Source organism: Periophthalmus magnuspinnatus, chromosome 6 (assembly GCF_009829125.3).
Source record: "Periophthalmus magnuspinnatus isolate fPerMag1 chromosome 6, fPerMag1.2.pri, whole genome shotgun sequence".
Lineage (NCBI taxonomy): Eukaryota > Metazoa > Chordata > Actinopteri > Gobiiformes > Gobiidae > Periophthalmus > Periophthalmus magnuspinnatus.
In genome coordinates, this window is record NC_047131.1 from 21516300 (window position 1) to 21804657 (window position 288358).

The 288358-nt window shown below is 39.0% G+C and overlaps 14 protein-coding genes and 1 long non-coding RNA gene across 35 annotated transcripts; 10 read left to right on the top strand and 5 right to left on the bottom strand.

Annotated features, from left to right (window-relative positions):
- Positions 1–1306: 1306 nt before the first annotated feature.
- LOC117372802 (shaker-related potassium channel tsha2-like) lies at positions 1307–3032 on the top strand. Its single transcript, XM_033968670.2, has one exon. The coding sequence runs from the start codon at positions 1550–1552 to the stop codon at positions 2984–2986; it is 1437 nt and encodes a 478-aa protein (XP_033824561.1). The 5' UTR covers positions 1307–1549; the 3' UTR covers positions 2987–3032.
- Positions 3033–5308: 2276 nt separating this feature from the next.
- LOC117372800 (potassium voltage-gated channel subfamily A member 1-like) lies at positions 5309–9455 on the top strand. The gene is made up of 2 exons (XM_033968668.2): positions 5309–5439; positions 5955–9455. The coding sequence occupies exon 2, from the start codon at positions 6154–6156 to the stop codon at positions 7627–7629; it is 1476 nt and encodes a 491-aa protein (XP_033824559.1). The 5' UTR covers positions 5309–5439; positions 5955–6153; the 3' UTR covers positions 7630–9455.
- An 8047-nt stretch (positions 9456–17502) lies between these two features.
- cnot4a (CCR4-NOT transcription complex, subunit 4a) lies at positions 17503–24308 on the bottom strand. Its single transcript, XM_033968647.2, has 13 exons — positions 24046–24308; positions 22688–22908; positions 22326–22523; positions 22110–22196; positions 21919–22020; positions 21674–21799; positions 21453–21574; positions 21161–21370; positions 20905–20962; positions 20567–20822; positions 19849–20343; positions 19492–19725; positions 17503–19323 (listed from the first exon to the last, which is right to left on the bottom strand). The coding sequence occupies exons 2-13, from the start codon at positions 22859–22861 to the stop codon at positions 19001–19003; spliced, it is 2385 nt and encodes a 794-aa protein (XP_033824538.1). The 5' UTR covers positions 22862–22908; positions 24046–24308; the 3' UTR covers positions 17503–19000.
- Positions 24309–24553: 245 nt separating this feature from the next.
- Positions 24554–29290, bottom strand: zgc:136858 (uncharacterized protein LOC678543 homolog). Its single transcript, XM_033968652.2, has 19 exons — positions 29083–29290; positions 28483–28575; positions 28292–28406; positions 27823–27997; positions 27645–27756; positions 27465–27571; positions 27253–27379; positions 27057–27177; positions 26879–26964; positions 26657–26784; positions 26528–26587; positions 26393–26456; positions 26204–26298; positions 25999–26127; positions 25795–25909; positions 25595–25732; positions 25304–25470; positions 25155–25237; positions 24554–24849 (listed from the first exon to the last, which is right to left on the bottom strand). Exons 2-19 carry the CDS (start codon positions 28553–28555, stop codon positions 24660–24662), a joined length of 2085 nt encoding a protein of 694 aa, XP_033824543.1. The 5' UTR covers positions 28556–28575; positions 29083–29290; the 3' UTR covers positions 24554–24659.
- A 141-nt stretch (positions 29291–29431) lies between these two features.
- Positions 29432–31306, bottom strand: LOC117371863 (interleukin-17 receptor A). The gene is made up of 7 exons (XM_055222214.1): positions 31192–31306; positions 31065–31112; positions 30845–31002; positions 30700–30765; positions 30557–30626; positions 30343–30456; positions 29432–30273 (listed from the first exon to the last, which is right to left on the bottom strand). Exons 1-7 carry the CDS (start codon positions 31304–31306, stop codon positions 29432–29434), a joined length of 1413 nt encoding a protein of 470 aa, XP_055078189.1.
- A 106-nt stretch (positions 31307–31412) lies between these two features.
- LOC129456329 (uncharacterized) lies at positions 31413–32202 on the bottom strand. Its single transcript, XR_008648718.1, has 3 exons — positions 32178–32202; positions 31571–31711; positions 31413–31498 (listed from the first exon to the last, which is right to left on the bottom strand). It is a non-coding gene; the product is annotated as an uncharacterized LOC129456329 (long non-coding RNA).
- A 698-nt stretch (positions 32203–32900) lies between these two features.
- On the top strand, positions 32901–35629 carry LOC117371864 (troponin I, slow skeletal muscle-like). The gene is made up of 7 exons (XM_033967542.2): positions 32901–33058; positions 33709–33741; positions 33919–33960; positions 34105–34236; positions 34304–34393; positions 34786–34962; positions 35062–35629. The coding sequence occupies exons 3-7, from the start codon at positions 33925–33927 to the stop codon at positions 35137–35139; spliced, it is 513 nt and encodes a 170-aa protein (XP_033823433.1). The 5' UTR covers positions 32901–33058; positions 33709–33741; positions 33919–33924; the 3' UTR covers positions 35140–35629.
- Positions 35630–36505: 876 nt separating this feature from the next.
- LOC117371865 (troponin I, slow skeletal muscle-like) lies at positions 36506–37497 on the top strand. The gene is made up of 5 exons (XM_033967543.2): positions 36506–36600; positions 36717–36848; positions 36959–37048; positions 37128–37301; positions 37411–37497. The coding sequence occupies exons 1-5, from the start codon at positions 36535–36537 to the stop codon at positions 37495–37497; spliced, it is 549 nt and encodes a 182-aa protein (XP_033823434.2). The 5' UTR covers positions 36506–36534.
- A 559-nt stretch (positions 37498–38056) lies between these two features.
- On the top strand, positions 38057–40730 carry bpgm (2,3-bisphosphoglycerate mutase). The gene is made up of 3 exons (XM_033968683.2): positions 38057–38139; positions 38607–39228; positions 39631–40730. The coding sequence occupies exons 2-3, from the start codon at positions 38628–38630 to the stop codon at positions 39804–39806; spliced, it is 777 nt and encodes a 258-aa protein (XP_033824574.1). The 5' UTR covers positions 38057–38139; positions 38607–38627; the 3' UTR covers positions 39807–40730.
- A 371-nt stretch (positions 40731–41101) lies between these two features.
- cald1b (caldesmon 1b) lies at positions 41102–52409 on the top strand. Of its 3 annotated transcripts, none has more exons than XM_055222686.1 (17): positions 41102–41171; positions 44187–44289; positions 45617–45745; positions 46120–46456; positions 46984–47028; positions 47103–47822; positions 47964–47999; positions 48079–48140; positions 48766–49015; positions 49320–49445; positions 49530–49573; positions 49661–49739; positions 49822–49956; positions 50034–50174; positions 51054–51125; positions 51288–51322; positions 52118–52409. In XM_055222686.1, the coding sequence occupies exons 2-16, from the start codon at positions 44216–44218 to the stop codon at positions 51312–51314; spliced, it is 2277 nt and encodes a 758-aa protein (XP_055078661.1). In that variant the 5' UTR covers positions 41102–41171; positions 44187–44215; the 3' UTR covers positions 51315–51322; positions 52118–52409. The 3 variants fall into 3 exon arrangements, with proteins under 3 accessions (XP_055078661.1, XP_055078664.1, XP_055078663.1); XM_055222689.1 differs by having other exon boundaries at positions 46987–47028; XM_055222688.1 differs by lacking the exon at positions 41102–41171 and adding an exon at positions 43667–43900.
- A 396-nt stretch (positions 52410–52805) lies between these two features.
- Positions 52806–55512, top strand: tnnt2d (troponin T2d, cardiac). Its single transcript, XM_033968690.2, has 12 exons — positions 52806–52896; positions 53436–53490; positions 53579–53589; positions 53689–53710; positions 53788–53845; positions 53914–54030; positions 54108–54185; positions 54689–54781; positions 54852–54964; positions 55037–55127; positions 55198–55235; positions 55310–55512. The coding sequence occupies exons 2-12, from the start codon at positions 53453–53455 to the stop codon at positions 55353–55355; spliced, it is 705 nt and encodes a 234-aa protein (XP_033824581.2). The 5' UTR covers positions 52806–52896; positions 53436–53452; the 3' UTR covers positions 55356–55512.
- Positions 55121–65470, bottom strand: dnm1l (dynamin 1-like). 5 transcript variants are annotated; one of them, XM_055222683.1, is made up of 21 exons: positions 65340–65470; positions 64760–64984; positions 64275–64672; positions 60542–60686; positions 59856–59902; positions 59424–59495; positions 59252–59338; positions 59001–59163; positions 58808–58928; positions 58592–58723; positions 58305–58511; positions 58070–58190; positions 57834–57989; positions 57669–57758; positions 57487–57579; positions 57344–57397; positions 57136–57201; positions 56514–56666; positions 56332–56441; positions 56095–56254; positions 55644–56002 (listed from the first exon to the last, which is right to left on the bottom strand). In XM_055222683.1, exons 2-21 carry the CDS (start codon positions 64974–64976, stop codon positions 55946–55948), a joined length of 2649 nt encoding a protein of 882 aa, XP_055078658.1. In that variant the 5' UTR covers positions 64977–64984; positions 65340–65470; the 3' UTR covers positions 55644–55945. The 5 variants fall into 5 exon arrangements, with proteins under 5 accessions (XP_055078657.1, XP_033824541.1, XP_055078658.1 ...); XM_055222682.1 differs by lacking the exon at positions 65340–65470 and having other exon boundaries at positions 55121–56002; XM_033968650.2 differs by lacking the exons at positions 64275–64672; positions 64760–64984; positions 65340–65470 and adding an exon at positions 61472–61691 and having other exon boundaries at positions 55121–56002.
- A 1960-nt stretch (positions 65471–67430) lies between these two features.
- LOC117372786 (calcium-independent phospholipase A2-gamma-like) lies at positions 67431–90298 on the top strand. 2 transcript variants are annotated; one of them, XM_033968644.2, is made up of 10 exons: positions 67431–67594; positions 67890–69144; positions 69527–69676; positions 71140–71291; positions 71377–71471; positions 72041–72212; positions 72553–72610; positions 73113–73307; positions 85728–85923; positions 88236–90298. In XM_033968644.2, the coding sequence occupies exons 2-10, from the start codon at positions 67954–67956 to the stop codon at positions 88508–88510; spliced, it is 2484 nt and encodes an 827-aa protein (XP_033824535.1). In that variant the 5' UTR covers positions 67431–67594; positions 67890–67953; the 3' UTR covers positions 88511–90298. The 2 variants fall into 2 exon arrangements, with proteins under 2 accessions (XP_033824535.1, XP_055078488.1); XM_055222513.1 differs by having other exon boundaries at positions 68070–69144.
- Positions 90299–94405: 4107 nt separating this feature from the next.
- LOC117372778 (neuronal cell adhesion molecule-like) lies at positions 94406–158611 on the top strand. Of its 12 annotated transcripts, XM_033968627.2 has the most exons (32): positions 94516–94663; positions 121712–121762; positions 137949–138105; positions 139072–139177; positions 139646–139839; positions 140592–140714; positions 141023–141193; positions 142001–142057; positions 143058–143169; positions 143263–143447; positions 144110–144244; positions 144433–144576; positions 144682–144793; positions 144872–145038; positions 145179–145326; positions 145403–145527; positions 145763–145792; positions 146715–146816; positions 147109–147306; positions 147390–147460; positions 147703–147928; positions 148018–148133; positions 148480–148684; positions 149010–149132; positions 149512–149685; positions 150139–150174; positions 150607–150666; positions 152355–152477; positions 153592–153750; positions 154469–154600; positions 155288–155366; positions 157285–158611. In XM_033968627.2, exons 3-32 carry the CDS (start codon positions 138024–138026, stop codon positions 157529–157531), a joined length of 3942 nt encoding a protein of 1313 aa, XP_033824518.1. In that variant the 5' UTR covers positions 94516–94663; positions 121712–121762; positions 137949–138023; the 3' UTR covers positions 157532–158611. The 12 variants fall into 12 exon arrangements, with proteins under 12 accessions (XP_055078329.1, XP_055078332.1, XP_033824518.1 ...); XM_055222354.1 differs by lacking the exons at positions 145763–145792; positions 150139–150174 and having other exon boundaries at positions 94406–94663; XM_033968629.2 differs by lacking the exons at positions 94516–94663; positions 145763–145792 and having other exon boundaries at positions 121713–121762.
- A 10426-nt stretch (positions 158612–169037) lies between these two features.
- Positions 169038–257222, top strand: LOC117372063 (contactin-1a-like). Of its 3 annotated transcripts, none has more exons than XM_033967791.2 (24): positions 169038–169133; positions 216989–217121; positions 218874–218906; positions 227593–227722; positions 229240–229415; positions 230515–230610; positions 232346–232552; positions 232666–232765; positions 233976–234157; positions 235381–235505; positions 235896–236013; positions 236725–236872; positions 238303–238430; positions 239293–239465; positions 242224–242347; positions 245798–245956; positions 246027–246176; positions 247213–247283; positions 249004–249238; positions 251217–251320; positions 251391–251580; positions 252483–252592; positions 252685–252841; positions 254735–257222. In XM_033967791.2, exons 2-24 carry the CDS (start codon positions 217067–217069, stop codon positions 254809–254811), a joined length of 3048 nt encoding a protein of 1015 aa, XP_033823682.1. In that variant the 5' UTR covers positions 169038–169133; positions 216989–217066; the 3' UTR covers positions 254812–257222. The 3 variants fall into 3 exon arrangements, with proteins under 3 accessions (XP_033823682.1, XP_055078479.1, XP_055078480.1); XM_055222504.1 differs by having other exon boundaries at positions 227596–227722; XM_055222505.1 differs by lacking the exons at positions 169038–169133; positions 216989–217121; positions 218874–218906; positions 227593–227722 and adding an exon at positions 229009–229044.
- Positions 257223–288358: the final 31136 nt, after the last annotated feature.

Here is a 288358-nt window from a genome sequence, read left to right on the forward strand (position 1 = left end):
CCACCTTATCAGGTTGCATGGGGTCTCCTCGATTCACAAGTTAAGCCATTAATAACTTGTGGTCCCTTGCTGTCATGCAGACACTTCTGTCATTACATGTAATCAGCCATATAAATAAATATGCATGTATAGAAGTGAGAAAACACACAGGCACACAACATCAGTCAGTAAAACTCAGGAGACCTGTAGATACTTTTAATATTTGTACATTTTATGTCTTTTCTGGCTTGTCTAACATATAAGACTCAGGTGTCAATTCCGCAGCTTGTTTGTTATTACTGTTTCCATAGATACAGTCAAGGAGCACGGTGCTTTAACCCGACAAGTCCATGGCTAGTTTGTACTGGAGCTGTATGCTAACACATTAGCAGCAATGTACTGACACTGACATTTGACTCTGAAATTTTAGCCTTTGTTCAGTAAAGACAAGGCCAAACTCTTGGATCCTCTGCTTGTTAACCTGGCTAAAAAAAATTAATTAAATCTCTTAGAAATTAAATTCTCTGAAAAAGGTTGTCATGGTATTTAATGGCTGTGAACAATTGCCTTCATCTATGTTATAATGCAAAGCATCCAGGTTGGTTTTTAGTAACAATGATTATCACCTCAGTGCTATTCTTATAGTTCACTGGGGTAACTGATACACCATTATGACTGAAATGAAAGTGGAAAAAACATGTCTAATTATAGGTTATATTCCTGGTGCACATATAACTAGGTCTCAGTGCCACGTCTTTACCATACAGAATAACTGCTCATATATTCAGAACGGTCTATCATCATCCTTCTGGAGATTTTACTTACAAGGATTTCATCTTTATTTAGATTTTTATTTTGGCTGTGATTTTTGGAGTAGGCCTAGTCATCTGAATGATTCATTGTATTGTATTTATTTGAAACAGTTGTTAATACTTACTGTGCTTTACAATCTTTTCTTGACCTATTTGTCGCCTTAATCCATGTTTCTAAAATGGTTGACTGTGACCCAAAGTAGCCATGGGCTGGGTCCTGGAGGTTCCCTTTGACAAGAATAGCCCTGTGATTTCATGAATGAGGGACCTGCTGGGTGACAAGCTGCACTTCTCTCCAGCCTCTGGGCAGAAAAGCTATCCTTTTTCTTCCCTTGAAACTTACTTTGGAACTATGGTTTTGTACTTTCCAAGCTGAATTCAAATTTTAACCAAGAAATCAGTGCAGAGCTGTGGCTAACGTGAGAGGGACAGCAACAGCAACAAGTGTCATCTGGTCTGCCAACGCGGGGAGGGCTTCGGAGTTTAAAATGGTGTGAATATGATAGCCACCACAAGTCATTTGTGTTGCTCATGCAAGTAGAGCCTGTGTGCTTTGCTGAAACTTAACAGAGCACTAATTTGACAAAAGGACTATTTGAAACAACAAGAACTGTTCTAGATTTGCTGCCTTACTTGCACTGGATCTCAGGGACATAACTGGATTTTACTTATATGCCTACATGAGAGGAGAAATTTGGAGGACATCTGCCCAAAGGGCGCTGAGGAAGTGAGCAACAGTTACCCTGTGAGTGGTAAAAATGACTGTTGTGTCCCAGGAGAATCACGACGACACTGTGGTCGTCACTCCTGTGTTGCAAGATGCAGTGGATTTGGAGGCAGCAGACCAAGAGTGTAGTGAGAGAGTGGTCATCAACATCTCAGGCATGCGTTTTGAAACACAACTGAAGACACTTTCTCGGTTTCCCACAACGCTTTTGGGAAACCCAAGTAAAAGGATTCGCTTTTTTGATCCACTTAGAAACGAGTACTTTTTTGACCGGAACAGGCCCAGCTTTGATGCCGTTCTCTACTATTACCAATCAGGAGGTAGATTACGGCGGCCTGTCAGTGTTCCAGTGGACATTTTCTTAGAAGAAATTAAGTTCTATGAACTTGAGCAAGAGGCAATAGAGATGTTTTGTGATGACGAGGGTCTGGCTAAAGAAGAAGAGCGACCACTGCCTACCAATGAGTTCCAGAAGCAATTATGGCTTTTGTTTGAATATCCCGAGAGTTCAGGACCTGCACGGATAATAGCTATTGTGTCTGTTATGGTTATTCTTATTTCTATTGTTATATTTTGCCTGGAGACTTTACCTGAGTTCAGAGAAGTCCCAGTGTTGCCAGAGAACAATGCCAGTGGCAGTGCACAGAGCAAAGTGCTAAATCCCTTCACAGACCCATTTTTCATGGTGGAGACACTTTGTATAGTGTGGTTCTCATTTGAATTTACAATGAGATTTCTCTCTTGTCCTAGTAAAGCAGCTTTTTTCAAAAACATTATGAACTTGATTGATGTAGTAGCCATAGCACCCTACTTTATTACACTGGGGCTTGACTTGGCGGAGCACCAAGGAAGCAGTCAGCAAGCAGCGTCCTTGGCCATCCTGAGAGTTATCCGTTTGGTGCGTGTCTTCAGGATTTTTAAACTCTCAAGACACTCTAAAGGTCTCCAGATCCTTGGGCAGACTCTACACGCAAGCCTACGTGAGCTGGGCCTGCTGATTTTTTTTCTGCTTATAGGAGTGGTTTTATTCTCCAGTTCGGTTTACTTTGCAGAGGTGGAGGACCCAAAGTCAGGATTTTCCAGTATACCTGATGCATTTTGGTGGGCAGTTGTGACTATGACAACAGTGGGTTATGGGGACATGTGCCCATCCACTATTGGGGGTAAATTTGTGGGCTCTTTATGCGCCATAGCGGGAGTCCTAACAATAGCACTACCTGTCCCAGTAATAGTGTCTAACTTCAATTATTTCTATCATCGAGAAAACGAAGAGGAAGAAAATGTCCAGTATGTGCATGTGACGTGTGGGCAACAGGAGCAGCCATCATTTGCGGATAGTGACTCTAATAAAAGCACACAGTCGCTTTCAAAGTCAGATTCCTACCACAACGAAGGAGACCTGGAGATATTAACGTGTCCAGCTTCAACCCCACAACAGACATACACAGGGAAACTGACTGTTGTTTGAGACACACTTTAATGTGATATAGGCCTTTGTGAAGACGCAAATATTACCTCAATTACCATTTGCTATCCTTATTTATTACTACGGGCTTATTGTGGAGCCTCATATAATAAACGTTTCAATGAAATACCTCGTAGCCTGATGCAACAGGTTTGGCTGCTTGACAGGCTATTCTAATCTCTTAATTAGTGCCAGTGACAGAAACCCACTATCAACTTTAGCAGAATTTCGGGTAGCTCTTTTATCACACAAGTCTACACGTTTATGTGAGAGAAATGTGCGCCATAAAGCTCGTGACGCGCACGCAGCGCAGGCGACGCAAAGTCAGACGGATATATACATTTGTTACCACTATTTATTATGTAATTTTCAAATTAGATATTCAAAGAAGCCTATGTGCGTATCAGAAACTGTACAGTAGATTTCACTGCCAGTAATGCCATAGAAATACATTGGGTTATCATTTCTGTGGAGTATGTGGAGCCTCTGAACATAGATGAGCTTTGAGCGCCTCTCTGTGGCACAAATTGTCCCTGCACGCTACAGTTTTGCTAAGGGCATAAACAACATCGGATTTTGCAGCTGCCAGACCCAGGAATGTTTTAAACTTGTGCCTCAGGATCATCCCGTTCCTTCAGAGCAATGGTTAAGTGTGAGAGCAGCACAAGCCGTCCACTTTTACCTCCCCAGTCCCAGCGCTTGTACAGAGGACTGCTGTTTGCAGGGCTCACCTGACCATCCCGTAGAAACAATCATCACGTGACACTGAATGTGCCCTCGTGCTGTTTGACTCGTTTTATAAAAGAGTTTAATCTTGGCCAATCACATTTTCAACATATTTAAGTTAAACCTAAATGTGTTCTTAATTTCACGCGTCACCTTTATAGTCTAATAAATCGTTTATCGATGGACTTTTTAAGAAGATCATTTGTCTGGTTCTTCTTAACTTGGGGGAAACCATTTAAAACTTTTCTTTGAAACGAAAAGAAATTCTTGTTTGTTTGTTTGTTTGTTTGTTAATTTTGTACGGTACGTTTGAGTATTGAAGTATGGAATGTGTAACCATTTTGTAAATTATAAATTATTATTTTGCTGCTGTAAATGTACAAAATGTAATTGTTCCTAATAACATTTATTGCAGTAATGTGTAGGCCTAGAGCAGCCTGTGTCACATAAGCATTGTCAAGCAAATGTAAATTATTTTTTTCTAAATGATACATGTCCTTATTTTTATATAAATATCTAAATACAACGGTGGAAAAGTCAATAAAGTCACCTTGTTTGATGTACGCGATATATATATATATATATATATATATATATATATATATATATATATATATGTTTGTGTCAAATGTTGATTTAGTTGTTTAACATATCGAGGCGTACTGGTGTCCGGGTGATGTGGAGCTTCTCTCCTTCGCTCTTCGCTGTCCCTGGTGCTGAAACTAAACCTTGTGCTTAGCTTTTTGGAGTGTAGCAATGGCTTATTAAAAGTTAAAGCCTGGGAACCAGACTGTATATTGTATCTATACAGAAGACTTCGCATATTCGTGAAGTATTGTGGAAGTATGTATTCTTGTCCGGCCGCAGGGGCAAGATAAAAGACAAATGTTACAACAATAATCATAATAATCATATGAAGCACTCAGACCTCGGCGGAATCATTGCATGAATATTTGCTACTTATAAACAGAAACAAAAAGAAGAAACGTTGTCACGCATAGGGGAACGTTTTGTTAAATAATCAGCCTGAGATTTATGTTGTGCATTTTGCCGGGATTGCGCCAGTGCTGGCACTCTGTGGAGATGTTTGTGTGGCGTGTGGAGAACTTGTGGCGGCGTGCTTTAGTACGGAGCCTGTCTGCATTGCGTCGAAAGCCTCCAACTCCTCCCCCTTCGACCCCCTCCTCTCTTCGCATCGCTTCCCCAAATCTCGCTCCATTCACTTCCTTGGACTCGTATGTTCAGTGCACATCAAAACATGTCTGACATTGCAGAGAAAACAGTTGGACATCCCGTTGGCTGCGCTCTACAGTCTCCCACACCCCAGATTTGTTGAGCTCTTCGCGGAAAGCCATGCTCTTCTCTCTGTTGTGGCAGCAGATTTCTGCTGATGCAGTGATGTCTGGAAATGTCAAGGGCTTGCTCATTGCCCCTTAATGTATCTCCCCCCTGAGTTGCAGAGCCGGAGTTGCTCCTGCGGCTGTCAGCGCGTGTTCGGACGCTGCGGTTCTCCCTTTGTTTTGTGCCGGGCTTTGCCTTGGACAGTCTCTTTACTCTCTCACGGTCCAGTGTGTCACGGACGCCGGGCAGGACCAGCATGATTGCCACAGCGGTGCATTTTCTACGGAGTGCAATGTGAAGTTTGCACATGACAGCAGCCGGACCCTGCGGTTGGATGGTTTTACTCGAGTATAAAAGACGCTATAAAGAGCCTCTAACATCAGCTACTGGTAAGAATTGCTGAACACTCACTTTTCTGTTTATGTTGCAGATAACATAACGTTATGCTACATTACGCTTATCTGCCAGAGTCTTTATGGAGAAACGTAGTTGTAAAAAATATATGCGTCACTTTAGAGTAGATTGTGGTACAGAACGGAGCAGTGTGGAGTACATCACAGTCACGTACTTTGAAGGCACTCAGTCCTCAGTACATTAAGTCTTTACAGCTGATGTATTTGACAAAAACCTTATCTAAGTAAGTGTGAAATAACTTAAAAGGGCAATACAGTTTAAAACTACATACAAACAAAACAGTTAAGGTGAACCATAATGGAGGATACTTCTCAGTGTTTCTTTTTCTAAACACTGTTAATTGTAGCAGAGAGAAGCCAGTTATTAAATAAATAAAGTATAGATAATGCTGAGGCAGCAGAAATCTTGCCTGTTTGATCCCATTATTTCTCACTCTCCCCTCCCTTCCTCTCTCCCTCTCTCCCTCCCTCTCTGTGTTACGGGCGAGCAGCGGCAGCAGATGCACTGGGGAGCAGCAATGGTCAAGTCAGCGAGAACTGCAGTGGAGCCGCACTGAGGCAGAGTAGCCAGCCCCTCTCATCAGGGGACTCTCCAACTATCTAAGTGCTATGGGAAGCTGAGGAGTGGAAAATCCACTTGCTCACTGAAAGACCTACCAGCTTCCCTGCTCAGCAACTCTTCTCCCCAAAATGACCGTGATAGCAGGAGACAACATGGATGAGACCTCGGCTGTCCCCGGTCACCCTCAGGACACTTATCCCCCAGACCACAATGACCATGAATGCTGCGAAAGGGTGGTCATCAACATAGCTGGTCTCCGCTTTGAAACCCAGTTGAAAACTCTTTCTCAATTCCCAGAAACATTACTTGGAAACCCCAAAAAGCGGATGCGATATTTTGATCCACTAAGAAATGAGTACTTCTTTGACAGGAACCGCCCAAGTTTTGACGCCATCCTCTATTACTATCAGTCTGGAGGTCGCCTTAGAAGACCAGTGAATGTCCCATTAGACATGTTCTCAGAAGAAATCAAATTTTATGAACTGGGTGTAGAAGCGATGGAGAAATTTCGTGAAGATGAAGGTTTTATCAAAGAGGAAGAGCGGCCTTTACCAGAGAAGGAGTTTCAGCGTCAGGTTTGGCTCTTGTTTGAACATCCTGAAAGCTCAAGCACCGCCAGAGGGATTGCCATTGTATCAGTCATGGTCATTCTCATTTCAATTGTTATTTTTTGTTTAGAAACATTACCACAGCTCAAAGAGGATCCAATGGGACGCATGGAGACTGTGGGGAACACTACAGTTTATTACAAGCCAAATATTCTCACAGACCCCTTCTTTGTCATTGAGACACTCTGTATTATCTGGTTCTCCTTTGAGTTGATAGTGCGCTTCCTGGCATGTCCAAGCAAGCCTGCCTTCTTCAAGAACATGATGAATACGATTGACATAGTGGCCATCATTCCCTACTTTATTACACTGGGCACTGAGTTGGCTGAAGACCCAGAAAAGGAGAGTGTGGGGGAGCAGGCCACATCTCTGGCCATTCTCCGAGTCATTCGTCTGGTCAGAGTGTTTAGGATCTTTAAGCTGTCCCGACACTCGAAAGGTCTGCAGATTTTGGGCCAGACTCTCAAGGCCAGTATGAGAGAGCTGGGGTTGTTGATCTTTTTTCTTTTCATTGGAGTCATCTTATTCTCCAGTGCTGTGTATTTTGCTGAGGCAGAGGAGGAAGGGTCCATGTTTGGCAGTATACCAGATGCCTTTTGGTGGGCTGTTGTGTCTATGACAACTGTGGGCTATGGGGACATGGTCCCTGTTACCATAGGAGGCAAGATTGTAGGTTCTTTGTGCGCCATTGCTGGAGTGTTAACAATTGCACTACCAGTCCCTGTCATTGTGTCTAACTTCAACTACTTCTACCACAGAGAAACAGAGGGAGAAGAGCAGGCCCAGCTACTTAAAGTTAGCAACCCCAATATCCCTTCTGAATCTAACTCAAGTCGCCGCAGTTCATCCACTGTCAGCAAATCAGAATACATGGAGATTGATGGAGACATTAATAATAGCATTGACAACTTTAGGGAGGCAAATCTAAGAACTGGTAATTGCACTATAGCCAACCAAAACTGTGTGAATAAAAGCAAGCTGCTTACAGACGTTTAGAAAAAGCATTAAAAAAAATATGAGAGCCAATTATTAACCTGCCCTGCACTCTGTGGCTCTAGGCCTACACTATGCTAAACTATGTAGAATGGAAGCAGAAAATCAGCAGTTGTTTAGATTACAGGTAGATAGAATAATTAATTCTAGAGATTCTCCATTTATAAATAATAAGAAAGCATATCCATCAACAGCGCCATAGAGGACTCAGAAACAACTTGTACTCTTCTATCAAACAAGAGATGAAATCTTATGCATGGAATCCATTTCTACAACATTGTAGCAGATAAATCTGCAGAGACACAGAACCATCTGCAGCCATCATGTATGCACAGGACATTGCGATGACGCCTCATCTTTCCTCACCTTTCCTCACTTTTCCCGACCTTCCAAGATCAACTACACAGCAAGCACCTTATAGGAGGAAGACTGGTCTCTCTGTGGATGTAATAGACTGAGTTCTACTTGCTTTTTTGGGACATCTGCAATGCTGCTGTTTTCAAGCAGATACCACAATTATGATATCACCAAGTGATTCAACGCCATGCCCTTTTGATGCATCACAGCACAATGATAAAAGTGAGCTTCCCACAAGCATGACCAGACTTTCCATTTTGATATTGCCATGCATGAAACATATTTCACACAATGGAAAGGATATTCCTTTGGATACCTGCGTCCACTTCTCATCTCTTTTCATACAGTATTGAGTGCACTGGAGTTTTTATTGAAGTCTGGCTTTACATGTAAAATTGAATGATAAATCTTAAGGAATCAGTACATAGATGAGATCATAGCATGACAAAATAATCTGCATTATGGTCTATCCACTAAGGTACTTTTGTATCCTGGTATATTTAATGCATGACATGAGTATACAGCTTGTTGCAGTTCAGGCACTTCAATGACCCTTTGTCAGGGAAAGGAAACTAAACTACCATTTCTGAATTGTGATTAATATATTTCAACAAATTCTGAGGATGCAGATTGTAGTTTAAAGTAGTCAAGATACAATGTATTAAATGCATATAATCACAATAGGCACCAAATACCAATATTATGTCAATAGTGCAGTGCATGAACATTCTTTAAACAGAAACATTACATACATTTAGTCATGAATTATTGTTGTTTTTTATTTTGAATTCTGTGGAGGAGGGTATTTTCTGAACTTCACAACAGATTTTTACATAAGTTGCTAGTGCCTTTATCCCTTTCACTAACAGGCCCAGTGTAAGTGCCTATTGTGTATATTGGTAGACACTGGTTGAAAAAAGTAATTTACTGTCTGTTTTAGCGGATTAAATAGATGTTCTAGAGACAGCTGAGAAAGTTTGACAGCAGGTGACTGTGGTCGGACAAGCATTGATCCATGACTATCATGCACTTAATTAATCCATGAGGGAGAAGCGTCTTGTACTTGCATGTTTATAAATTAGCAACACAAACAAATTCTATTTTATTTTATCAAAGCTTTTTACTTTGTTGCTGACATTGGTGTGTTACTTCAGGGTTTCTACCTCAGTGAGGTTATTGCAGTCTTGCTGCAGAGATGCAAGGTTTAGTGCATGCGCCTTCCTCTCCCATAATGCAAAATTGAACCAAAAGCGTAAACCGCAGTTGTGCAGCATTGAATGTGATCTTCCCAAAACTCATTTTTTACTCATAAGGTCTCATAGCCATTACCAGTCTCATTGCTACTTTCACAAAAAGCTTCGCACAATCAGAGTGTTAATTAGCAGTGCAGCACAGTTCCCTTTTAGTTAGTTTGTTTTAACACAACCTCTTTGTCTAATATGTCAGAGAGCTGTCCTATGGGCATTATTGTGTGTAATTGGGTGCGGCTAATCAATTTATTTTATTTTTTGATGAATTTTCAAGCATTTTCATTTACATAAAACTTTATGAGCTCACAGACTTTAAGCAAAACATGATAAGTACTTGAATAATCTGAGCTGCTGTACAGCTCCACTATACACTCCTTTCACATCTGCAGTGCTTCCTGAATGTCATAGTCTGTGATGCTCCTAAGGCCTTTGTGGTTCTAGCACAGACTGTGATCGGCGTTGTTGTGTTGTCTGGTGTTGTGGAGCTCAAGCCTACATTCTTGAGCTTGTCTCTATGTGTTTTGAATTGTGTGGCTGGGACACTAGTTTGAGGTGCTCGTTGGAGCTGATCTTTGTACTGTATTCTGCCTCAGGCAAGGTCACAGTTTAGGAACCTTGTTTCAAAGTCAGTATCTCTCTACAAGAGCAAAAAAGAACAGCAGATGGCCATCTGCTTCACCAACACTACATCATATTATACCACTATAGTTATAGTATAGTATAAGAATAACTTCATATTATCTATCTAAAAATGCAGCTATAAGAAAGCATGCTTTGATTATAGCCATAGACTGTATATTTATATATAATACTGCATATTCTTTATACAGTCTATAGTTATAGCCAGGCTCCTTGTTAAAGAATACTTAACTCTATTGGTGTGTCCTGTAAGACACAATTTAGAGTGAGGTGAGCTTGCTCCTAATGTTGTCAACGCATCTTTGGATGGTGCTATGCATAAACATTCAACATGCACTCTTATCAGCAATATGACAAAATGTGCACACATTTTTAGCTGCTTATAATTGATAATCTTTCTCTGATCAACGTAAACAAACACTAGTCACTGGATACTAGGTGTGAATTTTCTAGTAGCATAAGAGTTAACATTGAATTCAAATGTATGCAATAGTGGAGTAGAGCCTGTTTGAAGGGACGGTAAAAGAAGAATTAACTTTTATGAGACTACTGAACCACCAGCGGAAGAGGGTGCCTAAATGTGTGTTTAGGGTTTCATTATGCTTCTGCAAACAAGCACGAGGATGACTATTAAATAAACAAAGACTCAATGCCATTTAGCTTTAATAAGATAGGTTTAAGTTACCACAATATACTGTACTTTAACATGTATACATATGTTAATATGTATACTTTAAACACATATGAAATATAATAAACCAAATCAATTTGTTATTTGTCTTTTGTTATTTTTGCTTTTTGCTTTTTGCTTTTTTTTTTTTTTTTTTTTGTGAAACTCTAATAATGCAACTTTACATTTAGGAAGGCCATGCCATACAATAGGATTGATCAAAGACGATGCTTCTCGGGCAGCCCAGTATATTCCTTAGTATTCATTGAAAGTATAATGTACAATAATGTGATGTTTACATCTTGCCAACTTCTAAAGATGAATCTACTCTTCAAACTGCAAAACCTGCATGGTCAAGAGAAGACTGCATGAGCTTTAGCCTACCAAATGGTTGATCAACTACTACTATATGCCAGAAGAAACCCTTCTTTTCATGTGCACAGCCCTGTTCAGAGCTGGACCAGTGCCGACCTCCAGGTGTTAAGATGGCATTGGCTACAAGTTGTGTTGGGCTCTTGAATGTGGGCAAGGACATCAAGGGCTAGTTCCTCAAACAATATGTACTACTGGCTCGAAGCTCTCGGAACAGACTCTTTGTTTGACTGTAGTAATGTTGTATGTTGGAAAATGTCTAAAACGGAGCTCTTGAGTTTTTTGCCTGTGGAGAAGGCATGGATCACAGCTGAATATTGGGATAATGTGTGCCTCACTCACCACAAGCCTCGTTTGGACTATAAAACATAAAACAACCTCTCTGATTTGATTTATTTTTTGTTTACAAGATGTTTTAAGCTGCTTTAGTCAACGGACTGTCAAACTAACCAATTGCCATCAGTGTCATCTTAAGTTGTCTTTTTGTTTTTTGTTCAATAATGACATGGCATGGTCTGCAATCTATGCAAGGGTAACTATATTTTGTTCTATCCCATAATTTTTGATTTTACATTAACTTCAATAAATTTTTAAGGATCTGCTGGTGTGCACTCATTTTCAATTCTCATGATAGGTGAGTATATTTGTGTGTGTATGTGTGTGTGTATGTCTGGGCAGGTTTTAATCACTTTGTGGGGGCTAAAATCTGTATACAAACTCAACCATGTCTCCCTTATGTGGACAACAATCAGGTCCCCATGATGTAAAGCCATTATAATTATATGGTTCAAAGTTCAGACGTAAAGGTTTGGGTTAGGGTTGGAACTGGTCCCCAGGAAATGAATGTAAGTCAATGTAATGTCCCCAAGAAACATGGAAAGCCAACATGTGTGTGGATCGGCGGACTGGCATAAATCAAAGAGCCTTGTTGCAGAAGTGTCTGTAGTGCGCCGGCAGCGGAAAAGTGCTGCAGTGTGCCGTGTTATACCCAACTCACGGTCTCAATCCTAATGTGTCCTCTGCCTCATGCTATCCTTTCACCCAGCCCATTAGCAGTGATTCACAGAGCTAAGGTAATGGTCCCACACTAATCCGGACGTCCCAGGAGAGGAGGGGTTATACCACTGTCATGCATGTTGTTACACACCTCTCCAGGCTTCATGTCAGATCCACACTCTTAAACTGAGCTCCTAAATGAAGTATTTTTCTTCTGCAACCCTACATTATGTATTACGAGGAAAGTAATACACATGGAAATAAAAGCTATTTACTGTTTTACTATGTATCTGTCATCTGCAAATCAATTTTTCAATAACAATATTCTCACCACTTGTTTTCATTAATTATTATTCATTAATCTTGGTGTGTTTATTCTCATTAGGTGTTGCAGGTAATGGAGCCAGGTCAAATAAACTTGGGCCTTAGATACTACTTGCTCAGTGAACAGTTAGGGGCAGGTAATGCATATTTAATTTAATGTAAAAGTTAAACTACACTAAACTATCATAGCACTCTGTAATTAAGACGGTCACCTTCACCTTTTATATAGGTAGCCTTTAAGTTTGAGTGATAAACATATAGTAGTATTGCTATAAAGATTAACAATTCCAATCAAAATATCATATCTTCTGAATGTAAGTGGAAACAGTCAGCCTTCTTTAAAATGTCATGATGCAGTGTGAAACTTCAGGTATTCAAGGCCAGTACTGATACTCATTTATTAGTATACACAATTTTGTGGCTTAATGTGAGGACCATCACCTGTCCTTGTTTTCTGTAAGCAATGCGGTTGAAGTAGAAGTATACAAGTGTGTCTATATTGCTAATAACTATGTAACTAACATTGAAGGTCTTTCATGACTGCATTATACAGATTCATTATGGTAGAATCTAAAGTCCATTTATCTATTGTCCAACTCTGAGATATCCATGACCTTAGCAGAAGTGAACCTTATCTTGCTTGTCCTCTGCATTGCCCTCAGGAAATGCAGTACTTGTAGCTCTGCAGGCAGCAGTAAGGGTGGGGTGTGCTGGCGCCGGGCCCATCCACTCTCTCTCTCTCTGTGTGCCTCTCTCCCGAGGGCCGCACAGTGGACAGTAAAATCTCACACAAGGTGGTGGTTTGGTTAATTGTCCTATCAGCCAAAATGTATCACACCTCTATTTACTAGTTTTATTTTAGCCCTTTAAAGGGCTATCCTATTCTTCTCTATAGGATAGGATAGCAAAGTCAGGCTAATACAATATCTGAGCAGTATCTTTGACCAATAAAGTTGCATTATATACATTGCACATATTTCATCATTAAGAGTATTTATATACTGGATATTATTAATACTTAAACTATTATCACTAACCCTCAGTTGATTTTAAAATTGGCTACAACTTGTTAATTGTCTTCTGAGTCCCAGGTACCTTTCAAATCTATCCTTGAAATATTGCAAAATAAAAGTGAGATGATCCACATCAACTTGTGTGATATTCTTCTATGTTCCATGTGACTTTATGCTGGTGGCAGGTGTCTGTCTACTCTCACCCAGACAGGTGTAATTGAAAGTGTGGTTTAGACTCCTGTCGTGGTAATCCCAGATCAGCATGTCGGACTAGTTGAAGTGCTGTCGGTCAGTGATGCATTGGTCCTTTATTGAACTGAATGCTTTGGTGTTGGCTGTAGCTGCCATCTGAACACGTCCCATGATTAATGGTGTTTCTACAGCTGCTGTGCAGTCACTGTGCCCCATTCAAGGTGTGACTGACTGCAGCCATACTTGTGTTTAAATATGCATTGGCATGCATATATCACATACAAACAGCAGCTGATTCTCTGGAGTCAGAATTGCACTTGATATGCTATTATCAATGCCACGAGGACAGACTTATCCTATATCCTCTGAAAATACTGTTCCTGTCAACCTCATCGAAAACCTCTCCAGAGCTCAGGGCCGATCAGCTGGCCCTGCACAGTATCAGGTAGAGCCTGAGATCAAATCACAAGTGTCCCACTGCAGCTGCTCAGTCCAAAGTGTACCTGTGAAAGGCCCCATATCGGCTCGGACTGTTCACAATAGGAAAAATAGCTTTGGCAGCAGTATTGGATCCTAGTGCTGGAGCCAAGCCCTGGGCCCTCACTACACCCCACCCCCAGGTCCAAACCCACCCCCACGGCCTTCTCTGGCCCACTTCCTCTGCATTACCTCCATCAGGCCAGCTGCTGACACACTTGTTTAATAATTAAGGACATGTCCATAATTTTCTCGTCCTTGTGGAAGTCCACAAATGGTCTCTGTGAAACTCAGGCCAAATAAATGTACTTCTGCTTTAGCTGCTGACAGCTGTCTTCATAAACCAAGACAATAGAATACAATAGAGGCTGCCCTCGAGGCAGTCCAACAGCAGGAATAATGGTCTAACAACAGAAGCTTACTTTATTGCATTTATATGATTATTCTGTAACATTAATATTAAAGAGAACTAGTGTAATGTTTTTGGTTATGCTGATAGGATACACCATATGTGTGTATGGGGCTATGCCCAGTCATAAATAAAGTCATATATTTTATTGTATGTATTGCTATGCTCTCAGTGGAAAAAATATGAAAAATTACATGTTTAAAAGGTCAATACTTGAGTTTTTACAGTCAGGCGGATAGGAGTGAACTTCAACAGTGAACATATCATCATCTTGTTTAAACTCTCAGCTTTTTGTGTGATACAATATCTGAAAGTTGTAATATAAACACATTATAAATACTATAAACTATTATAATTTTAAATCTTAGACAAAATAATGTTTTTTAATCTAATCTTACTTAATGTAATCTTATGCAATTAATTTAACCATTGAGATTAATTTAACAGTTTCAAATTGCTGTTTTCAAATAGTATTTACTATAACAATGGTATAGTTTATTTGTCATTTAATAAACATATTATTTTAGTCCTTCTGGTCTGTCTGCCCTTGTGAATTGGTCTCATTTTACATGCTTCAACGCAGTGTGCAGTGTCAGCGGCCTTGTCCGAGGAGAAGGTCCAAACTTAACATCAACAAAAGCATCACAGTGACCTTCCCGCTTCAGTTACATCATGACTGAAAGGGCCTGGCAAATACAAAACCACAAAACGAATATAATCTTCACGTCATGTGCAGAGGTATTCACCAACTCAGCAACATTGTTCAGACTGCACGTTTCCAGCAAGGTCATTACAGCTGGTACCTTCAGGCTGAACCAGGATTGATGAAAAACATAAAATAATACACTAGTTTTTTATGTTTTAATATTTGAATCCAAATCAATACTTTTGGTCTCAGCCTGGATAAAATAAAGATCATCTGAAGTAAAACCTCAGCCTAATTGTAGTATTATCTTATGGAGGTGGGAATTTGTTTTCATAATCCATAAAGAAAAACACTGAAAGAAAATGAGAAAATGATGTAATTTATTTGCTTCAGTGTAGTTGTTGTAATAGCAAACATTCAGTGTTGCCTTATCTTATGTATCATATTCAAAATTATGATAACCTCATGTCATTTTTCCTGGCCTGTCTATAGGACACATTAACTGCTTCTTGGTGAAATGTACTGTAAAAGCTTCTGTAGAGAGAATTGTGAACACTGCAAAAATACCCATGGCACTGTAAATCCACCCATTGTTTTTCCAAATGGGAACACTGTGTTCTATAACAGTGATCAAGCAATCTGAATTACATCTGAATTACCAAATGTCTGATCTTAATATTATTGTTAAGTACTATAACTATAAGTGTATGGTTTTTATTTTATTTTATTTTTTACAGTGCAGCAGTGTTATAGGGAGGGCTGGAGTCTCCACTGGTGTAAGAGTGTCAGAAGCTGACAAATGGAGATAGTGCTTTCTGCTGAGAGCAGTCCCCACAAGTTTCCCATGTGTGCAAGCAGCAGGCATCAAAAAGCTTCTGAAATAGTGACTTATCATTGTGTTATCATAAAACACATGAAGATCAATCACACAGTATGTATAATGGGACATATAACTGGCATGTATCTAGATTATAGATAAACTACACACAGCCCAAGAAAGAGTGACTCATTGTCTTAATAGATAAATATTGTCATATTTGATGAAGCACCTCTTTGTCCAAGTGTGCAGCTCTCAGCAGCAGCAGCAGCAGCAGCAGCAGCAGCACTGCAGCGGCTGTGCCCTCTCCAGAAGCCCTCGGAGCTGCAGTCTTTGAAGGAAAGCAACATTTCAGCAGTTTACAACAACGAACCCCTGCAGTGGACAGCTCTTTTCACAATATGACCTAACAACAGTGTATAAATGTTCATATGCATGTTACTGATAATCCATTTGATCAAGTCATCAGTCTGCTTATGGACAAAGCATGAGTTAAAAAAACAGAACAAAACCTAAGTCATGTCAACTCTTTAGTTGTTTTTAATATAGAGTCAGAAGCAGATATCTGTAAATATTGTAGTTGCTCACTCATAGGAGTTTTCTCTTCATTTAGCAATTTTAAACAACTGTATACGCACAGAAAAGTAGAAAAAAAGCTTGATCATAGAGTATCTGCCTGGTTGGCCATTTGATTAAAATCAGCCTATACAGTTTCAGCAAATCGATACACCTGTCAATTAATTATGAGAACATTGTCACATAGCATAAATAATGATTTGGGGTGTACTTTAAGCCAGCATGGAGTTTCAGTAATGGAGAGCAATTCTCTTTACTTTCTCTGTGTTGGGGGTCCTCTACATATTGGCAGAATCACAAACCTTTTCTTTTTCTTGTCATGATTCACACTGAACTTAATTTTGAAACAAAAGCTGAATTGATGGTAGACAATAACACAACAGTGACAGCACAAGCATATTTCCAATGACCTTTACAACACTGTATAATACATAGAAATATAGTACTGTTGTTTATGCTGGTATCATATATATTGTCTGAGCTGACTGATGAACCATGATCAGATTTCTCTTGTATTAGCTGCTGCTGACTCATTGTCAGAGTCCCACATTCTGGTGATTTCTGCATCATTCGTACACTGACCTGCTGCTCATGCCTCCTCAAAGTCCTTCATTTATTGGACTGAACTATCTCTACACTGCCTCTTCATTTAGTTAGTATCCCTGTGACGAGAATGTGCACATTGATTTGTCGCTGCTGCCCATACAAGTCTTCATCGTGACAGAAAAAAACTTGGTGCAAGTGTCTGCTGCTGCTGCAATGAGTGGGGAGTGCAGAGCTGAACACTTTGTCCCAGCTGCACAACTGCTAGCTCAAGAAAAATGATAAAGCAATTACTGTACATCATGAACACAGGTCCTGTCAATATAGCAGAAAACGGGAACATGAGTCAGTTAAATACATATAGTGCAGTATGGAAGTTATAAATAACCTTGTGTTTAAGTGAAGTTTGACTGCAGAGCTTTGTCAGAGACTGTAAAATTATCTGCCCCCTAGTGAAGCCCACAAGAACTACAACAGTGCTCAAGGACAAAATTAGTACTATATTTAAATAAATCGTGTGATGAAAAAGTTATTTGTAGCGTATGGTGGAAATGGTTCAAAAGTTATGTGTACAAAAATCACAAAAGACTAAATATTATGTCAGAGTTTTCAGTTTTATTTAAGGTTCATTTTTCCAGACCTGCAGAGGACAGTTCACTTCCTTTAAGCGTCTCAATGTATTTTTTTCTTGTCACATCATTGTTAAAACCCACAGTATGACTCTGTGTTGATTTCTCCTGGATGAATTTGTTCATTTATGTGAATACTGTTAAACAGGGAACAGCAAAGGGGGCGGGGTAGAGCGAAGGGGACAGCAAACACAGATTTGAATTTAAGACTTCAAAAAGAAAAAGGCGGTGATTGTGGAGATCAATCTTAAATTCTAAAGGCTGAGAGGTCCATGGATCACTGCTGTGGTGCTCGGTAGTGTCTTGTTTAGCACCATCCTGTGCAGACACTCACATACAGCTGCTGAAGTCACATACAGTTTTGCATATTTTTCAGCAGTCACCAACACTAGACTCCCACCTCCAATCACTCAAGCTCCTCTCTCATCTGTCCAAGTTAAGGCCTCGTTTGACCCTCCTGGTGGAACACAGGGACCCGTTAACCCTACGCTCCCCTCAGTATTAGACATGCGATAAGCTCTCATCATGGTTCCGTTTGTTGGGTGGCCGTCTGTGACAGGGCTAACTACTGCAGCTACCACACAGTGGCACTGAGAGTACGAGTCTAACCCTAGTGCTCAGGATGCACAACCATCTCCCAAAGCCCTGGCTCCCTGCTGTAGGCAGTGCTCTATCCTCTGATACAGAGGTTCAGCAAATTCTCCCTTTCAGCGAGAAGGGGCCACGGGGCCTTCTACAGAAGGGAATATGGGCCAAGTGTCGGCCCTACCCTACAGGGAGCCCATGCACAGCCTGCACCCTCCACTACCCTGTGACATATGCATTCAATAACCAACTCTGCTCTTTTTACACTTCTTTGAAAACTATTCTTAAAAAGCCAATGCTGACCTCCCTTATCATTGTCTGATTGAAGGGATTTGCTATAAGGGCTAACCGTTTCACAGTCCCCTGTGACACCAGGGAGGGTGAGGGACTTTGGGGCAAAGCTTCTCGAGCAGATTCACAGCTTGCATTATTCCTTACAAACTAATCATGACAATTTCAACTTTCAAACACAAATGTTGCTCATGCTTTAGCATTAGTAACTTTTAAAAAAGACCTCTCTTAAGCTAATTTGTTTCACTGCTATTGGTGGAGTTAGACTTTTATTACCTGCACATTCTGGACATACTCTTGTGCTCTCCATTAACTGTAAGCTACACAATGGATCCCAAACATATTGCCCAGAACTAGGTCTAAGGAGTGGTGATGGTAGAAGACAAAGGGAACTTTGTGCCACAAACAAAAACATACAGGCCTTTGGAGTTGACAAAAAGGAAGGAGAAAAAGAAAGCATGTCTGTTACTTTGTTAATAATTTTATACTCTGCAGATTGGTGTGTATTGCGTTGGGACAGGGAAGAGGTACAGGATGAGTGGGTATAAAGTGGTAGTGGGGAAGAAATGGGTGTCTGCTGAAGTCTGTTCAGTGGCGGTCCACAGCGGTACTCTGTAGCAGCTCTGTGGCAGGCTGTCCCGGGGGTCTGAAGGCCGTCTGAAAGCCTGGGGGCGGGGAGTGAAACTGGCTAGGGTTTGCTGTGGGAGGGGGCAGGTAGGGAGCCCAGCCGCCGGCGGCTCTGTGCGGAATGGGAAGATGAGCGTCGAGGAGGCCACTGTGGAGGGGCGCGGGGGTGGGCATTACTGAACTGGCTGGGCCGTCCATTTCTGTGAGAGCCTGCAGTGACTTGAGCCAGTGAGGAGGGTTATCGTCCTGAAGACAGTCTAAACTGCTGCCTGAGGCTGGAATACCTTTGAGGAGAAGGAGAGAAACAATGAGAAAGACACAAGCACCAGCTTAATAGACACACAAAAATGTTCTTAAAATGTCAAATGTTTAGTTCAGTACAAAGTGTGTGCAACAAAAAGCTTTTTAACCAAAACATGTAATGACTAAAGAGGTGTGAAGTGGGATTCTACCTGTGATGATTGCAGGATCCATCCAGCTGGCTGTACCGTCCCAGCTGAGGCTATGGGAGAGACCTGCTGGCCCTGTCGGCCCACCAACGTGATTAACACTATTGGAGGAGGACGACGATGACGAGGACGATGAGTTTGGGAGACCACCAAAGTTGATATTGATGTTTGGTAAAAGGGCTCTCAGACCGTCCTGCCACTCTTTCACATTTAAGCCGTCTATAGAGCCACTGTTTTCTGTGGAAGACAAAACACTGTTTAGTCAGCAATCTGTTACATGACATAAAACTATAAGGTCCTGTGTAAAGTGTACACTCTGTGTTCTAAAGTGCCTCAGTGGCCCAGGTCACCCCATTGTACCTGATATCGGGATCCCTCCCAGGCCTGTGTTGTGCTGAGGGGGCAGATTCAGGTCCAGGAAATGACTATGTGAGGCAGCGCTGGCTGAGTGGTTCAAGTGTGCGAGGTTATTCCGTGTGGGGACACTCATCCACGGGTGTCTGGGAGAGGGCTGCTGTTGACTGGCTTGGTTTGGCTGACTTCCGGGAAAACTGAAGGAGTTGAATATGGCTCTGTGGTGGAGTTGGGGGTGGCGTGGCAGGCCGCTGGGGAAGTGGTGAGAGCTGCTAGGATTTAGAGGGAGCAGACCTGGGCCGTGGTTAGTCCCCTGAGAAAGGGGTCCTGGGGACGAAGGGCTCTGATCCTGAACAGACAGCTCCTTCTCAATCAGATCTGCCAAGGCCTTACGGGTGACGTCAAAAGGATCAAAGCCTAGGTCATCATCCTGCTGTTTGCTGGACGAGCCAAAGCCAAAGGCTGCCTGCCAGTCTGTGGAGGAAGACACTGGTATTGTGTCTAAAAAACAAAACAATTCAAAATAGTTATGTCATTATCATACCAACTATGATATCCCTAATTCTGATTGTACTGATACTTTTTCTCAGCATACCCTCTTGGAACTGAATTAAGTCAGAATGTCTGTCTGTAATGCAAGTGTTGCTTTAGTTTTATTTCTATAGTCCAGATGTTCTTTCAGAAGGAATCCAAGCAGACACAGACACTTTTCAGTGGCAGGTACCTGAGGTGAAGAGGCTCTGTGGTTCAGGCGTCATGGGCCAGTCTGAATTGCCGCGGGGGGAGCTGGGGAATGGAGCGAGGCCGGCGGGTAGAGGGTTTGGATGTCTGAAATTACTGTTGTCTGAAAACAGGGATTGGGACTCAGCAGCTGCCCCCTCAAAAGGAGAGCGGGCTGTGAGGTCTGAGACACTGATGGGCACCACCAAACTGGGCTTTGTTAAACCAGGAGGAGGGGAGGGGGAGTCACTGGTGGGCATCTACAAAGACAAGAATATTGTTACTCCTGGTTCTCCTCAACGGATTACTTTTTTTTATATGTAGAAAACAACATTATATTACCTGTGGTAAAGTCTCTCCATTAACCAAACCGATGGACTCTGGAGGTTTGTCACTGGGGCTAAGCAGTAAAAATATAATTAGAAAAATGATCCCAAAGTAAGTACTATGAACTTGAAAAATTATCCCTGATGTCTCTGATTTAACAACCACATTTCTGCAGCTAAACTAACTTTTCATCCCACTGTCTCTTGCTCAAACATTGGTTTTAGTTCAATAAAACAATGTTATCGATAAATTGTTAATAAACAACAATTACCTGTTACTGTCACAGTTTGAAGAAAAGGGGGACAGAGCGGTTCGCTGGACTGAAGTGAGCTCTGTGTCTAACCCATCTGAAGTGAGACCTTCTTGGTCTAGATAGTCTAGAAGTGGAGGGGACTTGCGATCTTCTGAAAGTCCATTAACCAGTTTATTATGCCCCGACGACAGTGTTGGCCACCCATCTTTCCCGTTGCTATTATTGGTTCTGGTGAGTATAGAAGCCTCAAGTGAGCTTCTTGGGGCCACATGGATAAGAATAATTGACAGAAAGTATGAAAAAAACAAACCTTTGTGTAGAGTTCGTTTTGCTCTTTGACTTCTCTGTTGCACATGTTGGGGGTTGTTGAAAACTAGGATTAATTTTACAAAGGTCTAGAAGTTTCTGCTCATATTCTTGATGTTTTCCAGCCTAAGAAAAAAATGTTGTTGCAAGTTATTAATTCACAAAATATTTAAAAAGTTGTTTTTGTGTTGTTATTTTTTGCCATCTTTTTGGGGGGATTTGTACCTGCATTTCTTCTTTTGTAAAACTAGCTGCTTCATCCCCCAGTTCATGTAGATACATACAATCAGGTTTGGGACACTGCATACTTTTGAGAAAGTAACTGCAGTATTTTGTTGTCCCCAAGGAAGCCTGATTAAAAGCAGAGAAATAGCACAGTTACTACAACAAAATAGCAACGGCTGATAATGAAGTACAAATACGTTCTGTTTTCAGTGTTTGTAAAACATATACTAATTTTATTGGCTCACCTTGAGTGTTCTGCCATCCACCACTACATTGTTTACACACTGTATTGCTCTAAGAGCATCCTCCGGGCGGATGTAGGTGACATAAGCGCTTGCACTGGGCCCCTTTTTAATAAGAGACACCGGTAAACATTGTCAGTGCTTTTATTGGTATAGTCAAAGCAAATGGACATATATGAACTATTGTGCCTCACCTGTGAACCTGCATAGGATGTGCTGTTGTTGATGACAACTTTGTGAATTTTGCCAAATTTCCCAAAATATTCAGGTCTTTTTAGAACCTGTGCAGAATACACACAACACTCTCAGAACTACTACATTTTGGGAAAACAAAATACCAACAATTTTAACACTACAGTGTCAGCAACAGCATAAATGAGTGAGCTTGTTAGTGTGAATGCTGTACTCACCTCTGGGTCAGCGAGGCGCTGTGAAAGACCAACCACAAACACCAGGTTTCTCTGCACCACGCGGACACTAGCCAGATGCTTGCGGTTCTCCGTCACCTTCTGCTTCTTTTCATTCTGTTTTTGCTTCTTTTCATTCTTTATCCTCTGAATCTCCTCCTGTGACAGGGGCTTGTAGACAGCGGGGTCCTCAGGGTACGGCTGCAACACAAGCAAAGAATGCCAAATATATTTACATAACAAGTATATTTTTAAAACTTTTTCAATTTTAATAACTGTACATTTAAGAAAAATTAAAAGTGTCTGCATAAAACAAAATAGAGCATCATTTGATTTGAAGCTGAGCAGCTTTACATGTTTCTGACCTTTCTGCAGGCAGGACAAAGGCCGTTCTCATCTGTGCGGATGCGGTGCCAACAGAAGCGGCAGATCTGGTAGCCGCAAGTGCAGGGGAAGAAGTTGACGTCATCTATCTCCAGTGGCTCCATGCACAGTGGACACTCCATGGGGTCGTCCTTCATTTCAGGGCTGTGGGACATCCTATGGCGCCGCAGGTGAGTGTTGAAGCTGGTCACAGAACACAAGACTAAAAATAGGACATTTCCTGATTAATAAATTATTTAAATATCAATTCATATATATTTCTCGAAAGAAACACTAAAAATGTACACAAAACATAACAATAGCTAGAATAAGCAAGAAAATGCAGTATAAAGGCGTATTTTTAATATCACAAAGCAAAGATTAAACCATATGCTGAGAGCACATTTCTCATGTTAAAAAAATAAACAGAACAAATGTACGACTCTGAAGCAAACAGCCCAATCATAATGCAAGCAATCATGAACAGCGTATTGTCACAGCTCGGCAAATTAAGTACAACTTCATTAAAAGACTGCACTTGTACTTCTTATCGGCTATTTTGAAAAATACAAGAACGAGGTCTCATTGTGACAACACCATTACACAAGGGGGAATTCAGAGACAAGCCCAGATTGATAAAGGCCGATAATGGAAGCCTACAATAAACACTAAAAGGGAAATGCCGACAGTATAAATGCTACATACGAGTAAGACGTACTAGGCATCACATTTGTTCACAGACGTGTAACTGTTTAGGAATACAAGTCAGCTGATTTAGAAGTCGTGATGTCTAGTGTCTGGTTAATAGCCACTAGCCACTAACTTCAGTCGCCGTCATCGGATTGTACAATATGACAGATGTTATTTGACCAACGCTAGGTTAGCCATCAGTAGCCATGGATTGGTGACAGAAAGCCGGTCTGCGGCGTATTCAAATGCAGAAGCAACTACATTGATAAAAACCTAATAAAGCCAGCACAACAATACTTCCTAATCCATATGTGACATTATTAGTAAGATGTCATACAATGGCACTTTCGCCTGTCTAATATCTGACAGCTTGCTTTGTGCTAAAGGTTAGCATATGTCGTGGCTAACATGCTACATTTTCATCACATCGTACGAGGCTTTTGGAGCCAAGCTTTTGACGCGGCCTACACAGGCTAACACCGAACCTTCAGTTAGTTACCGACAATGTCCTAACGACACAGCAATTCAACAGGCACCGATTTAAATATCTGTAAAATATTTCAGGTGTGAGGCATAAAGTCACAATTGACACATCTACAGTTTCTTTATTGAGTAAGGCTTGAATAGAGCTAGCCCTGTTAGCTACTTGGCTAACATTAGTGTTACTTACCCTGTCCGTATTTAGCTTAGATTCCACTTCAAGGGAGTCACACCAAATTGGGCGGGGACTGTAAGCCAATGTGTCTAAAATGTGAAATTCTGTGTAAACGGTCACTTAAGATAACCGCAGATGTGTTGTTCTGTTTCAGTGTAAAGGCTATAAAGGTGTTTTGCCCCTTTCTTGTCTTGGTATTGTAGAGACAATTTACGCTCAAACCACCATCTTAGCTAGCATTAAAATAGGGAGGAGGGACTTGGGCAAGTATTCACTACTACTGCGTCTGCGCATCTGTGCAGATGTATTGTGGGTAGTGAAGTCGATTCACACAACTTAGTCTCAATAGACATGGTCATAGACTGGGTGGTTCCTGTTATGATTTTCCAACATTTCATTTAAATGGTTAATTAACAATGGCAATGGTCATAATTATTAGTATTATTTTTTATCATTCTGAAACCCATGGACACAAGATATATTTTAGGTAACATCCACAGTAAAGATTGCTAGACTACATAATAATGAATTCATACATTTTATTGACAAGTAAGTACATTGCACATGCATATGCTATTGGCCACTAAAAGAAGTTACATACAGCATAAAGGCTGTAGAACAAAAACATATTAATTAATTTTTATAAAAGTTGGCCTGGTCCAATTCAGGTGTTTATTGGGATCTATGGCATCACTAGTCAAAAAGGGGGAAATGGGGTGTGCTGATGCTAATGATAGTCGTGCAGCCAAAAGCCCCATTCGGACACAACTGTCTGTATCTCTGCCCTGAAGTATCCCTGCAATCAGTGCACCTGCAAAGCTGAATAAGAAGTTAAGAGTTTGAGTGACAGGTATGAATGATGAAATTGTATTTTAAATTAGCTTGGGAAAAAAATAAAATAAAATAATTATATATATATATATATATATATATATATATATATATATATATATATATATATATATATATATATATATATATATATATATATATATATATATATATATATATATATATATATATATATATATATATATATATATATATATATATATATATATATATATATATATATATATATATATATATATATATATATATATATATATATATATATAAAATACCTATCTCCCGCTCCTGAGACATTCACAGTCTCCTCAGCTGTCACTTTCAGAGCAGGATAGAACAGTGCCCCCAGCTGTCTTTTCTGTGAAGACAAAAGCAAATTTACAATGCAAAAACAACCACTGAAGTTTATATAAAATAGACATACAGTTTTCCATTTTCTTGGCTGTAGGTAAATGGACCCAGCTTTATTTTCACCACATATTAGAACCCCACAAGCTCCCAGGGTCACTACCAGACAGTGAAAATGCTCCAGAAGGGGGCGTGAGAGAGCCATTGCAACATCCAACATTTCATCAAGAGTGTCTGGCAGTGCTGTTATGTCACAAAACGCATGACAAAACCACATTCTCAGTTTTAGCGCAGTTAGGGTAACACAAATATTTAGGAATATAGAAACAGAAATATAAAAGGATGGCATACTATAACCAATATTTACCTTGAGGTACTGGGAAGCCCAAAGTTTTATTCATGGTGCACAGCTCTGAGAAGTTTGGAGAGGCGTAGCACAGTGATTTCCAAGCCTCAGAGAGAAAGGGTTTGCTTGCCTTATCTGAGTCTGTTGGCTCATACCACACTGAAATACAATTAAAGTAAAATAGTTGCATTTTTCCACATATTCATTTTCACTGTACTTACCATTAATATTATGCTTTTCAACTAAAGAACAAACATAGTTTATAGTTGTGACTGGCAGGTTTCCATCAAGACACACGAGAGTGGAACCAGAGAGCTGATCTTCAAACTGTGACACCTAAAACAAACAAAAAAACAAACAACCAAAAAAAAAACATTAAGTGTGCTAATTTCTAAATACAGTGTTTGTGTAAAAGACGCACATACGTATTGCTCAGTTATTTGTTGGTGAATGTCCATGTCCCCCAGTCCAAGGCTCAGCTCTCCACTCGCAGTGATAACAGCACAGTATGTGGCTGTGCTCTTCTTCTTTAACTGTACCACACCACTGGTGTTCTGGCAAAAAGACAGACAATTTTTTTTTTACTTTTTATACTTAAAATAACATTAAGATCAATTGATAATGATTTACCATATGTTTGCAGTAACTGAAGACAGCTTCACTGTGGAAATCACTTCCAGTAGCTGAGATGAACAGAGGATTGTGGCCTAACCGACTTAATGCATCTTAATAGAACAAAAAAAAAAAAAAAGAAAAAGAAAATTGCTAATTATAAATTATTTTAATGTACAACTCTGGGTAAGGAAAACAGATACACACCAGCAATGTTTCGCCCAACACCACCAAATGACTGGCAGACACTTCCTGGGTTAGTTTGCCCAGACTGTGGGAGACACTATTTACAAATGGTTTCAAAGCATCATATGCCATTTTGCAAGTTACTTGTGTACTTACAAGCAATGTGTTTGTTTTTCCTTTAGCAATAAAATCCACATTTATGCCCCCAATTACAACCTGCAAAATGACAAATATTATTTTGGTGCAAATATTTATTTTCAAGTTATGTGTTGAGGAAGTACTTACAATATCCGATCCTTTGTTCAAGTTTCCATTCTGCCTAGTTGTGGTTATTGACTTCTCATTTTGTCTTTTTGACAGTGCACATGCTATCTGACTGCCAACTTTAGCATTGTTATGAATGAGAGCAATGTCTAACAACATGTCAGGTTAAGGATGGTGAAATAAAGCCATACATTTATTAGATTTTTTTTTTTTTTCCGTAAACATCAACACTGTGTAGGATACTGGCCTGTAGGGACTTTCCTTTTGTCAGTTCATTAACTTTCTGCAAAATAAATGGCGTCACATCTCTTCCTGTGACACATTTATCACTGACCAAATCAAACAGATAACATTTTCAAGAGTCAGCCATGTTACTCTTGTAACATGCAAATGCATTGAGTGTTAATTTGCTGATGACTACCTTGCCTCCTTCACGGCGGCTTGTATTGCCTCTTCTATCTCCTGTCCTGCTGCAGCTTGCTCCGCTGGGATGGGCACAGCAAATAGGATCCCACTTTGAAGACCCAGAGACAGAGCACTGGCTGAAGCAACACATCTGTTACATATATTTCTGCAACAACTTGATGCTATATAAATTGTTCTAAAACTTTGTTTACCTATAAGTGCTGCAGCCTCCTTTGGGTTGCAGACTTGGTGCGGAGAACTAAAACCACTTTGGGGAGAAAAGAAAGCTGGGAAATTTTTAGATGATCCATATGTGGCAACACATACTCCCTGAGTCTCCTACCCAATACAATATGAGAAATTAATAGTATAAAGTGAAGTACAAACCATGTGAATGATAATTGGCCACATTTAAATTACTTACAAGAAATTCAAGGGTTCGGCCAATGTCCAAGATGGACTTGATGCCAGCAGAGACCACAGCAATAGGGATTCTGCCCAACTCTGTCAAATCTGCACTAATGTCTAGACCTAAAGCAATATTTAATAAAAAAAAACAATATGATACATTTGTACAATCTATCTGCAGTGTACTTTGACTCACTGTTTTCTCCATCTCTGTGGACTCCTCCTATTCCCCCAGTCACAAACACTGGGATGCCTGCTCGATGTGCTGCTATCATTGTGGCTGACACAGTTGTCCCTCCAGACAGCCCCTAAAACACAAGGAAAACATTAATATTCCTTTATGTTTACGTATGACTTGTGCACTGCAACCTCACTTGGCTGATGACATAGGCCAGATCTCTTCGTGACACTTTCAGCGATGTCTTGCACTGAGATAGGAAATCTAGCTCCTCTGAAGACAGACCAACATGAACTTTACCCTCTATGACCCCAACAGTGGCGGGTGTTGCTCCTTCAGCCCGTATAATGGCCTCTACTTCTTTGGCTGTGCTGCACAAAACACCCAAAAACAGAATAAAATAAAATAGTGTTGTTGTTTTTTTTTCATTTTAGTTGCATCCTCACTCTGAATGGGCTTGCATCTCCACACACCTGACTCTTAATTGGTCTGGAGAAGGGCTTCCTATTGCTTCCATGGAAATACTGTTCCTTTAGCTATAATCTTCCAGAGTATGGTATAAAACTTACCTATGTATGGCTTTAACTTTCTATTTCTATAGAAACATGCAGGTGATGTGCCACCTTCAGAAAGTTACATACTACAGAAAATATATGTTTATTTACCTCAGATTGTGAGGATAGGGCATGCCATGGGTTATAATTGTGCTCTCTAGTGCCACCACAGGTCTATTTCCTGCCAATGCCTGTGACACAGATGGGTGGACTTGGAAGAGACTGTCTAAGAAACAAAAAATAGTTTACATATTATGGATAGTTAATATCAACATTTCATGAATCAAAATACCAGGTTTTACCATGTTTGCAAAGCCTGCTAGGATAGGTTGAAACCCCTCTTCTCAGGATTAGGGTGCAGGCTCTAGTTACCATCTTCAGCCCAAAGTGCAAGACTGAAACAATGTCAGCTTTTCTTTATCTGCTAATCAATCATCTTCTGACTATTTAAAATTCAGGACTACAACACACACACAAAGCTCTGTAGGTCCCCATGAAAATGTAAGATGACTCTTTTTGGAGCCAATTGCTCAAAACCGTGGTTACAATTTGTTAATGTCATTTCTAAATTCCTATTGTGCTTATATTGAAAGAATATAAAATAAAAATCAAAACATTTAACATTTGTTTCTATGTAAACAATAGGCTTAGAGATGCTTTACTGCTCTTGTCTGGGACACATTCCTCCACAGTCCCCTTTTGAGGCCACGCTGGGACATTGAAATTCCACAGCTCTGGGCAAGAAGTTCCTCTCATTGGCCTATTCAGATTCTAAAACTGCAGTGTCACTCAAGGGCAAAAGCACAAAAACAAAATCTATATGCATAAAATGATATAACAACAACCATACATACTTAAAAGCACATAAGTTACACGAATCTGCAAAAGACAGATATGCTTACCTTCTTCATGAACACAGAAAGGCTAAAACCAGTTGTTTTAGCTTTTCTCTTGGTCAAAGTTGAACTTTGACCGACAGAATGTTTACACAGCCCTGAAACATCAAGCCCAGATGTGGTGCTGCCTCAAAAACGTGTAGCTTCAGATATCAATAAAAGCGGTACAAAAACAGCATTAATTAATTAAAGGAAGGCCAAACACAAATAGAATTTCCAACTACAAAAGTCACATTATAACTAGAATCTAATCAATAATTAAGTTTAATAGTTAACAAGTACAACCAGAAGATGACCAACAACAGTGTTTATATCAAAGGAAAGAAAATATAAACAAAAATCTCACTGGTCTAAATCAAATCTTTACACTTAGATGCTCTTGCTGTTCACTTATAAGAAGCGTTGTTGCCTCGGGTGCTAAATTACTCACAATTTGGCTTGCCTCATTTTGACATAGAGAGACAAAATCACTGTCACTATCCATCTCTGCATTTTCAATCAACTCTTCTTCAAACCACTGTGGATGCTCCATTTGGTATGCATGGAAATCCTCAATGGCTTTTCTTAGAGCCCCCCCAGTGGGACAAAGGTGATAGTCTTCCTCTGATAGCCCCTTTATCCTATTAACTCGCCCCATCTCGTATTTTTCACTATCCAAAATTCTAAAAAACAACTCTTCAAACTGTTTCATCAGTTTGTACCGGACTGTCATGTTAAATGGTGATGGTACGTCATCTTCGGTGGAAACGCTATCAAAGTAGGCGACAATGTATTTCTCAAAAGATGGAGATTTAACAAATTCCGGCACCATGAGGCAGAGAGCAGGGATGAGCATATCCCCAACAGTCGAGTAAACATCCTCTCTTAGTTGGACCTCCTTGCCAGTGCACATGGCGCTCCATTTGGCTTGCACACCTCTTGAACAAAGAATTAGGATCTTATCTGAGGACTTTTCTATTTGTTGTTTATGCCACTCAAGCCACTGAAGGCCCCCAACCACGCCAAGTCGAGTGGAGTCCAGCATGTCCAGTACTACCTCAGTGCCACATTTAGCCATAAGAAAACTACAAAGCTTCAGGACTATGTTTTTGTACAAGGGATGGTCTAGGGAGTAGATGATCAGCAATCTTTTTTGCTTTGCCATTGGGGTACTTTCCGGGGTGCCGTTGTCAGCAGACTGTGGCATGGACTCTGATTCTAAAAAATAAATAACATAAATACAAAAATCTCAGTTATATTAAAAATTTGACTTTACTATGAAGTTACCTTGACTAATTGGATGAAAACATGTAGCACAGGTCCTCAACAGAAAATAAACCATACAAGCACCAGCCATGGCACATCCAAAAACCATTTTCGCAATCGATGTACGTGTATAAACTAAAAAAACAAAAAACAAAAAAAAAAACAAAAAACAAAACCTTAGTATAACCACTTCATTTGACCTATTTTATTTTTTTTAAAAGCCCAAATTACTCACAGAAGCAGTAATCAAAGGATTGCTCCGCAGACCAGCAGTCATTGTTGCATTGTTTGAAAAATGGTTGAATCTTTTAATTGAAAAATTTATGTTTTAAATATGCATCTAGATATAACATATAACACAATCAACGCAATGCATACCTTAATCACAATTTTACAGTGTGGTGCATGCAAACCAAATGTCACATTGATGAATGTTTGGTTTTCCTAATAAAACAACACATTTATCTTCAACATTTAAACATTTAGTTTTACTTTACTGCTGTGAAAGCAGATGGACCAATACCTTTAAGACTGTCTCTGAGGAGAAAACACCGGGGCTTTTTAGAGACACATCATATCTCTCTGAGTACTCAGATGTTTTAAAACTAACCACAATGAACAATAGTTTCTGAATCCTGTCCAAAGATGCATGACTACTCATCCCTGGCACCCATAGACTTCCTGTAAAATTTATAATAAGTAATAAGCACTTTGTAGTTGTTAGTCGACGTGCAAATGTTTACCATTTTCACGACACTTCTGGGAGTGTTTCATTATCTTGTCATGGCATCCTAGACAAAAACAACATTTAACTGTCATAGTTATAGAATTGTGTCCTAGTTATATTCTGTGCGTATCATCTAAAATTACCTGGAATGGCAATTTTCTTCACAATTCTATAATCTCCAACAGTGTGTTCAGGTATGTTATAAACAGACACCTCATATGTGTGCTCAGGCTGAACCACCAAACCAAGAGTAAACATCCACTAAGAAAACAACAATCATTACACATTTTAAAAAGTCACAAATAAATAATGATTAACAAAATGCTCTTACTGGGTCATGGTCTGGATTGTGGACTGAGGTTAAGTTGTAGAAATACTCCCAACACATGGCCACATTACTTTTTTCGTCACGAACAAGTATTTGTGATCCTTTAAGAACCAATATAGTACCTATGGAGAGAAAGTGTTATTAGATTACAAGGCATAGTACAATGATAAGAAATTCTAAAATGTGCTATGTACCAGTGGCTGCTATCCTCCATGACACATTTAAAATGGGTATAAATTGCTCTCTGTCCAGGACGACCCCCATCAGTGCACTACCCCACTCTGGCCCAGCTGGTGCCCGCTGGCTCTCTACTTTCAATGGCTCAGAACAGTTTCCTTATGACAAAGTTGATTTTATATTAATTAAATTTTAGCACAGAACAAGAATAATACATGTGAGGTTTGCCATGAGTCATACCATTTTTACATACTGACTATACACTAATTTCAGTGAATAAGTAAAAATATTAGTTTTAGACATGGTAATAACTGCTGGGTTTCAGATGACATCATTTAATCTATAAACCTATTAAATTGTGTCCTAATTTAAATTGTGTCCCAATTTAGTTGTAATATAGTTAAAGAGGTTCAATATGAGGTTCAAAATGTGTGCAATTTCCCTGTGAAAATACCACGTAATAACAGAAATATTAAGGTAATTGGGATAACTACCTACTAGTGTATTTTTTGCATTAAGAGTGATAGTATGCTATCATTTATGTATTTATTTACTCTGTGCAGTTGTAGTCATTTCTAAACAGTAAACAAACAAATATAATAATATCTGTAACGTTCTACTTACTTATTGTGCAGTTGTCAAGACCCTGGAACATAAAAGCACCATCAATATCATTGTTTTTATTGTACACCCATAATACTTCGACTATCCGACTACCACTGACCTGTTGAGTACAGTCATTGCGTTGGTTGAGAGTCCTGAGAGAAGAGGCAACTGTAAAAACAACCCAGAGGAAACAAACCTGGAACATTATGGCAAACATGAGAGAAGACTAAAGTAACTGTCTAAGTATTGACTGTCTTCCAACTGTTTAATCAGACCTTGGCATCTGAACACATTTCCTGTCAAGTCACACTTTGGTTTTATCTTGAGAGGAAAAAAAAAAACAACAGAAAAAGGTCAAAGATGAAAGTAATATGATACATATGATACAAACACATTTAATACGTATGTAATAAGGTATTTTAAACTTGGGACAAACCTAATCACACAAATAAGATATGGTACCTTTATGCATCATAGTGAATAATGCCTACCACTTTAAAACTGCCATTAGTCAGACATTTATATTCAGTTGAAATATGAGTAGAAAAGATGACAATGCAGTGGTTCAAGTACAAAGGGTATTTTAAACCCTATAGTAAATGTAAAGAAATGGAATCAAAGTTGTACTAAGGTCTATAAATATAACTGATTCGCAATCTTTGATAACAGGTGATGTGGCTGGCCATAACAATGCATTTTAAAAGCAGCACGCCACACACAGACAGCTGAGGGACAGCAGACTGGCACATTTCCTTTTGAGCAAAGGTTGTATTGAATGTGAGGTAGCCACAGGCAGGTGGATGTGGGTGTTTTTTTAGGGAGTCATTTGAACAAGGCATAACAAACATTTGACTAAAAGATTATTTTTATTGACACTGCTGGTTTGATTCTTCTAAAAGGTAAGTTTCCCCAAGGTTATAATGAAGATTGATTGTTCATGGATATTGTTGCTTCTGATATGTATGCACTAAGTTCAGCTAATTTATCAAGATATTTTCAAATGGGATCCTCCATTTGACAAGAGAACATTTATATTACAAATAAAATGTAATTTTATCTTTAAATATTGTGTTTCTAATCTATTGTGTATTTTCAATTTAGTATGAAAATGTATACAAAATACTGTGCTTTATATTATAGGAGTATATAATAAGGTATAGCTTAGTAATGGAATTAGCTGAACTGAAATGAACAATAAGTAACAGTTTAGAAAATTATGAAAACTTTTCACACAGTATTGTCTGAATGTAATGTCACTGACAAACAATTGTACATCTGGCTTGGCATCAACAAGCCGGCACCAGTGGTCAGGACACAGAAATATTGGCACAATGCAGCCAAATATAGCTCCACTCCAGCTTTAGAAACAATAGCAAAGATTACTTTGGATGTACAGGGCTATTGAAATCTGAAATCCACCTGAATGCTTCAGAGGCCTTTTAATGGATAACTGTATTAACACCTTAAAAAAACAACTTTTAATTAATTTTTCATTCTATCAAATACTTTATGCTACTACTACAAAAGCTATTTTCTTTATACCACATAGGTCCAGAAAACTGTTACCATGTCTGAGGGGTGAGTAAAATAGGGATTAAATAAAATCACAAATAATAATTCATAATTAATTTTATTTTTTTGTTATTTTCTTTGGATTTCCTGTTCAAGATCGGTATGTCAAAGAGAATTTGATATTTTTGGAAAAAAATGTGCATATTGTACAGTTGAAAATATATATATTTTTATATATTTTCTTTAGAAAAAGATGAAGTATTCAGCGACTCGCAGGCTGCTTTTGAAGGTAAGCATTTAGTAAGGAAAATTAATAGTAAGCATCTCAGCTCAGCTAATATGTATAAAATGTACCTCATGTTCAAATAAAGGTATATTTTGTTTTCTTTTGCTTGTATTTTGTTTGAATGAATAACCTAAATGTATCTTGCAGTCCAAATTGCTTAAAAAGGCTGCAGCGCTGCTGGTGACTGAAAGAGAGGAGCAGAAACGTGCTACAGAGCGGGCCGTGAATGAGAGATTCCCACCACTGCAGTTTTCAGGTCTGTCTGTCCAAGAACTGCAGGTATGAGCCCTGATCCACCTGGAACCACAGAAAGTCCACATTATATTTATCACTGCTGTGGTGACAGGAGCTGTGCAGAGATCTACACCATAAAATTGATGTTGTAGATGAAGCTCGGTATGACATGGAGGTCAGAGTGGCCAGGACTGATGAGGAGGTAAAGCCAAATCACAGATGGAAAGTAACAACATACTTTTACACTTACAGCGGACCTTGGGTTGGGCCATCCAGCCTGTCTCATCTTGGAAATCTGATTGGAATATTAACTTAAGGACAACCTCTGAGCCCCTTTGATCAGAAACATGATTTTAACATTAATTTTTATTCTTTAAATACTTAGATTCTATTCTTTTATCAAACCAGTATTTGTTTGCTCTCACCTTCACATGTTTCAACTGCCTGGTTCGTGCTGTCATTTTTAGAAAGTTACGTGAGGTTGCTGTGTATGTTTTTGTAAACAAACACTGGTCTAATAGAAGTTAACAAAGTATTACTTAGATCTAAATAAATGGTGATTGGTTTTAATTTGATAACATTGTTTCTCATCAGATCCAGTCCATGACACAGAGGGTGACTGAGCTAAAGGGTATAAAAAGACCAAACTTAAAAAGGGTGAAAAAAACGGCAGATGACATGTTGGGGGCCTACAATGACCCGTCTAAACTCATGAAGGCCGATTTCAAGGTTAACCTCAAGACAGTGGAAAGAAAGAAAGAGGATGAGAAGGTGGGGAGCTACAAAACACACACAAAATGTGTTTTTTATCAACTATTAGCATGCTCTGGTCAATCATAATGAAACATGTCTTGGGGTGTGCGTCTCCAGAGAGAAGAGGTGACTGACTGGCGTAAGAATGTGGAGGCAATGTCCGGAATGGAAGGCAGGAAGAAGCTATTTGAATAATCTTTGGGAAGCCCATTAAATTGTAGTAATTGCACAGTACAGCAGGAGGCACTCTTCATCTACAAAACAGTACATTTGTTAGTTGTTGACACATATACCTCTCTTCATATCTGTTGGGAGAATAATTTGTCAACTTATAACTATTTTAAAAATGTTACTTTTACATGAAACTGTCCTAACTTGATAAGCACAAATTAATGAAACCATTACTTCTTCCCTTTTGCACTGTGCCAGTTATGATTTCACTGAGAGCACGATTTAATCAAGACGAACACTGACACCTAGTGGCTCTCATGAAAATAACTTAAAATAACTTGAAAATTATTCAACATTCATGGCCCAGTACTGCCCTGCAGTACGACACATTAAATGTAGTTGAACCAAATCATTTAATTTAAACAGATATTTGTGCTCACCTGATTTGTGGATGATGACGTTTCATTGGCCTCCATCAAAGTCCAACTTGGAAAAAAATAAAACACTTAAACCCTTTTGTTTTTGCTTATTTGTATCTATTTGTGCAGTTGTACACACCAATCGTTTTTTAATAAACACAGTTGACTTCAGCTACACTTTATGCCCTGGAAAAATATGGTTTAAGCTTATATTTTTGGCAAAAAAATAATTAATAAAAAAAAACAAAAAACTTTTTTATTGCTATACAAGTACAATTTTATTTTGTATTAATCATATTATTTTTTTTACTATTTGTGAAATGATCACACAGTTTCTTGTGTTGTATTTGTAATAACCAATCCACACAAGTGTTCCATCCTGACTTTGTCTTTTGTGTCTACACGGTTGAAGGAGACCTGTCCTGATGGAGAATCCTACAGAAACATTCACACCTCAGACATGTGTGATGTGAGACACACAGCACAGGAATGGTGATGACAGACATAAGACTATTTTAGAGAACTGCTCACAACAGGAGCTCAATGTTTATATAGTGTCTACCACTGTCCATTCACCTCAGCTCAGCAGTGGAGCCAGAAGACATTGATCACTGTACAAGGTAAGGCTCGATAAAAGCGCTAAATCTCAGCCTGTGTGTATCAGTATGCAAAAATTAAGTCTGTAAAAGTTATTTATTGCAACATGGATAATGCAATACAATTCAAACTGTCTAAAATGTGTGAGGTTTTAGGTTTTGAACTTCTGAATAACCTTTACATGGTTTATTTTTTAATAAACATTAATAAGTGCTTTTGATCTATTCAGAAAGAAGAACAAACAATAATGTCTGATGTGTAAGTATTTCCTCATTAAGATAAGCCACTGTGATAAAATATGTAAACACACTGCTCTTGTCTTCCCAATTAACATTAACCGATCTGATCAGGGTAAGTTTCCTATGTTACACCATTTAATATCATAGTTAAACTTCAAAAATCAATGTACTGCATCCTTTTCCAGAAAACAAAGCCAAAGATTTCTGCATCTCGCAGACTCTACTTAAAGGTAAAACTATTGTTCATCATTTTATGCACATTTCTGAATATTAGTTTAAGACAGGCAATACTTTATTTGTCTAAAATACAACTTTAACTAAGTAACCTATTATGTCTTCTGTTCAGACTAAAATGCTAAAAAAGGCTGTGACCATGTGGGAAAATGAAAAGCAGATCAAAAAAGATGAGCGAGAGCGAGTCCTGAGTGAGAGAGTCCCAGCACTGCAAATCACAGGCTTCTCCTTAGAAGAGCTACAGGTACAAATTGTAGGCGTACACAGTATAGCCCATTCAATGTTTTTTGTATTACTGCTTAACATATGTATTGTCAAAATTGTGCCAGTAATTAAAAAAAAAATTATCTGCAGAATCTTTGCAAAGAGCTACATCGGAAAATTGATGTTGCTGATGAGGAGAGATATGACATAGCCGCCAAAGTGTCTATAAATAATCAAAAAGTAAGTAACGGTGTAAAAAGGAAAAAAAAAAAAAATCTCTAAATTCAAATTGTATATGTGTGCTTTGCCTTGAAAACAGGTACAGGACTTGTCTCAGAAGATATTTGAACTGAAAGGCAAAATGAAGAGGCCAAACCTGAAGAGAGTGCGAGTTTCTGCTGATGCCATGCTCGGAGCACTGTTGGGGGCAAAGGTCAAGGAGTCTGTGGACTTCAAAGCCAATCTGAAAACTGTAAAGAAGGAAGAGGAGAAAGTATGTTTAATAAATGCTCTCAAAAGCTGAAAATAAAGATACATTTAATAGAAAATGTGATTAAAAATGTAATTTGAATATCAATTTATTTATTTATTTCTTCCTACAGAAGGAGGAAGTGACTGATTGGCGTAAAAATGTGGATGCCATGTCTGGTATGGAGGGAAGGAAGAAGCTGTTTGATGCTGGACAATGAACAGTCTCTGATTTAATAAAACCTATATTGGTTGTGTGAACACATCAGAACCAAACTCAATATAAACATTGTGTAGAATCAAATTTTTGTTGTAAATTATGTATTTCTTTGTTTTGAAAGTTAGCATCTTTAGGTTACACGCTTTAAATTAATAGACAGAAGATTAATGATAAGTGTATCGATGAAATGTCAAAACACAATTTGCTAGTGTTGGATAACTGGCCTATCTCTAGACAGTTTTGATTGGCTAACTTGTGGATTTGGGTTTAAACGTAAAATATGTTGATCAGAAGAGGCCAAGCTTTTTTCCAGTATAAAGAAGCATAAAACTACTCTTCAAATATTTCACTTGTTATCCGGAGGCGTACGATGGGCTTACTATGAACCTAAAGGACTCCCTCTGCCCCATGCTTGTTCAGAGAGAGCCGCAAGTACAGCTCTTTTCAATATGGGCAAAATATAAGCCAATCACATCGCTCCTTTTTCAGACGCTCACTTGTTATTGGCTGAACGATGTGTCAATCATGTACGTCAACTGCTCAGTACCGCTCAGTGCTCTGTACATGGCCCGAAACAACAACATTGAAGGCTGTGTACCCGCTTTTTCTCTGCTCTTTTAAGTTTACCTAAAACCTAATACAGGTAAGACTGAATTCTTATTTTTATTTGTTATATTAATGAGTGTACATTGCGATTCTCTTGGATCTTATCGAAAACTACATTCAATGAAATAAGCAAGAAGCTAGGAAGCTCTAGCGGCCACTCACCATCATAGCCTTTCATCCCTCAAGCTAGCTGTAGTAGACACTTTTGGACTTTTATTCGGGTTAGTATATGCAGCTTATAATATCAGTACAAAATGTAATTAGTTTTACATTTTGAGTCTGTTCAGTTATATAATCATCGTGCTTTTCAGCGCTGTTTTTAGCTTGCCATTTGGGAGAACCTTTAACCTTTTGCAGACCCTGCCTGCAAGCATCTATATGCTTTTAAATAGTTGTTCTCAAGGCAAACTTTTTTCTAACCCCTCAAAGTATGTAAGCTTACTTCATTTATTATTCATTTATACATGTTTTTTATACATGTTTTTCTGTTTTTTCTTCCTGTAGGTTTTTGCATTGGCACTGCTGATGTCCAAGTACAAACTCTTCTTGTTGAGGCATGGAGAAGGTGCCTGGAACAAAGAGAACCGCTTCTGCAGTTGGGTCGACCAGAAACTGAGTGAGAATGGGGTCACAGAGGCCCGAGACTGTGGCAGACTGTTAAAGGAACAGGGGTACAAGTTTGACATTGTGTTCACGTCCATACTCAGTCGCTCCATTCAAACAGCATGGCTTGTTTTGGAGGCGATGGGCTTGGAGTGGATCCCGGTGGTCAAGTCATGGAGACTTAATGAAAGGCACTACGGTTCTCTGATCGGCCTAAACCGAGCAGAAATGGCTTTGCAACATGGAGAGGAGAAAGTAAAGCTTTGGAGAAGGAGTTATGATATCACACCACCACCCATTGATGAATCTCACCCATATTATCATGAAATCTACAGTGACCGCAGATACAATACCTGTGATGTGGCCAAAGATAAATTACCCCGAGCTGAGAGTCTGAAGGAAGTGCTGGACAGACTGCTGCCATATTGGGACAATATAGTAGTTCCAGAAATTAGGAAAGGCCACACGGTGCTCATATCAGCTCATGGGAACAGCTGCAGGGCCCTTCTGAAACACCTGGAAGGTACAGTGAGCTGTTTGCTTTTGATATTGGCATTCATTCATACATAGATACATATGTTTGTATTTTACAAGCAGAAATATACATACTTTTATATTTTACAAACAAGTTTTACAGGCAGAAATGCACACAGAATTTCAGTTCCTCAAACAACTTCACAAAAAGGCCACTCACAGAGTGAAAATTACTTTTAAGGTCAACTTTGACCTCTATGACTCACACTAATGTTACTAAGTATCCATATTATATTATATCCATATATATTAACATAATATTAATTATTATTTAAAAGTTATCAAAGCAAGGCTCATTAAATTTTGCAATACCCTATTTCAGGAGGTCCCAACTTATAACATTTAAACATGGCACGTGTGTAATAAAAATGTCTTTCTTATTGTTGAACAGGTATATCGGATGAGGATATTGCCAACGTTACTTTACCAACTGGGGTCCCTGTGCTGCTGGAGCTGGATGAAAACCTAAGGCCGGTCAAACCTCGTCAGCTTCTGGGAGACCAAGCCAAAATCCAGGCAGCTATTAAAAAGGTAGAAGACCAGGGAAAAGCTAATCCAGCAACTTGAATTACAATACTACTAGATTAGATAAAAAATAAAATAAAATAAATAAAGACGAAAGGGAAAATATTTAATAAGAGCATAGCTGTTACCGAGGTTACTGTAAAGGATGCCATGTTACTGTGAGTTTGTGTTGTGTTGTTAGGCCCTGATGTGTTTCAGGACTGAGGCAGGGAAATATTTTAGCTCTATTTAAGTAAAGCTATGGAAATTCATTTCTTTTATTGTACACCCACCCATCTCAGATTTGTGCCTTTTATATTGTTGGTTTCCAATAAGAAGGCTTTTGTTGTGAAAGTGGCCAATATTGTGCGCTGAAAATGTCCTATTAGTTTGCACTGTTTTTCATTTTTTTTACTTAAAATTTGTATTTATAGATCATAAAATATTGTATAGTCCACATTTTATTTATTATTTCGCCCTTCTATTAGCATCCTGCTGGTACATAACTACAGTAATGTAAACTGCTGCATAAGGTTACTTGAATTGATGGTACTGTATGTTATATGTCTTTGTCTACTACTGATCACTGCTGTTTTCTAAATGTATTTTGTTGCTTATTTTTCTCAGACGGTTCCATTGACAGTAAAAAGAATGCACAATGTGAAGCAGTTGGCTTTCATTGATTACCTGAAAGTCAAATAGTAAGCTTAGTATATGTTACAGTTGCCACTATTACTGTTTTGTTATGTTTAGTTTTTTAGGATGAATTGTAAGCAATGTGTGCCCTGTGTTACTCCTAAAGCACTACTAACCCCCACCCCCCTTTTCCTGATGATTAGCCCACTTTTTACTGTTTATTTACACTGCTAGTGTTGTTATGTGCTTTGTTAGGACTTTATAAGCACAAACTGAAAGACATGGCCTTGTGAAATGTGTCTTCCCAGTAGCCTGAATCATTCACTCAAATAAATTATAACTCAACAAAAATCTGTCTGAAGCTAATTCCTTTGCTAGTTTTAAAATGCATATTTATTATAATTGGACACAGGAAGAGGTATCAAATGCTGTATTGAGCCTTGTAATTTGCTATAAGATCTACTGATTTACATTTAGTTACTATCTTTTGATTGGCACAACATATCTGTCTCTTAGTATGCCATAAGTTATACAAGTTATGGCATATTTTTTTGAAAAGTATTGTGACTCCTTGAGGTTGGACTCTGCTATGGAAAAGGATAATTACTCAATGTCATGTTTCCCCATACTGTTTTTTGCAGACTTCCAAATGTAGCGTGAACATTAGTGTAAACCTCTTTGATTTGCAGCTCGGGCAGGCGGAGCTGTTTATGCTGTCTTATAAACGTCCTGTGTCTATCCCTGGACATATCTGTACAACTAAAACTGTGACAACTTTGCACCACTGGTCTGGTAAGTTCCTCTAATTATATTTTTTATTTATGATGTTTTCGAATTTTACTAATGTCAGCCTTGTATTTTGAATCAATTATATTATTTCTGGTATGTTCCAAGTTTCCCACAATAACTTTTTCAAACAATCAATACTTTTTTGTATTGTACAAGAATGCATTGACATTACATAAAAGTTTTTCTCCAGCCACCTTTACCTTAACACTTCTTAACCCTCCCTTCTCCCTAAGATTTACGAGCACTATAATTTGGCTTTTCTCACTTGTAAGCAGTCATGCTGCTTGCTGTGGTGGACATGCCAAGTTGGGCTCTGTATTCCTTAGATGGTATTGAAGATAAAGACTGAGGTGTAAGAGTTTGTGACCATAAACTTTGTTGTTAGGGAGAGTAAACATATGTAGCCTACTTCCTGATGAAATAAATAGAAGACATGGTATTGAGCAAAACGGCAATATTATTAGTGCAAAGTGCTGCCTATAAAGTTTGAACAACCTTAAAAATTGTACAAATGTATTTTTCACATTGCCAATTTGATTCTGTATTTTTACATGTCCTTCACCACTTTTGACCAGATTGATTACTTGTGGAGTCCAAGTTACTCAGGGGAAACAAAAATATTTTTACATTTCAGGAGGAGGAACTTTTTTGCCCATTTAATAGTCAGTAAAAGTGTACAACTCCATTCATTTAAATCTTGTTAAATTATTATTTCATCTATCTTTTCCCAGTTACATTTTCCACATGACGCATTTGATATTTATATCCATCCCTCTGGAAATAAGTTATTTTGGGGCTGCCACTCTTCGGCAGCAGGTATTTGTTAGAATAAACCATGTTGTGTGTCTTTGGCCTTGTACCTTGCCAAGCAGTGACACTTGGACTAACAGTGCGGCTCTCTTCCTTAAAAGGAGGACTCCACAACGGGATGCAGAGCGGGAGTGAACCATGCTGCATCGTTCTCCACTAAACAAACTCCAAGGGAAACTGTAACTTGTCTTGAGCATTACTGTAGTATCCTATCCGGTACTGTATGTAGTGCTGGTATAGACAGTCTGCCCTGTTGAGAAAATCATCAAATGTTCGCTGCTTTACAGACCAGAGTGGTATGCAGCTCCCTCCTGTCAGATCGCATAATTGTTTGGATGTAGGAATGCACTGTAAAAACAGGCTGTATCTGAACCGAACTGTGCACAAACTCCTTTAATTAGCCATAAAAAGACAGCTCTATGTTTTGGCTTGTAAATTGTGTGGAATCTATTTCCTGGTTAGGACTTTTACATATGTGACCATGTTTGGTCAAGTGGAGCAAGCAGTCACGGCTTCTAGATTGATGGCAATCATCTCTTTGGCCACTATTTATCTGAAAATGTGTTCATTACAAAAGTGCTTTCCCAATACTTTAAAAAAGACATGAGGCTTATAGCTGACCCCACTGGACATAGAACTGTTGTCTAAAAGCATAATGATGCATTATAGTTTTAGGAGGTATCCAGTTTGATGAACTAATCTTCATGAAGTTTATGAAATCCAGTCCCCTGACATGGAAATGTCACTGATGTCACAGGCCAGTCAACTTAATACAACACAAATACACATAAGCAGCAATGACACAAGTTGCATTAATGACATTAAACATGTTGACATGTTTGTTGTTTGTGGTCGTTCAGTGAGTGAAGTAGATGAATGATGAAGTACATATTATACTCTCAGGATAACATGACTAGAACCAGTAAGACCCAATGATGGAACCACAAGTTCCTCTGCTGTGTCTAATGAGAAAGGTTTCATCAAGTTTGAAATTTTGCATTTTATTTGGGCTATCTAAAAGATAATAAATTCATTTTTAAAAATGTAACTTCTACAAAGTATAGGAAATAATCATCAGAGTATAGTGACCATTGTAAAGCAGATTTTTAATTTATTTATTTTTTGTGGCTACGTTTGAAAATAGTAAAAATATTTTGTTTTATGCTGTCGGAGGATGTTTAAAACGGGCTGCACTCGGGCCATTATGTTGCCATCAAAGTGTGACTGTATATGGAGATGGTCACAGTGAAAACTAAACTGTTGCATATTTGTCATTGTTGGTGGGCTGTGTCAGATCTGAAGAAAGATACTAAAAGATAAGGTACAAGTGGGTCTCCGCTTAGAACCACCTCATCTAACCACCATGTTGGGTACCACACATTTACATAGGCCATTGTTTGTCTTATTATTTTTTTTAGACAATTTGCAGTAGAACTTTTCTGTTTCGCATTGCTACTGTAACTATTACTATTTCTAGCCTGTATTAACATGGCTTTAATTTCACTCCACTACATTTAAAATCAAACAGACCATTTTGAAATGTATAGTATTGTGTTAAATTATTATTATTTACTTTTGCCTGTAGGTCATGATTGGCCAGATTCAGCCTGCGGGCTACAAAATGTCTGCCCTTTGTTATAAAACAACCAATAACTAAAAGGAATGTAAGGTTTAGTTTTTAAGATGGTTAGAAACAGTGATGGCCAGTAGTGAGACTGAGCAGGAGACAGGCAGAGGAGGAGGAGGTTGAGGAAGAGACTAGAGGCAGCCTTTGCCTTTTCTGGTATAGTCCCATCCACAGAGAACCAGCAAGGACTCAGAGCGGCACAGGGCGAGATATAAGCCAGACAGTGCAGTGAGGCTGATATATGAACTTCAGGCTGACGCCACTGTCCATGGAGCACAGCTTGGACTCTTCTCAGGTATTTGAAATAATGTTCATGTGATCTGTTCAGTGAGTTTGATGGTGTGATGCTGTCATAAAATGTTTGAGTAACAGATAGGATATTGATCAACATCTTAAATCAGATTAGTTTGGTTTGCTTTATTATTGTGTGGGATCAGTAATCCTATGGACTTAATGAATACAGTGGCTCAGTTGGTTGTCAAAAGTTGTTGTTTCAAATTTCACTCTAGACATTTCAAACTTTATTATGATCTGTTAAGAAGATTGTGGCAGTGTTTTGTTTTGTTTTGTATGGTTGACAGTGAGAGTTTAAGTCTTTCATCGTGACATCATGGATGATGACTTTGACCGTCGTATGGAGCTGAGGAGGCAGAGGAGGGAGCAGATGCGGCAGGAGGCTGAAAAGTGAGTCTTCTGTGTATCTTCTGTGTATCTTTAAATGACACATGCTGACCACCGTGACCACTATTTACAGACATTCTAATTGAACACATGTTGTAATCAAGGTTAATAGACTAAAATTGAGTTTTTATTTATTTATTGATTGATTTCTATAAGGACTTCAGGAAAACATTTGAAATCTTGCATCAATCATTAGTAAGGACATTACTCATTATATATGGAACCCTTTACTGTTGTAACGAAAACACAATTGGACATTAAAGCACTATGTAACTTTTCTGGTGGCATGTCTGCCACATGCTTGTCTCCATGGCAATGTTGTTGGTTTGCATGGAATGTTTTACAGTATGGCATTACACTTGTGTAAATCATAGTAATCACAGTAAGAATGTTTTTGCATGGTATTTTTTGAGCAATAAAAACACACAAAACTGAATAAATGCTACAGTTTAATGCCAGGCAAACATCTCCATGGAGACAAGCAAGTAGTTACGTATAGTGCATTTAGAGGAACAAATGTTTTAGTGTTTTCACAACACATGTCTCCATAAACCACATGTGCAAAACATTGTGTTTAGCATTATTGGCCCTTCTACCATTAATCCATCAAATTACACATAACAAAAATTCCATTTGTTGACACTATTTTGTACAGTTTCCCCTCTAAAAAGACACCACTCCAGCCTTCTAAAACACCCACCACTCCACCTAGTGACCAGGAGAAATAGGTGCATTGTGGCAACAGAACCTTTAAAGTTCATGATTAAAATATTTCCAAAAAAAAAACAAAAAACCTTAGTAGTAAAAAACGCTTTCCCACACTGTAGCAGTTGTGTCTTGAACTTTGCCTCTCTCTCCTTGAGTGCCTTCCAAAAATATTGCTGACCCTGCTGGAATGCTTTTCACTCAGAATTTCACCTAATTTAGATTTAGTTTATTTTTTATTAAATACACATTACGGCAAACTGCAAAACATCACACTAACATTTCCCATGTTTTTTGTTTTTTTTTAAACTATCTAACATGTTCCCATGTTATCTTAGTAAATTTGATGGTAGAACTTTTAGATTGGGCTGGAAAACAGTCAATTATGTTATTGGATTTCCTGGTGACTTTTTTGTTTTATTGCTATTTGCCTTAGAGTTCTGTACATTTCTGTGCAATTATTATTTGATGAAGACCAATTGTAGTTTTGTGGTTTCTTCCTCATCTTTAAACTACAGCATCTGTGAATTATCTCTGCACTCAAAGTGCTTGTTTGCCAAGTGGTCAAAAGTGAATAACTCTTTTCAGTAGCTAAAATAAAAAAAATGAATTATGTTTGTTTCAGGACAGGAACAACAAATGAAGAGGAGGAAGAAGAAGCTCGTGAGCGGAGGAGACGAGCCAGAGAAGAGAGGAAGAAGATGAGAGAGACGGAGGACCCCGGAGCCAACGACCAAATCATTGACATCAATAGGTACAAGATCACACCACAGATATATCAGAACATATTATAGGAAATATTATATTTATTAAAATAGCAGTGATGCTAAGATGTTGAATGTTCTTATGACACATGTACAGCACATGTTATTTAGGTAGTTTCTTCTTTTACATTTTGGCTTCTTTACTTTCAGGCGAAGCCTTTGTTGTGTCAGTTGTAAATAAATACATTTTCTACCTCCTTAGCTTAGAACTAATAATAGAATAGAGGCAATCTTAAACTACTCCAAAACCTCCTGTTATTAGTTAAGTTAACCTTAATGGTGGAAAGGATTCACTAGTTAAAATAAAAGTGTAACAGCAGTTTGTTACTACCATTAATGAGTGCATTTGTTGTGCCTTCCACAGTGTGACAGAGACAGATTCCAGTAATGGCTCTAACCTCACCTCAGGAATGGATGATGATCAGGTGTTACTCGAGCGTTTGGCCCGGAGAGAGGAGCGCAGGCAGAAGAGGATGAAGGATGCTAGGGAGAGACAGAAGTCTGTAGAGCTAGAGCAGGCCACCCCTGTTGCCAACGGGGACGGGACAGACCATAAAGCAGAGGAAGAGCAGACTACAGCCCGCAGCAGCACAGAGGCCCAGGTTGAGGAAGAGGAGCCACAGGCACAAGAGAGACAAGCCCAGGAGGAAGAGGAGCTAAACTCAACTCACAAAGAGGAAGAGCAGTCAAAGGAGGAAGAGGTAATGATGAGAAAAACACATACATACATACATAACTGGTATGTTTTAGTAAAAATACAGTACAGTACAGACTGGACAAGGAAAAAAGAACTCATCTATATCAATTCATATAAGCTTTTTATGATACATGACTATTGTAAGCACACTGAGATATAAAGACAGACTTTTGCAATATCCTATCCTGTTGTAATGAGCTGGTTGAAAGGAGCTGGTCGTAGGGAGCTGGGTCAGAGGTTAAAAAATGGGATCATTGAGGATACACTGATGATCTGGCGTAGAAATGAGCGGGCTTTTTGTACTCCAGAGGTTGTAGCTTACTTGCTGATCGGCTGCAAGTGAGCAATGGGTGGTGCCAGAATCTCTGCCCAACACCAGTCGCATACACAGAAGGAAGGAGGGAAACAGCACAGAAACACAGGGAAAAACTCAGATCCTGACATAACCTTAAATACTGAAAATGTTTGTATTAAACAAATGATTTCTGAGACAAAATAGAGATTATTTGTCCATATTTACTTTGTTTACAGCAGCAACCCAAAGAAGACACAAGTGCCTCTGCCACTGTAAATCAGGTATGTTCAGTAATATGTATGAATTTCTGTTTTAATCGTGTTGAACTGACAAATTAATAAAAAATAAACAACAGGATGATGCAGAGGAAAACCCTGCAGAGACAGATGCAGGAGAAGAAGAACAGCCTCAGTCAAAAGATGTGGAGGAGGAAGTAACTCTCAGTGTTGGCCAAGATGAAGAAGAGAGAGAACAGGAGGAAGGAAGACAGAAAGAGGAAGTAGAGGAAGAGCCACAAAGAGAGGAAGAGGAGCAAAAAAGTCAGGAAGAAGAGGAAGAAAAAAAAACAGAGGAAGAGGAACAGAAAAGACGGGAAGAAGAGGATGAAAAAAGACGAGCACAAGAGGAAGAGAAGCAGAGGTGGAGAGAGGAGGAAGAACAAAGGAAAGAAGAGGAGAGAAAGAGACAAGAAGAGGAAGAAAGGATGAGAGAAGAAGAAGAGAGGTTAAAGAGGGAGGAAGAGGAGAGGAGACAAGAGGAGGAGCAGAGGAGGAGGGAGGAAGAGGAAAAACTAAAACGAGAAATGGAGGAGAAAAAAAAGAAAGAGGAGGAGGAGAGAAGGAAGAAGGAGCTGGAGGCGAAGAAGAAGAAGGAGGAAGAGGAGAGGTTAAAACGGCTAGAAGACGAGAAGAAGAAGAAAAAAGAGGAAGAGGAGCGACGGAAAAAGGAGCTAGAGGAGAAGAAGACGCGAGAGGAGGAAGAGAAGAAGAAAAGAGAAGCAGAGGACAAGAGGAAGAAGGAGGAAGATGAGAAACGTAAGAAGATGGAGCTGGAGGAGAAGAAGAAAAAAGAAGAGGTAAGTGCAGTAGACTTTTCATCTGTTATTTTTGTTTCTAATATAATTCTACTAAGTACTTCTAGTTACAATCAAATTCACTGAATATAATATACAGAAAAACATTACAACATATTAACCTATTATTTTTGCTGCACACAGGAAGAAAAATCTAAGAAATTTGGATTCAAGGAAAAGGTGAACTTCAAGTAATAATGATAACAAATCTTTGAAATCGTTAGAATATTCACTTATATTTATTTTTTCCTGGTTTTAGAATGAGCCTAAAAAGCTTCAATCCCCTTTTGAGAGTAAACTTAAGAAAACTGAAAAACCAAGGTAAGAAAATTGAGCACAAAGATGTGTGTACTGTATATTAGTAGTGTTTCAATTCATTCAATTTCAATTCAATTCATTTTATTTTTGTAACACCCAAAATCACAACAAAAGTTGCCTCGAAGGGCGTTCATGTTTTGGTTGATGGGGGAAACCGGAGTACCCGGAGGAAACCCATCCAGAAAACTCCACACAGAAAGGCCTGGGCGACCCGGGGATCGAACCAAACCTTCTTGCCGTGAGGCATGAGTGTTGCCACTCAGCCACCATGCTGTCTAATGTCAGTTTCAGAACTGACTGCACTCTAAACACTCTAAACTCTAAACAGTGGCAGTCAGTGGCAGTATTTAATAATAAAAAACAAAATTTAAACAACAAAAAGAAACAATTTTTGATTTTCAGTTATCATATTTCAACCTTTATTTAGAAAAAAATATCACAATGTAACAATAGAAATAATCATTTGACTGATCAACTAATCAAAAATGAATCAGTAAAATAATCGTTGCAACTCTCAATTTTTCACAATTAGCTTGTATTTATTTATTTATTATTATTTTTTTTATAATATACACGTACAGGTACTTTAAGCTTAAGCCAGTCACTTGTCAATGTGCCATACTTTTAGTTTCAGGGAAAATGTCCCATCCTCAAAGTCAGAGTCAGAGAAGAAGGAAGCAGAGAGGAAGCTGCAGGAGCTTAAACAGAAACGAAATGAAGCGGAGAGCGAAGAGATCGAGAAGATGAAGCAGAAGCAGCAGGGAGCTGAGGCCGAGCTGGAAGAGCTGAAGAAGAAGAGAGAGGAGAGGAGGAGGATCCTGGAGGAAGAGGAGAGGCAAAAGAGACAGGAGCTGGAGGACAAGAAGGCTAAAGAACAGGTCAGCAGACTATGGATTCTGCATACTCCAAATGATATGTGAATACAGGGGCAAACTAATATAAATATGCTAAAGACTGTTCAATGAGCCAGGCTTCTCTGAGCAACTTTTCAGAAACAGCTTCCAGGTGAGACAGTGATAGATATAGTTTAGGAAGAGGTGATAGTTTGATGCTTTCAATTGTGTCAATATATAAATAGGCTTTTGCAGTGTAATAAATATCCTTTTAACAGCATTTATTTAGTTTTCAAATAGCATGAAAAGATTTGCTGTACAATCGTATCACTTTTTTGATTGACTCTAGGAGGAGAGAAAGAGGATGAAGGAGGAAATAGAGAAAAGAAGAGCAGAAGCAGCAGAGAAGAAAAAACAGTTGGAAGGAGAGTCGAACAAACCTGCATTTGCCATCAGCCCCAAAGGCTCCTCCAAGGTGAGAATGCATAGGCCACATGACAGCTTTAAATGTTGTATTCCCTCTGCTTAATCTATAACCTTCACATTTACTTTTGGACAGATTGGGGAGAAGGCAGAATTCCTTAACAAATCAGCCCAGAAAACGTGAGCTCAAAAAAAAAAAAAAGATAAAAACATTTGTTTCCTGAAATACATGTTGTTAAGTATTTAATCTATTATGTTTGATTGCAGCACACCAAGCAGAATCTCCCATACCCCGATTGTTTCCAAGATTGGCAGTCGACTGGAACAGTTCAACTCTGCCATACAGGTATCACTGCAGTCCAATAACAGTATGATTTGATGTTAAATTTCTTAACAAGTTAAAATTATTAATACTTTGTCACAATTAGGGTCAGAAAGAAGTCAAGTCCCCCAAACCCACTGTGACAGACATTCCTACAGGAGGAGCTCGGAGCATCAAGAACATGTGGGAAAAAGGCAACATCAGTGGCAACGCTGAGTCCAGTCCAGCTCCTGCCAATAAAGTGCAATCATTAACTCTGAATGTTGTTAGTATATAAATCAATTATACTATAAGGTGCATTTTCCTGGTCTTTTTCAGGAGACCTCTGATAATAAAGTCAGTGTGCCCGGGCGTCTGAACAGTCGGATGTCAAAATCCGCTGAGCCAGAGAAGACAGTTCCCCCTGCAGCCGAAAAGGCAGCATCACCTCCACCCCAGACAACTCCAGCAAAGCCTGCAGTAAGCCTTTCAAATCCCAGTCTTGTACTCCCTATATGCAGCTATTGTAACACACTGGTGTTAGCTGGACCATCTAATCCCCTGATATTCTACACATGCTAAATGCTCATTTGCAAAGCAAAATGCCAATCCTTTGTTGGCTGCTGATGTGCTGTGCTGATGTGCTGTGCTGATGTGCTGTGCTGATGTGATGTGTAAAACTTGTCCAGGATACTATCTGGTGAGTAGCCAGTCACTTGTCAGTGTTTCATACTTTTACATGGAGACAGTTCACATAAAAGGAATAAACAATAAACTCAAGACAACTTGAGGCTATGGACATTTGTTGACCAAGTTCAATTCCAAGTGCAACTGGAGTATATACATATGATGCATTTTTCTACTGTGATAACAATGTTTGTTGAAGCTTTAGGTGTTAGATTTCAGACAGCTTAACAAGTTTATCTTTCAGCGACTCTGACCCTTACTGTACTGTGACTCTTTTAAGCCATGGCAAAGCAACTTGGACTAAATTCTAAATCAAAAAGTTTGATTAGACAGTAAACAGCTTCTTTTCTAACATTTTTTGTTACCAAAAAGATCTGACATTTAAATAAAATTAAAATTATAATGGTGAAGCTGTTACAGAATATAGCACTGTAGAAAGGATCGACTTTAAACTTGGCCTGTGGGGCACATTGTGTTCTTTTCTTAAAGTAGGACTGCACTTGTTAATCCCAGAGCACCTTCTGGAGACATTTAACGATGAGGTCACACTGCATGACAAATAGCATTGTTCTGACATTAGGTTTATGAGTGAAATATTTGAAGTGTCAAACACTGAGGTCAATCAATGTTAAAATGAAAAGAAAATAATGAAACATCGCATTGTCTTCGCAGGATGTTAAACCAAGTGAGAGTGCAAACAAACGTGGCATGTGGGAACCGAAGAAGCCCTCAACACCTGGCAAGGTAATAACTTGGCAAGGGCAATGGCAATGTAAAATTTAAAAATTAAGAAGTTATATATTGGGTAGTATACTGACACCTGTAAAAACACATAAAACCCATTCACTGTGTTGTGAATTTAATGTATTTTCTAAATGTTCCATTTCTCTATTATTTCTATTACAGTTGGGAGGAGGAGTTAAGAGATGGTGAGAATAAAGGTAAGTTTGCTGTCTATTGAATATAAGGTAATTACATAGTGACATTAAACTTGTTAGAATGCTTTTGACAGTGTAAGCTTTTTGTGAGGACATACCACATGAATAAGTCTTTAGTGATAAGTCCTGAGGGAAGAAGAGTTTAGGACAACAGCCTCTAACCTTCAGACAATGTTGTTGGGCTCTATCCTTCATTGCTAGTGGTCTGTAAATCAAACCTGCTGCTTGAGATTTTTGACTTGTGTCCCACCAAGATCTATATTTGAAAGACCCTGACCTCGTTTCCCGATATAAAAACCCTGAAGAAACATTCAAGTCATTCAATGTTGGTGGCTGGTAGGGATTCTCAACTGGAGCTGCATGATTTTCATATTACAACCAAGCACTCGTGAGGATTACTAAGAATGTAAGCATCAAACCAGGCTCAGTATTCAGTGTGATGGTTAGGTCCTGTCCTGTCTCTTTATGGAACACTGAATTGGGGTATTAGTGGCTCAGTAGAAGTAATATTTGTTTTCACGCTGCACTTGGGCCAGACAGTAACTGAACTAGGACTCTGTTCAAGTTTCAGTTGCAAGTTTATCATATTAAAAATAGACCTACAAGGCCAGATGCTAATTTGGAAATATATTCTATTTATAAATTATATATTATGTCCTTACTTAGTTTTCAAATTATTTGACAATTTAAAAAAATGTGTTCTTTCAAGAGTATAATGAGTGAGATACACAGCACATCAGCCTGTTGTTACTGTATTTACTTGCTTATATTAATTATGTGTTTGCCTCTTTTTGCAAGACCTACAATATGATTGATGTCATGAAGCATTTTATTCAAGACACCAGTCCAGTACAAAGATTGGGATCATGCAGTCTTGTCTGCTGCTTCTACTACATTGTCTTCCATCTATTCATCTATTGTTGAAATGTGTGTGTGTTTTTTATATAATTTACAGATGTGTTTAAGAGACATACATGTTACCATGCTTTTGCATTCATGAGCCAGTATCATCTGTTTTTAGAGATCACTGCTTTTGAGCACACTCTGGTTAAGGAGGGCTTTTTGAAATCGCTAGATTAAGCTACTGCTGTAAGCACATTCAGTAGGTACATTTCAGAGAAACTGTTATAAATCAGAATTTTCAGAAGTTTTCAAGTTATTTGAGTAATAAAGTATTAATAAACTAAAAACCTGAAGTATGTTTCACATTTTTCCAAATGTCTGCAATGACAGATCTACCTTTAAATACACTAAAACCTGTGTTTGCCTGCATTATTGCTTGATGAATAATAAAAAAATGCTTTTTATTAAGTCCTATTACTCACCATTTGTTTGCAAGATGTACGTTTTTGAAAATGTTTGAAATATGGACCACTGACACCTCAGGAGTGAAAGCCTCAACAGATTGATGTGTGTGCATGTGGGTGTGTGTAGCTCTAACAATAGATGTCTGATGGACCATAGGACATGATGGTCACATGACTCCGAGGGCTGGACTGGGGTCAGTGAGGATCCTTTATTATCCACCTTAAAGTCAACTTCAAGGAGCTGACACCACTCTGAGTTCACTCTGACAGGTAAGGACCAAATTTTAAATGGCTACTCATTATTGAGAAAATTACTTGATAAAAAATGGCATTATTATGACAAAAGTGTACAGCATTTTATGATGATTTATTACCAGTAACCGCATCTGTGGCATTCTGTAGAAAATGCTTTAAATTTAGCCTCTTTATGCCCAATAAAACATATATTGGATGTCATTATTGTGAACCATTTCATACTTAATCAATTTTGGTGGGTCTCAGATTACACCTTTCCACTGTCTAAGTAGAGACAGGGGTCAGGTACACTTAATGTGTACATTTTCAATACAGTGAGATCTAACTCAGTTTGTACTATGAATAATTTGGATGAATCAAGTGTAAAATTTAAAATGTCACAAAAAAGTCTTAAAACGACCTCTATGTACTTATTTAAACTTATGAATATTATCTCCGATAAAGAGGTCAATAAAGGTCCCTGTTATGCATTGTGCGAATAAATTGTGTAACTGTATCTGGCACTTCTTTTAATCCTTGTGTTATAATTAGACTATTATGAAACGATTTTACAGAGTCCATTCAACACAACATGTCTGACACAGAAGACGTTGTGGAGGAGGATGTTCAGTATGTAATTGCTTTGACATTAAGAGTGTATTATATTACTATAGAAGTGCATTTCCTCACAATGTAATTGCTTATTTGTCCATTACAGGGAGGAGGAAGGTAAGACAACATATTTCCTCCATTTAAAACAATTGCCATTATATCATTTCATTTAATAATTTGTTTTTAATAATTTATATAAACTTTACTTTTTCCTAGATGATTCAAAACCCAGGCCAAAGTATGTTTTCTTTTAGCGTATATCAACAGATTGGATGACACTGAAAAAACAAATCCCTAACAGTATTCTGTCTACAGGTTTATGACCAACATCTCAGTTCCCAAGATCCCAGATGGGGAGAAAGTGGACTTTGATGTAAGATGAACTTGTCTTCTTTATATTTTAGAAATGCTTGTTCATGAATATTTTCCCCACAAATTCAGGACATCCACAGAAAGCGCCAGGAGAAAGACCAGTCTGAGCTGCACTCTCTAATCGAGGCTCACTTCGTCCAGAGGAAGAAAGAGGAGGAGGAGCTTATTGCACTTGTCAACAGAATCGTAATTCATTCAGGAATTCAGGAAAAAAAGAAAAACTACTTTGATTTTTCCTGCTTCATGTTATTATGTTTTTGTAGGAGAAGCGTCGTACAGAGAGAGCAGACCAGCAAAGGGTTCGAGCTGAGAAGGAGAAGGAAAGGCAGATCAGACTAGCGGTAAGATAAAGTCCATAACAAATATTATGAAAACTGTATTGTTTAAGAACAGCAGTGGAGTAGTGAAGGTATGCCACTGCAGTGTAGCAACAGTGGATAGAAGTCTTAGTATTAAGTCATGCTAGCAAAAAAATACTGTATTTTCATTCATAAATGTCATGGAACTGAATACATTTAGATAATACTCTGTATCAGTATTTTGCAACTTGAAGGTTTCTCCTTGTGGATGTTATTACTTATCTCCATGGAGAATACTGTAAGAATACAAGTTTTCAAGGTATTTTTGAGCATTAAAAACATCTATTAAATAAAAAAAAATAATAATAATAACAATCAATAAATGCAAGATACACAAGTTTAATGCCCAACTGTGAAACATTTTTGGCAAACTTTTCCAATCTGTGCAGACAAGCAGGTGACTCCACACCAGGAATGTTACATAGTGGACCTTTAAATAATGCTATACATATTAGCAAATGTATTGGATTAAGTATAATTTGTAGGAGGAGAGGGAGCGCAAAGAGCAAGAGGAACAGCGCAAAAAGCAGGATGACGATGCCAAGAAGAAGAAAGTCCTAATCAACATGGGACCAAAGGTTTTTAAAAATTGCATGATCATTACGTTGGCACAACTACTGTCCACTGACTCAGGTTCCTTAAAAACAGACTGACAACAAGAAAGGTGGCAAGAAACAGACAGAGAGAGAGAAGAAAAAGAAAATCCTGGCAGAGCGCAGAAAGCCACTCAACATAGATCATTTGAATGAAGACAAACTCAAGTAACAGAGATACACACTACTTATTACAATCTAAAGGCAAAGTGGGTTTAACAATACTGTTTCATGTTTTAGGGACAAAGCAAATGAACTGTGGAAGTGGCTGATGGGACTTGAGTCAGAGAAATTCGACCTGACAGAAACACTGAAAAGGCAGAAATATGATGTAAGGAGTTGGCTATAAAGAATTACTTTTTTATAAACCAACTGAGGTTCCTTCTTAAATGTTTTTGCAGATCAACCTGTTACTGGCACGCGTCCATGATCATCAGTCGTAAGTAAACACACACTGCTAAATTACTGTATTTATAATTGTTGTTGTTGAATTTCTACGGTGTTTTCTTACAGTGCCAAAGGTCGTGTTAAGGGGAAGATGAGTGGCCGTTTGCGGTGAAAAATTGGACAAAATGTGGCAGAATCTAACAAAAGCACTTAGATTTTACGTTACACTATGTTTCTCCATGTTTGTGTGCATCTACAGTAACAAGTCTGATCTCAGTAAAAATCATGTCTATCTTATGTAGTGCATATTAATAAAGTCTCAATGTATGTGCAAATGTGTAAAATAGTACGGTCGTTTTTAATCACAAGTTTACATTTAAACTACATAATAACTTCCAATTCGATATTAGATTTAATATTATTCAGACTGCATAAAATATTAATTAAAAAGATCCTGTTTTTTCTTACTTTATTTAAATGTACAATAAAAACATAATCCAGCATAGCTTCATGTAGTTATGAATAACATTATCTAGTTATTGCATTATGTAATTATTGCTTCTAAAAATGTACAATTGCAAGGGAATTGACAGCTGGTGTTTACTGTACATTAAAACTACATTATAATACATTGTTGACAGCAGTGCATTGGAGGTTTCTGCATTGTGATTTCCAAGTTTTGGGCACAGCAGGTAGGTAATGATGGTCTGTCTGTAATATTGTATGTCCATTTGTTGTGGCGCTAAATTAACAACTCCAGCCTCACCAAAGATGTGTTTCTCTGATCTCTGCAATCACCTGGCTGGCTTTCTGCAAAGCCTAAATAAAAGAAATAATTGTCAGTTCACTTTACATTATGGTGTTATTGTTTGTTATTGTTTTGTTCGTTTTGTTGTAGGTATTGACCATACCTTTAGCATGTCTGCGGCCTCACTGCGTCTCTGAGCCATGTCCTCAGACTCTGTGAGCAGGTCTGTGAGCAGAGATGTTTTGTACAGCTGTCCCACCAGCTCACTCTGCAGACAGTCCTTCACGTGGTTCACCAGGAAGTGCATCACCGCCTTTGGGACACTGGTACCACGAACAGGGAAATATATGCTCAGTTATATCTTGTATTAGGGTATAAAGATAAATTTGATCGTCTTTACCTGTCCTGAATGTTTTTGCGCACAATAAGGAAGTATGACTTTATGAGGCGCTCAATCACTTCACAGTCTCGTTGTTCTCGGGCAGACAGTTTTCTGGATACAGGAACAGGCTGCCAATACAAAATATACTTTAATAATTAATTAAAGTAAGGAGAGAGAGATGACATTGCTAATGCCTGTACCACATCTAGCAGATTGACAGCATGGCCCTTCTGTGAACTTGCTGGAAGTGGAGCAGTAGTTCCCTCTTCTCTCTTTAACATCCCCCTCCAGCTGCCTGAGCTACCATCACTCTGCTCACTCACAGAGCTGCTCTGAGAACTGCTGGTGGCTGCCTGTTTGAAATAAAAAGTAATTTCCATGAACATGCAGGGTGAAGATGTGAGAAAACCAAGTATACAATAAAAACATTTATGTTGTATTCCAACATATACTACTAGTAAAAGGTTTGGATACACCCTCTCATTCAATGTTTTTTTTTTTCTTTTCTTTTTTACTGTCACAGCGGGGGGAAAAATATATATATATATATGTGTGTGTGTATATATGTATATATATATATATATATATATATAAACTTCAAACAACTTCAACAAATATGATGTTTGGGAAACATGGGAGTATTAGGAGACAATCTTTTCATTATTCTGATAAATTAATATGATTGAAAAATGCCCATATCACCAAACCCTTCAATCTTAAAGTTTTCATGCAACATATGCTAACTAACGTAAGACATTAATAGTCTTAATTAATAGTTAATATGCTTCAGGCATGAGCAGGCATTACACATAAAGCACAAACCTTGTAGGCCTCACTGTCAGAAGGCTCAGTGGGAGAGACAGACTGCCCACCAGGGCTTTTAAGAGACTACAACAGAGAATACCAGAGGAAACATGGAGGGATAGGACACAGACATAAGCTCTAGGTTCAAAAGACAGCGGGGGGAAAAGATCCCAACAGTGGTCAAATTATGACGTGATACTAAATGTGGAAGAAAATATGACTTTACCTTATCTCTGGGCACAGCAGAAGGCAGTTCTCTCATTCTGTTACGTCTTTGTTCCTACAAAATCATGCCAAAAATGTTTTGGTCGTAGAGTTAGACAGGCTACATTTTGATTTGTTTTTATTTAGGTTGTGCTTCATTCTTACTTCAATATTATTATTCATGAGTCCACAAGCATCAGCAAAATCTGGATGTTTGGTGTTGATGTACGCCAACTCAATACCAACCAAGTTATGAACCTAAACACAACACTGGTTAGACAAAACATGTCATATTTCTTTATTTCATGTTGATACAGTTGTAAGTTAAGTAAAGCAGCATTTCCAACCATTTCATTGGTGACAGGTAGTCTCTTCCTAAGGAGTGATGTGACCACCTCTACAATGGCATCATGGAGCTTTGGAAACCTCAGCAACTCCTGTAGCAATATATATAATTTATACAACATTCTCAGCCATTACAATGAAGACTTAAGATATGGTTTGGATGGGACCTGTGTGCTGTAGTTGCTGCAGTGCTGTATGATCCTCTGCATCTCCTCATGCACCAGCTCCACACAGCGCAGACTGGGCTCCTCCAGGCGCTTGATCTGCCTCTTCACAAGTAGCTCGAATGAGACTTCAGGCACAAACAGAGCAGGTCTTGGGCCCTGTCAAAACATAGTGAGTTGTTAAGTTTCTAATACAAATTTGATCAAGGACTATAAATAAAGAATGAACATAAACATACAGTTGCATTTCTGATTGCTGTGAGTACATCAATTGTGGTTAAACCGCCCAGAGGATCCACAGACTCTAGTGTTCGACCAAATGTCTCGTGGAAAATGTAACAGATTCTTGCTCCACCACATCTGAAATACATCAATGACGAAACACAGTTAACAGCTGGGACCAAATATTGTAGTAATTTTGATGAAGAGCTCCCCCGTGTGGTGCCTCGACAGTATTACAGCAGCATAACTCACAGTTCAGCAGTTTCAATGTACTTGGCCGTGCCCTCTATTGTATGGCAGTACTCTGCAGCAAACTTTGTAATGAGCTGCAGCAGTGTGGCGCTCTTGTCTTCTACAGGTTCACCATAGCCATTTAGCAAGGACTGGTACTGAGCTGCCAAAACATTGATCCTGGCCTTCAGCTCAGGAAGGCAGTCTCGGATGTGGTGCATGAGTAATCTGTAACAATGAAGAATATTTATAAATACAAAGTGTGATCTGAATACCAAAGGATCATGTTGAACAGGTTTACACCAAACCTGTTCAATGTGCGAGCCAGATATTTGGTCCCATTTCTGTTTGCAAGGGATGGGTACTTCTTTTGTAGAAAGGCATATTCATCACGGATTGAATCTGCTACTGCCTTTTTTTGATTGATATCCAGCTGACTCCTAATGAGATAATAACATTGTGGGTTAGATATACTGTACCAACCTTTACTGTGACTTCCCTGCGGCAAAGCATCATTGTGGTACCTATTGACTACTCCAATGATTCCAAGTTTGACAGGGATGACACGGCCCATCAAGACATCCATGGCATCTGTCCCTGCATCCATCAAATCCAACTTTGTGACCACAGCTAATGTCCTTCTGCCTACAAACATATAGAGCAAATATCTGTAATAAAGTGAATCACACCAGAAAAGGGAAAATACACTCATATTACCATCAGGGTCCACCTCTCGGGCCACTTTTAAGGACTCAGATGTTGCCATGTCTGTGTTGGCTGCAGTCACTGCTAAAATGATAGAGTTTGGGTTGGAAATATATTTGAAGATTAAATCTTTGATCTGAATCTCAATGTCTTTGGGCTGGTCTCCCACTGGAACCTGTTTAAAACAAATATCGGCAAACTATGAAGCTTGGAGAAGTTTATGATTAAAAAGTTAATAGTTAATGTAAATAGACTTGTTGTACCTTAGTAATACCAGGCAGGTCCACTAATGTGAGGTTCACAACGTGTGGTGAGAAGATTTTCAAGTGAATGGGTTCATCACTAATGCCCTAAAGCAAAAGTGACATTTACTATACTGTCAATAATGGGCCTGTCAAAAGACGTACGTTGCTATACAACTCTCAAAAGACATACCTTGTTAATTCCAGATACTCTCTCTGTTTCTGCTTCAATTTCATGTCGAATTTCATCAAAGTTTGTGTAGATCTAAGACGAAGGGGACAATTCTTATACAATATTGATAACCCAAAAAAAAAGCAAAGTAAACTTTTAACAAAATAATAACAAAATTGTCCTGTTGTTCACAGTGTACATAGTGACTACTTGAGGTTACGTGTACCATTGCCTTAACGGCTATTCACCTCACAGCATTATAAATATTTTTAGCCCCAGAGGGCTGTGTCATATCTTGTTACATGCAACACACATATGTTGCTAAAACAAGCAGCAGATGCACAAATGTTCTTCAGTCAATAATGATAAACTCAATACTGGATATATAAACAAGGAAGATACATATTTTTAGAACTGTATTTTTAAATAGCAAAGCTGAATTAAAATGACTACCTTATTCTTAGTGTGTAGAAATTTGCCCCATTCTTCCCCATCAATACCTGTAACAACACATGCAAACAATTACTGGTTAATTGTAAAAAGTTGTAGCCTTTCTGACAGTTTTACAATAAATATATTTGCTGTAATAATATTTAATGAGTTTGTGTTGCCATTGACAGGAAGCAAAGCTCCCCAAAGATGTACAGTTGGGGAATTTTGGAATGAAAAGGACAACCAGGGAAAGCTAAAATGTAAGCAAATTAATTTTGTAAAAAAAAAAATTTAAAAAAAAGAAAGAAACAGAATAAACATGCACCCAGTTACTTCCTTATTAAGCTATATGGTATTTGTAAAAAAAATGTGAACTGTCCTTATAGCCAAGGTGGTTGACTGTATAATGTTGTAAAACAAATCACAATATTCTCTCTGAGTTTAACCTATTGTTCAAAAAACAAGCAAAGTGTGCAGGGAACCAAAAATGTGAAAAGGAAACTTGAGCATGAACAACTAGTATAGATTTGAGAGTAGGAGACCTTTGTAACATTGTCCATTTTTCTTTAATTCTGTTGTTGGAGAGAGAGATGACTGTTAGATAACGTATTAAGTATAAGTACATTTGTAAGGTAAGTCCTTTCAAATAATTATATATACTAGTACTTTAAAATCTACTCATAAGCAATCAGCAGAAGTTATTTTACCATTTTCTTCACTCGTTTTTCTACGGTCATCTGAGTCAATGTGGACTAGTTGCAGAATGAGGGGTCGCCGTGTGACAATACCAGTGCCTCGGGGTAGTATGTCCCTCCCAACCAGGCTCTCCAAAACAGAGCTCTTTCCACTGCTCTGTAAAAAAAAGGTGCAACTGGGCATTAAATACAAGTACTCAAAATAGATGGCAGGGACATGACATGTTTCGTTCTTTCTTGAGTGTAAGGATTCAATGTAACTCTTGCGTTTCAATTCAGTGCTTATACATTCTACTACTACAAGCTAATGACAAGCAAAATTGTTACCTCTGCACAGAAGGCAATTCTCAATATACTGCATACAGTATTCAGCCTTGATGCACTGAATGTGCCAGGTCTCACACTGTGAAGTTCTCGACACTGGCCAAAAGGTCTAGAGCAGTAACATCCTATTAAGCTGACAGTACTACACAACACACTGTAGAAGTAGGCTAGAAGTGAAGTCTGATCTTCTGATTAATACAGTTTAATTCTACACTGTATATCTATCTTTAGTAAAAGATTAACTACTGGCAGAATAACAATTTTGTTATGGAATGCATAGCTTAACCATTAGCAGTAGTTGTTCTAAGAAAGTCAGTAACGCCGGTACTGTAATTAACTATTAAAGTAAGTCAAATGAACCGAAACCAGAAATCTTTACATTTGTAAATTCTTTATATCTTTAGTTTAGTTTGCCTTAACAAAGACACGGCTGTCCAAACTTAGTTGTACAATTCAATCGACAAAGTAATATTGTGCGGTTAAATAATGGTTCATAAATGAACAAAAGCTGTACAAAAGAGAAAATAAAAGCGACACTAAATCAGAGGGAGTGGAAATGATAACTTGGTGCAGGCTAATAACTTGCTAGCCTTGAAGCAAGTGACATTTCTCTCTCACCTGATTTCCCACAACAACTATCTGTGGCAACTGGATGATATCCGCGCCGACCGTGTTGAAAACATCTTGTAGTTTGTTGATGACGGGAATGAGGGCCTCCATGAGCTAATTTAAGTTCCCCAGTCTGTCAAAAAAACAACTCTTATCCCCGCGGCTCCCAGTACAAAGTCATTCAATGTTCCACGACTAAGCAAGCTACTGCTGTTGGCTTCAGTTTGGGTCGGCGCATAGGATCGGCGTACAACTGCGCACACTGACGCTCACAGTTGCATCATGGGTAAATGAGTCGTACACTCGTGTCCGCTTATTTTCTGTAATGAGAACTTGTGTTTTCTAAACTACATTTCCTGTAATTTATGTCAACACCCTCGCAACAGTAACCAAGGTACGGAGCAAAATATTTAGCTGCTAAAGTTGTACCAACTGTGGATGAAAACAAAATACGACTATCAATTTAACCCTTAAAAGCCCACACCATTAAATCATTGACAGAAAATTCAAATTCTTTGAAATTGGAGCCTTTATTGGTCCCTCTGAACAAAAAAAAAAAAAATCTGATATAATTTTCCAAATATGAGTTTCAATTTGTATCATATTTGATATATCAGGTCACAATGCTCAAAGATTTGTTCTTTCCTGAACAAACAAAAATGTGATAAAACTAACAAATTTGTAATTCCAAACATAAAAATTTGTACGATAATCTAGCAGAAATCAGAAATCCACCAATGGAACTGGCTGGGTGGAAGTCTGGAGAGCATAACATTTGAGTTATTGTTACTCATTTTGTGGTTCACAACCTTTTTATTTTGCATTATGGTAGGTTTGAAAACAGTTTCTGTCCTTGTTCAGGCAAAGCTGCACTCTGCATTTCTGACAGTACACATGGGTAAAGTGGCCTGTATAGTGCTTGCATCTCTGTCGGATTACCCATGTTGCATCCTCAGACACACTGAGGTTGTTCTGAAAGTGAATCAGCGTCAACAAATTCAGGAATCGACCCCCTGACATCACATCACAAACAGCGGGGTACCTTATCTCCAACTCCCAGTAGATGTACATTTTAAAGTACATTGGGCATCTGTACTAACCCCATGTGCATGTACATACCCAGAATTAGCTCGATTTCTTGAGCATTTGTGTACACTAACTTTCCATTTTTCTGCACGCTGTACAAGTTTGTTTCTTCGGCAATTTCCTGTAGCATTTCGTCAGTCACACAATCTTTAAAATACATATATGGTGTCCAGTCAAGCCTATCTTCAGAGTCTTCCTCAACACATTCCACAAACTCAATAGATGGAGGTTTAAACTGTTTTCTTTTCCACTGATACACCTTCCTTTTCTCTTTACCCCTTGCCGCCTGCTTTAGTGTTGTGTCCTTTGGTTTTGTTGTGTCCTCTTCTAGGACTTCTGGGCTTTCGTCATCAACACTGCTATCTGGGTTTTCCTCTTCCTCATCATCAATGCTATCTGGGTTTTTTACCATTAGGAGTCCTTTCCTCCTCCTCCTCCTCATCATCTTCACCTAGCTGCCCCATGTCACTTTAATTCCCATCCATCAACATTTTCAGAGCTTCTTCAAAACTGTATTTTCTTGCCATCTAAAAACATACATGCACATAAAAACAGATTTTGATTTTATTTGAATTGGTCAGTTTTTAGTGTAAAGCAGTAAGGAAAAGAAAGTCACAAGCAACACCTGTGTCAAAATCTTGCTGTGTCACTGGAAGGCCCTCTAATGAATAAATTATTACCCCCTGTTGGATTATCTGTGCATTGCATGCATCTGAATGTATACATTAGGTTTTTCATGAAAAAAAATATCACACTGCTAAAGTAGAGGGCTGAAAAACTCTTGTATCAAATATGATACGTTTGGCGTTATACTCGAGGCTATTATAAATGTAATAATAAATTGATTTTGGCAAAAGACTTACATACACATTCATTTAGAATTTAATATACAAAGAAAACATTTTTCATACACCATTGTTAAGGCAATACAAAAGTAAAAGTGCAGAAACAGCTCATATCAATCACCACTACACTACAAATCAGGTTTGAGGTAACCAAAGCTATATCTCAAGTTTAAAACATAGTATTTTGTCTGGGAATATAGTGGTTCAGAAAAAACAAAAAAAAACAAAACCAAACATATATGTTACATTGTGTCAGTACATTCAATAAAAAAATCTATATGTTTAAAATGGTTTTACTGTATTTCATACAGAATATTTTATATTTACAGACTAATCTGCATAAAAAATTCGGAATTCGGAGTGGCACAAAATATTTTATAATGTCATCATAGGACTCATGAGACTCATTGGGCATTAGTTACAAAATTACAACAATTTAAATCCTTAGTTAAATCAACAAAACCAAGAGACCCAGAGTGATGACACTGCTCATAATTGTTACAACAAAAGCTGGTTTTGTTCCAATCTCTATTGTGATCACTACAAAACACACAAAGAAATTTCAGTAAGAATGCACATTGAAAAGTGAACTAGGCAATGCTGTCAAAATATTTATAGTCAGTTTTTGTTTGAAATGAACTGGGACATATAGTAACTTAGAGGTCAACAGTAATGTGGTTCTGAGGCTTAAGTATAAATACTGATATATCAAAAATAGTATACCTGTTGGTGTAAACATAAGTAAATATTTACAGCAACAGTATTTCTGTCTTATCAAAAACAACACATGAAACTAGCACAATATTTTTTTCTTATACTAATATTGGAGTTATTATTTTTGTAGCATTTCAAGATGAAGTACAGTCTGTATATGTAGTTACCATATTTCCTCTTCGCTGTGTCACTGTTCTACAATGCTGTTTTGATGATCCATGAAATTGGTTTTCAGTTTGCTTATTATGTCTTTCAAATGTGAACATCTTCTCCATGTCCTCAAACACATCATCAAATACACCTCCTCCAAAACCTCCTTGAAAATGTCTCTTGTGCCTACTGTGACTCTCTTTATGGAAGCGGGAGTGCTCATCAAAATGTCTTCTGTGACGGGCATGTCTGTTCTGGCTGTAGATGTCAAAGTCCTTGAACATGTCATCGAAGTTAAAGCTGAAAGGTTGATGCGAGTTTGATCTTTGCCGACTTTGGGATTCTCCAAAGAAGTATGCAGAGCCAAACTGGTCGTATTCCCTTCTTTTGGAGTCATCTGATAATGTTTCATAAGCTAGTCAAAGATTGAAACATAAAAAACACGCAAGTAATAAAAATCGTCAAAAATATTAATATTACATAAATGTAGAGACAAATGTACCTTCTGCAATTTCCCTGAATTTTGCCTCCGCATCTGGGCTCTTGTTTTTATCCGGGTGATATTTCATAGCAAGCTTGTGGAAAGCCTTTTTTATCTGTCTCTCAGAGGCATCCTTTGGCACACCCAGTATGTCATAGTAGTCCTTCTTAGCCAGTATGAGTTCTGTTATCACGAGGATGCACACTGCAAACGTTACAGCGGACTGTGTGCTTGCCATGGTCTTCTCTGTAAAACAGAGACTTTTCATTCGGTTTGCTATAAAGAAAACATCATCTATGCCAACTAAACAATCGGAAAGATGAAACAATGTTGAAAAGGGATGCAAATAAATCTGACAATATTTTCTGTGATTCATCATGAAGGCACATTAACATCGCTACACACTTTATCTTACCTGTCTGTTTTTAGATTTGACAGCTATGAACTCAGGCATAACAAAGTACAGTAAAATGTGTTTACTAGAAGACCAATATTTCTTTCTCACGATGGTTATTACGGTTATTACTAGTTAGTTAGTGACTGTGGCAAGAAATAGCTAACATAAACGATTCACAAGGAAACACATACTATACAAACCTACCTTTACAGAGTATTCCTTTTTCCGATTATCCATTTAACAGTCAAGAATCATGATACTTCTATAGGTTATCTAGGGAAGTCTAAAATGTGTCGACAACAGAGCATCGTGTCTTCTTCGACCATATTAGTGGTAATGAAAATCACCACAACTGTGGTTTAGAATGTCTCGCCCTCTGGCGGACAATACAAACATAACAGCAAACCACGCAAAGCTCCTCCTTGCCTGACCAGCCAGTCTTTTCTACATTCTGTCTTTATAAAGTTCTGTCAAAGCGTGGTTCTGGCTGTCCATGTAACTTCTTTTCCCTGGTCCCAAAAACATCCCTGCTGAACCATATACATAGGCTATATTTTCGATGCATAGTTGCTTAACTTTTTTACTTAAAACATTTCGTTCACCTTATCAAACAGCACAAAACGTTGTGTCTGTTGTAAATGTATTATCAGTATGTCTTCGCACTGTCTTTACACGGCTCTATTAAAATAATCTTCAGCCAATCAGCCTTTGCCTTTGAGAGGCACGCACCCAACAGCCAATGACAGCAGTTCTTTTTTTCACATTGACGTTCCAGAGTATGAGAAAAAAGTGATCTCGTGTGGAGAGTCAGGCCCCTCTTGACCAAAGTAAGACAAGCATGTCAAAATCTGCCTAGAACAGGAAAACTGTGCATTGACGAGCAAATGGCTCCATTTATTGGTCTCTGCCCAGTGCGCCAGTATGTACCAGTTAAAACCCAACTGGACTGGAGGTGTTTGTCTTGGCCGCACCAAATGGCTTGGTCTTGGACTTTGTCCTCTACCAAGGCAAGACTACTTTCAGAGACACGGGAGGAAAGGGCATTGAAGAACAAGCTGTTCTTCATTTGGCAGAGTCTGTTCCCCAAGAAACCCACCTGTTCTTTGACAGGTTCTATACTTCAGTCGACCTCCTTGACACATGAGAAAAGGGCTGACAGGAATTGGAACCCTCTGAAATAACAGGGTTCCAAAGGAGTGCAAGATCATAGGGGATAAGTCCTTCAAAAAGAAAGGAAGAGGGACATCAGAGATGGTAGTTAGACGAAACCCTCCTGAACTTGCTGTCATAAAGTGATTGGACAACAAGCCCGTTGTCATGGGATCCTCTGCCTATGGCACTGAACCTCAGGACACACGCAGAAGATGGTCCAAGAAAGAGAAAAGGTTTGTCCAGGTGTCAAGGCTACTGGCAATCACTGAGTACAACACCAACATGGGTGGCGTGGACTTGGTTGACCGAATGTTGAGTTTCTACAGGATAGCCTCTCACACTTGGAAATGGACAGTGCATATAGCAATTCCGCTTTTTTGACCTGGCAATCACCAACTCATGGCTTCAGTATGAGAGTGACTGCCACTTTCTGGGGAAAAAAAACACTGAAGTTTCTTGACTTCAAACTGCTCCTTGGTGAATAGTTGATTAACCGGCTCAAGCAGGAATCATAAGAGGCAGCGAAGATGAACACACTCCCCCACGTCAAAAGTGGAAATGGCAGCCAAATGCAACTATAAGACACTATGGTGCCATCCATCTTCCAGAGATGGTGAATGAAACACATGTATAAAGGTCTTGGAGATCTGGCTGAAAGAGCAAAACATATGTGATGTGCACAAAGTGCAAAGTATTCCTTTGTGTTTCCAAGAAGGGGAATTGCTTTTTGAAGTATCAGAGCAAATAAGCACAATAACAAAGCAAAATAAAACAAACAAAAGTTATAATTGACAGTTATGTGGATGTTAAACACATTTTTATGTTGACTTTTTGATATTATCTTTGGCACTAATTGATTGCCATCAAAGGTCAGTTTCAAATGTATGGCGTTCCGATGTCCACTGTGGTGGACACATGATATCTAGAAAATAAAAACTTTTTTTTGTAATTACCCTACAAAGATTAGAGAATTTTAAAATAGATAAATACATAAAGTTTTGGTTTTTTTTACATTTTAAAATGATCTTTCACGTCCTTTTTTCCACGCTAATCCTAAGGAAATACGGAATATGACACTGGTCAGAATTTGAAAAACAAGTTTTGCAGAACGAAATATCGGAAGTACCGTCATCGTAACAAGCCACGCCCACATGTTTTGGACAGAGCGCCCGGTTGACAGGCGTCCCCATTAGAATCAACACACGTCGAGCGACATTACTTTTGCCATCACAAATGTATTCGAGCGAAACTACAAGTACACCGAGGGATTAGTTTCTACTTTTGAGAGGGCGCAAGTTTAACACAAGGTATTTTTTCTTCTATTCTTGTTCTCCTAAGAGTGCTAGCGTTAATATTTAGCTTCTCGTTGCTAGTGGAGCTAGCGTGAAACAAGGTAAATACAGTAGGCTTTGGCAGAAAAAGGGTATGAAACTTTAAAGACAACTGTTTACATAGGTCATCATAGTGTATTAACTACGGACTTCATATTCAGACACTTTACGTTTGCGCTTTTATCGCTGGCTTTTCATTAATGTTTTTACATTCTGTTTTTCAATTCATCCTGTTCATTATTCAGTTTGTGTCTATTTTTTTTATCATCAGGTTTGGTTAATCGGTCAGCCTAATAATGGTTTGGATGGGATAAACAACACCACCTTTTGAAAGAATGAGTCGTAGGCTGGCACCACACATTTGGGTGAAATTAAGTAGAGGTTTTGTTTTGAGGCATCTTCATGCCTACAGGTCTGAACTGTCGTCTCTATCTGATACCTCTCACTACAGGATATATGTGGAACAGCCTGGGAGCAACAAATTTGACTCTCTCAGCCAAAGACGACTCTACCATCACTCAAGGATCAAGACTCGAAAAGAATGGATTTTAAGAGCTACACAGACTAAACAGAGACTACTTCACACCAGTACTCTGCATTTTAATACTTCTACTTCTCGCTGGTTCACTGGTTTCAACATGTCAAGAGTCAAGAACACTCTAGGTACTGTTTCTAAAGCTGTCAGTGGGAGCCACACAGAACTACTCTCTAAAATTGCTAGACTAAAGTCAAAAACTGCCAAAATGGGTAAGAACACTACAGCAATTGTGGACTCTGTTCTAAAAGTTGAGCAAAGTAAAGAAGCTCAAGTGGGCTGTCCGAAAGAAGTTTCTCATACAGCTGGAGAGAGCAGTGTTAAACCTGTAATAAAGTCATCTGCCACCACTGCACCTGTTGATACATCTGAGAAAAACACAAATCCTACGCGATCTTCCAACTGTATGCATGTTGCCAATAGTAAGATAGTGCAAGAACCCAAAGAGCTCACAAGATTAAAATGTGTTGTCACCACTGGCAAAAATTATTCTGTTAAAAAAACAGAGGAAACAAAATCTACAAGCGATATTCGAAACAAAAACTCAACTGATAGTCAGTCGACCCCACTTTTCCATCCAAGTACATTTTCAGTCAGCCTGGATGAAACATACAACTACTTGGCTCATCACATCAACTCATACTTTGGCAGTAAGACTAAAACCGAAGACAAAAAACATAATACTAATGGTAACAGAAATGATAATGCCATTTCAGTTATTGATAAAACAGATGTGACTGCTGCAGTACAATCAACTCCACCCAAAAAGAGCATAGGACAGTATTTGGCCCACTCTGCGCCCTCTGTGCAGGCCTTTGTTGGCAGCTACATAGCCCCCTTGGTCCCGAGGTTTAGGACATCAGAATCTAAAAGCCCTGTAGAAGAGAAGACCCCTGATGTGACAGGAGCTAAACAGGTTGATGCTACAATAAGTAAAGAACATAAAGCAGCAGAGGAGAAAACCAAGAGACTTCTGCTCCAAAGAGAAAAGGTTTGTGGTGTATATTTTGTTCTAATGTTGCTAACTGTTAACTGTATTCCATAAACAGTGTCTATTTTATGAAGCATGCTGCTGTCCACGCTCTCATCAGAACTCCTGTTACTCTATGCATGTAATACTATTGCCTTCTAGGAATCTAGATTTTAAAATAGCCTGCCTTTAAACTTACAGGAACACATAGCTTGGAGCACTGTAAGCATTTATGGATTGTAAATACTGAGTTTTGTTTCCACCATTAATCATTTTGATGAAACTGAACACATTTTTTTAGACATAACCTTTTATGTGTGGTCAGAATCTTAATTATTTGGCACTTTCTAGATGTCACCAGTCTTTAACAAAATGTTTCATCATTTTTTTTCTTGAATTCCAGATCATAGCCAGGGTGAGTGTTGATAATCGAACCCGGGCCCTGGTGCAGGCCCTCCAAAGAGCTTCAGATGTGAGGGTGTATATCAGTAGAGTGGAAGACCTCAGCTACCACCTCCTTGAATTTCCAGAAACCCGTGGGGTTGCAGTCAAGGTGAACTTTCCAATATCGCATGCAATTTTTTTCCAAAGTATGCATTTTTAGTGGCTTTGTCAGGAATGTACCTACTATACATAATATGTTAGCTTCAAAAACAAATTACAGCAGCAAGGTTTATTATCACAAACAGTATCAGAATATTCAGTAAATCAGATTTTAATGTTCCTCCATAGGATTGTTTTTTTCTTTGTTAGTCAAATGTCACGTCCTTCAGCAATGCAGCTAAAGGCCACAGTCACTGTTGTCTGTTCAGTTTCAAAGTCAGCCACCACAGTATATACTGTCTGGTGTCTGCATACCATTTATTTATGTTTCTGCCTTATCTGAGGTGGTAAGAAAGCCTTAGTGAATGTGCTTCTATTTTAAACAAAGGCCACATACTCACATATGTGGTTCATGTTATGAAACACCATCAGCACTGTTTCTATGATACAGATACAATATTTTCCTCACATACATCTTTTTCCATCCATCCATATTCTTCCACTTATCCGGGGGTGGGTTGTGGGGGCACCAGTCTAAGCAGGGACTCTCAGACGTTCCTCACCCCAGACACTTTCTCCAGCTCCTTCGGTGGGACCCAAGGCGTTCCCAGGTCAGCCAAGAGATATAGTCCCTCCAGTGTGTCCTGGGCTTTTCAGGGGCCTCCTCCCAATGAGACATGCCTGAAACACCTCCCCAGAGAGGCGTCCAGGAGGCATCCGGATCAGATGCCCGAGCCTCTCCATGTGGAGGAACCGCATCTCTACTCCGAGGTCCTCCTGTGTGCTCCTCACTCTGTCTCTAAGGGAGTGCCCGGCCACTCTGTGGAGGAAACTCATTTCAACTGTATGCATCTACAATCTGGTCCTTTTGGTCATTACTCAAAACCCATGATCATGTGCGAGGGTAGGAATGTAGAGTGACATCACTTGTAAGCAAGACCCCGAGTTACCTGAAACCTCCACAGAGGACAAGCCACCTTTTTCTGGTCCAGAGCCATGGCCTGGAATTCGGAAACGCTGATTCTCATTCCAGCCACTTTACACCACCGCAGTACATGTTGCAGGTCCTGGTTAGATGAAGTCATCGGGACAACAACATAAGACATCTGCAAACAGCAGAGATGAGGTCCTGTGGTACCCGAACCAGATCTCCTCAATCGGATTCTCCTCTCTAGTACCCTGGAATAGACCTTGTAGTTGGAACACATCCTCCGGTCTCCCTTCTTAAACAGAGGGACCACCACTCCGGTCTGCTAATCCAGAGGTTATGTCCCGGACCGCCACATGATTTTACAGAGTCGTGTCAGCCAAGACAGCCACACAACATCTAGAGACTGTTGTTTAAAAAAAAAAAAAATAATAATAATAATAATAATAATAATGTGCAGAAACAGTAAATCTAATGAATGTATGTGCAATATGCAACTATTAAAAATGTTTATCAGTCATCCATATATGTGTGTTTTATTCCAGGAGAAGGTGATTCCATGTCTGCTCCGACTGAAACAGGCCAATGACCCAGGCCTCCGCTCTGCTGTTCGAGAAGCCCTGGCTCTGGTGGGGTACCATAAAGCTGTTAAAGGCCGCGGAATAAGGATCCTGTCTATCGATGGAGGAGGTTTAAGGTACGGGTTCAGTTTCTAAATGTGTTTTGTTTGATGGTTATTATTTGCTGCTATTCTGACAAAAGCTTGGATTATTTTATTTCAGAGGATTAGTTGCCCTTCAGACTTTGTTTAAACTGGAAGCTCTAACTGGCAAACCCATACACAAACTCTTTGACTATATTTGTGGTGTCAGTACAGGTATGTTGTTTCTCTGCATTTCATACTGTTTTTATTGTGTTGCATAATATCTATTAATGTGGATGATTTTCTTAATGCCACATTGAATTTCTCAACCAGTACAAATGTTTCTTAAACTTTAACAATAACCTGTCCAGGGAGCTCAGGTGAAAAGCCTGGAAATTAGCATTTTTGCTCAAACCTGGCACATGATGTATTTTCTTTTTATAAGTATAATGTCCTTTAAATTTATTTATTTGATCAGTGACGATGCACAATCTAAAAATATATAATATATAATATTGTATGGTTATACAATGACCCACTTGTCATCGATGGTAATTTCTCTATTCTCCAACAATTTTCCAAAGCAGCTGTGTTCTTTCTGCTATGTCATTGCCATTTCTAAACCACATAATTCATATTAATAATGAAGTTTTAAATGTATTGATATAGTTTGAACCACCACAAGATGGCAGTGTTACTTTTTCTTAAACTTTACTTAAAATGGTAATACACTAATCAGCACAAAATTACCTCTATAGATTTTTATGTTTTACTATGTAAAATGTTATGTACTTTTTCTGCAGGTGCTGTTCTTGGATTTTTATTAGGTATTTTCCAAATACCTCTTAGTGAGTGTGATGATCTTTATCGAAAGCTGGGCACAGACATTTTCAAGCAGAATGTTATAGTTGGCACAGTGAAGATGGGGTGGAGCCACGCTTTTTATGACAGCGAGGCCTGGGAAAACCTGCTCAAGTAAGTTTGACTGACAAGTGATGTGCTATTTGTTTATTTTTCTGCTCTACCAGTTAAGAACTAAACAATACTGTTGATTTTGTTTTTATCTTATATCAGTATAAAATGGTAGGCTTACAACTCCCAGGGTGAAATTGATAATGTGTTCATTGTCAATTTTCACTTCAAATGCCCTAACAATTTTATAGAGTATGTTTTTTTTTTTTTTTATATTCCAGATGGTGTGCGCACTACTTAATAATTATAGCTTCTATCTTCTATTACTAATATACAAAAGGTTAAATGTTCAAAGTGAAAGCACAAAAGCGAAAATGACATGACATTCATTTGGCCTCCACAGAGAGAAAATGGGCTCTAACATCCTGGTGGAGACGGCGAGAAACCCCCAGTGCCCCAAGGTGAGTGTTCAGAGATGGGCTGACTCACTGCTCCCCCGTGCTGTGTCTGGGTCTGGAGATTCAGCTCATTTACAGGAACGTCACATCTAATGCTTCAGTTATTCATCTTAGTCAGTGCTCTGCCTTTCTGTGAAATCAGAGAGGAGTGTTATTGATACATTGATGTAAATAAACAGACACCATGCCTGTATCTGATGTCTGAAATGCAAAGCAAATATGGGAAATGTAGAATTTTGCCCTAGCATGACTAAGTGTATCGCAAAAAAGTAAAATACGGAGGTTAGGCATTGAATGGTCTATTGTAAAAAATAATCTATATTTGCAAGTAGCAGTTATCAACCAAAACAGCAAGGATCATATCAGATATTGGTATTGGCTGAAAAAAATTCATATCGGACCATCCCTGAATTGTTTTGCAAGTTACCACCAAGATTCCACGTTCTCCAAACTTGTTTTATGTGATACAGTCTGAAGTTGTTAACATATTTTACATTGTCTGTAGGTGGCAGCTGTGAGCACCATTGTGAACAGGGGCACTCCTCTGAAGGCATATGTGTTCAGGAACTACAACCTGTTGCCCGGGGTGCGCTCTCATTACCTGGGAGGCTGCCATCACCGGCTGTGGCAGGCCATCCGCGCTACATCAGCTGCGCCGGGCTATTTCCAGGAGTTTACTCTGGGCCAGGACCTCCATCAGGTCAGTCTAGTTACACTGGTAAATAAGACTGGGCTGACACACTTTACTCAAGAAAGACCTGCTGGGGGGTGTTAATTATCAAACAAAAACATGTAGATCATGATTTTACATTTTGTTATTTGTAAACTGCAATATTGATTTATTAGTAGAAATTAGTCCATTGACTTCAAAACTGAATGCCCCACCTCTTTCATCATAGCAACTTTACTTACTTTTATTTTGATTTAAGTGGATATGTGACATTTTTAACCCTACATATAGGATCTATGGTCTGATTTAATAATCGCAAGTAAGTACAGAGAAATTTGCAGAGATAGGGGATAGGGAAAAACTAAGACTGCACTCAATCCTCAAATGCAGAAACATGAATGATTACTCAGACAGACATGAATCAATTGAAATGCAACTTTGAGAAAGGTAAAGATAAGGCAATACTGTTGTAACATGATTAAAAGCTCACAAAGGTAACTACAAAGTGTGATCCTTTTAAATAATAAAGTAAATATTTGTCTTAAACATTTGAAAAATACATTCCTAAGCATAAGAAATATGATGTCACAAAGATCATAAACTTGACAATAGGATCATATATTTCAGTGCTAGTTTGAGTCAGTTATTGCTAAACATTTGTGGCACTTACATTTTTTGGCGGTTATTAAATATTGTATTCAATTCAATTAATTTATTTTTGTAACGCCCAAAATCACAACAACAGTTGTCCCGAAGGGCGTTCATGTTTTGGTTGATGGGGGAAACCGTAGTACCCGGAGGAAACCCATCCAGACACGGGGAGAAACATGAAAAAAACACTGTATGAACAGTGTTCCGCTTACATTTGTTTCACATGGTTAAGCAGAGAATTTTGACTGAAAGTGATCTTTGTTTAATCAAGATGTGTGTACCTTCCTAGCGCAATAATAAAAGTAGCTCTAGCAGAGTAGATCTAGCAAGTCTTTACTGGAGGTTTGAAAGATTTTGTGGACTTAATGAGCAAAGTTCTGCACAGCAAACAGAACAAACTGCACTTCCTTCCTGTCGGTGTTCATTTTCAGACAGTTTTATTCTGAGATTGAGTGAGGCTCAATGTTGATGAGGCACTTTGGAATGCATCTCCACTAAACAGTTACGCATTAGCCAGCAGGCTGCTAGTCCAGTCTCCTATCATTTTACTGATCACAGCACTTTTCTAAGAGCTCTGCAGGGAGTTAATGGTATGGTCTGCAAACCCTGAAAACCCAGGTTGGATCAGAATAATACTTGTCAATATAATCCAGTATTATTCTTTGCTTCTCAAGATTGTAAAAATCCTCTAAGACACTCCTAGGTAAGCCATAAGTAAGATAATGGATCTCAACGGTAATCGCCCACCCCCTGTTTCCAGAGCAAAATTTCTCATTAATTTTTGTGGTAACTAATGACCACAAAACCTATAATTTTATTTAAAATCTGTTTCTTAAACGTAACAGACCACAAAGTTATTAAATAATTTTGCTGAATCTTGCATTTTAACTTTGTTTTTTGGGCTAAAAACGACCACATTATGGATATTAGTTATCACATAGCTGGTTAGCCTCCGTGATGGCTTTAAAGTCTTATTTGAATTATTCGAAAAGTCTATGGGAAAAATGAATGGAAAACTTACTTCCGGAACCGGAGCAGGCGGTCTCTGTTGAGCTCCATAAGAATAATGCAGTGCCTGCGTAATGACTAGAAAGAAGAAATGACTATATTTGATTCTTAATCTTAACCAATCTGTGATACAGTTCAATGAAAATGCGTCTCTGGTCTGTAGTGCTTTGGCCTTTGTCAGTGTAGATAAGAAAGATTACACGTCCATTTGTAGCATGGTCTGCACAATTTGAAATCATAATTTTGAGTTTTGAGTTTCCAAAATGGCTGTCAGATGAGCAATAAATGATGAAATGAAATGAAGAACCAACTCTGACTCATTATAGCTGAGAGTTCTCTTTTGTCATTGACATTTTTGTCAGTAGCTCTTACTTTTGACATTCACTGCTCAGCTGTCTCCAAAACACTGCACACATCACTGAGCATGCGTTTGCATCAAAGGAACTATCCTGTGTCGACTTGCATGCGCTTTCCTAATTGGGAGCAGTTTTAGATGTGTAGGTGAGAGAGAAGAGCAGGGGACAGAATGAAACAGACTGGCTGATGAAACTCCACCTGTGGAGGGCCAGATATCTGCAGCTCACTGTCTTATCCAACCCCAAGATTAATAAATTAACCTGTAAACTGCTGCTACATCTGCCTCATTATAAAAACACAAGACAGACTCGTTATGGAAGTGCTATGCCTTGCTGTGTGCGGTAGCTAGCAGTAAGAAGGCTCATACTGTGACAGTAGGAGATGGCATTAGTTGTGTTATATGTGTTTAATGCAGTAATGCGACAGAAGTGTGATTTAAATGCCATTTAAAAGCTGTAGAGACATAGCAAAAATAAAAAAATTGCCCATGCTTTTGTGGGGGCAACTTTAGTTGGACTGTATTATATATATATTTTTTAATCTTTTTAGTTGTAATTTAAAAACTTGCATTGTTAGTCTCTTTATCAATAGTTTGTTGTTGGATTTTGTCACATTGACTGGTTTTCACTTCTATATGCTTCACCTGTTTCCAGTTCACCACTGTTCCATCAAAGATCCTCCTTTGATAGACAAATAGATTTAACATCACCACACAATAATAGTTGAATTTTGAAGTGCTCAGTTGCCTTGCCATAAAAGTATGACATAGCTTTATGTACTTCACCTACCTGTCATCCTGTATTCTGCCCTTTATTCCAACAGGACATGACAAGCCAAAAGATGTTCAAATATTTGCATAGTCAGAATACAATAGAAATCTGACAGTATTGTTTGATGCCAGATACCCTTTTTGATAGTGACTCTTTTATGTGGCTGTCCTGCTGCTAGCTCAAATGCCACCCAGCCCGATGACATTATTTACTGGGCTGTCGCAGCACTTCACAGGTTGCAAGTATAGCATGCTGTTTGTGTGATGTCAGGATTTCCCCGAGAGAGTCATTTTACTCTTTTTTGCACTCACGCCCATTGGATTTTCCACTTAATTCAAGTTTCAGACAATCGAGCTTTTGTATCGCTAGAATGCTAGAATGCTGGAGCACCATGCTCTGAGCAAATGCCACAATTTTCAAACAGAAATTCAAGATTGTGTTCTGATGTTATTATTTGTTGGACTAGATGAGAAATTTGTCAATTGAGCTAGAGATAAAAATATGATAGGACTGTGAGTTGCAGAAAATGTATATAGGCTAAATAGATTTTTTGGTCTCTGACTGCTTAAATTTTCCTTTAAATATTAACTCTGCTTTCTTACAAATCTGTCTATCCCAGTCATTTGTCACATCTGATGACTTCACAGGTCAAAAATGTGGAAAAGTGGATGCCAGGACTTGGAGAAACAAGGAGGCCCAGGTTTTTGGTCTGGTTGCTATGGCATCTCCTAATACGATTGTGAGGAATGGGGGAATGCTTTGTAACTGTCTCTGCCAATGTTTGATACAAGACACAAGATCCATCTATCTGTCTTCCCCCATGTGAGGTCTGAGGGCCCTATCACCTCAGACAGACCATAGATTCAAATGGCTCAATATGGACACTGTTCATTTGAATTCACTGAAATAAAGATAAATGATGTGTGACCAAGTAATGTTTATCCTATATAGATTTTTAGAGCATCCTTACGGTTACTTCAGTAGTCAAATGCAGATAACTTAAATGCATGTGAAAGCGTATAGCCTCTTTGTTATAAGCAATAATGGAAGGTTTAAGAGGCCTTGAGCCAATATTTATGCTCTAACCACTGATCCCAAAAGATTCCTAGTAAGCTGTTTGTTTTTGGATTGATTAGTTCATTTTGGCTGCTCATCCTTTATTACTCACATGGGGCAGCAGAGAGTGAGCTACAGAGTGAGCTGAGACAACATTTTGGGGATTTATTCTTGACACCAATTCAATATGATATAGATTTAACATTTTATCTTTATATGCATACCCTTGGGGTTAGAAGACACTGCTGTCCTGTGTCATATTTGCTCTTGTCACTTATTGTTGGCTGCTCAGAATATTTCACTGGCATCAAGTATCTCAATTTTTTGAGATATTTGATGTCAAAATTTTCTTCTTATTAAAAACAAAACCTAGAACTTTCAGTCTGAATTTCATGAGCATAAACAGGACTCAAAACTGTGAATTTTTGCCATTTAACACAAAAAATAGTCAAATGTGTCTGAAATCCAAAATCTGAACATGAGGTGATCATTAACAATTTCAAACAACTGTATCTCAATTGAATTCAAATTGGATTAGTTACACAGCTCTAGCAAATCTGTTGTTTCCTAGCAAACAATTATGTAGATAAGACACATACACAGTAGGTCTCTTTTCTAGTGTTTGATTGGAACAAGGCCAGTCAAACTTATAAAAAGGAGATTTACCTTAGAAATCTGTAACCTTTTGTTAATTTAATATCAAAATCGCAAATGTTGGACTTCATATTATTTCTCCACTTTGTGTAATTGCTCTTTATGGATTTTTATGAAAAGGGCAGGTTGACTCAACCTTAGCTTTTAGCAGCTTCCTCTTTTCCCTGGCTCCTCTTGAGCTTAACCATAGGAGCTAGGCCTTGGGACTGATGGAGGAAGTAGTATAGTCTCTTTAGCCCTGGCTGCCCCTTTCCTCACACACACACTGTTTTTTAGTCCCTGGAGCCTAATCACTCAACTACAGGCTCACGTTGTTACCATGGCTATCTTCTCCATCTGCTCGCTCTATTTTGATTGGTCTGTGGCGACACTCGTTTGGTATTAGGTCTGTCCACATACTGACCGAGCACTGTTTAAGAGCCTGACTTTCTGCCTCTCCCTTAACCTCCTTGTCTACCCCAAGCGCACACACCAAATTAGCAGGCTCCTCACTGCAGTGGGCTCTCTGAATCGCCTCTGAATAAATCATGCCGTATTGATATGCATGTGGGCATCTTGTCACTTATTCCTCACGCAAAAAAGGAAATTAGCTTTAAATTGGCCCTCCATTTATGATAGACAGCCATATTATGCTTTTGTCAAATATTTACATGTAGCTTAAAGGAATGCAGACTGAGTAAATATATACCCGGGAATTTGAATCCATTTATAACGCTAGATTGAATTGTCAGAGTGTAATTTTCACTAGTCGACCAGCTGGAGTGATTCATTGACTCAATACCGGCTGAGCACTTGTGGTCATGTATTCATAAAATGTGTGGGAACAAACAACTGTGCGCTGTAGATCTTCATTTGCTACCTACCCTGAGGCTAAGGCTGCAGTCACACAGATGGGTCCTACCGGTATTGACAACCTGAACTTCAATGTGACCTTTGGGGCTGTATAAAGTGAAGAAAACTGGTCGTTGTAATGGTGAAAACTTGCCGTGATGACCTTTAACCTTGATCACATAACCTGTGTGCTGTTGCTGATAGTAAGGGCCTGTAGGCCCACTGGTTGCTGTCATCCCACTAGGTTTAATAACTGGAAACATATTTGCTAATAATTGCTAGTTACCTTAAAGGCACTTGGTATTTATGGTCTTTAAACTGGAAAATAATCTCTACACCAGAGGAGGCTGAGGACTGACTGACTTGTTCTACATGACCATGAAGCACAGGCAACTTCAGTAGACTTAATGTGGACAATAAAATGGGTGCATATTGCTTGAATTTCATTTACTTTTACTTTTTACATACATATAATTTGTATGTCTGATTCTATTTTAGCATATTTTACCAGTTGTGTTTATTTATTTTTGGTCACACTCAATGTGGCTCTTACTACACTTCAGACTATAGAAAGCTCAAACTTGTCTGACATAGGTATTACATGATGGAATATCTGGGGACTCAATAAGTTATCAAAATTGAAGCAACTAATGAACAGGTTTAAAAATTACCATTACTAAGACTATTCAGGATCTTCAAAGTAGATTCATTATTACTCAAGGCAATATGCTGTCTCTCACTCTGAATCGGGGTTGTCTTTGTTAGGACCATGGCCAAAATTTTGTGACATTTTTTTTTTTATCCTTATCCTCATTGCACAGTCTAAACATTATTGGTGGGGAAACATTTAAAACATATATCTGAGGAGAAATTATGAGCTTTACAAGTTCTAAAAGCAAAAAAAACTAAGAGAAAAAAAATAGTAAATTCTAAGGCTCCAAGCCCCGATGGCCTGCCTATAGAGTTTTATAAAACCTTTTATAATTAATTAGTAACCACACTTCTAAATATGTTCATTGAGTCATTAAATAAAGGTATCTTGCCTCCAACTTTAAGGCTAGCCACAATAATCCTTATTTTAAAACCCAACAAAAAAACAAAAACTTACTGATAGTTCTTCATACAGACCCATCAGCCTCATGGGGGTTGATACAAAAATATATTCTGTAAAGTTCTTGCTAAAAGATTAGATCCACACATTCCCCACTTGGTGCATAATGAACAGAATGAGTTTGTGAAAAATTTTCAAGGATTTCATAACATAAGAAGAGTCCAGAACATAATTCATTGTACAGATAATACCAGGGATGCAGTACATCTGTCTCTCGATACAGGATAGGATGGAGTGGCCTTATTTGTTCAATGTATTACTGAGATAGGGACTTGGGGTAAAATGTTTAAAATGGATTGAATTATTATTCACCAGCCCCACAGCTCGTGTAATGATGAATAACAATTTATCAATTTATCCCTTTCCCCTGTTATTGTTTATTTTGGCCATCGAATCCCTAGATGCCAAGTGTTGGAGGCTATAAACATAGAATATCGCTGTACGCAGATTATTTTTTTGTCAAATTTGTGAACTAGCATTGCAACAATTTTACAGTTAATTGATCAATTTGGTTAGTTATTTGGATACAGTATAAATAATTCAAAATCCAACGTGAGAAATGGCTTTACCTACCTATAATAAAGATTACTCCCCAAATAAATGGAATTATTAACACAAGCTTTGACCTGCTGCTGAGTGATGTATGAGACTCACTCAAAAATGGGCAACAATGTCCTTATCAATGATGGGCCAAATCAACTTTTTTTTTAATATCTGTTTCAGTCACTTCCACACCCTCCGCCAAAATAATCTTTTAAAGAAAAATAATACCGGTAGTATACTTTGTAGATTCATCTGGAACAGTAGAAAATCTAGACTTAGACTTAAGTTATCGTATCTGTCATATGAGAGCAGTGATTTACAGATGTCTTGTTTTGTGTTGTAATACTTAACTGTGTTGTGCTATTTTATTTTTTCACACAATCCTCTCCAGTGTGGGGCTCTATTGAACAATCATGATCTAAGCTTCCGTTATATTCTGCAGATATTAAGACATTAATGAAAAAACAATAAATCATCTTCTTTAAAACACTATTGATATTTGGTTTAAAGCTCATAAACTAAGCCATGATACGCCCCTGTATCTCAGTTCTCTCCTATTTGGGATCATACACAGTTTACTTCAGGCACAGCAGATGGTGGTTTCAAGAATTGAGCAGCCCAAGGTCTGCAAAAAGTAGATTTATATACTCAAGGTAACTAACTAACATTTAATGATATCTGTTTGAAATATTCTATCCCCAAAATGCATTAAAAAATATATTTACAGTTGACACATTTTGTTTCAGTGAGACATTCTGCATGAGTTGCTACAGTCCTGCCTGGAGGATATTGTTATAAAACATATGCATGGTAGACATTTTTACATTATATGACACACATGTTTCTCATGGCAAGGAATCCAGCATTGATAGAATGAGAAAGAATGAAAGATATTGATGAGGCAGAGAGGGTAGCCTTCTGTTTAAAAGCTCAAACAGGCCAGGAGGATGGTTGCTTTGTCTTGGAAAGAGACTGAAATTTCCTCTGAACGTTAACGATAATTTATGATGTGCATCTTTAAATATTGATCCACAAATATTGAATTATTGTGACAGCAATAATCAGACTTTATGACTTTTACCATGTTTGCCCAACTACCGGTAATCATTAGAAATGTGAGCCTCATTGGTAAGCGAATAAGATAAATAACAGCTTATCACTGCCATAGCCCCACAGTCAATGATGCTAAAGATAAACTGCTAATGCTAAATATGTGAATGACACTTTATATAGAACTACATTGGAGCTATGATCATTTCAGACTTGAGTTAGCATCCATATTGGAGAGAGTAGCCAGGGGCATGAGCTGAATGAAGATGATGAAGTTTGCTGTCCTTGCTAATAGGAGCTGACATACACTGGCGCGTGAAATGACTTTTAGTGATCCTGGCGATAGTAGCTCTTTCTTATTCAAATCAACACCCCCCTAAACACAGCAAAAATATAGATAAAGCTTTAAAGTTAATGACATCAGAGGGACCAACACTGCATTTTAAACTTGTTTTTTGTCATTTATCATTTGAGCAGTTTATTTTAGATGCAGTTGCAGTATTGTGGTTTAATTGGCTGTTTGATGAAATGGAATTTACTCCCAGAAGTGTAAAGGCTCTAATTAGATGAAAATATGTTTTGTTCTAGCCACAGGAAAGTGTACTGTAGTCTGTGATTCAGCCAATAGACCCTGAAGGGTAAAGGCGAGACTAGAACAGGCTTAATCCTCAGGAGAGAAGACTAGCTGCACAATTAGTGCAACTATTCAGCATTTTACAAAGAACAGTCTTTTCAAATATGTCTTGTTAGACTATAGATTATGTCTCCTGATAGAAACAGAAAATCACACATTACAAATTATTTTATCACAAAATAAGAATAATTTATAATAATTAGGAATAATTCATTGTTCTATATCTAACTATTAAGGAAAGGTTTAACCTACTTTTGTATTTTTTTTCTGCATTTCAGCATGTTACTCCTTTCAGAATCTATTAGTTTCTAGGGACCTTTTTTTGACAACCCTATTTTTTGACAACCCAGTTAATTTATGGGGTGGCATGTTGACAGTTTAATCCGAGCTCCATCAGGTAAATACTGTTGTGTCCTTGGGCAAAACACTTAATCTGCCTTGCCCCCAGTGTGCACTTGTGTATAAATATGTGTGAATTGATGAGTTTCTTGCAATTTGTTTGTCTCGAAGGTGAAAAAGTGCTATATAAAAATGTGACCATTTACCATGCATTTGATGAAAAGCTATTGCTTAAATTATTATTTCTTGTAGAGTGTCTAGTGGTTTATATTTGGCAAAATGAAATAACCACCTCCTGCAGACCATCCTCCTGAGGTGGTGGTGTAATAATATATCGGTTTATTTGTTATCTTCTGTTTATCATATGGCCTCTTTTACACAGCAGAGCCAGTAAGTTGGCGTAGCATTAAAACTCAAATCCCTGCAAATCTAAGTGACCTTTGCCTGGCGTCGTGCTGCTTGTTTGACAGACGGCTTCAGCCTGATTAGTTTTACACCCGTTATTTCCATCTTGTTCCTGTTGCTCTGTCTCTACCGCCACATCCAAATAAGCTCTGGCCTCTGCATTTCATTGTGAGTGAAAGTGGCACTGGGCCAAGTGTGGATGTTGCTGAAACTTTAAAGACACTAGCATCACTGCCACCCCAGCCTCTGCCAAAAACATCCCCACGCTCCAGTTTATCCTCGGTCTCTGGGAGTCTTTTTTTGCTCGAGAACTGTGGAAAAGATGGCGAATGCAAATTAAACCCTAAATAATTCAAACATAAAGCTAACACCGTGAATGCCACACACAAAGACTTTCAGTGGCACAAAGACTTTCAGTGACATTCAAATGAATATATAAAATATATATATATATATATATATATATATATATATATATATATATATATATATATATATATATATATATATATATAAAAATAAATAAAATGCTTTATATGTCCTTACATAAGAAATAACCTTTTTTCCTAATAGGAAATAACTGCAACCTCTACCAGAGCCTCTTCCTTACATGACTCAACTATTTGTGCACTGGGCAGCTCTGTGCAGCACAAACTTGCCCGCAGCTATCCACACAGCGCTCATAACTAGGCCCAGATTGTTGCCATAATTGCCACAGAGTCTGGACAATTGAACACTTTTTCTGCAGGATGATAAGTTAACGGGTACAACTTGGTCCCTATTAGCAGTTTGTCCATTACCAACATTTGGCCGGGGATTCATTTTGTGCTTGGGCAGAGTCTGTGCCTCTGTATAATGGCATGATTTGGACAAATGGCCACCTCAGCACTTCCCTCCAGTCTGGGGCAGAATTAAACTGTGAATTGTGCGACTTCTTTCTCCCCATGTCCTCTGAGGATACCATCTCTGTAGAACTCATCAGTCAAAATGAGTTGAATGAATGATTCATGCAACACATTATCATTACAGATTATTCTATTAAATCAATGTTGGATTATTTATTTATTATGTCTCAAACGCCTGGGTTATTTGACTTTGTAATGACCAGATACAAGTCTCCAGTTACCAGTCATGCCATCTGATTCCATATCCCTTTGTCATTGTCTTCTCATGGTTGTTGAATTGATGTTGCAGTTTCTTTGTCTTGCTCCCCTGACGATTACAAGGTGCCTACTTTTGTAGGTGACCCCATTACACTGCATTTTTCTCAAATGTTCACAAAGAAGGTGTAGAATCATGCTTTACTGTGATACACCTGGCGAGGACTAAAAAGATGAGGTGTAGTTGTTGCCTTGTAATGTCATCAAGCTTCTTCCTATGCAACCATATTTTGTAATCTTCTGTTTCAATGATGTTTCCACAGTAAATACCAATCTTTGATCACACCCCACCATCATCTTCAAGAGTACCTACATTTATCAACTCTTGTATGACCTCAGAATACTTTTATGAATACTTTTTGTATGCATTATGTCCAAATATCTTGGGCATCTCATGCTTAATCTATTTAGTCTTTTCATTGTGATCATATTAAATATATAGTTAGGATAAGATCCATTTTTAACTGCCATAATGTCTAGTCCTGAGTTGATATGCTATTATGATGAAATTATTATGTTGCCATTCAGTGCTTTTCTTTTTAATACAGCTCAAACACAAATGCTTTTCCCAACTCACTTCTCATTTTGGTCAGCCTCCATCATGCTCTCAGGGACAGGTGGTTTTAACCAATCACAGTGAAGTGTGACCTCTCAGAAAAGCAGGTGGCTTTAGTTGTCCCCTTATGGAAGATCAAAAGATACTAACAGCATGGATCGTGATAAAATCAAAGTTGTGATCTCTGCTCTAGAAATGTCTCCTGTGCCAGCTCCACACATGCTCAATCCTTGTTATCTTGGCCTACATCACCAGATATATAATACTCCCTATGACATAAGCATTAGCCAGACTGGACTGAGCTTGACTTGAATAGACATCACTCACCCCTATTAATACAGTAATAACAAATATTATTACATCTTACATTACATATTATTAAATGACTGAAAATAAGTATATCTTATCCCATCTGTTTGTAATATGAATCAACAAAACAAAAGCTTTAAACCTTACTGTACTTGACATCTTGAGAAACATTCACACCTCAAACATTCATTATTAATTCTATCCATTCACATCTCCCAAAAAAACTTTGGCATCTTTACATACAACAGACTTAAACTGTAGTTTAAATAGTAAGTCATCTAAATTTCTTCTGTAGTCTCTGAGCTCAGCGTGCAAATATCCATGCTTCCTTGTTTTATTATGATTGTAAAGCAGACACAATCCTTCAATACGACATGCTCAAATGTCTCATAAACAGGCTCTGAGTGAATCCCTAGACATTTGGGGCCCCTCCATGGACCCCCTCCCCTAAACCTGGCCTCTTTAATGAGAGAGGCCCCTGTGTTTGATCCTGATGCCAGCTCTCAGCCTGCGGCCCCTCTGCCTCATGCCTATTCAACAGTCCCCTCCAGTCTCTCCAGTTACACTCTCTGCACCTCGGGACGACTATAGACCCAAAGAAAAAGCACTTCTAAGCAGTTGTTCATATCAAAGACGGTTTCACTCAAACCATGATGGGATAGAATTAACAGAACAGTTTAACTCACCATGCTTTTTAAAATTTTGTCAGTCACACTTTATTTTACGGTACATTTATAATTAGCTGCTAATTAGCTTACTTGTAAATGGTTCATTTGAGGTTCATTTGTATTTATTCTCCGTCTGTTAATTAGAGATTTACTAATACTGTTCTTTTATTAAACCCCTTATTTCTAGTTATTAATATGATTTTAAGACATTTTTGTGCATGAATTATGACCTTAATAGTTTTTTTGTTATAAAGGGTATTGTGAAAGGATGGTAGCACTTGCAAATGCAAAAAAAAGCATTGAGCTAATTGAGTCTCTAACATGGTTCTTGTTGTGTTTTCTGTGCAGGACGGTGGTCTGCTCATTAACAACCCCACTGCTCTGGCGGTGCATGAGTCCAAGTGTTTGTGGCCGGACACGCCCCTCGAGTGTGTGGTCTCACTCGGGACGGGACGTTTCGAGAATCCCAACAAGAACAACGTCACCTATACCAGCCTGAGAACTAAGCTCACCAATGTTATCAGCAGCGCTACTGACACTGAGGGTGAGACATGGCATCAAGAACTAATGACTGGGGAAATTTTTTTTTTCCTTAATGCAATAAAAATATTAGACATATTATGCTTTTGTCTGCTAAATGGTTATAATATATGGTACATGGATCATTATTTTATATCTTGGACATTTTGATTAGCAAAAGTGATCTAAATGACTTGATAAAAGAAACGAGTCTCACTTCCAGTTGAAAACTGCAGAGCTGATATCTATCTGCCCCTTTCTGGTGTGTCACAGTGAACGTCATCAGTGTGCCATGCTGCAGAACCATTCTATGCCTATCGATAGCTACAGTTCACGGTACTGGGCAATGGAATTTTATTTCATTTGTGCCAAAATGCTGCTCAATCCTTTCACCATATTACCTTTTCCCCTATAGAGCAGCAGGGTAAAAACAGGACTATTTGGGGCAATGACGTCTTGAATGCAGGAGAATAAAGACTTACTCAGACATGCATGAATCCCTCTAAATTCATTTGAGTGTGTAAATAAGGGAAATAAAATGGTTAAAAGCTCTTAAAAGTCAATTGCAATTGCTTTGAACTTTTTATCATTTGTATTTTCTTGTAAAAATAACTTCACTGCATGTCCACTATAATCTAATGCCTCCCATTGTGCCTCTATATAGTGGCCCTGTCTTCCATCTCCTTATCACCTGGACACAGGGACTTCTGCTGGGCCTAAATTTGGCGCAAGCCCCTTGCTGTTACCGTTTGCACTGCTGCTGTGGGGTGTGGAGTCTGACCTAGATGTTGCTCCTCTTGTATTTAGGATTAATCCCTCCCAGCTCTCCAACGGCTTTGTTATTTTGTAATAGCAGATTAGCAAAGTGTATCTATAACAGATTTACTCCCTTCAAACGTTTCCCTTGCTTCACTGTTGCATTGATTTTGTTTAAGGTCTATATCAGAAAGCATTTGTTGTAGCATTTGTTGTGGCATTGAAATAAGTATATTAATATAAGTTTTGTGCAAAAATGGGTCTGTGTAGTCATCTTCTCATCTTGTGCTCACGTTTCCTCCACCAATCCACATGGTCCACCAAAAGTTGCACTGTCTAGACATTTTTCAATTTGGATTTTATATAGTTTTGATATATGGTATAGTTAAACTGTATTGTCAATAGTTTTTCCCCCTTTTTATGAGGAGTCTTGTTTGGCTGATGACATATAGATGCAATTCAGGTATTACTGATGCTGTAGGTTACTTTAAGTGTGCTTGCATATAACAGTTGTTCAATGTTAAAATGGTTGTGTGGGGAAATTTAAACAGTTTTTTATGCAACTCTCAAGTTGAGCTCCAAATATGCTGTAAAACTGCTTATTCCTCTTCCTGTTCTCTTTTTCACTGTTTGCTAGCACTCTTTGTGGAGCTTGCATGCCCTCCCTGTGCGTTTGCTATAGCCTAAATCCTCCATCTAGGTAGATCTGTCCAAGCCTAACTAAAGATGTGGAGATCGGTCAACTGCTTCTGACAGGTTACCTCAGTTGATTGGTCAAAATGCAGAGCCAAAATTTTGTCAAAGTTCACCTTTGCATGAAACTCATTTTTGGTCTTTCCCCTAGTTCTTCACATTTCTGTAACCTCAACATCCCCCTACCCATTTGTTTCCCATCTCTTCTCTCTTTATGTCCATATTATCAAAACATGACTTCACCTTAACAACATTAAAACAACAGGAGCTGTCCATCAAATATACATTAGTATACTCATTCCTAATATTCAGCTTAATCCTCAACATTTATAGCTGTGTGTCCATGAGAACTGCTGGCCTATAATTAAGAATTTCCACATTGCAACCTTGATATCTTGACATTACATCAAAACCAAAATATTGGAACAGGCTACAGGATTTTCAAACAAACTGATTTGCAACTAGACATTGATAGTCATCTAGTCAGCTTTAAATGTGTTTTCTTGGGGGCTACACATCTTTTAGTTCCTCACTGCATGTTTTAGCATCACCTGGAGCCTATTTATATAAATCAATGTTGCTGATGTTTGCGCTGCAGGGAGTAAGGAGCTAAAACCTCCATGAAACACATTTTCACAGGGTGTAACTTCTCACTTGAGCCCCAAGCACTTTGTCTGACGTCTACTTCTGTCACTGCATTGTGTGACAAGTTTTGACTTTTCACGCTCCATTACTCTTACTCTAGCATAATCTTCAAATGTTTGTACATGTTGGGATAATTACAGACCAAAGTATGTGTTTATAATTTTGTTCTTGCTAAATGTCAAGCTTGTTTTTAGTTCAAATTTGATCTAACCTTTCTTCTGCTCTCACGCTTTGGTCTTTCAGAAGTCCACGCCATGCTGGATGCCTTCTTGCCTCCAGACACCTACTTTAGATTCAACCCCTACCTCAGTGAAGAGATCTCCATGGATGAGAACAGGCAGGAGAAGTTCAACTTGCTACAGATAGAGTGTATGCGTTACCTCGAAAGGAACGAGGATAAACTTCAAAAGGTCGCTCGCATCCTCGGCCAAGAGAAGAGCTCCATGCAAAGGGTGTCAGAGTGGGCCAAACTCAGGGCAGACATGTTCAATGGGTTTCCCTATTCGTCCAAAGCCTAAATCACAACTATACCTCATATTTATTCATGACGATATTTTTGACTTTGAGAAGTAATGTTTTGTCAAAGTAGAACTGCTTTATCTGATGTAGAATTTTAAAATAGGGCAAGGAATAACTAAGCTGTAGTCATCTTTTTCACACTGTAAATTCTTTTTAGTTTAAATTGGGATGCAAATTGTGATCGTCAGCCTAAACTAAGCTAACAAGACCTTTCTCATAATCTTGTTTGGTTAGTCACGTCACAGTTATGTTGAAGACAATGATGATAAATTCATCATAGCAATTTATTTTGTTATGATTGGACTTCGTGTTTGCTGCTATGAAGGTAACCACACAATTGCAAACTACACTACACAGATTTTTATTGAACATTTTGACTTTATGTATAAATATTTCAGAAAAAATATGTATATGACATTGTGACAGCCAGTATTTTGAATTAATAGACCATAAGGCAGATGTTGCTGTTTTACTAGAGCTGCCATAGACTGATAACTGTTCTTATATTTGTTAATGGTCTAATCAAGGTAATGTATGCACTACCCTCTGGGAGATTTTAGCTCTGAGGACTGCACTTTTTAACTCTGCAGCTATATTGATCTATTGTGTTATCAGGCATCAATTGTTAATTTATTGTTTGATTATTATTTAACACTGTATTTTATTTAAATGCACAAGTTTGATAACAGTCTCACATCTGTGTTTATATGTTATTTGTTCAGTTCAAAGCAAAAAAAAACAACAAACAATTGAAATGGTTCACATTCAATATGTCATGATATCAATTCCTTTCCATCGTCACCACAGCAAATCACCTTGCTCCTAACTAGCATTGACTCACATATTGATTTTGTATATGTTTAGGTCATCAACAATGCCATATTTGTTCATCCATGCTTGGGACTGATTCACGCATGACCATCGTTCACACGTGCCCAGGGCTGTTCACCATCATGACATGATGGTTCATGGTGTGGGTCGAGTTGATGCTGAGATCCTGGAAGTAAACTCACTTATTATCCCTTGTCAAAATGGCTGTCTCTAACATGGACTAAATTTGGTTTGAATTGAACCATGCACATTTTTTTAACCTGGGGGATACCAGAGATTCTAGGGAATCACCAGAGCTTTGTCTGGTCAGAGGGCCAGGTCATCAAATGTTTTTTGTGTAAAAGAAATGGTAAAAGCCCATATTTACGATTAAAAATTTATATGAACTAAAACCACTCTAAATACATGTAGGGATAATTTTTATCCTCCTGGATGGAGGGCCCGACAAGTCTCTGATCAAAAGATTGGGAATCACTGTCCTGAAGTTTCGATATGTGGTTGTAATATGCTGTTTTAAATGACAACAAAGTATTTGAGTTCACAGACATTTTAAACCTTTTATTTGCCATTATTATTTGATTCTTATGTATTTTCCCCTCAGGCCACTACATTTCTGCTCTTGATCACTGTGCCCTCTTCCTCTTTTGATACATGGCTCTGAAAAAGCCTTTTATTTCTCCCTATTGTACCTGGAGGTGCCCACTCTTTCATTTTCTATAGACCAAGTGCCATTCAAGCGGCACTCCTCTGAAGGGCTGGTTCACTCACAGATTGCTGCTTATTGATTTACCATAGTTCAAATAGGCGCATGCTTTTAGTTTTGTTTTGTTTTGTTTTTTTGCACTGCAGATGTTTATGTCTCCAACCAGGTCAATATAAATGTGTGTTCCAAGAGCTCCACTGTTTTTCCTATGGCCTTTTGAAAACTATTTAATTAAAACCCATCATGTCATATCATCTGCATCTCCTCGCCTCATTTTGATATACATGCCTATTGTTGTTCACATCCATTCTGTGGAGGAGAGATTTGTTAATTAGTTTGCTACTTCAATAAACAAATGTCTAATTGTTGTAACGGAGAGATATAGCAGCTCACATTCACTGCTCAGTTAGCAACTTATTTCAGTTATGAGAAATTACAATTCCAATGAAATGGGAAGTGGGTATTGGTGTGAAATAGTTAAATCATTGTAGTGTTGCAAAAATGTATGCAGATACTAATTAATATACTAAAACTAGAATCAAAACCCATATACCATAGACCCGGTAAAAGTATGGAAAAAAAAACAAAAAAAAACAACACAAATGTAATGCAGATTTTGACCTTTCCTCAGTAGTTATAATGATCTGCTGGATGTCAGATAAGGCCACATATTAATGTAAACAACTATCATTTTTTGTTGAAATTAAATAATATAAAAAAATATATATAATTGTATTGTAGTGTCAAAGTCTAGTATGAAGCCTTTTCCTTAAAATAGTTTGAAATTTGTGTATCGTGATAGCACTAAATTGTATAAATAGTACTTTTTATATCTACCTTGAACCTGTCCTATTTAACTATACTTTGCTACTTCCATTTTTGACCTAATCTAATGAAGCCATCGCTACAATATCACTCTACATCAACATTACTACACCTCCAGGCAAGGCTCCATTTGCCATACACTAGCTAATTTCAAACCTTAAGTGCCAATCTCGTACAACCAGATGAGATGACTTGGCAGTGCCGTGCTGGGACACCTGGGTCACTGTCAGGGTCCATGATGGATCCCAGTGCCCTCCAGCATCAGCAGTAGCCCGGGACACAGCTCTGCACTGACTGCTTACACGCGTAACCTCACCACAAGAGCTTAAGAAAGCACAGGACACTCCAGACTGTCAGTTTGTGCGATGGGGCAAAGATATGAGCTATTAGCATTAATGCACAGGGAGGATACCTATTAGATTTCAGTAGATCATAAAGTGCCCATTGATATGTTTACATCGAGCAAATAGCTGCATTAGAGATGGACTGTTTGTTTTCTAAATCCAGAACAGGAATGGTATATTTTATAGGCAACGTAAGGTGTAGCTTATTTGTAGTCATTGGGCGTATAGCCTTGTTCCTGTAGAATTTTATTGGATCATAAAACAGATGTATAAAATATCTATCTGCCTTTTTGTCAAGCACCACTTGTTTCTTATGCCTTTCGTTGCTGTTCCATTTTTTATATGTGTTTGTTGTTGCTCTCAATCATTTTTAGATTTTATTTTTCATTTTTAATCACGCAAGAAAATAACTTGAATTCAGTTTGCTGTGAATATTCTGCTGATTTAACTGAAGTATTTCATCTGATGCTTGATTCCTCAGTACATAAAGTATAAGCTTGTGTACTCATTTTAAAAAGTTGTAAAATATCTGGTTTCAGGATTTGAAAATTATAGTTTTCTGGTAGGATTAGTGACACAATGAGCAAAAAGATGTCTGTGTAATCCCTCAGTCATCCAGGTATGATCCATAGTAAAAAAAAAAAAACTGGACAAAAAGCTGTTTTTTGTTTTGTTTTTTACCACTGAGAAAAAACTATTTATCATTTTTTAGAAGTACATTGTACAATTTACCCAACCTGTTCCCATGCAAACTTTTTTCATTTTGTATTACCAAGTGAATACATTTAAATGAGCCATATATATGTTTGTGTTTTCTTTTTTCGACACTACATATTGTAAACTATCCCTGCTTCCAGTTACTTCGAGTTTGATTGACTGATATCCCTGTTCCTTGTTTCTGCCTTTCTTGTTCGACTCTCTGTTGACTTGATTCCTGTCATGTCTGGCCCCTGGTGTGTAAACAATGTTACAGGCACCAACGCAGAGCTTCCCGTCCAAATGGAGAAGTCCTAATATCATTACACTGAAGCCTGGGAGAGGAAGCGTATCTCCCATGTAAACGGATTTGACCTACGAACTCTTCATTCTATAATCATATCCACAGTATTTATGTCTTCACCTTTGACCTCTCCGGATTCTAACTAGCCTGTATAACTTCATTCTCTACTTCATTTAGTCACATCTTTTCTTTGGCTGGCTGCGTTTCTATTGCACTGAACACTGATCTGCATCTAATAATCCTGCTTTATTAGTGTGTAATTAGTTTGGCAGCGAGAGGCCTGATGCTGAGATAAATTATGAGCCTAATTTCAAAGCATGATTGCATGATTTAAATAGGTGACATTTACTGCCATTGAAATGATGTGAGGCATTTGAAGTCATGCGTATTGTCTTGCATTTGCAGCAGGGTAAAAACAGGAATAGAGGTCACTTGGCATCACATTTGCTGCAAAAATATTAAGAATGAATTGGCCAGCTTGTATTTATGTTTCTTTAAAAAGTAAGATTGATTTATTGATTTGAAATTTGGGTTGCGAAGCCCAAAAACATACTGACATGTTTTAAAATTTTTGATTTAGGACTGGAAATGTGTGCAATGTTGATTAATACATTTTATTCATTTTTATGTTTTCAACAAGTCATAAACTAATTGAACTTGGATAATAAGAACACTTCTAATACTGTTCATAAAGATGGTCTATGTAACTTTTCTACTGATCGATTTTACTGGTTTGACAGAATGGCATTAAACACATCGATCTCACCTTTAATTTGGACTATATTTTAACTATCCTCTACTTTGCATAGACTGACCATCTCTCTGATGGGAGCTCAGTCATTTTGCGGTTGGCTTGCCCGTGTTACATCTGTTTTTCTGTTTGTTTTGAGAAAAGACTGTAGCACACATCACTGCGTCCTGGACTAAAACAAGCGATAGACCTGCCATGTGTAACACTTGGAAGACTTTCTGCAATAAGCACAGTTGGTAATGCCAGTGAAGCAAATGTGTCTTTTATGTGTCTTTCTAGATTTCACTTGGCAATGTGGAATATTCCATGTTTTATCTCTGTGGGGCTGTATCCTTGAACTTATGGAAATCCCTGGGAGTATTTTACACATTATATGCATGAGGGAAATTAAGAAAACACTTTAATGAGATTCGAGTGGTATGCAACAGACCTAGTATCTGGAGGCGATGGGAGTTGCAATGCTGGGACAATTACATCCGTTCCCTGTTGATTTCATGGGCATACAGGGACTATATCACCCATACACTAATGATGAGGAGGGCTGGTAACGTCAAGGATACACAATGACCTTCACCTGTTTCTAATTTAGAAGGGCATCTTTACTCACAGTACTTTTTATACATAAAGGAAGATTGCTCATAAGCCCTATGTTGAGCTATTAGGCTATGCTGTTTCATTTATATAAAATATATGAATTAGGCACAGTCTAATTTCAGTAAAACTACTCACTGTCCAGCTTGTACCCATATAAAAAACTGCTTCCCTCTATCTTAAGCCGGCAGTGTGTGGCTGCAGATGGTTCCCAATGCTAAGCCTGAGATAATGCACTGGTAAAACATGCTCCCAGAGAAGAGCAGGGCTGACGGCAGATTGAAGAGGAAACATGCCTTTTCAAATCACATGACTCCAGTATGTGTTATCCCACAGGATAGTGTATCATCATTAGAGCAATCTTACAGGGCAAAATCTGGGCACTCAGCTCTGGAGACAGAAAGCTCAGAGCAGTGTTTGAGAACAGCTGGTGGGAAGTTGCCAAAGAGGTGAAAAGATTTTAATTTGACATTGACTCAGGCATTTTGCTGATGTGGTAAATACAAAACAAAAATAAAACAGGCAAACAAACTAACATACAGACAAACAAAAAAATTAAATAGTAGGAGCTCATATTCAGATTATGCAAATGCTGTGAACGCTTGTAAAATTTTAACACATTGCATCTTGCCATAATAATTATAAAGCTATCAAGTGAAAAATAGCCTCCTGCTGATGAATACTATTGAAAAGAGGGCACTGCATAGCGTTAGACTTATTCGACCTCTCCAGCTGAGCCCAGATGTTGTATTTCTGAGCCTGCGGGGGACTTAATAAACGTAATAACGTGTCTGTGTGAATAACAGCTCGGTAGAATGGTTGTTTGACTGCTGTTTGAAGCCACCACACAGGAGCGGCGGCGCTGCAGCGCGCACAGCGAGCGTGCGCACGCCCCTCAGTGCTGCGCGCCCCCCAGTACTGCGCGCCCCCCAGTACTGCGCGTCCCCGCGCCTGTGTGTGTCTGAACTGGTGGAGCAGAGGACCAGTGACAGAGGCAAGGGCTGGAGGCTCGCTGAACGGGACTCTTCGTAAACAACGCGGTTTCACTGTTCCATCGGAGACCGAAGAACGCGCTTCGTGCTGGGCATCCTAAAGGAAAAACACGAGGTAAGCACAGCATCCTCCACACGTGCCCAGGGCTGTTCACTGTCAGGAGTTTGGAAAGAGACAGGATGGTTCACGGTGCGGGTCGAGTTGATGCTATGAAGCTATTCTCAGTAAATGTGGCCTTTTTGTTGTTTCGCGTGAATTGAAATGTCATTTGAAAATGCGTTTCAAACGTGACGTTGATTACGCATTACTTTTTAAAGAGCCATGACCGCGTTGTGTGCGCGAGCTGCCGGGGGTAATTAGAGAGCAGGTGCAGGTGTGCATGTTCCGACTGTCAAGACTGTCACTGATACACTCCGCTCCGGAGTCAGCACTCCCCGTGTCTCTGCCCTTTTTCTGACACACCATTAGCCTATAGACTAAAGAGAAAGACCCCAAACCCCAACCATTTCCTCTGGAGCTTTGCCTGACACATGTTTAATCCCTGCGAATCCAGTCTACAGACATATCTATGACGGATCTGCTCTGTTTGACAAAAATGACAGTTTGTTTACTCTACTGCCCCGGACATCTGATTACTATTCCCCAGTGAGATTCTGTATTAACCTCTGATATTATGTGTTTAATCAAGCCTGTTTTTTTGTGAAAACAACATTCCCTCCAGACCTTTCCTCTCTCCCTCCTCCTCCTCCTCCTGGGTCTTGGTCAAAGCTTCAGTCAAGGGGGACCTCCATCATACACCACCCCCAGCCCCTCCCACCTGCTCCACATGCGCACACACACACACCCGCGCACACACCCCTGCACACACCCACATGCACACGCACACACATGCACACATGCACACACGCTTCGATTGGGCACTTTCGCTGCTCCCCGATAAATTAATACAATGCTAATGACCCCCTCTTTATTGTGCCTTGTTCTTGGAGCTCTCTGAAAGGGCTGACACACTTTCTCTAGTCATGTTTATTCACTGTGACTAGACTATGGGTAATCTGTTAAATGCCATAACAATATATCCCCTCATGGCTGCTATATGGACGGGAGTTGAAAATTTGCATGTGCAGTTTAAAATTTAGGCGGCAAATTTCTGATACCATAGCCCATGTTTGTGACCTTATTATTTGCCAAATCTATTCATGGGTTTCATCTTGCTGTTACATGGTGCCATTTGAGGACGGTTGATCATTCAAAAGATATAATATTTTGTTTTGAATTGATGATTGCTATGGTAACGATGATAACTTTTCATCACTCTGAAAACTATGGATACAAGAAGTGGTACCAGCATTTCAACTGGATATTGTCAAGATTAGTTGTGGTATTGCGTATTTAATTTTTTTTTAGACTATTGCGTTCATCAGTGTAGACCCAAATCTACAAATCATTTTTCCTTCATTTAGATTCAGGACATTGAGAAAATGCCCTAATTTTGCAGTACTTTGCTGGAAAAGTTTCAGAATCACTTTACGTAAACTCCCTACTTGACACTACATTGAAGCTACAGGGACAAACGTAGTGAACCAGGACAAGATAGTGACCTACATTGTATTGCCATCCTCACTTTTACCCAGAGCGCAAACGCCACTAGGCTGGAGAGAGAGGGAGAGAGAAGGAGAGATTTGCATAACTAAGGGATTACCCGCGCACACGTTGGCCGGCACACCAGTCACTTACACTGCTGCTGACCCCAAAGCTGTGGCGCTCGGCTGGTGCTCTGTGGGCTATGGGAAAAGCTTGGGTGTTGGAGGGAAAATGCCACTTATTTGCGTTGGTGGGCTCTACAGACATGTAGGGCATTCTGGAGAGCCAATATGAACGCCGCTGATGCACAAGTCTCTGTCTGTGACTTTGTGAACTCCACTCCAACGGTCGGACAGCACAAAGCAGCTCATAGAGGCACTGGGACGGTTTGTGTCACTACTCAACTAGTGACATCATATGCATAGAATGAAATGAACTTTAAAGATTTAGTCATACATTATTGTCGGTTTTGTGAGGATGGAGGTGGCAATTGTCCAGATGTTTCCATGTGTCACGGGTACCGATCATTCAAAGTTTTTTTTTGAAGCTTTTGGTTCAAGTTAAAATTTGTCATCTCTATAGTTCTGTAATCTAATGTAAATCCATGTTGTTTTTAAAAGGAAAGTTGTTGCCCATGTTCCTAAACAGCTTGTGATACATTCTCCAGTCAGTTACTGTTTTGTACCTGTACCGTTCCTGCTTGTCTCAGAAGCTGAGTATGGCCGGGCCTTGCTTAGTACTTAGATGGAAGGCCACTTTAAATACCAGGTGTCAAAGTGAAGCAGCAGTGGCTCTGGTGAGAAATGTGTAATTGTGTCCTTAGGCAAGACACTTCACCCAATTGCCTTTGTATGTGGGGTATGCATGTGTGTTGGCGGTGGTCAGGGGCTGATGGTGCTGCTGGGCACCCTCACTTCCGTCAGTCTACCTCAGGGCATCTGTGGTTCCAGAAGAAGTTTACCACCATTGAAGTGGAGTCAATGAATAAAGAACTGTAAAGGGCTGTGGGTGTCTTGAAAGGAGCTACAGAAATTCATTGCATTATTTTCATTATATTTGTCAATCTTTGTTACAGCAGTTGTCTAAGGAAAATCTGAATGGCATATACATTTTTTGTTACTATTTGTTCACATGTCCTATCACATGGTATCACATTGAGTGCAGCTGATTGACTGAATGACTACATATGTCCCATTGTCACGTGTGCTGCCCCCTGGTGCAGCCAATCAGAGCTGGACGTGAAGGGCAGCTCTGTGCTGTTCAGCTGTGATGGGGCCGGTCTCCTGGGGCCGATGAGGGGCCCGTGCCTCTGCATTAGTGTCAGTGCAGACCGGGGCATTGCTGCTCCTCTTTGAGAGCCTCACACAGCCGTCCAGCAGCAGGTCGACCCCGCACGGACCTCCCTGTCTGTAGTATGTGCGTCCTCATTAGTGCTGTGCCCCCCACTTCACGGCCGCCTGCACACTCTCGCCCTGTTTATCATTTGTAGGAGTAGATGTAAAGGGCAATGAGTACATGTGATGAAAGATAGATATGTTCATTAGGTGCACACACACACTCAGTTCTTGTATGAGAAAAGAGATGAGGCTTCACGCTGCTGGGGACTATTAGACTTTCACACTCGGTTAGGCAGCGGCTCTAATGGGCACCGACGTGTTCCAGGGAATCCTCTGCACAGCTGCAACTGTTGTGCTTAGATGCCGAGTGTGACTATTGGTTCTGCATGGACTGAGACTGATAAATAAGAAATTTGAACATAGAGTTTTGGTTCTAAGTCAGATGTTAGACATTATTATGAAACACTTTATTTACAAATTATATCTTCATCATAATCGTACTGCACAAAGTTACACAATTATTCTCTTAATTTGTAACAAAAGAAAATACATTATATGGGTAAAAAAAATAATAATTGCATTGCTTATGGAATTTGCATAGTCAACTCGCTACTCGTACTCTCATTTTAGCCTACTTTCGCTAAATATTTCCCTAAAAGGCTGTGTGCAGTGAGGGCAGATGGAGACTGAATGGCGTTCACTTTATGGATGTCCAGGGACGGCCCACTGTGACAAAATCATTAGACCCGAGCTTTACCCCACGACCGTCGTCAAACCCAATCAGTCAAGGGCACCATGTTCTAGCTCCATGTCATGTTATCGCACTCCTCAGTGAGAACAAAGCGTCAGAGTTGCTGCTTTTTGTCCCTAACTAACTGCCGTAGACCACCAGCCTCACAGTCCTCTTTCTGAAGTGGTAGTGTGAGATAATGGATGGCCATGTTGTGGGTTTTATGCTCCTCTTGAGTCTGAATAGAGCCTCTGACAGGTTAACTATCAAGTGATTTCTTCCAGTCATCCTCCTGATTACAGCCAAGATATGTTTACTTTATATTTTGCAAGTGCCTGATGTTGATGATGAATTCTGATGATTTGTTGCTGTAATTGCTACGTTCTTGAAAGCTATAGTAGCCTCTATAAGCAAAGAACCTTATCTGTTAAATGTGTAAAATAACCACTAAACCATCTAGATACAGTGTCTAGATTTTACATATTTACATTTTCATGAATGAACTTAGTGGATTTCTATTCACCAGATTGGGAGATGTTTATAATTTTCTGAACCATTTGGTCTTGAGTTAAGTGGAGATGCATATTTAACCAATATGACTCTTTCACAGAACTACCCATCCTTCCACTGCTTGGCTTTCCACTGTGTAGAAGTGAAAGCTTTAGGGGGCCACATTATGAAGGAGGGGTGGATCCTGTACCTCTGAGGATGCTGAGAATGGGGTAGGGGGGAACAAAGGGGCTCTGTTTTCAGTCTGTGCCGGCGGCCGCTGCTCCTCTCCTCTTTTCTTGTGAAGCGGGGGGTAAGGCAGGGGGTGAGGTAGAATTAGGCCCGACCACGTCCACAATGGGTATGGGGCGTACAAGCCTCTGCTTGAACACACACTGGCGGCTAAAGAGCTCCATTGGAGAGGCAGCGCGGGCATCCTCCTTCCCAGGCTCAGGCCAGCTCTGAATGGGCAGCAGTTGTGAGAGAGGCTGCTGGCCCAGTGGCTCTACAAAACACCACTGCTTCCTTCCATATCTTCAAAACAACAGGAGGTGGGCACGGCAGCAGCGCCAGTGTACAGCCAGAATCAAAAGGAATTCAAGAACACGATTCACTTGAATGTGTTTAGTCTATCCTCCAGCATCCGTCCTGTACTGATTTGCATAAGGCTTTAGGGACATTTGAATACACATCCCACAATGCTCAGTTTAATAGCACAGCAAACACTTCAGTGCAATCCTGACTTTTTAACAGACACAGGACTGTTGCTGGATATTTATCACTGTTCCAAGACCCGTACTCAAAATATTTGGACAAATAGTTTTATAATGCATAGAAGATGAACTCTGCAATCAATGCAAAAGTCTGTACCACTCGGAAAAATACCAGTGCCTCATACTTTGCATGAGATGATGACTCGGTGGCATTGGTAACTGCAGCACTAATCCAGACAAACAAAGTCAGTGTGAAAGTGTGCGGGACTAAAGAGCCAGAGCAAAGCCTTGGTATGACGCAGCAGTGATTGAATCAACAGGAAAGAGAGGGACACTGAGCTGTCAGCTCATGAATCAGACCCACACAGACACACAAAGTGGGTTTTCCATGGTTCAGGAGGTTTCCTGACCCCAAGGTCTTATTTAGGACAGGCGCTAATGCCCTATACCCTGCCCCACCCTGCCCCCTCCCACAGCCCGACCCAAGCTCCATGTTAGAGCCCACAGCCTCTCGTGAAGGGCCCTTAATCCAAGTGGGATGACAGCTTGGCTCTGGCTGCTGTTTCTGCGTTGCTGAAACCAATGGGCTTTTCTTTCCCCCTTTTTCATCCCTTAAACCCCCCCAAACACATCCACTGGAATCCTGGGAAAAATTCTCCCGCTGCAGACAAAGGAATGGGATGGTAAACAAATCCAAGTGTAGTTTTGAGATTCCTTCGGTCATTCATAGATAAAAATGCACAAGAGATGGCAAAAGCAACAATGGAAAGCCAAAACAGGCTGCTGTGTTGTGTACAAAACACTCTCGACGCAGATAATCTTAATGCAGGCTTCAAAATGATTAAGGAAGATTGAGGTCAGAAAACCATTAATCTAAAAATTTAGTGCTAGCAACAACAATAGGCTGACAGACTTGGCCAATCAGATGAGTGTTCTCTGAATAATAAATAGGCCAATAATATATGTTCATCCAAGTGAACAGCGCACAGGTTTGTCAACAGATTACATTGCTCTTATACGGGCAGGAGGGAGCTGACTGTTTGATTTAACATAATCCACTCTACAATATACAATCAATGCAAAGCTGGTCTGAGTACAAGACTGTAAAGTGTCAAAATGTTAATAATATGCACCATGTATAGAGATTCTATTATAAGGAGATTTAGACATGAGGACATGAAGCTATAAGATGACTGTATGTTTTAAAATCGTTTTTCTCTTTTTTTCCACAAATTGGCTGCTTTGGCAGACCATGTTGAGGCTCTGGGATGAAGCAATTTAACATCAAATGCAGGCGATAGAATAGTAATCAGTTTAATCTCCCTGTGGCCGAGGGTGTCTGCAGAGCTGTAAGATTGTAATTGTCAGATAGATAATGCTTCGCTTTGGGCCGTGCTCGGCTCTGAGAGGAAAGTGGATCGACCTTCATGTGGAGGTTTGTCTAAGTCTACTCTGATAAACCAATCAGGAGCCAGCTGGGCCAGCCTGAAGCTGTCTGGACCAGCGCTGGGCCTCTCAGCTCTGTCTCTGTCTGTGGAAATATCAATACGCCTTTTGTCCGAGAGGAGTTCATATCCACAGCTCTCATGTGAAGAGCCCAATACAAACGTCCATTTGTCTTCTTTAACGTGTCCATTTCATCTGCAGTAGATGTGGAGAACACACTATTTCTCAAGGGCCACACAATTCATCACAAGGTTGATGTAATATCATGCTGTAAAGGATGTGTCGGAGCAATGTTATGAGAATCTGCTTTACATTTGTTTTATTACTATTTTAGTGTTGTGACAAGATAAAAAGTTCTTTTTACCTCTTTTGTGTGTTGTATTGATTTCTTTTCTAACCCAATCATTTCAGATAAAATAATACTGTTGTACAGACACTCGGATACTAATCTGTACTAAAGATTTATTGAAAAATATAAATATCAAGGCCATTTAGCTCATTGGCCTTGAAACTCATGTTTTATATTATTATTGTGTAGAGTCTTGTCATAATACTAAATTTCAATTTAAGTAAGTACAACATTACTACAATACTAATCCAACAATTTTCCCATGATGTTTTCCCATAAATCAATCTTATTTTCCTCTATATCCAGTGGCACTGCTCACACTGGTTGGAACTGGCAATGTGCTGGCACAGGTTGAAGAGGCTGTGGTCTGAAGTATAGACCTAATGCTCTAATGTGCTCAGGGTCCACTGCTCTGGACCTCTCAGAGCTCCCAGCACAAAGAGCACATCTCAGAAAGCACCCGGGCAGGAGGACGTGTGTCTGTGACCCTGTATGCCTCCACAGTCTGCCTTAAAAATGGGACATTATCTATAGCAATGGTCATTAGTGGTCTGTCTCTGAGGTTCACTTCCTGCTTCTGAAGTTTGAGCGGTCCCAGTCTACTTGACATTTCTGACTTTGGAAAAGTATCACAGGAGTCACAGGCCACTTTTCCGATGAGAAGTGCACTGATGGAATGGGATTGATGTGGTAAAAAAGAGGGAATGTCTAACTGGGTTTTGTGTGTTGTCCTCCAGTTGTAATAGGCATGTACTGTAGTCTATATTTATCAAGAATGTGAGGTTTCTTTACCAAATGACCGCTACATCAGGAGTTTATGAGCAGTGAAAAGATGTGCTATTAATGCTAGATCAAAGTCTCTTCTCTAACAATGTTTTCATAGTGGGCTTTTACTAAAATGAACCACTCTGCAAAACCCTTTTTAATCTCGCTTTGTATCATAGTGATTAACATAAATGGATTGTCAACCATATTAAGGACTCAGTTTGGCTTTTTTATAGCGCTGGCATTACTCTATACGTAAGAGTGGGTGATACTGACCAAAATTAATATCTCATTTTTTTGTATTAACCTAATGACAATATTCAGACAATATGATATTATACATTTTTAGATAATTGTTGGTCATGGCTGTTTTTGAGTTTCTTTATTTTAACTTTTACTTTCCCTACTTTCAAATTCAGTACCTTTCTTTTGGATCACTAAGTTTATTTGAGGTGAGGCTGTCAATGAGATCAGCCAACCCACTTAGATTCTTTACATTAGTGTTAGCAGTAGTTTTGCCTTGTCTGTTCTGTTCATTTAGTGGGCGTTGTTGTCTGACTCAGTGCCAGTGGAGCCCAGAACAAGGTTGGACTGATTGGATTCTCCACGGTCATCTGAAGTGAAAACATCTCATTACACCTCAGGCTTTTTAGAGTTCGACTTTTTGGGATTACACTGGCCCTGCACCCAAAAGCAGCACTGGGGGAGACTGATAACTAGACTATGGTAATCTGGATATGAGATACATTTTGGATGAGAGAGTTGTATAATTAATTTACAAATGTCTTGATGTTGCATTGGTATTGCTGCAGGGTATGAGGTTTTAATTCCCATGATTAGAGCAAAATTAGCAAGTTGTTCCAGCCAATGATTTGAAAATTTGTTGTTAAAAGTCCCAAACTGTAATTGGTTTTAAAGGCCACAATTTATATAGACAGAGAATAAAGGATTGTTAAAGCCAAATTGGTCACTCCAATCGTTTTACTTAAATTTCAGCATAGTGGTTTGTCGTAAAATAACCAGCATCTCTGCTAGTTTCAGCCATATCATTGGGTGACAAAACGTTTCACTTTGAAGTTAAATTGGCACTGTGTCTGCGTGGGAGACAGCCACACGCAGCTTACAGACAGAACGCATGCTTTCAAAAAGGACATCAAAATCCCCAGCCCCTCACCAAATCCTCTTTTACAACACCTGAAGTAGCTCTCTTAACTTGTGGATGAGAGTAGGCTGAGCTGCATTTTGGAGTTAGCCTTTTTCCACTTGTACTTTCACTAAAAGTCTATAAAACTACAAGTTTATTATGGTCATTGCATTTTAACGAGCCATTAAAGGAGGAGTGGTGTTTGCTAGACTTACAACAGAATTCCACTATAAACCAGGTGTTTGGTGAAAGTTGAAGGGATGAAAGTGAAACTAGGGGAGGGTCAGAGCAAGGTGAGGGACCCTAACTGACCAGGACATGCCCCTCCTCTCTCCAGGATGTTCAAGCGGTCCTGAATTATGGCCGCCTCTTTGTGTCCAAAACAATGTACCTGCTGGAGATCTGAGGGCATGTCCTCTGTCTCTTAAGCATAAGTATCAAAAGGGCAGGAGAATGCATGGTTTGCGTTTATCTTGTCTTTATTTCATTGCAGTTTGAATGGGACATGGGTGGAATTTACTGAGAGAAGATCTGCCTTTATTGTCCCAAGATTTATGCATTTTTTGTCTTTTACCTTTTGTAGTTTTAATGCATGTAGATCAAGAAGTGATAGTTGAAATCAGAATGCAAAATGTATGTTTTTGGCTCACATGTGACTGTGTTGGCTTTGGCAACTTCAACACTAAATCTTAAACAATGCACTGTTGTTAGAAAAAGCCTAGTCACTGAAGCATCTTGTGAGATAGCATATCATGGAATCACTGGAAATCCTGCTTTGTTGCCCTTCTTTGTTGTGAAGTATTCTGTTAATAATCTTAATAATCTTTTGATCCATGTAAAATACTTATCTGCTAAGCCTGTTTATTTGAATTGGTTGGGCTGAAATATGACTTTGAAGATGGATTTTGAGTATATTTTGGCCTCAGAAGTGTCCTTGTCCTTTGCAGCTCTTTTCAAGGGATTTCTTCAGAATTTGGCTTGGTTGGAGCATTAATAGTGTGAATAAAATCTTTGACTAATGCTTTTCTATGACAGAGGCCCATGCTTTCTGAGTGACTGATGTTGTGTTAACTCAAACATAATAGTCAAGTTGTCCACAGTCAGACCTCGTCATAGCACTTCACTTTGATTGACAGCCCGCTCTTTTTCACATCACACTTAAAAATAGTATAAAAGTGGCTCTTTTACATAACATTGGACAATTGCATGCCAAACCTCCTTCATTCAGCGGTGGGCCTTTGAGAATGGCGCAACCTTAACATATCTGTTTTGTGATGCTAAAATTAGCAGAATCTGAAGCATGTGCTTGATATGGAAATAAGGTCGGAAAATAGAACTACAATTCCCTATAGCCAGTGACATTTGCCTAAAATTGTACTTGAAGTATTGGTCCAAAGTTTTGGTCTTTTTAAACTGCTTTTGGGAAAATCTAATTGACTCAAAAGGTTTTGTTTATGTCCTTTGTGCAGGGATTTAGTGTTTTGGGTGAAATGGAGCACACAAAACGAAATACAGTAAGTAGTTTGAAAATGGCTTTATCCATTTTGCTATGGTTCTTGGTGAAACATATCACACAATTGGACTGTCTAACTCCCAAATCTGACTGACATAATTGTGAAAACCTAAATAAACAGTGACTCACTTGCAGTGCATAGACTGGTCTGAGTAGCCCTTAAGTGCATTGTTCTTCACTAAATGTTTAATGCAGGGTTGGGGATGAGGAGAATCTCGTGTCTCCAGCTGTGTGTAGTGTCCCATTCAAACCTGGCCTCACTCCAGAGCTCACTGCAGCACTCTGTAGCCCACTGCTGCACAAGCTACATAAGCGACAATACACTGGAGGCTGAAGTTTTATGTATAGGGTAATATTCTGCAGTGGATCCTTTTGCAACTTTATCAAACTGTACTTTATTGTAATGTATGTTGTTGTAGACCTGTCTGTCCATTTAGCATCATTTAAGTTCTCCTATGTCCATCTTGGCCATGCTCAAACCACCCCCAATTACATAAATACACCAATACCATGAATTCATTACTACAAACATAAGAAACAAAGCTAGTGTTACCGGCATCACACATGGACCCGGCTCAAATGAGATGCGGTCTTGTGTTTAGTGACCAAATAGTGAAAATGTTTACTTGTATACTGTCCTTTTCTTCCTTACATTACCATAAAGCTGTTGCTGTTATACAATGTGATTATTATTATTGTGCACACTGTAAAGGAAATGAGCAGTGTGTGATCACAGCTTTGAGAGGAAATGCAGCTTTAGTGCTGATCCAGGCCTTCTACAGTTAAGAGAATATTGCGGATCACTGTGGCATCAAATGGACCACTCAGCAGTAACAAACGGGCAGGATTTCCAATTAACAACACTAAAGAAATGGAACAGAAGAATTTAGCCACATAAAGTCACAAGCTGCTGTTATTTGTGCCTGGATAACCAAATATAATAAGTGGATTGCAGCAGATGTTTTGCTTTCGGGGCCTCATTAGAAGAAAATAAGAAAAATAAAAACATTACATTTATGATGTTTTGTTACTGTCTGAATTGAGCAGCAGATGCCCAACACAACAGACCTAGAAGTCAACACATTAAGAATGCTTGACTTCTTAGCCAGTGAAAGAAAAAAAGGCTTTACCCAATCATTAACTTCCATTGTCAGACTAGTACCTTCCCATTGTCCAGCTGTTTGTTGTTATTGAATTTAATGCCCTCTCCTCTTCTTGGTGCTTGCAGTTCAGTGTCCTCTGAGACCAAACTGCAACCCTGTTTAACTAGAGCTTACTCGGTAGTCTTCTTCAACTTCCTAATTGAGCTCTTGTGAGACGAGAGGGGGAGAGGCGAGGGGGGAGAGAGGCGAGGGGGGAGAGAGGCGAGAGGGGGAGAGAGGCGAGGGGGGAGAGAGGGGAGGGGGGGAGAGAGGTGAGAGGGGGAGAGAGGCGAGAGGGGGAGAGAGGCGAGAGGGGGAGAGAGGCGAGAGGGGGAGAGAGGCGAGAGGGGGAGAGAGGCGAGAGGGGGAGAGAGGCGAGAGGGGGAGAGGCGGGGAACAAGCTGGAGACGGGCAGCACTAAGACCTGCTCCTCCAGACCCTTAAACCCACAGGTCTGCTTCTCTTTGAACTCTTGGGTTGAATTGGTCATCAGTCATGAAGTCATCTCCAAGACTTTCCCTCAAGTACTTTACAATGAGAAGTGCTCACCTGCTGCTCTGCCCACTATAGGCTTAAGTGGATTATAGAAAGCCCATAGGAGAAGAATAGAGATCGTTATAACAAGGATGTAGTTAGTTCAAGCCCTCTACGTGGAACTTATGATACAGTCTCTATGGTAACCATTTTAATGGATATGGGAAATAATTTACATTGCATTGTTGCTAGCTTTGTTTTTATGTAAAAGACCAATAGTACATGGAAAAACGCATCAACTTTTTCTTATGGTATTGGTGAGTTTCTATTGATAACATTGTGCTTTGTCATAAAATATCCAAAAGGTAAATGCAAAATTGTTGAACCTGATAATTTTTGTAACTGACTTCACCCAAGAACTCAATGCAAAACTTTTTCTTTTTTGTTTGACTATAATAACCTTGGCTGCCTCCCATCTGTATTAAATTATATTGGCCTATAGATCGCTGATGTCATCTGAAACCCAGCAGTTGTCTGGCATAAAGATTGTGATAGACAGCTTTGTAAAAAGACAAGAGAATAACATTTACTTGCTGTTTGAGTACCAAGTATATAACATTGGTCTAAACTGTTTATATGGCCAAGAATGTGTATCGGCTCTTTAGTATTTTTTATGAGACTGCTCTAACCCAGATATACACACTTTGTCTGTATATCTTTAGGTGGTGAACAGAACAGGTTAAAAATCATTTGACAAACTCCAGACTTGGATTTCTGTAAACCACAAGACAACTTTTTCCTGTGTGAATCAAGACATTTTCCATTTGGCTCTTCCCATTGTCTTTAGCTCCTTTCTTAAACATAAAGCAGTCAGCCACAACTCCCTTTCTGTTGTCTTAATTCTGTCACTAATGTATTCATCCAAGTGGAAGCAGTCATATTCAGAGACGGTGACGCTCTGTTTCCAAGCTGAATTAACCTCAATAATTATGCAAACTTGGAGCAAGAAAGACCAATTGTTGCAGTTTTCTCAAATTCCTTGTCACGGTAGAGGCTAGTAGACGAGTGGTCCTACAATATTTATCAAGACCTCTTAAGAGAAAGACGCTCCATGACTTCCTGATCAAAACTGCTGAACTGATGGTGGCATTTTACTGTATCAAGCATGTACATGTTTTTATTGTTGAAAATGGCTATGTGACATTTCCGGACCTGAAGTCTGAAGTTTTGACATAGCCAAGTACAGAGAAGTGGGTGATATAGGTGAAAACAAACATTAGTTGAGCACTCAACTGCTAGACAATGCAGGATTACTCAAGCATTTATGAAACAATCAAAACCCAACTTTAACTAATGATGCGAGCGAACACTGTTACAACATGATTAAAAACTTGATTTTGCATAATTTGTCAAATTTATTGTTTGGCTGTTGATGTACTGCTTAAGGTTTAAAACACTGAAATGAACCAAAATGAAAAATAACTTGTATGTTAAATGTTAAATGTAATCTAAGTACTAAAGTACAATATGTAAGTATTGTGTTATCATTACTGTTGATTTTCATGCCCCTCATCATTAGCTTAATGGAAGCATAAGAGTGCATTATCCCAGGACAGTACAGGATCCATTTTCTTAAAACATTTGAAAGGAATTCTCACTAAGTGTTGACAGTAAAGGCCTGTATATTGAGTGCTAATGGGACATATGATCAATACTGTAAATACCAAAACTAGACAAACACTTTTCACAGAGGAACAAGCCATTAAGTCTTGACTGAGAGGGGATCCTACAGGGCCATTTCCACTGCAAGAACAGTTGAGTATCCATTATTGTTTCTATCATGTTCTATTCAATACTTGGCACAATTTGGTTCTAGCTCCCAAACACAAATGTTAAAGTTGTTTCAGTTTTTTGCTTGTCTCTGTGGAGCTGTTGCTGCTTTGCCTGATATTTCCACAGTATGTTATAAAAGTGTTCTATCTCCATGGAGACTCACAGATCAGATCTGTGGAGAGGCGAGCCCGCTCACATCACAAATGTATATTTTTCAAGGTATTTTTTGTGCAATAAAATATATGTGTTTGAGTAAATAAAAAAATGAGTTTAATGCTGTACTGTATTATTAGGGAAAACAATCTTATGGTTCAAGCAAGTAGCGCTTGTCTCTCCCAGAAAGTTGCGTAGTGCATCTTTAAAAATGTATATCCTCAGCATTGATAAATAATGTACTTGTTCTTTCAGGGTAAACTCTGGACCCTCTAATTTCCCTGGTAACAAAACCCCATACATTTGTAAAATCTGACAAAAATGGCAGATTGTAGCACCTTTTCTACAATTTCACACCTGCCTATGTCTGATTAAAAAGCTGTGGAATAGCAGTAAATGAAATGAGATTCAAAACCAAATCTACAGTTGCACAAGCCACTGTATTTGTGTTTGGAGGAGAGGAGGAGATAAAAGCTTTGCTTCAGCACAAGGCATGATTGTACTCCTGTCTCTGGAGGAGTCTGACAGTTCTTGGGAAAGTAGGCCTAGGGATAATGTTTATTTTTGCAGGTGAATCTAAAAATAAACCACCCTGGTTCAAACTTACAGTAGTTTGAGTTTCTTTTGTAAATCTTTTTTTTTTACATCATCAAGTATCTCCTTCATCTCCAATGTCATGAAATTGGCATACATTCAAGTCACTATTAAAGGTGCACGGTTACTTTTCTGGTGGAGAGTCTGCCACCACAGAGTACGAATACTGGTAGAACACAAATAGTACAGTTTTAGCATAGGTTAAACCTGGATTCCACCTGCTGAAATGAGCTCAGGCTTAGAGGAGACATCGTTTGGTTTGCATCCTCAGCTGTGTCTCTGCATTGTCCCGTGTCTCTGTCCCGTGTCTCTGTCCCGTGTCTCTGTCCCGTGTCTCTGTCCCGTGTCTCTGTCCCGTGTCTCTGTCCCGTGTCTCTGTCCCGTGTCTCTGTCCCGTGTCTCTGTCCCGTGTCTCTGTCCCGTGTCTCTGTCCCGTGTCTCTGTCCTGTGTGTCTGTTTGTGGACAGCACTGAACGTGAGGCTGAATTATTGATGAGGTGTAAATCCAATCGGGCTCATGGCAGGTGTGTGCTGTTCTGATGTCCCCCACACAGCACAGATGTAATTAAAGGAAGGATTAATGTCTGCAGGGTTCTCTCACTCTGGTACATATAGGTTACACCGTAAACAGCAGTACACAATCTTACTTTTGAAGGTTCTGACAGACTAGTTTTGTGTAATTTGTGCAAGTTTGGATGTCACCTGCATCCTTCCTTAGAATGAGAAGGTGCTTTGTGGAGCTTATTTTGTGGAGGCTCTGTCACCTGCTTGTCTCATGTTGATGTTACTGTTTTGCCTGGAATGTTCCACAGTATGACAATAAATGTAGGCTATGTTCTTCCCCATTTTAGTTAAAACCACATTTGACTGTTTTCAGTGCACACAGTGCTTCACTCACAGAAGCATTCTCTGTTCTGTCTTTAGTGCGTTTACTTCTTCAACTGTTCCTCTCCAGAACTGTTTGTTTGCCTTTCCTCTGAGTCCTCCTTTTTCTATCCGGGATCTGTCGATTTTCTTTTTGTCCAACTAAACTTGACAGTCTGCCACAGTGGAGCTGCAGCTGCCTGTTATTGTGCAGTGTGCAGACTGGAGGAGGGCCATGATATCATCCCATTGTCTGTGAGCTGTCACCTGCACCACAAGTTTGGAGGCTTTGGGAATGAGGAAATAGATTCTGGAGTCTTCAGAGAGATGGACGACCAAGCAGACAGAAAAACAGATTGCGCTCACAGAAAGAAATTTAGTTGTGCATGAACTGTATATTTATAACACAAGACTTAACTTTCCATTCATTGTGCGGTGTCTACAGCAAATCAATAGCTTCATAGGCAGCCCTTTGTTTTTTAGCTTGGTCCTCTGACTGTGGACTAAAACTGAATGAACTGGAAATGGTTGTGTCAAGAATGACATCCGGCCAACATATACGTTAAATCGATTAGAAATGACTGAATGCTTTGTGGAAAATGCAAAGCTCTATAATATATGTTGATCCTTCTATAGGAGAACTTGAATAATGCCTTGAAATATTTGTATTATGTTTCACAATGTCCTTTGAAGTAGTGTCACAGTATTACCATTTTAATCCTTTTTGTCACTTTTGGCTGATTTATCCTACCTGACAACTTTTGTATCATCCTTTATCCAATCTTTCCATCATAACATAATCCCTAGACCTAAGAAATGACAGAATGCAAGACACACTTTTGAGTAGAAGTATGAGCAGCAAAGGTTCTGTCACATTGTGGTTTAGCAAACTGACTCAGTGACCTTTGGATGACAGATGTTGCTTAGTTGTGATACGTTGCACCAGATTTTCACACATTTTTGAACACAATAACATTCTATTATCTGCTACATCACCTTAAATAATTGGTCTTTTCTCTGTGTAGCCTCTCTCTTTTCCTGAACCTCTTTCTATTTCTGTTTCTCGTTTGTGTGTCTTGCCCTGGTGTTTTTCTCCACACCTGCCTCCTCATGTCTCTGTCCATCACACTGCTCTAGGTGGATTAACCCCTTCAGGTCTGACGTTCTTCGACAGTTTACTGTGTCACTGCCACTCCCTCCACTCCAGTGTCCTTGCCAAGTAGAAAAATGCAGTTAAAGATGCAGTGCTGTGCTCAAGTAAAGGATGCAACTATCAGTCCTATATATATATATATATATATATATATATATATCAGTTAGGCCGATAGGTCTTTAGTCGCTTTGCCAAATTGATAGTATTTTACGAATGTTTCTAATACTAAAATTAGTATTTTTTTGTGATTACAAGTTTCTTTTTACATGTACATTTCTTGTGTATTACATTTCTGTTTAGTTATTTTTGCACGAAAGTCTTCAAGCTTGTGGTCTTGTGAGTGTGGTTTGGGTCATATAGTTAGTCTTGATTGTGATATACTTTTTTAGGATATTTAAGAGATTTTGACAGGTCCACACCTTTTCCCTTTAGTCAACTAACTGATGCACAGAGCATGTCTACCAAATATGTTTTTGTCAAATAAAGCCCTAGTAACCATGGTAATGTATACTCTCAATATCTTAAGTCTTAAAAGTAATATGATAAATGGTACTGTATCAAATTGCACGATTGTTTCTTTTCTTAGGTGTATTGTTTTGTTGCAGTGTAACATAAAGCACTCTGTGTGAGTGCAGCCAAAATGATGAAATTGCTGTTATTAAAACACTAAATCTTAATTCTTTGGGATATGACAGCAGCAATGGGATTTGATGCTTATTAGAACATTTTTAGAGATCAACTTTCTACCATACTGCCTCCACACAGTATAGCAATTAATATTGTATTGTTATATTTATCCCAATTGTAAACAAAACAACCCCACAAAATGATCCAGATGAATGGAATTGCGCAGTTGGACCCCAAAACTGCACTGCATTGACTTGCTGTTTTTTTCCAGATCTTCTTAAATGGGAACGATTTCTGTACCTTGCATCAAGTTATTATGTTATGTGTGGCCAAGGTTAACAAACCAAGGGATTTTTTTATTCTGCTATTCTTGTATGTGTGTGAATAACTGTGCTCCAATAACCATTCCAATAATCATAAAACTAGCCCACATGATAGCTGTGCCTCCTTTTCTCCACTCATTTTGAACAGACAGTTTCCTCGCTGATTGCTTGAGTAAACCAGTTCTATATGCACTGTGCTGTCGTATTGTGTGTGTGCTTTCGGGAGGCCATGGTTGTGCCGGAGAGACAGGTGGTGAGAGAGGCTGGACACGCAGTGTGGTGAGGATCAAGAATACGGAGAAGACACAGGGAAGAAAAAAAAATCTTATTGGCCTCCCGCTGCAAACCAACACTTCAAAGTTAGAGCAATGCGCCTGGCGTTGTGATGAGCTAATGAAACAAATCAGGGAGAGAAAATTGAAGCTATTTTTCCAGCATGCTAATGAGTTAGTGTTAGTGGACGTGTTTGGCTGAGCTGTAATGCATGAGTAGGGCTGGGAGACTGTTTGTGCCTGCGGTCGCGATGTTGCCAGCAGTAAAGAACAGTGAGGATGGTGAGGAGCCTCATCGATCGCATGCACTCTCACAGACGGAGCAGGGAAATTACTGTTGACGGGGGGGGCCAGGGGGTGTGGACACATGCCTCTACCTTCTGTGAGCACATATGTACACACTGAGTCACGGGACAGAGGCTATGCTGGTTGTGCCCTGTGCTGGTTGGACTAAAACCGCTCACTGATGGTATATTAAAATTATTAGATTAGTTGAGTTCACCTCAAAACACAATGAGATTTTCTGTGCACTTTGGAGAAAAGACTTTTAATTTGAGAGAAAGTTATTATATTCGAGTTAATGTAGAGTAGTGGAGATATGTGTTTAATCAGCTCAGGACATGTACAAATGAGCTTCTGGTTCAGGGGTACTTGCTTTAATCACTGACACATTGACATTTGTTCAAATCTTATAGCTACAAGGTGCACCATGTACTGAAAACAATGATTAGACTGTTACAGATCTTGAGACATAGACTAATCATTGTTTCACATGTTTATTACTGATCTTGAGATATATCTCCATGGAGAAATGCAGGTGATGCCACTGTGCCAAGTTACAGGTTAGATCTATGGAGAAGCGAGCCCACTTACTGGATTTTTTATTTTAATTTTTGTTTTTACCAAAGAACCAGAAAACTTACATAATACAACAAACAAATCCATGTTAGCCAGCTACCTGCTACCTGCCTCCTCTTTTACCACATATATACCACTACAGTGTGTTTGTTGGTGCTTGATGTTCACTGGTCCAGAACTGATACTCTTATTGCTGACAGTATGGACTATATAGAGGTGGTGATGGGGGGCCTGCTCAGTGATCTCCCCTCTGCCGGAGCACTTGCTTTTGGATGCGGTCCACCTCCACTCTCCTCCTCAGCTGGGCCTCTCTGCTGTTGGAGTGAGGGCCCAGACTCACACTGTTTCAGACCGGTCTTCATTAGAGAGCGTGCCATATCGCCATATTGCCAGATACTGTATGGCTGAAGCTGGCAAGGGGTCTATGGACAGCACGTGCCAAGTTAAGCCATGTGGAAGAATACCTGTTGTTAATGACATATAAAGCTCCAAGATATTGGCATCACATAAAATATACTATTAACTGATGATATTTTGAGTTAATTTTATATCAAGCCAATTTACTAAAATAAACTTTTTTTTTTTATACCATGGTCAGTGAGAATTCCAATGGGTAACTGCTGTGCCTTAATTTTGCGTAACACACAAGTCGTCTGCCAACCGTAAAATCATATTCTATATCCCTGCTGTTCAGCAATCACCATGACATAGCAACGGGTAAACAAATGGTTAACTGGTCTGAGTAGAATATAACGACTAGCTTCATTTAAAACACTAAAATAACTAATATTTTTAGACATACTGAAATAACTCACCTGAACCTCTAAAATGTGTTTACAGTTTTTCAGCTGTGGTATAAGTGCATTAAACAACAACACTTTGCATCGTGCCTTTAAACTGCATTCTGCTCCTTGTTGTTTAATGCTTACTTAAATGGCTATTTGTTCAATTTCCCACCACATAACTTTTAGCACTCAAAAACGCAGAAATATATATGTCCTGACTGTGAGTGGTTTGCGTCTCCATAAGCCTGACTCTTACACGACTTGAAGGACGGTCTACACCTACTTTTGTCCATGGAAATGCTGTTCCTTTCGCTATAATATTCCACAGTATGACATAACATTGTCTATGTTCATAGAGAATGTTCCGAAGTATGGTTTTACCTTTCCATTTACATGGAATCAGGCAGGTGACGTGCCACCTCCAGAATGTTATGCAGTGTTGCTTTAATTGGTCACCACACAATTTCAATGGTGTTTGGAATACAATGGACGATGAAACACACAGACTATAATATAAAATGCAAAGACATTTAGTTTCTCACAGTGGGGCTGATTTGCAGTGAACTGTGTTGTGCTGTTCTAAGCGCTGATAAGGGATTTCTTGGCATTGGCTTCAGTGAGGTAAAATTTCAGCCTATTCTTCTCTGTTTGCATCCCATAAGTTTTTTTTAAGCGAAGGAAGGTAAAATGAAACCAAATTTATAAGGTGCAACAAAGAACCTGTGTACAATGCAAACTTAAGGAGCAGTAAATGAGGCCTTGAAACCGGATCTGCTTTCAGCGATATTGCAAGGAACACATAATAGAAACTCCTCCCTGTTATCCTGTACATTCAGTAGTGTTTGATTACACCTGTATGGCTTACATTACTGTATAGCTGTGCTTTTCATGGCTTGTATAAATCTCATTATCCTCCCACAGAAGCCAATTCTAATTCAGTTCCAACATGCACCACGCTTAAAGCTCCGTGACATAATTTCTTTTAAAGGCGCTTTACCCGAGTCTTTTCTTTCTTTTTTTTTTTTTCTTCTTCAAATGAACTACCGGTAGTTTTTCAGTTTGCAGCAGTTCAGTTATTCCTCAATTTCCTAATGCATTCCTAGCATATTAATTATTCACCAAAAAGTTTATAACTTTCAGGGGTCAGAGCGGAGTTTGACCATCACAATAATGCCAACAACTAGCATGCTAACAGCAAACCTCATGTTTCATAAAGGCTAAAACACGAACAGCACAGCACTCTTACTTTGACCCAAGAGATACTTTTACAATATATACTCACGCAAGACAAATTTTAGTTTATTACATGAAAAAATATGTACAGCCCCTTGAATACCATTTTGTATAATTCTTTTCATGTTTTTCTGAACAGTTTCACGAGTCAACATTTCACCAGACCCATTTAACTATTCACTGTCTTTTGTATCTTTTAAACAGTGTCAATGTGGGTTTCATTGCTGTTACAGAGAAATACTGCAGGTCCTTAACCTCTGAGCCCGTCTGCAGCCTGTGTGTGGTAAATCTCTTTTTTCTACACATTCTTTGTCTTTTTTACAACTCCCTCTCTCCTCTGTCTCTGCTTCTGCCCTCCGCTCTCCCTCCATCATCCTCTCTGTTGTCCACAAGCATGTTAACACTCCAGGCTTTTTGGTGAGCCCCACGCAGCCATGGAAACTATTCTTTTATATCTGTGTGTGTGGTGTTTGTTGAGTTTCAAAAATCTGAGGAGAGGTCATGGCAGGCTCTATAGGGTCTCTTTCTGTAATTCATGTAAATTCTCTTAAGACTTGCTCCTTTGTTTTTGCCCCATTGTCTCTTTGGTGCGATCTTAAGCCATCAATGGGAAAATTTGCACAAAAAAAATCATACTATTAAAAGCTTAAATTCCTTCACGTAACAACTCTAGATGTGAAACGGACTAGAGTAGTTATCTCTATAGCCTTGTTATTTGATACCTCTGACACTGGACTCCTCGCTCTTGTTCTCTTGTATGAGACTTGGCAGCAACTGGCAATAAACAGGAACAATACAAACCACTTACTGATGTGTATAAAATGTTGACATGTTAATTTTGTAGTTTTTGTTGTGGTGGTGTTCGTCTTGTCTCCATAGATAGATCAGTTTAATCCTATACTGTGGAACATGCCAGCAAAGCAAAAACATCCATCCATCCATTTTCTTCCGCTTATCCGGGGCCGGGTCGGGGTAAGGAAAAAAGACAAAATTCAGCTATTGTTTCACTTGCACACTTATATGAAACACGTTTATGATCAGATTAAATACTTAACTGACAGCTTTTGAGGTTTTGAGGAGTGTTGCGCCCCTCCTCCCCACTCCGATATCCTTGTGAACCCAGCCCCTTATTCTTTCTTTGAGCCAATCATATTTTACTCCCATTCACACTTCTGAATGGGAAAGCCTTTGCTATGCACTCCCACTGATAGGAAAGTGCTTCCAGACCCACACAAACATGCAGGCAGTCTTGTACTTTAGGGGAGTCCAGACCGCAGCGTGAACTTTGGGCTGTTAAAAGTTGCCATTGAAATATGCAGTTGCCATTGAAATATTGTTCTTCTATTGGTGCGATGACAAAGAGTAGAGGAGGGCGTGGGTCTATGCTCAGTGTGGGGCTGACGGACCAATGCGCCATTTCAACAGAGTCAGTGTGCAGAAATAATGTCCATTAGACTTGGTCAATCACGACCCTGGCTTTGTGAAATATGGTCCCTTCAGTCATTTCATAATATCAGTCCTATACCTCCAGTCGATCCATCATTGCTGTGAAAGATGTCTGCTTCTGAATGCACTATTTATGATTCATAATTTAATTAATGGAGACTCACGCGGCGACATACAGCTGAGAAAGCTAAACAGACTGGATTATGATTGGCCCCGAGGTTTCGCTTCTAAATAGGGTTCATGTGAGCATTGTGTAAAGGGCCCAGTGTGTGAGATTGGGTTAAGGGTAGGAACTACTCGTAAAATTATTATATCTATTTTATGGTGATTGCTGATAATTAAAGCCACTGTACACCAATGGTCCTCCACCTTTTTGTCTCAAGTCCCCCATAAGCTTTGTCTCACACTGAGTACTACAGTTTAATTTGTACTGTAACCTTAAATGAATTCTCAGATTGGTCTAGGGCGGAGGAAAAATGGTGTGTTTTTTTTTTTTTTTTTTGATGAACCATGATTTTGTATTCAATTTTTCTTTTCTTATTAAAGGCAAAAAGTGGGTTAATAATCCGGTCCGACTAGTGTCATTTAGCTGATCATTTGAAACAATTGAATCTTGAGTTGATTAACATTTTAAGAATTGGATATTAAAATGCTTTAGTATTACTTCCGTTTGTACATTTATGTGTCTTGCATATCCTGTGACCCAAAATAAACCTCTTAGTAAAAGTAGAAGTGTGGAGGTTTCAGGTTCTCTTGACCACCAATGACGCTGGACCAGAACAGCCGTTTCATTTCAGTGAGTGCTTAGACACTTTACTATCATGGTAACCAACTCCCCTCAAACAATGAACAGGTTGTCATGTCATGAGGGTCTCCCATGGGTGCACAGAGACTTCAGGTGTCCCAGAGTAAAGACTTTAATACTTTTAAACCTGTTTTCCAAACCTTGGTGTAAATCTTTCTCCGGTTTGATGGACAAAGTGCATTGATAAAGATTGTGTTACATCTGCAGTGCTTTTGTAGTGCGAGGAACATTATTTAGGGCAGGGTTTAAAACACAGACTGACTCTTTTCAAAGGGCTAGCGCCTGCTATTGTCGCCGCTGCAACCATAGTTAACCAGTGTCAAAGGAGCTTATTCACAACCTTTCTTTTAACACAGGTCGCAATAATACCGGTGAGGAGTCGGCAGTAAATAAGGGTAGCTTGAGTGAACTGACTAGATTAGATTGCACCCGGACATCTGCTTAGTGAAGACAGCACTTTCTCTGGGAAAGGAAGTCCTCTACATGTGCCTTAGGGCCACTGTCTTTCATGCATTCAAAGTTGTGGTTTCTACTCCATCCACACCCCACATTGTGCGCACAACATCACTACAACCACTGCTATATTACTGTACACCTGCTACTATTGTGTGTTTTAATTTGTCATCTCCGCTTTGATGATTTGCCAAAGCCTATATGACAAGAACTGTTTTCTTTTAAATGAGAACAAAACACTTTTTTCACTTTTTTCATATTTGATGCACTTGTACAAATATGTCTATGGATTTGGGAGCTGTTTCACAGGATACCAGGAAATGTTTAACCTCTATTGTAAAGAGACAAAAGATGTGTTTTAATCCCGTGGTGAGAGGCAGGCCGAGGGGGCGGGGCATGAATGGGAGAGAGGGGGAGAGGGGAGGAGGTGTGTCACAGGGGCTGCTGCTGCTGGTGTAGTGATTTTGTGAGGGAGCCTACGCCTCCATTTACTGTCATTCACTCAGAGCAGAAATATCAGGAATTTACCGGCAAAGGATTATGACTGGACTAAACTGGACTAAGCCTATGCCCAGCCTGTACTGAGGAGTTATCATCTGTTGGTGGAAATCTGATCCAGAAAGGTGATGTGCCAAGTTTTTCTTTCTGTTTTAAAATTAGGCCATGTTTGACATCACGTTGTTGAGATTGAGTTGTGTTTATCCATTGATAAACTCTATAGCTGTAAACGTGGTTAAACTGAAACTTAATGGAACTGACAAAGTTTAAGGCCTAACCACTTTCTATTAAGCAACTTTGTCCTTGGCTATGTATCTTTTTATTTCTATTATCTTTATATTTATTGGATTACTTATTTAAATGGGAAGTTAAGATATGCTTTTAATATAATTTTAGAAGTTTTGAATTAATGTGGCACCTCGTTTAATTTTACACTTCTTCTTGGCCTTATTTGGTATTTACATTTCCATAACACATTTTCAACAATTTTCATCTCCAGTGTTGCAGAAAATCTATTTCTCAGATTCTTGATGAACATACAGTAGACTGTGGGAGTGAGACATCCTTGTGCTAATTATTTCTCCTGTTTTTTGCTAACAGTGCTACATCCATAGAATGTCTCTCATTAGGCATAAATGTGCCTAGTCCCTGTCCCCTGTCACTGAGGGTGCACTTTCATTGACAACAAAGCTAGCACCAGCGCTCATTAGCTGCACCTGACATTATGCAAACAGCCCGGTATCTCAGTCTGGCTACCATCCTCTGACACTTTTACATTTCTAGCACTGTTCAAATGTTTAGTGAGCTGTGAGGAATTCTGTATTCTGTAACTGTATATTTTGTGTCAAGATTTGTAATCGATTGTCACTACATTTTTGTGTGAATTCAGAAGAATTTTAGCTGAGATATATACTATTATTTTAAATTTTGAGATGGAGATTTTTTTTTCTTTTTACCAATATTCCAAATTGTGTCAGGAATTAAATCACAATATGAATTTTAACGCTATATTGTTCAGAGCTATTAAGCATTCCAATCCAGGCTTGGGCACCAAATCATTGCAAAGTACCACCAGTACCTCTGGGAAGGGTTTTGAAGTGTCTTTGTTTTTGTACATTGATTCTTGTCTTTGTCAGTTGGATCTTCTAGAAAGAAGATGTTCAGACTTGTTCAAATATAGGACTTAAAGGGCTTTTCCAGAGTGTGACACAGTTTACATTTGTGCTTTGCTCAAGGCTGTCTCTTAATGACTGTTTACATGCTCATCAGAAATGAACTGGTTTACTGTAATTGCTAAATCTCTCTCCTCGTGTGGTGAAAGCTTTATGGGATTCAAAGAGACGTCTTGTTATCTTCTGTGTTGTGGCAAATTAATTGCTATATTTATATGTTTGATTTTAAGACGTTAGAAACTCTGACAAGAAAATGGTTTAAATGGTTTATTTATCCTAACAATAGTAAATTGCAGTTTTCCAACATTTTACTTATAACAAGCATTTGCGCCATAGACATTTAAAATGCGTTGGACAAAGAAATGTATCTATTTACAAAAAAAAACAAAAAAACACACACAGTATTGGTGGAAAAAATGCACTTTTGTTGCACTTAAAGCTTGGTCTCCGGTCTGGGAACAATATTGTCATTGTGAGGTGAAGTGCCTTGGTAAAGTCAGACATTCTTATTATTTTGAGCTCTAAAAATGTCTGTTGCCTACAAATGGTTTTACTATGACAACAACAACTGTGCTTATTTATTTTTCTTTTGGTATTTTTCATGGGTTTTTCTCACACATAAATTAAAATGTGATAATTATACAGTATTTATTAAAACCCTCTTTGCAATTAGTCACACCTCAGTGAAATGCATAGCTCTTCATAAACAGCAGGGCAGAGGTGTGTGGATGCTGGTACTTGGGATAGAGATATCTTGCAGGAATATGGAGTGCCCCATGTGTTTTCTCTCTCGGTGTTTTGTCGCCCTGTTTGTCTGCTCGCTGTCCACATCTCCGGAGGCTAACCCCTCTTATCGCCATGGTAGCTGAGCCGGACTGGGCAGCGTGGCGTCCCGGGACACTGGTGGGTGGGTGGCAGGGCACTGGCTCCATGTCATTGAGGGAGGTCTTCTTTTGATGGGATCAGCCGTGAGCCTTTTCAAAGAGGATGCTGAAAGGTCACTCAGAACTTGTGTTTTATTCATGGGGATAAGCTGTAATCAGCAGCTTTGAGTGAATGTACAGTACAATATATGGGGTCTGCCCTACGTGCCGGGAGGGCGACCTGCATTATGGAATAAAGTAGTGACATAAGTGGACTACAAGTGTTGGAGGAATACAGTCTGAGTGATATGTACATGCAAAAACAATTGTACTTTATATTCCAGAAAAAAAAAATCCATTTAGATAAGTCTGAGCAGCGATGTTAACACTACTCACTGACAGAAGTATGTTTCTAACTTTTTTTTGCTCAAATAGGCTTTATTGTACAGGACAAAGGTACTCATGAAATTGGGCTAAAGAGTGGGGAGAGACCACTAAACTATAACACAAATGATTGTCTAGATAAATTCAAATATTTGGAAAATGAAAAGGCCCAAATAAATGGCAAAACCAGTTGACTCTGCGCAAACTAGAACATGATTTTACTTGAATCAAAACATGACCTTTACTGAAAACCATGAATGCGCTTCATGATAATAGTCCAGATAAATCCATTTGCTTTATGTTTTTTATTGCGGTGTAATCTTCTGTAACAGTTTGTAACAACTTTACCTTCAAATAAGTGAAAAAGAATAGCTAGCAGCACAGAAAGATGAAGGGGGCTGAAAGTCTATAGAGAAAATAATGAAAAATGCTTTGTGTTGTCGGAGAGGAGCAAATGTAAACACATAATTGTGCCTGTGTCCTGAAGCAGAAAGCAAAGTTGGCAATGGCTTACTCAGTGGGGCTCCCAGACTTTTATTTAGAGCAGCATGGTAACGTCAATAAGCTTTTGCTAGAAGTAAATTGGATTGGCTTCTTCAATCATTTTGTTCATTGATTTAAGTAGGTGTGTCGGTCTAGACTGTTCGAGGAGGGAGAAATGTAGGGCAGGGAAGGTGAAGGCAGGATATATGTGCAATTACCTGTACTCCTTTTGCTTATGTCTAGTATAGGCTAACAACCTCAAATATTGTAGAAATATATTATAGACAAATAGTGGGACATGGAGGGACAGTCTAGGGAAATTTAATTCATCATAACTACAGGATTTTCAGTGTTAAGCAATCAATCGTAACGCATAGAGAGATTGGAATAGCAATAGGTGCCAACATATTAAAACGTGGAAATCCAGTACACCAAAAAAGGCTTAATTTCTCTGAGAAAAATCTGTATAAATCTCACTTTTTATAATTCATGTGGCATCAGTGAGAAGGTGGGACAAGGGACAGGGGCATAAACAGAGACAGGTCACCCTAGTTCCACATGTAAAACAATTAATTCTTGAGGGAGCTTTGATTACCTCTAGCATCTAAGCCCAAGATGACATTTTATTGATTTTGCAAAAGAAAATTATTAAAACAATTTTCTTACCTTTCTTTCAGATTGAAGAGAATCACAACAGAGAAGTGACTGCTGGGACAGGGGTAGTTCGGGTAAGTCGGAAATGTTTTTGAATCTATTTTTTCCAAACATATCAATGCCAGCGTGATTCCTACTGCGACCTTCCGGCTGGAATCAAGCCTCTTGTTCTTCTCAAAGGCATTTTCCTCCCCCTGGACCAGCTCGCACAAATGCCAGTCTGTTCATCTGGCTGGCAAGTGTCTCCAGTCTAAATATGTCCATGTCTTAATGTGCCAAAGCATTAATACAAAAACACTGTGCATAGCTGACAGGCACCTAAATGAGTATCTTTGTGGTTTGCTCTTGTTTAACTCTGGATGCTCTATTCATGATGCAACCAGAAGCGAAAGACTCCAATGAATCTATTCATATACTATATTCATATACTTTATATTTTTCAGTTTCAGTTGTGGAAATTGTACAGACTTAATACACCAGATTTGAGATAGTTGATCACTATAGTTTTCTTGTTACAAAATTCATTTCTAGCAGGACTTTCTATATTGAATCATACTGAATGGCTCAGCATGACTCAAACACAACAGGGCAAAGAAAACTTCAAACTGACATGAAGTTTCAAAGATATTGAACTCTGTGGTCACAGTACACAGAAAAAAATCCTTTCAGCCCTGGGGATTTGCCCAGGCAGAGGAGGCCTAGGGATGTCCATGACTTCGGTCAGAGGCAACCCCAGGCTGACTTGTGGAGCTCGGAAATGAAGATTCTAGTGAGAGGATCCAGCCTCTGCTCTGACCTCAGATATGCCAGTCTAAAATCAACCAGCTTCATCTTAAATGGTTGATTTTTTTAATTTTTATTTTTTGTAATTGATCAGCATGTCATTGTTGGTGTGCAACCAGGAACTGTTGGGCTATTGCTCAGTTCAAATGCCATGGATTGTTATCTTTCCATACAAATGTGTCAAGAAATTTGACAGGAGGACATTTCTCAGGGTCTAGCTGTTGGACATGGTGGAGCATTGTCACCTCTCTGTAAGAATACTGACCTTCCTTCTTGAGGACTTTCTCTGCCTTGGCCCTTTTTGTATGTATGTATGTATGTATGTATGTATGTGTGTGGGGATGTGTGTGTGTGTGTGTGTGTGTGCGCATGTATGTGTGCGTGTGTTTGCTTACGGGGGTGTGCATGTGTGTGTAGTTGAAGTGTGTCCCGGTCTGGTGTAGATTTATGGCTGAGTGAGGAGTGCCCAATGTCCAGTCGAGTGTGAAGTATCCCAGTCTAGGAGGAGGCCTGGTCTACAACTCTGAGAAGACTGAGAACTCTGACAGGTCACTGCTCGTCCCCTGTTACTTATGTTTGCATTGCATTGTAATTTAAGTTGACTCAAAAAATGCACAGGCTGCAATTTTGTATAAGGAATGCTCAACTCAGTACACAGTACTCACAATTCTACATTACATGTAAAATTTTCTAACACATTTTACCACTGTGTTCTCAACATCCTCTCCTGCCTGTATATGTGTTGCTTTGTTTATTTATAAATGCAGTTCCACTTGTGATGGGTGTGTGGATCTTTGCTCCTGCTCTTCAGCTCTGGGGCTGAGTCCACACTTTTGAATGGTGGTCTGTCTCATGGAGAGCGACACTCAGGAGTTGGGCCTGGTTTCATGTGGGCACAGTGAGGCGTGAAGGGTCTTTGTCATCCACAGCAGTATTCAGGTCCTGAGCTTCAATAGAGGCCACAGCGGTCTGGGTTAGCTGCACAAAGCTGTCTCTCTTTCAGCGGCTCCTCTCACGTGGCACTATTATTGTTTATGTGTGGGAGCCGAGGATGAAGAGCTAAAATTAGCCAACCAGAACTTTTCCTCCTACAAAATGGAATTGATATTGTTGCTTGTGTTAATACAGCCATTGAGTCTTCAGGTCAAGATAAGGATTACATAACATTGCTTAAGTGTGTTTGAGAAGCCCACATGGGATTAAAATTTGAAAACGAATGGTTTTATGACCAAGAACAAGTGAACAGCATTGTTGGATGTTTTATGTATTTCTTCCTTGCTTTTTGTGGCAGCTCCTTTGACCATTTTAATTTACCTCTTTGAAATATGTTTTTATGAGCTTTAGAGTATGTCCTGGTTACATATTTGTTTTTTATTCATTCAAGTGTGTTTGTAAGATGCAGTGAACTTGGCTCACGTTTTTCCTGAAAGCACATATTACACCGCAACATTTGGGACTGTGAAGACGCCGATGAGGAGCGGAGTTGATACATCCCCACTGTTACTCTGGGGCCCCTGGGCTACTCCCAGCGGTGTGCGTTTCAGATGAACATGCTGAGATATTTCTGAGGTGTCTTTTTGATAGCAGCTCCACATCCCTCTGCTGGTCCTTTGTGTCAACACTCCTGTCTGCACATGTAACGTCTTAGCACTGCTGTATGTGAGAGGGGAGTAGATGTGTGCTCTTGGTCTCTGTGGGTGTGTGAGCTACAGAGTGATCCAGATCTGCTGTCAGGAAGACGGACATGAATAAACAAATAGAAGAATAGACAGTACAAAGACTGTGGGGTGAAAGCTGGGGCGTCCCATGTGAAGGGAGGCAGTGAAGGCCTGTTCTGAGGCACTCTGTACCGCCTTCAGATCAGCAGAGAGGCGGCTTCACGCACAACTGACTTTTAAACTGCAGCTCAGAGCCAGAGACACTTCTCTAAATTATTTTTAACTTTTTTGCTCTTTTCCTCTAAGGCCAAGAACGATCTTCACTGGAAGTCCTCAGTGAGCAATTAGTCAGCGCAGGACAAAGAATTTTAGTGATGTGTGCTGCTTAATCAAGTGTGTGTACATTTAATGATAATGGAACTTTTCATTTGGAACTAAACTGAGCAAAGGGATGAAAGTTTACATATGTCTTACTTTTAGATCTGACTGACCTGCCATTGTCGGGGCAATTGTTCAAGTCCCATAGTTGCTGTATTGGCTAACACCATCAAGTTTCTTTGCTTTTTGAAAAGCATCTCAGACATTTGACTTTTCTAAAGGTTTTGTAAAAGGGTAAACAAAGCAAAATTACCTTATGAAAGTGGGGGCAGACACAGGAATATTCATACAATCTTAAGACACAGTTCATGTATTAGAACTCACTGGTTGACTTATTACCTTTAACGCTCTTACTGCACATGTCTGCCTCTCCAAAACTCCTCAAAAGCATGGTTATCAAAATTTGAGAGCCTTTCAACAGAGCTAAGATGCAGTGATTTGGGGGAAACGGTCCTTGCTCCATTGTGTTGAGTGGATCTGTGAAAGCAGAGGATTTGTGTGTGTTTGTGTGTGTGTGGTGAAGGTCATGATCCAAGGCCACCTCTATCTTCTTATCAATATGAAGCCTGCTCAATGCGGCTGGGCCTTGAATATGAATGGATACATTGCAATGTAACCCCTCACCTGCATCTGAAGCCGTGTAATGAGAAATGGTCACCATCTTAATGTATGTCATGGATCCCAATGGTAAACAACCTTAGTTTTTGTATCTTCACATTTATTCTAAATACAGTACAAGTCATTGATATTGACATATACAGCAAAAGCTTCTCCAAATTTACAAACAAATGAGTATATTGAAGAATTGAAGATGCATATTCTTGGATTGTGAAATGGAGTTATAAAAGGAGCAATAACCCTCAACCAAATAACTTCAATTTTATGTCAAGTTTGAATAACAACATGGATGGCAAGATAAAACCAGTCCTCTTAAGCTCTCCTTAGTACTTTTCTCATTCCATTCTTCCTTGTTGTTATTGGTTGAATACGTCTTATTTGTATAAACTCTTAAAAATCCTTTCACTCAATACTGTAGAATACTTTGAGCGAATCTGTTCTGTACATTCCCTTTTGTCTCACCTCATTACACCTTTAGAGACATCCCAGGGTGTGTCTTACGCTTCCTCCGCTACAATCACCGTCTCTGCACCTGCAATTTACTTTGATAGAACAAACACACATGACTTTGGATATTCTGGCATGCCACAACAGGAACAGTGAGTAACATCAACAAGTACTTCCTCCTGTCGCTATGAGTGAATAAATGATATTAAAAAAAAAACAAAAAAAACAGGATGCACTGACAAAATATTTTTTATGGTCTCTTGTGCACCTGGGGCTCTTCTGTTTGACATGCCAAATGCCTGCAATGACAAACAGCCAATCAAAACTGTCATCTTCATACACAGTGGCACGCAATCTGCTGCTATATTTCATATTATAGTTCATTTTATGATTTGTTAGACAGTTGTTTTATACAGCTTTCTCTGCACTGACAGTTTTTGTTGGTTTGAACACAATGAGTGTTGAATCATCTTATATCCACTGCTTTCAGAACGATGGAAAGTTAGCACATAGCAATTAAGAATTAAAAATTAAATTTCTCTCTTGGTCAGTGGTCAAAAGTCTTCAAAATATTGCCTATAGCAAGAAGCTGAAATCCATGAATACTGACATCATTTGATTATTTTGTTTAAAAGATTTACTTGCTTCTCCAGGTGTAGCAGTAACATTAGGATGGGTGTGATAGCTGCCAAGAAATCTAACTAAATTATATATTTAAAATAATTGGGAATTAAAAAATGTTTAGATGGGCATTTTAGTTGTTTATTTCAACAAGACACAATAGGTTTTGGTTATGGATTTGGTCCTGTTCATAGGTTAATTATCTGTTCTATTAAGGAAACACTAATTTGTTGCTTTTCACTACCTTCAAATAGTATCTTTCTCGGGGAAAATTTCAATATCTGTTCTCTTGTCCAAAATTGATACCTTTGGAAACATGTTGCACAGAGAATACAGATTTATGTCCACAAACCTTACACACACTGCACATCTCTGTCCACTGTCCCTGGAGGCTGGTTACATGACTGGTCCATCCCTGCAGCGTGCCCTTGGAGCAGCGACCTTTCCTGTTCTTCCTCGGAGCATTGATGCAGATAAAGAATGCCCCACAATACACCTCACCATTATCCTTATACTCAGTAGATGTGAGAGATGCATTATGGGAGGATGGACGAGGCGGGAGGAAGTCCAAGCTCGCTGTTAGTGTTTCCGCCGGATTCGCTGCTTGATAAATAAGGGTTGATGGAACACTTCTTATCAAAGCCATTACTGCAGAAAGAGCCAAATGAGTGTCATAGAGAAAGTTCCGCAGACGTCCAGGCCAAAACGGATGCCCTCCAGACACTCAAGTTAGCCAATACGGTCTGGGCAAAGTTGGTGTCCATAGCCAAGACTAAAAAACACCATTTTGTTTGAAATTATTGGTATGTTTCCTTTTAAAGATTTTCATGGTGCCTTTTAAAGGTGTTTCAGAACATAGTTTAGAAAGTCTTAGTTTCCAAAATGAGTACTAAATTCTCTTACCAAAAACTTCAGACCTTTTGCTTATTCACAGCTCAGCACAGTTCACATTAATCTATAGGGAATTGACATTGAGTTATCACTTGGCTAGGGATTTTATCTTTTTAAAGGCCTTCTTTAATTTGATCAAAATGAAATTCAACTGTGAAAAAAGGTTGGTTTTATTTTATATAGTTTTTGGACTGAACTGCTTATGATACTTTGGAGGGAATGCTGTCTTGATGAAATGCTCACAACCATTTAGAATAAACCACTTGTTTTTAGTTATATCTATCATCTAAAACAATCTTTTTGTGAGCCTCAAATTTGTAAGGGTTAACTTTTGCATGTGTCGTTTTCTTCAACTTTTAAAAGTGTGTGATTTGATTTTCTCACACTTTTGAAAGAGGCTATTGTCTCTGTCCGGTGTGTCTGAAATTGGGTGGTGAGTCCTTTTTAGGAGGCAGTGGAGGGGAAATGATTTGTATTCACCTGCTGTATCTGAATGGGGCCGAGGAGGGGCTGAGAGCGCTGAAGAGGGTTACTGCCACATAGGGCTCCCTTTATGCAGTAATGGATTGGCCTGACATTCACACACATTGTACTATGGTGCGTCTATCCATCAATAAGCTCTATACCTTACAAAACCAATGGCGGGGTTTAAACTCATGTCTTTGGGGATGGCACTGGCGTGACATAACAGGTGACACTCTGGAAAAAAAAGTGACTGCATTTTATCATTACAATAGATTTTGTTGTTTACGAGACCTGTAGTTTCTAGGAGTCCCATAGATTTTTTTTTTTTGGCTTACATTTTTTCTTCTATTCTATCTAACCATTTCTTATTTGTGGGTGATATTTTTAGTACTTTTTTAATGTGTTTGAGGTGCTAATGTTTTGCTAGCGGACTATAGATCAAGCGACAAATAAATCCTGATATATTCTCTTATTAGCAATGCTTGTTGTTCTGTGAGCTTTTGAAGCAGAGCACAGCACAGTTGTAGAGTTGCCATAATACTTAATAATATTTGATACTTGATACAGAATTTGATACACAATGATGAGAAAAACACTCTTTTTATTCAACATACAACAGTAGTTTCATAAAAGTACTGACTGGTCTCTTAGTGCTTATCTAAGACCTTTCTAAAACTATTCAGTGAAAGTCTAATTTTGCCCTATTTTTATACTTTTTATTTTCACAATCCATGTCTGTTATTTTTTTTATAATAATAAGTGGAATGTCTGAAAGAACATAACATACTGTGAGACATGCCTATAAGTCTCAAAAAGAGGTTGATTTAAATCTAAACTGCCGTAGTCCCTTATTTTTCTGCATTGCACGCCTGGAGAAATAAATGGACGACTTTATGCCATATGTGAATACTCCTCTCACAAACACCCAACATATGTCTTGTGCATCTCGTCCCTGTGCAGTCTCTCAAATTAATCACCTTCTCTTCTATTTCGCTTTTTTCTTGCCATTTTCTCCCTTCTTTTAGCACAGCGGGGCATTCTTCACCCACATCCACAAAAGAGACAAAGATGGAGCTTGGACGGGCCATAATGAGCACCTCCTCTTACAGTGTTGGACATTGGGGCGGCTGTACTGGGGGAAGCCTGGGTAGACAATACTGGGGATTGGAGGGTCTAGAGCCCTCCTAAAGCGCTCTTTGATTGAGAATCCTGGCTCGCAGTGTGTTCAGACAGGCTCTGATTGTGGACTTCTGTGGTTAGCTGTGAATTTGACCTTTGACATTCACAGGTTGGGTGAAGTGGGCTTTTGTTACCATGGATATAAAGGTGATGCGCAATAGCAAACCAGAGAGATTCACCTGCTCACTTTCTCACAGCAGACCACAGATTGTTCCATTGTTTTGGGCTTTGTTTATCAGATATGCAGGGTGGATTTTGCTGGACTATATGACACAAAGAAGCACTGATAGCTTTAAAAGACCATCTCCAGCTGCGTGCCTGCCTGCTACATCAGCACAGTTGAAATGGTAACAAATGCAATAGGCCATTTACTGGAAAATACCAGGGCGTTTCTAGAAAGGGCTGGGTGGATTTGTTGTTGACTTGCGCCAATGTGATGTAGCACTGACAAATGCTGTGGTGATACCAATCTGTTCAATTGTAAAACTGAATGCTATGTACTAGAGTATTATGCAAAAAAATAAAATAAAATAGAGGACAAAAAAGATGGCAAATGTTGGGGTATGATTTTTATCTTGGTTTACTGGCATTCACCATTTAGCTTGATAATTTCAGGTTGGAGTACTTTTGAATGTTGGGAAATCTCAGTAGAGTCTGAGGCAATTTATGTTTTAACATCTGAAATTTTCTGTAGTTAATCTAAATCTTATGTCCTTGTCCAGTATTGAATTCTTAGATTTAAGCATTTGCCTCCAAAGAAGACTGTACATGTTTCCAGGGCTATCTCCCACTGTGGTTGGACATTGTATAACACACTCTTTACATTTAAAACTACTTTAAAAATGTATGAATCCACTTCACCATCCATCATATATTCCATATGATGTGGAACAAAACTGACACTTCCTCCACCTGTTTTCCATAGACACTTATTGTTGCGCTCTAAGCTCAAAGTCAACTCCACATATTGGCCCCATCTTGAGAGGTCCTTCACATGCGGAGTAAGCTGCCCGGTGTGGACACGGAGGCAAACTGAGACACTAATCATAGCTCCATTGTTGAGTCCCGAAGGATGCTGGGAGGTTTTGAGAGGAGAGCAGATGTCGGGCGGACAGTCTCTTAAGAGGTTGCTTATGAGATGACAAATGAGCCTGGCTGTCTTTGCCCTTTTTCATATGTCTCTGTTTGACGAAAGGGTTGACATTTTTGGTCCGGATTGAGACTCCAGTACACCAGGGCATTGCTATGGTTACACGGTGTTCTTTGTACAAGGTGTTTGGTATTCATATATTTAGCCACATGCAATGTTCAAGTGCTATCCTCTGTTTATGCCTTTTTCACAGGTAGTAGTTGAATACAAAATGTAGGTTGTGATGTTGTCTATAGAGGATTTTAAGAGTCCTTTAGTTATTCAGGAAGCCATGTATTTTCCCGCTCGCCTGCATTTGGCCTTGATAATGAACCTCTGCTCAGCATATGAATAGGCTTGGCCATAACACACTCATGCGGTAGGAGGGGTGCTCTCCAAGCCCATTCTCTCTGTGACCCAGAGACCTCACAAACAATATGCAAATGCGGAAAAAGTAACTGTCTATAATCAATGTCCATTGGCTTTTCTGGTGAGATTGGAGTCTTTTCTTAAGCGCACCAAGGGATGGGCTTAGCTAAGGGCTTGACTAAAGTGAAGGTCAAGTTCAAATCCTCAGTCACTCATTACAACCAATGTTACTTCACATAAGCCCATTTTAATGAACTTTATTAAGGTTTCTGCTTATTTTTCATTAATGAGTATATACAGTATAAACCAGGCTGGTGCAGGAATGCTTGTATATAATAACAGTAAATTCTTTGATAAATATTATGTTATTAATTATACGTTTGTCATGATCTGTTTTGGGCTAGATCCAACCACCAGTTTGTCTTTATGGAGATGTTATTGCATTACCTGTATGGAGTTAAATTGTATAACTCCAAGAAGACAAACTGGTCAGGTCTCATCTGTGGAGAGGCAAGTCCGTTCACAGTAAGAATGATATTTTTTAGCTAGAAAAACAATGTAATTGGAAAACAAAAGCAGGACAGAAGAGTTCAATGTCATACTGTCACATTCCAGACAAAGCGGTTCCCCACCAGAAAAGTTACATGGTGCGCCTTTAAGATAAGCACGAAAATGACAGTATACCAAGTTGTCTTATTCTACTCCTGTTTTAATACATTGCATATTTTCAAGTCTCTCTTCAATACTGCCAAAACTACTCACGTAAAATAGATTAAATTCTGTTAAACTGCCCTCTCTCATTGCTAGCTGCTACCCACATGTCATTAAAAAGAACTATTTGACACATGGATCTGAAATATGACTGTAGCTTCCTTTAGCATGCTGCTCACACCTCCAGCCGTATTTAACCAGTGCTTAGTTCTGATTCAGGTTGTCTGTGGAGGGATTTCCTCTTGAAGCCTCCGTCCTGTCGGTAAATACCGCGTGCGTGCTAAAGAGCTGCTCCTTCACTCATTACCCCAGAGCACAGGAGACCGGCAAATCCCACACTCCTCTGGCCCACATCTGAAGCTCACTCGACGCCCATGTACGCTGCCCTGTCAAAGAGGAGGAGTTTACAAATTGGTGGACATGTCGCATTAGTACCAGACGTCAATTAGCGTTAAAAAGTGTAGAACCATTCTGTGTTCAGGAATGTAAAAAGTGCTGCCGATGCAAGTAGTTGTTTAACAAATTTAAAATAAGTTGCCTTGGTAAAATTTTAATTAAATCACATAATAATTTGGAGTTCCATTCAACAATATTTTGTAGTAATGAGTTTGATACTTGCAAAAGACATAAACACGTTCGGGGGGAGCTGTGAAACACAACGGGAGGATTCATTAGTTATTAATAAGTGTTAGTTGTTAATTTGCAATAAGGGACATGTTTCAAAGACCAATCTTGTAATATTCTTTTTTGGAAATGCTTGTGAATTTTAGACCATGCTGGATTTCATTAAATACAAATATGATTAGTAAGATCTCTAGCACTGCCTGAGGACCAGCTAATCTTAACTTTTAGGCATTTTATTATTGTTATTATTTTGGTCACTAATGCATGTAAATAGCAAACAACTTTTGAAATGTTCCAAATTTGTGTGGATATAAACATTTGCTGCACACTGCATTAAGGTCATTGTGTGACATTATACAGTGAAGATAAAAGACAGTGGCGTGTTTTTTTGGGCTCTGGTGTCTCCCTGAACAACAGCACCACTATTCATATGTTAACAACCCCAATTATTTGCATACGTCCAATTATAAAAGCTAATGAGCAGATTATGGGAAATGCCTGCTGCTGACGCCGGCTGTAGACTTTCTATTGTGATCCTCGGAGGCCATTGAAGGGGGCCAGTGAAAGACCAGATTCACAACATACAGTAGGCTACACATCATCTCTATCTCAAGAGGAGACATCTTTTTACAAACAGCATAACTTTAGTTTTAAAGGTGGCGGATGGTCCAACAGCTTCTTGTCCTTATGGAAATGTTATCGCTTTGCCTGGGATGTTTCAGTGTATGTTATCAAACTTATCTACCTTACATTTATTCAATTGCAGGTGTATTATTACCCAGAAACGTCTTGGAAAACATCTATTGTCCCTGTGAGTGGGGTCGTCTCTTCACAGATCTGACCTATAAGTTAGCCTTCTAGTGCCACCTGCTTCCTCCCATGGAGATAGAAAAAATAATAATAAATTGCATCATACAATAGATTATTTCAGGCAAAGCAATGACATTTCCATGGACACAAGCAAGTGATACGTCGTCCACCAAAAAATTTACACAATGCGCCTTTAAAGAAGGTTTTCAGAAGCATGTGTTGGATTTTACATTTCTAGGAGTCAATAAAAACAACACTGTGCTTAATATTTTCCATAACTAGATTCAAATGTGTTTCAAACCTCAAAAGTACACATTCACATGAGGCACAGTTAGCGGTATCATTAACACTATAAAGATTCTATTATATGTGCTTTTATTTCATATCATCTCTAACCATTTTCAGAGAAATTACACTTTCATAACATCCACTTCCTACTTTCCAGCTGGATAGGCTTTTTTTTTCTGTAGCCTCATTTTGACCTATGTGTGAGGATCCCTGCTGCTCTTTTAAGGCTATGCAGAAACCCACAACCATCAGATCGCAAAGACTCCCAATAACTCAGTTAATTAGGATACTTGGAATGGGAGATATCAAAACTGTACAGTACAAGTGCAGGGATTTCTTCAGTAAGTTGATAGTTATGTGTGAATTTGAGATGAGGCAATGTTTGGGAGAAATTCAGAGCACATATTCTAAACGTGCTGCATACTAACATGCTCATTAGTTTAATTGATGTAAATCTTGCTTGGTCTAGATGAGTAAAAGCAGTACTGCCCTTGGACGCATTGTAGCTTTTTTAGTATAATAGTATTAGTAGTTACAGTTGAGGCTAGATATTATTTCAGTGCAGTGCTCAATAAAAGTGTTTGGTTCTTGGAGAGCACGCAGTCACAGGGCAGTGTGACCATAAAGGAAAATGAAAACAATTGCTGTTCTTCAAAGAAATACTAGTTAATGCTGTTTATAAACACTGAAATTATTATATATAAAAAGATAAAAGTTAAGTATTTCTAACAAAAATCATGTATTTGAAAAAAAGTTAAAGGTACCCAGCCCTAACAACAGATACAGGAATAGTCATAACTGTAGTAGCAGCTTTGGCACAGGCCTTGTTGAAGTGTAAGTAGGTAGCAGTAGTACACGCCATCTTTAGTAGGTATAAGTTGTAACTGTAGCAGTACTAGTGGCTGTAGAAATGAGTACTTTCAGCTAAACTGTAACACTTATTCCTCCCATATCTTTCTTGTTTCCCTATACACTGCTATTCATTCTCACTGCAAAGTCCTGATGCCCCGGTCAGCTCCATCTGTGCTCACACTTGTCCCTTTCCTCACTCTCTCTTTAAGCCCCTGTTTTTGAACATGTTTTGGCCTGGATGTGTGACTCGCTGCATGTGTACTTCTGTGACATGTGCACAAAACCAATTAGTTTTGGGATCCTGAAGTAGCTGACCACGGAAAATGACAATGGAGGGATTGAAGAGGCCGACTCAATGAAAGGCTGGACAGCTCAATGCAATCCCTCCACAAAGAGAGAGGGTTTGCTTCACACATAAAATGAACTGTGAATGGTAACTCCTGACTCAAGGTGGTCCTGTGTCGTGAGAGACAGTAATTGCCTGTTTATACTCATTTATTAATTTAACTGATTGGCCTATTAGTGCGATATACCAGGTGTTTCTCTGGTATTGTTGGCAACACTTCTCTAGATTGGATTTTGGTGCACGGAAAGATTTATTGTGTGGATATCCAGGGGTTTCAGAATGATGAAAATTTAGAACCGTCACCATAGCAGTTGACAATTCCAAACAAAGTATTTGAATGGTAAACTGTCCTCAAAATGGTGCCATAGAACAGGAAGCTGAAACCTATATACAAAATTGTCCTCACTTGTGCCTGGATAAATGGTATCAAATGATCCCTTTTGAACAAATGCTACTAGTGATCATTGGTGTAGCTTCAAAGATACTCTTTGATTTTTTATGTAACCTAAATTATGAAATATATGGCGTTTAATCTAATCCCTATAATGAATTGTTGATAACTGTACTGTTCTTCTCAGGGACAGTAACGTTTAAATGAATATTGTTTTGAACAGTGGGCCGTGCTCTCCTATATCTTAGTGTATACAGAAGGATCCATTGGTGTCATTTACGGAAAGAACAGGCTTGCCAGAGTCGTCTCTCCTCGACCTGTCAGTTGTTAAGGAGTGCCCTTGTCTCCTGTAGATTGTATCATTGGTCTGACAGATTTTGGCACGGCTGACTCCAAACACAAGCTTGTCTTTATCTCGGCCTCAGCAGTCTTCGGTCGTGAGCGGTATTGACTCTGGTGCTTTCTGTTCGCTCAGCACAGCATCCACAGAAGGTTTTACAATACTGATGGATGTGTTTGGATTACATCTCTACAATAATGTAGCCTATAGAAAACATGGAAGGAGATTTTAGTCTTGCTTCTCAAATGCAAAAGTATTGTACTGTGAGTAGTAGGGCTGGGAGATAAATCATATTTTAATGGAGATCAAGATTCAGTCATTTCTAATTGTCAATGAAATGTTTGTTTTTTGAATTGAGAGGTCTACAGCCAAGATTGTGGTTTGGCGTGGAGTTCAGACTTAAATTCAAATGAGATCTGGCTATTTTTTGTGTTAAATGACAGATTAAAAGTATCTTTATGTTAATGAAATCAAAACTGAAAGCCATTTTTATACTGTTATTGATAAAACAAAATAATATCTAAAATTCAAAACTCAGTCAATATGGTGAAAAATATTATGACACATTTTTTGTCACATCACCCAGGTCTAATTGCTAGTGAATGACTGTAACAATAAGTCACTGAAAAGGTTTGGCAGAGAAGTGGGGACCAGTGAAACTGTGACAAAAATGATAATTATTAAAATGAAAAACAACAATGTAAAAAAAAAAAAACTTTTCAGTTTCATTGAATCATTTCTACACAGAGCCGTTCCATTCCATTTGAAATTCACATTAATTTGACAGTTATGCAAAGTTAAATCATTTCAGTCTAAAATCTACATTTTAATGATTGTTTGGCAGAATCTTAAGTTGTATTTCCTCCTCTTAAGAGCTCCACTTGAGCCTACACTGAGGCCCTTATGTCACAGGCTGCAGGAGGTTGGCCTTGTATCAGTGCTGCTTGGCAGGATAATTATAGCACACATGCAAACAGACACGCTAACACATGCGCACACACAATAACACACAACAACACACAAATGGGCTGACCAGCCAGAGCTGGGCTGCAACACCTCATTACACTGGGAAATGAATCCTGGATGAAGTCGTGGCTCTTCTCCAGATCCAAATCTCCGCTTTTCTCTGGGAGTCACCATAAAATTTATAATGAAACCATTTTCTCACTCGCTGTTTCCATTTCTCCTTTTGTCATTAGCCTTTACTGTGCTATGGCAGGTTGAACTTTATCATGCTTAGGACATTTTGCAATTTTATTGTAATTGGACTGGCATAAAACTTCAGATCTAGTTACAATCTGAGGTTGTATGATATTTGTCTTATAGTAGATTTATTGAGCAAATGCACTATGCAACTTTTTGTAATGGAGGCCCATCATCTTGCTTTGTGTAGGATGTTCCCCAGTATAGCATTAAACTTATCTTCATTTTACAGGTGTTCTGTTGCTTAAAAATACATAAATATAACATGCTTTCTTACATATCTGACCTGTAACTATGCCTAAAGGCTTCAAATGCACGTCTCTGTGGAGTTTAAGGCCCGATTCTGGAAAATTCAAGGCAAAGCAGTGACATCTCTATGGAGATGCGCAAGTGGTCGACCCTCTATCAGAAAAGTAGTATAGCATAGTTCACCTTTAATGCAGGGTTTGGACTATTTTTTCAGAAAACACAACCAGTTTTACTTCATTTGAGTTTCCCTTTACTGCTATTGCACCAAATAAAGTATTAGTTGCTTTACATGGTGTTTAGGCAACCGATTCCTCCTTGATTTGAAAGATTTCCATGAGTCAAAAGATAACATTTTGATTTGAATTCCATAACTGTTATTTTGTTGCTTTAAACTCTTGAATAGTCTTTTCAGTAAGTTTTCTTTTTTCAGCTTGATGGTAAAATGATTTTCTTTGTAATATTGATTCAAGGTCACGTGAGTGGCTTCATTCATGCATTGTAAACGTCTAACATTTATCAAGTTGCTGTTAAGCGCTTGTTGTCACTTTGATACTCCGTATGGTTCCTGTGCCTTCGCCTGCAGCCTACAAATGAGCTTGATCAAATTGCCCCATGGATCTTCCCCTGTCAGATCCCAGGCCAGCTCTGGCGGCTGGAGTGTACAACAGAGTGATTGGCTGTTCCGGGCTTAGAATACAGCCCTTTTTCCCCCGAGAGGTGCACTGGGAACTTGGTCTGCTCCCTTGCCTCCTCTGCTCCAGGGCCTCTATTGAATCATGACTGTAGGGCTGCTGCTGTAACAAATCAGTGTGCTCCCACAGGACATCCCAGCTCAGCCCTGTCTGTACCTCCTCTGTAGCCTCTGGTCCTAGCTCCCAAAGGTCCCATCTACAGGCCAGCCCTACCCACAGCCATGGGCACTAGCGCTGCACAATACAAGAATACAGAAGCACATTGTCAGGTCATTTGCATTGGTTATATTCATTATGTCTCTAGATTAGGTCCTGATGGTTCAATTCTATACCAAATGGAGTCTTTTATCTTCTTAGAGAAAATACTATTCTCAAAATTTGTGGTTCTTTTATAGTTAAGTTGTTTAGTTTAGCGCTAGGCTTTTCGATTTTCTTTAATCTTGTTTTTTGTGTTTAGATTCTATATGTGCAGCGCTGGATCATTTGGGATAGTCAGGGAAAACTCAAAAATCTGTTGTGATGGAGGTTTAATTAGATTATGTAATGTCCCAAAAGGAAATCCCTACTTAATTAACTAATAATCAATGGCCCATTAGCCTGCCATCAGTCACTTCGAGCCTCTAAATAGTCATCTAACTTGAACTTGAAACATCCCTAGTGAACTGGGCACTCTAAAAAGCAATATCCACTATAGAAATGCAAAATTGCTGCAACTTTATTAAACTTATCGCTCAAACAGATGAATTTAAGAGTGATAATGTCCCATGCCCTTGTGCTTTGATGAACACATTGATTTAGATGAGAGGCCCTATAGTGTCTCAGTGATGGCACTGATTAGCCGAGCAAAACGAGTCCATGTGGGATACATTGCGGCCCATTGGAGGCCTCTAGATCAAAAAGGTGGCTTCTAGCAAACTGCAGTGCATGGCAACTAACATCGATCAGCTCTGTGCCTGCCTGCCCAACTCATATACACTACAGACTACATTATTTTTATGATGGATGGTTTGAGTAAAACCTGCCATGCACTACAGGACAATTTGCCTGATCAGGGCCCGATTTGCCTTTGGATTGTAATATTGAAAATCTCATATGGTTCTCCTCATGTCTGTGGTAAACACTTTTTGTCTTATGTTTAAATGATTTAGTCCTGTAGTGTGTGGCGTGCTTAACATGTCAACCCTAAAATGAATGTGTTGTCTTTCCTTATCTACAGGTGTGAATGTGCATGTGACTGAGGAGAGGCGGGTCTTGGCTGTTTTTGGGGGCGGGACCGTTGTGACACACACTGATGATGGAGAGGAGGATGGTCACCGTTCTGCTCCTGCTCATCCTGGGACAGCTCACCACTGCACTGGAAGTACCACTTGACCGTAAGAATGCAAATCACACAATACAAAAGCAACTAGTAAACATGAAATTTTAAGGATGGAAATTTGGTCAATGTAAGAACATGATTCAATTATGGCAAAGTTATTGCAAACAGACAATACACCACAGATGAATATCCTACTGTGGAACATTGCAGACAAAGAATCAGCACCTCCATGGAGACAAGTGGGTTTTGGACCCTCCTCCAAAAAGTTACATGTTGCGCCTTTAAAATAATTAAAACATAGACAAGTTTTTGCACATCTTGTTCTTTTATTTAGGTACTGTGACTTGCTGTTGATCAGGTTTCACATATTGTCTTTGCAACTGTTTCACAATAATTGCATGCTTTTCTATGATATATTAGAAGTAGCGGTTCTAAAAATACTTCTGTATTACATATTTTTCACAGTAATGTCTGATTTTCTGTCACTATTTGTTGTTGCTCTTTCTTGGGACAAACACTAAAGTTCTTCAAGGATGTAAGTGGAGAATTGCTGTGAAGCTAAGAGATAGTTTTAGCTCTCTCTGTGTGTATTTTCAAGTGTTTAGTTTTAAGTGTGTGTGATTTTTGCAGTGGTCGCCCCGGCATGCTGTGTAATTTGTTTATTTGCTTGGTTTTGTTTGAGTGCTTCATTCATGCTGTGCGAGGCTGTTTTCCATACAGCAATAATATAAACAGCATGGAGTCCTGATATAATTTGTTTTGTCAAGGTCCATTAGTTATCTTCACTGCTTAGAAAGGAATCCATTCTAGGCTGTGGGTCGTTACAGTGAAGTCCGATGTTCCTGCCGCATGTTTAGAGAGCTTTTTGCTGTGGCTGCTGCTGTCCAAAGTGATGCACAGTCCTGAGTTTGCATGCTATTAGCCATGACCGCTCCTTGTGTGGTCAATACGCCATACGGAAAGACCTTAGTTATGCATTAAGCTTGTGATTGAATCTCTCCCTGTTTTTGATCGCCCTCAGTGTCGCAGCCACCGACCATAACTCACCAGTCCCCCAAGGATTACATCATCGACCCGCGAGAGAACATTATAATCCACTGTGAGGCCAAAGGAAAACCGCATCCCAGGTACAGGCCTATACATGCACTTTATTTATAGTTCTGTCACCGTGGGAACAACAGCACTGGAAGTCCTATATATGCAGCGGGATATAGCCTGTCATTGCCAATACATTGTAAAATGACTTTCCACCAAATGGCCTTACCCACACAGAGCAGTGTTCTGGCATCTTTCAATATTAAAGTCTATAGCAATTTCATGTGTCAATAAATTGATATTGAGTCTAAACTGTCAACTGTGGTATTGAAATTGGCATAGAATATCAAGCCTTTTCCTTGATATGAAAATCAAGTTTTAAACACCACTGCTGCTTACTATAATGACATAGAAAAGCCTTTGATTTTTCTTCACTGTCTCACACATGTTGGTAAGACTTCAGCAAATCTATCATACTAACAGGTGTCACAGTGAAGAGTTTGCGCTATTCATTTCAGTATAATTTTGATGAATGCATTGTTTTATCAAATCTCCTTTAGCTTCTCCTGGACGAGAGACGGGACCCACTTTGACATTGACAAGTTCCCAAACGTGAACATGAGGCCACGCTCTGGGACACTGGTGGTGGACATCAGTCAAGAGAAGGCAGAACATTACGAGGGCACCTACCAATGTACAGCACGCAACGACCATGGGACCGCTGTATCTCACAACATAGTAGTACGACAATCGAGTAAGTACACCCATGAATTTTGTACCAAAGCTGCTATGGCAAGACCATGACTTTTATCGGCCAATGGATGCATTTCATCTGTTTATCTGTTTCACTGTTGGATTTTCAGATTTTTCTATTGGTTAAATCAATGATCCTGTTAAGTCCTAAAAGGCAACTGCTATTGTGATTTTGGGTTTTACAAAAAAAAATAGAATTGAAGTGAAGTTCTGTCACTGTACACTGTTCAAATTATTCTTCAACTTCTTAAAGATAAAAAACAATCTGCCAGTATACTAAGTCTTGCATTCATTGAAACAAAAAAAAAAAAAAAAAAAAAAAAAAAAAATCAAATGACAGTCAGTGGAATAGTCAAACATTCTGAAACTATTTCAATGCAATTCAATTAATTTTTGTGGAGCCCAAAATCATAACAGCGGTCTCCTCACAAGGCTTCAAAAATGGTTGCTTTTGAAGTTAGAAAATGAAATTATGAAATGGTAATTTTTAAGTCAAGTAATTTGAACTTGTGTATATACATAAGAAAGAAAAGGTAGATATTTTTTGCAGTGTATGGGGCAATAGTAATCTTTTACGTTTGTGACTTAAAAAGACCATATTTGATCTTGTTTGGCCAATCACAGTTAGTTTCTCATTCGTCTCACTTTGCCTAATTGTTTCTGTCTTTTCTGTGGCTATTCATGAGTGACCCATATATTATGTCAAATTATGATACTCGGACACAAATCACATGTATTTTCATATCTCCTCAGGATCACCCTTGTGGTCAAAGGAGAAAATCAAGCCAATCGTGGTTCAAGAAGGTGTGCCTTTGGTGTTACCATGTCGACCCCCAGCTGGTTTACCTCCACCCATTATTTTCTGGATGGACAACAGTAAGACTTTTTAAATCTCTTGTTAATGATATTCTGGTCAGGTAGCCATTTCTCAGATGTTGAGACAATGGGGTCACATTCCTAATCCAAAAAATTAGGTTAGAGGATTTTAGCTTTAGAAGGATCACGTGTATAAGGGTGATGAAATTTTGGTGAATTTTAAGAAATTAGTTCACACAATTGTTTTATCTGGAAAAAAAATGCAATAGTACTTGTACTGTCTTGCTCTTATTATTTACTCAGACAAGTTGGGTAGTTTGTTTGTAGCCAGCCGTTGGTCTTATCAATTCTCATCATGTGTGTTGCAGACTTCCAGCGGCTGCCCCAGAGCCAGAGGGTTTCTCAGTCTCTGAACGGAGACCTGTACTTCTCCAACGTGCTACGTGCCGACTCCAGGAACGACTACATCTGCTATGCCCGCTTCCCCCACACCCAGACCATCCAGCAGAAACAGCCCATCACTGTCAAAGTCCTCAACCGTAAGTCCTATGATATGAGGAAGATTATTCATAGCTTGTTTTGTGTGTCATGTTTCTAATTGAAAAGCACTGTGCAAAAGTACTGTAGTAGATAATTTAAAAAATATAAAAAATATTTTACTAAATTGTGTCCAGACCTGGATAAAGAAGATGATCTTCAAATTCAGTGGTAAATACTTTCACTGAAAATCTGAGTGTATAATCACAAATAATGTGTATATAAATTTGATCAAATGTTAAAATAGCAGTTCACTTTAACATTTGTTCAAATTTATGTGCACATATTGATATAATTGATGGCCTGGAAATGAATACTTACATATATTTATATTTTGCCCGTTACTACTATGTCTACTACTGTATTACTTCATAACAACACCACAATTTTCAACTCCATCACAAGAATAGGAACTACAATTCAGTATTCATAGCAACACTCTTGCTTATCAGCATGTTTCTCACCTCAGTCAAACTTTTGCACAGTGCGGCATGTGTTGGTATGGCTGCGTAGGAGGAGAACAGTATTTCCTATCTCCTCGTCCATCCGCGGAGATGCCAGCGGTCACAGCTCCACTGAAAAGACATATTGTCAGGGTTTAGTGTGTTAGCTACTATGGAAGGCGTTCGTTTTATGGCTCTGTAAAATGTTCTGTCCTCTCCAACAACAAAGAAGGCTCTCATTCAAATCCATCTGACATTCTTTCATCTATAATTTAATTCACAACATCATTTAAAAAAGTGTTTTAAGTTATGTTTTGTTTGCTGTTTTAAATGTGTGGTGTGTTTTGCTTTTCTGTTATGTTACAGTGGATGCAATCAATGACACAGTGGCCGCTTTTTACAATGACACTGATTTATTTAGTGGTGAGTTTTGGCGCCCCTTAGTGTTAACCCCATGAATCTTGAGCTCCAGATGGCAGCTCTTACCCACTAACCTCTTTCAACCAGCTATCCAATGTTTCCATGGTGGAATTGGGGCATATTCTGGTGAGATGGGCTCCCTCTGGTGGTTACCCCTACACTGTGACCGTTAACCTTTCCTTACTAACCACTGTATCCTAACCACTGTATCCCAGCACTGTCCAGTTTAAAAAAAAAAAAAACGACTACAGAATAACTACCCATCAAGGAAGATTACCTCTTAATTAATTTTCTTCATTTTTAAGCCACTAAGCACTGGAACTAATTTGGTGAAAAGCATGTATTTATTCTATTGTGTTTGTTAAGCACCTCCATTATAAAATAATTATCCTACTTCAGTACATTTCTTTAATTCATTTTTGCCTTATGCTTTGGGGTTTCACATCTTCTTTTCATCTTGTATCCGTTCATCTTATACTTTACTTTATGTTCTGCATTTCTGTTTTATAATGCCTTTTTTATCAAGGCATGTAAAAAGTTATTATACTTTTCATGAACTGGAAATTACCAAGGGGTATGATAAGAATGTGGTATTTGCTAAGGTAGAGATGACAAATGACTTTATCTGGCAACTCTAGTAGAAAGTCATATGGCCCAAGTGAATTTAGTAATTTTTGGTTCTTAACACCACAAACAAAATACGCATAACATCTTTATTACTCTAATTTTACGAGCTTATGTTAATATTGATCTTTATTGTCACCCTCGGGGGAAATGATTTGGCAGCAAACATCCTTAATACCAAAGGAATAAAAACACACATGGACTATAAAAATTTACATCTTACCGTAAAATATGACAATAGTGGTCTCAAATGAAATGGCTTTCTGCCTGAGCCCCGTAGCCCTGATTAAATCTCTCCACCTCATAAAACAAAAAGGAGATGGGTGAAAATGAGATGCTTTGATTGCCTATAATGGTGAATCTTTGTATGTGAATGCAGAGGAGCCAGCGGATGAGCGACGGCCAACCTTCCTCACCCCATCTGGGCAGTCCAGTTCTAAGATGGTGCTGAGGGGCCAGGTGCTGGAGATGGAGTGCATTGCTGAAGGCCTGTGAGTACAAGAACGCACCATGACTGAAAAGGCCACCTGCTCCACTGCCCTAATCACATGAATGACTTTATATTACTGTCATTGTGAACGCAGGCCAACCCCTGAAATCTCGTGGACCAAAGTGAGTGGAGAGTTGCCAGCAGAGCGCACGTCTTTCCTGCACTATCAGAAAACGCTGCGTATCGTCAATGTGTCTGAAGCAGATGCTGGGGAGTACCGCTGTATGGCCAAGAACCAGCTCGGCTCAGTGCACCATACCATCCATGTAACAGTCAAAGGTGAGGCTCAAGGATAGCCGTATTTATGCTATATACTGTTAGTGTGAAAGTGTACAAAATAAACTCAAATGTCATGTCTTACAATGGTGAAGACCAAAACACATCATTATTTGGTTGATGAATGTTGGTACTATGATTATTCTTCTTCATTGGTCAAAATGGTATCGTTCATAGGTTGTTTTTTTTGTTTTTTTTGTTTTACCTGTGCCTATATCTGGCCTTTTCTGAAACACCATGGCTGTAAAATATGTGTCCAAATCGTGACCTTATCTCTCTCACAATCTGTTACTTTTTCAAGAGTAAGACTGAGTGACAGGTAGGTGTCTAATCAATCACAGAGAAGTGTGAGCTCTTAGGATGAGCAGATGACTGCCTAAAAACAATGTAAAGATGCAAGTACATGAATTGTGAAATGGAAACTGTGAACTAGGTCCAAGAAAATTGTGATGGGAATTTTACATATCACCCACGTCTACTTGGTAATATAAATTAAAAATAAATACAAATCCCGACTTAATCATTGCATTGCTGCATTATTAGCGCAGAAAAGTCCTCTGGTCTTTTAATTTTTCATTTCCTCATAGTTCATTCATGCACAGATGTCAAAAGGGCAGTCTGTAGAGTTACTAATGCTTCACCTGTCTGCTCCGTCTTGTTCTCAGCTGCTCCATACTGGATCAGTGGAGCTCCCAAGAACCTCATCCTGGCCCCGGGGGAGAACGGGGCTCTGACCTGCCGGGCCAGTGGCACGCCCAAACCCTCCATCAGCTGGGCTATGAACGGCATCCCCATAGAGAGTGAGTGCAGTGCTGTGTATAGACTATTGCTGTTAAATCACTGGGTTTCAGATCACAACTGTCTATAGGCTAAAGTGAATATTGTAAAATTGTAGATTTTTGCTGAGATGTAATGGGTTTTAGGGTGTAATCACTAATGGAAATGATTACTTGAATATAATTGATTAATGGTAATATTGCTTTAACAGATTCACCGAATGACTTGAGCAGAAAGGTGGACGATGACACTATAATTTTCACCAATGTCCAGACTGGCTCAAAGGCTGTGTATCAGTGCAATGTTTCAAATGAATATGGCTACCTCCTGTCCAACGCCTTCGTCAATGTGCTCTGTAAGTATTTTTAGCTAGCTCTATTTGCATTAAAGCATACTTTCCCATTTACATTGATTGAACAATAGTAATAACATTGAAATAATTGATGTCGGTCCACTACAGCGGAGCCGCCCAGAGTGCTGACGCCAGCCCACAAAGTCTACCAAGTCATCAAAAACCATCAGGCCCTGTTAGAATGCAGTTCCTTTGGATCGCCCATCCCTGAAATTACATGGTGAGTTAATTTACTGCAGTATGTTTAATAAATGATGTTGGTAAAGTCAGGATTATTCAAAAGTGTTGTTTGCTTCAGGTTTAAAGACACTCGGGCCAGCACCCTCAATTCAGACCCTTATAATGTACACGATAATGGCACTTTGGAGATACATGGAGTTCAAACAAGACATAGCGGCAAATACACCTGTGTGGCTACTAACATGCTTGGGATCTCAGAGAATCACGTCTACCTGGAGGTTAAAGGTAATCAGTATAAAGTAAAATTGTAATTCAGTTGCACACAATGTTTTTATAGTCATACATTTTAATTTATTTATATATATTTATATATATATTTAGAGTACTTTGTAATAATAATACCTTGAGTTGTTTTTTCTCTCCAGAACCCACACGAATCCTCAAACAGCCTGAATACAGAGTGGTGCAGAGGGGCAGAGTGGCTGTGTTTGAGTGTAAAGTGAAACATGACCCAACCCTTATCCCAACTATGACGTGGCTCAAAGACGATGACGAGCTGCCTGATGACGACAGGTCAGACACGTCTCTTTCAATTTACATTATTTGCAAAGAAAAATTGTGCTAAAGTTTAGCTTTGCTTTTCTTTCAGATTTGTTGTGGATTCAGACAGCTTGACCATCAATGATGTAAACTACGAAGACGCTGGAGTCTACACCTGCATCATGAACACCAGTCTGGACCATGACTTGGCCAGGACAGAGCTCACGGTTGTCGGTATGTCATCGAGTTTTCTTTTCTCATAAAACACTCAGATGGTTAAACTATCTCTCTCTCTTTGGTCTTACTCATTGATCTCTGAATTTATTGAACACAGTTTGTAAGGGGACAGAAAAGTGTATAGTAATTCTGTAATCAGCATGAGTACTTTATAACTGATGAAATCACAAAATATCCAAAGCATTTAGGACTAACTGACTATAACTTTTGTACTTGCCCATCTATCTGACAGAGGCCACGCCCACTCCACCTGTTGTCTATGGTAAACCTGTGTAAACTTGAGCACATTTTGGCTGTTGTGATGTATTGAAGTATGTGCCGCATGCTGTATCCAAGGATGCTTTTTTATGACAATCAAACAAGTGTTTATATTTTTGATGCCCAATTTGTCTGAATGCATTTCATCAGTTTGTGATGTATAAGTGATTGCAAAGATAAATTATAAATTCTTTTCTCTACTTAACATTTGTTGTTTTGCACTATTTTCATTCAAAGCATGTCTTCCACTGTATCACCATTATCAGTTTCAGTATGTAAGCTTCAGTTCATCCTCTCCAGTGAGTCTCCATCATGCTGAGTGATTATGGAACATGCTCAACAGGAGCATCCTTAATTGTACACACATAATACAATCCCTGCATGAATGTGAGAGCAAGTGAATTTTTTTTTTTACAACAACCTGTATTTGTTTATAATTAATATTGTATGTTTCAGTCTATTTTCAAAAAGGATTATTTGAATAGAAATAAATCTGTCTATCTAGTCTTATGTTGGATATTTATGACAATTACAGTAGAAGTAGTTAATAATCTGTGATATCTGTGGAACACTAGTTTTTACTGATGGTGTTGTGACAATACTGAAATTCCAAACTGTATTGAACACTGAGCCTTTGTCTTAGTATCAAAATTGTGTTTCTCTATTTAACAATACCATGTGGTCTTATAATAGGTCTTATATAGACCGTTCTAAAATTATTCAGGAAAGGTCCAACTTTCAAGATAATACAGTATTTCTCCCACTTCTGGTCCCTTAAATCTATGCATACTTTGAAGGTCAAGTTAAGAATTAAGTGATTAAATATTTTTAGTCATTTTCATTGTCATTTCCTTGCATGTCCCCTTTAGTTGTGTAACTATTCCTAGTGTAAATGTCATCTCATTGTGCTGTACTGTTTCTTTCAGAGCACCCTGACCCTCCAACTGACCTCGAGCTAACTGAGCCAAAAAAAAGGAGTGTCCATCTCACATGGACACCTGGGGATGAACACAACAGTCCTATTGAGAGTACGTACTAAACTAAACACAGTATACTGCTGTCAATCCAGATGATGCTGAGTCTTTTGAATACTGTATACTATATGACCTTATTTTCAACTGCTGCCTTATTTTCGTTTCATGTCATGCAGTTTTGTTATAAAGCCTCTAAGCACCGCCTGAGGGGAGATGTTTCAGAGTTTTTTGTGCAAAACATATTTTTGTAATGTTGTCTGTTTAGTGCACTCTACTGCACTGTAAGCCTGTAGTGAACTGAATCTGCTTCTAGAGATTAATATTAATATCACCACATTGTATTCAGAGTTCATTATCCAGTATGAGGACTCCCTGCACCACAAAGGCTCCTGGCACAATCTGACCGAGGTCTCTGGGATGAAGACCACAGCTCACCTGAAACTCTCTCCGCATGCGCACTATGCCTTCAGAGTCCTGGCCCTGAATGGAGTGGGACTGAGCCGGCCCAGCCTCCCTTCACGCATGTACAAGACCGAGCCTGCAGGTACACTAGGACTATATATTCTTTTCATTTATACACAGGTGTCAGATTGATGCTAAAATGTGTTGTATTTTACCTTTCTTCAGCTCCAGATGAAAATCCAACTGACATACAAGGACAAGGCACTGAACATGACAATCTGGTGATATCATGGAAGGTAAAGATAAAACGCTCTATCTAGGTTTAGATCTGGTGGTACTTGGAAAAGCCAGATATTGTTTTAAGTGGCATTTGGAGTAAAAAGTAAAGGGAAAGAGAACCACTGCTCTAAACGTATGCAAAATCACCATTGCTGGATGCTAGCGGAAGACAATTCACTACATCCAGTCTTTAAACAAAATTATTTGTGACTATGAAATGCTGAGACGTTGAATGAGCTTTAGCTTTTACCCTGTGCAGCCACTCACACCCACCCAGGCGAACGGTCCCGGGCTGCACTACAAGGTCATGTGGAGGCAGAAGGGAGTGGACAGTGACTGGATGGCAGTAACTGTGCGGAACACCTCCAAGTTTGTGGTCTCTGGGACGCCTACATTTGTTCCGTACGAGCTGAAAGTCCAGGCCCTGAATGACCACGGCGCAGGACCCGAGCCCGCCATCGCCCACGGATACTCAGGAGAAGACTGTGAGTAGTACTGACTCCTGAGACCTTTGCGAACAATAGCCCGGCAGGCATGTTTTGGTTTGCATAACTTCTTCTGTTTTTTCTCTCAGTGCCATTAGCTGCTCCAGACAATGTTCACGTCCAGGTGGTCAGCAGCAGTCAGGCTGCAGTGCACTGGGACGTGGTGCCTTCAAGACTACTGCGTGGACATCTCAAGGGCTACAGGGTGAGGTGTCATTTTAACATAATGGAAAGTTACATAGTGCAACTTGAAATTTGTTATACTAATGCTAAGGTTTTATAGTATTTTGAGTAGTTAAAGTTTGTGTTAAGTATGATGTGAGAGCATATAATTTAAAGTAACAAGTATATTACCCATTACTCAGCTTTACTCTTAACGTTAAGGCCTCAGGACCCAACAACAGACTATCCATGAGTTTCAGAATGAAGAAAAATTAGGACTGTTGTTAGAGCAATTAACAATTTAAAACAAAATGTATCTTTTAACTTGTGAAAAGGCTGTAAGCTGTCACTTATAACAGGAAGCTAAAATCCATGAATATCTGTAACAGGTGTACTACTGGAGAGAGCAGAGTCTCCACAAACACAGCCACCACCACACAGAGAAGCAGGTCCTGACGTTCAGTGGGAACCACACTCACGGTAAACTGCCCGGTCTGCACCCCTTCAGCCTGTATGCCCTCCACATCCGCGCATTCAATGGGAAAGGAGAGGGTCCACCCAGCGTCGTCAAGCAGTTTGAGACCCCTGAAGGAGGTACTAGCATCACACTTATTGTTTTGGGTATGTTTGTAGGTTTGCACAAGTTTGTTAAGGTACGTAAGTCTGGTACAAATAGCTGGAAATGACTTAACTGGTATGGGCAGATAGTTACAATGGTGCTCAAAAAATATTTTCATTGTTTTGGTACTTAATTTAAAAAGAAACTGTAGTTTGTGCATCTCTGCTCAATTATTTCTGCACATTAAACATGCATACATTTAAAAAGTAAATAAATGTCATTTTTCTCATGTCTTTTTAAACAAATAATGTATAGTAATCAATTAACAGTTGCTGGGTGTTTGTTTTTCTTTTTTTCTAGTTCCTGATGCACCTTCTTCTCTTGTCGTCACCGATTCTAACGTAGACTCTCTGACCCTTGAGTGGAGTCCTCCTCACGGCCGCAATGGGCACATCACAGGCTACACTCTCAAGTATCAACCTGGTAAGGCTTTTGAGCAGAACAATTTTTATTGCAGTTACGTTATATAGGACATGAAATCACACATACACTCTCCTTATTAGTGTCTAGTATACCATTTAGTTCTAATAAAGTTCAAATTAATCCAGTCATTTAATAGCATTTATCAAGCATATTCTAATTTTGAACACACTTTAACAAACCAACGTTGTCACTTTTTCCATTCTCATCCACACCTGTATCATTTACTTTAACTTTTCCATGCAAAAACATCTAAACTCTATTCAACATCTTCAAACCTTTTATTTATCTGACCTTATAACCCCCCAACTCCACCCCCCACTTGCCCCCATCCCGTTCATACCTGTCTTCCTCCATTTCACCCATCCTACTATCACCATAGTCAATAACACCCAGCTGGGCCCGCTGGAGGAGCTGGCCTTACCTGCCAATGAGACCTCCGTCACTTTGCTCAACCTCAAGTACAGCACGCGCTACAAGTTTTATTTGAATGCAAAAACAATGGTGGGAGCAGGCCCTGCCATCTCTCAGGAAGCAGTCACCATCATGGATGAAGGTAAGATGTCAAAAGTCAAAAGATTTTGTGAATATTTTATATTTGAATCTTTAATTAAATCTACAAAGCAACGTTTATGCTATATGTCACAGCTAATTGATTCCTTATTGTCAGTACTGTGCAAAAGGTTTTTGTGGTGAAAACCCACAGACTGGGAACTTTCTTTGTCATAGCAAAACTAGTGCATTGACAAGTGTCTGTGGTCTCCCAGTACTTCTAATAGATTGCTTGCATTTAAAAAAGTATATATTTTATAGATGCACCTCTCCTTATATATAGTCTGTACTGCTGTAAACCTTTCCACATTGTTGATAATTTTATTCCTAAGTGTAAACATTTATACCATGAGTGTGATCCTTTTGCACTGATCCACTAAAGTGTTTGCTGTCCTGTATTGATTCTGTCTAAAATATGCCCTCTCTCTTTATTTTTCTATCAATCTCCTTTCACAAGCTTTACTATCTCAGCTTGACTTACATTTGGGGACAGGTACCAGTCTTTTTACAACGCTGCATGTTTGTCAGCACTCCATAAACGGTCCATAACTCTGTGTGTACATTATTCATTTTGAAACAATTTCCCTGTCGCCTCTGACATATTGAGTAGCCTTCTGCTGAGCTCAGAGCCTTGCAAAGTTCAAAGCCCCATAGATAAAGATGCTGTGTGACATGTGCCTCTTTAATGTTTGCTGATAAAACTGGATGACTTCTCAAAGTGCTCAGCTGCGTTTCTTTTGCCTTTGGTGGTTGTGATCCGTTTTGCATTTGTTAATATATATTTATATTTTTGTCATGGTGGCTGCTGATCTGCGGCTCAGAGAGGATCTGCATGGCATGCCAATGAACTGTGTTGCACTGTGTAAATTGACTTTGTGCGTCTTGTGTGTGCCGCGGTCTTCACCCATTTTCATGTTGTTTACAGGGAACACCCAAACCTCTCATCCCAATGCACAACCGTATCCACGCCAACCAACCCACCAGGGTACTGATTATGCTGGGTTTGGTAGTTATCTAGACATACTGATCAGGCATAACATTAAGATCACTGACAGGTGAAGTAGTATTTAATGCAGTTTAAATTGGATCTTGCAAGTGAATATTTTGTCCTAAAAGTTGTTCAGATGCAAGCTGGGGAAATTGACATGTGCAAAATTGTAATGGCAACATGTGGAGTGTTCATTCATGGACTGCAATAGGCCAGGGTCTAGTGGTGGTATTAAGGAATAGTGATGAAATGTTCTTGTGGCCATACCTGCTTGTCAAACTCCAATCTAGTCAAACCTTGGAAGCTAAGCCAGGCCATACCCGGTTACTGCTTGGATGGGAGACTGCTTGGAATACCAGGTGCCTAAGTAGAACAGCAGTGGCTCTGGTGGAAACTGTTGTTGTGTCCTTAGGCAAGACACAGGTTGCCTAGTATGAATGTGGTGTGTGCAGGAGTGTTGGTGTTTAGAGAAGCCGTGCTTCTGTTGGTCTAACAGGGTAGCTGGACCAAAAAATAATAGCTTACCACCACCAAGTATGGAGTACCTGAATAATGCAATATAAAGTGCTTTGGTTGTCTTGAAAGGCACAATACACTGCCTTACAAATTATGCAAATTGTCAATTTTAATGACAGTCATCATAATTTTCAAGTCAACCTTTAGAGTACAATCTGAATGTTACTGAACAAACCTCCCAATGATAACAATATTTTTTTCAGAAATAAAAACTTAAAATGTACGGTTACAAATTATTATGCACAGCAGAGTTTCAAACCATGTTATTGTTGTAAAGAACTGAAAATGGTCATTTGTTTATTTTTCAATTAGAAGCATTTGCATATTACTGAAATCAAAAGCTATTTAAATGAAAACATCCTAACATGTCAAGTTACATTTTAACATAGGACCTTATTTGATAGGAGCTTTACAATTCTTGCATCCATTGAACTTGTGAGTTTGTGGAGAGTTTCTGCTTGAATTTCTTTGCAGGATGTCAGAATAGGCTCCTAGAGCTGTTGTTTGGATGTGAAGTGCCTCCCGCCCTCATTGATCTTTCACTTGAGGATGCTCCAAAGGTTCTCAATAGGGTTGAGGTCAGGGGAGGATGAGGGCCACACCGTGTGTGTGCTCTGAATCGGCTACAAATCTCTTAATAGTACGATGATCATGCTTAAGTGTTTGTGAAATATCTAAGGATTTCATACCTTGTCCAAGGTATTCAACTATTTCATGCTTTTCGACACTAGAGAGACCCGTTTTCTTCCCCATATTGCTTGAAAATGGTGGTCTGCTTAAAAATGTGCAACATCCTTCTAAAGTAGTTTTTCCTTTAATTGGACTTAACTGGCAAACTAATTGTCACAGGTGTCTGAGATTGATTTCACCGATCCAGAGAGCCCTGAGACACAATACCGTCCATGAGTTTCACTGGAAAACAAAAAAATGTACCTTTATGACACTTAAACACAATTTGCATAATCATTTGAAATGCGATGTACAAATCATACATCATTATTGTTGCATTATTAGTGCATTCCAATGTATTCGAAAGTGAAAATAATGTTATGTCTGATCATTGTCTTGCATGTAATGTATTCATAAAATCAACCAATCATACCATATTCTCGTTTGACCAGCAGAGCAATCATTCTGGCTGTTTTTTTTTTTTTTTTCCTTGTGCATAGCGCCCCCTGTGAGCGAGGATTTTGGGAATGTTAGCTCGACGGTTGTGGATGATGGGGTCCTGATCAGTTGGGAGTACTCGGGCCCGGAGAAAGACCTATATGTAGAATACAAAATGAAAGACAGTAAGCACCCTGTACTTCTTCTGAACTGCTGCACATAGGTGACAAAAGACCCCTATGTTACTCCATAATTGTCCCATGCAGGTGAATAGAAATATTGGCAGTCATGGTGGTTACTTGCTGGTTCTTGCCAACATGGACCCAGATGTGATAAACCAGAGAGGCTGTGATTGCATTGCTAATTAGAGTTCTGCTGTTGATGAGAGATGCATCCAAATTTCCCAGGGAAGTCTCTCTCAAAGTCAAACTGTAGATAAGCATTGCGCAGAGTAGCACAAACATTCCCATTATGCCAATTAATTTTGACTGAAGAGCTCTGTCTTGTTTTTATCCACCTGCAGAGGAGATGAAACATTGTGTTGTGGTAGTATGGCTCTCTCACACCTACTGTTTAATTAATTAATTTAGGAAATCAAAGGCTGTTATGAATTAGAGCTCATGCTAATATAACAGTCTCATTAGTGAGTCCCCTTTATCTCCTTTTACCTCACATAGATTAGACACCACCTATTATTAGATATTCACTCACATGTCAATAAATTACATTAAAACCACTGTAATATTTAGCTATTTTATGTTCAGCTCTACCTAAATATTTGATTTTGATATCCCTGTAGGCTACCAAATGTAAAGTGTGTGTGACAGGTTTTCATGTTTTTCTAATTAAGTCAAAATACAGAAAAATAGCACTGAGTTCTAATAGTGAATACCTCTATGCTGTTAACACCAAAAATTTCATCCAAAAAGAAAGGAAGACATTTTTCTGTCAACTTCAGCTGTTATTTAAGAACATAAAGTGCTAAAATAAATTTGCATTAGTTTAGTTACAACTTTTGGCCCTTGTTAACATTATGGTTGCTAGGTTACATTTATGAAATTACCTGTTCATATTTCATCTGTTGCCACTGCAAGTGTCCAACCAGTAAGAAAAAAACAAAACAAAAACTTCACCAAATAAAGTATTAGTATTACCAGTATTATGTTGTTATGTGTTAGTGAAAGTAGTTTAACCTGTCATATTCACTTGAAAACAATGTGAACGATATGATGATCCCTGACTCGTAAACCTAAAATAGTCCCTGACTGCACCTCTCTCTATGACCATGCTCCTCTGCAGCCCAAGGTGAGGAGTGGCGCAGAGAGCTGGTGAATGGCTCTCAGAACTTTGTGGTGAGGGGCTTAAAAGCTGGGGTCTCCTACTGGGTGCGTTTGGTGGCCAGCAGCGTGCCAGACCTGCCCCCTCAGCACTCCCAGGAGCTCTTGGTCTCCGTGCCAGGTGAGGCCCGGCCCAGAACAAACCACATAATGTGTTGGCTGTAGACCATGTTGATGAGTTGGGTGTAACAGTGTTGTTGTTGTTGTTGTTGTTGTTGTTGTTGTTGTTTTGTTGTAAGAGAGGCATGCACTGTAGTGAAAGCATGGGTAGAAGTAGGCGTCACTTTCAATTAGTACTCTCAAGAATATAAACAACATAGTACTTCTATCTAATAACATGATTTCTGCATAACTACCATGCTAACACACATTACAGTATATTCCTTGGCTTTGTGTGAGTGTGTGTTTAAGGGCAGCACAATTTTAGAGGGCATTTGTCCATTTTCTCATCAAAATTTGGTATTCAAAATTCACAAATGAAATAATTTGGGCAATTCCAGCCACAATTAGTAGTTCAAATCAAGAGTGAATGAGACTTTTGTCACGATGCAGTTTCGTTTAATAATTGATTTCCTGCTGATTTCTTCAAACTCGAGATATTTTGTGCAGTCCTTTTAAGTGTTTCTTTTTGGAGGAAAATTTTTTACATTTTGTCTTGTACTTTCTTCATGTTTTAACTGTTCTTTCTGAAATTTAACTCCAACCACTTTCTTTTCTAACTGTGCAAAGTTGATCCACTCATGTAACAGTGAAATTGTACTAAAACTGAAAAACATATTCTTTTCTGTGTTTTTGTTGTAATTGACTGCCTGTTCTCAAATAATTTTTCCCGTCTCCAGCGGTGGTGAGTCGACAGGTGGATATTGCCACTCAGGGCTGGTTCATCGGTCTCATGTGTGCCATCGCCCTCCTCATTCTGATCCTGCTCATTATCTGCTTCATCCAGAGGAATAAAGGAGGCAAATACCCGGGTGAGCAGCTGCACACACCCACACGTTTGAGTTTTGTTATTGTTTTGTATGCTCCCAGTTTCTGATATACACATTAGCCAAGGGTCTCTGTGCTATGTTATTGATTGGTCTACTCTGCTATAAGTCAGATACCACATAGTTTGTAGACATGAGAATAGAACTAGCTTGCTCACAACGTTGCAAGGGAATTCTGTAACTTTTCTGAAGAAGGATCTGCCAGTTGCCTGTGATATTAGATGTTATGGCTTTGCCTGTAATTTTCCACAGCATACATGTATTCCTTTTAAAGGTATTTTAATGTGTAAAAACAAACAAACAAAAAAACAAACTTGAAAATTTATGCTTTCTCGGTGTAAGTGGGGTCATCTCGCCACTGACCTGTAATTTGATCTGCTTGCCTCTATGGATATAATTTTTTTTCTTTCGATATTTCCTGGCAAAACAATCACATCTCCTTAGAGACAAGTGTAGCTTTAAGGAAAATTAAACAATGTTTTCTAACCAAGCCATGTATTGTAGTCCATGTAGAAAATCAATTGGGGTTTGTCAGTATTTTAAACCAGTTAAACAATCTCTTTGCTGTCTTGTTAATATTGTAGTATGTAGTATGTGTGTGTGTGTGCGCGTGTGTGTATATATATAATTATATATATTATAATTTGTTTCCCTGCCACATTCTGTCATCAGTGAAAGAAAAGGAGGATGCACACACAGACCCAGAGTTCCAGCCCATGAAAGAAGAGGACTGTACTTTTGGTGAATACAGGTGAGACAAACAGCTGTTGCCTCTGGAGCCCCCAGAGCCCAATGACCTTTGAACTGCTGGGACATGTCGGCCGTCTTGTTTTCAAACTTAAACAACAACAACTTAAACAACAACATCTACTGACCCAAGACCCTCGTTATGGAAATATAAACCACATCTGAACTTTTAGCCGCGTTAAAAGCACAAGATTCTGTTCTGGATCGTCCTGGATGGCACAAGTTTTGTAAGAAACGGGTTGCTCGTAATTACATTGTGGTGTCATTTGAGAAGCAGGATTTTTCCAATTTTGATGGATGTATGGGTTTTGCCTTTAACAATGTTCAGGACAGTATATAAGCTATCCCATTTGCAACATGCTTATACCTATTTTCTGCATTCCAGCTGTAAGAAAGCTCTCCATTCGCATCTAGTAACAATTTAACTGCCTTGTGATCATAACAGTTTAATGAACCATTCCTGCTAACTATGTGAGGCCCACCTATGCTTGCTGATAGCATCCTCCTTGTAGGCTGCTGCTTCGCACACAAATGAGTAAGCACTTTACCTGTGTAGAACTAGCATTTTTGAATATTGTTTTATAAGTCAATTTATAAGATGTTATTGCTTTTATATTTGTATTAATTTTGTATTATCTACATAAATCTGTTTTATTAATATTTTAATGATGGATACATATCGAAATATATAGTGTGATATGCATGGTTTGAACTTTGCTTTAGGCAATAATGTGTTTAATGGAAACTGCTGCTGGATGCTTGTGTCTCTATAAAGAACCTTTCAGCATGTTTTAAGAAAGCAATCATTACTGAGTGCAGGATATGTTTTTCATCCATTGCAGCCATAATAAGGTGTTTATATAGTGGCCCAATGCATCTCCATTTAAATCTTTACAGAAAGCAGACACTTTATCACAAGGCCAACTGTACAAATAATATAGTGCCTTTGTGAAGTTCCAATACTGTATGCCACTACACAAAACTCAGAATCATACAGTAGGGACATACTATTCTACTGTAGCTTTAAGTGTATTGTCCCTAAATGAAGTTGATAATCCACTTCACTGTATACAGAGTGCACTCCTCAGAGTGAGTGTGGGAGCCAGGCGTTCTCAGGAAAGGTAAGGGTTTGGAGGAGGAGTGAAGTCGCGCCCAGTCACTGTGGAGAAAACATGTGGTCCCACTGCCTTCATTGTGTACATGCTTTTATAGTGATTTATACATTTTCAGATAAGCCCATAATATTTGTATCTTGGCCACGACTAACTTGAAAACCTTTTAGTAGTACTATTTTAATTACCGGTATTACATTTCGGGTACTTATACAGTATCAAAATTGGTCACTTTCTCATTGCTTTTTGGCACTACCCTTTGTCTAAGATATGAATTATTTTGGGTCTTACTGTCTATGCACACATTTACATTCTGAAGGCTTTGTGGTCCTTTATCATTGGTGTTCAACTCATGTTTGTTCAGCATTAATTCAAAGGAGTATTTGCAGATCTCTTGTGCATTTTGCCAGTGTGTAATTACAACCATGCTTGCTTTGGTGGCTATGTTGCTTTTCAAGTTAACTTCACACCATTGCCTTGGATTTTCAGTTCTTCATTACCGTTTGGACATATAGGCGCTGTATCACTTCATACTTGGTTTCAGGGGGAATTTGAAAAGGGTCTGTTGCTTGAGATTTATTCCCCTTTTGCTTGATTGAAACCAACAAATCATTCAACACTTTTCAACATGGGGCATTATGAATTTAATCTTGAATCTTTACTAAAAAAGTTTCCACGTCCTACTGTTGTATTGGTAGGCTGTGGTAAACCTGTCTAATGCTCCATCTACAAAAGTGCTCACTAATGTTATGTATTTGCATCTGTCACACCATCTCACCTGTAACGCCTGCATGTGGTTTTCTCCTCCAGTGACAATGAGGACCATAAACCGCTAAAGGGGAGCCGCTCACCTTCTAACGGGACAGTTAAGAGAGAAGACAGTGATGACAGTTTAGTAGACTACGGGGAAGGAGGAGACGGGCAGTTCAACGAGGACGGCTCCTTTATCGGACAGTATAGTGGAAAGAGCGGCAGCAGGGACAATCCTGAGGGCCCCGAGAGTTCAGAGGCACCCTCCCCTGTTAAGGCCATGAACTCATTGAACTCTTTTGTGTAGTAGACTATGCTCTACAAACATGTTTCTAGTGGACTCTGCACTGACTGATCAGGCTCACTGTCCCACAGCTGTCTGTTTTTGCATGCACGCCATCAGTGCCACACTTAAGTTTTTGCATAATTTAGGTAAAATGATTTGGAAAAAAAAAGTAGGTCTAATGATGCATGGATTATTTGATGCCACCTGAATTCAATATCAAATAATGAATCTAAACTTTCACCTACTTTCACAATCTATGGACTATGCAGTGCTTGTCTGAACTATATTTGTTTTGATTACAGAAAAAAAATCATTATACTATGTTTGAGTAGTAATCAGAGTGTAACATGTATATCCCCATGTATTTCACACTTGTACAGGCCTGTATATTTAATAATGTTTGTTAGTATAAGTACATGACGACGCTGATCATGTACAGTGTAAATATATTTAAATGCATATATATAAATATATGAACTGCGTGACCAAGCGGAGCAGAACTCACCGCACCCCACAAGGGATCACTTCTTCACACCTCCATCTTTCTTCACTGTGCTAGATTTGAGCGCGATTCTCATTGTTTTGACCTTGCTTTTGACCCGTCAGGCTCGAAGGAAGGCGGGTTCGGTAACACTGAGGTGGGACTGCAGGTCTCGATTCGCCCTCTGCAGGTAGTGCCTTTTTCTGGACATTCAATGGGGAACAGTGGTTGGGACTGTGTATTGAGCTCATGTGACAATATACTCACATCCCCAAAGTTTAAAATTGAGCTGGAGAACAGGTCTGAATTCTATGGTGGAATTTGCTGATAGGTTTATAGTTTTTTTTTCTTCTTATGTTTATTGTCTATGTAATAATTGGGCCTATCCTCATGAAACAAAAAATGACACAAAGTTCAACGTCTTCTGTGAATTTACATAAACAGAAGTGGAATCATTTTTCCACCATGGTTTTGAAGGCGGCAAAGTTTTTTTAAACTCCGAAGACGTGATTGATATGACTTTAAGCCATAATATTAATATGTCAAATTGGTGGAGCAGATTCTGAATAAATAATGATAAGGTTCAACATCTGTGGATCTTTAAGTTTGGATACTTCTTCTTCTTCAAAAAAAAAAAATTACAGTAAATCTCCCATAGTTATATTGGTCCCTGCCCTCCAGCCAATTGTAAGAGGAATTATTCATATACTCCTCATCTCTCTCCATCTCGCTGCCTTCAGAACTTGACTTAGACCTAAGAGTTCAGCTGTGTGGTGCATTTTGAATCTTCACTTAAAATATGGTCTGCGATTGTACTATTGCAGTGAATGTACTGTATGTTTGTCTGCTCCTGGTACTTTTTTTTTTTTTTACCTAACAAAGCTTGAGAGCCTTTGGTTGGAATCAAGATTTATTTAATCTTAACTTGCATCAAGTTCTTTTTGGTTGAAAATGTGTAAATATCTAATGATTGTACAGGGAGGAGGCTGTTATTGTGCATGTCATGGTTTAACTTGTGCATAGAACTGTATTAAATAGACTACTTTTAGAGGATATATATTATTTTTGATTGCCTGTGCACATAGACGGTGTATTGTAATTTTATGACCATATTTGGATTTGCTTGTCGCAGCTTCTTTGTTTTGATATATTTCAACATGATATAATGTAATAATATTGGTTTGAATTGGTTTTACAACAGTCCTGGTTTACTGCCAAAAGCAATTGTGACAGTATTGCCAATGGTTTTGTATTTATGAATTATATTTGTACTAACAGATATTTTTAAGTTTCTATTTTAAGTTTCACTTTTTAGAGCAGAGCATCCAAATGTCAAGCATCTGGAAATAAAGTGAATGATCAACATCTGTTTTGATTTGTTTCTCTGACTGTTAAACTAAAAACGTTTGACAATATTTTTAAGTACAACCTGCTATTCAATTTCAAAGTGTCATCACCAATAGATAAATATAGGTCTCGGGGCTTTTCTAAACATGATAAGACGGAGAAACTAACAGGAAAATGGCACTAAATACCTCTCAGTACCACATGAAACTGGCACAAAGTTTGACATCCCCTCAGTCCAAGTAAGTTGATGAAAGTTGTTGAAAGGACTTTAAACCATAGGATAAATATGGCAAGTTTGAGGAGCCAAATCCAACCAAATAATATGGTTCAACATTTGTGGATTATAAATTTTGATATTTCTTTCAAAAATTGTTCTACTCTGCCCCTGTTCTGCAGCTGACATGATGACATCCACAAATTCTCGAGCATGAACACAGCCTATTAAAATGAAAGATTTGCCCGGAGATTCAACTGTAGAAATATATCCTCACCATGTTTCCTTGTTACATCATTACGAACAGTCTTGTGAAGGCAGCCCGCACACCTGCCTCTCTTGTCTACATCAGTACAGGAGGAAGCACAACAGTTGGTCTGCAGTCTATGGGTCTCACTTGTGGCATTTCCCTCTCCATTACAGTCACGTTGTCAGGGCGTAGGACACGAGCTGCTCACCATCTGGTTTATTATCACACAGCTATGGTGTCAGGGAGTAGGTTTCTGCTCGTAGAAATACATGGATCTGTCACAACATTACAACCACCTGCATGAGGTGTTGCCACTTATCTATGTAGCCTAATTCACACACAAAATTTACAATGTACACACAAAAAAGGAGCTAGTAATTATGAAGAGGCTCAGATATTTTGCTTATCTGCCTTTTTGATATACAACCAAGCCATACATTATAGCGTCCCATTACAAACAGGAGAGAAACCAGACAAAACTCATACTAGGTTTATTTTTGCAGTAGCCCCATTTTATAACATAACATAAATTATCAGCGTTTTAAATTTGACTGACTTTTGGCTTGGTTTTAGTGTGTAGTAAATGCACTTTCAGTCACTTGACCAGAAGTAGCATAAAGTTAATCTGACGTTCAGTTAGTTTATAAATCACCCCATTGCTTGGATCAGACAGCTTTTCCCCCTTGTCTCTACTGCCCTCTCGTGGCCGTGTCGAGACCAACCGTGCAACAGCTGAGTAATGAATTAAATTAATTGCCAAATCAATACCTAATCGTTCTCCCACACCTTTTCAACCAGGCCAGATTTACCAAGCCACCCTCACTGATATAGCCTCTATTTACAAGGCACATTTCACTATTGTTATAGGTAATCATTGCTACCACCCAAGCAGCTGCCCCTCATGAACTCCCCCCTCCCTTTTAAGAACCCTCATCTAATTCTCAGAGGATTCATTCCCCAGTCGGCTGCATGTCTGCCTCAGCATCCATTATCTTGTCCTACCTCTCCCACAACCCCTTGATTTACTACTATTCGCTGTAAAAACCTAATGTATAGTCTTTCTGTCTACCCTCAGTCTGATAACAATGACTGAAGAAAAATCCTTAGTTTTTCCAAGTCATATAATTTGCATATGGGTAGTGGTGGAAGAAGTACTTTATTTTGCTACTTAATGCTCCAGTAAAAGTAAATCATCACATGAAAAAATCGACTCAAGTAAAAGTATTAAAGTACCCTTTAAAAATGTACTTGAAGAGAAAAAAGTAGAAGTATTTCACACAGATTTTGAGGTCTTAAGGCTTCAAATGTGCTGAACAGAAACAGAAACCACTGAATAAAATTGTTTTCCTACCTGTTTTTATTTGTATATGCTAAAACATACACCCCTCAGACTTTTTGGAAGGTGTCAGACAATAATAATAATAATAATAATAATAATAATAATAATAATAATAATAATAAATAAAAAAAGACTTTACAGTCCTTTTCAAAATGTAGTAGAGCAGAATTGAGTATAGAAATGGTCACTGACAACTCTGAAATCTAGTGAAGTAAAAGTATCAAGTATCCATTTTAAAAGTATTTAAGTAAAGTACAAATACCTAAAATGTATAGGTGTCTGTACTTTACTTCTTTTACTTCATTACGTTCTACCACTGCATATGGGGCATACAGGGTGCAATCCACTGCTTTCTACATTAAATCTGGACATTTTTAATATAGTTTATTTTTTAGCATGGCCTTTGCGTGGCTGTAGGCCGTGTGCTACTTCTAAGTGCTAGCCCCTTTTGTGTTTTATGTAAATTTGGCCTTCTCTGATGCGCTCAAAGCTGGAGCACATAATTGTTTATGATTATTCTGTGACATTTCCATATGGCACTTGTCCCTACACTCGCACCATGCTTCTCTCAATATGAAATCTATTTGCTTTGAAAATATACACTCTAAAATTGAGATCTCATACAATTTACTTGTACTGTTAAGGGAGGATATCTCGTAACACGTCTTATATGGAAAGTACTTTGATTTGGACTTAAGACTACATCAAGCAAGCCCCTCCCCCCAGAGAAGGATTATAGGACCCTCTCCCCTTCCTTAGCCCTACCCCGTGCGTATTAAGACACATGTGGGTATGGGTGGGGAGCAGGGGGGCGGTTATGAGCCCCAGTGGAGATGATGACTGGGGCTAAATCGTACTTACCCCCCACCCCCCTAACCCCGTCCTTAGCAGAGGACACGGCTGCTTTCACCATGCAGACAGCAGGGTGTTTGCTCTTCCTCTTTGCTTTCATTCAATCACCAGCCATCTCTGTGTGCACGTCTGAGGTAAAATTATGAAAGGAATCAAGGTCGATATGGTCCTGTTTACAGATCAGATTAAAAAAAGGTTGAAAAACAAGTTGTAATGATACTGATTATCTAGTTTCTCCTACTAATTGAATATGTGCATGAAAAAACTATAGTGAGTACTTTTTTGAATGACAAGTTTATGCCAAGTCTGCTCACTTTCAGGATACACCAAGACCTATGCTAGGAAAAGGATCAAAGCACCCGTGGGATCCCCATCTTGGAGAAATATTAATCCTTTACAATTTTCAACTTTTTATTACCTTTCACTGTGATGATATGATATTTTGGCACAATCAGTTCATTTTTTCTCTAAGATGGATATCATGTTTTTATAAGTATAGAATTTTTAAGTCCCCTCCCTGAACCGCCACCTTAACGTGGTGGAGGGGTTTGAGTGCCCAAATGATCCTGCGAGCTATGTTGTCGGAGGCTTCATCCCCTGGTAGGGTCACCCATGGCAAACAGGTCCAGGGGGACGGGTCAGACAAAGAACGGTTCAAAAGCCCCTTATGACGAGTGTTCAATCAAGGCAAGCTACATCGCCCGGACCGGCGTTACCGGGGCCCCACCCTGGAGCCAGGCCTGGGGTGGGTGCTCGACAGCGAGCGCCTGGTGGCCGCGCCTTTCCCCACGGGGCCCGGCCGGGCTCCGCCCGAAGGAGTGACGTGGGGCCGTCCTCATGTGGACTCACCACCCGCAAGAGGATCCATAAGGGGCCGGTGCATGAAGATCTGGGCGGCAGTCGAAGGCAGGGGCCTCGACGACCGGATCTCTGGACATGGAGACTGGCTCTGGGGACATGGAATGTCACCTCGCTGGGGGGCAAGGAGCCGGAGCTTGTGCGGGAGGTTGAGCGTTACCCACTAGATATAGTCCACGCGCAATTTGGGCTCTGGAACCCAACTTCTTGAGAGGGGCTGGTGTGGGCTTGCTCATTGCCCCACAGCTCAGCCTCTTCGTGTTGGGGTTCACTCCGGTGAGCGAGAGGGTCGTGTCCCTGCGCCTTCGGGTCGGGGACAGGTCTCTCACTGTTGTGTCGGCCTACGGGCCAAACAGCAGTGCAGAGTACCCGGCCTTCTTGGAGTCCCTGGGAGGGGTACTAGACAGTGCACCGACTGGGGACTCCGTTGTTCTCCTGGGGGACTTCAACGCCCATGTGGGTAATGACAGTGACACCTGGAGGGGCGTGATTGGGAAGAACGGCCTCCCTGATCTGAACCTGAGTGGTGTTTTGTTATTGGACTTCTGTGCTAGTCATAGTTTGTCCATAACGAACACGATGTTCGAGCACAAGGGTGTCCATCGGTGCACGTGGCACCAGGACACTAGGTCGGAGGTCGATGATCGAGTTTGTTGTCGTGTCATCTGATCTCCGACCGCGTGTCTTGGACAGACCTGGCAGACCCAAGCGTATTGTAAGGGTCTGTTGGGAACTCCTGGCAGAGCCTTCTGTCAGAGGGGTCTTCAACTCACACCTCCGGGAGAACTTCTCCCTGATTCCGGGGGAGGTTGGAGACATGGACTCCAAGTGGGCCATGTTTTCCACCTCTATTGTCGATGCGGCCGCTCGTAGCTGTGGTCGTAAGGTCTGCGGTGCTTGTTGCGGCGGCAATCCCCGAACCCGGTGGTGGACACCGGAAGTAAGGGATGCCGTCAAGCTGAAGAAGGAGTCCTATCGAGCCTTGTTGGGTCGTGGGACTCCTGAGGCAGCCGAAGAGTACAAGCGGGCCGCGGCTCATGCGGTTGCAGAGGCAAAAACTCGGGGTTGGGAGGAGGCCATGGAGAAGGACTATCGGACGGCCTCAAAGAAATTCTGGCTAACCCTCAGACGCCTCAGGAGGGGGAAGCAGTGCTTCACCAACACTGTTTACAGTGCGGGTGGAGAGCTGCTGACCTCAACTGGGGATGTTGTCGAGCGGTGGAAGGAATACTTTGAGGATCTCCTCAATCCCCCCGTCATGTCTTCCGAGGAGGAAGCAGAGACTGGGGACCTGGAGGCGGACTCGTCCATCACCCTGGCTGAAGTCACCGAGGTGGTTAGCAAGCTCCTCGGTGGCAAGGCTCCGGGGGTGGACGAGATCAGTCCCGAGTACCTCAAGTCTCTGGATGTTGTGGGACTGTCTTGGCTGACACGTCTTTGCAACATTGCATGGCGGTCGGGGACAGTACCACTGGAGTGGCAGACCAGGGTGGTGGTCCCTCTGTATAAGAAGGGGGACCGGAGGGTGTGTTCCAATTATAGGGGAATCACACTCCTCAGCCTTCCCGGTAAGGTCTACTCCAGGGTACTGGAGAGGAGAATCCGACCGATAGTCGAACCTCGGATTCAGGAGGAGCAGTGTGGTTTTCGTCCCGGTCGTGGAACACTGGACCAGCTCTATACTCTCCATCGGGTCCTTGAGGGTTCATGGGAGTTTGCCCAACCAGTCCACATGTGTTTTGTGGATTTGGAGAAGGCATTCGACCGTGTCCCTCGTGGTTTCCTTTGGGGGGTGCTCTGGCAGTATGGGGTCCGGGGTTCTTTGCTAAGGGCTGTCCAGTCCCTGTATGACCGGAGCAGGAGCTGTGTTCGCATTGCCGGCAGTAAGTCAGACCTGTTCCCGGTGCATGTTGGACTCCGCCAGGGCTGCCCTTTGTCACCGGTTCTGTTCATTACATTTATGGACAGAATTTCTAGGTGCAGCGAGGGGCTGGAGGGGGTCTGGTTCGGGAACCAGAGGATCTCATCTCTGCTGTTTGCGGATGATGTTGTCCTGATGGCTTCATCGAGCCCTCATCTCTGCTGTTTGCGGATGATGTTGTCCTGATGGCTTCATCGAGCCAGGACCTGCAGCAGGCACTGGGGCGGTTTGCAGCCGAGTGTGAAGTGGCTGGGATGAGAATCAGCTCCTCCAAATCCAAGGTCATGGTTCTCGACCGGAAAAAGGTGGTTTGCCCTCTCCGGGTGGGTGGTGAGTCTCTGCCCCAAGTGGAGGAGTTGAAGTATCTCGGGGTCTTGTTCATGAGTGAGGGAAGGATGGAGCGTGAGTTTGACAGGCGGATCGGTGGAGCGTCTGCAGTGATGCGGTTGCTGTATCGGTCTGTTGTGGTGAAGAAGGAGCTGAGCTGGAAGGCGAAGCTCTCGATTTACCGGCCAATCTACGTTCCTACCCTCACCTATGGTCATGAGCTCTGGGTAATGACCAAAAGGACAAGATCGCGGATACAAGTGGACGAAAAGGGTTTCCTCTGCAGAGTGGCCGGGCGCACCCTTAGGGATAGGGTGAGGAGCTCAGTCACATGGGAGGAGCTCGGAGTAGAGCCACTGCTCCTACACGTTGAGAGGAACCAGCTGAGGTGGCTCGGGCATCTGCTCAGGATGCCTCCTGGACGCCTCCCTAGGGAGGTGTTCTGGGCATGTCCCACCGGGAGGAGGCCCCGGGGAAGACCCAGGACACGCTGGAGGGACTATGTCTCTCGGCTGGCCTGGGAACGCCTTGGGATCCCACTGGAGGAGCTGGAGGACGTGTCTGGGGTGAGGGAAGTCTGGGAGTCCCTGCTTAGACTGCTGCCCCCGCGACCCGGCTCCGGATAAGCGGAAGAAAATGGATGGATGGATGGATGGATGGAATTTTTAAGTGACTAGACCATGCAATTTCTGATGTATCATGTTTATGGCTGTTGTAATGGCCTGCTCAATGGCGTTTCCAAACAAGTGTTAAGACAGTTGCAGTACATCCAGAATGCTGCAGCTCGGGTCCTGACTCAAACCAGGGAGTACAAGCACATGAGTCTTGTGCTCAGGTCTCTGCACTTGCTTCCTGTGGTTCAGAGAATAGATTTGATAGATCTCTGACATGTTAGTGCCACATGACTGAGAGGTTGTTTTTTTTATTCTGCACTCTTTTCTTTGTTAATTTTATGGTGATTGATTATTTATGTTTGGATTTGTCTGCATATTGATTTTAATGTCTTTTTCATTCTTTAAGGAAGGAAAATATTTCACCTCTGGGTTTTAGTCACCTTATAAATTTTACTTTTGGAGAACTTCTTTGATACTTTTGAAATCATTCCAAGGGCGTTAAGTCTTTCAATTAATTCCGGCAGACTCTTTGTCAAATAGTGCTGCATTATTTATGTGCCACTGCTACCACCAGATTATGATTTGCTGTGCACTGTTTACATCCAAGATTTGAATGTAATCCCCGGGGATGATCTCGTCTCATGTTTGGATTGACACATGGCAAAGGCTGTGTAATTAGTATGGTGGCCTTTTGATACAGGGCACATGAAACACAGACAGCTAGTTAACATACAGCATTATGGTGTAGGCCAACGACTGCTGGTTCTGCTGAGCTGCAAAACGAGAATTCAAAATGCTCAAAGAAGGCAGTGATGTTCAAGTCTATACAACTAAGTACCAGTTGTTTAGCTGGAAAAAAAAACCCTTTTGACATACATAACAAAATTGGTTCAAAAAGTATAGAAATGGTCACTGACAAAGAAATAGTTGTATGTTGTCAATAAGTGACAAAAAGGAAAAAAAAATAATAAAAATGATATGGTGTGTCTGACTGGTAGTGTATGTCTAAACAACCCCTGTCAGACATTTAGACACACAATCACATTATTTTATTTATTTATTTATTTTGTATTTATTTATATTTTATTTTTTATTTTATAATTTTTTATAATTATTTATTTTATTATTTTTTATTTTGTTTTATTTATATAATTTTACTACTTAGTACATTTTATATACATACAGAAGACATCAAATAAATATGAAGCAAGATGTATGAGATTATGCAACAAAGAAAAACAAAATGTAAATACTGTATAAATATTGAATGAGAGGGTGTGTCCAAACTTTTAACTGGTAGTGTAAATAGATGTATTTTGATTTGATTTTACTTACAAAATGTTGCTATCCTTGCTACTTTAATTATATCATTTAGAATTTCATGATAATTCACTTTTCATCCATTGTTATTATATTATAGTAATGTGTGAGCTACAGTGTCTTGTGGATCAATAACATCGAAGTGTAAGTAGTATATTTGCAACATTCCTGCAGTAGCCTACACAGAGCAGCCTGATCTCAGCAAGAGTGACAGGCGGGTCAATAACAAAACACAATAACGTCTCCATGGTACCCGGAAGAAGTCTAGTCTGAATATTTGATTTGTAAAATGACTCAAGGCTCCAAGTAAATGCAAGTGTCAATCAAAACAGACACATGTACAAACAATATGCTTCCACACACAACTCCTGCAGTGAATAGTGACGTACTGGGAGTGGCTATAATACAATCAAACACAACCACAGTGCCTCATTATACTGGAGCTATTGAAATTACTATAGTAGCACAATAGTTACACATGAGTACAGTTTGACCCCAATAACTCTGAGACAGACTTAAAAAGGTCTTGAGGGGTGATAGAGATAACCTCTTATGCATGACTGCACCCTGCAAGTGATGTTATACAATGGAGGAAATAGAATAAGTCTGCCATGGGATTTTTGTATTGTTCACTGCCAGAAATCAAAACAAATCCAGAGCAATTCTGTTTTTAATCCCAGCTTTGTTATTGTGAAAAGGAAGGAACAGCAATGTGTTAACTTTTCATTGCTAGTTTTATTGATTCCTTTTACCAGCCTTGCACGCAGTCTCTCTTGTTCTTACTTTTTTACTCTTAATCTGCATTTCTCTTATTTTATCTCAATTTTCCATGAACTGGTGTATTGTCAGTGGGTTTGTTTCTGTTTCAATTATTAGAATGAGAACAAACATAAATACAAAAACAATACAATGGACAAATGAAGTAAACTTTAAAGGGCCCATATTAGTCTATTTTCTGATGATTTCCGATAAACAAACAGACCTGGAGTTGTGTTTTGTTTAATTCACCCATGTTTAACACACAACACGAGTTTTTCTCTCAAACAGAAAACACTCTGTTCCACCTTGTGATGTCATACAGAAATACAGGAAGTGCTCCACTGTGTTTTAAAACCACATACTCCTTCACTAGAATCATTTGGAGCATTTCAGCCCTGGAATTTCCTGTCTCTACTGAACAAAAGGTAAAAAGTAGCTATTAAGTTGAAAACTACCTCTTGATGACATCACAAGGTGGAACAGAGTGTTTTGAACGTTGTAGATGTAAACAGCCTGAGAATAAAGGGTTACTCGAACATATGTGAATGAAACAAAACACAACTCCAGGTATGTTTTAGAGGCGGTAACAGTGTTATAACATGGCTAATAGCTCACAAGGGTCAATTCTGCGTAATATATGACATTTACCTAATCTCCCTTAGTTTATAATTTGATTTGAAGTGGGGGTTTAAGCAGAATATCACAGAAACTATGGGCATATGATGGGGTGCACCCTGAAATGAGTATTAATGTTTTTGTTTTTGCGATTATTAAACAATTATCCAAACAGCAGTTAAATCCTTCAAATTCTTTCATTCCCATGGGAAAATAGACCAGCACTTCTCAAGCAGGAGAGCAGTTTTATCCAATTAAAGGTTCTGAAGGATAAAAGTAAAGCAAATGAAAAAAAAAAAAAAAAATAAATAAAAAAATTACAATTTTTTGGCTGAACTGACCGGCAATATCATATTTTCACAAAAATCTGACTTTATATGGTGAGTAAATCTTCAAATCCAGACTTTGGAGCAGTTTAGATACATGCACTGTCTCAAGACTGGTTTATATTGTGCCAGGTCATCCTGTTCCAGCGCGTCTCTGGAGGGAGCTTGATAACACGTCTGCAGGCCACCCTTTCAGACAGTCCTGAATGAATTGAGAAAAGAGGGGAGGAAGGAAAGAGCGCAGGTCCTCTCTAGCGCCCCCACCGTTGACTGTCATAATAAGGCTTCCTCCAGACCACGGGGACGACACGGTGCTCCGCCAGTCCCTTCCCCGCTGTGATGAGGTGCTGAGCAGGTCCAACACGAGCGACGCGAAGGGCACACGGAGGGACATCACGAGGTAAGAACACGGCTTGGTTTGAGCGAATGAATGAACGGGATGATGAAGTGGAGGCGCGAGAATCAGGGAGCCGGCCAGTACGTTCTGACAGCTGGGGATCTGAGGTTGTTTACAGCGGCGAGGAGTGGGATGCGCGCAGAAAACGGGTCTTGTGCAACCTCCTGCATTGCGAAAATAAGACTTTGCATGTTGGAAAAATGATTTGGGAATGATCTGAAACAGGATAGGTTCACGTAGAATAGGATTTATAGAGTCATGCTGCTACACGATCCTCTTCTGCTCACCATCTTCCAAAACACGATGCACTGACAGAGCAGATGTTACCTATTGATGATGCTCTGCGCGTTTCAACATTCTCCTTTCAAAGTATTGCATTTTCATTTCATTTAGTGTTAAATGAGCATCACATGTGGCCTCGATCTGCAGCACTGTCTGAGCTGCTGCACACACTCGTGTATTCTTCTAATGATGAGATTATAAGCTTTTGATTCTGTAAACAGTTTTGATCCGGACCAAACGCGCGTCCTCGTGTCTGGTGATGGAGAGTTTCACTATGTCTCCATTAGATTGTGTTATGGGTCGGTAATAGCGTCTCGCGCAGTGATGTAGTGTTGTCAGGCTGTCAGGTGTAGTATAGGAGACTGGGGAAGGTGTCATGGGCGCGTCCTGACTCATCACACTGGAGGAACCGCTGCTGAGACATGTGACGTTTGAGGTCTCCCAAAAATACTTCTTAATGGTGTCTTTCCCGTGTGTATTTGGGTAAAGAAAATTGCTGGGTAATTGCAAATTGCTACATTTGCTGGTTCTTATGGGTATCATAACAACTGATGGCAATTTCAGTTCTATATCCATGGATTTGATGAAGAATTAAGACTGTTGCCATAGCGATTAACAATTTAATTTAATGAAATAGCCTCTTTTGTCTTTTGAATGGGGGAAAAAGTCCTCAAAATGTGATTGATTTGGTTTGGATTTTATTCTGGATGCACTAAACACGAGTTTTATCTTTCATGTTTTGATTTCTGGACGTGATTTGGGTCTGAACTGAATTTGTGGGATTCCTGGGTGGGCTGTCAGATGGAGCACTTTATGAATTTTGTAAGCTTGACTGCTGCTAATGCATTCTCGCTGTCCACCCGGTGAGCACCCCGAGGACACAGCCTCCTGTTAATGCTAGGTGACTGACTTTACACTGCCCTCAGAAGTAGGCTAATCTACTGAACACACCCAAACACTAGTCTCCCCTTGCTTTAAACCGGGAATCTTTTTTTTTTTTTTTTTAATCATGGTCTGTGTTATATTTGAGGCTTTTACGTAACATTTATTCTGTCCTGCGATGTGTTTTTGAAGTATGAGCATCAGGCTTCATTAGCATCACTGTCAAGGCGTCGGCATCGTGAGCAGTTGATTCATTGTTGTTTGAAGCCTCAGTCAGCTGCCTCAGTCCTGGATGAAGATGGACAGGTTCACCTTCTTTTCACTTCAAGAGGTCAGTAGGCCTATAGGTATGCCCCAGTTTTTCTAAAGCTTGTAAACAGGTGAGGATAAGGACTGAATTCTTCCTTTCTTTTAGCTTTATAATTTTGTATAGGGTTGACCAGATTTTCAAAAGATGGTTGGTTGGTGCATTTTTTATTTTTTTTTGCCTTATGCTCATTTTCAAGTAAGATGTTCTGTACTTTAGCTATATAAATGACAATATAGTCCCCTCTTTACTGTTGGCGGGGATCAAATTGGTCTAAAATAGGGACACATGCGGCATTTCTTGTATAAAACTGGGACAAATCAGTGGTTTTGGATAAATCTGCTGGGACAGGAGACACAGAGCTTAAAACTGAGATTGTAAATAAGGACGTTTGGACACCCTATTTTTGTATCAACACAGACGTGCAGGAATTTGGTGTGTGTGCGTTTCCTTATAGAATTGTGATTGTGTCAGTGGCGGGTCATAAAAGGCTAAGCACTGTGGAATTCGGGTTGATCTCTTAACTTAAAGGTACTCTATGTAACTTTTCTGGGTGGGTGTGTTTCATCTTCTTCTCTGAGATGGTATTGCTTTGCCTTAAATGTTCCAGTGTGACATTAAGCGTATCATAAGGTATGAAAAGCATTGTTTCTGTAAGCCTCTTTTCAGACCTATTAGTTAGCCTGGTGGCGCTACTTTTCCCCAAGTTTAATGCCATACTGTGGAACATTTGAGGCACGCACATCTTTAAAAGCAGCAGTGCCTTATTGTCAATGGTATGTTTTATTACTGGGGCGACAGTAGCTCAGCTGGTCGACTGTTCGTTATCTGAAGGTTGGCGGGGCAGATTCTGCTCTCGACATAAATATCACTGACACTGACCCACAGGTTGGCGGTGCAATTCCAGCTCCCACAGATGAATGCTGTCGTGGTGACCTTGGGCAAGACACTTAACCCCCTGCGCCCCCAGTGTCTGTGTACACTGGTGTATGAATGTGTGTGTGAATGGGTGAGTGGTTCCTTGATGTAAGTGCTTTGAGTGCCTTGAAGGAAAAGCTCTATATAAAAATGTGACCATTTACCATTTATGATATTTTCAACTCTTTATTTTCCTAGCTGACCATGCTTTGGATACATTTATATATATATGGCCTTTTTTTTTTTTTTTTTTTACCTGCGGTCACCTTAGCAACAATGTCAAAAAAAAAAAATGTGGCTGAAATAGCTTTGACTGAATACCATAATGGATTGGAGCATCAAGTGTATCCTATCAGTTATATCCCAGACATTATATCAGTGTAATTTTAAATGGCCACACTTAATGCACAGAAGTACGTGGCTACAAGCAGACTTGGACTTGTGCCAGCCAAGATTAAAGGTTAACTCTCCAGTCCTTTTAGCAGATGACATCAGCCTTCCCGATGCCCTTTGGCAGACCTTGGTAGCCCTTGGTAGCGATCTTGGCTAGTGCCTCAAATGCATTATAGCCGGACAGAAGATGTTAGATAGTGCATGTGATTTTTTGAAGCTCTCTAAACTGATTGGCAGCGGTGGCATTTGGCTGCAGTAGAAGCAGTTTGAGAGGCAATGTTCAGTATGTCACTATGAATAAAGTGTCAGTCAAGCTGCGGGGGATTTCTGTATTGCCATTGTTATAAACAGACGTGGGTAGACTAGCCAAAATGTAAAAGTTGCTTCAAAAATAATATTAACCAACAGAAGTACATAGTAGTGGTCCAATAAATGAGTCAGTGAAGTAAGAGAAAAAGTAACTGAGGAAACTACACTCAATTAAGAGCAATTATTAACTGTCCAGACGTAACATTGTTTATAATTTGATGTTAAAGGTGCACAATGTAACTTTTCCAAGAGAGTCTGGCCCCAGACCTCCACCGAGAGGTCCCTACCCCTCCACCAAGAGGATCCAAGTCATACACCTCCACCTAGAAGACCCTACCCCACACACCTCCACCCAGAGGACCCTTTTGCTAACACAGTATTAAGTGGTAGGAGTAAAAGTATGATGTTTAAAAACTACTCTGAGAAGTACAACTTTATTAAAAAGCTACTCAAGTAAAAGTCTGAGTAAAAGTGAATTATTAGTGATTATAAGTGAATACAATGGGAAAAGAATAGCCCATACACTTGCTCATAAACACCAGCATTCATAAGTGTGCTAGACTATGCACAAATGCTTCTTTCAGTCTGGAGATTGCTCAGCGTTTTTCCATGGATCAATAGTGAGATGGACTGATGGTACGTTGGGAAGAGGAGCGGAGACATGCCGTGTGTTTGTGTGCGTGTGTGTTTGTGTGCGTGTGTGTTTGTGTGCGTGTGTGTGCTTATAGATAAAGACCTCATGTGTTCAGGCCTGGGCAGGAGAAAGAGCCTTATTCCTGTCTTACATGAGCGTACACTTAGTACTGTGGATGGATATTGATTCTCCTCCTGATTGAGCTGCAGGCATATAATGGGAAATGATCTAAATTAAAGGCACGCTATGTAGCTTTTCTGGTGGAGGATTGCTTGTGTCAGTGGAGGTGTTATTCCTTTGTCTCGTCAACAACTTACAGGTCAGATCTGGGGTTAGGCAAGCCTGCTCACCATCAAAATGCATGTTTTTCGGTGCATTTTTTTGCAGTAAAAACAATATGATTCTTTTTTTTCATCATTCACTCAATTTGCATGGCAGAACAGAGTCCCGGCCTGATGTTCTATTTCTGTGCCTACTTGGATCTAATGATTTCAAATAGTAGCTTGAGGCGTTTCAGTTTGAAGTGAGTTATATCTTTGACTGTCATTCCTCCTATGAAATAAATGCCACTCATGTTACTGTACATTTGCATGGTAGTTTAATATACAGTTTAATGTTAACCATATACAATCATGCAGCCGTTGACGTTTTCACATTATCTCCATTGTTACAGTTAGTACAGTGGATTAGTGATGATACAAATATTCTCTTCTGCACACAGAACATGGAAGATAAAAATAAACCCATTTTTGATCATGTTTTTCCTTTCATACTATTTTTAACATCAAAGTAAATAAAGCTTTATTCAGTCACTTTTTTCATGAAATAGCCTGATCTTGATACATTAAAATCCCTTCAATTCATTTCATAGCAGCTACAGCACATTTGATTCCCACAGCGGGTGACTTGATCCATTTGTTTTGTTGTTATCGGCCTGATTTGGTTCTTGATAAAGTGCAGTGCTTTCTAAGAGCATCACTTTAGTCGATCTGCCAAAGAGACGCTTTCTTCAAAAACAGATTAGTGCTGTTTCCATTAAGATAATGTGGAGCGGACAGGCAGCTAGTGTGGGGAAATGGCCTGTATCTCACTCTGCCACTCACAGAGGAAGAGGGGTGACATTGATCAATGTCACAGAGGTGCTGTCAGGCTGCCTGCTGCTGGGCTCAGACTCACTGTCGGGACTCGGCACAGCTCAGGATTACCTACAACTTTTCTGTAACATAACAGTTATTTTAGGTAACTCCTTCATTTTATACTAAATAAACAGGTTGGTACAGTAAATCATCTGCTTGATTTGGCAGGATTTTTCCAGGCTCCTGGACTGTTGCCATAGTAATTAACAATAAAACTAAATATTATCTTTTGAATGGCCCTCAAAATATGGCATATAAGGGGAAGCTAAAACTGACAAACGGGCAACATTTTTAGATTGGGATTTTTTTTATTGTTAATTGCTTTGGCAATGGTCCAATATTTTTATAACTCTGAAACTCATGGAGTGATTATAAGTCCTCAGAAAGTTCATTTGTAGATTGTGGTTGTGTAGTATATATTTTTACTTCTCTATTTAACCTAATATTACATAGATGACTTTCATTTAAAACAAGGTTATAAACTTTCTTTTCAATTTGAGATGAGATAAGCCTATTTTTAGAGCATAATCAGAGTCAATCTTTGGGGATTTGGAGACTCATTAAAAGGAGCATTGCAACGTTTTGCCCTTCAACCACCACACTCAGTATTTATGTATGCATTCACATTATAAAAGTTATTTCTTATTCCTTCTTTAATCATACTTTCGGCCACAAAACATCATCCTAAAGTGGTCCATAGTGATTTGGCATGACCATCAACATATATGCCAATTTGTGAACTATACAAAAAGTACTTTACATTTGAGCCGTTGTCATTAGTTTCTGTAATAAATGTAAATGACTAAAATCTCAGTTCTCAATTCTTGTCAAAAAATGTTACCCAAATAGTGATGGTCACTGATGTTCACGTTGAGAGCAGGTTTTGAACTGCCAACCTTCAGCTCAGTGAAATTTCGATTGATCATTTGTTGTTTTCACATCACCTATCTTTAGTTTAAGTCCACAAATACTGTACAGTCAAATTAGAAAAGCCTTGTATCTAATAAAGACACGTTGTAGAACTATTTAATGACGACAGCAGCTAGAAACAAGGTCAACAGGTCAAGCGTAGAGTTGATGTAATGAAGTCATCCGCTTAGTCTCCTGTATGGCTCTTAATTAAAGCCGGGATGGAGTGTCACATTTCCTCCAGTGAGTTTGTGTAACATTTCAGTGTGCACAAACGCCTCGCTCTGATGGTGGACTCACTTCTCACCTGGGAGCCCTGTGCCATCTGTTTGAGGAGCTTCCCAGACTTATATAATGTTTACAGGGCTGCACAGAGGAAGCATAGGCTGGCATTACACACTATTCCTGTGATAGTCGAGGCTTTCAGTACATGTAATTTGACATTCTATTGATCTAAGGAACGTTTTCTCTCAGAATTATTCGTATAAAACGCATATCTTCGCATGCTGATATATTTGTTTTTTAAAAATATATATATATTTTTTTGTTATACCAGATGCCTGTTCTAGTTTTAGTTTTACTTTATTATTTTAGAAGGACCAAGAGATGCTTTATATTATATTTGTCTGAAACTAGTTTCCATCTGTAAACCTTTCCAATCATTTACAATCAAATCATGCATTCTCCCACTTTTTCATTTAAAAGCACGGCACTCTACTACTACTAATACTGCTACTACTACTACTATTACTATCAGAAATTGCCATTATGTATAGGCCAAATACTTTACAAAAGACTACACACAAATACAAAATCAGAGCTGACAGTACTGATTCTCCAAAGGGAATTTTATAGCATTACAAGACTATACAGGCTATGTTCAGTTGTGACTTAGAGACTTCTTCTACTATAGTACATTTGTTTAAGTTTAATTGATTCGTTCACTGGATATCTTCCCTGCATGGAGCAACCCTCTTTATCTATCCAGGCTTGGGACTGGCACATAAGACACAATGGCTTGTTAATTGCTAAGGCCTATCAATCCAGCAGTTTTGGACAGGAATTCAACTGTCCCATTTCTATTATTATGTCATTTTAGATCAATAAACAAAATGTAAAATCTTGATGTTCACTATACCATAAAAAAATAAAAATCACAATAAGTCTCCTTTAACAGTGCCATATGTGGGCAGATGTAATGAGATGAAAACCTTAGCAGAGAAAGCTTCGTCTTTTCAGTATAATATGTTTTCCATAACCAAACGGGCTGCATTGTTTAGACTCTAATCCTGTTTAATGTCTTTATCATAGGAGCAGAGGAGATTACTGTATGTTGTGTCTCCTCTGTATAATCTCCACAGCCTGACTAAAGGCAGGGCAGCAGGGATCTGTCCAATTAGGTGCACTGGAGTCCTCCTCTTTGGGGCCGACTCACTCCTGGGGCTGGTGAGCTGGGCCTGTTGCTATGGAGCTCTGAGCGTTTTCAAACCACACAAAAACACAACTTCTGCTACATGCTACAGGCTAGAGGTTCTCAAACTGTGGAGCAGCTACTTCAAGTGTATTTAGATTGAGTACATGTTTAGAGCTATTCAGTTTTATTTAGGTTTCAGATAGCTTTTTTAATCTTTGTCCTATTTTAGTGTTAAAAACTAATCCAAAGCTGGTTTAGACTGCTCTAGTGTAGTATTGTTTACTTGTAGCATGCAGGTTGAGCAGAGATGTACAGTAAAATTTTTTTTTACTGAAGTACCGTTACTTCAAAATAATAATACTGAAGTAGAAGTACAAAGTAGTTACAAGGTATAAATACAAGTCTTACTGTCTGGACGTAACATCTGATAGTATATTTTTTTTATCAAGTTGGTGTAATTTGAAGGAGAAAAAAGAAATCTGGTATTTTCAAAGAATATACCACAAACAAATCAAAAAACAAATACAATAGATGTGAAAATTGTGCAAGAAACACAAATGTTAAAATCATTTAGTCTTGTGAACATCAAACTTTTGTCACTTGTAGACTTACAATGGGGAGACTAACCAAAACTTTGACTCAAGTGAAAGCACTGTTACACTGTAAAATGGATTACTAGGAGGAGCAAAAGTGTGGTATCTAAAAACTACTTAAAATCTAGTTAGAATTGAGTGGTCCCTTGATGGTCTTGCAGGTAAAAATGTGGCCTATGAGTTTGTTATTTTCTGACTAGGTTTTTAACATTACCCAGATGTTCTTTGAATGTTTTTAATATCACTCAGATGTCCTTTGAATGTCACTTCTTAAGTATTCAGTTTGCATTGCCAGTTCCTCCACTGAGGGCTCCAAACACATACAGCCTCTCATGTTAACCCACATCTTATTTATGATTTCCAAATGTGGTATGGACCAGCTGTAAACATCCACCTGCTGGTAGATTAAGGTCAAAGGTCAAGGACATTCCTGGATGTATCATAAATGTCCTTGGTGTAACTGTTACTAAGCTATGCTCTCTGACCTGTGAGAGCACGACTATAGGCTGAGTGCAGGAGGGAGAGTCTCCTACCACACGCTGTGAATACTGACGAGCCCCCACCTCATTATACATTTAGGAGGGTCCCTTTCCCACTCCCTGGACAGCTGGACGGCTAAATTGTTTGTGGATCAATAGTTTAACTTCCTGTTGGCTCCACAGACTGACTGAAGTGCATTTAAACCCCAAGAAATCCCATTATGCTTGGCAGAGATGGGAAACATAGCACTAGGGGCCTCGGCAAGTGGTATTCCTGTGGCTATTATTCAATCTACTGTTTGTTTACCTGTGGGCCACCCGGCCAAGGTTATCCCATTTCTATCAACTTTTATCAATCTTGTTTCGGAAATGCTCTTACTGTCTTACTGGAATTAGATTTGCTTTCTTAAAATATATGCAAGATTAGATTGCTTGATTAAACCTAAAGCAGTCATTTCCTGGTGGGTACAGAGTAGTCTGAAAGGAACCATAAGATTTTGATTCCATAAACTGAGGCAGATATGTTCAAATCACTGGTAAAGCCAATTTATTGTTAGTTCTCAAGATGATTATCCAATCAGAAAACAGAATGAGCCTCACGTGAGTCTCATTTGAGCTGCCAGTTTCAATGCTAAAATCCAACTTTAAGGGTAGGGAATTATGCTTAGGGTATTAATTAAGTAATTACGAAGCCTGAATGTAAACAATTTTTTCATTACGTGGGGCTGTATCATGGCTCCCTGCAGCGCTTACAGAATGTTCACAACACTGCTGCTCATCTGCTGACAAGAGCAAAGAGATGAGAGCTGTGCTGTGCAACCTGCACTGGCTCCTATTTCACATATACATTGGGTGCAAGTTAAAATGTTATTGATTGTGTTTAAATGTCTGCACTCTATGGGCCCTGTTTATTTGAGGCAGTTACTGCAGCCCTACACTCCACCCAGGGCCCTTTGGTCAGCTGAGCAGCTCCTGCTGATGTGCCCAAAGCCAGGCTCAAGACCAGAGGTGACAGAGCAGCGTCCAGACTATGGAACAGCCTCCCTCTGCCTGTCAGATCCTCTCAGTCTTTTACACAGTTTAAGACCCACCTCTTCTCCCTGTTATTTAATACTAGCTAGACAGGATATCTTAGGGTTTTATTGTTCTTTCCCTTTGTTTTGTGTTATCTGTTTTTTGGTTTTTTTTAATTGACTTTTAATGTGAAGCACTTTGGTCACCTGAAGTTGTTTTTATGTGTGCTATACAAATACAATTGAATTATGAATTAAGTATTTCTTAATGCTTTATTAAGACAATGTTAAGAAAATGTTACCAAAAAGTTGCTTGAGTCTTTTTTATCTCATTACTTCCTCTGGTAATCTGAAACTTCCTGTACACAAGGATCCATTCTCCACTGATTGAAAAGTGCAAAGGCATTGTTGCCTTTCACAGAGATGGCTAATGCTTGCTATTATGACTACAGCCTGTCTGTATTGATCCAACACTTGATCAAAATGCACTGCTGTTACTCTTAAGGTAAAACCCATTAGGAAGTCATGTCTGCAAAGCCAGGCGTGGGACGTAATGAGAAACAGGGCCTGACAATACATTTGGAGCCTTCTCTTCATTCTTTAGATCAGTGTGACCAGAAAGAAAAGCTTTTTGGACTCTGGGTCGCCTCTGGTCTGTGTGTGGGTGTGTGTGTATGTGTGTGCCTGTGTGCGTGTGTGTGCGTTCACTTGGTTAGCCTCCTGGACATTTGGCTAAAAGGCTTGGCTCATTGATATAGGGCAGCATTAGCATTCGGTGGACAAACTTGGCTCTCCTTGATCTCCCTAGGTTTCCATTGTCTGGAGTTGATGAGTTTATAAAGAGAATCAAATCTAGCTGTTGTGGATAATATGGAAGGGGATATGCAATAAAAAGATGCACTACTTTACAAAGTGCCCTGACAACTGTTTGTGCAACCATTTAGATTATTTGTTGTGTTAAAGGTATAACTTTTCTAGTGGATTGTCTACCACCTCCTTGTCTCCATGGAGATGTTTTTTGTTTTGCCTTGAATGTTCCACAATATAGCACTATAACATATAAATTTTATTGATTGAATGGGCCATTTACAAGAATAAAGTTGGCTAACCCACCTTTAAAATCAAATTGAGTTCCTTTTTGTATAAGATTATTTCAATAACCATATACTCCTTAACATTCTCAGCTATTACAATGTTGCCACTCTACTCTCATTGGGCTCTCCCTGTATAAATAAAGCTACATAAATAAAAAATAAAAAAATTATCACAGAAACTTTAATCATGGCATAGCATCTGACGTTACACCACCTGGTTCACCTTCCACCAAGAACCCACATTGCACATTGACAATTATGATCTGACTTCGTGCAAATGTTCCCGAACCTAAATAGTTGTGTTTGTTTTGGCATATCATTATTGTGATTGTGAAGCGTGCAGTCTGGGAGCGTGGCTGACTATGCATGAGGCCTGGGCTGTAATTACGTACCAGATTTTTGCCCCTTCTTCTGTTGCAATCTGCTAATTCACGCTATTCTCACAGTTTCCCTGCACATGGCAACAGCAAACTGCCTGGGGATAACAGAGCTGATAACATTGTCTCTATTCAGAGTAACACATACAATATTAGCAGTTGCAATCCCTCTTTTAATTATAGTGAGTCAGACCTCTGCATTAGAAAGGAACCACTATCAGGATCCTAATTAAAACGTTGTAAACCAGTGTTAAGTAATGGATGATCATACTGTTTGAGTTAACATTATGTGACCCGTCTCTTCTCATCAAACACTGTCTAGACTGTGGGAGGTTAAATGTATTCACTGCCAGAAGTATGTCTTCAAATTTTCCCTTGAGAAAAGCACTACAGATGCTACATGTATATAAAGGTGCACATGGTAACTTTTTCTTGGGTTGGGTTCCTTCACCTTCTTGTCTCCAGAAGATTGTATTGCTTTATTAAACTTACACATCTTGCATTCATTAATTCAATTACAGTTGTTTTTATTGCTGAGAAATACCTTAAGAACATGCATTCTTTGTCGTCAGCAAGGTCACCTCTCCACAGGTCTGACCTGTAACTTGACCTGATTGTGTCACCTGCTTGTCTCCAGGGAGAGTGAGATGTTCATGTTACGCTGTGAAACATTCCAGACAAAGCAATAACGTCTCCATGGAGCAAGCAGGTGGCCAAGAACTTACATAGTGCACCTTTAGTGTGAGACCCTGTAAGCATCTATTGACTTTTTTTATTATCTTGGTCTCAGTGAAATACATTGTTTAGTTTAGTTTAGTTTATTGGTTTATTTTAACAGGGACCATGTGCAAACAGATTAACCTCATAAAAGAAGAGATTCACACCAGATTTTGCTAAACCTGGCTTTCCATCTGCAGTCCCCAGGCAGGTTATAAACAATTAAAATACATTTAAGTATCCATCCATTTACAATCAAATCATGCATTCATCTATTTGTTAATTTAAAAAAATGTAAAAAAAAAAATAATAAAAAATTACCATATAAGTGACCGCATGCAAATCAGTGTTAACAATGCTGACTGTTTAAAAGGACTTTTCTAATCTTATAAGAGCAGTCCCTTCGGTCGGAGGAGAGTTTCAGTCTGTTTGGAAGCTTGTTCCATTCTTTAATGTCCTTGTATGAGGCTGTCTGTGCAAAGGCTGAGATACATCTGAGGAGACTGCAGTCATTGTGACTTGTGGACCTGGATGTTCTGGTGGTCTGCTCAGAGCAAAGCTGGACAAAGCATCAAAAGTGTAATGGTAATAGTTTTTTTCTCAACAATATGTGTGCATATTGGGAGAGGAGTTAGGTAAGCCTGTGGCGATAATGACTATATAGACTTATTCAATATATGAAAGATGCAACAATATATTTTTGAGCTCAATATTTTTTGTGTGTACATATTCTTTGTAATAATGGGGAGATTTTTGTTTTAATACCATCAAATTTGAGCAGTTGAGTAAGTAACTTTTATGGCTTCATTCTGTATTTATTTGCTGTAGCTCGGGTCTTTAAATGCGTATAATGTCTGACTGGTGTATTCTGTTCATCCTCCTTTGTTGTTATGGTGTCACTGACTCAATATTATCATTTATAGTGATGTTTTTCTGTAGCAATATATCGTGCATGAAAATTTGTGATTGTGACAGGCCTAGGGTAAGTCTAAGGAGGTGGTATCGGTGTGATGCTTGCATTATTGATTGTCGATTACAAAGACCCTTACTTTGTCTCATAATATGTTAAATATAAAGATTCTGCTGTGTATTTTTTACAATACAAACGCATTTATGAATTCATATCTTGTACAAAAAACTCCCACTGACACATGGTGACACACTGGCCTAGTACAGTTTATTTGCTTTATATCAATGTGATGGCTGCTGACATTGGTGCATTATTCATAGGGAGGTCTAATGGTCGTAAGTAAGGAAAGGGCATCCGGAGGTGAACCGTACTGGGAGATGGGCCATAACAGATTTTTTTTTTTTTTTTTTTTTTGTAGTCCTAACAACACGTCTCTTATCTCCCTCCCACAGCTCCACACACAGGCCATAGACAGACTTAAGGGCACTATTTAGGCACAATGGTGGAAAATATAGAGGATGGTTGTACTGCTTACTTAATTCCCTTGTGCCAGGGGACAATCGGAGAAACCATGGGACCTCAGGGCTGCCTTTCAAAATATGCACTTTTTTTTTTTTGCTTACTTCTCATTATGTGCATGTACTCAGACTGTCTTGTGACGAAGCATAGTAGTTTGAATGAAACCAAAGCTATAAACATCTCAGCCATGTAATTGATGTGTTAGGTTGAGTTGTCAGTTTGTTTGTCATCGTAACTGCCCATTGTTGTATATGTTCCATAGAATTACACATGTGCCATCGGTGCCCATCTTTACAGTTAATATGAAGAAAAGAGACACACTTGCAATTCTGTACTGTACTGGGTATCTGTTTACTATGCATACTATCTCTTGTATAAATGTGTTATTAGTATCAATTAACACATCTCAAACATAGTTCCGTTCATTATCCTAAATGAGTGGGTGAAATCAACAACCCGCCCAGTAAGTAATTTACAATACAATACTAGATTAGATTACTAAAAAGCATTTGTTTACCTTAGTATGATTTCAGTTTGTCTTATTAACAAATATACATGGCTTTCAGCATTATTTTCTTGAACATAAACAATACAGACATTTAATCTGACAGCTAATCTAACAAAAAAAAAAAAAAAAAGTCCAATTTCTTCCTCCAAAGTTTGAACTCTCTGCTCCAAACCACATACTGTTACTGACAGAGGACCCACTGCTGATCATGGATGAAAATGACTGAATCTTTATCATTCTAAAAAAATTGATTTATTTCACAGTGATATAAGCATGGTTACATTTGCCTGACCTGCCAGTCCCAGATCTGATCGAATCTAAAAAAGGTCTGGAATTGGACAATAGAGGGTGAAAATCGCTAAGTTTGGTTCTTCAGTTGTTGATTCTGCAAAAACCTGCGCTGTTTCTCAGTGTTTTTTCTTACTTTTTTATGTGTACGCAGTCCTGTTTGTTTTGGACACAAATGAGCCATGTATCTCTCTGATTGGTTAACCCACCTGTCAATCATGCCCTCTGAAATCAGGGATTCTGTGGTTCTGGCTGGCTGGGTAATTGTTATATACTTGTGTTCAGAATATGGAGTGAAACTATTATACCTAGAAATAGCATGTTGTCTCCATGTTGAGATGTATAGTCACTTGGCCTGTGTATTAAACCCACTTATTTTTTCTTGAGATCCCGAGCACACTCCCCTTATTAACCTTGAATGAGTGAGTTTACACAAAGGTTAGTGCAGATGTAGGACAGACACAGAAATGGCTAAGTTTAGATCTAATATCATTTTACCCGGAGACAAAGTTCTGCTAAATGAAGCAGTCATTGGTGTGATTTTCTCTCCGCAGCAGAAAGTAGGTGACTGTGCCGCCGTGTCAGTGCAAGCAAAGACATGTGTTAGACGCATATTATATGAGCTGTCTCTTGCCCCATTTGGCTCTGCTCCTGCCCCAGTCAGCTTAAGGATGTCAGTAATATTCAAGTTAAGTGATATTCATCATTATTTAGGTCACAAGGGCTCAGAAATAACTATTGTGAATGCTACAAGCAAAAAATCTGTTTTCTAAATTAATGTAAAGTGCTTTGTTGTTTGGGTGTTTGTGCCACATTAAAGAGCACATTTTATACTTTTTCTGGTATTAGTATTAAAATAAAACACAGGTAAATCACCATTTTCCATTTTGTTCATTGTAAATTGCAATATTGATCTAAAAAGTTTAGTAATAAAACTACAGAACTGAGAGGACCCCGCCTCTTCTCTTCGCTTTTAACACTGTATAAGACTCATAGTCTTTTTGGACACAAATTTTTCCAAATAATCACACCTTAGAACAGAGATGTGGGCCGGCATTGAGCGTAGATGAAAACAGACGTTTTCTGAGAACTCAAGCCTCAAATGTAGAACAATACAGATTAATCACACATGCTTGAATCACTCAAAATACAACTTTGACTAAACTAATGATGAGGGAACATTGTTATGGTTAAAAGCTCACAATATTACATAGTGTGTGTCCTTTAAGGTTACTTTATTCTTCAGAAAGTTTAATTTCATAAAGCTGATCACAGAAGTACAGATAATCTACCTGACAATTTGAAAAAAAAAAAAAAAAAACCCACAAAGGATTTCATTGTAGTTTGGTATCAACAGTCATGAGAATTCTTAAAATGATTTTGTTTTTCTCACAATAATTACAATACTCAAATGTGCTGTGACATTCCCAGTGTGAGTGTGTATGCTGTGCTTGTTGTGATCTGTTCCCTTATCACCTGTGCAAATGGGCTTATAACAAAGTGATCCATGGCTGTAGAGAAAGACTGGGGAGGTTGGCTTGATTTATCCACCTGATAATCACGTTTCTGAATGCCACACAGCTCCCACACAACCGCTGAAAACAGAGCTGGCTCTAACCTTCAGCTGGCTCCAAGCAAAATTTGAATCGGAGGTTCTCGCCACTTCAGTGACACTCAACATGACGCACAGCTGTCATCATCTGCTCTACATGTATCTGTAATACCCACAGTGAAGTACAGTGGCATGTATAGAGGCTGAGAATACCAGTAGCCACAACAGATGGTCAAGAATACTTTTCTGATTATCAACCAGAGGGGCTGGGAGAGGAACTTGTTTACTAGAAAATGTTTTCTATTTCATTTGATTTGTTGTTTGTTAGTTGGATGTTTTCCAACTGGTGATGTGATGATGTGATTACATATATGGGTTCTGTAGGATATTTTAACTATGTGCAAGTGCCACACCAGGCCCCTAGACATGTGTTGAATGTGTCGAAACTTAAATCGTGCAGTACTAGTGTCCTCATGCTGGCACTGAGCGAGGGAGGAGCAAGGGGTCGAGGCACGGCATATATGGATTCAGAAAGCAAACCAGGGCCCTGTTTTGTTGTAACTACAAGGAAAATGACAGACAAACAAGAGTGATAAAACTATCAGGACTTGAAAGGTGGGCCCTTCAGCCGTAGGGCCCTACACAACTTGTGTAATCTGTGTAGAGGAGGGTCTGGCTCTGGCTAAAAAGACAGAACAATAAGAGTGGTGTGTTTTCTTTGCAGACTTCTTTATCATATCTCCTAGTCTTTATTTTTCATAGCTGAGATGCAGAATCATATTTAAGCGCTTCTCTGTGTTGTGTAAGTGGACACCTGTTCTGTGGTAGGAGCTGCGATCACATGGAGGGACTTGGCCCAAGCACAGGGGATGAGTCAGGTCTTTTGGTCCATACTCACTGCTAGAAAGTGTTTTCGTACAGGCAATACATGAAGTGACTCAAGAAATAACTGCAGATATAGTGCTATTTTTTTTACACATGTGATGATACAGTATCATTATTGCTCACTGCTATCTGGATGCTATGCATATTTCTTATACAAAAAAACTATTTTTAAAGGTGCACTATGTAACTTTTCCAATGAATGGTGTCCCACCTGCTTGCCTCCACTGAGACGTAACTGCTTTGCCTGGGATATTCCATGATAATTTATCTATGTTACATTCTTTCTGCTAGGGAGGCAACCTGTCCACAGATCAGTAGACACAGTGTCTCTGAACATGAATGCAGTACAAACGCTCTTTAAAAAAACTCTCTCAAGCTCTCTTCAACGTTTTACAGTACTATGTAGCAGCCTTATCCAATTGCAGCATGACCATACCTTTACTAAACATTACAAACAGAACCATTTTTTTCTGGTTCTATGTTAGTGCCCAGCAGACAGTGGCCTGCTAATGTGTTTACATGTGTTCATTTATTTGCAGACATTTGTGAATCCAAGTCACTATACCCTGAACCCTGTCAGTTCGAACAGTGGTGCTTTTCAAGGAAGCAGTCCTCAAGTGCCAATATTATTTTCCACACAAATGCACCCATTGAGTTCATCTTTAAAGCCTGCCGAGGCACAAGGAGCAGAGTGAGACTTCCTGATGGGAACATGAATATGCATGGCAGCGCTTTAAAGCTTTGGCATGGTCCCATACAGTAGGACAGTTAGGAGATTAACAGTGCATGCTTTGTATTGTTTACTTCAGCACAGGAGGAAACGTGTGATGGGCTCAGACTGCATCAGCTCCAACCAAACGAGAATGTAGTCAGGGAGTTTTACGGGTTAATGCTTCAGTCGTTCAGCATGGAGGTTTGATCCTCTCAGTGAAGTTTATCTATGGTTTTCAGAATGATGAAAAATTGGGAGCGTTTCCATGGTGATAAACAATTTAAAACATCTTCCTCCTTGAACTGCCACCTTAGCGTTGTAGAGGGGTTTGAGCACCCGAATGATGGAAGCTATGTTGTCAGGGGCTTCCTATTGTGGACACAATCAAGGCCAGTTATGTCGCCCAGACCGGCATTACCGGGGCCCCACCCTGGAGCCAGGCCTGGGGTGGGTGCTCGCCACTGAGCGCCTGGTGGCCGGGTCTTTCCCCATGGAGTCTGAGCTTGTGCAGGAGGTTGAGTGTTACCGACTAGATATAATCGGCCTAGCTTGGGCTCTGGAACCCAACTCCTTGAGAAGAGCTTGATTCTCTGGCGTTGCCTGTGGAGTGAAGCAGCAAGCTGGTGTGGGCTTGCTTATTGCCCCACACCTCAGCCACCACATGTTGGAGTTCAACTCGGTGAACGAGAAGGTCGCATCCCTGCGCCTTCGGGTCAGGGACAGGTCTCTCACTGTTGTGTCGGCCTACAGACCAAACGGCAGTGCGGACTGCCCAGGCTTCTTGGAGTCCCTAAGAGGGGTACTAGACAGTCCACCGACATGGGACTCCATGGTTCCACTGGGGGACTTCCCCAGGTGGGTAACAACAGTGACACCTGGAGGTGAGTGAATAGCCTTTTGTTATTGGATTTCTGTGCTAGCCACAGTTTGTCAATAACAAACATCAGGTTCAAGCACAAAGATGTCAGTGCACACGGTACAAGGACACCCTAGATCGGAGGTTGATGCTCGACTTTGTTGTTGTGTCATCTGACCTCCGGCCACGTGTCTTGGACACACTTGGGTGAAGAGAGGGGCAGAGCTGTCAACCAATCACCTGGTGGTGAGTTGGATCCACTGGCAGAGGAGGAGGCTGAACAGATCTGGCAGGCTCCTTGTTGGCAAGGCTCCGGGGGTGGACAAGATCCATCCTGAGTGCCTTAGGTCTCTGGATGTTGTGGGGCTGTCTTGGCTGACATGTCTCTGGAACCAGCTCTTTACTCTCCATCAGGTCCTCGAAGGTTCATGGGAGTTTGCCTAACCAATCCACATGTATTTTGTGGATCTAGAGAAGGCATGTCCCTCGTGGTGTCCTTTGGGGCTTGCTCTGGAAGTATGGGGTGCTAAGGGCTGTCCAGTCTCTGTATGACCGAAGCAGGAGCTGTGTTCGCATTGCCGGCAGTATGTCAGACCTGTTCCCGGTGCATGCAGCCAGGGCCAGTGGAGGAGTTCAAGTATATTGAGGTCTTGTTCAGGAGTGAGGAAAGGATGGAGCATGGCATTGATAGGCGGATCGGTGTAATGTCTGCAATGATACGATCGCTGTATTGGACTGTTGTCGTAAAAAAGCTGAACCAAAAGGCAAAGCTCTCGACTTAACCGGTCAGTCTATGTTCCTACCCTCACCTATGGTCATGAGCTTTGGGTAATGACCGAAAGGACAAGATTGAGGGTATAAACGGTTGAAATGAGCCTGCTAATGTGTTTACATGTGTAAGGGAGAGATAGAGAGATTAGGTGAGAAGCTCTGTCACACGGGAGGAGGTTAGAGTAGAGCTGCTGCTCTTCTACATTGAGAGGACCCAGCTGAGGTGGCTTGGGCATCTGTTCCTCTTCCTCTCTAGGGAGGTATTCTGGGCATGTCCCACCGGGATGAGGCCCGAGGAAGATCCAGGACATGCTGGAGGGACTACATCTCTCAGCTGACCTGGCAACGCCTTGGGGTCCCACTGGAGGAGCTGGAGGATGTGTCTGGGGTGAGTCCTGGAGCCCCTACTTAGACTGCTGCCCCCGTGACACAGAAAAAAAATGATGGATGGATATTACATCTTTTGAATTGGAAAAAAAGTTCTCAAAATGTTTCATAAAATGTTGCATATAACAGGACGTTGAAATCCATGAATAGGCCCCCATGTTGCATGAACATATAAGTCAATTAATCATAATAATCATAGCTAGTGCTCCATTATACGTATGACAATTGTATGCTGATAAGCATAATTGTTAACTGAACTATACAAATTCTAAAAGACATGCAAAAAGACCTTAATATACCAAAGATAGATGTATTTTTAAAAAAATCTGTTTTTTAAGAATAATAAACAATTTCAGATTTTTATCAATAATACACTTAATCTGTAAATATTCTCAATCTAAAAGCCTTCAATTGCCATATTTCTTTCTTTTTAAATTTTGTTTAATCTCATTATATGATAGAAACAAAAAATACTGGTCGACTTTCAAAATAGTCGTCACTTGCAGCCCTAGTTGGATGGCTCTTTTTCTATTTGCTTTCACCCCAACCAGCACCACACATAGTACATCAAGTAACCATTTGACCATTCTTGTTGAAGAAAATAGTTTGGCCTCTACAAAAGTTCTGTCACCTTGGCGTGACTGCATAGAAACAGAGCATGTTCATAGAGACAGATGTACAAAGCTTGGGCCAAACTTTCCATGGCAACACTTTTTTAATGAACGTCATCTGCCTAAATCTCTCATAAAGGTTGAAGCTACCCAAACCCACATTTTCTCTGAAGACTTACTACATGTTTGGTACATTCCTTCTTTCTAGAAATTCTTGGCAATTGTTAATGCTGCCCCCCACCACACATCTAATGTTTGACCTGTGACTTACATTTCTGTGTGAATTTGAGTGGGCTCTTTAGTTCGGCACACATTCCCACATAGCGCCTCTCGAGACAGGCATTTGAAATCCTTGAATAAAGTAATAGAGCAGTGGATTTTATGGTTTCAATTTGGTCTAGTGGGAAATCCTGTGAAGAGAAAGTAAAGACTGAAACTGTCTCAAATGTACCCCATGGAGGTTTTCTAATAACTCTAGAACACTTTGAGTATTGGATCTTGCAGGTTGTTCAAATAGTCAGAGTTGTCTCAGAGAATATGACAGAGCGTGTTCCAAGCCTGGATAAATGGAGGTCAGGGCTGTACAATAGGTTGCCAAAATAGAAATTTCACAATACCGGCTTGGCTAATGGCAGGCAAAGCATTAACATCTCCATGGAGACCAGCAGGTAGCGGACCCTCCACTAGAAAAGTTACACATAGTGCTTAAGTCTTTCGTTTAACTTGTTTTAGTCTTGGCCTGGTATTTGGTTAGGTTTTTATTTTTGATATATTGTAGTGTTCTGGTGTAAGGAAAAACATCAAATTTCTTCTGGTTGTTTATTTTCTGAACACAAGGGCTACTGTAGTCTTTAACCTGCACCAAAACAAGAGCTGTCTCAATTCACGCCACTCACACACACCAGTAAGTGTCGAATAGAATCTTCATATCAACTTGTCAGCATAGCAGCCAAATGCCACAATGTTTGTAACTGTAACATGTCAGAAAGAAGGAATGAGGATTTTACACACAAAAATTGGGTGTGGCATTTTGCTGACATAAAACATTCTTGCATTTTAACAGACACTTAAATAGATCCAGTTGATTTCTATTGGCTACTTGTCTACACTGGGAAACAGAACAGACACAAGGACAGAGGTCCAGTGTCACGTTTCCCCAACACTCAGAGACACAAAGCGGGACTTGGCTCTTTGCGCTGACCCTGTTTGCTAATTAGCTGTCAGGCGTACTTTTCCAGTGTGGAGAGGAGCTTGTGTCTTTAGGCTAGAGTGGCCAGAAGGCGACAGATTTTGGCCACTGCTGGTTGGTCTGTCTGGTGCACAGTGTGTGGGTGTGAAGTTAGGCCAGGGATATCATGTGAGGATCCTAATTGGTAGGTCTATGTAAAATATGTATGCCTCATAGTTGTGACGTTGAAAATATTGCAAGGAACTAGAAAAGTTTTAAAAATTTCTGTTGGAGGCTTGTCTCTATGGAGATGTTTTTGCTTTGCCTAGTATATTCTCCATTTCTGCAGTATGGCATTTAAGTGGCAGAGCCCAATTTGTGACCCTTGTGTGCTTGTGTGCTTGTACTTGCATTTTATTATGAAGGTTTTTTACTGTCTGAGAACCAGGAAGTTCTGTTAGCTGCTGTTACCATATGTTTTTTTTTTTTAGTGTTACCATGACAGCAAAACTCTGCTCTGGGTTCAGAAAGTTGTAAAAAGTGCATAGCAACTTCATTGCAGAATAAATAGGATGCTATACTGTAAAATGCAAAATGATTTTCTTAGTGAAACTCTCCTAACTCACATATAGAGATTTTTTTTTTTTGTGATCAAATTTTTATTAAAGTATCAGTCTCAGGTGCAAATATACAGATTAGAATCTGATTACCTTTTTCCCCCTTCTTTTTTCCCACCCACCACCCCAATGGGCATATGCACACACACACACACACAAAAAAAAAAAAATAATAATAAAAATATAATAATAATAATAAGGTAAATAAATAAATAAAAAGATGAATTAGTTAATACAATTAATAATAATAATAATAATAATGACAAATTAAATACAAAATAAACATACAGAAACCAATACAATGTAGTGATAATAATGCATATAGAGATTTTTTATGACCCATCACTGTTTGTCCTTCCTCCCACCAAACCTAAAATTAGCCAAAATAAATTATAATATTCTCACCAAACCACTAATTTTACTTCAAATCTATTGTACTTTTGCTATTACTGCAGCCTTAATCCTGGCTTTAAAAGTTGTTTTCTTGACATATTTTCCTCTTGTCTCATTGCATCTCGCCGCCCGCTTTACATTGTATGCGTCCTGTTCAGCAAGCATGAAAATTGCCCTATTTAACGACCCCCACCCCTCTCTTCCTTCATCCCCTCTTCCCTCCGCCTCCCCCTTCACTGCCCCTTCAAGATGCCACGTGGTGAGAACACTGGAAACAACCCAGTGACCCTTACTTGAATGGGTCCGGGCTCACTCGCATATATGAGTGTGGCTGTAAGTGAACAAATGATTTCAATTGCTATCTATGGTTGCATTGGTCACTGTTGAGTTGAAATTGCCATGGGGCAGATATGATTGTTTGTCCAGTGGTGAAAAGAGCAGCTTTGTGGATGGTGACACATATCAGTCACTTGGATGCTCATTTGACCCAGATTTAACAACCTGGGTCAAAGAAGGGCCACATATGTAGGACTCAAACTGCCTCCAAGCAATGCAGTTATGCCAAGATTATTGGGTTAATCGATAAGTGATTATTTAGGTCACAATATACAAAAACGTAATGTAATTTCAAATCTATCCTGTTACTGAATAAATATAAGATATGTTTAATGCTTTACTGTGGAACACTCCAGGCAAAGCAGTAACATTTCCTTGGATACAAGTAGATGGCAGACAGCCTAAAAAAGTTCCGCTGTGCCCCTACACACAGTTTTTTGTTGTTTTTTTTCAAATCTGGCTCTCACATAAACTTGATTTTATCATTCAGATCGACTTCATGACGCTGCATGTTCACAGACTGGTGCTAATCTTTTAGACAATGTGAATACAAATGAATGAGGGCTTTCACTGTTGTTGGGCCGTGCTGATGTTTTTACTCAAAATAATCGCATCATTAAAATGTGATATTGTGACATCCATAATTGCCACAGCGTCTGAAAATTGAGAAACTCTTTCCAGTTCTAATCATTTTTTAGTAATCGAAAATTGCTCCGACTATTTTTCTTAACTGCCTGTCACTGTGCTGTCATGTCTCTATTCCATCAACACCTCATAACTCTAGCTGGACTCTGTAATTCCCTTCTGCCAATCAAATCATCTTTTTGCTAATAGGATTTTTGGACCACAGGGGAGAGGGGTAGGCTCCCAGGGGGCAGCGGAGGATGGGGAAAATTCAGTGACTGGAAGCCGTATTATGTTTGCCTTGATGACTCCTCTAGTGAGAGGATCAATACACTCGGGGTGTAATGGGGGGCTATTGGAATTAGATCCTCACAACTTTCCATTCTGGATGTGTTGTAGGAACTCAAATTATACTGATGTGTGGGAGCTTTCTTCAAAATAACATTAGTAGATATCATCTCAGTAATTACTCAAGTAGAGGTGGGCAGATGATCAAATTATCTAAAATATTGTCAAGGTTGATATGCAAAATTAGTACGTTGGGTGTATAATGGATAATAAAAAATGCTGCAAAAAAGAGCTAATTTTAAAAATGCGAAAATATATTACTACTAAAAGTATAAACTAATATACGAAATTTCCAAATAAGGGTGTACAGTGTACAGTGATAATTCTACAATGCTTAAATCTCAACTAATACACACTCTTTTGGATTGATGTAATATCATCTAAATATTGTCAAAACAAACAAAACAAAATGATGTATAATGTATGAACGTATGTATAAAAGGGTTTGGCTCTCCAAAGGCTGTCGCTGCTGTTTAAAGGTGACAGTAGTATAGCACCTGTGATCTTATTCCCCACTGAGGAGGAGTCAGAATCACACTGCCGTCTGTCCAGCCTCCTGTAGTTTTTACAACACCTCTGTTTCTATTGTGGTCCTCTCCCAGCAGCTCCACATCCAGGTATAGATTTTTCCCGCTGCTACTGCGCTGGTATTGTCTAAACAACAGTGCTTCTGTCAAAGCCTGTAATTTGTCTTCAATGGAAACTGCCCATTTTTCATTTGGAGGAGACCAGTGAGCTGTTGATCTATAAGAATCAGGTTGTAACAATCTGTGAAAACAATATTTTATTTTTAAGTGTTTCTGAGTTTACTACATACTTACCTTATAATTACACAAACAAAAGTGTACACATTTCTTGTAGGTTTTGTACAATTTCATTCATTTTGTGTCAAAATGAAATATAAGTTACTTTTGAGGTGTGTCTGTTTAGTTTGTCAGTAGTTTGTATTTTAGTTTGATGTGATGTAGCCTATTTGTAACCTGGCCAGTAAGATTTCTTGCAGTATTTGTGAGTTCACAAACTCTTGAAAATCCATCTGGTCTGGCTCTCACAGTTGTGATTGCCCCGTTAATCAGTGGTTCAGACCAATCACAGAGCAGCATTGTGGTTTGGATGAAAGCCAAAGGTGAAGCATCCAAACCAACCAAAACAAACAGATGTACTTCAGCCTGTTTTAACAAGAATACAGTCTATTGTGTGTGTGAAACATGTGCAGAAGGTCAGGCTTTGTGCATCTGTGGATGAGAAAGATATCTTTGCTTTTCTTAGAACTGGATTTAACAAAAGTTTATTTCTCGGCTTGTTCTGTTGTTGTGGCACTTCAACCAACTCGGTTTTATTATTCATCATGACATTGCACCTTTACCCGATTGCTTTCAGTGAGAGATATTTAATAGGCCTACTTTGAGAATCGATTAGCATCTGATTCTTTTGACAGCCCTATACTGCTTGTTATTAGAATTGTGATTGTTGGAAATAGAACAGTTGCGAGCCTAAGGTAGAGTTATTGTAACTGCACCAGGGTATAATCAGTAAAACTAGAATGCCTGCCTCTGCTCCTCTGGTGTCTTCTGTTCGCTCTCTGATGTGACAGCTCAATGTTGCTGGTTGTGCGTTGGAGTGTGTTTAGTGCATGTTGTGTGTGTGTGTGTGCCACTGTGGAGCGCCTCTGGTGAGCAGGGCGGCGTGCCATGACAGCGGTTGCTATCCAGAACTAACAGACAAGGACTTTATCTGGGGGCAGACTTTAGCACTGAGACACATGGAAGCTTGTGCAACTCTGTTAGCGTGACTGCGGCTACATCGCAGGCCGATGAGCGCGTTTATGTGGACCTCCTGCCGCTGGGTTGGCCGTGTTCACTGTTAGCAGAGTTGTGGGGAGTTGTGGGGACTTGGACAGGACTCAGCGCTGGTGGTGGTCTAGGAGAATCTGCTCTCTGCTCTGGGACAAGCTCATGACCCCTGGTAGTGTTCTTGTTTTCTCATAGTAGCTGAGATAGTAAGGACATATTTATTCTATTCTTGAAAGCATTGTTGAAAGGATGCATTTTAAAGCATTGTTGTCTCAGCTAGTATTTTTTCTGTTTCCAGTCACTTACCAGCAACACAGCAGCAACACACATGTAAAGAAGCGTAGATAGAGTTTGATGTGTTATTTATGTATTGTTTTGATTTTATTGATTTGACAGTTTTGTAATAAAGTGCATTTCCATGTTATCATTGAAGCAACAATACCTCAAGTCTTATGTAACTCTTTCTGTTCCCTGTTGTGTTTACATTCATGGTCTGGCATTTCTTACATAGAGCTGATCCATCAAAACAGCTGTTGTTCAATTATTCATATCGACTGTACTCCCATGTAGCTTGTGTTGCATGTAGTGATTTATTCATGCTAGGCTAAGAGAGATTTGCCCTGTATGTCCAGGAACCATTTGATCATTAGAAACCATAAACAAGGCCTTCTTATGTGTTTGCCTTTAGCGTTGTGATTTCATATAAAGCGTGCTACATTATAGTTTCAGTAACCTCTAAGAAATGTCATTGGGTTGATAACAGCAGCTGTCCCTCATTTTTGGTAAGTCTGGCTGTGCAGAAGTGAACAGAATGCATTTGAGATAAAGTGATTAGCAGTGTGATTTGAGGATTATTTTTGCAGAAATTAATTATTTAAAAATAGAAACAAATTGATGTAATGATGGGATTATGGCTGCATGCTGCCAAAATGTACTTTTTGGTTGACAGAAATTTGGATGCAGAAACCAAGAGATAATCAATTCTCAAGTCATATTTTTAGCACACGGGTGTTATTACAGTACAAACAGAAAATACGCCTTAAAAAAAACAAAAACAAAATGTTGCTATAACAGGGCTAGTCAATATCATCGATGTAGTTTTGCCTATAACCAATGGCATAAAGAAAATGTATTGTAAACTGTAAAAGTTAAGAGTTAAATGCATAAGAGTTTTAACAGCATTGATGGTGGTTAATGTTAGGGAAAAGTATGGTCCTAATGAGTCCTAGAGTTGTATGGAAAGGCAGGAGACACTGGGTGTCTGAAGTTTAAACCTGACTATGCTTCCACACAAGAAGGTTTAAATAGGAGCTAAGAAGGACAGTTTCTAGACAAGCTGGTCGAGGCAAAATGAGAAGTGCATAGCATACCTCTTCTGTGAGACGAGGTGACCAAGGAAAGTGATAATGTTAAAGAAGGGAAAACTCTGTAACAGTTGAATGGCGCATAGCTAACCACAGAAACATGTCAACAATGAAATGGAGGTGTCCTTGTTAAGACCACTGGGGGGATGCAAAATTCCACAACAGTTAAAGGGGCTGATGGTGTAGATTTTCAGCGGGGCTTCTGTCAGTCTACCTCAGGGCAGCTGTGGCAAAAATAGTAGCTTACAACCACAGAGTATGGAGTGACTGAACAATGACAGTGTAACACTTTGAGTGGAGCTTTGAGGGGCTACGACAAGCTTCATATCAAATGTAAGGCATTTTTATTATTATATATAATTTTGAGTCCTCAGGCGCATGTAACCCATAATGAAGCTTATGCCAAACACATTTCAGTATCACAGATTTCTACAATTTCAAATATTATAAAATGCACTTTATGTCCAATTTCTTCTCCCAGCCCACATAAAGATCGTACCTGGTTTATCAAAGTAACCTAATATTGGAGTTCCCCCTCCCCTATCTCCCCAATGACTTGTCCTAAAACACACAAAACCGTCTGCTGCAATAAGAGTGCAGAGCTTTTGAAGGTGGCTGTATTCACTGGTGCTCATATTAACATGCAGACAAAGGCCTGGCACAGGTCAGGCCCAGTTGGACTCTTTACCCAAGTCTGTTCCGGTTTCTCAGAATATGCCTCAATAAAGGGCTTCGGAAGAAAAGGTGATTACAAGCAATTTACGTTCAATTTAAGAGGAAATGAAATTAGATATTGTTTTCTAGCAGTTCACAGAAAGTGCAGGAGTAGCTGTAGTGTTATGCATTCTTCTGTGAATTTGCAGGTTGCTGGTTTTGAATCGAGCTTTAGCACATATTGTTTTTGTGTTCTTGGGTAAGACACTTAAATGTCTACTCAAGTCACAGTTAGGTCAACGCAGTAGAGTGAATGTGAGGAAATATATGCATTTTATTCACATACTTTCTTAATCACAATTACTTCAAATGATTACTTCTTCAACAACCCCAATTCTAATGAAGTTGGGACGTTGTAAAAAAAAAAAAAAAAAAAAAAAAAAAAAAAAAAAATATATATATATATATATATATATATATATATATATATATATATATATATATATATATATATAATACAATGATTTTGAAATCCTTTTCAACCTATGTTGAACTGAATAAACTACAAAGACATGATATTTAATGTTCAAACTGATAAACTTTATTGTTTTTATGCAAATATTCACTCATTTTCGATTTGATGCCTGCAACACATTCCAATAAAGCTGGGACAGAGGCAACAAAAGAGGAAGAGTTGAGGAATGCTTATAATACACATGCTTGGAACATTCCACAGGTGAACAGGTTAATTGGAAACAGGTGACTGTCATGATTGGGTATAAAAGGAGCATTCAGGGTACAGTCATTCACGGGCAAGGATGGGGCGAGGTTCACCACTTTGTGAACAACTGTATGAGCAAATAGTCCAACAGTCTAAGAACAATTTTTCTCAACGTACAATTGCAAGGAATTTAGGGATTTCATCATCTGCGTTCCATAATATCATCAAAACATTGAGAGAATCTGGAGAAATCTCTGCTCGTAAGCGGCAAGGCCGAAAACCACCACTGAATGCCCCGTGACCTTCGATCCCTCAGGCGGTACTGTATTAAAAACAGACATGAATGTGTAAAGGATATTACCACATGGGCTCAGGAACACTTCAGGAAACCATTGTTATTGTTGTTAACACAGTTTGTCGCTATATCTCCAAGTGCAAGTTAAAACTGTACCATGCAAAGCCAGATATCAGCAACCCGATCCCGAGAAGGACTGACGCAAAGTGGAAAAGTGTGCTGTGGTCTGACAAGTCCACATTTCAAATTGTTTTTGGAAATCATGAATGTCATGTCCTGCTGGTCAAAAAGGAAAAGGACCATCCGGACTGTTATCAGTGCAAAGTTCAAAAGCATCTGTGATGGTCTGGGGGTGTGTTAGTGCCCATGGGTAACTTGCACATCTGTGAAGGCACCGTTAATACTGAAAAGGACATACAGGTTTTGGAGCAACATATGCTGCCATCCAAGCAACGTCTTTTTCAGGGATGTCCCTACTTATTTCAGCAAGACAATGCCAAGCCACATTCTGCATGTGTTACGACAGTGTGGCTTTGTAGTAAAAGAGTGTGGGTACTAGACTGGCCTGCCTGCAGTCCAGACCCAGCTCCCATGTGTGGTGCACTATGAAGCACAAAATATGACAATGGAGCTCCTGAACTGCTGAGCAACTGAAGTTGTACATTCAGCAAGAATGGGAAAGGATTCCTCCTGCAAAGCTTCAACAATTAGTGTCCTCAGTTCCCGCTTACTGATTGTTGTTAAAAGGAAAGGTGATGTAACACAGTGGTAAACATGCCCCTGTCCCAGCTTTATTGGAACATGCTGCAGACATCAAATTGAAAATTAGTGAATATTTGCATAAAAACAATAAAGTTTATCAGTTTGAACATTAAATATCATGTCTTTGTAGTTCATTTAGTTCAATTTAGGTTGAAAAGGATTTGGAAATCATTGTATTCTGTATGTTTTTTTAAGTTCCAACTTCATTGGAATTGTGGTTGTTTATTAGTAATGTTTAAAATCACTTTTGTCTTATGAAGATTAGAAAAGTGTCTGTCCTCCGTGGTATGAGGGCCAAACCGAGTGCATGTTTAATTTTGAAGATAATTAATTGTAGTTTTGTCAGTGACCGCTTTCCACTGCCTTATCTTTAAATATTTATTAATTTTAGCACGACTTGGCAAAAACCCCATAAAGATACAGTTGGACACGAAGTAGTGATGATAACGGTGAGGTTGCCAGATGCTGTTGAGCACAGAGCCAATTACACTAGCCTAGTACAACCATTACTGTCATAATTGTCTATTAATAATAATCTTGTTCTGCATTTTAAGTTTTTACTTATGTACCTCATGTGGCTATATATGAGACCTTTCTAATATTCAAGTGCACTACTATGATCTAATTTGTACAGGATATGGCAACATTTTCTCCAAACCTCTGCAAACAGAAATTTTAAACCGACAAAACAAATTCTCCACAGATGCAGGCTTCAGACAGTGTGATTGAATATGTATTTGTGTGTCTCTTTCATGTGTCCTCATTATTCCACTGACATGCCCCTGCACTTGTGATGTGGCCAGAGGGAGCAGACGCCAGATCTACCAGAGCCACATTTGTTACAATCACCAGCCTGAAATTTAGCACAACTTCTCCATATCAAAGGCCCACAGCCGATGAGGAAGACAATCATTTTTCCTCACACACTATAATTGACCAAATGAATAATGAATCAGGGACAGACAGGAGAGCTGTATGATTTATTAGAAGGGGAGATGGGTTGCCAGTTTTGGAGGAGTAGTTAAAACTCAACATTTCAACAAGATCAAATCATGTATCCTCTTTCTGCGTGACCTATTAAGTGAACTTATACCATATATTAACCCTTTATGACTCCATAATCAGTAATAGCAGTAGTTATGGTAGTAACAAAAACAATACCAATATAAAAAAGTATTATATTAGCTTTATGCTGGTAATACTATTGACCATTACAGTACAGTGACTAATGACATATGTATCTGTTAGCTCCTCTTTGTCAGTACTGGGTCAACCGGGTTTTAATTGGGTACTAAACAGGCTACTGGTTACTGTTTAGTTTCTATTGATATCATTTTATTGGGCAGTTTCCATGGATATGGTACCAGATTCTAAAAAGTAATGGAAACTGAACCAGGCAAATTAGTTCTTTGGATTATGTAATATATCATTATTTTATGTATGTTATGTTATGGTTAATACAGGAGTACTGTCCCCAACTCTTTTATTTGAACATGGTTGTAAAGATCTACTGGTCATGGGGTAGATTTTCAGAGTCATGAAAATCTAGCACCACTGCCATAACAATTACCAGTTCACAAAATCTTTTAAATTGGCAAAAGTCCTCAAATATCTCCTAGAACCAGGAAGCTGAAATCCACAAAGAGATATGCAGAAAATAAAAATGTGAATATGCCGAATAAGATGGCTACTAATCTTTTGTAGCTTTTCCTTATTGTGACTCTCATTATAATGTTGCATTAGAGTTGCGCTCCTGTTGTTTTCTTATAGCGCTGTGCCGGTTGTATTCTAAAACACTCTGATTGTGCTGCATCTTTCTGAAACAGGCCACAAGGCAGGAAATGATCCCCTTTATTACGGTCAGTGCTGGCTCCTGCTGCTGCTGAGTCAGACCTGTGTGCTGTGGAGAAAAGGCTGGTGCTGTCAAGCTTTTATCACAGTAAACACCGGCACAGTGTCCTGGACCCGTGTAACATATACGAACTCAATGAACCCGCAGTTGTGTGTATTAATAGCAGTATTAGTATTAGTACAAGTGAATATAGCAGTAACAGCCAGTGTCAGTAATTGATACTCAGTCATACTCAGTGGTGGAAGAAGTACTCAATTTTGTTACTTAAGTAAAAGTACAGATACCAAAGCAAAAAAAGTATCACATGAAAAACTCAACCTAAGTAAAGAGAAAAAAGTAAACATATTTCACACAGATTTTGAGGTCTTGTAACACTTGAAATGTATTGATTTTGATTATTTGATTAGACATTAATTGTGCTGAATATTGTTCAACAGGAACAATTAAATCAATTGTTTCTTTCCTCACTGTTTTTATTTATATATTTATGTTTGCTCAAGCTATGAATGTGCTATAAGTAAAGCCCTTAGACATTTGAGACTCAGCAGGGGCCAAACAGTCATAAAAACTACTTTTGCTTTTCAGTCCAGTTCAGAAATATTGCGTAGTAAAAGTAATTTAAGTACTTAAGTAAAGTACAGATACCTAAAATTTGTACTTAAGTATATAGTACTTTTCTGCTTTTACTTCATTCCATTCCTCCACTGTTGATACTATTTCACATTGATAATTACAGTGAAAGAGTGAAAAATACATGCTTATAAATTCAAAATAATTAAAACATCACAGTGTAACTTTCTGTAGATGTGTCCTTGGAAAACAGAAGTAATACCAACCACATGGAACATTTTATAACTGGAATCTTACAGAAAAAAGTAACAACATTTCTGTGGAAACAAGCAGGACAAGTCAGTTTTGTGGCAATACAAGCCCACTCACAATACAGATGCATGTTTTTCTAATATTACAAATGGTGGCTTTCACATAAGGTTGTCACTGTGTATAATACTGATATACTATTGTTCAGTACTTTGGTTCTTAAAGTAGAATTACATTGACAAATTCTCCCCATGAATATTGGTCTAAACTGTAACTAGTATTGGCAGTGAGGACTTGATAATATAATATTTTACTGACAGGAGCCATTAGACCATATCAGTGTGTTGGCTCTAGCTCAGCCCCATTAGTTTTAATCACACAAAGGTTAAGTGCACATTTAACTGGAGGAGAAGAGAAGGAGTGACTTGAATGTATCCTGAAATCTGCTCTCAGCTCCTCTCCTCTCAACACTTGTTCAGTTTGATGGTCTACATCAAAACTTTGACTTTTTAGAGCTTATGCAAATATTTAGGAAACTTTCAGTCTTCTCTACAGTTAGGTATTTTGTTTTTGATGTGTTTTATATCTACATTTGATGCCATAGCACTGTATATTTGCACATAACAGGGAAACATGCGGTGTTATAGGGCTGGGAGACTTGAAAATTGACTATTTTTTTGTCTTAAATAGCACTGATTAAAGTCTGTATTGTTTATGTTCAGAAAATTCATACTGAAAGACATTTTTTGTGTTGTTTTTAAGTCCCAATTTGTAATAAAATTGGCAGATCTGGTCCTGTTGTATTCTCACAGCTCACCACTAGATGCTATCTACGTTACTGCTATCTTCCAGCTTACACCACATCATATCATAAGAATCATATTGCCCATCCCTACTACTTTAAGACAGCCTACCTTGCACCTCTCAATGATGATTTGTACTGTTGTCCAACATTTTGAGTAGCTTTTGTGTTGTTCCTGTAGAAGAACTTTTGTGCAGTTTCATTTGTTTGCAAACACAAACTCTATCTTTTCATGTTCTCATAACTGACTTGTGTAAATGTGTGCAGCCGTGGGGGGTTGTCGACGCTTTCTAAATCTGATGCCAGCACTGCACCAAACTGAGAGGACACAGCAACTAAATTATTCACTATTTATCCAGGAACTGTCTAACTATTCAGTGATTTTTGTTACAGTAGCAGGAAAAGCATGAGGTCACTATCACATTATATAATTCAAAACTGTATATATTCTATCAAAAAGAAAAAAAGTGTTCATTCAAAGTGCAGTTATTATAGTCAGTTTCAGTAACTCTCAACTGCATGCTTTCGTTGTGTCTTTGTGCAAAACGTTCCCTCTACCTCGCCCCCAGAGTTTGTTTAAAGCTGTGATATCAGCTTTAACTTGTCTCTCCCAGCAGCCATGTCTTACGTCTTCTCAACACTAACACTGCTAGAGTTTTAAGACGGGAAATATGGGTGTTTACCAGAAGTGGGGGTAAGATTATACTACAGACGTCACACAGTGTTGGGAAGTGACTAAAACACACACAAAGTACTGAAAATTTGGTGGTCCCATAATATTGTGGTTGTGCCTTTAATTTGATGTAATAAAACACTTTACAGGCTGATGTAGGCCTGAGACGTCTCATAATGTTTGAAATTTCATTCATACAAAACGGTGCAGTAGTTATTTCATTAGTTATTTGAAGCATAAATAACAGTTACATACCACAGTTGGATCTCTTGTGTAATAAGTTCACTATTTTAAGGAAGTAAGCGCCTTTAAACTTTGCCATCCAATCTTTCCGTTTTCCACGTTTATTCATTTTTGATCATTTCTTTGACTAAAAGTCTCTGCTCCTCCTGACTTTCATGTCTATGTTTCTGCTTTGCTCCCAGCAGCAGCCCCACTGCTCCTCTTCCCCTGAGAAAAACGTGCTCTTCTCTTTTTGCCACTAAACATGTCGTAATTCAAAATAATGTCTAAATGACTTATTCGTAAAACTGAGGAGATGGTGTTTAAAAACAAGATTGTATGTGACTTATGAGCGTGTTTGATTGACATGGGTAAAGCCAAAAAGCAGTGAATGAAAGATAAAACTCACCACTGTTAGAATATAGCAGCAGTAAACCTTTTTTAGGCTGTTAACTTTCTGTATCTATCTTTTTTGAGAGTCGTCCCATCCCTAGTTTGTACACTACAATACAATGCAACTTTGTGTGAAAGTATTCAAACTATTCCAAACGCAGTACTCTGGGTGGCCCATGTATTGCATTAGTTATAAAATACATTTTAATGCAGGTATTCAGTAATCTGTCTCATTTTCAAAGTATTCTTCTCAACACTGACTACAGAGCTGCTGATTTGTCTGTCTGTCATCCAGTCTTATAATCACTAAGGTCAGTCGGGATAGACAGAAAGAGGGTATCCTCAAAAATAGAAGTGTGTGTTTGTGTGTGCATGTGTGTATTTTGGTTTCTGTTGTGATTTTGCATGTGGGACTGGAGGGCTTAAAAGATTAGACCCAGCCTCCGTGCGGGACTCCTCCTCACCGCAGGGGGTGTCTTCTCTTCATTTGCATGGGTCCTTGTACCGCTGGAGGGAATTAGCCCGTTAGCTCCTTTCTCCCTCCTCTCGGCATCTTAGGGAGAGGGCTTCCAACCAGTGGCATGGCAGACAATAGGGCTGGAATATTTAGGACACTTGGCAGAGGACAGGGTGACAAAGACGAGTGAATCCCTGTCATGTAGCCAGGGAGATGAATCAGAGTTCTGTAAGCAAAATAAACAGGATCATTGATATTGGAGCAGTTTCACAGATGTCAGTATCGGTCAGATATTGCATTTTGAGCCAGTTTTTTTAAGGTCCAGTCTTTGGTTGCCCATGTGTCAGTTTGTCTCCAGTGAATCAGAACTGACTTTTGAACAGACTAATGAGCCAAAATGGAAAAAAAAGACATGCATTATTTATTATGCCAGCTAAATACACAAAGCTGAAAAGTGAATATGTGAACTTTACTTTAATTTAGCATAAATATGTTGCCGTTGCTATGGGCTATGGGCAGTTGACATCGGCAAATATTGGTTATCTCCCATAGTAAATATGAGACACCAGTTTCAGATTTAAAAATGCATAATAGGTTTCTTTTGTAGTTTGTAACAGCAATACATGGCTGTTTGTGACTATTTCTGATGGTTTTGCTTTCTCTAATCCAAGCTGGGATGATGTCAGAGGGTTGTACAGCAGCAGTATTGTAGTATTTCTGTATACTGGTTTGTCATACATACTGCACACGTCCTCTCTTGTTTCTCCTCTCCTCCACCCTCAGCCCTAAGTGTCAGTCTGTCGCACAGTAATAACAGTTATTTACAGTTATTTTAGTGGAACAGCTCCATCATGTGCACGAGCTATAGTTGGTGTGGCTGTCATGTGAAGCTGTTAGCTGCTGTCTTCACTGGACACATACGGAGACACAAAATGACTAAGGGCATTATTTTTACATATTTCAGCAATTATTTTGTTTGTGTTCATTTTTCATTGGCATACAAAAATATCAGTCACAGAATGATTACAAGAGACTAACGAGTATTTTAGTTGTCGACTAGTCAGCTGTTTTTCACGGATGCACTGGTATCAGTGCGATATTGAAACATTTGCTGGAGCAGAGATCGGCTTCCAAATATCAGTTTAGGTGATAGTCTGGATGGACATATTAACTGATGTAGGTAAAAAGTAAAAACTACTTACTGGTTGTGGTTGGCTCAGAAAGTCTCATAATGTTGTAATTTTTATGTATACAAAACTATTCTGTCGTTACTTCAAAGATAAATAACAATTATTTAACACATTTGGACCAGTTTTGTCTTATTTTATTTTAGTTTAATGAAAATAAATGCTGTTTCAGTCTCTGCACTGGTATCTGTTGATATCGGGTATTGGCGGATACTTAGCCATAGTATTGGCCATTAGTATCGGAACTGAAAAAGCTACAATTATTTATACTGCATATTGATTTTTAAATACATTTCAACCAGATAATAGAGGATATGCTTACTGAAGGCTTCTAGATATTATATCAAGAATAACATTTACAAATAAAGCATATTATTACATAAAAACAAATCGTTTGTTCTTTTTTTCATTTTATGTGTATAATGCCAGAGTCTTTTCTATAAAACTTCTTTTTACACATCATATAGATCCCAGACAACAACAAACTACTATGAAAATAGTCAACAGTGGTGTGGTTGTGGTTAAGAAATTGGCTTTATAACTAAACTGCATTGTAACAGTGTCCAGTTATGGTTTCCACCTCTTGAGTGAATGAATAGTGTCATTGATATTGAGGTCAGCTGAGGTGGTGCATCTCGGTGGAGCTGGGGGTATATTGTGTTGACTGCATGTGGACCAGCGATAAATAGCTTACATTAGCATGGATGCTTCTATGGGACTAACAGCACAGATCTGCAATGGAGAGACGGAGAGGGAGAGAGACAGAGAGAGAGAAACACTCACAGAGGGAGAGACATTCACAGAGAGAGAGAAAGAGACACACTGACAGAGGGAGAGAGAGACACTGACAGAGGGAGAGAGAGAGATATTCACAGAGGGAGAGAGAGAGATATTCACAGAGGGAGAGAGAGGCTGTGGACAGTGACACAGTGAATGGAACATAACCACTGCGGCTGGATTACATCATGCCATATTATTCTTACAGAGCCAAACTAGCCAAAGTACGACATTGTCACAACACGTCCAGGGCATCTGTATTTGGAGGGCACATTTTAACAATGCGATATGACCAAAATATTAATAATTTTTCCCCTCTGATTTTCAATGTGATTTTATTTTGTCTTATTAAAAGCAAATAAAAAGCTTTCAATATCATTTTTGAGCATAAACATACAGACTTGTAATCATTCAATTTAACACAACAAAATGTCATCTTTCTTCCTATACAATGTCTGAATGCTGCTTGGCTGTAGATCTCTCCATTAAAAAAGACCAAATGATATCACTGAAAATTAGAAATGAGTCGGCAATCTTAATTTTGATTAACTGCACAGTGCTAACGCATAAGAGAAAAAAGTAGTTTAACATAACTCTTCCCCAATAGTTTGAGTTATAATAATAAAATGCATTATAGTTTTGAAACACCTTATCAGTCTAGACCTAAATGCCTTATTTTATTACGGACAGTGTCTTGGGTTTCTGTTTTATCTGTTGTACAATAAGATCTGATCCACATCTCTGTCTCCTATTTAATTGAATTGTTGTGTTGTCTCAGTGAGAGATGGGCCTGTGTGCTCTGTTTGTCCACTTATGTCTGCACATACACTGAGCTAATGCCACATCCAAACATGAGCTCAATGAGGAATCAATAAGTCATATCTTTTATGCATGACACAAAGAAAATCAATGTTAATACCAATACCAAAATGACAATTAAAAAGATATATTGATAGTCTGTGTTCTGTATGGAAAATGTATCAATAAGACAGCTGCGTTACCAAGCAAAGTGAAGTGCACAGTTTGTAGGTTGCGTCACAAAATGTCTGTTGGGTCAATATGAATAATTTTTTTTAAAGTGCCACCAGCCTGTCTCCATGGTGATGTTATTGATTTGCCTGGAATGTTCCAATTTTAGTTTACATGTTAGCACTTTTCTAGCACCACCAAGTTATGCTATTAGGCTAAGTTAAAGTTCAGATCTGTGAAGAGACAAGCTCTTTCACAATAAGAATGCTTTTTTTTAATTTTTATTTTTTATTTTTTTATGTTTTATGTCCTATATTACTGAAAATTGACTCTTGTGATCTTTAAGACATGTTATACTGTTGCTACCTCATCAAAAACATACCCAGCTGTGTTGTTTTGTTTCATTCACACACATTTAAGTTATCTTTTATTATTAGTCTGTACATCTCCAAAGCTCAAAATGCTCTGTTCCACCTTGTGATGTCATGTAGTGATAATTTTCAAGTTAATAGCTACCTTTTAGCTACCAATTTAATAGCTACCTCCTGTTCTGTAGAAAGGCTGAAATGATCCAAGTGATATCCTGTATTGCCATATGACATCGCAAGGTTGAACAGAATGTTTTCTGTTTGAGAGAAGAAGTAAATATGCAGGATTTGTGCGTTGTGTGAATAAAACAAAACACAACTCCAGGTGTATTTGTGATGTGGAAACAACATTATAACACAGATCAAAAAATAGCGTAATATGGGCCCTTTAAGACTAAACTGAGCCTAAACCCAGAACTAAACCTGGACTAGACTAAGACTTATTCAGGTTATAACCAAAACAAATCAACACTGGAACTAAACCGGGCTCTAACCAGGACCATTGTGAACTAAGTGAACTCTCTAATACTGTCTTTCTTTCTTCTTCTTTCTCTTTATTTCTACAAGAGAACCCGATGAGAGGAGTTGGGCTCTTTTTTTCATGGGCACCCTGTTTAATATACAGCGCAAACAGAAAAACAAACAAAACAAACAAATATACAGTCCATATAAAACATTAAAACAGGTGCAGGTGCAGTTTTGCTTTTCCTCGGGGTGTCAAATTGTGCATCGGCGCTTGTTCCACGGCAGCCATTACGGTGCATGGAATTTGAAACATGCATTAGCCACCTGTCTCCCATGACACTTTGAATCAGCCAGCACGACCCGTCTATGAACCTGGAGGAGACATTTCCGCATCATCTTCACTGTATCTCTGCTTCCTGTCTGCCCCAGAGGCCCAGGCTGCTTGATGTGGCAGAGCTTGACGAGTGTCATTTGGACGTCTGCCAGGAGAAGAGCTGGAGTGGACGGCTCTCTGAACACCAGAACCACCAGTGAGGCAGCGGCTCCCCAGTCTGACCAGTAATATGACATGAAAGCCAACAGCTGTCCAGTCAGCAAAGATAGAGGAGAAGGGAGTGTGGGAGATCCCGGGCAGAGGGGTCTTTGGGAGAAAGTGAAAACATATCAATTAGTAGTTTATACTGGTATTCTATACCGACAATGCAATAGTAGTAAACATGAAAACAAGACATAAATACCTAAAATACAAAACAACAGAGGTCTCATTTTTGCTCATCCATATGTTCATCATGATCTTAAAGCACCTCACTTAGATGTTTTACTTTTTAATTAGTTAATTATTGTCAGTTGTTTTAAGGGATTACTTCTATTTATTATTGTCAATTAGACAGTTAGATGTCTGATTTATTTTTATTTTATTTGTTTTCATTCAGATTTTGTTATGGTCTTTTAAGTTGAAGTTTAAGTTCAAGTCATTGATCAGTACCAGCAGGATATTATAAATTATGGGTTAATGTAGGATTTCTTAATCAGATTAGCATACAGTGAGGCAAATAAGTATTTGAACACCCTGTGATTTTGTTCTCCCACTTAGAAATCATGGAGGGGTCTGAAATTTTCATCTTAGGTGCATGTCCACTGTGAGAGACATAATCTAAAAAAAAAAAAAGAAAAACCTGGAAATTACATTGTATGATTTTTTAATTTTTTTTTTTTGTATGTTACTGCTGCAAATAAGTATTTGAACACCTGTCTATCAGCTAGAATTCTGACCCTCAAAGACCTGTTAGTCCACCTTTAAAAAGTCCACCTCCACTCCACTTATTATCCTAAATTAGAAGCACCTGTTTGAGGTCGTTAGCTGCATAAAGACACCTGTCCACCCCATACAATCAATAAGACTCCAACTACTAACATGGCCAAGGAATCAAAGAACTGTCAAAATGTACAAAAGACAATATTGTAGACCTCCACAAGGCTGGAGAGGGCTACGGGGCAATTGCCAAGCAGCTTGGTGAAAAAAAATCCACTGTTGGAGCAGTTATTAGAAAATGGAAGAAGCTAAACATGACTGTCAATCTCCCTCGGACTGGGGCTCCAAGCAAGATCTCACCTCGTGGGGTCTCAATGATCCTAAGAAAGGTGAGGAATCAACCCAGAACTACATGGGAGGAGCTGGTCAGTGACCTGAAAAGAGCTGGGACCACCGTTTCCAAGGTTGCTATTAACAATACACTAAGACGTCATGGTTTAAAATCATGCATGGCACGGAAGGTTCCCCCGCTTAAACCAGCACATGTCCAGGCCCGTCTTAAGTTTGCCAATGACCATTTGGATGATCCAGAGGAGTCATGAGAGAAAGTCAAGTGGTCAGATGAGACCAAAATAGAACTTTTTGGTCTTAATTCCACTCGCCGTGTTTGGAGGAAGAAGAATGATGAGTACCATCCAAAGAACACCATCCCTACTGTGACGCATGGGGGTGGTAGCATCATGCTTTGGGGATGTTTTTCTGCACATGGGACAGGACGACTGCACTGTATTAAGGAGAGAATGACCGGGGCCATGTATTGCGAGATTTTGGGGAACAACCTCCTTCCCTCAGTTAGAGCATTGAAGATGGGTCGGGGCTGGGTCTTCCAACATGACAATGACCCAAAGCACACAGCCAGGATAACCAAGGAGTGGCTCCGTAAGAAGCATATCAAGGTTCTGGAGTGGCCTAGCCAGTCTCCAGACATAAACCTAATAGAAAATCTTTGGAGGGAGCTCAAACTCTGTGTTTCTCAGCAACAGCCCAAAAACCTGACTGATCTAGAGAAGATCTGTGTGGAGGAGTGGGCCAAAATCCCTCCTGGAGTGTGTGCAAACCTGGTGGAAAACTACAGGAAACGTTTGACCTCTGTAATTGCAAACAAAGGCTACTGTACTAAATATTAACATTGATTTTCTCAGGTGTTCAAATACTTTTTTGCAGCAGTAACATACAAATAAATTATTTTAAAAATCATACAATGTAATTTCCAGATTTTTTTTAGATTATGTCTCTCACAGTGGACATGCACTGAAGATGAAAATTTCAGACCCCTCCATGAAGTGGGAGAACTTGCAAAATCACAGAGTCTTCAAATACTTATTTGCCTCACTGTATAAATACACTACATTCACTTTGTCCCATATAAAAACTTCCCATCTCTTTTAATATTTTTCCCCTCATCATCTGTTTCAACCTTATGACCTTCCCAGGTTAAATATTGGTAAATATATATTTTTAAATAAACAATATTAAGTGAAAATCAATTTTAGCTTTGAAAATAAAACATTTCCCCAGGGTAATAATTAAGATAACAAGGTCACTTCTGTTTTTAAAGTCTTCCAGTAGGGCAGAGACAAATTCTAATTTAAAAACCAAATCAAGCTCAAAACACATTTTTTCTACATCCATCCAAAATCAAGGCACAATATGACAGTAACAAAACAAGTGTTCAGTGGATTCCACTTTCAAACAACACAAACAACTTTCATCAATCTCTGCCATCTTCCAAATGTTTTCATGTTGAAAGCAAATTTTGATTTGAAAATTGTGTAATGAGATTTAGGGCAAATAAAAAAACTTGTATCATCAACATACATTGATATTTTTGTTATTATTAATGAGCCCTTCACTATTTATTCATTTGTTTGAATATCTGCACAGTCTACCACTAGATATCATTGTGTCTCCCAACAAAGACCAAAAAGATGTGTTCTACGTTTTAGACCTGAACAAAGCTGCCTGACTGACTGCATTGAAAATGGGTAAAATGCAGAGTAAATATTTTCCTTTGCACATCAATTAATACCCTTAACCTTCTAATACGGCCAAACCATCTTCATCATACTCTTCAAGATATTGTTGTGTTCTCAGTGTGGTACATCATCTGACATGGTAAACTACTGCAACATTACACACTGCTCCACTATTACGTGTTCATCAGGCTGATTGTAGTATGCACCCTGCAGTGTAACTCATGCAGATGGTTTTGTCCTTTGCTGTAATCTGATGGTCAGGGTGATATTAGCAGGCTTGTCTTCATTTGCAGCTTGTGGCAGACCTGGTGGGTTGATAATTGAAGCCGAAGCAGACACTATTGATTCTCTATGTGGCCTGCGGTGTCAGCTGGAGCAGACATAAAGGTGTGACACAGAGCAATAAAGACCCCAACATTCAGAAGACAAATGTCTCTGTTGCTTTATTTGATACAGAGAAAACTATATTGTCAACACAAGTACTGTAGTTGTAAGTAATAAAAGACATAACATACTTATGTCAGTGTAAACTTTATGTGCGCTGTAAGTAGAATGGATATCAATATGCTGAAGCAACTCACTGCTGCTGTTGCCACCAAGTGCCACCAAAAATACTACTGCATGAACTAACAATTACCACCTAAAAAGGGTATTTTACTTCTATGGGGTAACTGCTAACATATAACATATTTAGACCATTGTATAACATTTTATTGTTTTGACAATGCTATATTTGCTGAAAACAACATATTAATGTTTTATAAGTTTCTGCACATCGCATCACATTTGTCAAGTTGTGTACAGTTTTGCATCATGCTTTTGTATATTTATGGAGAATTGTTGTGTGGGAGCATGGGTGACGTGGCTTGTGGGCTGAGCATCATACTGCTCACCATAAGGAGGGTTGGAATATTGCCTGTGAGAGATAGCTAAATTACTGAAACATGAAACCTCTTCAAGCATCTTTTTAATGATAGAACATCATTATAACATGGTAGAAAGCCATGTTATACCCCTCTTTAACTTCGAAATCCATTCACAATAACTACATTTACCACCAGTTGTACAATACAGTAAACAGTAAACTATTTGTAAAAAAAAATCTTATTAAGTGCTTCTGTATTCATTCAAAACACTAGCACAATGGTTCTGGACCATATAGCTGCAGAAACACTACAGATTTTATCCCTTCGCTGGCCTGTATCCTAGCAACACTTTTGAAAGGAGCAGTTTGTGTGCTGTGGGGGGCCTCATAGTGGACCGCAATGAAACGATGCAAACACCTTTTATTTTATTCTGCAATAACAATACATCTGGTGCTAGCACACACACCTGGGGTCCTCCATTCTGCCATTTTATTTTACACAAAGCTCCATGACCAAGACTGCCCCTTTCTTTATTACTACACCAGTTACATGCATCATCAATCATTAATGATCCTAATAGATGCATTTAGGAGATTAAGGCCAGACAACAAGGAGCCCCATAAGAGTGCAGAAGGATTCAGTGAACAGACACAGTCAACAACCCATCTTCTCCCATTAAGAACTGTTACCAATTGTTACACCATAAAAGCCATGAGAGCAGCCATTCACTAAAAGCCACCCTGTTCTTCTTCACTGAAAGGCACCCTGTTCTTCTAATCAGTATTAATGGTTTTCCTGTTTGGAAGAGCCTGGTCAGTTCCAAACAAAGAATTCTGGGGGCGAGGTATAAAAAAATGTAAGGCTCAGAGCCAAAAAGTTTGTTAAAGATCCACTATGTAACTTCTCCGGTGCTGGGTCCACCCCTTGCTCGTCTTGATGAAGATGTAAGTGGGTGGGGAAAGCTGTTTGAGCAAAGAGCACTGAATCGCAATATGACATAACCAAAAAAGAATAAGATCACAATTAGACTTTTATTGCCCAGCCCAAATTTCAACACATTTTAGGGCTGGAATATACACTGACCGGTTGTGTTCTAAAGAAAAAATGGACAAGCATAAGTGAGGGTATCCATAGGAAGACCCTGCTGTTAGAGTTTCAGGATGCCGTTGTGTTCTGCGACTCCCATTCTTCTAGCACCTTCTAACAGGTCTTTGTAGAGCACTGTATTCAAAATGTGATCCTACCATTTTGTACAGCATAGGTGTGTGTAGGTACCACGATTTCACCATTTGCTTTGTTCACGTCCAACTCTCAAAACCATACAAGAACCTCTCAGAACCACCAAAAACAAACAAACAAAAAAAAAAGAATAGTTCTACCAAATATACTATGGATGGCCAACAATTAACACGCTAAAGAGTATTTTGCTTCTGTGGGGTATTAACTGCTAACACATAACATATTTAGATCACCCTGTAACCTTTTATTGTTTTGAAAATGCTATATTCACCGGAAACAACGTATGAACATGTTTCACTTTTGTTTTTGGCTCTTCCCTTTGCTCTCCATGCTAAGTCACTCCCCCTTCAGAACGCTATCACTTCACAATCAGTGTGCATCTCGCTAATGAAACTCCCGCACATCGCATCAGGTTTGTCAAGTTGTTATGTACAGTTTTGTATCATGATTTTGCATATTTACGGAGAATTGTCATGATGTAAACTTGTGGGCTGAGCAATCTTACTGCTAACCATGAGGAGGGTTGGAATAGGGCCCGGGAGACATAGCTAAATTACTGAAATATGCATAAATTACATGTGAAACCTCTTCAGGCATGATTTTGATGAGGGAGCAACATTAGCCAACATTCAACTTGTTATTTGCAGTTCTTCTTTCATCTTGGTCTTTGAATTCGAATCAATTGGCCTCTCACAAAAATATCAACAATGCCAAAACTATGTATCCAGGTATTCACAACAGCTAATATTCCAAGCAACTTTATGCATTTTGACAACATATGACTTAAACATACACACAAGGATCCCTATAGTGCAACAGGATATAGCTGAAAAAAGCCCCCTCCCATTTACGCCCATTAAGAACAGTTACCGGCTCGCTGTTCCATAAAAGCCAGTCAAGCTCCCATTCAGCTGAAGGCACTCTGTTTTCCTGATGAGTATGAATGCTTTTCCTGTGTGTGGAGGGCGGCACGCATGTGATGGGAGTGCTCTAGTCATCACAGTAAATCACATGGTCCCCGATGTGACAGGGCTCAGAGAAGGCCATTTCATCTCCCCCATAAATCACACGCAGCCAAGACGTCAGCTCTATTACCACTCATGTTCACAAATTCTACTACCCCCCTTTTTAGCTTTGCTTTGCTGAATTTCAATCTCGCTCCCATCTGAATTCTCTACCTCATTGCAAGAAATCCACGTTTTTTATGACTCTACGGGGGGGATGGGGGGGGGGGGAGCTGATTCTGGGGTTTATGTGGTCATTTCTGTCATTTCGGCTTTTTATTATGACCCTTTTAACCTCCAGGGGGCAACTCTGGCTTGATAAGTGAATGAAATCCTTCTAGTTTTTGTGTGACTGGAGGTTGTGATAGACACTATAAATCACATATCTGTTTTTATTGGTGCTGAATGACTTTTACGGTCAAGGTCTCAATACATGAATGACACAGTGAACAGACATAAACATACAGTGAAATAGAGGTTATGTCAAGTGACTTTATTGTAGTTTATAATCTGACACTAGGGCTGTGCAATTAAACAAATTTGAATTGAGATTATGTCATTTCTAATTGTCAGTGATCAGTGAGGTCTACAGCCAATCCTCTGTCACTAAAAGCAGGTGTTTTGGAGCAGATGAAAGACTGTGCATGAAGATATTTGACTCTTTCTTGTGTTAAATAGATATCATAAAAGTCTGTCTCATTTATGTTCTGAAAATTAATAATCAAAGCTGTTTTAATAAGTGAAATCATGATGGATCATTATGAGAAGAAAAAACATGACTGATTCTTTGCCATATTTCCCCTCCTTATCTAAATAATACATTATAACAGATAGTAATTGACTGTAGTGTAATGTACAACTTTGAGCGTAGCCAAATGAGCCATGTGATGCAGTTCAAATTGATTTACATTAGGCCCGTTGGCTGCCTGCTGCTCTTAACTGAAAAGCTTTCACAGCCAATATGTTATTATATAATGCATAAATTATGTGATATTGTATATGCCACTTTCTATGATATTATTACCTATAATGTTGATTCAGGTGTTTATCCTGTGCATAATCTTTTGTGACTTTTTGTATGGAACAGTTAAATACAAAGAGTAGGTGGTGAAAAAGTTAATTGATAAATAATATGTTGGAATAATATAATAAGTATTTTTGTGTTTATTCATTTGTTTGAATTCTGACAGCTTTAATCTCTCACATTTAATTCAGGCATGTTGTAATTTAAGATATGTTTTCACTATGTTTATGAATATTTTTATTGTTGCTTTTAATTTTTGTTTGCTTGCCATACCCCACTTTTCAGACACATTTGCAGCAGCCTGGATACAGTGCAGTCCTTTTATACCATAGCATATTTCAAATACAACACACTCTATGTCACCTCTATGGTTGGTGAACAAGCCTGTCTCCTTTATCACCTGTATCTAACACCATGACATATGAGGATGACAGAAAACTTGAATTCAATCATTGAGCACTGAACACACTGGATTGTAAACTCTGGTTTATACAGATACAGTTACAATCAGCAGTGGAATCAGTCTTTAGCAGCAGATTAGGAGCAGTAATCCAGAGAGAGACAGCCAGCATGATACTGTGGGACTGGACATAATCATTTGGAGAAGAGAGAGTGAGTGAGGCTGAGGCACCATGCAGCTCTCCATAGGACTTCAGTTATTTATAGAAATGACTGCAACAGTGCCAGAGCTACTGTATATGGACTAGGGCTGTCAGGAAATATTGAAACCAAGATACTAAGTCATCCTAAAATTAGTGTTGAAACTAGATACTCGTTTGGGCAAGTAGTGTTACCATAAAAATTACATAGGACAACTTTGGATGCTTCCTGAATAATTTGAGAATGCACATGGATTGATGTATAACTTGTAAAAACACATGGAAATACCGGTTTTGCTAGTTCTGCTCTTCTTCCTTCCTCCAAACCTGACTTAATCAAATGAATGCTACTCAATTCTGCACATCAGAAATACAAATCTGAATTGATGTTATTTTCCTGTGGCTATTTTGGAGAGAGGTATAATCCAATAAACACATGTTGCCAGAAAGCCATGCCAAAATTATCGTGTTTCTGATGCAACTGATAAGATTTAATGTTATCACCAACATCTTGGAGAGAGAGAATGAACAAGAGACAGGCCCAGGAATATTAATCCAATAAAACAGTAGGACAATAGGTTGCATTCAGAGTCTAAAATTTGATGAAGTCATAGTTTCAGATGGAGGACAGGGGCATATGTAGCTCTATGAGACATTCACTGTTTTTGTAAGAAATACTCAAATTTATATACGCCACTAAAAAGATGCTTGCAATCACTTAAAGGATGTATTACAAGACCTCTTGTCAACCGAAAGATGAATACTCATATCATGTAACTGAAGTAGCAGGTTCCAGTGTAGACATCTTAAAATAAGCATCTGTCGAATTCTTACTGAGAAACAAGTTCACCTCAATGTTGTAACAGAATTCAACACAAGGTTTAAGAGTAAAGTAATAAAACAAAAAAATCATGCTTTCATAATGGCACAATTTCCTGGAGCTATTGTGAAAAAAGACAACTTGAACTTTGTGTTAGTTTTTGTTGGCCCAATAATTACAGAGGAATTAACCATAAGCCCCATACAACCTCCGGCTCAGTTTAAACTATGGGGAATGTTGTGATGCCATGTGAACGCACCCTATTCTGGCTTAACACTTTAATAGTTCAATAGGAAAAGTTGTTCTTCATAAGTTGCATTTCCATCACCTTATTTTTAATGCACATTTTGAAAGTGTCACACAGGAACAGATATCACATTTAAAGCCCTTAATTGGCTTAAAAGTTCATTTGCTCGCTTCAGGTGGATTTTGAGTTATGCACATAATGGTTAAAGTGCTTTTTGGAAGGTGGAAACACATTTAGTCGCATAAAATCATGACGCTAAAATAAAAACCCACGTGAGCGTTGGACTACACCTGCATCCAACCAGAATGGACACAGGTGATGAACAAAGCTAAAATAATCTCATTATGCTAGTAGTTGTTGGGCAAAAATCCTCCCTAGAAGCACAGTAAAGCATCACTGCTCTCACACAATGTGTGAGATTCAAGCTAAAAACAAAAAATGTTGACTAAATAATAACTTGCCCAGAGACACATGAGCATTGTTCAGTCTTCATTAGTGACAAATTCAGGAAAAGTTGTTTGTCAAGCACTGTGGACGTGTCTTCAGCAGTGCAGTGCTTTGGTATCTATATTCTGTTCAACAGATGTTTACAATAAATCCATTCTCTGATCAATATTACTAACCACACAGACAGGGGCCTGTGCATGATCCAGCCTGATATTTTGAAGCGTTTATTCAAATCAGTTATCTCTGACAGAGCTGTGTGTGATCAGGCTAATAGAAACAGACATGCTGCTCACTGGAGTTTGTGAGTGGGAGGTGACAAAACCAAATCTGTGCTCTGTGCATCATCTCACCAGTAAAAATAGTGAGGCAACATGGAGGAAACAAACAGAAGAACACAGCTTTACTTTTCCATAATTAAAATGTTAGCCCTGAATTAGATAAGTATAACTGACAAGCACCCCCCATCACAAGTCCTGCTTTAGTTTTGATCCTATCTAACTGGTCTCCACAGAGGTCTTATTGCGTTGCCATTGTACTGATTTATATCCATAGATAAACACGTAGCACCACCAGTTATAGTCAAGTTATGAAGAATGCGTATTTTTCAAGATATTTGTCCCTTACCACAACAATTTTTGTGGCTCACATCCTGTATATTTAACATCCTGGGTATTTCATGTGGTGCAATGAGTTTGTGGAGTTCTAGTTATTTATGATGGCTATAAATACATCTTACAGGGGAATTCTAATGTGAATGTGTCCTTGCTTGAACTATGATTTTAAAATATCCTCTCTCCTTGTCTCCTCAGGATTGGCCGTCAGTGCTGCTCATGTGGCTTGAACAGAGGGTCCGGCTGTAACCACCTGGTGGTCATCACTACAACACCATGACTCACCTGGGCCTGTCCCTCCCCCTCCTGCTGCTCTGCTTCTCCATGCACGGTATGGTCGTCATAACAACACGTTTACCACACTGCTTTCACATTTTTCACTTTTTGGCTATATAAATCATTAAGACTTTTTCTATTGTTAGGTTAAATACACGATCAAGAGAGATAATTTGAAGCTGTATGGAGCAGATGTTTCAGAATGAGACACTTAGCTGCTCTTTTGGTTCATGGTTTAGCATCTCGGGTGCTGAGAAGATGAGTTTTAAGTGAATATTTTAAAAGTTGATCACATGTACAAAAGTTGATGCATTGCAAATTTCATTTGCTCTCTTAACTCACATGCAAAGTGTAGCTTTTGTTGTAGATCTTGAATGGATCTTGAACACACATTCACAAATGATGTTAAAGATGACATATTATGCTTTTGAGTAAACTATAACATATATAGATCATTATTTTACATTGTGTTCCCCCAGATAAAAGTTCAACATGAGCAAACCTGGTGGTTTTCAGATTCTAATGTGATTATGTCATGGTCCCAGATCGGGGGAGACAGTTTTCCCTATTGATTACATTGTACTTTGCCATGAAATATCCAAAAGGTAAATTCATAAATGTTTAACCAGATCATTTCCATAAATGACTAGACATTGCAACTTTCTGTATTGCAGCAGAAATCTGCACTTTAACAATATTCTTTTTTTCGTCTATTATTGTCCTATAGAATGTTGTGATGTCATCTAAAACTCAGCAATAGCTCTTACTCATAATAATTGTACTGCTCATTTCATTGTTCCAAAAAATAAATTTATAAAAATAAATTAAAAATTGCCAAGTTGTTTATGTTATAATTTGGTGTTTTGGTTCTTAACACAATCAATCTCCAATCTCAGAAAGCAGAATGAGCCTCACATGAATCAATCATCAACACTGATATCTGTCTTTAATCTGAATCCTCACTTTACACCCCAGCACCTGCAGCCAGTCATTCATCAATGCTAGTGCGGCCTCTGCTGCTCAGTGACGAGATAATATGTCCCCTTAAAAAAATAAAACTTGTATGATGATTCAACTATCACCTGTCAAAACCTAATGTAGCAAAAGCACGTCCTTGTTGCTTGAAGCAGAACTGACAGTGTGCTATTAAAGTCTATTATTAAGCTGTAGATAGGCAGTCATCATTTTGAGATGGGAGCGGTATGGCTGCTGTCTTTTACATGCATCGCACACTGGTAGTTACATTTTAGATGCAGGTTAGATTTGTGTGGTGTCTCTGAGCAGTGCACTGTGGGGGAAACAGAGTGAAGCTGACAGAAAAGAGCAGACCTGAAAATGACCTGTCCAAAAATCTTACATCCCACTTGGAGCTTCTGTCTGCAGTCTGCTCTTGTGTGCCTTTCATAGTGTTTGATTTTACATTGAAACAAACAATGCATTGATCTGAAAAAGCTATTTATTTGACTCTCCAAGCCCAAGTTACAGGTCAGATCTGTGGAGAGGCAACCTTGCTCACTGTAAGAATACATGTTTTCCAAGTTTTTTAGCGCAATAAAGCAATATCATTGTGTGGAGACAAGCAGGTGACACACCCTCCTCCAGACAAGTTACATAGTGTACTTTCAAATATTTGTCAAGAAAATCCTATACAAATGACATTAGTTCTGTATAGCTTGGCTTGCTGTTCACTGGTCTCCATTTTCTCAAAGGTTCTAACACACACGTACGTTGCTAATAAAAATCACAGTGTATTGATTGCCCTCATAACCATAATCTAATACATTTCTATAATTTGTTCTAATTGCAGGCGCCTCGACACAAGGAGAGGATTTCTATGAAGGTAAAATCATACACCTAACCTCCAGCTGACAATGAATGTAATTTGCTCATATGACCTTACATTGTACTTTTATACAAAATTATATACCAAGTTAAGACCAGGATCATCACTTATTCCGTTTTTTTAGCAATTTATCTTGAACATATTTCTACATTAAGCTCCTGTTCTAGCGCTGGTTAAATGACAGTAACAGATGGCCCCTATTTTAACGAAAGGGTAGAAATAATTAATTAGATTCTTGAGGTCACAGTTCTATTCTGTCGCTATTTCTGGACCTCTTCCTACCGTCGTATCTGACATCAGGGGCTAACTACGTGTCTAATGAGGGCGGACGCGTTTGGCTAGCAGTCAGATCCATTGACCCACATGCTGGCGGTGCGGTTCCTGCTCCTACAGATGGATGCTGTCGTTGTGTCCTTGGGCAAGAGACTTAACCCACCTTGCCCCCAGTGTCTGTGTACACTGGTGTATGAATGTGTGTGTAAATGGATAAGCAGTTTCTTGATGTAAAGTGCTTTGAGTGACTTGAAGATGGAAACGCGCTGTATAAAAATGTGACCACTGACCAGGCTTTACAATAGAATACTTTTACAATATTTGACTGTCTATAATAACACGTTACTGCTTGCTTTTGGAGGTGGGTAGTACTCTGTTATGTTTTCTCATGAAGAAATTGTACTTTTCACTATAGTTTTTTGACACTATAATTTTAATTCAAAGTAATATTTAGTTTGAAGTAACAGTACTCTTACTTGAGTTAAAGTTGTGGTTACTCTTCCCACCGTGAGTACTTCTTACATGAGTTCCTTGGATGATTACAATAACTCTTAAATTATAAATAACACTCGAATTGTATTTTACATTCAAACTTTTACCCAGTACTCAAGTAGTGTCTCCGAATAGCCAGTGGTGGGCAACGTACTCAATTTTGTTACTGAAGTAAAAGTACAGATACCAAAGCAAAAAAATACTCAAGTAACAGTAAAAGTATTGCATGAAAAAATGACTTAAGTAAGAGTATTAAAGTACCTGTTTAAAAATAGACTTAAAAGTAAAACGTAAAAGTATTTTTTGTAGATATTGAGGCCGTAGTGATTTTGATAAACATTTGTGAAGTAGAAAGTACAGATACCAAGTCTGAAATGTAGTGAAGTAAAAGTAAAAGTATCCATTTTAAAATTTACCTAAGTAGAATACAGATACCTACATTTTTTACTTCAGTACAGTACTTTTCTACTTTTACTTTGTTACGTTCCACCACTGCAAACAGCCTACATTTTTACTCTTACTTGAATAGTTATTTTGGTCACTTCTTTGTACGTCTACTCTAAGTAACATTACTCTTCCTTGATTACACATTATGACCACTACTCTACTCACCTCTGCTTGTTTTAACTTGTCTATTGTATAAACCCACCTCAAAATTACCAAACCGAGAAAAAGCAGTACTAAAGCAGGACTGAACAAGACCTAAACCAAACCTGGGCAAACACAAAGCGAAACCACAGGACTGATCCAGAATTAAACCAGGAGCTATTATGACAAATATAAAAAGACTCTCCTCCCAAATGTACTGTTCGTGTTTTTTATCTGCCCTAGATCGGTTCTATCACGCGTATAAAAAGCGTTGTGCAGTCAGCGAGGGGTAAATTGGAAAAAGGATGCTTGCTGATTTGTTGCTTGGGAACAACTTGTGAAGCTGTGTGTTCAGTATGTTGTAATTTTCACAGAGCCACCAATGGAGAGTGGAGCCGTTCATTCCACTTTTTGTCATTGAGTGTGAGTTATTAGCATTTGCCTGTTTGCAGACCGCGTGCCATCCTTTCTAATCATGTCTGCATCCATTCCTCTGGTTTTGGCTATTCGGATTAGCTAAACACTGATGATGCTATTAAAATGGGACAGATGGGGGATGGTAATAAAATGTAATGCTGATTTTATCTGTCTTTAGGGACTGACAAAATTTACGAACCTATGCGCAGGCACATCATACTGGTCTATTATTGTGTTCTTAATGTACCCCACCTGCCTCACATTACGATTTTAACAACTTCAAGGACAAAATCTAAAACACTATGCAACTTTTATGTCTGCTACCTGCTTGTCTCCATGATGTCATAGTTTGGGATGGAATATTCTACAGTATGCCATTAAATTAAGGCAAGGCAAGTTTATTTGTATAGCACAATTGTTACACAAAGTCATTCAAAGTGCTTTACAGAATAAGAAATACATTAAAATCACAATACAACAAATCAAAACATAAATAATCATCATAAAACTAACATTAAAAGATAAGAGTTCAGAATAAAAACCTTTCAGTCATATGTACGGCTAAACAAAAGCATTTTGAGCCTGGATTTAAACAAAGTGGAGTCAAAGTAGAGGCCTGTCTCACATCTTCAGGAAGATGGAAATGCTGATTCAAGGTCGGATCTGTGGAGAGGCGACCCTGCTTACAGTAATAACAGTATATTTTTAAGGCATCTTTTGTTATAAAACATCTCAAATTGAATAAACGCATGACTGATACAAGCAAGTAGTAGCCAAAAAAGTGACTTGCCGTACATTCAGGTTAGTTATACAGTAGTTCTGCCAATTTAGCATATGGTTCTGATTTAGCGTCGGGGATTTAATTAGCAATGCAGCATGACTCTAAACAATGCAAGCGTGAAGTCATTGAGTTCTGCCTGATTCAGTCAATGCTAAATGGTTTTAGTGCAAACGATTAGGCAGCTGTTCTTTAAAAGGGAGATTGGAAATGCGTATGCTACACAGACAAATGGATTTCGACATGGGAAGCGCAGATTGCATTGATTGTTATTCACATAATATGTAATTTGGCCGTACACAGTAGGCATTGTCTAACAGTATTCAGATAGAACTATACAGCTGACACTCACACACTGGTAAAGGCTGTTTTTAACACTGTCTAAAGCAGAATTATAATTGAATACTGTTTCCAGTCTCTAATTAAGACACAAAGTTGGAGGTTTTCCCAGGAGCTTTTGGTTGGTCGCATACGTCTCTGTGTCGCTCTAGGCTTTAGGGTTGAGATTAGTTACACACGGATGCATAGAGGACACCAAATGTGCTGTGTTCTACATACACTGGTGACTGGTGACGCAACACAAAACATATAATTGGGCAGCGGAATCCAGTCTCTCGGGATTTGTTGATATTGCATCACAACAAATCTCGGAGGGGCCCGGTGACACAGCAGTCTGTAATGATTTCAGTGTATCTCTCATGCATATGCAAAAAGACTGCAAATTACACATGTCACTTTATGATTTTAATTAGCAGATTTTTATTGTTTTATTAAAATCATTGTGGACTCCTATTTTACGGTTCAGAAAATGTTGCTTTAATTGTCACAAAAATAACCCACCCTCCCCCAAGTCATTCTTAAATTTCAGAAAATATCTAGTCCATAATAGAACATACCAGTAAAAGGATCAAGTATGGAAATAAAACATTAACTTAAGCTTAAGTAGTTTTTATAGGCACTAAGAGAGCTGCATGCACTCTCTAAAGAGCCACATGCGGCTCTTTAAAGCCTCCAGTGCAGCTCTTTGCACTTTGATTGAGAAAAAGAACGTTTAGTGAAACATTTGTTCGGTATATTTTATTTAGTAAGTCTGTATTTGACAGTATTTGTAGCATACCAAAGAGTGTTTATTCTTTATGGGGTTTTTTTTATCATTTGAGCGAATACCGGAAAGAATAATGATCATTTAGTAGAGTTAATATTACTCATAAAATGCACCAGAATAAAGGAAATGGCATATAATTTGCTTAAAAACCCCAGACCCCCTAATACACTTCAAATAGGTTCACAAAGCCCACAGAAATACAACATGTTACATACACTTTATAATGTATCAATATCTGCAAACGGTTGACTTATTTCTTTTAAATTCACTTATTAATCACTTTGTCTCATCACTTATAAAAATCGTATGGCTCTTTCTGACTTTCAAAAAAAAAAAAAAAAAAAAAAAAAAAAAAGAAATCCGGTAAATTGAGAGACACTGATCTTTGGCATATAACATCTTACAATAAATGAAACCGAAGAGGCGTATCAGCTCAAAATCCCTTCTGAGAATAGCAAGGTTGAATAGATCTAAACCAAATATATTCAGTTAGAGCACAGATTCATGCTGTACATTGAATTACCAGTTATTTACTTTAAAACATATATAGACTCATCAGATCAATATGGCTTCCTTAACTAGTTTGTGCTGCACATGCTGGGAAGGATAACAGACTTCTAAAGCAATTGTGGCATTTGAAATCGAATCTATCTCTCCCCGCTGACTGTTTGATGAAGTCTGACCACTCGAAGGTCATATCCCGGAAGCCGCTCTCCCTTCCTCTGCTTTACTCGCTGCTGTGCGTCTTCTACAAGTTGAAGCATGGCAGAACTAAGAGGCGTTGTCAAATGTATACGGAGTGCTGGAGATGGACAGTGAGGGGAGGGATGCGAGGCTGACAGAGCGGCCTTAGAGTCTGCAGGCTGTGGGTCTTATATGTTCTCCGCTCTAGCGCGTCTCTGCACCATCTGTCACATGCCACTTTGAAACGCCACCAGCTCTGTGTCCACGCTGTTATGTTTATTTTTGATATGTCCATGCTAACGAAGACCTATTGCGCTTGTGTCTGCGGTATAGCTATAATCTACAACAACGACTTAATAAAAGAAGCAAGTCCTCTGATTTCCGTGCTAGTAAACTGTGGTGCCCAGTGGGAGCTGACGACACCGTATTGTGGAATTTCTAAGAGTAAAAACTTAAAAAATATATGAAATCGTCAAATTGTCAAAGAACTGTTGTGCCTGATAGTGTCGTCTCGCCCTCAGCTGACAAATGAACATACATACAGTGTACTTATACCATCAAAATAATCTGGTCCAAGTTCCTTCAGGCTGCTGGACACATCGTCTTGAACACTAACAAACAAGAGATATGCCCGTGTGTAACAACAGATAGAATCACAAAAAGAGGTCAAAGAGATAGATAATATTACATATCAATACATGTAAGGATTTAGGAATTAGGTCAAACAGATAGATGACTATACATATGAATACAAGTAAAGATTTAGAGCAAAGAAATACAGAGTTAGCACCTCAGATGGTCAGCTCCAGGTCACTCCAGCTACTAAATTTCTTCGCAATGGTGCAGTGTCCTGTGTGTATCACTGATTAAATTTTTTTTATTGGAGAACAAAGTAAGCACAGAGCAGTGTCGGTGAAAACTAGGATTGACCGGTAATGTGGCGTCTTGAAAATAAATCTGAACAAGTCAATTTTGCATAATAGGTCTGAATTCTATATCAGTTTGCATAAATGGTACTGCATATTTTTTGGATTATTTTTGGTCCTAACACGTGTTACTCACATAAACCTAACCCTCACCCTTTTATCAAATGATCCAAACTAAACTATACTATGATTTTCTAATTCATTTAACTGCACTTCAGCAACACTGCTAATAGCTGTTTTTACACTGCTGGATGATTCTAATTTTTATCGCCCTTGTGCCCTTGTGTACCCACGGAGTTCATGTACTTTCAGTGGTGGGTGTAGTGGGTAGTGAGTATTCAGGCAGGGACAAAGCTACAGTATTTCTCTTGAGTTTTGTCAGTAACAGGTGTTTTTACTGCTCAAAAATACCTCGAAAAACATACAATTATGAGTGGGAGCGCCTCTTCACATATCTGACTTATAACTTGACCGGGTCGCAGCATATGGGGAATTTTAATGCCATACTGCGGAATACCCTAGGCAAAGCAGTAACAGATGGTGGATCCAGGGTACTCGCCATGTAAGGGGGGTTAGCAATTTGCAGTATTTTGTGGTACTTTTCCTTTACTCGCAGGACGTGTTACTCTGTTAATATGGCGCTCATCTGCTCCACAAACCCCATTCAGACTCCTGTTTAATTCTCACTCAGCCGGATGTAATTGTGAGTCCCTGGGATTTTCGTGGCATGTCAGACAGCTGTGCTCCGCCACTGCAGCGAGAGGGGGAGAGCAGTCTGTCTCCCTATGTCTTCATCGGTGCCTCGTGCGAAGAGCAAGGAGTTTGTTGTAGAAATTGTGAGGTTCTCGGAGTGATATTCAGGTCAAGTGTAGGAACAAGTGTGAATATTATGATGACATTGAGAAGTTAATCCTTTGGGGTCTTTTAGATGTGAAGTTATGTTAATTATCTATTCGAAATGTCATAAAAACGGCCTAGTAATAAGATGCTATTTTGGTGATAGTCCTTCTAGGCCTCTCACGATTATTGCTATATATCGACTTATCATTCAATATATCAAAGCTGGAACAATATACAGTCTATTTACAATTTAAAAAAATCTTTACAAGGAAATTAATAAGATGTATTAGATTTGTTCTCTTGTACTCTTGATTAAAGAGGCGGGCTTTTGAATGAACCCCTAAGAAATGTCTACACCTCAAGAGAAGGCACAATGTGTATGGGGCTATGTTAAAGATATCGTGTATCAAACAAAAATACGGCACATTACTGAACTAAAGCAAATGATAATAGATGCAATTGCAACCACTGATGAGGCTACGCTACAGTGAACATGGCAAGAAATCCAGTACCATCTTGATGTGCTTCGTGCAACTAATGGTTTCTGTATAGCGATGTATTAAATGAGGTAAAAAAAAAAAAAAGATTGAATAAGTCACTTTTATGAGTAATTATTGGTTCATTCTGTTATTCTTTTTTGCAGTTCAGGCCTTTTGAATGATACTGTCTATTTAAAAATGGTTTACTGTGAATGTCCTGCATTACTCTTATTGTGTCAGCGGCAACAAGTAGTTTCAATATTATCGTTTATTGCTATATATCTCTGTAGTAATATCTCGTGCTTCAAAATGTGTTATCATGACAGGCTTAACTCCTCAAGCACAGATTCTTTCCCAATATTTGCCAGTGTAGTTGTGTTCAAAGTGAGTGACGGATAGATAGCGTGGACTTTCAGAAGAAGCAGATGGCACTGGTTATAATTAGTGAATTATTACAATGCTAGGAATATCTTAGGAAAGTGAGCAATAGGTTGAGACCACTTAGACCTTTCACGATAACTCATTTTGAAGCTCGATATCTTGCTACAGAGAAATATTGCGATAATCCCCCACTTTTGCAAAGAAAAAGTACTCACAATAAATACTTAGCCCCAAATATCCTGTTCCAGCTTTCATATATTGAGCGTAAGTTGATAAAGTAATCACCATGATAGGAATAGGACCACTGCAAACGATTTAAAGTGAACTAGTCCTGTTTTTCACTATTTAAGACAGCATAAGAGAGCATTCAGTCATATTACAATGCTATGACTGTTATTTACAGGTTTACGTTCATGCTGGCCTACTGCAGCCTTTTGCTTCTTCTCCTTTGTAAAGGTTGTGCAAAGCTGGTCGATATGAGATTTTCAGCATGAGTGAGTCCTAAGCACCAAGGTAGACCTGCGTGTAGGTGCTGAATAGAGCAGATATTACTGTCCAAAACACCTTGCGTCTTTCTGTGGAGGTGTCAGCTGTGCGTTCTTAGACATCACACGCACGTGGAATAACAACCACTCAAGAATTAAAAAAGAAACACATTTTTATGTTTTTTATCTCGTGGAATAATCCGAATTTGGAAGTGCTCATTGCTTATTCATAACCCAGCGTTGTCTTAATGTCTTATTCATGAATTTTGTTCATTTTTATTGAGTAATTGGGACTACTTTGTGTGTGTGCGTTGATATCCTGAAGATGGATTTTTTTACTCTCTGAGGATGTGTTTGCAAGGTCATTATATTATGCTACATCAGTGCCATATTTGTATTCTGCTTTGGGGAAGGGGTTCTCACTATAGCACGTGGAATGCATTGCTGTGTGCTGGGATGTGAGTAAAAACATCCAACAATAATTACTGTGATGTTGCAATTTGGATTCACTACACAGCCAGTTCCGTATCTCATAGATATTTAGTGTTAATGAAGGAATAATAGTAGTTAAACATTAAAATAAAAGGCATTATAATGTAAAGTATAAAATAGAAAGAACTTAAAGCTGTGGTTACAAATTGCCGTCTGATAGCGTGCCACAGCTGAAAGAAGCACATGGTAGCTTTAACTTAACATAGCGTTGTTTAAAAATTGAATTATTAGTACTGAAACTGGAGCGAAATCATATAAATAGGACTAAACCTTTCCTAATCTGCAGAATGGGTGCAATATTTTGTGATCCAGACTACATTCTGTCCAACTAAAAGAGTGTTTTAATCATAATTGTTCTATCCAAACCCTATGACCTTTCGATCCTTTTTTCTCAGTATCAAAACGACAACACATATCACTATACTATTACCGTAACTACAACGAGTACTACTACTGCATCTTCTACAATATACAATGCTTAAACTACCACAAGTGCCGCTATTTCACCGTAAACCAAAAGAAACAAACTCATACTCGTGTCTTGTCCTATATCTTTACTTAGTTATTTTCACTGACGCATCCCACAGTTGATTCAGTGACGTTTTCCCACCCCATTTATGCAACATTTGCCTTTGAACCTAGCTCTCTGTGTTTTTTGATTGACGTGCCACCGAACCGCCAGACGAACAGCACATCTCTAATACCTCATTCTGATTCTGACCTTTTGTCCGCGTGTTTTTCAGAAGACGAGGCAGCGGGTTATGGACCGGTGTTTGAGGAGCAGCCGGTGGACACCATCTACCCGGAGGAGTCGCCCGAAGCCAAAATCACCATGACCTGCCGCGCTAAGGCCGACCCGCCCGCCACATACAAGTAACATATGTCTTCAGTCACCCTGTTTGACCCCGACCACAGCCGCTCAGTCTGTCTCTGAACCCGACTGGCTTTATAAAGACACTGTAAAATTATGATGAGTTCAAAATGTTGTGTACGTGGAATATTGTTTTGATTCATATTTGAATTTATTTAGAATTTTAGAAATAAATTTAGATGTATTTGTTTATAGGGCCAATATTTCTGATCCCATAAGAACTGTACAAAACATATTTCACCTGAATTTTTCAAGTAACTAGTTCATTGTAATAAAAACTTTTGGCTGTAAAATATCTACAATATCACTGGATGCATGCAGCTTTTCAGATGGGGTGGTCAGGCGCCTACTTGTCTCCATGGAAGTGTTATTACTTGCCTGAAATTTTCCGCAGTCTGGCATTCAATTTATCAGGGGGACCAGCAGAAAAGTTACATATTTCATCTTTGTGAAGAGTAACCATTTATCAGAGGGCTCAAAAAGCATTTTATTATTTGATTACATTTATACAAGTCCCTGAACTATGTTTAATTATTAATGGAAAAACCTAATTAACAAAGTTCATATATCTATATTCTGTTCACATAAATATCTTGGACACTGATCAATAAGAGACAAGCAAGAAGAAAACAAGCAAATAGAGAACTGTCCCAGAGTGCCCCCTTTCGTTAGACCCACATTCTTCAGGAAAAACTTTTTTTAAAAACCAGTGGGAAGAAAAGAAACCTAGAGGAGAACCACAATAAAGGAGAAGTCCACTCCCTTGGACGGGCAGGCTGTAGCTGAGTCCAGGACTAACTGTAGGGGCTAAGAAACGGGGGGGCAGGGGTCATCCAACCAGGTATTAGGTCATTTACCATGTTTTTCATTCATCTTCTAAATGCTTCCACGTGCCTACAAGTCCCTGTGCCTTATTTAGCTATCTTACTTAAATGTTTTGGACAACCATTTCAATTTACATGCAAATATATGCTAATTGTGTCACCATGCATCTTCCAAACTCTCAGTGAGTGAAACATCAGAGTCAGACTGGACACAAATTAGCTATGACCCTTGCTAACCTTATGCTAATTGTTGCACTTACTAATTTAAAAATCCATTCATTATAATTATCAGGTGTCCAAATATGGATGAATCAATGTTTTAAGTATTTTTTTTTCAAGATGTTTGTGTAAACCCTCAGTATTACAGGTACGATGATCCATACCAAGTCTTCAGTTCTATCACAGCTATATTGAGGGACTGGCTTAAATATCAGTCTGAATCTACATTGACACTAACACAAGCGAGGAGTATTAGTTAATCCATTGAACTAACCTAAGCTGTGAACCATCAAGTCATATTTTGCATAATTGTTGACCTTAACGAATCATTATCCCCATTGGTTTCATTACATAGTCAGAACAGAAGAAGCTACTTGGATGATGGTGAAACATATTGACAGAACAGAACACTTTTTTGCTATTTTTTCAAGAAATACATTTCAATTTTAGGAGTAACTCTTATAATATCTTTGCAGGTGGATGTTTAACGGAGAGATAATTATCTTGAAACCACCGAGCAACTACAGTTTAGTCGGGGGTAACTTGGTCATCAGTTACCCCAACAAGAGCAAACACGTGGGGCAGTACTCCTGTCTGGCATCCAACAAGTATGGATCAGTGCTCAGCCGCTCCGCCTCTGTGCAGTTTGGATGTAAGTGGATGCTGTATGTGGAGTGTGCTGTGGTCATAAAAAGGTTGTGTTAGTTGTGTGAGCTGAATTTTGAAAGGACAAGCAGGACAAATCTGAAGTGGTGAGGAAAGGACACGGGATGATGTCATAATAACTCACCCCCCACCCCTCTTCTTTGTACTTTTACTCCATGCATAGTTTAACAGGATTTTAAAACATTAAGAGATGAAAGTGTACTCCATCCATGCAGAAGGCTATAGTACAGTATCAAAAGTGGTGGAAAGTAATGAAGTACAAAAGTAAAAGTACTATATTATTCAAGTAAAATTTTTGGGCACTTCACTTTACTACATTTTAGAGGGGATACTTTTACATTGACATCGTTATATTTGAGCAGTGGTGGAAGGTAATGAAGTACAAGTAGTAAAGTACTGTAGAATTTTTGTAGAAATTGTACAGTGGATACATTTTACTTTTACTTCACTTCATTTGAGAGCAGGTATCTGTACTTTCTACTCCACTACATTTTTTAACTAAAGTGAAAAGTAAAAAGTACTTTAGATATGATTCGAGGGGTTATTTTTACCATGTTCTCGAATTCAAGTTTAAGCAAACAAAAATAAATACACAAATGGATTTGTATTGCAACTGTTGACCAAAATCTGTATAATTTTTAATCAATATCACTGCAACACTTTAACAGTACTTTGACTTTTTATTCTTAAAGTACATTTTTTAATGGATACTTAAATGCCTTTACTTACGTAGATTTTTTCATGTGAATTTTTTACCTCTGCATCTGTACTTTTACTGAAATAACAAACAACGAGTACAATGCAACTGTACTTTCTACTACATTACTGAACTGGACTGAAAAGTACTGTTTCAAGTAAGTATTTTTTCTTACAGTTGGAGAGCAGCTGTTATTATGATGCCATCCTGCCTAAAGGTTTTGAGCTGAAATCCCGGCTTTGAGCAAATGAAAAAAATGAGTCACTTGCGTTGACCAAAAATCAGCACTATTCTTTAACAAGATGGCTGCGTTTGAGTCTTGAATAGTTCTACTTTGGTGCATTTGAAGTAGCTCTTACCAGACAGCGCTCTGATTTGTGTTTTTCAGACCTGGATTTCTTCTCATCAGAGGAGAGAGAGTCTGTGCATGTGAAAGAGGGCCAGGGAGCTGTGCTGCTGTGTGCCCCTCCTCCACATTATCCAGGTAACCACATTATGTCACTGAAGTACTGCGACGTGATGGTAGACAACACCCTAACATCACAAAGATGGATCGTACAATAACAGCTTTGTACTGGTTTTATCTTTTGAAGTATTCTTTAGACATTTAAAAGACACTCTCTTTGTTCACTCATATAGGACTTCATGGTAAAATAGGCCATGTGTGATAGCGACAGGAGAGGGATGACACAATATCAAATCTGAGTGTTACCATCATTATAAAAAAGAAACAAAGAGATGATTTACACTTCTTCAAAAAGTAAATGTAACTGAGTACTTCCCACTTTTTGACCTAAATAAGCATGACGATCGATAAACCGAATGGGCTCAACATCCCTATACTGCAGCATGTGAAAAAGGGATATTTGTGTTCACTGTGGCAGATATTAGCCTTTCTTTTGTCTAAAGCAGTAGTTATCGTAGCTCAGAGCTCTAACCTCTTTGGGGCTTCTCTGAACTCATTTACAGTAATAATGAAATGAGCCGAAGCCGTATCCCCTGTCGTCTCAGAGTGGGGCTTCATAGTGTTCTCAGAGGTATAGGAATAATGACTTGACTATCACATTACTATCGTTTAGGCCGAGATTTAGGCTGCTTTATTGAGAACATAATAGAAGGAAATATTGCTGCTCGTAACTGAGTAATAATGTTTTCCAAGATGCGTAATAGGGCTGATCCATTTTCACAAGATCACGTTTGCGATTAGATTTGCAATTTATGTTTTAATAGTAGAATTGTGTCCAAGAATCCCATGCTTCTCAGAATAGGATTGTCGATGTCTAAACTAAAATGTTTGGGTTAGGGTTGTTGTTTGTAGAGAAAACTATTCACGATTAAACAAAGCAGAAATTTGAATGCTTGCAAATAATGACTTAAAGACCGCGTGACTTTTTTGTATGTATTTGAACACATTTTGTCTGGCTCCAGTACAAATATAGTGATGCAATGACACATTTTGAAGTGCGATATATTGCTATTGACTGTGGGACTAATAAAGGCATATCTTATCTTATCTTATCTTAAATATGGACGATAAACGATAATATTGAAACCAAACTATAAAGCATAATTATCCCACACACAAAAAATTCTAAATGTACAATATTTTAAAAAACATGAGCTGAAATAACTAAATAACAGAATGGAAGACTTAACTAATCAGTTTGCATCTATAACAAATGATAGAAGTTATTTATTCAACCTTCTACATCTCAAATTTGATCATATTGCAAAAAAGCGTATTATTGTTTGATAATCAGGACGTACATGTTAGCATGCTAATTGTTGTTGGCTTTAGCATAACTGCAAACCTCTGCTATAGTTGTAAAAAGAGCTTATAAAGTAATTCTAGCAAAAAGTTAGGATGCTCTAATTGGGTAAGGTAAGTGTGGAATAACTTGGACCACTGCAATGTTTAAAATGAACCCATTCTGGGGGGTTTTTCATGTTTATGTGACAGAAGAAATCAGGTAGAGCAGCTTTACATATATTATAAAATTAACATTCACTTTGATTTGTCCAATCAAACATTAGTAATACTTCACAGCCAGAATCACAGTCTGAAAGGTCAATAGATACTTGAATAAAAACGCCCACGTGGCTCAGAGTAATTGTGCTATTTTGGTTCTGCGTCACCCTCTGCACTGTAGCTATCTCTCTGAGCTCTTTGACGGACAGCTTTTGTTTTATTTGTTCTCTCTTTCTTATATTCTCTTTAGCCGAGCTGTCATTCCGATGGATCCTCAACGAGTTCCCCACCTTCATCCCACTGGACAAGAGACGTTTTGTCTCCCAGATAACAGGCAACCTTTACATCTCTAAAGTGGACGCGTCGGACAGCGGCAACTATTCCTGTATTGCTTCAAGCCCTTCCATTTCAAAGAGCGTCTTCTCCAACTATATTCCCCTGGTGCCCATAGCTGAGCGTTAGTAGCCCACCTTCTGCATTTCAGTCTCTTTTCTGACCTTTACAAATAATGCAGTCATTTCATCAGTTATACATGTGGGTATAAATAACAATAGTCTGGTTTTATTGCAGGTCCCATCAGGAAGTATCCCGCTGATCTCAAAGTCAAATTTCCAGACACCACAGCGATGGTGGGACAAAATATTACCCTGGAATGCTTTGCTTTGGGAAAGTAAGTTTGTCTGATCTTCTGGAGGTGTCACAGTAAATCAACGGCCTCTTATGGCTCTCTTAAAGATGACCTATTGTGCTTGTGTCTGTTGTATAGTTATAATCCATGACACTTGTGGATCATTATGTTATAACTGCAAAAGAAACAGGTCCGCTGACTTCTGTGTTAGAAAACTGGGGTGCCCAATGGGAGCGGATGTTGCTGTAATCACAACAAACAGCCGTGTAGCTGTCAGCCCCTCCTATGGATAGCTGCAGATCACATTAGCGAATAGTGGATTTTTTTTTCATTTTTCCTAAAATGACCATGCGACACTGCAGAATTCACTGTGTATCGCCAATTAAGAAATTCAAATCAAAGAATGAAGTAAGTACGTCACAGTGGGCACATACCAGTGGCAGTAAAAACAGGGGTTGATTGGCAACACGGCGTCTTGAAAATAAGCCATTAAAGATTGCTCAAACATGCACAAATCACTCTAAATATAACTTTGAGAGGGCAAATGAGCAGGAGAAACAACTATAACATGGTCGAAAGCTCTGAAAAGTTGATTTTGCAGAATAGGTCTGCTTTAAAATGAGATGACATATCTCTTTTTTCTTTAGTATCTAGGTTGTGATCTCTTAGAGTAGATGAGAAGTTTTCTACACTATGCACTATAAAAATACCACCTTGCCAAAGCCCAATCTCATCTGATCTTGGAAGCTAAGTAGGGCAGCAGTTTCTCTTGAGCTCTTGTGTCCTTAGGCAAGGCTCTTCTTGTCTAGTCTGAATGCGTAATGTGAATGGTTGGTGGTGGTGGGAGGGGGAGATGGCGAGCATTGCCAGCCTCACTTTTGTCAGTCTACTGCACGGCAACTGTGGCTACAATAATAAATGAATAGTTCTCAACATTGTAAAGTGACAGCATTTATATTACTAATGCATTAATATTACTATTAAAACATTGTTGTGTCTGTCAAATTGTCTTATAAATTGTATGTGAAAACCAAATGCAGGTACTAAACAGAAAGAGGATAACCAACACTAAGCATGCATTGATTAAAAACATGTTAAACTGACTGAGCTGGAACTAATTTCCTGAGTATCACTACAACAAGCTGTACTGAAATTTTAAAACAACTGTCCAATTATATTTCCAAAATGCTGCATGCTTGTCAAGAGATTTTTGCACATAATTCATCTCCCTCCTTCTCTCCGTACTTCACAGCCCTGTCCCTGAAATCCGCTGGAAGAAGTTAGATGGACCCCTGCCGGCCCATCACGAGGTGCGCATGGCAGGGGCTCACTTGCATCTCAATAACATACAAATCGAGGATGCTGGTACATACATGTGTGAAGCAATCAACTCTAAAGGAAAGGACCACCATTCTGCGGAGCTGTCAGTTGAAGGTAAAATAAAACATTTTGTAATTCATAAGTTTCACTTTCCTTAAAGGTGACATTTTGAGAACTTTTCTACCTTTCAAAAGATACAGTATTTTGTAGTAGTTGACTAAAGACATGTCGATCATTATTTAGATGAAAAAGGGGGTGTGGCAAAAGCTCTCAAAACTCTCACAACACTACAACTGTACATGAGAAAAAAAGTACAAGGAAACAATGCATTTATATAAAGACAATTCACCTTTTAGCATATATAGTAATTACCAAAAAATACCAAATATTCAGCTAACACAATTGCTAACTTCTCCTTTCTGCTGTTGTCCCATATAAATCCTTATAAACAAAACAAAACGATTAGCCGATTTCCACAAATTTTGGTTGACACCATCAACTGTTTAATTGACTAAATGACCTAAATTGTTAACTGTTGTAGCAAAAGTCATAATTTTTCATCTTTTTGAAACCCATGGATAGGTGAAGCAGGTTATTTCTTTGCCATGGCAACAGTGGGTGAATATTATGCTTTGAGTTAATGTGGGAAAAGTAGGTCAGTCTTCATAACACATGTTGAAGTATCATGTATTGATTCAGTAAATATACCGATAAACAGTAAGATTCAACATAATTTTATGCCACTGGAGGATAATGCCAATACACCCCTTTATAAATGAACCACACTGAGTTATGCTTGATCTTGTATCTCATTAGTACTTTGGATATATTTCTTGAGCTCAGTGGTGGATGTAGTACTCAGTTTTGTTACTTAGGTAAAAGTACATATACAGGTAAAAAGTTAGGTTAAAGTTAGGTTAAAAGTATCACATGAAAAAATCGCCTTAAGTAAAAGTATTTAAGTACCCGTTTAAAAATGTTTTTAAGAGAAGAGTTGCATTTATTTTTGTTTGCTCAAAGCCAAACCTTGAACTCGAAAACTTTAGTCAGGATGTTACCACAAACATGTTAAAAATAACCCCTCCAATCATATGAAAAGTACTTTTTACTTTTCAGTCGAGTTAAAAAATATAAAGAAGAAAGCACAGATACCTGCTCTCAAATGTAGTGAAGTAAAAGCAAAAAGTATCTACTGTAAAATCTACTTAAGTAAAAATACCTAAATTCTACTTAAGTACACTACTTTACTATGTGTACTCCGTTACCTTCCACCACTTCTTGAGCTGTGAAAAACAACTTTATGTATTAACTATGATACTGCACTGTTTTTGCCTCAGCTGTCCCTCAGTGGGTGGAGCATATTACCAACATCGAAAAAGGCCTTGGCAGTGAACACTCCATGTCTTGTTCAGCCAGCGGCAAACCCAAACCCCACATCCAATGGCTCAAAAACGGACAACCGGTAATTTTTCCCCAATCCATAAATCTTTATTGTCACAATCTTGGTTCTGCGGTACAGTATTAGGCAGCCATCAGCAGCTTTATATAGTGTTGTGCCGCGGTGCTGACAGGATCCTGGCACTGAGAGTACTGTGTCAGGAAATAGTACCTGTTGTTATTGAGTGGGAGCCAGCTTGCATTGTGTAGCTTCCTATATTAACAAGAAATACCCAAGAGAGAAGCTGTAATGACAATAGACTGCTGCTCTGTTTGACTTATGCTAAATACATCATTATACATTTAGCATGTCGTCTCGCAGACTCGCTAATTGTCACCTTCGTTTGGGTAGATGTCAGATTTTATAATTGGGGGAGCTGTAATCCCAGGTGATAATATGTATTTGTGCCTACAGTTTGTGAGAACCGACATGTCGTTTAGCGAGTTGGCATTTGAAGATGGGGGGATGTACCAGTGCGTGGCAGAAAACCGGCATGGGGTCATCTACGCCAATGCAGAGCTGCGTGTGTTTGGTGAGTCACTACCCCAGGACACTGAAAAGCCCATTCTGCTGCTTAGTCATAAGGATATAGGGAGTGTACAAGTGATCAAATGCTATAAAAACCACATTTACTGGTTGAAAACTTGATTGCACTTGCCTGTCTCCATGGAGATGTTGATGTTTTGCCTGAAATCCTCCAGTATGGCATTAATTATATCTACCATATAATCATATCTATGGGGTTCATATCTATGCATGCTTACTGTGTGTGGGGTCGCCTCTCCACAGATCTGATCTTGTAGCTTGTCTTGGTGGTGCCCAGTGCTTGTCTCCATGGAGATAGGTTTAAAGCCATACTGTGGGACATTCTAGAGAAGACAAGCAGGTGGTGGATGCTCCATCAGAAAACTTCTATTCATGCTATGTGTATTCCAAAGTGTGTATGTAATGTTTTTGTTTAAAAGTAGGGATATCTTGTTGCTGTTGTTGTTATGAAGCATTGCATACGCCAAATCATGAAATTATCAGTACCTTATATGGCATCAGATTGTGAGGGACCGTGATGTTCAGTCCTAGAGCAAACCAGTAAGTCTAAGATAAAAACTGACAAAACGCATTTTGTCAGTTGAGGGTAATCATAAAATGATATTGTATTTGAAATGGCCTTAATGTATTCACATGTGGAATGAGCATGTCCTCGCTCACTGTCTCGCTCCTGATTTCTAACACATTTGTTTCTCAGCCTGTGCACCCACATTTGAGCACAGCCCTGTGAGGAGGGTGCTGGCTGCTCGAAATGGCCGTGTGGTGATTGAGTGTCGACCTAGAGCTGCCCCCGAGCCCACCATCTCCTGGAGCAAAGATACTGAGCTGCTTTTCAACTCCACCAGGTGAGGAGTCACAACATAGTGTACACGGTGATGTATTTATGACTTTAACCAGCCTTTAACAGGAATCAAGGTCGGGTCAGCCTGGTTTAAGCCATGGGTTTAGCAGGGTTGGAGGAGTGGTGTGATTGATGACCACAATCCATTAAGATGCTTTGCTGCAACGAAAACAACTAAACTAGAACCAGCAGCTTGTTTAATTCAAAACAGCATATCAAGAATTTCCATAAATGTATTTTAGCTCATACAGAATGTTTACATATTTAGCTGTGTATATAGTGAAACAGTTGCACATTTTGCTAGTTTGCTGTCTTGATAAAGCCTCACTTTGTAACTTTTCTGGTGAAGGGTTCATTCATGGTCAAGGAGATGGTCAAATGTTTCAAATATCTGACCTCATGGGGATTATTTCTATGTTTATATCATCTATACTGAAAAATATTTGTGTCTGTGGACCTATTTCTCCAAATCTTCTCACTTATTCAAGATTTGATGGGATTAGATAACATTTCCCCCTCCTAATCCGCTACATATGCCATCAGTGTTTTTCCTGTTTTAATCTCTGCTTTCCCTGCCGTTGTGGTTAACATTAGACCCTGCTTTAATCTTATCAAAAATAAACTATGTGCATGTGAACTGCCCCCTCCTTGTGCTCCTTGCTGACAAAACAAGTCTAATCTCTGAGACCCCCAACATGCTCCTGCCCTCCCCATTCCCCAGTCGCCCCGGCCAGGCACTGTGAGGGTAGTACCGGCCAAGTGCAGCTACTGTATATTTTGTCACACATGCATTTAGAACATGTAAGAAAATTGAATCGTGTGTATTCCCTTTTAGTGTGGTGTAGTGTTGTGTAACATCTTGTTGAGTACATTGGAGTTCAACATTTAAGCCTATTTTCTCTTAAAAAGCAAAACATCCAATGATAAACTGAACAGTGGATACAAACCCTCTTTAAGTAAAAAGTCTATAAATGAATATACATTTGAAGTAGTAATTATTTAGATATTAATTACTCATATTCTCAGCTTTTATTACTTGTAGACTGTACAGTGAGAAGTTGTTTTTTTTACACTGTTTAATATATATTTCTCAAATAGGAGTCAACATATTATGTCTGATAACTATTCTGTACAATTACAGATGTACTCAAGTGTGCATAAATGTAACTAAGTAGGACTACTACTATCTCTAATTTTCTTCCAAAAATATTTTCAAGTGTCTTTGTAAATATTCTCCACCTACACAGTCAAATCCTTGACTAATAGTGTTACACTGATATCCAGCACCGAGGAGCACAGAGTTTCACACATTTCTTTCATCATGCTCATATCCAGTGAATTACACAGGCTGCACTTTTGACCCTCATACACTGTTTAATATTTGATATCTTTTGGATCTGCAGTTGAGTGTGTAAAGAGTTCATTTTTCTGCAGGGTTTTCATATGGGAGGACGGGAGCCTGGAAATACTCAACGTAACACGGGCAGATGAGGGACGTTACACCTGCTTTGCTGAAAATGACCGGGGCAAAGCCAACAACACCGGCTCACTCCTAGTTACTGGTGAGTTTAACACAAAATGGTCAATAATAAAACAATGGTTGCACTTTGCAGAATCTCTTTGGTGCTGTCAGTCAAGAAATTCTTCCAGTTCACAGTCCAATGTAATGCTATGGGTGCGCTCCAGGTTATTCAAGAAGTAGTTGGTAAAAATGGAAGAAAACGAAGGTTGTATAAAGTGTAAGGGATAGTCCTATTTTGTTTTGGATATAAAGGTGGAGCAGTGCTTATGGATGCAGTCCAGTTTTGGTTGGTTGAATATATCATGGACTTGAAATAATGTTTGAAGTCATTAGACGCAGGGCTGATTTACTGCTGCAGACACCAAAGCTCAACACATCATTAGTGAGAGGGAGTGGTGAGATTAAGTCCAGGACTAACATCTAAATATACATTTATTTGTGCAGTGCCTTCACATTAGCATAATTTTACCCAAATATTAATGCAGTGTGGTTTATATTATTTCAAACGGGTCTGTGCTTCTGTGTTTCCAGCTGCACCCAATACCTCTTGTTTAGTTGTAATTGTTTATATAATACAGTTTAACACATTCAGTATTTAAGACGAGTCATTTTTTTTACTCTTATGAAACCTTAATTAGTGGCGATAGTGTAATTTTAGCTAACATGGGATGCCCAAATAGCATTCAAACGCTTTAATCTAGCTCATGACAAAACCAGATTATTGAATATTTCCACCCATCCATTTGACTGGCTCCACATATTTCCAATGCAGCTCTTTTCTGCCCTCTACTGGACATGAGTAATTACTGTGAATATATAGCCTCGTCAGAGAACTCACCTTATGCAAACCAAATCCTTGCATATTACTCTCTGGTCTAAGTATGTGTATGTTATGTGCTTAGATGCCACAAAGATCACCCTGGCTCCAGCTAAGACAGATGTCAAAGTGGGACAAGACGCCTACATGCAGTGTGCCGCGTCACATGACCCCTCCCTGGACATCACCTTCATCTGGGCTCTGGAGGGGAAGGTGATCGACCTCCACAAGGACAGTCTGCACTATGAGCGCCCCCTGGTGAGACCAAACAGGAATGACTACTATCCTGCTCATGTTTTTACACTGTTTCATAACATGGGAGGTGTTGGCTGTCTTTTCCCTGCAATACTTTTAAAGCAAAGAAACTGTAAAAGCATATGTCAAGACACTAGTTACTTTTACATGGCCAGTAAAAATCAGATAACTAGAATCCTTACCTGACCTTAACCTAATCACATAGCCTGATAACACTAATCGGATGACCCGATAATTAGATGTAATGTTAGTGTGTTTACATGCACAAGCGAAATTGGGTTACATGTGTCAGTTAATCAATGCTGCAGTGGCTGTTGTTTTGGAAGACAAAGTACAGATTTTGTTCATTAGTTGTCCCTTTTTTGCACAATCATAAAGAAATCAGATTACTCCCATCATATGTACAGCAACCCTTAAATTTGTTTACTGAACTACGGTAATCAGATAACGGTCCGATTTTCGGTGTGCGTGTAAACATAGCCCCTGTTCACAAGTTAAGTACACAGTGTCCATAAAGTCTATTTACTTTTTTTTTTTTATTACAAAGGCAATTGATAAGATACCTTAATCAGTCTTGTTCTATTGTACTTGTTGTTTCCAAAGCTTTTTACCTCATTTAATACACCTCTATATGGAAACCATTAGTCGGACGAAGCACATTGAGACAGTAATGGATTATTCGCCATGTTCGCTGTAGCATAGCCTCACCAGTGTTTGCAATCACATCTGTTATTTTTTTGCTTTAGTTCAGTAATGTCCTGTGTCTTTGTGCGATACACGATTTCTTTACCATAGCCTCCGGAGGTGTGATATCTGGTGAACGTGGTCACAGAATTGGTCCATCCCTTCTAATCCAACGCTCTGGAAATGATTGATTGAGGAACTCATGAACATGTAGACCCCAATGTGGTGGGGCACAATCTTGCTGGAAAATGTTGGTTGGTTGAAGGTCAAGGTGGACATTTGCACTAATTGATCTCTTGTAGAAGAAAAATTGACCAAAAATGGACCAAATATGCAATTTTATGTGATTTAAACTTGTATAATCACTGAGTACACTAGAACAAATCTAGTTAATATGTCTTATTAATTGCCTTTGTAATTAAATTTTAAACTTGTAAAAAGACTTTATGGACACTCAGTAGTAATAGCAATTAGCCAGTATTTGTGATCCATATAAAATAATTGCACAAAACACTACTAAAACAGTAAAAAGCCTTGGCTGTTTTTGGCTATTAAACTTTGACACATTTCAATAATGTGATAAAGTGTGTAACATTGAAGTGAATGTGCTGCTAAAAGCGATAACTCTGCCCACTCACTTATACTGTATCCTTTAATAGCAGCCCACGCTCACATCCATTACTGTTGACATGACCCGCTCTGCTCCTCTCTGCTCTGGCCGGAGTACGCTTCGGTTAGCGGTTCTCATTTGTCAATCGGCTCATTGGCCAAACATCACATTATGACTGTGATTAATGGTGTACTATTTTCAAACATGGGACAATCGTTTTCCCCTCATAAAACAGGGTCAGTTTCCTCTTAATTCACATTCCGTGGGGCAAGCAAAACACAACTCCTCACCCGAGTCCGTGTAACCTTACTTTGGACTGTTAGTGGTTTGACCAGAACAATAATGTGACAGAATTTGTTAATGTCAAGGTCCCCCACAAATGCATGAAGTATTTAGACGAGGTGTTTTTGAAGAGATACTAGACACTAAACCTTGGTACTACTACTGCTTTTACATCTTCTAGTTTAACACCAGGTACAACATATAGCACCACTTCACTGGTACTACAACAGCAGCTGTAGCATAGCTGTAGTGTTTCTGAGTATTTTTTGCTCCGGTATTTGTACTTTTACTTAAATAAAAGTATCACACAAAAAAAGTCTACTTAAAGAATGAAAACATGTACTTAAAGAGTAAAAAGTAAGAGTATAAGTGAATTTTGTTGAACAGAAACTATTCAATTGATAGATTTTTTTTCGTCCCTGCTTTTATTTGTATATTTTTGTTTGCTCAAACCATGAGTGTGTTAAAAGTAAACCCTCAGCCTTTTCAACAGGTCTCAAAGAATAATTAAAAAAACACTTTTACTTTTTAGTCCAGTTCAAAAATATAGTGGAGTAGAAAGTACAGATATCTGCTCTCAAATGTAGTGAAGTAAAAGTAAAACAATTGTGAAAATGTACTTTAAAGATGCACTGTGTAACCTTTCTGGTGCAGGGTCTGCCATCTGTTTGCCTTCATGGATATGTTACTGCTTTGCCTTGATTATTCCACAGTATGGAAATAAACTTGGTTATCACAATAAAGACAAGTTAATGGTCAGATGTATAGAAAAGCAAAGCAACCCGTAGAAAGAATTTATGTTTTTCGAGGAATTTTTGCGCTATAAAACACCTGTTTTTGAATAAATGCAAGGCAGATACGTTTAATGCCATACTGTGAAACATTCCTTGCATCTAGAGAAGCCAGTAGTGGACCCGCCACTTTAATAGATACAAAGTGCACCTCTAAAGTACGGATATCTACATTTTTTACTTAAATACAGTACTTTGCTACTTTTTCTTTGTTACGTTCCACCAATGAGTATTTGTGTAGTGAGTAGTCAATGTACATAAAAGTCAGACTTTTTCTTCCTCCACCTCTCATAATAGTGTATGTGTGTATGCAATCACAGTTTAAACAACACAAACGCCAATCATTTTTGCAAACAAATCTGCAAATGAATGTTTTGTGTGCTGTTTTACACAGAATGGCAGCTCTAATGGAGAACTCCTCATCAGAAACGTTCAACTGAAGCACGCTGGGAACTACAGCTGCACCGCTCAGACTCCTGTGGACAACGTGACCGCCTCTGCCCACCTGCTCGTCCGAGGTGAGACACACGTCAGCACCATCACAACGCTTCATTTTATGTGGACCGATCTGTGTGCAAAGGTGTGTAACGTGTACTCACTGACAGATGCCACTGTACCGACTCTAGGGCTTTGACTTGTGCCTAAAGCAGAAACAGCTGTTGTTATTGTATTTCCAATGTGTTAAATTTGATTTGGCATCGCCTTTATCTGTGAATGAGATTTCCATATCTAAATATGTGCTCAGGCAACTCATTTAAATTTACCTTGTAGCAGCTGCGTGCTCAAAGAGATTGTCAGATAAGTGAAGTAAGTGCAGTCATTTGATTTCGTTGTGTGAAATATAAATCTTATCAGGCAAGCAAAGGAACCAGCCCCATACAAAACAAATTATAGTGCACAAATCTGGCTACAATGTTCCAGCAACAAAGTGGAAAATCGTTGTTGGTGGCAGGTAGCTATAGACTCTTCTATACAATATGGCTGTGTGGTGAAGTGCGCACTACGTAATTATGAGTCAAGGGGGCGACCATAGACTGTATAAAGAAGTGGACGAAGGGAATGTGACGTCACCCGGCTAGCAGATATAGGGGCGGATTTCTAGCCAAGTTGCATACTAAAAATTCTGACCGCGAGTATCAAAGCAACCAAAGAGACAATCCAGAGTGAGGGTGTGGAAGGTAACGCCCCTTTTCGCCTGCACCGCTGGTTTAGCGAGGAGCTGGCACTTAGCAACGCTGTCAATCAAGCCTGTTGCTAAGGCTAGTGGGAATGACCTCGGGCAAAGAAGGCATCTGATTTGTCCGTTATTAATGTTCATATCTTGAGTTACAGACACAATAACAAAATAAAAATACCAGGATCATGTAAAGTGGGTCAATACAAACATTTTAATACCAGAATGACAAGGGTCACCACAGCAGTTACAGAGAGAGGGGTGACAGTTTTGTAATAGTGGAGTCAGTGCAGCCGGAAGTGCGCCCAACGTGGCGACTAGCAGGTTAGCTATGTCCATTTATATATACAGTCTGTGGGGGCAGCACCAGTATACACCTAAGCACTCTCACCTTCATTTCTCATGTGCAATTAAATCAAGTGGCTAACATACTCCGCTTAGAGAGACAGCGATGACGTCAACTTCTATATAGAGTCATGAGCACTTACCACTTTACCACTTTGAAGTATAAAACCGACCATGCACAACGATGTACTCATCTTCCGCCAGCGTACATTGCCTCTACCTGTCCATTAGTTTGAGTCCTTACTTGACGTGCTCTAAAAACCCACATCCCCACACTTCCGCAGGGAGCTCTATTTCACTGGCTGTATTTCAGCACTTGGATGATTCACCTGGTTTTGCCCCTAGTTCTTGATGAGTATGAGCTTGCCTTACAGTACACCCCTACACTGCTGAATCCAGTCCACTGTTATTGGTACACAAAGACCCTCTTCACACAGGAACCCAAGACCCCTCTCTAGATGTGTCTGCAGTGACCCCTGCTTTGGCCCGGGTGTGCTGCCTCCACAGTTCTGGTCTTAAAGCGCTTGTTGACAGATTGCCTTGCAGCCTATGGGACGTTACCTTGAGTGTCACCGCAACACACTTCCTCCTAATGGACAACCCTCTGCCAACAGTACAGGAGAGATGAAAGCAGGCGTTTCATGAAGAAGAACAGGAAGAAAATGTAATGAAAGGGCCGGTACACGATGTTAATGTATTTCTGTCCAGATAAATGCTCTTTACATCATGTATTGTATGGTAAACACTACTGAGAACAAAAATGACACTGTAAGAACAACAAAAATGACACTATATCACTACTTCATGTCACTACTTCATTGTATCTCTATGGGGTTGCATTTTACGCTAAAATTAATAAATAATTAAAAATAAGGCAGTGGAGCTGCAGGTGGATGTCACTGACAACATGTTAAAAACTACACAAATAAAATAAGGAACACTTCTGTGTCTAGAAAGAGAAATGCTTGTGTCTCAATGCTAATGCTAATTTTGAGGCATAATACATATTAAAATTATGAAAAAACTGAAGAATTCTATATTTAAAACAATCAAATAGTCTATATTTTAATTAATTTACATTTTAATAAGTTGTTTATTTTATTTTTTACACTTTTAATTAAAGTTAGCATAAGCTTTGAGACACAAGCTAGCTAGCATGCTGCTATGCTCAGAGCCAATTTTTCTGACAAGCTTTGAGACTACGTCCAGAAGAATTGTCAAAAAGACAAACATAAGAGTCACTTTTCAGAACATGTTTGTACAGACCTAAACTACAGGATCAGCAGTTTTTATACAAAAGAAGACAGGAGATTATGTTGTTTGTGGAAGAAATTATGGTACTTCAAAATTGCTGCCATTGTGATTTGCTAATTGTGTCCATTCAAATAGCGATTTTGATTTGATTAATCTTGCGGCCCTACTTGAACCTCAACCAAGACACATTTTAGTACAGCTTGACTGTCCCAATGAAAACTGGCAATGGGATAAGCCAAATATATAAATGAGATATTCATTTTTTTAAATATCATCCACCGCTAGTAGATAAGGTCATCAAGTGTGAAACATAATGGTAGATTGTTGTGCCAACCCTTGAACAGAAGAGCTACATGACAGAGTTTACTTGGACAATAGTGATGAAAGTGCCTACGTTACATGAAGTGTGTGGTTTTGTCATGTCAGCGAGGATGAAATATTGTTTGGGCTCATCGAGGGCAAGCTTTAGGAACGGCCTGCTTTGCCTGTAATCATTTTAGTTGTCTAGGCTTCTTTGGAAAAAGTCAATCCCGTCTGATTTCCGAGACAGAGAGTTGGGACGAAGTCTGCTTTTTCTATTAGGTGTTTTTTATGAGGTAACAGAAGAATCAAAAGGAAAACAGTGCACTGAAATGGCATTAGTATGGCTGTGGTGTAATTTAGGTTTTCAAATACAAAAATGCCTGACTAAAATTTCCCCCATTTAAAAGTGAAGCTGTTTCTGAACCTTTGGGAGTACAAAGAAATGGCTGGACTCTCTGTGGAGCTGAGACTCAGTAGATATTATCTCTGTTCTTCTTTGATTCATACTGACCATAAATGATCACAAGCCATGCGCAGAAGAACACCAGATTTGACATACTGCTTTGATTTTTTGGGTAAATATTGACAGTAAACTGAGCATTTGTTGGGTTCCCTTTCCCTTTTCAAAGCCGAAAACCAACATAGTTAAAAATGAGCTTTAGGGAAAAAATTTAGAAGGAATGCCTATAAAAGGCCTGATAAAATTTTGTTAAACTATATCTTTTTATTTGTGGGTTTGGACAACAGGGAATAAATGGGGGGAAAAAATCCAAAGGGACAATGGGACGATGGTGCTTTTGGTGGTTCTCTCTGTCACAATCATTATCCTGTTGTTTCTGCTGAGCTTGGAAACAATAGTTTAAATTCACATGTTCCATCTGCCCATTTGCAGGTGCCCCAGGAGCTCCTGGAGGAGTCAGAGTGTTGAACAAAACAGAGAAAAGTATGACGCTGCAGTGGAGTAAAGGAGCTGACAACCATAGTCCTATATCAAGATACACCATACAGTACAAGGACCCTTATTCTAAAGTCTGGAAGAATGCCTCCACATGTAAGAATGGATTTTATGTTAATGTTTATGTTGAAATAACAGTAAGTCAAATGTGACATTGTGTCTTTAGCTCCTGCAATTGTGGAGGGGAATTCCGAGTCGGCTTTGGTGATGGATCTGTTTCCCTGGACAGACTACGAGTTCAGGGTGATCGCCACAAACACATTGGGAACAGGAGAACCAAGCAGCCCCTCACCCAGAGACAAGACGTCTGAATCATGTAAGGCATCTGTCAAAGTCTGTTCCATTTGTAACAAGGAATAATTCAACTTCCAAAATATCTGTGGCCTGAATGAACATTTCCAGAGCCAAGAACACGTAGGTGTACCCGGGGTTTAGTTCACCCACAATAGGATTTATTTATTATTATTTAGTTTATTAAACTAAATATTAATTAAAAGCTGAAGGTGCAATATGTACCTTTTCTGGTGAGAAGATCTACCACCTCTTTGTTTCCATAAAGATATTATTGCATGTTACATATTATGTCAATAAACAATTTCTACAATTACAGGTGTTTTGATGGCCCCAAAAAAACTTTGAAATCATTCTTACTCAGATCCACTTATCCTATCTCTAAGTTGACCTGGTGGTGGCACCTGCTTGTCTCCAGGGAGATAGATAATGTAAATCCTGTACTTAACATTCCAAACAAAACAAACACAGCATATGGCATACCCTCCCTTCAAAAAGGTATACTGTACCTTTAATAAAACTACCAAAAACATTTTAATAAGGTCTAATGAAACATGGATACATTTCAACATTGGAAAGGTCATTTGAGTTTGTGTTTGATGCGTGGTGATGCATAAGGCATTTCAACTTTTGTATTTCCGCTGAAAAGCTCAAAACCAGAAACCATGATCCCGCTGACCGCTGTCATTTCGACCAAGTCAGGACACTGCCAAACTAACCACATAATCCTGTACAAAACACACACTTATATGAAAGCTAATACTAAAACACACACTTATATGAAAGCTAATACTAAAATTCACATATAAGAGTTACAGACTTACAATAACGGATAATAATTAGCAAGTGACAGTGAGTTTAAGAAAACAAGAATCACTTTCAAATTTCCATGGTGACAGGGTAGAGGCAGAGAGTGGAGGTGTTGCATTTGGCTCACTGTAGGACACTGATATTGTGTTTGATGAGGAGAAGTGCATTGCTGCCAGGCAGTAGTTGGGCAGAGCCTGTGTGGGTTTGGCAGTGTCAGTGTATTTGACCATGTTGCCCTCTGTCTTCTCTAGTTCCTGTGGTGGCACCCTCAAATGTCACTGGAGGAGGAGGGACCAATGGAGAACTCATCATTACTTGGAAGGTAAGTGAGGATAGCTCAGAATTTGTAAGGATGGGTATGTATGAATTAAAAAATGAAAAATAAACTAAATATGCAAATAAAACTTATATAATATACTATCTAAATTAGTTGAATTTCAGTGTAGAGCCAAAAAGGTCCTGATCTAGTCCTGGTCTAGTCTGGTCTGGTCCTGGTTTAGTCCTGGTTTAGTCCTAGTCTTGTCCTGGTCTAAACCTGGTTTGGTGCCTCTTTTGTCATGGTTTTGATGTGGTTTGTGTGAACACAGCGTAAATGTCTCAAAAGTACACATTCTTATTGAATAATACTGTAAATATTTCTATTGCAATCCATACAAGTTACATTCAGTACACATGTTACATTCAGTACACGTGTTAGATTCAGAACACATGTTACATTAAGTAGACGTGTTACATTCAGTACACGTGTTACTTTCAGTACACGTGTTAGGGAGATCAAACTTCCCTCAAGTACAATCTGGTCAAACCTGGAAATCCCCTGTTATGGGTTTTTCCAATTACAATAACAGTTTGTTGTATTACAAACCAATGCTACCACATGTTTGCAGTATTTTGTGTACTCCACTGTGCTGCCTGTAGGAAATAACATACCTTTGATGATGTCATATTTTGTGGAAGCTCACTCCTCACAAAAATCAGTGACTGTTTTTGAATTATTATCTGTCACGTCTCCACCGTGGTGCATTATGGATGCCCTCTTAAATTCACATTACCTCCACACGGATGAGCTGCGCACTGTCTGGGAAGACGTTAGTCATGTCTAATACAGACAGCGTCGCACAGGTAGCAGGAGAAATGAGGCCTGAAAGCTAGTCCGCACAAACTGTAAAACTACTGTAATAAAAATCTCTTTAGCCAATCTTTCCAATCCGTTATGCTTGGTTATACACCTTATTCGGGACGTTACCGCGGGCGCCGCTATTATCTGTGGACCTTTTCCTGTGATTTTACAAAGGGCCGCTGATGTCAACAGCAAATATGCTACAGTATATACTGACTAGGGAGAAGTATTTGCAGTATGTTTATGTGTTCAAATTGCACATTGTTATCAACTCCAGGAACATTAAAGCCACATTATGTAACTTTTAAACTACAAATAGACCAAAAAATAAAAACATATTTTTTTTGTTATTTTTGTTGTTTTTATTGCTCTGAAAAACATAGAAAAAGTGTGTGTCCTCAGTGACTGGGGTTGCATCTCCACAAATTTGACTCTACGTGGCTTGAAGGAGGGCCTCCTCCTGCTTCTTTCCATGGACATGTTTTGCTTTTGGCTCTAAGTCATCTCCATGGAGAATGTTCTGAAGTATGGTTTTAACTTTCTGTTGCCGTGGAATCAGGCAGGCGATGTGCCGCCTCCAGAAAGTTCCATATTGTACATTTGAGAGAAGACTGAAATATAAACTGAAAAAAACCCACACATTTCAGAACATGTTTGTAGAGGTCTAAAGCAGAGCTTCTCAAACTTTTCAAACCACCTAAGAAAATATTTGGTCTAAAAGAAGAGTAAACTAGGTCGAAACAAGGACTAACCCTATAAATGTGGATCCATGGTCCAAATGAGTCCAAATACTAAAACAACCTGGTTATAACACTTTAAATGGAAAGTGAAGTCAATTTTTACAATTTTAGAAAAGAACTTGCATTATCTTGAATAGAGAAACTAGAATGCCACATAATAACTCTCCTTGACGTTTCCTCAGCCTGTGGAACCTCAGTACTACTTTGGACCAAACTTTGGTTACATCTTGGCCTTTAAAAAGAAGAACACTTATGAATGGAGATACGTGACAGTGGCTGACCCCCAGGCGAGGCGTTACGTTCACAAAGACTCCACCATCCCTCCAATGACAGAGTTTCAGGTCAAAGTCAAAGCGTTCAACAGCAAAGGAGAAGGTCCCTACAGCACCACGGCAACCATCTACTCTGCACAGGAGAGTGAGTAACGAGCCTATTCTGAGTACACTGTCATCACTCAACTAGACCCTATAACATACGGTTTAGTAACTGAAACTAAGGGAGTTTTTGCTCAAGATTATTTTTTACATTTGCACCAGTTAAATTGTTGTAATGTAATTATTTGGGGTCTTCCACCTGTTGGTCTCCGTGGAGATGCAATTGCTTTGGAATGCTATACAGTAAGGCATTAACTTATGGAGTAACTATCTCCATGGAGACAAGCAGGTGGTGGGATCAGGCAAAGTTACAGGTCAGACCTGTGGAGAGGCGACCACATCCACAGTAAGTCTAATGACATACTGCGAAACACTTTTGGTAAGGCAGTATCATACAGATACCTGCTCTCAAATGTAGTGAATTAAAAGTACAAACTATTCACTGTAAAATATACTTAAGTAAAGTACAGATACCTAAACATTTTACAGTACTTGTATTTTGTTACCTTCCACCACTGGATGTAATGATAACATACAAATAGCTGAGGTAGATATTTGTAGCTAGGATTAATTCCACATTTTCATTTGGCACTACTCATCACAGCTCTTCCAATTACAGACACTAAGAGGAAGTGTGCTGTACTTATCTTACTGTAATGTAAAGCCAAAGATCAACCTGCGTTCTTATAATGAGTAATGTTTCCTTCTGTTAAGACATATATCACTGTCAGCTTCTTATCACTACCGCTACCACGCTTTGAGGCCTGTTTTCATGTATAGTGTAGAATTGTATTTCCTCTTGAAATTGAAGCTATCTTCCACTCCTCCTCACAAGGATTATCCAGATTTATGTAGCATGAACCGAGGAGCTGATAATTTGGCCAAGGATGCCGAGTATTTAGCCTAGTTATTAACTGACAGGCAGTTCAGATAACCACAAGCGAACTGGGCATGATGGTGCACCCTGATACCCCATCACCATGGTAACGTCCTGAAGAGATTCTGCCCTTTCAGTGTCAATGGTTTTATCGTCTTTGTGTCCTGCTGGGCACAGACTGCATACTGCTGCTGTGTGCTTTAGTGATAGTAGAATTGCTGGCAGTATGTGCATTTTATTGTGTACGTATACCTTCATGCTTGCATTAACTGTGTTTTTTTGGATGGTAAAACATTTTTCAGTTCTGTTTAGGGACTGAGGGTTGAAGGAGGAATCTGATTTGACTTTTTAAAAAGTGTGTATAAGAGTTGTGACAGTGGTAGCCCTGTCGCAATAATGCATTTTGAACTATGATGTATAGCTGAATAAAATATATAAATTGATAAATTATTATACTGAATGCCATTATGCCACTGACACAAAGCAGGATTTCCTTCAAAAACTATTCTATACGTGTAGTTTTATTAATGAACATGCGCTTGAACACCTAAAGATCCTATATTATGCAAAAATAACTCTTGGGAAGTGTATATCGAGTTGTGTTGTGTGTGAACTCAAATTAAATGTGGAAGGATTGTGCGTTAAACGTTATATGTATAAATGATTATGCCTAGTCATCAGTCATTGTTTCTAATCATTTATCTCAAAATATCAATCTAATCATTTATCCCAAAATGTAATATCTTATTCATTCAGGAGTGGTCCATAAAGAAAAGCTTCCATCTGTCAGTTATTTGAACAATGTTTTTGAAATTGCAACGTTTTGACTGGCATCCAGAAGTCATTTTCAATCTGCAGATACTGGTTTAAAAAGCGAAAATGTCAGTCATAACATCTCAATTTCAAAAACCCTGTTGAGATTACTACCTTTTAAACCTGTTCTGCCATCAAACAACCAATGTTTATCTTTTTTTTTTTTGTATTAAAAGGGCTCTTGGTAGTTGAGAAGTGGGATTGTGTTGAGTTGTTTCTTGAGTCTTCAAACACAGTATTATGTGTCAATAGAGAATGTGTAAATAGAGACACAGACTGTAGAATGTGTTTGGTCTTTAAAGATAACGCTCAGTTTTCTCTGTTTTCTCAGTTCCGTCAAAAGCTCCACAAATAATAAGTGGAAAAGCTCTGTCTGCCTCCACTGCCATTTTCTGGTGGTTGCCCCTCAATCAGAGCAGTATAGATGGGTACCAGGTGAGTAATAGTGGAAAAATTCCAACTAAAGTGTCATTGTTTTGGCTTTAACCCCTGTGCTCTGTTGTAGGTGAGGTTCTGGCGGACTCACAGAGACCCAGAGGAACGAGAACATAAAGTGGTGGTGTCCCATAAAGAGAACCACACCCGGCTGGATGGGCTCAAACCAGACTCTCACTACTTTATAGAAATCCGAGGATACAACTCAGCAGGATACGGCCCACCCAGTGACCCCCTGCAGATCCACACCAAAAAATCACGTAAGACTCTGTTAGCAAAGGGGTTTTGGTAACACTAAACCTGGCTCATTCTTAATAAACTGTTACTAAATAGTGTAGTTATTATAAAGTACAACCTAGTTTTTATTTCTGTTACTACTATTTTGCAATTGTGAAATCACCAGCACGATGTCAGAGCCGCACTTTTGCAAACTTAAAAATGTGGCAAACTTCCAAGGAGATGTAGATCTTTTCAGAGGTTAAAAGTTGATTGGGAAGATGTTTCCATAGTTACAGCTGGACAGATTTCTTTGGTCATGCCAGTATTAGTTCAGGCCACTGTACATTCTTTGACTGTTTTATTTCATTTTATTTGCATTGCGCATTAATCAATACCAAAATGAATCAATACCAATCAATGTAAATGTGTCTATCAAAACCACTTTCCTATTGAGAGACAGTCAAAGTCAAGTCTAACTAACACTATTTGACTAACTTAGTTCTGGTGGAATATAGTAAAAGTAGTAAAGTACTATACTCGGACTGTAATGGATACTTTTTACTTTTACTTCACTACCTTTAAGTGCAGGTACCTGTACTTTCTACTCCACTATAATTTTTTACTGGACTGAAAAGGCTGAGGGTTTGTTTTTATCAGCTTCATAATTTGTGCAAACAAAAATGTACAAATAAAACCAGCTACAAAAAACAATCAATTCAGCTGTTTCTGTTCAACAAAAATCATTATGCATACTAACACTATATTTGAAGCTGTATTATAGCTGCAAAAAATACTTTTACTTTTTACTCTTTTATGCTTTTACATAAGTAGATTTTTTTTCATGTGATACTTTTTTTGCTCCAGCATCTGTGCTTTAATTAACAAAATTACTTCTTCCACCACTGGTTCTAATTCTGTTTGTCCTAACTGCTCCCTTTTCCAGCTCCTAAACAAGCCCCCAAAGTCACAAAGAAGTTTAACAGGGGAATGGTGAATATTTCCTGGGAGGGCGTGAAACCTCAGGGAAATGAAGCTCCGGTGAAGGAATACAGAGTAAGTCCATTTTCAAAGTTTAGTTTTGATTTATAGAAGTTACATCATAATTTTCTCACAGTCAGTTATGTGTTTTGTCCTGGTTGTTGTAGGTTTTATATAGAAAAGTTGGCCACTCTTCAGGATCTCTTTTCACGACCCACAAGCTCTACATCGACCTGCCAGTGTTCACTGATGGGAAGTACGTGGTGGAGGTCCGAGCGCACTCAGAAGGAGGGGATGGACCCGTGGGACAAATAGAAATCCTAAGTATGTTTTTTTATCAATTACCAAAATAATTTTGTTATATCTTATCTACAGGGTATGACCATTGTAGAAATAATTAACTTAACGTCCAATGAGGTTCATCTGATTCTTTTATCAGACTAAGGTTTAGTTTGACTCCTCATAGTGGACTTCTTCAGAGTGGTTGCGTGACAGGGAGGGCATTCAGTACACGGAAAAAGGAACATAGATCCAAGTGTGAGAAGGAAACAATGAAGTTGTACACACGAGCTACAAAACACAAAGCAGAATAGGAGCAACTCAAATCGGCCATTTCTGATCATTGTAAAAGAGATAACAACATTATGGACTGGGACGGAGTAAACATCATACTGACAGAGGACAATAAACTTTGTCACTCAATTAAGGAGGCAATCGGAATACTGTGACTTTAACCTAGGACGAGGAGTCTTTTCGCTCTCACACACCTGGAATACTGTCCAGAAGAAGTCAGACTGCAGATGATGCTGTCGTCCTGCCTTCTCCGGTAGAAAGACACCGCTAAAACCTGTTCAAATCAGCTGACTGGACACGTTACAGCAACATCACATGACCATTTTGAGGAATACCACTAGAGAGCATTCAAAACGGTCAGGTATAAAAACAAACTAAACCTTGGTCTGAAAAACGAGGCCTAGAGGAGGACCAAAACAAGGGACATGTATGGATAGTATAGAGAACAAAACACATATCTCTAACACTAAACCATAACTTGAAATTCTGCTTTGGCATTATCATTTGAGATTCCTGTGGTCTCCTGTCACACTTAGCTGTCTCTTCAAGTCTCATGTTTCTGCAGTACAGAGCTGAGAGCAGAGGCTTTACCATGCCTGACTAAAGCTTTGATAGGCTGTTCACTGCTCCTATCCTTCACAGTACTGGGAGAGTGACAGTTATAACGGCCAGCTGGGTGGATCCTTAAACCTCTGTAATTGATCTCGATGTAGAGGAAACCCTGTATACGTGCAGTGTGTGTGTGGTTTGGTCTTATCACTCAGAGCAGACCCTCCTGACAGCTTGATTTCACAGAGAATAGAAACCACCAGGGGCTTTGATTGCAGGACACTGACAAATGGGTGGCATTTTCGGTGATTCCATATCAGCTCTACATCTTTCTAATGGAGTTTAGTTTGATTTATGTACGAGTAGACGCTTGAAATTGAAGCAGATACTGGTTTATCGGATTATGATTTTAAAAAGACCAATATTTGCACTTTTTTGGCTATTTGTTATCGGCGTTCAATCTCCAGCTTTGGTCGATATGGTTGTCATGGCGGACCACCTGTTTAAATGAAAGACATAAAGCATTATTTGAATATTTTTGTTCAAAACGGAAACTTCAAACAATGTGTACAGTAGTATAGCATGGTTCTGGATGTCCAAAAATAATTCCCATAATATTGTTCCTTATTATACTGTAATGTTATGTAGAGCAGTGCAATATATAGACAGTTTTTGTTGTAATGACAAATCATATACATTTGACATATTGTCCCAAAAATATTGACAAAGAATAACAGTAATTGGCTAGTTTGGATTTTAAAATACTGCCATTAGCCATGAAAAATCCATTTTGATTTGGTTTTGGTTTGTCAAGCTATGAAAGGTTGGAAGTAGCTATAGTCATAGAAGGATTTGGTGATGGGTATTGTGGTCGCAGTTGCAATTATTAATGGCAGTTATCATTAGTGATTGTAGCACCAGTCATTTCTTTATACTTTACATTTATTTCTAATCATAATGATTGCATCTTTAACACAATATAAGCCAGGTGAAAAGTTATTACTTGATTGTCTATGGACCAAATCTGACCCTGTGAATGCATTTGAAACAGCTATAAAGCCCTCACTTGCTTCCCACTTGTTTTTCTGTTTGTAGGTGGAGGTGCAATGTCCCCCCGGTCCCTCTGCTCCCTCCTCCTGCTCCTGGTGGCTCTGCTCTGCCTGAACCTCTGAATGTAGCACCATCTCTGGACTCATATATCCGTGAAGGACACTCTTTATGCTCAACGTCTTGCAAGGGACTAAGGGACCTCTGCGCAATCCGCTGGTTCTACCTTGTAAACAGGACGTCACCTATACCAACTCTCCTGCCCTCTCTCAAGTGTGCAAAAGACACAGATATGGAACAATATTTAAAATCTCTGGAGGAGGGAGAGGCGACTTTAAATATGCCTTATATCAATGGATGCACTTATCTTTCACATTGACTTGTTCCTGGATGGACCGTGACTGGAGGTTTTTGTGTATTCAAAGACACCTTTTCTTTGCATTCCACTGTATGAGCGAATCAAGGAGCTGTGAAGGATAAGTGTATGACTTTGTAAATTTGTATGTTTTTTTTCAGTGGCATTCTCACACATTCACTTCGTTAATGAGGCACCTGGGTCACAGGTGTACAGCCAAAGCAAATAACAAACTAATATGAATACAAAATATGTTTAAAAGGTTTGGAATGTTTGGGTTATGTATAAGTTTTCAGTCTGCTTCTTCAAATTGGCCTGTAAAATCCATAAATGTCATTGTTATTATGAACTAGCTTTGGTAATACAATAGCTGCACTCTGGAACTTTTGGTGGCCACAGCTACCATCTTATCCCCATGGAAACATTATTGCTTTGTCTGGAATGTTCCATATTAGTATAGTCCTGAGGTTCATTTCGTCTTCCTTTTTTCAAACCAAGGCTTATTAGTTTTCATACCTGGTCATATAATGTTGATCAGACATGTCACAGCAACATCATGTGACCACTCTGAAGTCCACGAGTGTCATGAGCAATACAAACTGTCAGGTATGAAAACAAATACATTTTGGTCTGAAAAAAGAATCTGTTCCATGGTATGGTATTAAACTTATTTTGCATTTATTCATTAACAGATGTTTTTATTGCTCAGAAATGACCCGGAAAACATGTATTCTTACTGTAAGTTGGGTTGCCTCTCCACAGATCTGCACTTTCTTTGGAGGCACGTGCCTCCTTAAAGATAAGTTTAGTACCATACAGTAGAATATTTTGTAACATATGAAGAGTTCAATAGTGAAAGCAAATAGCTACATTTTTAAAAATTGCCAAAAAGTTTATTTTCTTTTTGTTACCATCTTCTAGAGATATTAGCAATGATAATAATGTGTAATGGATTTTATCAAGAAGAGACAGAGTAACATCTTGATAGCAGTAAAATACATCTGGCTTTTGAAAATTGTACTATACTAAGAGTAAACTACAAGTATTTGATCTCATTTTCAAATGGCACTTATCTGATTTTGCAAATGAACTCTTCATATATAACATTTGAATCGAGAAAACCAAGTGGGAAAACCTCCACCAGAAAGGTTACGTAACATGTCTTTCAGACAGAGGCATTGAATATTTGTTGCCAGAAAACTCTGTCGTTTTCTCAACCAGACTTTACTGGGCTTAGTGGAAAACTCCTTCAATATAAAGTGTCCCACTAGTTTGCTTGTTGCTTTGACTGTACGGCCTGGCCCTTAGCTGTACCATTTGGTGCTCCTCATGAATGTTGTCATTTTATTGCATACGTTACCACGTTCATATCATTTCCATTTTCTGTGTGAGAGAACCGCTACTTAGGACACCCATGCCCTGAAGACAATTGTGCAATGTTCGCTTATTCTGTGGCATCTTTATATTTGTATCAAAACAACTTGCCTAGCTCTTTTAACAGCAATCTTGTACATTTGATTTGATGTGAGCTAATGTGAGCAAAGCCATTTGTGTTGGCTCATTCAATGCAAGTTATCATTTTATATTTGTTTTTTCTAACCAGATTTGTTCCCAGTTTATAAGCTGTTTACCATAACAGATATTATATTTCTTTGTCACATGACCCATTGTGGTTGAGAAAAACAATGCTGCGATTCAAATTCATTTCTACATTTGACCGACGCTGGTCACATCTCTCCGTCTCTACAACAAAAGCCACCGCAGAGTGCTTTCCACCAGTTTTCCTCCATGCAACCAATCATTTTGAAATCAGTTGCCAAATGCATGAATGCCTTGACACAGCCGTGGTTCTGAATTTGTAACATGCATGAGACCGGATAAGATGGTCCATTACTCTCTCCAACTGTCATTCTTCAAGCGGCCATCAGAGGAGCAACATCTCTTGTGTGGAGTGACATCCCTTTACAGCAGAAACTCTATAGACTTGAACCTACTGTGCATTAGCTCAACGAGACATCTTCTGTGAGGGGAAAAGCAGACGCGGAGGTCAGGAAGTGAACGCTCCAATTCTAACACTATGACTGGGATTGGAAGCAGTGCTATGTGGCGAAGACCTTACAGGACAAGAACTCAGTGAGGAGTAAGACTGGAAAAGGTACAATAAAAGTGTAGTTAACTATGACGTGTCTTTATTTTGTGTATTTTGTCTGATACTTTTTAAAATTTGTATTGGATGTTGGCTTATGGTGCTGATTATGTTCCCTTTGCACCCCATAAAAGCTGCAGTTTTGGGCTTTCACTGACCCAGTTTGTGGATAGCCACAAATTAGTTTACTTCTGGAACTTTTTTTGAAAATAAAATTTTATAAAACTGAAATAACATAAAACGAAATAGAATTAAATAGAAAAACAGAGGGGACTGAACAGACAAAAGCAAAGATTTAAACACAAAAACTCAAACAAACAAACCAAAATTATGCCATTGCTCGAGAGCCCTTTCCCATAACTTCTGAGATTTAGATTTAAATAATGTAAAGTTCACTTACAGCTGTTTAAAGCTACCATCTGGAAGTTTGATTTTTTTTTTTCACCAGTAGATGTCAGATGTGAAACCTGTTCCCCCCTAACCTCATCTGGCCTTTGTTCAGACTTCTTTTGTTAGGCCAAAGCTGGCACACATCACACGGAAGTAACATAGATAGCATCTAGTGGTGATATGTGTGAATACAACCGAGGCAGGTCGGCCAATCTAATAACAGATGGTAGCTTTAAAGCATAAATTATTATTCATTTTACTTGAACTAAAATAAGAAAAAATGTAGTGTATGATTGTGATCACTTCGAAACACAATGAAATACTGAAGAGTGAATACATCGAATTGAACATTTTTCCTCAAACAAAGCAAGAAATCTGATGATGTCACCAAATATAGAGTGTATTTATTCTTCAAAGGAACACAACACAGAGATTTGGTATTATGGTTTACAGCTTGTCTTTTATTACACACAGGTGAGCTTAGTGTCTTTATTTTAAGCAGAAACAGCTGTTCTGCCTTTGTACTAATATTAAGTTTCCAGAGGATGAAAAACAGATCACTCCTCTGTTTTCACAGATTAGGTAAGGCTAAAAAGACGCAATTTGAGAACCAAAACAACATGAACCAGATATCACATTCTCTGTATAGACTACTGAAGGTGTACCAGAAGTGGAAAACCATCTCTAATCTCATTTGAAATAACAATACACAATTCAAGTCCATTTTGTTGGTACAACCACTCCAATAAAATCATACATGAAGATGTCATATTCTCCCTGATGGGCGTCTCCTATAGGTGCAGGCAGGTGCGCACAGATTGTTCTATACAGTCTTTGAAAATGGACACCTTCTCTGTGCTGGTGCAGACAACATAAACACACTTGTGTAAGAGTCCTGTTAGAGCAGTGAGGAGGACCAGGGCTGATTTAAGACAAAGGTGAAATGTGATCCTCTGTCAGGGGTCTGTCATATGTCATGTGTCAGGTTGAGCGGGACAGACTGGAGATCAGGCAGGACAGCCTGACAAGAGGTGCACAGTCAGAAGTGAGGTAATGTTACTCTCCGGTGATGTGGAGGTGTTTCACACATCTCTGTGAAATATAAGCTAGTAAAATTTATTTATGAGTCAAGTAGGAAGTACAAAATTCCCTTTTACGGCATTAGCTAGGTCTATATAAAGTTGTATACTACTGTCCAATAGGTTTACAATGCACTGATACTCCTGAATAAATTCTTATACTAAGAGTCCATGTCACATATGATATCTCTTCTTTGATCTCTTCTTTGCATAAATCAAACAAAAACCTTTTTTACTGATAAAAATCCCAAATTTCTTGAATAGATTTGGAATTAGGAATTAGAATTAGACAGAGTCTATCCTTTTGGTGACCTCTGCTGGAGTGTTTTGTCATTACATATAATTAAGGGCCACAAACTAAGGAATAACAATGTTTAAATCACATATATAATACATTCACTTAGAATTTAACGGAACAATATTTTATTTACTATACAGTTTTATGATTCTGATCCTTTCTGTGATCACACATGGGTTTCAGTCTAGTGGTCATCCCTCCCATCTCCAAAGAGGGCGTAGTTCTTTAATGTCCGGCTAAACTTTTCCCTTACTCTCATGTGCCCGGAGTCATTGCACGATACTTGTCAACAAGCTTCGTTGCAAACTGGTAACCTCTCCTCCAGAGCATGCACTTTACCTGGCGCTAAAAGAAACTCCAGCTGTTTTCCCTTCTGGAATATGGATCCACCGTTCAACCCGGAAGACTGTACTGAACTTTTGTGCGGTGAGGGATGCGGGCTGCTGCTGTCTGCCCAGCACCCAGAGGAGCACAGCTGTGTGGAGGCTCTGCGCGCTCTGGCGGACGAGCTGCAGGACCGGAGCTCAGCGCTGGAGCACGAGGGGCGCATGGCGAGGCTCGGGTGGGAGCGCAGGGAGCAGTGGCTGATGGCCCGGGCAACCACAGCCCAGACTGAGGCCAAGCTGGCGCGGATAAAGTACCAGAGGAGACTGCATCAGTACACCCTGCACGTCCACAGCATCATGCAACAGGCTCTGGGATTATATCAGGTACATTTTCCAGCAATAAAATATGTGTAATTGATTATAACATCTCCGTGGAGACAAGCAGGCACATGAGAACCTTCAGGGGACTTCTAGGCTTTCACAGAAAGCCCAAACATTTCAGCATTTAAATGGTAATTGTATATTATACACATTATTAAATCACCCAGAATATATCAATAAAATAATAATCTTAAGGCTATATTTCTATCAAACATTTCATAAATAAAATAAAAATAAGAAGGAGCAATGTTCTGTGTTCAGAAAACTACAGTGTCCAATCAGATTTGGTGTTGTTTGGAGGTTATGTGCAGAACTGGCTGCTCATTTGCTAGGCCTGCAGACAGTAATCAGAGTGCCCTGGAGTTGGAACTGACCAATCACATTCTCCCTTTGCAGTTGATTGACCGGCAGAAACCAATGTTAGTGCATTGGTTTAGTCCCGCCCACGCCTTCTCCAGGCCTGCACTGGTCCTGTGGAATGACTGGAGCCACCAGCTGGTGTCTCATTGTTTTGCTTGTATTAAAGGTTTATTGACAACTAAGTTGATCTGCATTTCACTTTTGGTGGAGTTTAAGAACAAGAAATAATGAGAAGATACTTTCGTTTGAATTGTAGATTTGGAGTAAAAATAGGATTTATTTTTAAAGAGGATCTGTCTGTGTTTGCTGTGTAAGTTGTCCTGAATTGTTCAGAAGAGCATCTAAAAACAACCGAGCTACTAACAAAGGATTTACTGACACTCGGACCTGAAGGAGCACAGAATAAATGATCTGTTGGATTACACATTTGGCGGCCTGACACACAGATGCTTCTGGGAAGACAGCAGCAGTAAATGTGACTGAAGTATAGTAGGGTAAGGGAGGTGCACGTTATAATGCCATGATGTATGTGCAGTCACTAGAATTATAGATAATGAGATAACATAAAGGAAAAATGTGCCATTACAATTGTCTGAACTTGTTGATGTGCGTGCTCATTCTGACTAGGCGTGTGCCCGTGTGGTTGCATCGATTAGCTGATGTGTGATGGGCAAGTTTGTGAGGACTAGCAGCGCATTTCTGTTGTGCTCATGTTTTATGCATTTAAGCACTTAGATTGTTAGTGCAGTTTAACTTCTGCGCGATGTCACAGTGGATGACACTGGTTATGAATATTTAGTGCGACTCATGTTCCACGTGCATTAAAAAGTGGTTCAAATCATGTGTCTGCAGCGAGCCCTTCCTACACCTCTGCATGTGTGTGCAGGGACTGTTTGGTAGCTTTGGCATGTATACTGAAAGTTGTTTTTGTTAACATGAGTGTCTGAAGGCCTAGGTCCTGATGGCACGGTTCACCACTGCAAGCAGGTAACAGACCTAGTTACATAATGCACCTACTACAGTACTAGCAGTGTTTCCCATTAACTGAGGAGAATATGGAGGACAAAATGAAGACCATTGGACCATATTCCACAAAAAAAGCTCAACAAAAAATGTTGATATGAATGATTTTTAAGTTGCACTAGATACACCAGTAGCCTATGTTTAGGAGTAAACTTAAACTACTACTGCTTTAGTTGCAACAAATGTTATGAGCCATATACTGAACTAAGTTATTTATGTGCATTCTCAACCAATGTAGGCCTAGTTTATAAGATACATTTTCATACTGCATGATATTAATTTGTTGTTTGTCAGGGTCACACCAGGACAACGGATGTGTTGAATGAGCTGCAAGCATCATGGACAGCAAATGGGACAGAGCCAAAGGTAAGTACATTCATCTGTCATACATTTCAGCTTTGCACAATTCGTCAGCTTGTGTCCAATGTGTGCTTACGTTATTTAGAAGACGTGTCCTTAGCATTTTGGCCTCTCCCTCTTTCAGCTATAGTCCTACATAAGCCAATCTGATTCTTGTGTTACTGATATGAGGATTTCATTGAGAATCCTCTACTACTCCGCACTGGCTCTCAGTCCTCTAAGTAAATGTTGACTCTGGGATTTAGCTACTTCTATGTAAGCTCAGGCTAAAGGTAGCTTACACACGTTTATACATGTCCAGCTTATGGCCAACAGTGTGCAGAAGTAGCTGATTAAAGGTTTCTAGTAAGAGCAAATAAACAAGTGGCATACCTCTGTCCCCATTATGTGGACTTACTAACACCTGTTAGTCCAGATTACATTTATTTACATTTACTGACATTTATTTTATATGTAAGAAGCAGAAAAATAGGAAAGTCTGATCAGAGCTGGAGCCGCATTTATGTAGGTGGAAGTATCAGATATAACACTTCCACCTTAGATAGATAGATATAACAAGAAAAAATATGCATATATAATAATAATTGAATTAGGTCCGTGCAATTAATCAAATTTGAAATGCGCTCCAGATTCAGGGTTACGGTTAAGGGTTAGGGTCATTTCTAATCGCCAATGATAAGCAATCCTCAGTCAGGACAAGCGTGTTCAGATTTTAAAAGAAGAAATTTGTCTTTCTTCTTTATTTTCAGGAAATAATATTAAAATCCATTTGTTTTGTTATTAATTCAAAATAAGACAAAATAAAATCGCATAAAAAACTGTGGTCGATCAATATGAGAGGAAAAACAAATTTGCCAGCCCTAATTTGAATACTAGCTCCAGATTACTACCACAATGTTTTGTCTGTTGCTCTTAGTGACTACCTCAGTGTTGCTCTGTTATTGATGATCTAAATACTTGCAAGTTTATTTTACAAAGCTAAATTATTAACTTGAGGAAATTGCTGGAATGTTTAGTAATGATTTGTTTCGTTAACCTGGACTTCCTTGAGAGTCCAGTTCAAGGATGCAGGGTCATTTTTATACTGTGTGAGTGTGTGGTGAAGCTGGCTTGGTTCAATAGTGGTAATGGTCCTGTAAAGCCGGTTTCTGATTGGCTGCAGCGTGCTTTGAGTGGTGCAGTCGTTCTTTTGATTTATGTGGAAAAGTGCTTTGCCAATGCTGGGCACCAATACAACATCTATTTTCATCTCCTGTCTCTAATGTGTCCTTAATGGTTTTCTCTCTGTGTTTTCATTCCTAAATGGATTTTGCAATACTTGAGAGAGCTGCTTTACTGGTTTGGAGTAATAAAAGAATACATGTATTAAATTACTTTGATGAATGTTCAGCCGAAATAAAGTTTAGGAGGGAGTATAGTGTTGGCAGCTGTATTGAACTGGTCTTTGTGCTTTGTGTGTTGCTAGGCTTGTCACCATAATTACTATAGCGACTTATTCGTTCATTCAATACATGATAGATGGAACAATTGTTTTTTGGGGGAAATATTATCGTGGGTACTTTTTCTTTGTACTAGTGGGAACTTTTTTTTATACTTTTTTGAAGATTTGAGCCTAAAAGGGTTGAAAGAATAACTTCTATGACTCATGTGTTTCATTTATTCATAGCAGCTCATGTTCATTAATGATACTGTACAAATAATGTTTTTTTTAGGAGGAACCTGCTTTAGGGTTAATGTGTCAGTGGCATAATGGCATTCAATATTATCGCTTATGGTATATATTTTCTTCAGCAATATATCGTACTTCAAAATAAAATGTGTCATCGTGACGGGCTTATGTGTTGCTATAATAAAAAATGACACTGTTGCACTTTTTAAATTTATTTATTTCCAAAATCCACGTCCTTTACTTTAGAACAGACTGCACAACTTTTACTTTTGTGTAAAAAAAAACCCCGCGGTGCACATCGTTGCAAATCTTTTTTATTTCATTTAATGTTTTTAACTCTTACACCCTTTTTCTCCTCCATTTTTCTTCTCTGTTCATCATTAATTTTATATTTAATAGTTTTTACTCTTGCCATTTCTGCCCAAAAAGAACAATTATTGTGTTCTGCCTCTTGCTTGATTCCGTTATTTCTGTGCCAAACCTCAACCTTTGCATTATAACAGCCCACAATAGCTCTTCCATGTGTGGCAGTGTTGTTTTTAGTGATGCACTGTATAACATAACATTATTTTTAGCCACGGTTGATATAATTGTTCTTGCTAGAGCATGTTACAACTCAAAACTACCGTACATGTCTACCTAAAAGTCTGCAGATTTGCACCGAATCCTTAGATTAAGTGATCCAGATCCAGCCAACTGTGTCCACCCTCGACTGGCACAGTCTATTATCAGTGAAATTGTTTGTTTTTCTGTGTTGAAAATAGAAACTAAATATAACATGCATACATTTCCCCCAAAAACCTAACACAGTTAATTTGCTTATGAAATTTGCTATAAAGTGTAAAGTGCTGTAAATTTGATGTAAAGTGTTTGTGAAGCACTAGGTGGATGTGCACACTGCACCCAAGATCATTCAATTGCACATTGAGGTTGTAGTTTTCAGGAGATTTTGGCTACTCGCTCTCTAGCAGATTACCTGCCCAGATGACTACAATACTGTGGAATATTATAACCAAAGGAACAGCATTTCCATGGAGACCAGCAGGAGGAGGCCCTCCTCCAGGCCAAATAAGAGTGAGGTTTGTGGAGATGCAAGCCTGCTTCCTACATTTTCAGTGCAATTGACACAATGCTTTTATTTTTGTCTACCTTTTGGCTGAAATGTTACATACTGTGCCTTTAAGTTAAAACAAGATAAGAACACATTAGATTTAGCTTCATGGTTAAAAGAAAAATTCTAATTTGTTAACTGTACAAAACCTTATAGGAGTGAAGAAGTTTTGCTGCTCATCCAAGCCTCTTCTTCAGTTCTGGTCAGATTACTGGTGGACACTGATTTATATCTGTCTGAAGGGAGGAGCTAACTACACTGAAACTAACAAACCTATTGTTTACAGTTTCTGTTTGTAGGCTAGGTCTGATGAGCCAAACTAAGTATACACTAAGTGCCCGAGTCATAGTTGGCATAATCATTCAGTGCTCTCACACCTATTAGCATACTGGGTAGCCCTATTGTTTTATTCGTTTAATATAGGTCTAAGAATGAAGTTATAAATAGGAGATAGATGATGTCCCGTCCGCAATTCCTGTTCAGAGATAGATTGTCTTTCCTAACAAAAAATCTTCTTTAACTCCCCTCTAAATCCATTTTTTTTGTTTGGCTAAGACCTGAACCTCACTATCTTCAAAGGAGTGGTTAGTGTCTTTGAGATGGAGATGTACGGGGCAGACTGGGGCCCAGAGGAGCTTTCGTGACGATGTTAGTCTTTGCTCTTATTGTGGCTGTTTTGTTTCTCCAATGTCAGAGAGTCATCCATGTATCGATACCAGTGTGTGGGTAGATGGCTGAAAATGAGGCCAATGCGTTCTGTTTAAATTGTTCTGTATATAAGTTATATACGGAACAATTTATATACACCATAATAGGAGAGACCAGTGAGCCCATGGCGCAGAGGTGGATTGCCTGTAGAAGTTTCCTCTGAACTAGAAATATGTGGTATTTATGTGGTATGCTAATAGGTGTCAGAGCACCCATTAGGGGCCTGAATGATTATGTTAAGTATGACTCAGGCACAGTTCACACTTAGCTCATTAGACCTAGCCTACAAACAGACACTGTAAACAATAGGCGTGTTAGTTTCGGTGTAATTACCTCCTCCCCTCAGAGACATATAATGCGCAGTGTCCAGCAGTAATCTGACCAGAACTGAAGAAGCGGCTTGAGCAGCGAAACGTCTTCAGTCCTACAATGTTTTGTCTAACTGACAGATTAAAATTTTTCTTTTACTATGGATCATACCTGGACGAATGAGAGATTACACAGACATTTAGCTTAATGGGTTTTTGCTTCCTGTCATATTAATACTTTTTGGACATATGGAGTATGTGACAGTCTTGTTTTTAACCAGAGGGATGGAGAATTTAGTCCAAAGCCAAATTCACAGAATTTCATGTTCAAGTGATCAAAAGTTCCAAAATAAAATGCTTCATACTACACTTTTGCACCATAAAAGCTGTTAAACTTGCTCGCATTTTGGCTCTCTTCTCTGGCCCAAAGCCTCTCAGGCCTGTCCACTTCTATGTCAAACTCAAGTACCCTCTTTTAGAATTGTATTCACTTCAAGAAACTCAAAGGGAGACAAAAACATGTGAAAGTGGTAGGTGTGCAGCTCAGATATCAGTGCCATCAACACCCAATGGTCCATGACAGGTGGCTCCCTAAAGCACGGCTGTCTGTTTGCTTCCATGACAAAAGATGACGAGGAGAGACTTCTGCTTTTTGTGTTGGCTGATTTGATTTTTCCAAACTCGGCACAAGAGTATATTGTCTCCATCGGGGTGGTTGGAAAAATAAAACTCATTTGTCGGTGTGGGTGCAAACAAAGCAGATGTGGAGCAGTCACAGCGTCTGGGCAGCGCTAGTGTTCCAAATGGACTTGCGTTGGAAATAAAGCAGATTGTGTTGTGTCATCACTTTGAGCTTTTCCACTGACTGGTCTTTCACTGGACGTATGAAGGAAATGCTGTTGTCACCATGGAGATGGAGACAAAACATTGATACAGTGGATACAATGAGCCAGAATTATCCCAATTAAACATTAAGGGTACTCGATTATGGAAAAATGAAAATAGAAATCAAATCAAAATAATAATAATTTTAAACACTTATAGATGTTTGGCTTTTTAATATTAAGAATACACTTAGTTCTGCAATGTTTTGTGATTCATATAAAAAAAAAAAACAACAGCAACAAAAAAACAGGTTTTGAGTTGCAGAATGAGTGAATTAATTAGAACATTTTTTTGTTTTGATTACTTTACATTTTTGTATTCTTTGCATAGACTGTATAAAGAAGAGGACGAGCAGTTATAGGAGCGAATTTGGAGCCGAGTTCCATATTTGTAATTCCGACTGCAAGTATCATAGCAACCAAAGAGCCAATCCGGAGTGAGGTTGTTGAAGGTAACGCCCCTTCCCACCCGCACTGCTGGTTTAGGCAGCAGGACCAATGGTGTCAATCAAACCTGTTAAAGTGACCCAGGGAAAAGAGGGCAACTGATTTGTTTGTTATTAATGTTCATATTTTGATTTACAGACAAAATGTCAAAATAAAAATACCAGGATTCTGTAGAGCATATTAATATGAACATTTTAAGACCAAAATGATGAAGCTCATTGGAGCAGTTACAGAGAAAGGGGTGACAATTTTTTTATGTAAAGGGAATTGGAGCCAGAGTTGATGGAGCTGGAAGCGTGCAGACGATCATTTCTTAGTTGGAACGCGGCGGCTAGTGCATTAGCTATGTCCATTTATATATACAGTCTATGAGCCTTTGCCATTACATAATTTTGTAATCATGATTAGAATTCCATAGCTCTCACAGACATTTATAATATTTATTGCTGCTCAAAAAAACAACAAAAGCAAACAAACAAAAAAACAAACAACAAAAATGTAATCAATAAATGATACAATTTTTATCCACCAATTTGCGCACTCCTACATGTTTATGTAATCCTTCAGTCGTTCAGGTAGGTTCCATCTCAACAACTTTTGTCCAGTTGACAGAATTCAATTTTCTTGTGCTTCGCATGAATTACTTCTAAACTGCTTTTCCTGTAGTTCTCATGTAGCAGAAGCATATCCTGTATTTTGCAGATGTCATTTCTTCACCTAAATATTATCCAACCCAACTACTGTTTGTTTGTGCCTCCAGCCCTGCCCACCATTTCCTCTTTCCTCTCCATTATTCCTGTAACCCTAACCTCTGCTAACATCAATCTAGATCACATAAAACGTTAATTTGCCTCTTTAGAGGCACTCAAAATGTTTCTCTCTCCTCCTAGCACTGCTTATTTGCAGAAGCATGTTGGCGTGTTATTTAGCGCTGTTTGAATTCATGTGTTTACTTCTGGTGTAGCTTTAGGCAGAAGGTGTGAAGGACCACCGTGTTCGCGCAGGGGAAAAGCTGTTTGGATTTGTCCCAACGCAGTGAAAGATTTAGGTTCAACATTGGACTGGAGACTGGAAAAAGAAATGAGGCACAGGTGCTATTCTACATTCAGATGAGTTATTTAGATATTTTTGCTTTTGGTGCTAATTTGAAAAGTGAGTTGTGTTTGGCAAAGTGGTGCCACCCAATTTGATTAAATAAACACTGCAGAATGATTATGTGTTCCAATAACAGGAAGAGGTGCATGTCATTTGTACAGTTTGCCTGAGACTGCTGACAAACATGTTGTCAGGTTGTCAAAAGTACTGAAAATCAGATACTAACCCACACTAAAACTAGTATCGAAACCCATTTCACCAGTATCTACTAAAAATAACATTCACAGCACATAAATGAAAGAATGGATAGCTTTAGAATGATCTTTTGCTGAATTCGAACAAGTATAACACCACATAGACTAGTATACAGCCATGGATCACTATGGAACGTACCTGGACGACTGAGGCATTACATTGATATAACAGTAATATAAAATAAAGAGTGCTTTTTCTTATTGAAGAGGATTGAGTTACAAGTCTGTTCCTATGAAATCGAGTTTGAAATGTTATCTTGACATCATTACATGTTATAGTGTTAAAGATTGGTCTGAAGAAACGCTGAATTCATATGAGGACAAGTTGCAGTAGCCAGTTGCAGTTCAGCTGCGAATGCCAATGGGAACCCAACTATAAAGCCAATATAGTTTTATGGACTACTGTTTTATGACTGCTAAATTGCATAGCAGTAGTGAAATTAGAATTAAATAAATTTACTGTGTAATTTTGCAAATAAGACCATAAAGTGATATTTCTGCGAATTAAAGGGGTTATTTCAGTTCATTTACGTTTTATGTAATACTTGGAACTTAATGTAAGACATTTATGGGTCAGCACACTTGGATGGGTTGCCATAATATCGTCATTAGTATACTCCTCCCAAAAATTTGAATCATTCATGTTTTTCAATATTGCCCAGCCTTACTATTGGGTTTGGTAGAGTTATGTAGTGAAATGGGTTGGCTCTGGTTGATTTCTCTGTTGTACATAAATGCGACTTGTGTTTGTTCAGAAGCTCACCTGGAAAGTTCATCAGTTCCTATAACATCAGACGGAGCTTCCGTGGCTGTGGGCTCTTTTTCAGATATGTGTAGCAGAGAGTTGAACTTGAGACCTTGGTTTGGAGTTCATGGAGCAGTGAAAGCTGGGGCTGGTCCAAAATCTGTTCTCCATTCTCTTTCAGCATCTGCAGAGCCTCTACAGTCAGTGGGTTTGTTTACATGCACACCAATAATGAGATCATTATCTGATTTCTGGAGTTGTTAAAATGAGGTGTATAGATCCAAATCTGGTTTGAGTATTCTGATTACAATCTGATACATACAATATCTAAGTATGATAGCAAATTATATCACAATATTACAATTTTATATAACCAAACAGCAATATATTAAAGCCTCATATTATACTGTCATAATGGCACTAGAAATTAACTTTAAGATAAAATGTACAGCTTTGTGGGTTTCACATTTGATTAAAACTGGTTACATTACGATTGCAACTTTTGAGGTGTAAGTTTGCAGTCTTTCACTACTTTCACACACTATTGTAAACTGTAACAAAGGGCTAAATCTACATTGTTGATGTTGGCTGTAAGAATATCGAAATGTTCTGCCAGCGTAGCCTAACCTAGATTAAACACACTATGTTCTCTTTCCTGTCCGTGTTATGAGAAAAGGCTTTGTGTTAAGCTTGATTCACCATCTGAATCATTGTGGTCAGCTCTGCGCCAGGTCGCCCCCTCTGTTCCCATCTTTACAGTGGCTCCTGGTAACTGTGTGAACTCTACTGGTCACGCTGACCCTGTAGATCTGATAAACATGTGGTAAATGTGCAGCTGTTTTAGGAGAATAGCACTAAAAGCCGTGAGTCAGCAGTGCAGACAGTGATTTGTGCTCTTGTACCTGTAGCACACAACACATCAGATGGCATAATGAGGCTAATGAGCGTGACTGGACTTCTGTGGTCTATATATTATTGCAATATTGACCAAGGGAAATATATTGTAATAACATTACAGGTAATCAATCTAACAATCTTTTTTTTTTTTTTTTTTGCTTTCCTTTAAAAATTAAGTTAAGTCTTGTTTTCATCTTGGTTTAGTTTTGGTTTAGTCTTTTATACATTTGACTAGTAAATTAATTAACTGAACATATTATACAATACAAAAAGTATTTGAAATATCTTGGCAACTTTTTCTTTTTTATATCTTGCAAACCTATTGTCTAATACATGATGTAACTCAATTTTCTTTGAGATTAAAGAGAGGTTATTACACTTGAGGGTCAGTATGGGGTCTTAAGTACTATCACATGATGCATTTAGATTACCGTGTTATCATTTTTAAAATGCCAAAAACAATATATCATGTTAATAATAAGTTTTGCTTTCCTTTTTGACGCTCTGAGTCACTGCCCCTTCAGAGTGCTATCACATTACAATCAGTGAGGATTATGATAATTGAAACTACTGCACATCGCATCAGGTTTGTGAAGTTGTAGTGTGTTTTTTATATCCTGCTTTTGTATATTTATGGAATCATAGGTGACGTAGGCTTGTGGGCTAACTATTGCACAGAATCTTGTAGTTAATTGCAAGGAAGGTTCAAATAGGGCCCAGCAAAATCACTCAAACATGCATGGATGACATCTACAACAACTTCAGGCATGTTTTTGATGAGAAAACAGCTAGAGATCGACCGATATGGTTTTTTCATGGTCGCTGCAATACGCATTGTTTAGAATCCAGAGCAACTGATGGCCGATAAGCTCTGATAAGCTCTATTGGCCAACCGATATATCGCTCTATCTCTAGGAACAAACTTGGTAGGAAGCTCCAAAAAGTCGATTTTTGCATAACACACATAATAGTTTAATATCTACAGAAAAAAACAAGAACATTTGAAACACCTTGCTACTGTGCCTGTGTGCTTCATGCGCCAAATATTATTCTTAAATCATAACAAGTGGCTTTGTGGCTTTATTAATTCTTTCACCTAGATTCTCCATTCTTCCTTTATTACTCTTGTGTGGGCTGAGAGAGGTGGCTTCCAGCAGGTAAAATCACTTGATTCTAATAATCTAATAATGACTTAATCTAATTGGTGCTGTTGGGAGGTGGCAGTGATGGATTCCTTTAATAAACAGCTTAATGAATTTTAGGAAAATCTGATTTTTAAATATTTATTGTGGTGTTTTACTGCCAGTTATATTAATATGGATACAGTCTACTTGTGTGCTCTGGCTTGCATATTGGTTTTACTATTATAAGGTTACAGGTAGTGAAATTATGCCAAATAATTATATGCCAAATTATTATAATCTAATTTTATGAACCATCTAGGTTGTAGTATTCCATCATTTGTTCTGTTTACGCACAGGTGCACTATGTAAATTTGCTGGTTAAGGGCCCGCCGCTTGTCTCCATGGAAATGTTATTGCCTTGCCTGGAATCCTGGAATGGTCCACAGTATGTAGACTTATCTATCTCTTAAGAGACAAACATGAAACGCCACAAGGCCAAGTTACAAGTCTGGTCTATGGAGAGGTGACTCTTCTCACAATATAATGTTTAATGTTTTTTAATGTTTTAAATGTAAATGTATTTTAATATATTTGGAGAAATAAAAACACTTGTAATTGAATAAATGTCAGATACATAAGCCTATAGCCAAGTCCATCAGAAAAGTTGTATAGGGAACCTTTTAATTTCCACTGATTCTGCTTTACACATGTTGCATGTGTGTTCAAATTTGACTTCTCTATTTCTTGGTTTAATTTCCTGCTAATTGACATTTACAGAGTAGCACACAGCACATAGCACTGATAGAGATCTTTGGCTAACTGTGAGTAGTGGTTAGCCTGAGCTGCTGGACCACAGGGCAGCTGGCGGTGGTTGAGACTCTTGGGTCACTGGTGTGGCTGACAGACCTCCATCTTTCTGCCAAAAGAAACCGCTCTCCCTCCATCTGATGTCAGTGGTCCATGTTCTGGCCTCACCACAGCAGCCCACATTCACAGCACACTGCCTCTGTGCCATGTGTTTCCCATTTGTTTGGGTGAGTTTAGATTGAGGTTTATATTTGTGGTGGTAGATTTCGGAGATTGTGATGTAATGGTGTTATGGTTCCAGCAGATGGCAGTAAGTACACATTGTACAAAGCAGCTGTTCAGCATTTGCAGCCTGAGACAGAACATACACAAAACATTTTACTCAAGAAGTTAAAAAAAACTGGAAAAAAACTCTCTATATATGTTTTTTAAAGTAATAGTACATGAATAGGTACTTCACATGGTCAGCAGCAAAATAAGTTGCTGTCTAGGGCTGCAACTAGGGCTTATCTAGATTGGAGAATATTTCAAGTAAAATGTAACCAGTTAAAGCTAAAAGGACAAATGGAGGAATACTGAAGGAAAATCACAAAATATGTCATTTTGTTTGCTTAAATCAACTTTGCTTGCTAATGGCCTGTGTTATAGTCTGTTTATACTTCTAATCACAATTGCCAATTATTAAAATAGTGATTCATGATTATTCATATCGTAGTAAATTTGCGATTATTCCAGTTAATCATTGCAGCTCTATTACTGTCACTAGATTCTTCTTGAGGGTAAATATTTTTGTCTTAGTGTTTTTATGAGAGATGTAGGATAATATTAGCCTACTTAACTTTTTGTTAGTTCACCTTTCTAAAATGGTTTTAAAATGTACTTTTGTTAGTAAATTACAACATACTACTTTTTACCCTTGCTGTTTCATTACAGTGCAGTAATATACCAAGCTGCAGACAAGTAAGTATACGGTCTACATGTTTATGTACCCGGATGTGAGTACAAAACCCTCTCCAGGTCATGGCTGATTCAAGTGCCATTTCCTGTTAAAAAGAACATGTTGCGTTGCATTAACCTGTCATCTTGTTTTATTTGTGCCTTGTGTAATGTTCTATAGAAGCTGTTGTATGTATAGGCTCTGTTATGTATCAGATCAATCTATTCTACAAGGTTACATTTTATTGTGTCAAGTGCAAATTGGATTGGTGCAGAATCATGACACATAGTACACTGGTGATAATTGATGAAAAACAGTAATTTAAGACTGATATAAATACATGTACGTACCTTTTGAGGACAGCGCAAATTTCTCTTTCCTCAGTAGTATGACTCACCCAGGTCTACTTCACAACATGTACTAAAATAGATCACATGTGCTTTACTGCTAACCTGCTAATGCTGAAATACTTCTTTCCACAACAAATTACCCTCCTGTATTTTTTATTTATTCACAATTGTTCAAGGCATGTTAACTCCATGTGGTCATGTTTTGAGCTTTTATGATGGCATTTACCTGGTTTAGTTCTTGACCTTGCCTGGGATCCAGAATACACACTTCTCCAATACTTTACAAAGATGTGTCTTTATTTACCAGTGATTTAACCAACAGAAAGTTAGAAAAACAGTGAAAGAGTCATTTGTCAATAAAAGACCAAAAGATCAGATTCACCAACATCACAGGAAAGTCAGTGATCAGTGCATTCAGCCATGGTCCAAGAAAAACAAGTTTTAGTTGTGAGTCCCTACATTGCAATAACTGTGTAATCCTTCAGCCGTCCAGGTATGATCCATAACAAATGAATAAAAAATATTCTTTGAACTGAGCAAAGATTTTAGTGTGAAGACATTTCGACACTCAGCCAAGCCGCTTCTTCAGTTCTGGTCAGAGCTGGTGGACACTGCCTTATATTATCTTTCTGGAGGAAGGCATTAACTACACTGAAACTACACTACATGTGAACTGTACCTGAGTCATATTTTGCATAACCATTCAGGCCTTTAATGGTTGGTTTCACACCTATTAGCATTCTGGATATCACTATTGTTTTTCTTGTTTTGATTTAGGTCTGAGAATGGAGTTGGGGTTAGTTTAATCCACATAAACTCACTGTGTTTAAAATTTAAGAGGATTTCCTCTAAGGTCTGATGCCTTCTGTCACATAATAGTTTGTATTATTAAGAGCAATGAGATCAGCATTTTTAGATAATGGCTTCATTCTAGTGAGACTTAAAAGCATGTTGTCCACATCATTATCCCCACGTTTTATCAACATCAAAGTAGCAGCACCAACAAGTTTGCAACGGCTCACTGGGCATAAAAAATGTGTTGTAATTTTCTTCACACATGTCGATTATTGATAATGGTCTTTAATGAGCTCATGTAAAAATCCTGAACAATAGGGTACAAACTAAACATGAAAAAAAAAAGCTTAAAAGTCCTTGTCTTAGCTGTGACACAATAGTAGGCTTTTTAGTCCAAGAAATGCTATAGGTGGGCAAATATGGGCAGAGAAAGAAGTATAGAAGTCAGTATATTACTAACACAATAAAAAAGTCATATTTGATAGCATTAGATAGAGCCAAAATTCTCTGCCTTAGCTGTTGGCACATCAGTCACCAACATAACCAAAGTACCTTATATTATTACACATTTTCCATACAAAATCAAACTACATCAACAAAACAACCCCGACAGGCCTTGGTGAAGACCTGTGTGCTTACTCCAGGCACAGTAAACAGCCTCATAAAACCCCATAGAAGGTCCAATTATGCCAGGAACCTGACATCTCCTCCTCGTAAACCCAGAGGAGGCCGTAACTATCGGACAGAACATGATATATGCCTGGTTGTTATCGGCGCCCATTTGTGGCGATTAAAAGCTGCCCTGGAGAACCTCTGCGATGGGTAAGGGGTGCACTCGATGCCTGTAGCCTCACCATACGGCCCGTGCCTCCAGTGGGACCGCCCTGTGCCAAACAACGCTCCCAATGACTGTTTGATTTATGGGCAGTCATCTTCAGCTAATGTACCAGGCACTCTCACTGCCCTTGTGGTTCTCCTGGTTAGCTCGCCACAATAGAAGAGCGCCTTTATTACTATTATCAGCGCCGGCACTGGAGCAGAGAGGGAGAGTCCTGTATTATTAATAAGATCACCCACATGTTCTCGTACAAAGTTGAGTTACATTATACCAAGTGCAAACAATGATTTATGCCGTTGTGTTGACACATTGATTTACTAAAACGTACAGGGAAGGCATGTGTAAGCAGGAGGAAAATATAAAACTTAATATAGTTTTTGTTATGATGGTAAAACTTGATTCTGATGTACTACAGAAATGGTCCAAAAAGGTTCATCTGGTCTTCCGTTCATTTATTTTAATAGAATATTTTTCCAGACCAAGGTTTACTTTGTTTTCATGTCTGACAGTTTCGACTGCTTAGCGTTAATCTTCTTCAGAGTGGTCACGTGATGTTGCTGTGCCGTGTCCGATCAGTGACAGGTTTTGGCACTGTCTTCCTACCAGTGGAGGCAGCGGCAGCGCCATCTGCAGTCCAACTTCTCCTGGACAGGATACAGGACTTTAAACTGGGACGAAGGGGCTTTTTTACTCTCACACACCTGGAATACTGTCCTTAACTAGTTCTCATATAAGTCAAGAGCAATTAAAAACTAGCCAGAAAAGATCAAATGTTGACCTATTTATGTTTTTTTTTTTTTTTAGTGCTTCAAATATTTTATAGTTGTATTGTTTTTTTGACAAGCCTTCAACATATAGTAGCATGCGTGTTGCTAGTTGTAATGGTCGTACAGTTATAATTATCTGTTATAAAAATAGATTTATATTGAGCTTTAAGTGTCTAAGGCATTTTTCACCTACATTCACATAACACATCCTGATGAGGCATTGTCTAATGGCACATCCATAGAATGCTGTCAGAAAAATGACATCTCTGATAATGGGAAAGCAACCAGTTAGAGAAGAGTATTTTGCAAGTTCCTCTTACGCTGCTCTCGAACCTGGGTATTGAAAGTACATCATCTGGAAGGGCATCTGGGGTCCATCCCATGTAAAAAATTATGCAAATGAGTAGCCAGTGAGAAGGATATTCGCTAGTTAGAAAACATTTCGATATCCAATGAGACAAGCGAGCGTAAAGCACTTCTAGGCTAAGTATGACGTGTCTATGCAGTAGTCATTTCTTATCATAACAGGCATTGTAATCTGCGTACGTCTTAGCGGGTAAAGATCTTTGAGTGACCTAACCAACCCAGTGGGAATACCTAATGACAACTCCACATCAGTTCTTGATTAAGTTTCAATAGACTCTCTCAACTGTTGGTCTCCTAATGAATGCCAGAGACGATTTGGCCGTGATTGTCTTCCCTCATCACTGCAAATGACCGCTGAGTGCTACTGCTGCACGCTCAAATCAATAGCTCCGGCCGTGCGCGTGGAGTACTGATGAGGGAAATTCGAGATGTTTTCACTTTTAATGTGTGTTTGGCTCAATACTCACGGAATTAAAAGGAAATTCCACTATTAAAGCCATGTACTTAAACAAAGCTTGACATCGCATTTTAGTTGCTTCCTCTGCTAAACGATTTTGGTTTCTTTTTTAAACACTGAACGTCGTAGGTGACAGATGAGCCCGAATTCAATAGACAAAGACCTAAAATCAATGTGCGCTGACAGCCTGTGGCAATCCTCCTGTTGCATGATAGTTTACAATGGTTTTTGGCTCAATGTAATTTTCTTGCAAAAGAATTGAGACAATGCAATAATCATCATGGCTTTGTAGTGCTTTCATATTCACATAATCAGTATTGGTGGAGGATATTAACTCACTCATATTCATTCATACAAAGTGATTCTGTAATTTGCCATTCTCTTTGTTATGAGCCAGTCGCCTGTGGACACTTTTATTACCCGCTACAAGTAGTGTGGTTTCTTTTCATATTCTCCTACAGCTGCAGTGTGCTGTGTCTCTATTTGGTCTGAACACTTTTGTAAAAATATCCAGTTGGAATTTTTACTAACAAACATTGCGATTGTTAATAGATTTGCTATTTACATATAAATAATAGAATTTGGTTAAAGGAGCAAGTGAGGACCTCTAACAACTGAAACTCTTAACCTATACAGTGGATTTCAGGGCATTACAAGGTTGGTTAAATACATTTTTAATACTACCACAATTTTTTGTTGTTTAGGACTTTTGTATTTGTCTTGTCTTTGCAATTTGATAATTGTGACCATTCAAATTGACTAATTCAATTTGCCATAAGTCTTACACTATTGATTCCTACTGTTTCCCCCATAATTTCTTAAATTTCTCTCCTATAGTAATGGACCAAACAAGTGTTTGCATATTCATATACAATATACAATATACATATACAGTGGGACATGGTAACCTGCTATGATCTACATGCAGACATATATTAACCCTATAAATCCCAAATCATAAAGGACATTACATATAAACCACTCTAATGGAACTGTTTTTGTTTTGAAATGACAAAAGTTTAAATTTAAAAACCTCTTGTCAGCCTGTCAAGCACAAGGGCTCTAGTGACCGCAGAAACTGCATTTTGCATTTTAATGAGGCTCCACACACATGTCCGGTGTAATGTTACTATTCAACTATGAACCAATTCATGTTTACACGGCTCTAAGCTGCAGAGGTGCTGGAGTATGTATCGAAGGTCAGTGGTGAGCTAGAAAAGGTGCCTCCGCCCCTTTGAGAAAAGCTGTGCTGGTGTCAGTGCTAAAGCTAAATGCTAGCACATCCCTTTAGTAAGAAGGCTCGAGTGGTTAGACTTGAATGCAAATCCAGCTCTAAAACCACGAGAAGTTTGGCTCACCACTAAATAACCTGCACTCTACCCATGAAGCTGACAAGTGCTCTGTCCCACATGAGTTTAGTGCAGGACAGCGATATCCTCGTAACTCGTCCCTAAAACCACTTCTCGTCTCTAAAACCACAAAAAGTAGCTTTATCTGATGCTTGCACAAGCACGTGTCTGTCACTCATGCCTGGCTGTTGATGCCTGGCTGTTGATGCCTCATGCCTGGCCAACTGATTTATACAGCAATTTTTAAAAGTCCCAATTTACATGTATTATTATGAGCCTGTTATAGGCCTACGTGCTGTACCGCGCACATCGCACATCATACACCGCGGTGCGGATGCACATAAAGTTACCGCAAGGGAAATTTTTTATCTACGACAGCCCTAGCCTTTTGGTTGTCTCTATACTCTCCTCCATCCTCCCCTCTCCTCTCTAGTACACTTGTGTTTGGTAATCAGAGAGTCCCAGAACTGCAGCTGCATTATTGATGATGATAAATATCCATAATGTTAGAAGAAGAAATTACGAGGTGTGTTTATGTGCACTTTGGGACCTTCTGCTTGTCATCTGTTGCCACTAGAGACCCTTGGCTGATGTCACTCCGAGGTAAGACAGGGGAATGTTATGCTACAAGTCAAGTGATAAAATCACTATCCAGCTATGTCCCTTTCTTCTCACCTTATTGTACCTGTGTCTGTATATAGAAAAGCCATGCTGTGAACTGTTGCTGCACCTCTTTCATGTGTTGTAACAGGGTTGTCACTTCAGAGGCCTCACAGGTCCCAGTATCTCGGTCTAACACCCAAACACACCTTGATGAATAATGAAGGAGCCAGGCTTGTAGACAGGAGACTAGTCCTACAGGAGCGACTTAACCTCCCTCCTACGCTCATGTACAACAACGACGTGAAATGCTCTTTGTTGAATCAGTTGTACAAAGGCCATGTGCACAGGGCTTTTCAGGTGTTCTGCAGACGCATACAAATTTCAGGACTAAAACAGTTAGACGTATTATAATTTTTTCAGCTATTTAGTATAAAATGATGACAAGTAGATTTTATTTCACATTTTGTTAATTAAAAACCATAAAATAGATCTAAAACAGCTTAATAAAAATCTATACAAATAAGTCCAATGAACTGATAATGGCATTTTGCTGCAGCAAGCAGCACATTTACATATTTCTATTGTTGAATATTGTAACATTTTCAAACCTTGCATATATGTAAAATACTTGTAGGGTTTAAAATAATTGTAAGTAGAGATGTGAGCGGAAAGAGGGGGTAGGTGAAAACAGATGCAGGACAATACAGCATTATGTATGAGTCACTGAAAATACAACTCTAAGTACATCAACAAAAGATATGATGAAAGAATATCCATTATATCTGTGTCCCTTTTAAGCTTATTCTGAGATACAGTATGGAAGACCTTGAGCTTTTACTTCCTACTTGCACTGCTATGAGTCCACAGCTGCAGAAAAATAACTTAACCTCTGTGAAAGTTCAGCACACAACTTTTAATAATCCCATTGTTTTTCATATTTTCTGTACCTAAATGATCCACCCCCAATATCCAAAGCATCAAAAGTTATGATGTCTAATAAAAGTATTGCTGCTGTGCTGAAGCTGAGAGATCTCTGTGTGTTGGTATAGAGCTGTAGCATGTCGTCAGTGTGTAATTGAGGGTGCTGTTATCTGCTCAGAGACCCATTACCAGACCAGTCTTTTTATGACACTGTCTATTATAGATGCCTTCTGCGTGCACTTTCATCTCAGGCCATAAACATCGGCCCAGTCAGCAAAGTCCACTCATTAAGAGACATTTAAATGTAATTATTTATTGATGCCTCTTATGATCTATTGTCCAGGCTGTTCAAGTGTGAGGGTGGTATTTTTCCTATCAGGAGGCCTGCTGGAGGAGATTGCTCAAGTTAACAGCTTAACTCTTAACTCTTCTGAGGCTAATTAATGTTTTATCATAATTGTGCTAAAGGTCAGGTGGATAAGATGGAAAAATAATATACATAAAGTTTGTAATTCATTTCAATTTAATATTACTACAGAACTTCTAGCTTACTGCTCCTGTTTACTGGTGCACCAATTAAAGTGGCACTGCGTAACGTTTTTTTTATAGGGGGTCTGCTTCCTGTTGTCTTCATGAAGATGTTATTGCTTTACCTGAAATGATTCACAGCAAAAATCGACCAATATGGTTTTTCTATGCCTCTGCCTATGATTATTTTCCCCAAATTATGTCATTTAAATTAACTCCCCCTAAGCCTTTTTTTTTTTTTTTTTAACCACAAACCAATGAGAGAGCTGTGTAGTGTTGTGCAGCTCTTCATGTTAAGGTGTTATTATAAAATTTTTAAGCAGCAGATCGACCAAAGCAAAATATCTGCCTATGCTGGAGATTTAAGTTTCATAGTGAATACGCTAAAAAGCACAAATGTCGGTGTGATATATCAGCCAACCGATATCAGTCTATCTCTACTCCACAGTATAGCATTCCTTTTATCTAGCTCCAATGAGATTACCATGTTACAGGTCTGATCTGTGGAGAGGCAACTCCGCACACCGTAAAAATGAGTTTTTCATGGTATTTTTAGGCAACAAAATTACCTGCAATTGTATAAAAGCAAGACAGAAAAGTCGACTTCACTAAAGGCTAGATGAATGAGTGAAATGATGTATATATGTGGACTTCCGTCATCCACGAGTTTTAACCATTGTCCCATTTAAGCTGTGTTAGTGCATTCATAACAAATAGATTTCATGGGTAATATAAAGTTTTATTGACCATTTCATGTGACTTTGAGCCAGTGCCAGGGAAAGTTGCCCATCTGACATTTGCTGAATCCAGTGATGAAGCTGTTGAACCAGCACATTTTATGAAAGGCACTTGTGCTCACATAAGGGTTTATTAGACTATAGAAAAGCTACAAAGTTACAAGAGCAGAGGGTCAGCAGGGACTGGTAAAGACTTTGGGGGAATAAGTGCAATCATTTCACTGAACCAAACTCCTCGCATTTAAGAAGCGTTATGTCGTGTTTTATAGTGGTGTATATGGCTCCCCAGAAAGCTTACAAAAAGTATATACAATCTAGATAATCTACATACTAACTAGATACGCATTATAAAATACATTCTGTTGTTTCTATTATCATTGCAGTACTGAAATAGATATCGAGCATTTTCCTTTCTCAAAATTAACGACATCGATGTGACAAAATATGAAAACAGTACTCATATAGTAGGCACACAAAACAAAACACACTATTTACTTTACAGATTTCAAAGCAGACTTACTTTAGTACTTTTCACACAGTTGATGTAGAACTTCACTTTCACTTACATTGTGGATATTCTGAAATCCCTCAACTCTGAAGCAGGCTATAATTTGATCCAATTTCATGGGGATATCAGAATGGCTTAAATTCATGCCATCTCATTCCTACAATCTCCCCCACACATGCTATTACATTTCACACAGGCCCCCCATAGTCTAGTCCGCTGTCCTGATCAAGGTTAAATAAGCAATAAAACCTGTCAAAAAGGTTATCCATCAAGAGAAAAAGGTGAAAAATAGGGCTGAACATGATACGCGACATGTAATTTTTCAAAAACTCGTCACACGCACAGGCTATATATTCCACAAACAATTTCTGGCATGACGTTAAGCATGAGCAGGTCCCTGCGTGCTCGGAGCTCCTGTCAGCCGTCACAAAGGCTGGGGCTGATTATAGGGCGACCCAGAGGGATTGGCTTGGCTCAGCAGATAAAAGAGGTTGGCAGTGCAGGGACAGGCTCCATCCATCAGGCACTGAGGTGGCACGGAGGCCATTTTACAGCGCTCTGCAGCCTGATGGATCGCTCGGACCACTGACATGAAGACATCTGAGGCTTTGTCATCACCCTCTGTGTAGACCCCTCAGGACATATATGTGGACACTGTTAATAATAAGTTATCTTAAAGGCTCTGTAACTGCTTTTCTTAAAAAAACATGAAATAGAGAACTAGTTCATTTTAAACGGGGTCAGCCTGTTGTTTCCCTGTGCCAATGTTCCTCAGTACCGATATTTCAGGAACATCGGTTTCTCTATCTGCGGAATGTACCGATGTTCCCATAGTAATACCACGGGCCATGTCCAGTAGACCTATAGGTCACCACACTGCTTCGTTCATGGACCATAAAATGCTGTGCTGTCCTCACTAACCTGGTCCTAGAAGGGTAGTACGCACACTGTGGGGATAATCTATTGGCACGATACCCCATCTCCACGTGCCGTGACACACAGCTCCAAAAGTCCCAGGTACCTAGCTAAGCCCTGCTCTCACAACAAGTGCCGCAGAACCTATAGGAGGAGAGGGTGATTCTCGGTCCCGCTGAGCCAGCGAGACAGTGCAGCCTCAAAGTAACATTATTACTCTGCCGTTCATTTCACGCAATCCTTGTTGTAGCAATTATATTAGGCAAATTATTAACAAAAATTCCACTGTAGCCAAAGGCAAATGCAGCCATAAACACTTGTGCATGTAAAACTTGACCATCAGAGCTACGCTGTAACCATTCCATACCCATCAGAATTTGTGAAATTGTAGTGAATCCTTAAGAATGAAAACGAAACTTTAGGCTCTGCTTTTCCACCCATTTGTCCAATGCACCAACTTGTTTATGTATGTTAATTAGCCATGTGCTTCAGGCAGGCTTCTGTTTTTACATGCCTCAAAAAACACTGCCTTTAGAAACAGAGGCTAATGCATATATATATATATATATATATATATATATATATATATATATATATATATATATGAGAAGATCGGATCAGAGCATTGATCATTTTGACCCCAAGAGAGAAGATTTTGGTGTAGGCCCTTTTCTCATTTAAACCATTAAGTGGTTTTATCTGTCAAATATTATTGTATGTAAAAGTTTTTTGTGGCATTTTTGGTCAGTAGTAAAAAAAAAATTGCAAACCACAAAAGACTTGATGCATGATATTAAAGCAGCATTACCCCATTTTCAACCCACAAAAGAAGGTATTTAAATATATCTAACTGGTCCGTAGCCATCATAAACACAAGATCACAAGATTTTGGTTGTGCTGTTGGAATATACTTTTTACAATTTACAAAAATAAACTCGGTATACCCCAGAGACTTTGGACTATGGGAAAGCAATGGCAATCACAGAAATTCACAGACTTTCTCTTCCACTTGTCAGTGCTGATTTATTGTGAAGCCAACTTTGTGCAATCAAACGACTGAAAATAATCTTGTTACGCTCAAATTCATTTTTAATTAAGCAATCAACGACAGAGCATGCCTATTTACCATCTGTAATGCATGGATCATTAACTTAGATTGTAATAGGTTATGTCAGAAAAAGTGTAGCATAATTTACCTCTCGCTTTTGTCTTGATACAGTGGCTAATTTAGATGGATATGTTTTGAATCATTAAGCATAATTTGGCTCCTAGCTCACATGATATGATGCTAAAATAGTTGTGGAGGGGAAAGCATGCAGCACTAATAAGGACACACTGGTCAGAGGTTATTCATATTTTTATTTAATTTGATTTCTGTGCTGGAGACAGCCACCATTTTAATGATGTGGTTGGTAATTTTCAGACTAGAAGAGGCAGTGTCTCTCTCCTCAGTTGGTGTAACTGTAATGGCTTGCTCCTCATTTATAGAAGCTCGAAGGGGCAAAGCTACGACATTAAGGGCTAATTTTGCTGGTTCACTGTTGGACTGAAAAGTGTTTATAACTGGTATTGACAGAAAACCCAGCAAGTGGTGTTGTGCCTCTTGCCTGACTCGGTGCTCCATTAGGGGATTAAAAGATAAACATAATCAATCCTCTTAAGTTTGATAAATTGTTATGTTAATGTTGATAATATCGGCGTGTATTTAAGATGTGTGTTGTGAGATTGCAAGGGAATAGTTTTCAGTCACATTTCTGTAAACTACCTCCTTTTATTTACAATTAAAAGCAGTTTAGGTGTGCTATGCAATGCAAAATGATGCTAATTACAGCTTGGTAGAGTTGTAATTGGCTATGTTAGTAATGATACCTAAAATTAAAACTAAAATTTTCTACTGTATTTTCGCTACATTTGGTGTGTGGTAGTCTGCAATTTCACTAAAAGGTTGGTAGTTCTAAACCGGCTTACCCAACTGCATTTGCCTTTGCATCATTTGGCAACACATGTCCCTTGTTTCCAGTGCTATGGCAACTCCATTTTGCTCAGTTCTAATTGAAATTGTTTTAATGGAGTATAATAAATAGTCTGACATGTACTGACTCGCGACTGTGATTGAATATGCCATATATATTTTTATAAGTATAATTAAGTTTGAAGTGCACATTGTGAACCACTCAGAACATGTTGGAGAGGTCTAAACTACAGGTACAACATCATTTCTTCTATTAAAAAGCCAGGATATTTTGTTCTTTGCAGAGGACATTCTATCAAATAATTGCACAAATTCAATTTGAATTTCAATATCCTGTCCAGCCTTAATCCTTACTTCACATTTCTGAATCAGTCCCATGTTGACGTGAGCTACAGAGACACTGTTGGCCCAAACACACTGCCCTGAGTGATGCCGCAGAGACGGGGCTGTGTCATCAGACTTCATGTAGCACATGAGCTATGGCGGTGTGAGGGGCCAGTTCATTACGAGCGTGCAGCCGGCAGAATAGCCTTCAGTCAGACATTTATCTGTGTGGACGCCGCCGCAGCTCAAAACTCTTTGTTCGTCTTCACCGCTGCTGATGGAAACCATTTCTTTGTCATGGCCTGAAATCAATGAAAGAATGATGAAAACACTGCTGTCAACTCTCCTTCCTCCTCTTTCAGAAGCAGAGGAAAAGAGTTGGATTTTCGCTCGCTGTACAACATAAGAAAATAAGAGATATGTGATAATAAGGCTGAGCAGCACAAATGTATGTACAAATACACTAATGCTAACGCTGTGATAAAGGTGCAATATGTAACTTTTGTGCTGAGGTTCCCCCACCTGCTTTTCTCCATGGAGATTTTATCGCCCTGCTTGGTATGTTCCACAGTACAACATTACATTTTTCTGACTCTAGAATGCACCATCAAGTCAAGTTACGCGTTAGGTCTGTGGAGAGGTGACTCAGCTCACAATAAAAATGTTTTTAAAGATGTCTAACCCCAACACATTCCAACATTAACATTAAGTTAATCTGCCATTAAAAGCTTAGACTATGATAAAATTGATTTGACCATTCAAATTTTGCTTTTTTAATGATTTGACCATGGAAACAGATAACACCTTAACATTACTGTGACATTTTCTGAGTCTGACATTTTGAGTTTTTGCTGATGAGATATTCCATTTGTTAGCTATTTTCACAATACCATTCCAGTTTCCTTTTCTCTTAATGGATGGACATTTCCTGTCACTTCATTGTAGTCCCATCAAATTTAAATCTCCTCTCCATGAAAACCAACCTTCAGTTAGCTGCTATCAGGAAACTGGAGCACAACCTGAGATTGTGACTACCCCCACTTTAAGATGCCCCTCCTCTCTCTGCTGTGACAGCTCTGACACTCCAAAAGTTCATTTCATTTAGTCCAACACTGTATTATGTGGAGGTCCTTGGAGAAATAAGAGTGGAGCTGTAGTTCTAGGCATATCCTTTGTTGGATGAGTGTCACTAGGGTTATTAGATAAAGGAATACACAAATAACGGTTACATTTCTGCCCACAGGTTAAACAGTGGTCCCACTTTAGACAAACAGTTGCAATTTTAAGCTATCTTTTCCTCCAGCAAAAATAATTGTCTATGTAAACATCAAATAATAACACATCTCCAGCCCCACAGTATAACTGCCATTTTCCATTTTCCAAGTCATTAGAGCCTGAAAACCTAGAAAATGACAAAATATAAAATAAACACATTTCTGTCTTCAATCTTCAAGCACTGGCACATTTTAACTGAAACAAATGCTCTGATTGTTGTGATATATATTATGTATTAGTGTACTGTTTATGTGCATAGACTGTATAAAGAAGTGGACTAAGGCAGTGTGACGTCGCTCATAGTGCTCCAGTCAAATGCATCTCATTAAGGCAAGCAGTTATAGGGGCCAATTTGGAGCTGAGTTTAGTATCATAGCAACCAAAGAGCCAATCTGCAGTGAAGCTGTTGAAGGTAACGCCCCTTTCCGCTCACACTGCTGGCGCTTAGCAACACTGTCAATCAAAACGTTTGCTAAAGCTAGTGCAGGGGTGTCCAAACTTTTCTCAAGGACCACATATAAAAACACAAACAGGGCCAAGAAAAATTGGTCTGAGGGCCGCATTTGGCTCCTGGGCAAATGCGGTTTGGGCATGCCTGAACTAGTGGGAGGGACCTCAAGGAAAGAACGCACCTGATTTGTCTGTTATTAATGTTCATATTTTAAGTTACGAACACAACAGCGACATAAAAACACCAGGATCATGTAGAGCGGGTTAAGCCGTACATTTTAAGGCCAAAATGACAAGCCTGATAGCAGTAGTTACAGAAAGAGGGGCAACAGTTTTCTAAAAGTGAACTGAGTCAATGGAGCCAAAAGTGTGCTAATAATCACTTCCTGTTTGTAATGCGGTGGCTAGCAGGTTAGCTATGTCCATTTATATATACAGTCAATGTAAAATCGAGGTAGGCTATACAGTTTTGCTTGTCCAAACAGCACTATCAATTCTAATACAGTAGACATGTTTTTGTTTGCATCAGATACAAAATGAAATATTTGTTGGGCACTTCTATTGCTTGGACAGTGAAGTGAATGCAGTGCCCACCTGCTTGTTCTAAATGTAATACTGGGTTTCATTTTCCTGAGTGGGTGCTGGTGTGGAGGATGACTATCATTAGATATAAATGAGCTTGCTGAGGTTGCCATGTGTTACCGTGCCGATAGGGACCAGTCTGTGGGGTTTCCAGGCTGGAGGAGCAGGGATGGCGGGGGGAGTGGGGAAAAACACCATGTTAGAAGATATGAAGCTGATTACTTTGGCCGCTGTGGCATAGACCAGATGAACACCGCAATATCTAGTAGCTCAGGCATTGCTGTAAAATGAATGATTGAACCTAAAATTAAAATGGGGTCGCTTTGGTTTTTAACAGCGTTGTCAATGTAATAGGTTGGTTGTGTTTTCCTTTAGGGCCAAATAGTGGTGAAATTACAGTGTTACACAATTTTTCTCTATTTTCTCTGGGGCCAGTTTTTATCGTGTTGTACCATTAGTTTTACCTGAGTTCCTCTATTATGCGTTTCCCAGGTAACCCTATGCCTGTCTCGATAACATAGTTCAATATATTGCTGTAAATATAGATGATAAATGATAATAATAATAATGACATAATAAACCAACAGCCATTTAAATGACAAAAACTATTCTAAATATTCTAAATAAATAAATATTGTAAATCTTCAATAGTCTTAAAAAATAAATAAAAATCATGATCTGCAATAAATAAACAGCAGAAGTAGTACTTAGTTTGCATCTGTAACTAGTCACCAATTCAGGTTAAATATATATTTTTTTTTTTAAAAGACCAAAAACATAATTGTGGTTGTGTGACAATTATGACAAAAAAATACTGTAGTACCTTCTCCGTTGTTGCACAAGTACAAGTAAGCTACTCAGAGCTTTCCATTTGGAGGGGGTTACTGGGAATACATGTTCTGAGGTGCACTGGTGACATTATTTCTGACCTTTTATAGTTTATTTTGTTGATTGTTGAGAAAAAGACCCTGAATAAATATCTCTGTCTTAAATCAATATTGTTTATTAGCTCAAGGCTAATGAGCCACTAAAACTCTGTAATTAGCACAAAGACTGTTCCTATACTGCTCCTCTTATTTGTTAAATGTGTTATATCGGGCTTGCAGGTTTAGGATGTGACAATACAATTTTGAAGTTTCATTTTATGGAGAGCAGCAACAGAACGGTTTTAGCCAGGAACATGCTTGGTGTAACAGATGATTGTAGATTTATTTAATGAAGATATACCATGCTTTTTCCCCGGTATCATAGTCTTAAAGCAGACGTATTATGCAAAATCAACTTTTCAAAGCTTTTAACCATGTTATAGCTGTTTCTCCTTCTCATTTAGCCTCCCAAAGTTGTATTTGGAGTGATTTGTGCATGTTTGAGCAATCTTAAATGACTTATTTTCAAGACGCCATATTGCCATTCAACCTCGGCTTTCACCACCACCATACGCCCACTGCTCTGTACTTACTTCGATCTCCAATTTTATTTTCTTAATCGGTGATACACATAGGGTTTGGCAGAGTCTCATAGTCTTTTTGGTACAAAGGGAAAAAAGCTATTTGCTAGCGTGATGTGCAGCTATCCACTGGAGTTGCTGACTTTTTGTTCTGATGAATTTTTCTGTGCCATGTGCCGTGTTTTATCAAGTCATTTTAGATAAATATTGCAAATTTAAATGTGTAAATTTTAACATAATGGCCATAACTGTATAAGAGGCTCAAAGATGATATGTCTTACTATAACACAAATGTGTCAAAGTCAAGGCCCGCGGGCCAAATGTGGCCCTCCACATCAATTTATGTGGCATGCATATGCATATGTAATATTTGTAACTAGAATAAGTAATAAATACAGAAACTGTTAATTAACAAGTTGAAAAATGAGTTAGATTTATTTTACATCTGGCTCTTTGAGAGCAGCCATTTTGCTGATGTGGCCCTCGGTGAAAATGTGTTTGACACCCCTGCTATAACACATATACGCTACCATTATTTAGCATTTTGTTCATTGTGAACTGCAATATGAATCTAAAACAGATTTTTATTTACCTGTTTTTACTGTTGAAATAAGGCTTTGTTTAACCTCATGTGCATGACCTGGGCTCTTTTTTATAATCACAAGTAAGAGCAGTGGGCAGAGATGAGGGTTAGGTGAAAACTGAATTTTTCTTGCAATGCTGGATTACTCAAACATGAATGAATCACTCAAAATACAATTTTGGGTACGCTAACGATGAGGGA

Bases quoted from the DNA above. Each gene is read 5' to 3' on its own strand.
- LOC117372802 (XM_033968670.2), top strand. From the start codon at position 1,550: ATGACTGTTGTGTCCCAGGAGAATCACGACGACACTGTGGTCGTCACT.
- LOC117372800 (XM_033968668.2), top strand. From the start codon at position 6,154: ATGACCGTGATAGCAGGAGACAACATGGATGAGACCTCGGCTGTCCCC.
- cnot4a (XM_033968647.2), bottom strand. From the start codon at position 22,861: ATGTCCCACAGCCCTGAAATGAAGGACGACCCCATGGAGTGTCCACTG. The intron at 22,524-22,687 runs GTCAGAAACATG...CTTGTGTTGCAG, and splicing joins TTTGTCCTGCCTGCAGAAAG to CCGTACCCTGAGGACCCCGC. The intron at 19,324-19,491 runs GTAGAATCCCAC...TTCTCCTCAAAG, and splicing joins GGATCCTGCAATCATCACAG to GTATTCCAGCCTCAGGCAGC.
- zgc:136858 (XM_033968652.2), bottom strand. From the start codon at position 28,555: ATGGTAACTAGAGCCTGCACCCTAATCCTGAGAAGAGGGGTTTCAACC. The intron at 26,588-26,656 runs GTAAGTACTTCC...GTCATTTTGCAG, and splicing joins TGAACAAAGGATCGGATATT to GTTGTAATTGGGGGCATAAA. The intron at 26,299-26,392 runs GTGTGTATCTGT...TGTTCTATTAAG, and splicing joins TGTTGGGCGAAACATTGCTG to ATGCATTAAGTCGGTTAGGC.
- LOC117371863 (XM_055222214.1), bottom strand. From the start codon at position 31,306: ATGTTTACTCTTGGTTTGGTGGTTCAGCCTGAGCACACATATGAGGTG. The intron at 30,627-30,699 runs GTATGCATTGCG...TTCAATTAAAAG, and splicing joins ACTGTAAAATTGTGATTAAG to ATTCAACCATTTTTCAAACA. The intron at 30,457-30,556 runs GTGAGTAATTTG...TTGTTTTTTTAG, and splicing joins ATCCTTTGATTACTGCTTCT to TTTATACACGTACATCGATT.
- LOC117371864 (XM_033967542.2), top strand. From the start codon at position 33,925: ATGAAGTATTCAGCGACTCGCAGGCTGCTTTTGAAG. The intron at 34,237-34,303 runs GTATGAGCCCTG...CTGTGGTGACAG, and splicing joins TGTCTGTCCAAGAACTGCAG to GAGCTGTGCAGAGATCTACA. The intron at 34,394-34,785 runs GTAAAGCCAAAT...GTTTCTCATCAG, and splicing joins TGGCCAGGACTGATGAGGAG to ATCCAGTCCATGACACAGAG.
- LOC117371865 (XM_033967543.2), top strand. From the start codon at position 36,535: ATGTACTGCATCCTTTTCCAGAAAACAAAGCCAAAGATTTCTGCATCT. The intron at 36,601-36,716 runs GTAAAACTATTG...TCTTCTGTTCAG, and splicing joins CTCGCAGACTCTACTTAAAG to ACTAAAATGCTAAAAAAGGC. The intron at 36,849-36,958 runs GTACAAATTGTA...AATTATCTGCAG, and splicing joins TCTCCTTAGAAGAGCTACAG to AATCTTTGCAAAGAGCTACA.
- bpgm (XM_033968683.2), top strand. From the start codon at position 38,628: ATGTCCAAGTACAAACTCTTCTTGTTGAGGCATGGAGAAGGTGCCTGG. The intron at 39,229-39,630 runs GTACAGTGAGCT...ATTGTTGAACAG, and splicing joins CCTTCTGAAACACCTGGAAG to GTATATCGGATGAGGATATT.
- cald1b (XM_055222686.1), top strand. From the start codon at position 44,216: ATGGATGATGACTTTGACCGTCGTATGGAGCTGAGGAGGCAGAGGAGG. The intron at 47,823-47,963 runs GTAAGTGCAGTA...TGCTGCACACAG, and splicing joins AGAAGAAGAAAAAAGAAGAG to GAAGAAAAATCTAAGAAATT. The intron at 50,175-51,053 runs GTAAGCCTTTCA...TTGTCTTCGCAG, and splicing joins CAACTCCAGCAAAGCCTGCA to GATGTTAAACCAAGTGAGAG.
- tnnt2d (XM_033968690.2), top strand. From the start codon at position 53,453: ATGTCTGACACAGAAGACGTTGTGGAGGAGGATGTTCA. The intron at 53,846-53,913 runs GTAAGATGAACT...CCACAAATTCAG, and splicing joins GGGAGAAAGTGGACTTTGAT to GACATCCACAGAAAGCGCCA. The intron at 54,031-54,107 runs GTAATTCATTCA...ATGTTTTTGTAG, and splicing joins TTGCACTTGTCAACAGAATC to GAGAAGCGTCGTACAGAGAG.
- dnm1l (XM_055222682.1), bottom strand. From the start codon at position 64,976: ATGGCAAGCACACAGTCCGCTGTAACGTTTGCAGTGTGCATCCTCGTG. The intron at 59,164-59,251 runs GTACAACAAGTC...TGTTTTAAACAG, and splicing joins ACCTGCCTGGTATTACTAAG to GTTCCAGTGGGAGACCAGCC. The intron at 58,191-58,304 runs GTGAGTTATGCT...GATGTATTTCAG, and splicing joins TACATTGAAACTGCTGAACT to ATGTGGTGGAGCAAGAATCT.
- LOC117372786 (XM_033968644.2), top strand. From the start codon at position 67,954: ATGAGTCGTAGGCTGGCACCACACATTTGGGTGAAATTAAGTAGAGGT. The intron at 72,611-73,112 runs GTGAGTGTTCAG...CATTGTCTGTAG, and splicing joins GAAACCCCCAGTGCCCCAAG to GTGGCAGCTGTGAGCACCAT. The intron at 73,308-85,727 runs GTCAGTCTAGTT...TTTTCTGTGCAG, and splicing joins TGGGCCAGGACCTCCATCAG to GACGGTGGTCTGCTCATTAA.
- LOC117372778 (XM_033968627.2), top strand. From the start codon at position 138,024: ATGATGGAGAGGAGGATGGTCACCGTTCTGCTCCTGCTCATCCTGGGA. The intron at 145,528-145,762 runs GTATGTCATCGA...TCTATCTGACAG, and splicing joins GACAGAGCTCACGGTTGTCG to AGGCCACGCCCACTCCACCT. The intron at 147,307-147,389 runs GTACACTAGGAC...ACCTTTCTTCAG, and splicing joins GTACAAGACCGAGCCTGCAG to CTCCAGATGAAAATCCAACT.
- LOC117372063 (XM_033967791.2), top strand. From the start codon at position 217,067: ATGACTCACCTGGGCCTGTCCCTCCCCCTCCTGCTGCTCTGCTTCTCC. The intron at 232,766-233,975 runs GTAAGTTTGTCT...CGTACTTCACAG, and splicing joins GAATGCTTTGCTTTGGGAAA to CCCTGTCCCTGAAATCCGCT. The intron at 239,466-242,223 runs GTGAGACCAAAC...TGTTTTACACAG, and splicing joins TGCACTATGAGCGCCCCCTG to AATGGCAGCTCTAATGGAGA.